Source organism: Aptenodytes patagonicus, chromosome 1 (genome assembly GCF_965638725.1).
Source record: "Aptenodytes patagonicus chromosome 1, bAptPat1.pri.cur, whole genome shotgun sequence".
In the NCBI taxonomy this organism is placed as follows: Eukaryota; Metazoa; Chordata; class Aves; order Sphenisciformes; family Spheniscidae; genus Aptenodytes; species Aptenodytes patagonicus.
The window spans coordinates 16,839,291-17,091,943 of NC_134949.1; the positions used below are offsets into that span (position 1 = coordinate 16,839,291).

Genomic DNA, 252,653 nt, shown 5'->3' on the forward strand with positions numbered 1-252,653 from the left:
AGCCATCCAGCCACCCCACAGGCACCTGCAGCAGCCCGCCGGCCCTGGGTGCCATGATGCTCCAGAGGCCCATCTCTAGTTCTGCCGGCCCATGAGTAATTTCATACGTTTAACCCATTAAAAATTGGCCACGGTAAGCGGGTGATGCCCAGCAGCGGGGCACGGGCCCCGCGGCGGCCGTTGGGGAGCCCCAGCCAACTACAAGACCCAGAATGCCCCGGGGGCGGGAGGGTCGTTATCGTTCGAACCTGCCAATGAGGGTGCGCGGGGCGAGTCACGTGGTCGGGGCGCGATTTGAAACGTCCAGGCGGCAGCACCGGGCTGTTCCGTGCTCGGCGGCCCCGCGGAGGTGAGCGGAGCGGAGCGGTAGGGCCGGCAGCGGCCACTGGCTTCGGCCCTCGGCTTCGGCCCTCGGCGCGCCCAGCCGCTTCCCCGGCGTCGCGGTGTGGCGTCCGGAGGCCTTCCCTCGAGGCCCGGCTATAGAGGGGCCGTTGCGGTCGGGGGGGGGCTATGCGAGCTCGCCTGAGGTGGGGCTGTGGGAGGTCGGCGGGTGGCCCGGGCGGCTCCTCGCCCCTCACGGGGCTCCGTGTGGCTTGTGGGCGGCTCTACGCACGCCGGGCAGCTTCTCCTCCCCCGGGTGCGTGTGCGGGGTCCCCTCGGCTCCGGTGGGCTCTGCTGAGCTGCCCCGTGAGGGGCCGGTCCCGGTAGGTCCACGCTCGGCGTTAATCCCTTCGGTCTGGCCGCACCGCACGGGGTGCTCTTCCTGAGGGTCTCCTGGCTAACCTCTCGGCAAAGCCTGAGCGGGTTGTGTTGAGGTAGGGACGAGTCTACCTTTGCTCACAGGAAGATCGTATTTGATGGGTTTCTGTCCACGAGTGAAAGGCGCTGTCTTAAGCACTGCACGCGTTTCCTTTGCGGAGCAGAGATGTGCTGAGTCTCGGTTATGCCAGTCTCGAATTAGTGCTGTAAAATTTTTTTTTAGCCTGTGGGGTGGCAGTGTTCTGCTGCAGCTGTCTAGCTGTGCTGCCCATTGCAGCCATATTCATATAAGGTATTTAGTTGCTGAACACAGAGTTTGCGTTTAGGAATTTCAGAAATCCTAGGCATCGCTGCTGTATGTGAAGGCTTTTTACAGAGGTTGCAACACTTTACATATACGTAGTCTCAGATAATTTGATAGCACGTTTCAAGAAAGGATGGCGAGATGTGTGACATCCCATAAACCACATTTGTGTGGCTGTCCCTAAACATAAGATATAAGAGTCTTCAAAGGGAATGTTTACCTCCTTGCTAATTTGGCAGTATCATAAAATTCTGTGACCTTGTCATTTTTTTAAACCCACTGTATAGCTAATTCTGTATTTTCCAGACACTATGGAGGAAGGAAAAGAAATGGCAGCATATTGCTCAAGTCATGTGATTGAAGAAAAACTGGCTATTTGCATGAGCAATGGTAGGTGGAGAACACGTTGGGATATTTTCTACCTGGTGCATCCCTTACTAAAAGTTAAGACAGTTCAGATCAGTAGACCTCCTGTATCTGCTTTATATCTTGTTCTGTGTACTTGTTTCCTTGCGTGGGCTGCTGTTGCCAGTCTCAGACTTACAAGCCTCCTCAAGAGCTTGTGGAGCACTGGTGCTAGAGCATGTATAGTAGTGACATGATGTCATCAAGCTCTCTTCTATATAACTAATCTAAGCTCTTCCCTTCTCCTTGTTTGTCTGCTGCGGATTCAATTAATATTTTGTGTATATATTAGCTAATAGGGAAAACTAATCTTTCTCACTGGCTCCTGTTACTGTCCTGTGGTGGTCTCTACCAGAAAAGAACTGACTGATAGGACAACTGCATTGTCTTATAGCTCTAGTTTATATATTCTCACTTTTCTTGATCGGAGGCTACTGATGCCCTTTCCCACAGCCAGATGCCATGTTCCTATTATGGGTGCTTAGAAATTAGCATTGAGATCTTTCATGATATTTGGGCATCTATCACAATTATGATCATATTCACAGCTGTACCTTCAATTTCTTTGACCTAAAACATGTTTTTATTATTTTAATAATTTAAATTTGGTAGCTAAAACTTTCTTTGCTATCTGACATCAGCTTCATCAAATTATCAAAGCATAATGCAATCATTTTTATTGCGAATCCCCACTGTGACAAAATTCATGTTGTTATAGTTTCAGACTTTCCTCTTCTGACTGATGAAAAGTTTGATTTTGACCTTTCGCTCTCTCCAGCAAGGTAAGTGAAGGGTCTATAGGTAAATATACCCTTAAAATGGACACATGTAAGGTGCTGGGCTGACTTACTTTTCTTTGTAGTGGAAATGAAGATGAAGTTTTTGTTGGACCTTTGGGACACAAAGAAAAATGTATTACTGTCAATATTGAAGCAAAAAAAAGTGCTGAAAAAAAGAGTGTGCCTGCTTCTGATGATAAACTCACGTGGAGCCCACTTACAGGAGAGAAATTTGTGGAAATTTTCAAAGAAGCTCATTTGCTAGCACTGCAAATAGAGACTCGAAGCAAGAATGAACAGACTAAAATAAGCCAATCAGAAGAACGGGAAAACAAGATTATAGAAAAATTTGTGGAGGACTCAAAGTCAAAATTGAAAATATTGAGAAACCAAAACATAGAGAAAAGTCCCAGGGCTGTTAAAAGGGAGACGTACTGTGTGTGGGATAGCCCGGCATGTCAGCTGCCACCTTGTTTTCAGAAGGATTTGGATAAACTTTTGTCAGATGACAAAACACATGCTCTTCATATTCCTCCAAACAGAAGCCCTGTTAAAAGTTGTGTATCGCCTACAAAAATTGCCAGTTCATCTCTGGCACAAGAACAGAAAACTAAGGAAAGAAATACGAAGGCAACTGGCAAACTGCCAATGGCAAAACCTTCATCTACTCTTGCAAAAAGCAATTTGACTATTGAAAAGGTAAAGACAGCTTCTGGACAACAATGTTTTCTTTAAACGCGGCCTTTGTGTGTTTTAGAAATGTTTAAGCTGTCTACAAGCTATTTTTAAAAGTGAACTTTAATCTTCTGATGTCTCTCTACCTCATAAGATCCTTAGGCAGGAAACGTTATTATATATAAAAAAGAAAATTCAGGGCATATACTATGGTATAATAGCCAACTAGTTTTTCTATTATGACAATGTAGAGCATCTGCAGGCAAATTTCTTTTCCATTGTATTCTGGTTTTGTGAATACCATCATTCCTGGCTTTTGTTTAAATGCTGTTTTGTTGCTGGTAAAATTACTGCACTGTTCTTAGTGACTTAATGTGCAACAGTGGCTTTGTTTACTGTTAACCCTTGTCAATGGAGGTGGGGGGGAAGCCACAATTATTTTGATAGGACAGGAAAATCTTTTAGCTCTAGTCTGTCCACAACTTGTCTCAATCATGAAAAGCACGGATTAATGGTATTACACCTAGGATGTGGCTATGTGACCAAATAAACACATTTTCCAGTTCGTCACTATTCTAGGATAGCAAGGAAACAGTTGTGTTAGTGACCTTGTGTGCACAAATCCCAGTCTGTAGATAGAATGTCTTCTGGATTTTATTGCTCTACACCTTATGGCTTGGGCTCCAGTACGTACTGCAGATTTTACTGAAAATGTGATATTGGCTCCTTGGGAACCATCACCTATAGAAAATAGGGGCCCCTTTGATTCCTTTGTGGTATAAGTTTCTTCTTGATTTTGGGTGCTATAAGAAAAGGCACAGTCTTAATGCTTTAACTAGCCAAACTGTACCCCACTGTCTAAATAGACAGTTTGGATGATGCAGTCTACTATTGTAATGTCTCATCTTTTGGAAAGCTAGAGTAAAGCAGAAGAATATGAATTAAATGGAGATCTCATAGTTGTAAGGAACAGCTGTTACAGTATGTAGGTGAACATGATTATATGAAATTTGTGCTGATGAATTGTTGCAGAACTGTCCTTAGGTTGATGTCCAATATCTGGCTTCAGGCGTGTTCTAGTACTTAGCAAATACACTCACTAGACTAACTTTATATTAGTCTAAAGACTAAGGACTTGACTGGGTTCAAAGGCTTCTTCATTGACTGTTGTCTTGGTTTTTTAAAAAAATCAATTTGTGTAAAAAGCTTTACAGTGGTTTCTAGAAACACTAGTAGCTTTTACAATGTTGCATTGAAATTTGCAGCCCAAACCAGGAAAATGTACTAGTATTTCTACAAAAAGAGACTTGAACAGCATGGGATCATCTGAAGATCTAATTTCTGATAAATCTAGTGCTGCTTCAGATGTCTTTGAGTCTTCGTTCAGTGGCATTTCCTCAGTGCAAGACAAAAAAGCCCTTCCTGCACCAAGTAAGGTAATGGCAAGCATTCTTAATATGAAAATAATCTTTGTGATGTTCTGATGAAAAGAAAAAACTGAATATAGTTTACTTTCTAATTTAAAGCTATATTGTTGCGTATGATGGTTTTAAGGAAAGGTAATCTCTGTTCTGTAATTGCCATTCTTGAATGTGTGTTGTAAGTCTGTAACACAATGAACATACTTAAGAGCAACTATAAATGTGTTGGATTAACAAGCATTACCTTTGTTTTTAAAGCACTAGCTGCAGGTAAGTGATCAGCAATTTTCTGTAAGAAACAAAGTTTTTGATGTGTGTAGTTAAATACACCATATGAAAAGGTTGCCATAACTTCTATGAAGGTAGAATACCTATAGCTGTCAGGAGTTTTCTGAAGCTTTAGACACCTACTTCCATGCTGCATGCCACCTCCCTGAATCACAGAATGGTTGATGTTGGAAGGGACCTCTTGAGGTCATGTGGTTCAACCCCCTGCTCAAGCAGGGCCACCTAGAGTCGGTTGCCCAGGACCATGGCCAGAAGGCTTTTGAGTATCTCCACGGATGGAGAATCAACAACGTCTCTGGGCAACCTGTGCCAGTGCTCGGTGACCCTTGCAGTAAAAAAGCGTTTTCTGATGTTCAGAGGTAGAACCTCCTGTGTTTCAGTCTGTGCCCATTGCCTCTGGTCCCGTCACTGGGCACCACTGGACACTGTCCTTTCAGATATTTGTATATATTGATGAGATCCACCTTGAACCTCCTCTTCTCTAGGCTGAACAGTCCCAGCTCTCTAAACTTTTCCTCAGATGGGAGACGCTCCAGTCCCTTAATCATCTCAGCGGCCCTTTACTGGACTCTTTCCAGTAGCTCCAAATTGCTCTCACACTGGGGAGCCTGGAACTGGACACAGATCTTCAGGTGTGGCCTCCCCAGTGGTGAGCAGACGGGTAGGATCACCTCCCTCGACCTGCTGGCAACACTCCTAATGCAGCCCAGGATACCGTTAGCATTCTTTGCTGCAAGGGCACATTGCCAGCTCATGTTCAACTTGTCTACCAGCGCTCCTAAGGGCCTTTTCTGCAAAGCTGCTTTCCAGCTGGTTGGTGCCCAGCATATACTGGTGCCTGGGGTTACTCCTTTTACTCTTTAATCCCTTTAAGTCCGTACTCAAGTTTGTGGCAGGAATAAAAAGAAGTCCACCTCCTAGATCTGATGTTCCTGTTCTGTATAATAACCCAGATATAATGAACTGTTTCTAAGAAAATTCACTTTTTAAACTGTAATCTGAGGAAGGAGCTTCTCTAAAATTCACAAATAAAAAGCTATAATACCAAGAAAAAGCATGGCAAATTAATGTGTTAAATATTTTTTTTTGCTTTTGAATAAACTATATTTCCTGATTCAGCCTGGCTTAAAGAAGGTAACACATCTGAAACTTCCTGGTGTTGCCAGTGGTATCACAAGAAAGACTACTTCATCATCATCTTCGTCATCAGTTTCCAGCATGAACTCAAGTCTGAATTCAAGTTTACCCATTTCTCCCATAGGAAAAAATGGTAATCACTCTTACTACAGATTTGTGCCACAAATAAATTTTGAAGTAGCTAAACATGCCTTGGACTGTGGGTTTGGATGTGTTTTAATGGTGTGCAGTACATACAAGCAGTAAGAAATGTTTCAAATGGAGAATAAAATTTTGTAGGCTAGCCTAATAAATCCCTGTGGACTAAAGATAAATCTTAGTTTTCTATTATTTGTAAAAACTAGATTCATGTACACCTGATGTCTACATGCGAGGGTCTGACACAGCTAGAAAGTAAACAATGCCTCAGGAAACCTGTGTTTTTTGTACATGATCTTCTCTATAATAGTCAAGTACATGAACTTCTGAATGCTGTAAGCTTGTCTAACTTGAATTAAAAAACCCAACACCAAAACAACTGAAATATGGAAGGAAGGTGGAAGGCCTAGTTCCAAACTCTGAGTTTCTGTAAACCTAATAAAAGGATGAGCTTTACTCAAGCAGACTGGGAAAAAAAACTGAGGCGATAACTGAATACAACCAAGAGGCTTATACTATAATGAAGACATGACTTTGACCTTTCAATAAGCCTGAAAGGATCAGGAAAATAGTCTCCTGAAAATACTGACAGATGTAAGCACCACAGTTCTTGTAGATCTATCAAGATACGAAGTTACTGCAAATTTTTACTTTGTACTTTTTCTGAATGGATAATAACATATCGGTAAAAGTTAAAGCTTAAGAATTATTTTATATGACAGAAGTGTCTAGTCAAGATTCATCCTATTAATGAAAGTAACCTACAGACTAACAGTAAGAACCATACAGAAAACTGAGAAAAGCACTTGTGGGGTAGTTCAGCCCGTGGTGTTAATCAGTGTAACTTGAACTATTACCTTCTTGAATGCCTGCTTAAGGGAACAGAGCCAGCTATGCTGGGAGAAAATGTTGAAAATATAACTTGAATCTGCAAGCTGTTTTGGCATTCCTTGAAGAATATTCTTGGACTTGATTGCAGTAATTCAGGAATTTGGTGAGGAGGCTTCCTAAAACAGACAAAATTGCTGGAGAATTCAGAGAGTGAGTTTTCAGTAGTTGTATGTGTTCTCCTTAAACTTGAGTTGTTTGAACATAAATTTAAATGCTGTAAATTGCTGTTTTTCTTTCCTGTGAGTGTAATTATTCTGCTTAGTCAAAAACTTAGCAATAAGCAATGATTCAGAAGTATAACTTTCTATTTCAGGAAAATCAAGCATGTCTTCAAAAGCTAATGTGAGCGGCTCTAAGCTTTCATCTAGTACAAACAGGCTGGCCCTTGTCAGACCTACCAGAGTGTCATCTCTGCAGGCTGCCAATACTGAGAAATCCAGGAAGCAAGCAAGATCAGCTAGTACTCCCAAAATATCTAGTGCTGTAAGCTTGGTTAAATCTTCAGCTTCTGCAACATCATCTGAGGCTGTAGGCAGTGGAATTCAGAGGCTGAGCTCTGTTCCCAGTCTGCAGAAGCTATGTCAGCAGAATAAAGATGGAAGTGCGACAAAAGGAAGCTTGTGTCCAAAGCCCAAGGCTGGAGTTTTGTCCATTCCTACAAGTCAAACTAAGGTTCCAGTGAAGACTGGAGGTAAGCACATACTTTGCATGACCTGTCTTCTAGCTTGGCTATTAAAAGCAAATGTTACCTTGAATGCTTATTTGTTTCATTACACTTCTGTCCGCCTCTTGGAAGGGATTAGTATTTTAACCGAAAGGTATCTGTTAAAAAAAAATAAACATGAATGTGGATAGCAATTAACAAAACTTTTCTCTTTAGATACATCACCAAACAAATTGCTAAAAGCAACACCATCTCTTGGATTAACATTTTGTGGCACACTTGGAAGGTAGGACTTCACTAAAAATTGAATGTACTGAGGCATACTTCTTAGAATGCAACATGGTTGGGTGTTGCAACAATCTTTAAAAGTTCTAATTTTGTTGTCTAGTCCCTTGAGACCCTCGAGGTTAGCTGTGTTAATGACTATTGGAACCGATTTAAAAAAAAAAAACAAACCAAAACTAAACCAAACAACCCTCCCCACTCTCTTCAGAAGAGGAAGATTTTCTTTGCAGTGCTAAATAGACTAGAGTCATTCATAAAAGAATTCTTAAGAAGTAAAGCCCTTACTATGCTGTGATTATCAACTTTATGATTACCGTTCCCTTACTGACCGAAGGGAAACTGATTTCTGCTGTATGGTAGAATAGTTTGAATAAAACTGTTTCTAGAAGCTTTTGGCTAATGCATGTTCCCTTTTTAGCACCATGGCAGTCAGCACTCCTGTGAAAGCCTCAGAAGATGGGATCTCTCAGAATTCTTGTTTTCCTGAGAGGTCCGTCCCCATGACTCCTGCCAGTCTGAAACGGTCTGGCTTGCCTACACCTCTTCGTCGTATCTCAGGATTTCCAGCAGTGACTCCTAAAACTGCACCAAGAATGGCATTTCCTCCACATGCTGCATCTATTTGCCAAAGTTCCAGCTTTTCTACCAAAAAGACACTTACAGCTGGGTAAGACAGAAACCTCCATATATGAAACGAGTATTGCAGGCAAACTGCCTCTAAATGAATTTTAATGATGACTTTCAGGTTTCGAGGACCTCTGCTAAATGTTAGAATAAAGCATTTGAGCATAGATAACTGTATCGGCCTAATAAAGACTTGCATCTTATGACTAGTAAAATACTATAAGCCTTACTGAGATGAGTCAATATCTAACAAAGAATTATAACCTCTAACAGGAAGTTATTTGTATTTCTTGAGCTAGCGGACAACTTAAGACTTGTATCTGATGCTCTGACTGAAAACAGATTTGGCATTGGTGTTATTTTGCTATTGCCTTCTGATGAAAGGAAGTAGCTGGTTAAAATAAATACTACTCAACTTTTTTTTTTATACTGTTGCCAATGCTTCTGTAAAATTACACTTTGTTAAAGCATCAGTCAAAAAGCCAAGGATTTAGTTGACTAAACTTTAGTTTCTGAGCAGGTTTACCTACATTTCATTTGAAATAATTGCTTGCAGAATGGGTGAATCCTAATGTGTGGTTAATTATGTTTGTTTTGTGTGAAAATAACGTTGCCTTCTTCATATTATCAGCCCAACATCTTCTCACAAGTGCCATATATATGTATGCAGGCTTGCTTCATGATTGGTGGAGATGAACAGTATTAAAGCAGGAATGATTCATGGCTAGAAAACTCTTCCTATATGTCATGTAACTTAAGCTAAATGTCCAAAATAGTCTTTTCTCTCAAGGAAACAATTACTCTCTCTACAATGACTTTATCATACTAATCAGATTACAACCCCTGGTCCTCCAGCTGTTGTTGGTACTTCCTCTCAGCAGGGACTGAAGTGGGTTACTCAGTGATATGCAATATTGTACTTGCTTGCTAGTTGTTTCTTCAAAGTCTAAAAAAAAAAAAAAAAATCCCATGTGTGAAGTTTAGGCTGCGTGTATAGGTCAATTTAAGATTAAATTCTTCATTCTGAAGTCAGCTCATTTTTTCAATGGGTAGGCTATAAATTTATTGCAGCATGAAGGATCTTGTATTTTGCAGGTAACTAGCATACTTTTGGATGAAAATATGGGAAGCCTTTTGGTCATTAAAACTTGGGGTAAAAAAGGAGAAAATGAGGTTAGGGCATTGGCTTGTCTGTCTTTAGTAGTTCATGCTGATTAAAGAACTCAATTATTGCCAATGCTCTTTTCCCTAGTTCTAAACAGACAAAAGAGAGTAAGACACAGATATCTTCTTCAGAAGATGATATATCTCCTCCACTTGTGCTACCTCTTGCACTTAACTTCTCACCAGAAAAAACTGCTACAGAAGTAGTAGAAAACAAATTAAAAGAGCCTGAAGTACAAAATCAGCTGGCTGAAGAGAAACAAACTGAGGTAAGAAATGACAATACATTTTTCTACAGAACTACTAAGTAAACGGCTTGAAAATAAATTATTTCAAGATGAGGGACAAGTAGGAAAACTACTTCAGTACACACAAAGTTAAAATGGATTAACTCTATGCATGTGCACCCTCTAGTGCCTATTTTTAGCACCAAACATCTGTTCAGTGTTTCCACTAAGTTTGTTCCCATCTCAAAGCTGAACGGTCAAATATTTGCAGATTTCATATTAAATTTCCACTTCTGGATAAGTGCTGTGAAATCCTTGTGGATTTGATTAGAAAAGCAGTGTCACAGGGCAGTTCCTATTGCAACCATAAAGCCCTTTTGGAAAAAAAAAAAAAAGAAAAAATAAAAAAATGCACTGCTGTAGCTAAACTCAGTCACCTAACAGCAATGCAAATCTGCATACAGTGAGTGAGGATTAAATCCTAAAGCGCATGTAGCAGTAAACTTAGTTAAGTGTCATGTACTTAGTCCAGTGAACGCTTTTCCCCTCTTCCAAGAATCTACTGGCTTCATGTTGAAAGCTGGCACTCCATAGGCATTAAGGAGAAAGAACTGAACTGGTAGTTCTGCAATATTAACCTGTCAAAGTGGCTATTGATTTACAAATATTCAGGTGTAGAATAATCTGTCGATTAATTACTAGATGTTATCACATCAGTATTTTCCTTGTTAGCTTACTTGACATGAAGTATCTGTTATAGAATTGCTTAGCACATGTACAGAGTAGTTAAACTGGACAAAAACATAACTAAAGTTTGGAGCTCTACAGGACAGTTTATATGGCTAAATAACATTGCACAGTAATTGTAGTCAAGTCATTTAAGAGAGTTATTACTCTTCTGTTTTAAATTCGACTTAACATTGCTTTTAAGTGAAAAATTTTTATGCCCCAAGAAGCTCTTTTGCTTTGTCTCACTGCAGTTTCCCTATTTGTGATGTTAGCCATTGGCAGAGCAAGAGCTGAGGCTTTTACACTATGTGCAAACAATCCTGCATGAAAAATACCCAACCTGTAAATTAAGCCTGTCCTGTGATAATTACAGCTGTATAAGCTAAATTGACTGCCTAAATGTTTGAAGGAAGCATGGAGAACAGAGGGAAAAACCTGAATCATCTCTTTTTTTTTTAAGGCCTTACTGGTAGATATTGGAGTAGACAAATCTCTCCCGCACACCTTGGAATACGAAAGTAGACCTCTAATTGACCTTTCCAATACTCCTGAAGTGAATAACATTACTCCTCTAAAGCCTACATTCCCAGGGCAGGTAAAGGTAAGTTATATTCATAGAATCATAGAATGGTTTGGGTTGGAAGGGGCCTTAAAGATCATCTAGTCCAACCCCCCTGCCGTGGGCAGGGGCACCTTCCACTAGATCAGGTTGCTCAAAGCCCTGTCCAGCCTGGCCTTGAAGACTTCCAGGGATGGGACATCCACAGTTTCTCCGGGCAGCCTATTCCAGTGTCTCACCACCCTCATAGTGAAGAATTTCTTCCTTATATCTTATCTAAATCTACCCCGTTTCAGTTTAAACCCATTGCCCCTTGTCCTATCACTACACGCCCTTGTAAAGAGTCCCTCTCCAGCTTTCTTGAAGGCCCCCTTCAGGTACTGGAAGGCTGCTATAAGGTCTCCCTGGAGCCTTCTCTTCTCCAGGCTGAACAACCCCAACTCTCTCAGCCTGTCTTCGTAGTCTTCTGGTGCAAATATGCTAGCAGAAAAATGTCAACTGGCTGCATATACTTGTCTGCAGAGCAGCTCCACAACACTGTAAGAATTATTTAATATTACTCAATATGTTCAATATGATACTACATACTAAGGTGCTCTTAAGTAAAGAGAACATAATGTTTAAAATCAAATGATGTGCTCTCAACTAGAGCTCAGTGAGCAAACTGTAAATAGGAAAAGGAGGAGGATGGAGAAAGAACTTAATGCTTAAAGCAGTTGAAGAATGAAACTGTTCTGAAGCAGGAGGTGAATGCTGTCTTCAGTATAGTAGGCATGCTGACTCTTGTTTTTCCTTTTCTTGCAAACTTTCAGTTCTTGGCAGCAGCAGCTCATTTTCAGCAAAAAAGCAAGGCTGTCTCTCCTGTTTACCTCCTCTCCCAATCCCCTCCTTAGTTGAAAGATGTCTGTTGGAATCTACTCTAAACTTGACAAGTGTTTCTGGGCAAGTGCTTTTTGTACACTGGTGGCTTGAAGGTAGATGCCTTTTAGATATTGTCAGATGAATTGTGGTAACTATGAGGATGTAGCCTTTGACAACATTAGGTGTAGTTGGGATCAATTTAATATCAGGTCCTTCAAAGTATCTCAAAAGAGGATCACAGAAGTCTGACTATGGGGGCATGTTCAGAGGAGTTCAGAAGTGCTCTGCCCTGCCTGGATGACAGTGTCACTTGAATATGCATAGCAGTGAAACTTAGAAAAAAGCCTTTTAGGCTTTTAAGGTGAGTATGGGCAATAACCACCTTATGAGAAGCTTGTGCTTGTTTAAGAATGAGCTAGATGTTTACAAAACCTGAACCTAGAAGCTTGAGTGTGGTGCTTGTATCTGTCTTCTGGATACTAATAGGAATCCTAAAAAAAAAAAAAAAGTACTTGAGAAGACTATGTTAATAGAGATTATCGCTGCTAGTAATTATGTAACAACAGCTGACTACAACAGCTAAATTTTATTGTTTTTCTTTCAGCTAATTGATTTGAGTTCGCCTCTTATCACTCTGAGTCCCGATGTAAACAAAGAAAATCTGGATTCCCCTCTACTCAAGTTCTGAACTTGAGTTGAAATGAAGAATTCTTGGCATCTGTGATCTTTAAAGTGTTTAGGGGTTACTCTTCACTCGTACAGGTTTTTTTTTTGAAGATGGCTATAGATTATCTGATGAACTGCATTAACACAATAGAATTCTAACAGTCTTGATATAGTCAAACCAAGTCTGATCAATGGTTCTGTTCATGGATGTGCTGCAATGGATGTATTTAAACTGTGTTGCTCTAAGGCAAAAAGGATTATTCTCGGTATTGGAAGCCTGTCTCTTTTATTTCCTACCAATTGTCCTTTGATTCTTTGTGCCCTATGTGCAAATGAAGATTTAATTTAAAATAAATGAGTTGTTGTTTACCAAACTGTTGTACAAAATAGCAACCTCTTATTACAGGCTTTGGTTAGACTATTCTAGTGTTTCACTAACAAATGTTAAGATGTAGGTAAAGTTAGTGGACTTAAGGGTGGTTTTTCATACAAAAGTGTAGCAAGTTTGGAAATAAACATTTTACTGTTTAATGCTAGTGGAATACACTAACAGCAACAGCTGAATTTGTGTGATTCAAAGGAGAAAGCAACAGCCTGTTACTGCCAGATGGTTTAGTCTTGACATTTGAAGGTTAGACTTGAACTTTCTCACTCTCAAAGAACAGAAGAATGCTTTCTTACCTGAATTTGCCACACTTGGATAATGCATGGAGATTTTAAATACAGGTAGGTGAATGGAAATGAAAATGCACACAGTAGTAGCCCATAAACGTTGAAGGAACAAGCCTGTCTTGGAGACTAGAGACTTCTGCCATGCATGTACTAGCTTAATATATTTATGAAAGTTTACTGAGAGATAGAAATAGATTTTTCCGCTGTTTGTATTAATTCAAAAAGTAGTGGAAGTTGGAGGCTTTTAAGTGTTTAAGTAGGAAGATGTGTTCAGGTGAGTTTGTCAAACATTTTGATGCCGAACAAGGCTGCTGCCTTGGCTTTAGCTGAAGGCACCTGCCTACTTCTCAGCACAGCTGCCTTTCTCTGTGGTTACTGCAGTGTCAGACCGTTCTGAATGAAGGCCTTTGGCCAGACTGTGAAGACTCGTCTGAGTCAGAGGAAACAACCATGCTACCTGCTCCTGCCAAATATGAACCGTAAAAATGTGGAATTTGTATACTTTCTTTGCTTGTCCCTGCTTTCCTTCTGTGAAAAGCAAGAGGGCTTCTTTAACCGAAGCATTTACTAAAACTTCCTCTGAGCCAGTGCTGTGCAGTTAAAAGCAATACTCAAACCAGGTCCTCACTAGTTAAACGAGGGGAGAATTATTTCTAAATTGAAACAGAAGATGTTAAAAAAAAATTCATGAACTTTTTTCTTATGAGTGTATTTGTGATTTCTTTTAACGAGGTATAGGGCATAAACCCATTTACTTCAAGGACTTGCAGGAGAGCCAAGCATTCTGTGCCCCTTGAGAACTACATTTTGTGAATGTATGCTTTTGCAGGCAGCAGACCTAAATCCTGGTTTTGAGCATGGCCATGACAACTATGAGCAAGTGGGAGTTATCTGCCTGTCGAAACACCCAAATCTGTGCTCCTAAAGCAGGCACCTGGCCAGCTGAATATTTCTGGGATTCACCGCCTGTATTGACTAGCCTAACTATTGGAGTTCAGACACTGAGTTGGCAGCTTGATGTGTCTTCAACTAAGAGCCAAATTCCAACCTTCAAGGTACAAGTCAGTTGCTCAAACATCCAGAGATGCTTGAAGCCTGGTCAGTGCAGGAGGTCTGCCTGGGCCGCAGAGCTAGGGGAGACTGCACTGCTCTGTGGAAGCGGCTGGAGCCTGGTGGAATAACCTTTGGCTTTTGAAGTGATAATGAACATGAAGCAATCAAATGGAGACACTAATGTTTTCTTCTGGGTCTTCCTTTGTCCAGTTCAATTTGCTGAGTCCTGTTGCTCATGGACAGCTGGAGGGCTCTTGCTTGGAGTGTGTTTGAGGGTTCTGGTTGGCCTGAAGCGGGGAGGGTTGTGGGCCAGAAAGCTTCTCTGATTTTTCCACCTTTCTGGTCGGTTTAACGATGTATGGTCACCCCTGCACAGCCCCTGCCCTACCCCTCCTGCAGCCGTCGGCCTGAACGCCGCTTCCCCGCTGGGAGAGGTGCAGGCCGGCTGCACGGCAGTGAAGGGGGGAAAACCACCGAGAGTGCTCCCCTTTATAAGCGGGGAGGCGGTAAACGCAAGCGCTCACGGTGCTTGTGGCGCTGCACTGAGAAAAAGGGTGTCCCTGCCCGAGCTCCTGCGCGGCGCCGGAACCCCCGAGCGCCGTTGGGCGCCGGAAGTGGGGGGCGGCCGGCCGGAAGCGGCGGCGGGGCGGGGGCCATGCTGGCGGCGGCGGGGCGCCGCGTGGCCTGCGCCGTCTCCGGCGGGGTGGACAGCGCCGTGGCCGCCCTGCTGCTGCGCCGCCGAGGTGGGTGAGGGCGGCGGGGCCGGGCACTGCCCTCCGCCGGCGCTGCGGGGGCCGCCCGTCGCCTCTCGGCCTTCCTGCCCGGCCGCTCCCCGCGCGGCCGAGTCCGGCCGGCGCCTCCCCGCGCTCGCCCGCCTCCTCCGGCGGGTGGAACGGCCCCGCCTCGGGCTGGGCGCCTCGGAGGGCCGGGCGCCTCGGGGGGCGGCAGAAGTGAGCAGTGAAGGAGGGGATGGGAGAAGCTCGGAGTGATGAGATACCGCCGCGTTGGGTTGCCGGGAGAGCTTGTCTTTGTGTTGGCTACTAACGGTAGATAAAAAAAATAGCCATACAGTAACTGTACTGTAAAGCTTAGCGGGATGTTTGCTTGGTACGGGACTGCACACATCTTCTGAAGGAAGCAGTCACTCAAGCAAGTCTTGAAAAACACAGGTTTTGGGTCCAGGCTGTAAGAATTTAACTTTGTAAGTCGTTCTTACCTTCATTTCATAGGCTACCAGGTGACAGGCGTCTTTATGAAGAACTGGGACCCTCTGGATGAGCAAGGAGCTTGCTCCATTGACAGAGATTGCGAAGATGCTTACCGGGTTTGTCAGAAGCTCGATCTTCCTTTTCACCAGGTTTCCTACGTGAAAGAATACTGGAATGAAGTATTCAGGTAGAAACACGTTTCAAATAGATGGTCTTTCAGCGTATTAGCATAGTGCCGTGTTATGCGAAAAGTAAGGATGGACAGATAATGGGCAACAGCAATTTATTGCGGTATTGTCGGTGCTAAGAGAAAGTACTGGAGCCTGTTAAATATCGGAGAATTATTTTTTCTCTCTTTCATATTTAAGATCAGAATTTATATGTTGGTTGTAACATGTTTGTTATTTTTGAATAGGAGATTTCTCCCTAGTTATGACGACTGTGTAGCAGTTGCTTTGGTGCGGCTCATTTCTTCTGCTTCCCACATGCTGGCCCAACCGTATTGCAACTTCAGAAAAAAGTATTTAATGGGGTGCTGTTATTATCTGTGTGTGTAACTTACGCAGTGTGTTTTACATTGACATATACTGAACCCATTTTATCACAAAGTGATCATGAACTAGCCTTGCTTCTTTAAACTTGTAACAAATTTGAAACTGTTCTCTAAAGAGGGTGTTCAGATTTTCTGTGAATTTGTTCCACTTTAAGGGAAGAAAGGTCTACATAGGAAAAGCTTAAGAGTTTTTCTTGGGAGGCAGAAGAAGGAGGGAAATATTGGTATAACAACAGAATTTATCTTTTATGCACTCAACATAAGTACAAAAAAGATGTTCCCTGATCTTCATCATCCCCCTTTAAGTAGTGCTGTTGTTACCTCATCTTAGAAGAAACTGAGGAATAGCGTAGTCACGCTACTTCTACTTCATGTGGAAATGACGTCGAGTTGAGCACTAAACTTTTGTACAGTCAGTGAAGAAAACAGCCCTGTTCTGGGAAAGTTCGCTCCATTTTTTCCCTCCTGGTGTGAGAGAATGAATAAATGTTATCAGAACTCTTGAGGGGAGCGGGGTGTCTGTAAATGACAGTGAATCAAAGATCATAGAAGATCAGCTTTTCTTTTGCTTCTCATCATTTATTAGTACAGTGTTCTCAAACAATCTGTTGCAAGTGTTTTGGTTTGTTTCAAAATCCTTTTTTCTTTACTGCCATCACTGACCTTGAATTTACTCCTCCTCTGGATCTCTTTTTAAAGGGTTATTAACCAAAAAACACCTTTTATCAAGAGAACTATTCCAGGTCTTGTCTTTCCCATGGTTTGTGCAAAGTCTGTTTCAGATCTTTGTGTCAGAGAGATTCAGTAGGCATCCTTCATTGCCTTTTCTCCGGTTCTGTACTTTACTTGAAGTTCTGAACTGATGTGAGCCTGGCTTTATGCCGAGTCTTTTATAAAGCTTGCAGTGTGCTCTTGCAGTATTTCCAAAGGAGTATTGTGTTATTGTAAGAGTACAGCGCTGAGCCAGCAAGAGGGAGGCAGCTCTGGCTAGACCCAGGTGATTTAATTATTAGTGTGAATTATTGAATTCAGAGCTGTTAAAAAGGAGTTAGACAAAAGATATGTTGCTTTATTTTCTATTTATGAGTGTAATGTATAACACGGTAAGGAAAAAGCAATTGATTCAGATGGTGAAAAGTAAAACCAAATACGAGGGTTGCTGGTGTTCTTTTAAATCCAGTCTATGCCCTCACTTCCTCTTGATTTCAGTGACTGCTGAGGACAAGCAAAATAATGCAGTGAGCAGGCCTTTTGATATCTCAGTGCATCACTGTATGCTGGTTTAATTTCATTAGTTATTATTTCGATGTTTTCAAGCAAATAATGCTAAGCACTTTAATTACGTGACAGTGTAAAATTACAACATGACATGAAGAGTCCATAAAATTAAGCCCCATGACTGCTTATGGTGGCACTACTGCAGATTAAGTTATTGTCCATTCAGCTGAGACACAGTAGCTCCTGGTGTGTACTCCACTGCACTGTCACTTTGAAAAATTACACGGGGTTGTTTAATTCTGAAAGAAAGTATTTTGTAAGAGATGAGTAGGTTGTGCACAGTGGGCAGCCATGTCTCCCCTGAGGGAGTATTAATCTAATAAAACACGGTTACAAGATTGTGAGTGATCATTTGACCATGTTCTCAGTGCGCTTTGGAGAAAATCTTCCAAGCATTGTTTTTTACTGGTTAAAATCTAATGGGTATTTTATTCCTTACATAAAATGCTTAGTATGACTGGGTCTCAAGTTCTCATGTTTAAACAGATCGTTCAGTCTCGGATAGTATTATGCAGTGTTAATAATGTTGATATACATTTGAATCTTTATTTTACAGTGACCTCTTAAAAGAGTATGAATTGGGAAGGACTCCTAATCCTGATATTGTGTGTAACAAGCACATCAAATTCAACTACTTTCTTCATTATGCTATGGATAACCTTGGTAAGGCATTTTCAAGTGTGTCAGTACAGTGTGTGTGCTGTGGAAATGCGTAAAGGGTACAAACTCTTGAAAAGGTGGGGAAAAACAAGTACATATGCATGCCTAATCCACATATATCTGTGGCAGTATTTCAATATTTGCAAAGTATTTGGTTTTAAGTTTGCTTTTACATATAGAATCATAGAATGGTTCAGGTTGGAAAGGACCTCTGAAGGTCATCTAGTCTAACCCCCCTGCTGTGGGCAGGGACATCTTCAACTAGATCAGGTTGCTCACGTGTAGGAACAGATTTAATTCAGGGACATGCATTGACCTGAGCATTAAGTTTTACGTTCTTAGGTGGTCCTTAAAGTACAAAAGCACAAGTGCTGGCATGCTGATGAATAGTTTACATTATTTAATTAGCAGGAGTATGATTATTGTCTGTATAAGACTTCTCTATAGGTTTTCTTCCTTCATTGCTTTCTGCTTTTCTTACTGGATGTTTATAATCCTGTTTTAAACTGTGAATTTCAAGTATGTGCCTTTGTGTTTTGTTTTTTTTTTTTTTCTTGATAGGAGCAGATGCAATTGCTACTGGGCATTATGCTAGGACCTCCCTAGAGGATGAGGAGGTGTTTCAACAGAAACATATTAAAAGACCACAAAGGCTTTTCAGAAACCGTTTTGAAGTTAGAAATAGTAAGTGGTTTTTTCATTTCATATTTCATCCTAGATATGAAAGAGAAATTTAAACTATATTTGCTGTCACAGAATCAGGGAAATTTGTTGCCTTACACACAAGGATTACCATTTAAACCCCAGCCTTTGTAGAAGGTTTATTGTGCAAAACAGGGGATTTACATTACTGAAAATTACCCTGACTAGTCAAATATTACATTTTCTATTTTAAGTGTTCTAATCCAGGTGCAGAGGTAAGAATAAACATTTCAGTAGTAATCAACATTCTGGAGGAACTGTAATGTGGATTAAGGAGACAGGGCTATCTTCTGTACCTTGGAGAGGTATTTCAAGAAATCTTTATCAAGTATTTCCATGACTTACATAAAATTTTCTTTTTTAATATTTCTTCTATTTTAGGGAATGTATTCTTTGGCTATGCGATATATAGTATAGGTAGAACTCATCATGGGGATATGCTTAAGTGGAATTTTAGAATTAAGGCTTTGAAACATTAAACTTAATAACTTACTTTTATACAGTAATTGGACTGTATATTATTTTACTGGAAAGAATCAGGTTCTCATTCAGTAATTCAACTATGAGAACAAATAAATAAGGCAGAATATAGAAGCCTGGTTTTCCCAGGTAGGTCAAGGTTCTGCCTACACTGCAGTTGAAAAGTACAAGTGCAACATGTGCAGACATTTTTAAGGCTACGATTCTCAGGTCAACAAAGGTACTAGTAGCAGCAGTGCAGGTCTTGCTTTTCACTTTAATAGTCTGCCTGCAGCTGGACATAATCAGAGGTTGATCTCAGCACCACAGTGGTTCTCTTCTTACCAGTACCAAAGCCAGCTTCATGAATGCTGTTTTGGGTATGTCTCTGCATGGTGCTATCGCAGCTTGGATGGCGATGTAGAGAATTTCCCAAATAGCTCTGCAGTGAGCCATAATGTGGTAAAGTAACTCAGAGAAGCTCTGATGTATAATGAGAAGCATGCTATACCCAAAGGGAAAGAAACTTGCCAACTACCACTATGCAAAGCTGACACGGTGATGGTTTTGTGTTACAGCTTCCCCGCTTTCATTTGTTTGTTCTGGACTTAAAGGAGTTTATTTGTTTCTTTGTTTTAATTTTATTTCTGGAAAATTGAAATGGCCCCAGCGGGACCAACGGTCTATACTTGTGACAGACTGTGATTCACAGTTGTAGTGTTTTGTGATGTTCTAAACAGGCTTCCTGCCCTGTTACTGAGATTTTGTATTATTAGTTGTGACTGAACTATTGGCCTGTAGTTAGTGTTCGTCTGAGTCAAGAAACATGAGTAGAGTTTCTACAACGGAAGAGCTATTAGCTCTTCAAGAGAGTGGACAGAACATGACTGAAAAATTATACCAATTTTATTTCATCTGGGCAATCAGGAGACTTCATCTATTTTAAAGAAAAAAGACAAACTGTCCTCTCTGAGCATTGGGAATAACTCTGCTGATCGTTCAAATCATTGATTTACAGCAGTGTGATTTCAGGGCAAAACTGAGTGTCTTTTTGAAGAACAGTATACTCTAAGACATTTGAATCTTCATTCTCTCTTTCACATGAATTCAATACAATTTCACATGAAATGTGAAAGTTGTTTCCGTTTTTCATGTTGTAGATGTTCTTGCCAATGACACATGCAGTATTGTAATAGATGAGGCAATGTAAGACTTTGTAAGATTCTGTGTTGTACAAAATCAGAATCTTTCTGGATCTTTTTAGTGGTGAGAAAATACCCAAACATTTTCAATTAGATTTTGAAAAACCTGAAAAATACTGTCTTTAACATGTGTTTGGAAATAATAAGACTAAAATGTTGATTGTCAAAACAAAATACTAAAGGAAGTTGAACTATTAAAGGGGGTTGTGTTGAGATGCTTTATGTGTTCTACACTTTGCAGCTGTGAAACTCCTTCAAGGGGCTGACCTCTCTAAGGACCAGACCTTCTTTCTAAGTCAGATCTCGCAGGATGCTTTGAGGAAAACCATTTTCCCTTTAGGGGATTTAACAAAAAGTTTTGTAAAGAAGATAGCAGCGGAACACGGCCTTCATCATGTGCTAAAGAAAAAAGAGGCATGGTAACACTTAAACTCTTTTGATTTGTATTTCTCTCTAAAATTGACTTTCGTGAACTTCTTGAACTTTAATCTGTGACAACTCGTGTGTTTCTGAGCACCATAATAGAATAGGTTGGGAAGCAGTTTTATAGCTGTCTACTTGCTTAAAAGTACTGTTATGAGCTTGTGGTTAGCTTGTGTGTTTTAGCTTGCAGATAATTTGTCTACCTTTGTATCTCAGAAGAGCTAAAGTGAATGTGTTAGGATGCTGTGAGCCTTAAGGAAAGCATTCTCTGTCGCAGCAGGTGAGAAGCCTTTGGTCTTTATTTTCCTTAGTTTTTAAAGGCTTCCTCACTATAATTGTTTTTCAGTATCTCTTTATAGAAATTGGATCATAGTAGTTTTCCACAGTTACTCTTTAAAAAAAAAAGTTCTGTTTCTCTGAGAACTAACACTTCGTGAGTTGATACTAAAAAAATGTAATGCAGGACTGTCATGGTTTAACCCCAGTAGGCAACCAAGCACCACACAGCCGCTCGCTCACTCCCCCCCGCAGTGGGGTGGGGGAGAGAATCAGAAGAGCAAAAGAGAGAAAACTTGCGGGTTGAGATAAGAACAGTTTAATACTTGAAATGTAATAGTAATTGTAATGGAAAGTAAAACAATGAGAGAGAGAGAAACAAAACCGGGGGGGGGGACAGACACAAGTGATCTAACTACTGACCACCCACTGACTGACACCCAGCCCGTCCCCGAGCAGTGATCACTGCCCCCCGGCCAACTCCCCCCAGTTTACGTACTGAGCATGACGTCACATGGTATGGAATATCCCTTTGGCCAGTTTGGGTCAGCTGTCCTGGCTGTGCCCCCTCCCAGCTTCTTGTGCACCTCCAGCCTTCTCAGTCGGTAGAGCATGGGAAGCTGAAAAGTCCTTGACTAGTGTAAGCACTACCTAGCAACAACTAAAACATCAGTGAGTTATCACATTATTCTCACCCTAAATCCAAAACACAGCACTGTACCAGCTACTAGGAAGGAAATTAACTCTATCCCAGCTGAAACCAGGACAGGGCAGCAATCATATTGCTGGTGCCGTCTTGGTTGCTTTTAATGTTTATGTTCGTCCACTGTAAATGGGTGTTTGAAGAACGTAGACAGTAACTGAAAGGAAAAGGAAAGCCTATTTGTTTTTGAAAGTTTTTTTCAAGAGATATACCACTACTGTATAATTTGTATTACTTTCGTACTTTAATCTGAAAGAGACTTCTGTTTTTAATATACATACCATATAGTCACAAAGGTTAATGTATTTATTTATTGAACGTGTTCTATTTCGTATTATTTCTCTTCTGTGCTTATGGCTCTCACTGATACTGTATAGAATTAGTTTACCTATGTTGGTGCAGCTGTTGTGGTTTTGTTTATTTTATGAGATGCCTAGCATAGTTTAGGATACATATTGGGGGGGGGAATCCATCTTGGACAGATTATTAGTAGACATTATTTCAAATGTTTTTCTCTGCTTTTATGGATTCAATACCATGTTTCCTTTTCAGAGTATGGGAGTCTGTTTCATTGGTGAAAGAAACTTTGAAAATTTCCTTCTTGAGGTGAGCAACGTTAAGTCTATGACAATCTTTATGTTCTGTTCTGGTTTTTGGTAGTAATTTATAACACTGTCTACAGAAAAATCTCCAACAGCTTGTGGCTCACACTAAGTAGCAATGTCCCATCTCTTTTTGCAGTCCCAAGCCTACCTAGAAGCTAACGCCAACAGCCTGTAGGAAGTATCTTGCCCCTCCACCAGCGAACAGTCAGTCACTTTCTGTAGCAAAAGGAGTGCATGAACTTGCACTCCTGTGCCTGCCAGGCTCTGACAAGTACCTGTTGGGTTGTGATGTGAGAGGGGCAAATGGCTGAATCCCGCTGTCCCCTGGCATAAGTGAGGATGGGGGGAGTGAAGCCCAGAATTACTGCTGATAGGGACTGCCCTTCCTACTTTTCTCTCTAAAGCAGCATCAGGGAAGAGGCAGTAAGCTGCTTGGACAGAGTTTGCTTCTTGAAAAGTTATTTTCCAACTTCAAGAGAATGTAGTGACAGAACCTGAAATATACCGTGAGGTTTTTTTGGGCCATCTTCTGACTTAAACAATCTCTTCCTATTTGGTAGTATTTAGAACCTCAACCAGGTAACTTTGTTTCCATTGAAGATAAGAAGGTGATGGGAACACACAAAGGTAATTGGCTAACCCACCTTAATAACTGCTTTTAGATAAATGGAACAATACTGCTTATATTTGGAGGGACAAATTTTGTGAAATTCCAAACGAGCCTACAGGTTTTTCCCAGTTTGATGGAAAACTTGCTTTATATGATAGTAGAGCCTTGAACTACAACTGATTCTTGACTATTTGTTCCATGTTGCAAGAAAGTAAATGATAATTATTAGGGTTACTCTCTTGATACTAAGTGGTTGTTAATTTAATACTGAGAGGCCATTGTTCATTTAATTCTTTCAGAATAACTGTGCTTCAGTTCCAGATTCTTTAGTACCTAAACTTTGCAGGAAAAATACACCATGCACCTCAGTGATGCACAGCAGGACATCACCAAACATGGGCAGCTTACCTTGTCCTTTCCTTCTGTGTGTCCTTCCTTTGCTTTCCTCAGTTCTAGCTGCCAGAACTGAGTTCCTCTCCCAAGTAATTTATGGAAGTAAGGGAAGCTGGTAAGACTGAGTGCTAGCAAAACCACAAATTGAAGCTGAAATAAAGAAATGTTTGTCTTTTATAAACCCTAAAGATACCACAGTTGAAATGGATTAGTTTGAAATCACGTGCTTCAAGTACAGATGAAAACTTTTGAGTAGAGTTTAGTTTAGTTTGTAATTGGCACACTTCTCTAAGACAATTTGGTTCGTTATTGTTTGTTTAGTGGTAAAGTTTTGGGGAAATGATTTTAAGATACTTTTCTGAAAGTAAAAGATTAAAAGTTGCTAGCACCATTACATATTTGTATTTCTTTAGGTTGGTTCCTCTACACAATAGGCCAGAGGGCTAGACTAGCAGGCCTGAAGGATGCTTGGTTCGTTGTAGACAAAGATGTCAGCACTGGAGATGTCTTTGTGGTGAGTTAATTAAGACTGGTACTGCAAATGACTGATGCAAGCATTTTGTGACTCCTGCTGTATGGAATGTGATTCTAACCTGGGCAGAATTCTTGGCTTTCCTCTTGGGGGAAACAAGAACCAACTAGTGCAGCATCAGCAGGTTTGAAACATCTTGTCCAAACTGGCTTTTCTTGAGTAGAAAATTGTTTTAGGTTTTGGCATAGAACTTTTCCAAACAAAGGGCAAATACTGAAAAGAATCAGCCAATCTACTGAGCTCTCATTTTCTACTCTAAAACATGAGTTTTTTATTGTAGTTATTATGAAACAGTATATAAAATGTGTATTATCTTGGTTTACTATGTATTGCTACTTTCTTTTTCTAGTAAAAGAAGTAGTAGACAGTAATAAGTTTTATCATTTTAAAAACTGAGGCAGAATATATATAATACTGCAAATAATTGGTGTGTTAATGACTAATCATATGAGATGACTGGGAGTTCTGCAGCTTGCTAGCATTGTTAATGTTTCTTGCTGTTCATGCAGTTGTTATTCTTGTTATTACTGATGTGATTCTAATGAGGTGTACTGCTACATCTTCATGTGCCTGGGGGGGAATCATAATCAAGTGAGAGTTGAGAAGAAACAGGCAGGACCACTAAGAAGTTTTTTTTATGCCCTACAGCAAGGTTGTGTGTGTGCAACACCTTTGTTGGGGAGGTGTTGAGTTGGGAAATTGGAGAAGAGGGAGGTAGCATATTGTTGAGGTAGGATAAGGAGGACAGCAGATATCTGACTCAGCCTGAAGAAGGCAGAAATATAATGGGAGGAAAAAGAATACAAGAAGTGACGTGACTCTGAGATTTAGAAGACTGACAAATAATTCAGGCTTGCTTTAGCCTATTTTTTTCATTAAAGGCTTCCGCCTGGAAGCTGATTAAGTGCTAATAAATGCTTGCTTTCTTACTCATTTTGCCTTCATTTTGATATGGCTTGATGCTTCTTCTGTATTTCATGCTTTACTTTACAAGTTATACACTCTCTGGCAAAAACAACAGCATTAAATAAACGTCGTATTTTAAGGCACCATCAACAGATCACCCTGCTCTGTACAGAGACCTATTGCGGACAAACCGAGTGCACTGGATAGCAGAGGAACCTCCTGCAGAGCTTGTTAGAGATAAAATGATGGAATGTCATTTCAGGTTTCGGCACCAGATGGCACTGGGTAATCAAACCTTGTTTTGTTTTTTGTTTTACTCGGTTTGTGAAACTGTGGTAGTGTGTTCAGTGTAGTTTTGCAGAAATAGTTGAAAAGTGTTGGCTTGCCTTTCTGTTTCTGCAGTGTCTTTATAAAACAATCCTTGACTTACATCTGTTTAACCTAGTGATGAAGGTTTTTCTTTTTTAATGTGAACATAAGGATTAACTGGCAGGTGTTTGGCCATTTTCTGCTCTAGTGCCTTGTGTGCTGACTCTAAACCAAGATGGGAGTGTGTGGGTGACGCTAGTGAAGCCAGCAAGAGCTATCACACCTGGGCAGGTAAGTTATTAGAAGTGATTTTCTTTCATTTTTTGTGTTTTGGCTTATCTGGCTAATAAAACAGAGTAGTGTTTTTATTAGCTGGGGCAAAATAGTTAATTCATTTGCATGTGAGAGCAGTTAGCTCTATTTTTGACTATTCATCAACTACTTTGAAGGAGATTGTTTCTAGTTTTAAATGGTCTGCTGTTATCCATATAGTCTGAGAAATTTGCTTACAAGTTTTAGAAATACATGAAAACGTCTCTGGTAATCAATTGTATATGCAGAAATGGAATCTGTTGTTGTCTTCAAGAAATAGATTTAAAAAGGCGTTAGTTTGGTAACTGGCTGCTTAATATGGTTTTAGCGTTCAAATTTGTTTAGTGAGGATCTGTGTCCAGTGAATTTCCTTGTCCCGGGACAGTACTGAGAAGAGGTACTGTGTAGTGATGCCTTTTAATACTGCTAATATAAAGATACTCCATCACATCATAAACCAGTGGTTCTCAAACATTTTCTGCATGCCCTCTCCCAGCATACGTTCTACTCTCCCTCTCCAAAACTTGGGGGCCCATGGGACACATCAGGAGGGAAATTGTCTGAGAATTATTTGTAATGGAGAGAGGGATACACTTAAGAGAAGTGAGCTGAGCTGAGAAGACTCCAGCCAGAGATGATGATAGGCATGAGAAGCCCCTGACTGCCCGGAGCTGCTGAGCCTGTAACCGGGCTCTTTACTGCAAGGTAATGAGACAAGGCCAGGAGGTCTGTGCTCCTCCTCTCCTGCAAGAACCTGCTGAGCACGTTGGGGAGCTCCAGTCGCTTCCTTCCAGATGGTCTGCTCCAGTAGTCCTTGGTCCCCTTCCTATTTTGAGAAGTGCCACTATAGCCTGGACACAGTTGTCTAGGGAAAGTCCAGTGAAGATGGAGATGATGCTATGTATGTTGTCCCTTTGGGAAAGGAAACTTCCCAGCACAATCTATTCCACCTCAGCAACTGAAGAGTTTTGAAATAATCTTGTAGAAGTTCGTGATGGAATTTCCACCAACATGTTTATATTTACACTCGTGAGCCAACAAATCCTTTGTGGTTTTTTTATTCTTTTTTTTTTTTAAAGATTTGGTCAGAACAAATATAAATGAATACACTCACTGTCTAGCAGGTCTTGCACAGCCTGCAGTTGCTCACCATGCCGTTTGCAGCTGCTGAAGAGACTCTCCCTGTGTTTATGTCCTAGTTTGCCGTGTTCTACAAGGGTGACGAGTGCTTGGGCAGTGGGAAGATCCTAAGGATGGGCCCATCGGTGTATACCATGCAACAGGGCAAAAACCGAGAGGAGGGTCCAAAGAAGGAAGAGATTGACAAGATAGAACCAGCAACGTAACACGTGGGTTTGTTTATTGGAGGACTTTGGAGAATTTGCTGCCTGTGAATAATAAAAACAATAATAAACGTATTTTTTGTTGATCTGTATGTTCTAAAGGTCAGTTGACCATCGAGCCCCAGCTCTTGACTGCTAGCACTGAACAGGTTTAAAACTATAGCCAGTTTGGTACAATTTTACTGGACTGGATAGTGATATTTATGTTAATACATATTAAGGGATGTCTTAAAGTTGTTCTGTAATAGTAGTTACACATACAAGAATTTTAATATAAAAATCATGTCTGAAATCATAAATCTATCTTTTATGCGTAAGTGAAATACTTTTTTTTTTTTCTTATGTGAAGATACCTGTCCCTAGGTAAAGTACATATGTTGTTTTACAGTAAATGTATGTTTGTGCTTTGAACTCTGGAAAAGGAATGAATAATATTTAAGTTCAGCATTTTGAATGAACTCCAAGCAACAGATATTTATTTTTCATTTTATATAGTTTTATAAGAAATGCTTTGGATTCTTAAGCTGTATTAAGTAGTGGTTTCAGATATTTACGTAATTCAGAATTACAAATCTAGGGGCTTAAAAACAGTCTTGATAAATTTTTTCACACAACTGACTAATTTTTTATTAACTGCTGAGGGCAGAGGCTGTTTGGTTTCTCTCCTGGAGAAGAGAATGCAAATGCAAAAAAAAAAAGCATTTTCTTTGCTTCAGAAAAATGCAAATTCATATGCATTTCCTTATTATGTAGCTAACTTAATATAGACCCGATAATTGGATCTTGCCATGTGTCAAAATGGAGCGGTATTAGGAAGAGCTGAATAGCCCTGTCCAAATTATCTATGTTTATAAGGATTGGGTGCATATTGAGGACACCCTAAGCTTGTAATAAAACTTTATTACAGCAAGTCAACAAAAACGAATTCCTGTCTTTCAATATGGTAGAAGGTGGTAGCTGTCCCTAAAGTACAGCTGTGCAGGAGCAGGACTTTCCAGATGGGTGTCGAATTTTGAGATTTGCATCCAATTTGGGCGGTAGCAAAGCTGTACCATGAATAGATCTTTTCAGGAGATCGGAAGGCTTGGATTACGTGTACATCCTTTTCTGTTGTCTTAGTGTCTTCTAAGAATTCCTTTTATTTCTTCTGGTAAGAAAAGTAAAAGGTAGTCTCTTTTCTTCAAAGTGTGGAAGTAAAAAGGGGAGAAGACACTCTTCAGTGTCTACCTGCTAGTCTGGTAAAGTTAAACACACAGTTCAGGGAGCCCTATGGAAAAAAGCTAGACTGTTAAAATCTTACGTATTTGACATTACAGCAGATCTGCATGAGAGGGGAAAAAAGCCATCCTTTTTCACTGGTGCCAAAATCAATTCAATTTAAAAGTCTGTCTTCAGAGTGCCTATCCATGCCCAGATTAACTGTAAGGACTATTCATGCTTCACATCAACTCCTGATTTGTGTTAGGTTAGTTGTGTTATGGGTCCTGGTCATGACTTTTATGTGGTTTTCCTAATGTTTTCCTTATCTTTCCTGAAACTTTCGTCTTTGCAAAATGTGGAATTAATTACTAAGGAGTTAATGCTCCACATTGTCCTCATCTGAGTTATCCAGTAAATGTCCCAATTAAAATCTTCATAAATGTTTTGTGTTATACAAGTGTGGTTTTTATTATTACTTCATCTCACAACACTCTCAGGTATGTTTGTTGTTTGATACTGTACTGGTAGAGGTAGATTCGACTGTGAGGACATGAAAAAGGACATAGCCATTTCTGTGTTTCCAAAATTCACTTTCTTTTAAAATTCACAGAATTGCAGAGGTTGGCAAGGATCTCTGGAGATCATCTAGTCCAACTCCACTGCTCAAAGCAGGGGCAACTGGAGCAGGTTGCTCAGGGCCACGTTGTCAGGTTTTGAATATCTCCAAGGGTGGAGACTCCACAACCTGCACCAATAAGATCCCCCTGAGTCTTCTCTTCTCAAGGCTGAACAGCCCCAGCTCTCTCAGCTTCTCCTTGTATGACGGATGCTCCAATCCCCCCATATCAGCTCTTCAATGTCAGTGTCAGGAAGTTGTCAGTGCTCCAGAGACCTCGTGGACTGCTTGTGCCTTTCAGGGTTGTCCCTCCAGCAGGTATCAGAGTGGTTTAAGTCCTCCGTGAGGACCAGGGCCTGCAAACATGAGGCTTCTTCCAGTTGTCTTTCTTCCTGATCACACAGTGTAGCAGACACCTACAGCAATGTCACCCATGTAGGTCACCCCTCTGATCCTAACCCACATGCTGTCAGCTGGCTCGTTGTCCACCACCAGCCAGAGCTCTATGCTGTCCTGCTGCTCCCTCACATCCATGATGACTTCCTTGCCTCCCCTTCCCAGCCCATTCTTCTTGGAAATCCTGTACCCATCCATGGTCCCACCATGTCTTTGTGATCCCAATGTGATCGACCCATGCAACTGCACATAGATCTCTAACTCCTCTTGCGTGTTTCCCATGCTGCATGTGGAGTGTACGGACACTTCCGAGGGGCGTCTAGAGAGGCCCCTCCTGCTTGTTCTGTTGTTTTCAAGGTCTCTCCTGCCTGGATCACCCTGTTGCCTTAGCTTGCCAACCCAGTCCACCACTGGGTCTCCCCATGCCATCCTGGATCAAAGTGCCTGGTCAGCAGCAAACCTCCCTAGACACCGGGTCGGGTCAGCAGCTGGAGCTTCTGTCCCCTGTGGCAGGGAGTGTCCCGCTGCTGTCACTCTGTCCCTCCTTCGTACAGTGGTGGGCTTGGGCTCTGTACTCTGCCTCTGCAGGGTTTCAGGGAAGATCCAATTAATCTCCCTCGTCACCTCTGACGTGGCTGAGGCTGCCAGCCTCCTGCCACGGCTCCTGGTGAATCAGACCTTCCACCAGTGCCCACCTCCTGCAGGCCAGGAGCCAAGCTCTGCCAGGCCTGGGGGGCTGCACCCTCCCTCAGGAGCTTGGTCTGAGTTAAGGTCACTGTTAACATTTCCTCGTTCTTCAAAAGAATGCGAGTTACTGGTTTTTAAAGTCCTAAAGTTGCTGAGTAGATACTGTTGTGGTTGCCACCACCTGGAAATGAAAGTCAGATCTTCAGAGCTGGTAAATGACTGCAGAACCGGTGATATCCCCAGCTGGTAATTTTGTCTAGCTTAAAGCTCTGACACTAGTAGTTTCCAACCATTAACATTTCTCTTGTATAATGAGTCCTTACCTCCTTTTAACTTTCATGTTTCTACCAGGCAGTGTTTCCTTTCCTATGTGCCTCCAAGGATTTAAATGCGTACATTCTTTTGGCTCTAAAACCGCAAAATTTAGCTGTTGTATAGCCACCTGTGATCCCTGGACTTATTAAAGTGTCCACAAGGTAAGTTCTCAGAGCTGCCTAAAAATGTCTGTTTCTGGACCTGCCCAAACCCACTGAAATCACATCAGCTTGGGGACACTGAGGTACCGAACTCTGCTTGGAGCTCAGGTTGAAGGAACCAAAATCCACACAACTGGTTCCCATCATCCTGGTTTTAAACTCACTTGCTCTTAGACAGTCTTTTGAACCTGGTCCAAAAAAGTTATCTAAGCAAAAAACGGCATGATAAATTTGAATAGGCTTTGCAAATACTTTCAGAACAACAAAAAAATCCCACAATAATTTTGATAAATTTGCTATTTTTTTGCAAGAAAATGTTCATCCTGCCCTATAGGCTTAGTGGTTACTTGTGGTTTTCTGGGTGTGAGCATCGCTTCAGTGATGGGTGGAGCTGCTGGGTGGTTTGAGCTCTGCTTTACCGCCTGGGTAAAGTGTTGCTGGCTGCGAGCACAATGAGAAAGCACCTACCTCCAGGGGATGGCTCATTCAATCAGGGGGATGTGTTTCCCCCCCGCGGCCTGAATGTGTTTCCTTTGAAGAGAAAAGGACTTTTTTCACCCTTCCTCAGCTTTTTTGTTTTTTTAAATCTCTATCAGGTGAGCTCGCTTTTTATAAATCCCATTCTGAGGACAGATTCTCCTAGCGCATTATCCCTGGGAAGGCCTTGCTGCTGGATTGCTGGTATGATGCCAGGCGCGTCCTGAGCCCAGGGGACTCAGGGTGCTTGCTTGGCTAAGGCACAGGCGGTGCAGAAGTCGTAAGTGCTTTTGACAGGGTTATGGTGAATTTAGGAGTTCTGGCAACAAGATCTTGGGTTTGCTGAGAGCCACTGAGCCAGTGCCTCACAGCAGGAGAGTTTGCCAATGCTGCTTGTAGCGTAGCTGGCATGGGGTATAACGAGCATCTGCTACAGCTCCTGTAGGATGGGGGCTTTTTAACAAATGCTCTGCTTCCCTCTTTTTCTTTAAGCATCCTTAAAATTGGATACAGCAGCAATCCAGGATGGCTAACGCAGAAAATTCATAAGCTAACATGCTGCTTTTTGATGGAAACCTCTCTAGCAATGGTCTCAATTCATTTTTGAGGCTCAGGGACTTTGATTTTATCATCAGAGCTGAACCTCACGGTTCTACTGAAGAAAACTCATCTGAGGAAGAGGTGGGTACGGACGGTGTTTGGTTAGTAGAGACTCATTGTCTGAGAACGTTGGAGGCTTCTTCTCGGCTTCAGTGCAGCTCAGCCTCTTGCCGTGATGATGAGCAAAGACCTTTGACATGATAAAGCAATTGCTGCTATTGCTCACGGTGAATCTCACTGTACTGCTGAGAGCTAGGGATTAGTAGGCGTTTGTGAAATTCAAATTGCAAATAGCTTCTTGCATGGGATGTTTTACAACAGGTTGCACACGTCTAGCAACATGAAGCTTGCACGTTTAAAACAGCATTTCCAAATTGCTTGTACTGTTCAGAAGGGGTGGTACGTTTCTCTTTCCATCCCATGCGTTTCTCCTGGGTAAGGGTCTTAACTACTGACCTCCTGCGTGAGATCCTTGCTCCTCTCATATGTAGGGTCTCTGGCAAGGGGGATTTTATTCTGTCCTGCACAGAGACACAGCTGCTCAGGGGAGTCTGGCAGAGCAGCCATTTCTACTACTGGATCTGGCTGTTACATGCAAGATGAGCAGCACCATCACTGTTTCTGGCTACGTTTGTAAAGAGGACAGTGGTTTCAGTAACACCAGTCCTGCCCAGCCAGTGCGCGGTAGGGTTGAATTGCGAGCAGTGCCTGAATCCCAGGCTCCAGCCTGCCCCGAGGCTTACAGCCCAGCCCAGCCCATAGCAAAACAGCTGTGAAAATGCACAGGGGCACAGCTGTAATAGCTTGGAAACAGGGAGGTAAAAGAGCGAGGTGAGAGCAGAGGTGGGTGCCTGGGGCCAGGCAGCCATGCTCCCCGCAAGGGACCATCACTGACACCATGTCTCACACAGCCTTTGCCAAGGCTGGAATTTGGCCAAGGTTTGGCTTGAACTGGGTAAGAGCAGTTTGACTGGCAGGTGAATTTCCTTTTTTTCTCTACTGCAGAAGATTAGCATCGACATGCTTTTTGAAATTCATTGGCTTTTCACTTTTTTGTCATTTTTCTCCTGCTTTGGGCAACAAATTGCAAGCAGGTGATTTCACTTTCAAGTTGTCATTAAGCTTTTCAGGTCTTGACATACTTGATTTCAAAGGCTCAAGTGAATAACTATTTAAAAAAAGGACTTTTCTCTTCCAAAGTAGGGAACATGATAACAAGATTTGGATCATGTAAGTGAAAAACCACAAATCGTGTCAGCTAAAGGCTGGGACTGAATTGAAATCTCTGTTGTACTTTGTGAATATGTTTGAAACCTGTGCTTCTGAGCATATAATGGCTGAAAAATTGCACTCCAAGTGCAGTTTTATTCCAAAAGTGCTTGTCTTGTAAAACCTGTCTTAATTGCTTTCCTGGTTTCATTCCTTCTTGGCAGTGTTCCTGCCTCAGCTGGTCCTGCAGAGCTGGAGGACAGGGCTGTCCCCCATGCAAGGAGAGCAGGGTTGTCCTCTGATTCCGTTTTCACCTGGATAGCTTCTTTGGAGGGGTGAGACGTCACACAGGCGTTGTAAGGGCTTCATTCACACTGCGGCAGCTCAGTATTTACGGTCCAGCAGTAAAAGCATTGGCTCTTAGTGTTTGTGTTGGCTTGTAGGACTGAAAGAAGCTTTCATCTTCCCACTTCAAAATTAAGTGTTCACGTGCTTTCTCTCTTTAGCGGCAAGCCCCGGGGAACAAAGCTGACGTTGTTTTTATGAATCTTTTTTTTTTTCCTTTTTAGAATAGATCTATCTTTTCACCATACTTATAAGCAAAAAATAACAATTTTTTGGATGCAACATTTAAGTTCATACGTTGTCCTGGTTTCGGCTGGGATAGAGTTAATTTCCTTCCTAGTAGCTGGTACAGTGCTGTGTTTTGGATTTAGGAGGAGAATAATGTTGATAACACACCAATGTTTCAGTTGTTGCTAGGTAGTGCTTACACTAGTCAAGGACTTTTCAGCTTCCCATGCTCTACCGACTGAGAAGGCTGGAGGTGCACAAGAAGCTGGGAGGGGGCACAGCCAGGACAGCTGACCCAAACTGGCCAAAGGGACATTCCATACCATGTGACGTCATGCTCAGTACATAAACTAGGGAAAGCTGGCCGGGGGGGCCGCTGCTCGGGGACTGGCTGGGCATCGGTCGGTGGGTGGTGAGCAATTGCATTGTGCATCACTTGCTTTGTATAGTCTATTATTATAATTACTATTATTATTATTATATTTCAATTATTAAACTGTCTTTATCTCAACCCATGAGTTTTCTCACTTCTACTCTCCCAATTCTCTCCCCCATCCCACCAGGGGCGTGTGAGTGAGTGGCTGTGTGTGCTCAGTTGCCGACTGAAGTTAAACCATGACATACATATATATAAATATATCGCAGTTCAGCCCCTGTGGACAAGGCTGAGCCCTCCCTGGAAGCTGGGAGATGACTGTGTGCAACGACCTGTGCTGACTTGCCCCCGCAGGTAATGGGATGGGACCCTGGAGTGAAGATTCACAGCGCAGCCTCCGCTGCCTGGATTTCAGGGTCGTGCCGTTTCAGAGTTGAGGATACAACTTCCCCTCCCACCTTTATTCCCAAACCAGAACTTTCAAATCTCTTTTTGTCCAAAAAAACCCTTTCAGCTTGGAGACTTCAGCACAGGAAGGTCCGGCGAGGGTCTCTGCTGTCCCTTCTTTACATGGGAAGGTGTTGGGTTCTGCAGCCAGGGACGGCAGAATGAGCTGCAGGGGGATCTCTGTGCCACCAAACAGCCTGGGAGTCAGGCCGTGGAAGTGTGCAGCACCGTCTGCTCTGCAGAGGTGCCTTCTTCAAGCTGGATCCCCTTTAGAAGATGGAGCACATAATATGGAGGGTGCACAGCAAAGTGAGTCTCCTGGTTGCTCTCCATAAGCACGACTCCCTTGTCAGTCACATTTATGGTACTGTCCAAAAAAAAAAAAGGCCGAGGTTTCACCACAGCTGTAAGCCAGTCTGAGTGGGAACTGCCACCGGAGATGAAGCCCTTCCATCTCCTGCCCACTGGTCCTGATACTAATGAGCATTTCTTCAGCTTCTCCAGAGGGCTGGTGAGCTGGAAGCCGGGAAGAAGCTTCTGAAGGCAAGAGGCTGTTCACGGGAAGGGGGCAAATGTGAAAAGCTGATGTGCTGTGAGGCTACAGTGAAAACATTGTGTGTGGGCTGGGGAGGTTGGAGCCAAACGATCTGTCAGTAAGGATGAGCACGGATCAGCGAAAGTCAGGCTGAAACTGCAGATTTCTCTGAATGCCTTAGACGCTGGTTTCTTTAGATAAATCCAGATTCTTTAATTTCTCCAAGCAAAGAAAGACCAACAGCCCTGACTACTACCAAGGCCAAAAAAACCCCAAACCCAAACAGGTAAGCAAACGAAAAAGATTTGTTTTCCATGAAAGAAACAGGGAGAAAAATGGATGAGGGGATAGGTACTGGCCTTCTGGCCTGGAAAACGTGGGTGTTATGAGCATTGTGGTAGCACACACAGTTGGGAGATGATGGCGACTGTAGGTGAAGAGGCTGTCCCACTGATGAGGAACATACTTGCAACCATGCACAGTTTATGATTAGCATTTTCAAAATGCTTCCTCTGCATTTATATGTATTTACATGTTTTCATGAATTAAACACAATGAATTTATCCATCATAAATGTGATAATCACCCCAACGTGGCATGCTCGGATGATGCAGCGAAGCGGCATGCCGTTTCCAGCTTCAGCACCAGGAGGCACCAGGACATCACGTTCATCCCTCCCAACCGTGCACAGCTCATCGTTGGGAGGTGGTGGCTATAGGAAGAACAATTAACGCATCCATAATTGTGAAGTTTTTCCTTTTATTTTAGATTTTTGCTGAGCCAATACATTGGAAGAATTGTCACTCAGTGGATTTGCTCAAGGCAGGGATAAAGCCGCGGTGTCATTTCAGCACACCGATGAGCCAGCTGAGAAGCAGCAGCTTTTTAGAGCCTAACTTCCATTGGGGCTGGGCAGCGACCACAGTACGAGTCAGGCCAGTGACAGCCCCGGCAGCAGGGCAAACACATGCTTTTTATTTAGAGTTCAGGTTCTGCCTGTCCTCCGTCCCCTGGCCATGCTGTGCTGGTCATTCGCTTTCACGGTCACTCTTAAACTTCATCTAGCTCTTGAATGGCTGGAGGTAAAAAGGAGAATTTTTTTTTTTTTTTTTTTTTTTTTTTTGAGAACTAGCACCAGATTCTTATATTTATTTGGGTGTGTGAGGGGTCTGATAAACACTAACTTCTGGGTTTGGTTTGCTGAATCTCTAGGATTTTCTTCTTTTCTGAAATGTCTTGCATTTTACTGAATGTATAGCATCAGCTGGAGAAACTTGAGAATGGAAAAAGTTAATGGGCTCCTCATTCTATGCAATTTTACAGCATATAGAGTAATTCTTCAATACAAAAGAGCTTCAAACTCACTGAAAGTTTTAAGGTCCTAGAAACAATTAAATACATGCAGAGATTCCCCTTAATCAGACCCTGCCTGGAGAAATTATATTTTCCCAGGGGACTGCCCCACTCCGGACTTTGATAATTCAGTGGCACCATTCCCATTTAGTAGCACCATGTTTTGAGGATGCTCCCAGGAAAACACCAGCCTTGTAATTACAGCACATCAGTTCCTGTGAGGAAAAGCAACAGGAGACTTACTTCCAGCAAGAAGTTTCATCAAAAGTGACCCGACTGCTCCATCCTGGATTTCTCCAGTAGTGCTGTGGAGGCTCATGATGGAAATTCCTCTGGTGCTTTGCATTCCTGCAGGGCTCCTGGGTTTGTGTCTCTGGGGTTGCAATGAGCTGGACGTACTCTGCAAGCAGTGTCAGCGGTAGCTGTTACCTAGCAGTTCTGGCTGGCGGATGGGCCATCTGGGTTGTCCTGCCAAACTTCAAGTTGGACTCTTGGACAAATGGTGAATTCTTCTTTTTCTTCTTTTGCTCTGAGAAAGCCCCTAGGTAGGAAAGAGGAGACTCAGAGATATGTAGCATCAACTTGATGGGAGCCATCTGTTTCATCCCTTTGTGCATCCAGTTCTCTTCTGATTTTAACAACATTTGGTCAGAACAGAGACAAGAGGTTCACACAAGTCCTCTGGAGCAGGGAAGATGCCCCGTGTGCTCCTCTCCCCTGGGGCAGATGCCGTACAAATTCCCTCTCTCTGTCTCCCAGTCTGCTGCTTTCTCCAGGGCTGATGAACACCAGCACAGCAGGAAAATCCTGGGCTGTGCCCACAGCTCACTGCAACACAGGAGGAGAGACTGAGGAGTTAGAACCGGCATTGTAACATTTCTTCTCTTATTTGAAGGACTTCAGGGAAATTTGCATCCAAAAAAGGATGAGTAGTAGCACAGATCTCTTTGGCAATCTGTCCGTCTCAAAGGCCGCGTCCCCAGCCCTGCTGCAGCTCCGGCCTGATGGCAAAGCAAACTCAGCCCATCTGGTATGGCTTCGTTATGCTGGATGAGGCTTTGTATAAAATTATAAACATCAAAGAAGGATGGATTATAAACATAGAAAGGACTGATATACAAAAATGAGATAACTAGATATGAGGCATCTGGTGGTTTTAAGATGGGTGCTGGATTAAAGGTAGTTTTTATTTTAATCTCGTTACTTAAGGTGGGTTTTTCTACTATTCACACATTTTTATCTATTGCTCCTCTCTGGGAAGATGTGAAGGACTCTACAGGTTGTGTCACACCAACGAGCTCCATGGCAGAGGAACTCTGTTAGCAAATTTGCTATAGGTAGTGAAACTGTGTGATCAATTTATTACAAGTTTGAAAGGTTTCAGGCATGGTTTTTAAACCGAAGATCACTTTCGGTACTATTAGTACTTATTGCTATTGTATTAACTATAGAAATGAATCAGAATAGCCTACACTGGTTTTAAATATTGAAGAAGGTGTTTTATGGTGTAAGATTTTTACACTGAGCTAGTTTTACACCTAGCTTTTAGGGTGAAGGAGATGATAGCTAGCACAAGAAAAATCTCTGTGAACTGTTTAGCAGCCAGGTGTTGAACCTTATTTAAGCCACATGGCCATTTCAGGGAGCAGGGACTGTCCTCATCTGGTGTGTCTCCTCTGCACTGCAATACAACAGCAGTGCTTGAATTATAGAGCAAGCAGGAGAATTCGCTGCTGGGAGGAGAGGATTTGAGACGGATGACTTTTAAGGTGGCTCCCTGCAAGTTACCTCCTTTCTGAATCCAGAGGCTGAGCATCACTGATGGATCAGAAGGAACATGTAAATACTCTCTAAGCACAAAAGGTTGATCCTGGAGTCAGAGCAGGCAACTCTGCTTGTGTGCTGCTTGCCACAACTGTCTAACCCCTTAATTGCAATGGGCATCAGCCGTAACTCATCCCCATAGCTACTGCTGCTGTACTGAGCACCTACCATGAAAATCCAGCCCAGTGGAGGCAAGGCTCCTCTCCAGTTAGAGAGAGGCAGGTTTAACATGGACGGAGCTGCAGCAAATCCCAAAGGATGCATGGCATGTATCTGCGTCACACGCTAAACGCTCTGCGAGGAACAGGAGCGCTCTGCTGCAGGTCTGCTCCAGCGAGAGGAACCAGTGCTGACTGAAACCTCTTTGGGGTCACCTCGGTTGCAATGGCACTGGCTCTGCCACAGAGCGCTGCCCGCAGGGAAGCCATGCATGGGGCAGGTGGCTACTTGGGAAGCTGGCATGTCACTTGAGTGAGCGAGAAAGAAAATATACAAGCTGCTTTTGGTTTGTGCTTGGCATAACCTAGATGAGATCAGCCAGGAAACTGTTTTCCCTTGGACAACCCGGTGGAGAAGAGCCATGTGTCAGGTGTGCTTTGGTATGGCAGCTCAGTCCCTCCTGACCGCCCGCTTGCTCCCATTAGTTTGGCCATTTCGTGCCAGCGGAACAAACCCTAACCCCTAACCCCAACCCCTAACCCCAACCCTAAGCCAGCAGGGCTTTTCCCTGACCCTTTCCATCCCCGAAACCTGTTCCTTGTGCAGCTGGAAGTGAAGGAGTTAACCATTCCAGGCTTTCTCATTTGTTTTATCCAGAAAATTGAAACGTAATAAAACGTACAATTTTTCTCAAAGTCAATGCCTGATTTACTGCTTCACCTGGAAACTTGTTCACTTCGCTGGCTCCCAACCACAGCTGCTGCTGTTTTGACTGGATTCAGCGGGATGTTCCTAACCTGAAGGGACCACGTGGAATGGATCCAGGTGAAAGGGATTTTTATTTCCTCCAAAACCAAGTATTCTTTCCCCTCTCAAAACATGCTGGCTTTTTGGGATCTGCTTTTATAACTAATGAAATTACTGCTGTAGGTTCTTTTTTTTTTTTTTTTAATGTGATGAGCATGCACTAGAAATGCAGCTGTTTTGACTGAAGAGCGCTCTTATCTCTTTGTACCTTCAGGGTGCTTGCTCCAGCACAGCTATTTTATTATGGGTGGCTTGCCATGTGCCATAAACGTGGGGTTTATTTTTCTTTCTGAGTAATTGGGTCATTGCAGAACCCGCCTGTTTGCCTTTCTGCTGCAAACCCTCCAGTTGGCTTTGCTGAGTGCTTGCTAGTGCTGAGAGCTTTGCTGCTGCTGAGTGATTTTCCAGCAGTGCCCAGCAGCTCGGTGCAGGAGCCGCAGGCTGCGGAGGCTCCCTTGGGATTGCTGTCCCTGCGGGATCCCGGCTGGGACCTGCCTCCTCTCGCCCATGCTCTGCCTGGCCAAGGATGATCTGGTGCGTCACACATGGAGCTTGTCTCACCGCTGTATTTTTCTCACCCTTTTACTCCTGCCGCAGCTGTATGGTGCCGGCGGGCTCTGGGGGGGACCGTGTGGCTGCAGGGGTGAGTGCCGGCATGGGCTTTCCCCACTGATGCTTTTCTAAGGTCTTCCTGTGCCCCACCAGTCAGGTCCATCACTTGCCCAAGCAGAGGGAACAGTGGCTGGGAAGCGCTTGCTTGCAGGGGTTTGGGAAGAGACCTGTTCCTTCCTCTGCTTCTCACCCAGCAGAGCTGGTGCTGGAATCACTCGTACTTCATAAATATTTTCATTGCATTTAAAAACATCATACACAGGGACCCACTGCTTCAGTTGCCCTGTTTATACATGCACAGGACTTCACATGCTCATTATTTCCTTGAGAATATGAGTATCTAACAAAAACACAGACCCAACTCTACGTTCTTCACTTCGAAAGTGTGATAGAGGCTTAACTTGCAAACAAGATCGTTCAAGACGGACTTCCAAAGAGCTGCTGTTAAATGACCGAAAGCAAGAGGTTTTTCTACGCGTTAGCCCAAGGGTTTGGTGTTTTTGCAAGCTGTTATATTTGCAGGGGGGAAAAAAAAACAACCCATAAGAAACTAATACTGGAAACCACCCAACTGGATGCACTGCAACTATTTTAATGACAGAGAGTGGCAGCACCTGGAAAGCTGGAGCTTTGAGTTCATTTCTATTTCATGAGTGGATCTGAGGTAAAATGATGGCTTTGCAAAGGTCAGGACGGGCTCCAGAGCCTAAGGCCATGCTGGGCAGGGGGCAGTCCCATGTTTTGGCTGAGGATGGCCCTGGGACACATGGGAGCTGTCAGAGACAGGGCACCTCTCAACTTAAGCACAGTCCTCTCCGTAAGGGGCGGCTCGGCCCCGCTCCACTTCTGTGGTGTCTCCTGACTCAGCGCAGAGGCTGGGGTCTCACAGCAGCCTTGGCTGCCTTCACGAAGCACCGGTTCAGAGAGACAGTGGTCTGGGCCTCCCTTCAAATAAAGAAAATATGCTCAGGGTATGTAATATTTGAGTTTGAAGGAGTGGGTACCCTATTCACAGTGGTCTTTGAGCAGAGGGATGGCAGCAGCAGATGTCTGACCAAGACAGCAGAGGAGACACCAGCCCAGTACAGAGCTCCAGGGGGCTCCTGGGGACACTTCCAAATACTTTTAAGTATTTGGAAGACAATAATGAGTTAACACGGTCTCTTTGCAACACACAGGTCAGATTAATCTCATTTTCTTCTTTAATACAGTGCCTGGCATGGTGGATAAAGGAACAGCAGCAGATGGGACATGTCTTCAGTAAATGGTTTGATACTGTCCCACGCTGTATTCTCATACGCAAAACATATAGTCAGTGCGGGCTGATGTTAATCGATATGAGGTAGGTGCAAAACTTGCTTGGCAAGAAGGGAAGTTTTACAAGACTCCTCTTGGGCTTAGTCTTATTTGATATTTTCATTCATGCTTTGAATGATAAAATAAAAGGTAGCTTTTAAAGGCTGCAGATAACTGCCAAAGGACTCCATGCATCCTCACGGACAGGACTAAAATCCAAAATGAGTATGAGAAACTGGAGAATGGATCAAAAAATGAAGAGACTAAAATGGAAAATGAGTCCAGTACAAATTGCTACTTACAAGGGAGAGAAGTGAGCTGCGTATGTGCAAACAGGAGCATAAAGACAAGGCAGAAGCTCTGCAGAAGAGGCTGTGGGGCCCAAATGCAACCCAGACTGGCCCTGGTGCTGCAGGTGACGTTGGTGTGGACGATGGTGACATCTCACCAGGGCTGCTGGGGGATCTCCTTTCTGCAAACCCCCTAGACCTCAGCAGGAGCATCCTCTGCAGCTGAGCGAGCTGCGCGTCTAAGCATGACGTAAGGATATGGACAAACTAACTCATCATGCTAGGAAGTGCTATTACAGGCTATTTGCAGATGTACTGGAATTGTCATTTAGATTTTTAAGAACATTAGACAAATCCCCAAGTATCCTGGGTTGTTGGAGCGGCTGGGCTATGTGATCGCTTAGGTTACTGCAGCCTTATCATGCCATGATGCTGCCACTAGTCCATCTCTTCTGGAGTCTTTTGTCTTACAATTTGCTTAGGCTAAATGTCATTGTAAAGATTAGGACAGGAAAAGGGAATGAAATGGAGACTATTTTTTTTTTTATTATTTCTGTTTTTTGGTTGTTGGTAGGCCTATCGCTTGCATTTTGTGGGCTGCTCTGGTCTCTTCTCTCTCTCTCTGCCGTCTCCAGAAAGGCTACATTAGACCTGGGAAGGGGTTGAAGAAGGGCAAGAAGGAAGGCTAAAAGGTACAGCAGTGTTTCTGTGCACGGAACAATTACAGAGATCTGAGCTGTTCAGGTGGAAAGAGACAACCCAAGTGCTCTAGGATGGAGCCCGTCTTCCTCTTTGACCTGGAGAAGGTGACTGAGAAACAATTGCTCACTGCCTTTCGTGGTGCAGGCAGCAAAGGCGTCCATCGCAGGGGACAGGAATGAAGCTGAAGATGAGTAAGAACTTTTTCTTGCTGCTTGTGACCAAATCAGGCAACCCACTGTGTACCAGAAGTTTACGTGGGTCCAAAACACAACAGGACACGTTATTGGAGGAAAAAAATGGGCTGCTGGAGACACGCACAACCCCTCCTGCTGGGGACCCCTGAGCTGCAGCGTGCTGGGGGCTGTGGACCCTGCTGGGGCCACCTTGCTGTGTAATGTGTGGCTGATAATCCTCTTTTCCTAAACATCTGCTGTTGGCCATTACTGGAGACAGGATCATGGGCTGGTTTGTCCTGTAACTATCCTGCTTACATGAAAGCCTGAGGCTGACTTATGCTTTTCCACAGTAAAGTGAACTAATACTTGAGAACAAACTCAGGTATTAGCATTCCACCAAAAAATGAACTTGTACAATAAAATTTGGAACAGTTTCCCTTTGGGATAATTGCTTGGGTTTGTTTAATGGCAAGTTTTGGCAGAGCTGTTTGCAAATTGAAGATCCTGTCTTTGATTTTGCCCCTAAATCATGACAGTAACCGGGCTCTCTCCCCTTGACCTCCCACCCTCCCAATTTATTGCCTCATGTTTAGAAACATCTATGGAAAAGCTGGCCAGATGATAACTGAGAAATACTTTTATTTCCAGGAAGCTGGCAGACACGTGCAGGTTGCTGCAGTGCCTCGTGAGATGTGTGAATGAAGACTTGCACAACAGCCTGAAAAGTACAGAGTGAGCAAGACCATGGCTTGGCCTCAGTTGGCTTGAGAAAGCTGAGAACGTAGTCAAGAAAGTCCAAAAAGGTCCTTCTCATTGCAGGCTTTCATGGGCTGGGCTGGCTGCCTCACCCCCTCGAGCTCCTCTCCAAACCTTGTTTTCTGAACCCAGTGCTTTCCTGGCGGTACGCTTGGCTCTGGGTTAGCAGAGGGTGTTTTTCTTCTACGGACCATTTCCCAGGTGTGAGAAATGCTGCGGGTTTGGACCGAAACGCAATGCACACGGTGGTACCCTGTGCCAGCAAAGGGCACTGGGCTGGAAGGGGGATTGTGCGTGTTTGTGTGTCCACCCAGAGCAAAACCCCCAGGAGACACCACCCGGGGCTGCAAGTACCCGCCAGGGAGCAGCGCTGGCAGCTGATGCTTTACAGCCTCTGCTTCCTCAGCGAGAGTGATGGGTACCCGTACGTCCCCCCGTCCTGCTACTTTCTAAACCCCGGGAAATGCCAGTTGGACCCTCAGCATCTGTACTGCACTTAAAATAACCCACCAGAGGAAGAATACAAGTTCAAAAAAAATTCTTAATTTATTGTAAATTCTCCTTTCATCTGTGCTGCAATTCCAGTGTTCTGCACATTAATAAATATACATTTGTTAAAAAAAAAACCTCCAGTGTCTAATCTGCCATAAAGCTTTTAAAAAGTCATAAAAATAGGTTTTAATTTTTTTGTCATTAATACAACTGACCCTCATTTACTGCAACAATTCTGATCAAAATAAAAACTACCTACATCTCACTGGGACAAAATATACATACACAAATGTAAAAACAACTAGCATGGGTTATACACAATGCCTGAGCACACAGCCAAGTGCCAGACCCTTAAAACATTCAAAACTTTTTTCAGTCAGAAAATGTCACACAGTATGTTGCATAATTTTTAAAGGAACAGCATCCTTCCTCCCTCTCCCCTTCCAAAGGCCTCCTTGATACATTTGAAAATGCATAGCAATATAATGAAACCAAGATTACAGTATATATTATTTCATTTTTTCCTCAACTCCTGCATTTTATTTAGCCTGATTTTCTTTTCTTTTCCTTTCATACACACAGTTACACAAACAAAAGCCAATTATTTTCCCAAAAGGGCTGCTATGGCAAGCGAGGAGCTCCTGAAAGCCAGAGAAAGGCAGAGAGCAGGTCACGGCCACGCCATTGCCGCCCTTTGAGTCGCATATTCCCACCATGGGGAGCTGCCAGCAGAGCTCTGCCCCACGCTGTTGGATGCAAACTTTTTCACATCTTATTCTTCCTTTTCTTGTAAGCACTGCAGGAAGGTGAAGACGGCGGAGAGGCCATGCTTAACTTTCCTGTACTTGTGAAACCAGCATATTTTGTGGGAAACATGAAACCTTAAGCCTTCCACGTGCTTTTTGAAACACCAAGAAGGCCAGGGCTTTGTCAAAGAGCTGGGCAGTGAAACCTGGACATCCTTAAAGACTCATATTTCTGCTTTGATTAGCAACGTGCTGACTCCAGTGGGAAAGAAATTAACAGTAAAATAAAATACTGTGCCTGAGGCAGAACTTGCCCCACAGGAGGAGGGCCCTCTTCTTGGGACATGCAGAGCGCTGGTTTGTCGCAGAGCCAGACCAAAGTCAAAACCTACCATACAATGACACCACTTGTTTTCTTGTTCTTGGTAAGGGAAATACTGATTTTACTTCTTCCAGACAAGGACTGTATTGAAATCTTAGATGAAGATATGACTTATTTTTAGTCCTGAAGTTCAGTTGCTGAACATTTCAATGCACTTGAGAGAAGAAGTCAAAACACCAAGAAATGAAAAAACAAAACATTTTTTGTGGGTTTTAGAAGAGGTTACGAAAAAAACATACTGTGTCCTTGAAGCGTTCCAAAATCTGTCAACAAAACTTATAAATTATAGTCATGGATTTCGATGTAATCTTTACTGTATTACTTTGAAAACTGCATTGCATCTTAAGGTGGCTTCCATGCAAACCTCAGTTACTTTGTCAAATGCCAAATTCAAGTACAATTGTGCAATGTTCATATAAAAAATATCAAAACCTCTTTTAATTGATTTCCTATTATCAAATTAAGAAGATCAGTATAAATGTAAAATATACAAAGGAACTTTTTCTTTAGCAACACCGTACAAAATATATAAAAGTATCTACACTTTTTATATATATATAAAGGATTTTTTTTTTCTTAAGATGACGTGTCCATAGGGGGGTGGATAGAGATGCTGGCATAGAAACAAAAGGACACTTATTGGGATATTCCCCCCTAGAGCCCAGCAAGCCAAAGGGTTCACACTGGAGCTGGACAAAACTCCACAAGAGACGTCTCCTGGTGCTTGTCTTAAGGCTGATGGATTGACTTACTGTAGGTCCGCTGCGATAATAACGTGTTTTTCCTTGGTTCTCCCCAGTAATAAGCAACCCCTGCAGCACTGTCCGCACTGCGAGCAGGTGTCCGTCCCTCACAGTGCATCCCTGTGGCCATTTCCATGCGTTTTGGCATGGGTTCATGCCACGCGGAGCGTACCACACAGCTGCCTTATCGCAGGCGCATCTGGGCACTGTGTCTCCGCCACGAGCGGTCAGGAGTCTGCCATAACGTGAAACCATGCAGGAATCAATGCCCACCTCGTCCTCCTCGCTACGCGGCCACTCCGACGAAGTCTGAGGCGGGCAGGCAGCGACCCCGTGGCGAGGAGTCCAGAACCGCGCAGCAGCGATCACAGTTTCCTGATAGTTCAAATTGAAGTTTCGTTACTGCCTCTGTTAGTGAGAAGAAGTAATCATGCAGGCTTAGGGTTAAACAGGCACAGGCAAACCACTCTACCCGAAACCACCTAATCCTTTTTAGTAAGGGCTCATGCTCTGTGAAGTTACCATGCCTTGCCAATCCAGCGCTTGCAAGGGGGGGGTGCTGCCCTGGAGGGGAAGACCAGCTGGGAGAAGCAATTCCAGGCAGTACACAAGAGACGCTCTTTAGAGGAAACTCTACAGAGGGCTTGTATTTGGCTAACCCTTAGGTGAAGATGTGAGGTTCACACACAAATCTTACAAGCTGTTAGAAACCTGGTATTTCAGACAGATTCATGCATTCTGCTGTCAAACAGCAGAGCTTTACGGTACGCAAAGGGTGCGGAGATAAAACAGTTGCTTAGTACAAGTGGGCTAGTTATTCTCCAGTGATGAATGTATTACCTGGTAGCAGCAAGTAGTTATTGCTTGTTAAAGACATCTCTGTTTCCTGGCTAACCAGGATATATTTCAACAGCCAGTTCCCAGCAACCCAAAGATGTACTTTTATAGTGAGCTGGGAATGGTCTGTGCGCCCAGACAACATGGGTGTCTAAAGCATGGTGGGACAATGTCAGAGTTAAAGCTGGGTGAGAAATTTTCTCTTGGTTTGGAGAAAGAATGAGACTGTTATTTGTATTAATACAAGGAAGACTATGTGCATAAAATGTTTGCGCAGACTTTATGTATGGCTGTTGTCCTCATTTTAAATGCGAGAATTATGATGAGTAACGAGGTTTCCGAGAACACACTTTGGCTGAAAGCTTGCTCAGCCTTTTGTTAATGTTTGATTTAGCTTACAATGGCAAATACGCACACTGATCGCCATGCAGCGGGTGGGAATCGCACGCCTGGTAATTTAGGGTCACTAGCTTGACATGGCACTTTCTCTACAGCCTTTGGATCTCCTGCCCCAGCAACAGTTTCCCTCTGCCCAGCTGGACGCCCACCCCATGCTCCCCCCAGCCTAGTGCCTTTCCCCCCCAAAACACTGGGCTTCCTCAGGGGTCCTCTTCACTGGAGTCTTGCCCCCACCTGCCCTCCTCCATGGCTGCCGGACACCCACAACAGCTCTTGCTGGTCTTACTGGACATGCATCAAGAAGTGCTGCTCTATGTTTGCCCTGCACTTATCCTCTTCCTTGGGTGCCTGGTACTGGCCACATTATAATTAACTGTATCCCGTTAGTGATAGATCCCTAATGGCCCCAAACACTCTCCCTGCTGCAAAAGGGGAGGACAGGTGAAAAACACAGGAAAAAAAAACCTGTTCCCATGGTCCAAGGGGGGTGAAGGTGAGGGGTTGGGGGCAGAGAAGCAGGAGCAGGGGGTAGCCCTGAGCAGAGCACCCCTGAGGGCACGCACAGCTCCTGGAGCCATGGGTGGGCATTGCTGAGCTGTCCTGGATGCCTGGCAGTGTGAGGGAGTGGAAAAACCCCATCCTTCTCCTGGTGATGGGCTGGGGAATGCGATGACCTCGGCAGCTCACCAGGCAGGGAGTGGATAGATAATTCGTGTGGACGTGGAAGCCTGGTTCGCTGTGACCAGGGGTCACCACGCCAAGCGCAGAAAGTCCCACAGCAAGGGGACAGGGCACAGCTAGGTTGCTCTAGTCCCCAGCATGCCAGTAACACATCAGCTTGCCAATTCAGAGCACACCAGGGCGACCAGTGACAGGTGTCTGTCACGGCACCTTGCTTGTGATACCTGGTTTTGACCTTCTCACCAGTGAAACACCGTGGCTTGTGGACATGGTATGGACAAGCACTCAGGACAAGCACTGGTGAAGGACTCTGGTCCAGTCACCAAGTGAAATCCTTGCTCAGTGGGAGTTTGGGGTTGGAAAGCAGAAGGAGAGGCCAGGGCCATGGGAGGTCTGCCAGGGCAGCCCGATGTAGCACTTACTCTGAGTCTGAGGTGTCAGCATGTCCTGTTCCCACGTGGACGTTCATGGCCATGCCATTGAGCTGGTCTCGAGACTGCTCCCTCCGAGCATTTTTTACTGTCACCCCCGAGTCTGAGGGAGAGCGGACCCCATCATTTGTCCCCAGGGAAGTAGTCCTGGATGAGATCGTGGTCTGATTGTAATCCGATTGCTTTTCCCGCAGTCGATTTTTCATATTCTTATCCACCAGTGGGGGAGGGTAGGTGACTTTATTTTTTAAGATGCCTGTTACAGAAAAGAGGGAATAATGAGAACTTTCAAACGTATCAGTAATTTCATTTATCAAGCTGAACACATCCAAGAAGTGACATTTTATATTTCTTAATCAGACTTCTAGTTTGGCTCTTTATTTCAAAACCAAAATATTAGACTTCAGCAACTACCTACTAGCTTCCCATGGCGTACCTGGTTACACAGGTTGGAACCATTTGGAAAGTGCTCTTCCCTGATAGAGCTACCATATGAACTAATTAATGCCCATTAACCCCCCTGGTCTCCCAGTCCAGCTGTGAGGCTGGGTTGGCCGTGCTACCTTTCCTCTGCTCCGGCTGCTGGTTATTCTGGTGGGACAGAGGTCTGTTCTCCTTCTGCTGCCCTTCATTCTCCTTGTCCTGGGGCACTTCGTTGCTGTGGTTCACCTGGTTTTCCCTGTGAAGCTCTACATTGACCTTGGTCTCGACTTTGAGTTTCTGTTTCCCGCTGGGGTCCTCGCTGTCGCTGGCCATTACGCACTCTGTGGGCCAATAGGGTTTCACATGATTGGGAAGGGTATCAACTGCAATGCAAAAAAACACTATCTCGAAAACTACTTTTGATTGATAGGTTTTCTCAACCACTGCCCAGCCAGTCCTGATCCCTGTGGTTGGGGAGGAGTTGTGTGTCAAACCAGAACAATGCTTCAGATGATCCTTGCTGGACTGCACTGCCCTCAGGGTGCAGCAACACCCACAAAACACACCTGGTAGGATGGCAGGGTCTCCAAACCCTTCCCAGAGCAAGGTCGATGGCTCCATTACTGAGAGGTGTGAGTCAAACCTGCTCTGCTCCAGGGCCAGCGATCCCACCAGCTCCCTGGGGATTCTGGCTTCTGAGGGGTGAGGGCACCTGAGGCACCTTGTGCTGTGTCTGTCCAGAGCACCAGCACACAGCCTGGACATTTGTCACTCTAAGCTGACTTACCTTTAGGACAAGATGAACTGCACCTAGAAATGCCTGCACTCTGCCACACAGTATTGATATCAATGGCCAATGATCTCCCACTCTTTAGGTCCATGACCTCTCCAACCCCACTAAATCCATATGCCTGTATTGCATGAGGAGAGGCAGGTATTTCTTCCCCCTGCCCTCAAAATAACCAGCTCCTTCCTCCTCTTCCTCTTCCTTCATATGAGACTTTCCTGGCTGTGTAGCACCTGCCTGCAAACCCACTGACTGCTGTCTGTCTGAGCACCGTAAGTTGCAGATTTGCTCAAGTATCTTTTTACTTGCACTCAGTCACCCCTGTGAACAAGCCCTTGGGAGGAAGAAAAAGCAAGGCACAGTGGTAGGGATGCTGTCTCAATTGTATTGCTAGTCTGGCAAAATCGTGCCATCTACTCTAAAGCTATTTTAAAGAAGGGAATAAGCCCACTGCTCTCCCCTCACACCGGGAGTACCTTTGGGTGTGCTGTGGAGCGGGCCACGTTCATTACTTTTGGAAGTGGACATGTTCCACTTTTTCTCCGGCTCGAGCCCATCTTCCTCACTGTCTGATGAATGGGAGGAGGCGTAAGAACTGCTGTGTTCATCGAGGGACAGTTCGCTGTCGGAGTCTGAATCATGCTCTACAAATGCGAAAAAGGGAAACACAGGGATGAGAGTGCGGACAGGAGTTGAACAAATCTATCTGACAAATGCACAAGGAGAAAGGAAAGGCAGGCGTCTGGTTCAGGCCATGCCAGGGATGAGCTCTTACATCCATAAGTGCACACAGGATTAATTCACAAGGACGGCGGCATCCGTCTAAGTAATTACAGGAAGCACAACTGCTTGGCTCAGCTAGGGGGCAGGACCTTTTATGTGCATGGGAGGTGCAGAACAGAATGGGGACAGTTTTTACCCTATTCAATATGCAGAACAGTAACTCCACAGGATCTCAATCAATACAACACACAGGCAAACCAAGGTGCCTAGAAATATCAAGAATCTGCAAATGCACTCTTAAAAACTGCTACAAGGCAACAAAATTTAACATCAAGACCCCAAATGAAAGGAAGTCAGGCAAGAGACACTTCTCATTTTCTTGTACAAAACACGCAGCAGTAAAAGAGAATATTGCCTCAAGGTCTCAAACGTTAAAAGATCTCCAATTAAAAATCAAGAGCAATAGCACATAATTTGTGAGAAAGAAAGGGGACGCCAGAAACTGTCAACAGCTGTGACAGCTGTCAGATTAAAACTGAACCATCACAGGAAGCAGATACATGATATTTCCATTCCAGGATTCCCTAGTAAAGCAACCATTGCATAGCTCGTTATGCCAAGAGCATAACAAGAATCAGACACACCAAGTCAGACTAACTATTCTTCCTATTATAGAAGCCTTTGAAAAAAGTGCTGAGAAGGAAAAGGTGCACAACCGGGTCAAAGCATTTAGAAATAATTCTTACCATTGGATTTTGATGGATTCCTATGAAAAATGGAGGAATCTGCTTCCGTCTGACCAGCCCTTGCTTGACTTGAGGATCCACTGAGCTTATGAGCAGCCTCGTCCCTTAGAGAATAAAAACAGGGGACAACTTTCTTGGTCACTTTACTGTTCTTAACAACAAGGCAGACACGCAGATGAGATTCCTCTGGTCAAACGCAGACAGCTGCAGTGGACGCTTGCCAGCCTGTGCTTGATTGTCAGTGTGGTCACTTTTACAGCAAGACATAGGTTATCCTAATGTAGCTGTCTGCCTTTGGCCACACGAATCACACTCTGAAAAAGCCTGAAGTTAATAAGCTAAATCCCACTCATTCAGACATGACTGAATTTTAACAGGCAAGCAGCATGGCCCATATAGTTAACCTAATAGTTATGTTAACCACTGCACTGTTGGAATCCCCACCAAACATGCATGCAAAAGAAAATGCATGGAAGAAAATGACAGTCACATAAAACAGAACTGTTAAGATAGAAAACAAGTAGCATTTGAACCAAAACATTTCTGTTTTCCACAAGAGCAATGAAAAGGGAAAGGCAAGCACCTGAAAGCCATGCACCTGCCACCTGATTACCTGAGAATATAAGCAAGGTAGCTATTGTGGCTCTTGGCTGACCTGACGGTGCTTTCGAGGGAGACAGTGGATTCCCCAATAGTCGTGCGATACATATTTGGCTCTTCTATATATGTGTTGTTACAGTTCAGAGACCGCTGAAGGAAAAAAAAAGACACAAAGCAACAGTGAATGATCCTACCAAAAACACACGTTACCCACAAGTGCATTAAAGGTCTTGAAGGAACCAAGTGGTTTTTGATGCTGAGGAAAAAAAATAATTTCCTCTCAAAAGTTTTAATTAAAGCAGTAATCAAGACTTTTGAGAGATGCTATCAGTAATCTTTGTACAAGTCACTGAAATCAATCAGACAATTCACTTAACTATGGACAAGCCACCTGTAAGTGTATTTAGGTAACTTCTACCAGCAAGAGGATGTTTTTTTCCCAGTGTTTTTTCCTTACAGTTAATAATGTAGCTCTTGTTGCAGTGGAATCGTCTGGAAGAGGTTTCTTTCCAGTTAAAGTGTTCTTCAAGTGCTTCCTGACTTCTTTGTTAAATACGCAGTGGAAGAAGAAAATGAACAGCCCCTGGATCATTTTAGAGAGAGGAAGAATAAATCTAAATGGTTCATTACTACCAAACTGCAAATACAAACAAGATATTAGAGAACAGCCTTTTTGAAGTAGCCCCAGAATTCTAGTTCGTAGTCCATGATTTCAACAGCAATAACTATTTTCTGTCTTTGACTAAAATGGCATTGATTGATCTCCTAGGACTTCTTCATAGTTTGCTTCAATGTTCAAATGTGCATAAAGGGCCCAGGAAAATATACACTACGATGTGTTCCTCCAGGACTTACACAGCAGAGCTTGTGGTAGGTGTCACCCTCCCTCATTGTTTGGGAGGAAACGTTCTTCTCAAAATATCTAATGGGGACCTCAATGTCCCACTGGAAGACACTGCAGGGAGTTTCAGGGTTGTACTTGCATTAAGATTTTAGAGCTTTTATACCAATGATGAGACAAAATCAACAGCAGCACATTAAAAATGTCATAGCCTTTAGTGAAAATCTCTGGAAATGGGGAACTTCTGCGGTAGGTGTTACTGTTACTTAATAGTGTTGCTTAGAGACCTTTAGAAAGCCTTGTAAAATGTGGAGAAATACTGGGGGGGCAGAGAGTCCCAACTTTTGCCCCATATGTTCCTCGATTCAGCAATACCTCCTGGTGGGAAAATTGCTGAAATCCTCAGGGCTGGGCAGTTGTTGGCTGCCAGGAACACACATTAACAGCTTTCGCTGGGGGCAGGGGGCACACACGTGTGTGCCTTCAGATGTATTTGCTCTGAGGGAATTCATGCAGCTGCCAAATTGTTATCAATTTTGGTTGGAGATATAGTACATAGAAGCCAATCACTCATGAAGTTGCAGCTGTACCAACATCACAAGATGCCTGCATTTCATGATTTCAGCCAAAGCAATTGACTTAGAGAAACTTTAAACTTCAAGCTCACTTTCTAAACATTCAATCAAATGTGATCTTAGCTGGCATTAGCACTTTGGGATTATTCATTAATAAAATTCACATAAATGTCTCTTTAAAAATGCAACTTCAAAGAAGGCAAAGACATGAAACGCCACATACCACTGTGCCTCCCTGGGCAAGTTTGGAGAATTCCAGCTGCTGACTTTCCTCCCTCTCATCAGGTTTATCTTTAATTAAATTTTATTTTAGGCTTGTGGAAGCCTGGGTTTACAGCCCAAGTAGGTGTATTTATTTCAGAGCACACCAGTTACAGTGGCAAAATAACCTTGCTCCAGGCTGGCCTACCTGGTGTGCTTCCAGGGAACGGACAGTCAACTCCAGAGGAGACCCATCAGACTTCTTTTTCTCTTTGGTTGCAATTTGTGGCTGTTGTACTGTAGCTGACAAGAACAGCCTGCTAGCAGTAGCTGTTTTAATACTGCAGGCACTTGCCATGACAGTTACTGCTATCCTTAGTCACATTCAAATTGTGACCAACATGAAGCTTCATGACTACTTCCGTGCCAGGCCTCCTACAAATAACTATGTTCTGCATCTTTAATCAACGTGTGCACACTAGGACAGGCAACCCAGTAAACCCCTAATGCAATGAGCTGTGTTTCAAAATCATTATTTGGCTCATTTACTTAAACAGTAGCTTAATTTGTGAAAGCCTTGAACTTAGAGCCATCCACTCTGGGTGAAATAAAACAATTGTTTTATTATTTGTCATAGCAACAGAACAACTGTTAACAATGAGCAGGCAGAAGACAGTAACAAAGATTTTTGTCTCTAGAAAGACAAAGATATAATTGCCTTCTGTTATTTATCTGTCACAGGTTACAATAGTAGACCACATCTTTAGAATGACTAAAAGTGAGAGATGCAATTACGCAAAGTTATGGTTTTGGTGAAAAGAACCCTCTCTTTTCTTAAAGAGAGCAAAAATTGTACTTGACATCTCTGTCATTCTTAACTCAGCTCATGTTTAGCAGGTTTTTGGAGGTCTGGGTGCAGCAGTGTGCTCACCAAGGTCTGCCACGGACAAGATGCCATCCAACTTACCTGCAGGCAGCTGAAAATGGCAAAGAGATAGTGAAATGTCATGACGTCGCTGTTCACCGCCATCAGACCCAGCAGCCACGTGGCACTGACGAGCAGCAAGAGCAAGAACGCTGTTCGCAGCACAGAGCTGTAAAGCAAACACAGATGGGCATTTGCAGTGCGACAGGATACATGAGAATAGCCCAACTTCTCCGCATGGGCGGTGCCACGTGCCCAATGATTTGCCAACTGGAAAGGACCTTTGGGAAAATTAGGGCAGTGTTCACCAGCTCCCAGTTCCCAACTCTCTCACTGCACTACTCAGTGACTTAGCATATTCAGGTAAAAAAAAGGTGTTTTCTTTTCAAGTTAATTTCCAAGGTTTTCTTCAAACAAACCAGGCTATATGCCAAGCCCACGCTGTTCAGCCTTGTTGACTCTGAGGAAGAGATCTGGGTGGTAAATGGCCATGTCTGTCTCATTTCTGTTTGTTGAGTTCACTCTCACATTCCTTCTCAACATTACAGCCCAAGGTTTTCGATTGAGGGCACTCAGGGGAGTATTTATTTGCTTAAAAACTTTATTTCCATAGAAGCTTTCAAAAGAAGGCCACAATTCTAGGCAAAAGTTTTGTATTATGAGTAAAATAGCTGGCATTAAGTAGCAATTATACTCCATTTGTTTAGGGAGGTTTAAAAAAGAAACTTAAAAAGTTACCCAACAGCCAGGGCTGAATAAGTAGCTAGAAGAAGCCTTTTGAAATCTCATACAACTACCTATTTAAAAAAAAAAAAAAGGGGGCTGTCTTGCCACTAGCTAATCACGTTTCAGTTCACAGGTAAATTCTGAGCTTTGGGCAAAACAGACGTTAATGGGAACAGGCTGCCACAGCAGCTCGGGAAGGCAGCAGGTTGCAGCTTGTGAGGCTTTCTGCTTGTCCCACGGGGAGCAGGATGGGGGGAGGCTCGCCCTCTGCACGGGAACCTCAACGGGTCTCTGCCACGACATGGCCGGTCACCCAGGCATTTGTGAGGGGAGACCTTTCTGAGCCATGGGTGAGCACGGGGAGACCCAGAACTATGTCTACCAGGGCATGCCATGGGTGGAGGTGAAGTGACAGTGTAGTAGGGAGTATGATGAAAGATCTGGAAGGACTGTAATGATATCATCCAGAGACCAGACCTTTCCCTCTTCCCTCCCTTCCCCTGCCTACACTTGGTGGTCGTGCAGGGCACTATAGTGGAGGTTTTACAGAGCCTCCAAGGGAACCCCAGGAGTAGGTGCTGGTGAAGCAGCTCCAATTGCCTCTACCAATGCTGACTGTCTCCTCCAAATATCTTATTCATTTCCCACCCCAACACTTGTTTTTAGTAAATTCTGTCCCTTTATTATTCCTGGCCAGAACTTTTTCTACAGGTTTTTGAACCCAAACTTACACGACTCCGGTTTTTTCAAATGAACGTTGCCTTCGTCTGCACGATGCTTTCATTGCCAGTACAAAGATGACAGTGTTTATCTGAAAGAGAAATCGAAATAACAGCATGGATTCCTTCTATAAAGTTGTTAGGGCTCAGTTTTCAATGACAATGAAATTTTTATCTTAAAATGGTTTGTGGTGCCAAGAATATTTTTCCTTCAATTTACATGTCTCAAAGTTCCAAGATTCACCTCGTTTCAAGCCAACATAGCCAAGAACATCCTGGGACTTGATCTGGATAAAACCCAGTATGACGGCCCTATGCAGAGGCTTGTGTGAAACATAAAAACTCAAGAATGGCTGTCCTTGTCCAGACCAGAGTCCAGTCAGCCCAGCACCTTGTTTCAGCTGGGCCGAAGCAGAATATAGTAACGGAGCAAGCATATAGCGATAATTCCTCTGAATACTCCTCCAGCCTCCACCGATTTCCAGAGCTGGGATGTACTAGGTGGGGTGGTGCATTTGTATGTAATCATTCATTGGAAATATTGATGCTGGCAATTTGTCCAGTTACTTTCTGAAACCATGCAGAGCTTTACTACCGCCATTGTCTTGTTTCTGTGAGTTTCTAACTTAACTCCCTGTGGAGCGACGGTGTAGCTCGTCCTGTTTGTTCTGAATCTGCCACTTCCTACTACTAATTGTGTTGGAAAAGACACTGAACGGTTGGCTCCACGGTAATATTCTCTAGGCCACCATGCTATTACAAGCTCCTCCCTATCCCCTTCTCTGCAGCTTTCTCTTCTCTAGGCTGAAGGCTCCTAGTCCATTTAGTTGCTCCTCTGGCGGGGGCTGTCCCATGTCTCTGATGACTCGTGACCCCAATCTACACCACTTCCAGGTCTACTTCATACTTTTTAAGATGAGGAGACCAGACTTGGTATTCAAGATGCAGTCACACCATGGATATGTATCTTCTGGTGCTCTGTTACTGAGGGATGTTTTAAGGGAGAAGTTAAACACCAGCCAATTCTTTTAAATTCCTGAAATTGGAATTATTTAATATTCCTTTAGGACTTCTGGATGAAGGGACTTGTTACGGCTCACTTTGTTGATTTGTTTTATAAGCCCACCGACCAACCCTTCAAACATGGAACAAAGCAAACAGGAAAAAATAAATAGGTTTCTGGCCATACATTGCTCCACAAGCAATCTTTGCACTGGCAAGCAGCCCTGATTTCCAGGAGCTTAGCTCATGTCTTATCTGTTTAAGCAAAAGAAGCAAGCTTGAGAACATCAGCTTCAAATGTAAAGAATACAGTCACTTCACATTATGACTATTGGTTGACTAAACATAAAAGAAAAGGTAGCAGTAAGGAAGAGACAGCTCAGGATGCCAACTCCACCATACTTACAACTACAACAATTACGATAGGCCCAGCAAAACTCCAGATAAGGGTGTCATGAACAGACAACCAGCAGAAATCAGGGTTCCCATAGCCTTGTGGATCCAGACCAACAGCAAGCCCTGGGTCACAAAGTGGAGAGAAAGTATATCAGAAAGGTGCTGCTGAGATCTTCTATATAACCAGGAACATTTTCGAATCATTGTCTGACAAACAAAATCATAATGGCAAAATGTGTTCAATAGGACAGTCTGGGAAGTCAAAATCAAGGCAAATATTGAAATAAAACTTTTGTAAATCAAAACCTTTACGCTGGTCACTCCATATCAAATGATACTATGAGTTTTGCCTACCAGAACAAAGTTCAGCTGCATAAAAACGACAACAAATGCAAGTCCCAAATTAATTCTGTTTCAGCAGTTTTATAGTCATACTCACACAGTGTGATGAAGCCTTGAGGGTGAGTGACATGTTGAGGAATTTCAATAAGCCTATGCAGTAGAATGACATGAAGGAGGAGGAGACAACTATACTACAAAAAAAAGTGCATTCTTAACTGCCGTGAGCTTGCTGTCACTAAAATAACACCAGAGACAAAGAAACCTGGGAACTCATGGGAGTTAACCGCTTGAGCTCAGGTGGGATTCATTTTGAGCTGCCATCCCAGGAACCTCACCTTGCTTTCAGCGCTGTTTGAAATGGAGTTTGCTAATGGCCCAAGGCAACTGAGTTAAGAACACACCTTTTATTGTTTTATTTTTCAAAGCCTGGACAATTCCAAGGGAGTCTCTGAGTCCAACCTCCACCTGCTGATTTACAGTGCCGTCTGATTTGGTGACCTACACCTCGCCCATATGGCGATGGACTGGGATTGCTGCCTTTGACTTGCAAAATACTGCAGAGGTCTTCCTTATTCAAGACACAGAAATTGATCCCTACGAGGCCTATGGCCAATGACATATGGTAAATGGCTGCAGCACGTTGTCTGGGCATCGGGGGCACCTATTGTGTTGAGCGTATGTCCTGACTCAAGCAGGTGGCCAAGGTTGATGGCAGTGCCGTTCTCTGCAAGGAGAATTAATAAATGCCTTTTTTTTTAATTGAAGCCTGTGTGCTTTGATGAAAAGACACTGAAAAAGGGAGAGGTAGCTGCATTTCACTCTCAATGCTTAAAGCTGGCCCACAGCCAATATTCACATCTGGTACAAGCCTACGGTCTATGAAAATTAAACTGGCTATTTGGCAAAGCAGTGGATATTGGATCTGTTTTCTCTGAAGTATGGAATGAGATAGGACTGGTCTCCCTCCCTGCTCCCATTGGCCTTTCCACCACCCCCTTCAGCAGTTGCCATCCAGAAAGAATTAGCCATAAATGATTAAGGGATCATAAAGTATTTTATACAGATGTAATTCTATAGACACAGCCTGTTTCCCAGGACTTGATTTCCCCATTAGTGGGACTTACGTTTTGACCAGACATCTGGCTCTAAAAGTAATTGGCAGACAGCAACATTTTTTCACCCTCAAAATCCTACCCCAAAGTTCTCCATTAAACAAATGGGGTGAATTGCAGTCTTCCGGTATGCGGTTCAAATTTTACTAGAGTCAACAGTATGTGAAATAACACTACCCAAAGGCAGGATTAAGCCAATGCAATGTAATATAGAGAATCATTCTGGCACATCAATAAATGCTGCAGCCTGGTCGTCCTGAGCAGACTAAGCATGTGGGCTGCATGATAGCTCACTGACGTTGGCAGAAACTGGGGCTGGTCCTATGGCTGAGCCAAGCATCCTGTGGGGACCAGCACACATCCCGGGAGCATGTCAAGAGCATGCCATGGGGAGGTGCTGCCGGAGGGGCACGTTTTGAACCTTCTGAGCTCCTGCGGGCTCAGCAGCCGTGTGTGACTCAGGTGACTGCGGGTCAGCCTCACCTCTCTCCTGACTCATCGCCTCACTTAGTATTCACAGCAAATAGCCGATTTGGAAAGTGCCATTTTCTGGGGGATATTGGTTTTAGGGCTAGGTAAGAACCTGTTTTAACATGAGCACTGCAGTCTCCATGGCAAAGCAGTTACAGCACACATATGCCAACCGGTTAGCGTGTTGCCACGAAGACATGCAGAACTGGAGGGGTCTTGCTGGGTGCCAAATCCAGCCCTTTGCTCCTGAGGCAAGGAGGTCATAAAATCCCTCTCCTAGATGGATCAAACTACATTTTAAAATGAGCAAGCTTAAAGCAAATTTAAAATGTTCTACTGTCGCTCCCCATGGAGGAATATTCCAGATCTGCACTCTTTCGATGGCTGTAAGCCTTCTCCCAACTTCCATCCTACTTTTATTCATGGCAATTTACTTTTCTATGCTGTGATTAAATGTGGCTCTTCCCTGCTGGAGTGTTTCCTATGTAAACATTTTGCTAAGTTTTCCCCCCCCTAAAGGTCAAGGTTCCCTTCTGCAGGCAGCCTGGTCCCATCACAGATGCCTTAGGACCACTATGTCCCAGCTTGAAATGTATATCAGTCTGAGCATGGAAAATAGAAAAAATAAATAAACAAAACAGAGTAAAACCACTGCTAACTGTAGTTTGTTTGGTTTTTTTTTTTCAGGATAGCTATGATAAAGATGAAATGGGCTAGATATTTATCTTTCAAATAAAACAAAAAAGCCCTTTGGATGTCCAAGACTAAAATCCCTTCCCATACCTAGACTTTTCCACTATTAAGAAGCATATACAATCCTTCTCTCATAAAGCAATTTAAAAGAAATTGCATTTAAGATCATGTTATGAAGTTGGAACCTTTTTACTGTTTAGATATTAAAATTTAAAATTTATAAAGAAGCTTATTTAAAATATATACAGTAACAAAGTTTTCCAGGGGCAAGAAATCCCACATTGTGCTATTTATGATGAAATAACTTTCTCTTCAGATGATTTCTAAACCTGGAAGGGCAAACTAAAGGCTTAGTTTTCTTTATCCTTTGTTTCACAAAATCCTCTGACTTGCTCAGTAATAGAGATATGACTTTTCATTTAAATGAACTGCAAATTCAGTAGATTCAGAGTTTAAATTACAGGAGACAACCTGGAACCATAACTCATAGTTTTAAAAGTGCAGAATAGTTCCATATCACAGACAACAATATCTAAGTAGAAAAATGTAAAAATGGTGTACTTGTAATATTTAGATTGCATAACACTGCTGTTGAGAAGTTCTGAATTAATTTAAAATTCAGGAGAGAAACTAAACATGAAACAGCAAATCCTTCTGACAAAAATCTTCTAAAAAGCTATGTCTTCTGAAATGCAAATTGTTTACTGCTATTTAATGATAATACTTCTTTTCTACCGGAAATGATGCTGCCAATTATCTGATGGCACTTAAACATTCCTAAATATATTGCAGTAGTCCTGTATGTAGTGACAAAAGTTACACAGGTCTGAAATGTTTTAGAAGTTCAAGGACGATTTCTATTTAAAATGTCAGAGAGATGTCTAGAGTGGCAGAGCCTTCTGGGCTGCACCTTCCACTGTGTTCCGGATAAATTGATAGAAGCAGAAATTATTTATGCACAAGGTGATATGGAAAAAACTTACCAGCTCTCCAGAATGAAAGCTAACCTGTACTAACCTACGTTATGATTCTGTATTACACTTTCTTAAGTTACATAGAAAAAAACCCCATGTATTTTTAAAATTCTAACTTGTTCCACAGTATTTTTCCAAGTGTATATGAGTGATAGCTATTTGTTTGATCTGAGAGACATCTAAACCTCTGGTGTTGCTGACAGTATGTTGCTATCTGTAAAAATAAAAGTAATTGGATAAAAGTTAACTGCCTGCCTATGATCTGATTTCCCATATGCCAACAGATACATGCTGAAATAGTTGAACCAAAAAACCCCGCTCCAACTGTTCTGTGAAGCGCACTTCCTAAGGAGCTGTCTGTCTGAATTAACGCAGCACCAAGCGCTTAGGATAGCACTGGAAATGTCTGATTGCAAAAATAGGCATGGTGAGGGCGGAGATGGATGTGCTCCTGTGGATCACCCTGGAACAGTTTAAAAGATTACTGCCTCCAGCTTTTCATTACTTTTCCTCAACTGGAAGTTATTGCCTTTGTATCTGAAATGAAGTAAAAGGCTGCTTGAGTATTCCCAGCTCGTTTTTATGCCAAGTAAAACAGAACTGCTGAAATCCCTTTCAGGGAGCATTTACTGCTGGTCAAGGGTACGCAACGGTAACGTCCAGTGAAGGGCAGTAATGCCCTGCTCGGCAGCATTGCTGCTGAAGCCACTGCAGCTACCTTCCCCGAGAGACCGTGTGCCCGTATCCCGAGGTACCAGCACAGGGAAGGAAAATTTCTGAAGGCTACAGGCAAAGTTGTTAAAATACAAATACTGTCATTCCCAAGTAATGTTATCAAGTCCTGTTTTAATCTAGGTGCGATTATGTTTACATTAATGTAAAACCCCCAGTATCACTTCAACTGGGGCAACAGACATTTGGTACACAGATCTGCCAAATTCAGGCTGACTTCTGCTAGACATGATTTGGTGTTGCCCTCATTCAGGAAAACACTGAAGTGATAGCAGTGGTTGAGTGCACCCATAGCTGTCTTGGAGGGGGCAACTTTCCTGAATCTGGCCAGTGAAGATGGCAGGGAAGGGAAATGAAGCTGGTTTGGGGTGGTTGAGGGTACCTGTTATGATGGCAGGAATGCCCCAGCCAACGACGTAGTAGAACCGCATGTGCCCGAAGTTGATGTTCCTCACTTCAGTCAGCATCCGGTAGATGTGTAGCTGCTCCACAAACATCCATGCAAAGGTGCTCATGTAGAAATAATGCAGGAGGATGGCAATCACGGTACACACAAACTGCAGAAGGGAAAGGGCAGGCAAATTAGAGTTGCTCTTCTGAATCGCAACCTGGTGAGTCACCAGCTCCCCCATGCAGTTAAAGGCAAGTGTAATAAAAAGGTTTTGGCAGAACAAATATACTGCCATTAATTAAGTTTTTCAGAGTTTCAGAAAAGCTGTTCATATTGTGAAAGCTTTTTTTTTTTTTAAATTGTGGCCTGTTCTGAGTCTGGTTCAGCTTTACCCTATCAACCCAACATGCTTTTGGTCACTGCCCTTGCCCTCCACATTCTGTGGTTAATTTCTCTGTGCATATTTGCTGCACAGGTGAGGATTTTGGCTATCCTGACCAAATTCCTTCTGCTTGCAGGGGGGGCAGGGCCGGCAGAGCTCCTGACTCTTTCTCCTGGTGCAGAGCAGGAGGCGGGGATGCTCCTACAGAGGCTGCAGACCCTCTGCCCTGCCTCGTGTATGAGTCTTGCCTGCACAATGCCACTACACTCAATTCAGCGACAGCGTGTTTAACTACATCAGCTAAGCCAGCCTCACTGCAAAGCCAACAAATTGCTCCTGGGAACGGCCACCTTCAGCCCTGCACTGACTTGGTGCCTCCCATTTCCACATCAAGGGCCATCCTATGGGTTTTTCTGCTACTTCATTCTTTCCAGAGAGAGAGATCTCCCTCCAAGGAAGTGTGCTATTTTGGTACAGTTTTGTTTTGTGTTAAAGTAGACCATGTTTTGTGCCTGATATTAGTAGATAAAAAAGTACAAAGAGACTCTTCTTGTGTTTGGCAGAGATGGAGGAGAGGTGTGAGACAGATCTTGGGTCTTCAGATTAGGACCAGTCACTGAAAAAGTCCTTCTTGCTCTGAAAAAATTCACTTCTGGGGACAGAAATCCATGAAGCTTCAGCCCAGGAAAACTGAACGTGCTGAACATGAGCAATAGGTGATCTATAGACCTTAACCAAAGAAATCCAGCCTTTCTTTGAGGAATTTTCTTATCAGTTAAATGAAATGTCTGTCTCACAAATAGGCAAAATCTGACGTGATCTTATGATCTAGCATAAGCTCAGCAGACCATTTTGCCCCTGTGTGACTGTGTCATAGGTCTGAAAAGGTCTGTTCCATCTACAGTTCCTTTTCTGGGACTCTTTTTAAAAAAAAATTGAGAAGCAAAAGCATGGATGCATCCATGGGGTAAGGCAGTGGCCCTCTTTTTTATCCTTGCAGCTCTGCCCTTCACTGATGAACCCTGCAGACCTTGCACATCTATACTTCAACAAGTCATGGAGGATGCCTGGCCATTGTCACTGGACTAAAATGATGCAGCCAGAAGTAGATCACCACCTACTCCGCAGATAAATCCAAAAAGTGGAATCAAACTTGTATCTAATGTCAAAATCAGATATTAGTGGGAGAGTGGCTTCTAGGCCCTACCTGGCTTGAGCAGGGGGGTTAACCCCCTTCTCGTCCACTGCAGAAAACCGCCCTAACCACTAGGCTGTAGGATATTCCGGATTCAGAAATGCTCAGCTCTACCCTCCTCTTGAGGCTGTGCTACCTGCAGTCAGGCACAGAAGTCATGAGGACAAGCAGAAAACAGGCTAGTGCTGGCTGGGTAGTTCACGTCTTCAGCTAGGAATAAGGGGATCTGGGCTTCCAGTACCAGGTCTGGATTTGGTTTTTTCCCTATGTCAGCAGTACAAGGTGGACCACTCAGCTCTGCCAGGCTGAGAGCAGCAAAAATGAAGGACCTGCTGAAACCAAAGAGACTGAGTCCTTAGTGTGACTAGGAGAAACAGCTACAGTGGGCAAACTGGTAGCTGAAGTCATCTTTGTGACCAAATGGCCACCTTGAAACCTCTGACCTTCACAGACTTGCATTTCTCTAATACCTGCTAACCAGCTTTCCCTCCCAGCTTAATGGTTTGATGGGTGAAAACGGGAATGACCACAAGCATCCGATACCGGAACTGAAATCTCGCAATTAACCTTCTCTTTTCAGAAGCAAAGCAAAGGATTTTGCCAACAATCTGTTGATAAGCTTGAATTAAGAGCACTTTGTGTAATCATTCAATTTTCATTTCAAAATGTTTTACACTGTGTTTTGGATCCTTTTGTTCCTGTGCAGCACTGACCCTGCTTTCAGATTTTGGCATGACTTTTTAGTGTTTTTTCATGGTATAATGCTCAGAAACGTAAGTTTCCCTGTTTAACTTTGCTGAGTGAAGGAATCATACATAGACGGCCAACTTTCTGGATTCACTTACTGCATCAGCTTTATTATAACACCAAGTGTTATTGAAAATGTAGCTCACCAAATAGAAGACCTTTCTTCCCTCTATGTAAGCAGGGCTTTTTTTGTTCCTACTGGCACATGCATATGAGTAGACTGCTGCCCTGAACATTACCTTTTTCAGGTAAGAAAAAAAGAAAGAAAATAAATCACTTTCTATCAATAGTCCAGGGAAAGATTAAAACCTCGCCCAGAAATGTGACTGTTAATTTACAGAAACCCATAAAAGCCAGGCTGGGTGCCAAGCAGCGCAGCATTATTTGTGCTCCAGCATTCTTTCCCTCTTTATGTTCATCAGTGCATGACTCGTTAGACAACTCTCATTCCATACAGACAGATGAATAATTGTCTCAAGCAGACATGACTTACAGCCCTCCTAACTTCTCAGATTGACTGGGTAGGCTGTAAGGGACGGCTTTCTGCTGTATGAAATATATTCTGTAACCTAAAGATCTTTGTAAGTGGGTTAAAGGTTTGGGGTGTTTCATTGAGTAACAGTACAGGACATGATCACACCATGAGCTCCAAAGCACGAAAATGAGGAGCAGAAGAGAACAATCTCACCAAGTACGACCGTTAGTATTTGTGGTATTGCTGTAATGAACTGTTTTACTACTCTTATAAACCTTTGCTTGGTGCTTCATGATACTATGAAAGGAATCGGGAAATGAGGAGCCATCATTTACAGCATAATTTTTGGCAAGATCCTGCAGGGATGTGGGCTTGGCCCCCTGCTCCTCAGTACTCATGTCGGAGAACTGAAAGAGCATAAACTCCCCGCTAGTGAAAAGCAGTGAAAAATGAGTGGTGTGCTCAAGAAGGCATGGGAAAGGTCAAGTTACACGGAGTGCTGTGGATCGACTGGCAAGGTGAGTTTGCTTGGGCAAAGTTATTTTAATATGCAAACTCGTATACTGTGAAACAAAGGCAACATGGGTCACACATGATTTGAGACCATATCCCAGAGGGCAGGTCACTGCAGAAGACCTCACCATAGCAGCAGATAACTGGAGTTCCTGGTACAGGGGAGTATCGGAATATGGGACTGGAAGCGACACTACCAGCTGGAAAGCTTCGTCCAGTTTAGCATTCACAAATGTCCAAAAGGTAAAGTGGGAGAAGAAAGCCCAGAAAAAAGGCAACAGAATAACCTGAATCTTAGAAATTGAAGAATTTAAGCAGCTTAATTTTATTTAGTTTTCCAAAAGAAATACTATTGAACAGAGGCTTCCTGAGAAGACAATTTTTATGACAGAGGTTTCTCAAATTTACTAGGAAAAGGTCTTGACAGCACCCAGTTACTGGAAGTTGAAATTAGACAAAATCTGACAGCATGTTTAACTGGGATGAGACACTACGGCACCTTACACTAACAGAGTTAAGGGACTCTGCCATCACAAAAAGTCAAGGTCAGATACTTGCTAAAATGCATGTTATAGCTCAAATGGATATCAGAATCCAGGGTGAGACTTTAGGCTTAAGTTATATAGTAAGTGAGGCTACATGGTCAGGCACAATGGTGTCGTTACCATAATGGTGATGATACCCGTTGAATGTAGGCATTTTCTCCCATTTCTGCTGCTTGGACAATGTGGAATCAGCGTGGTTAATTTCATCTCAAGATTGTACTTCCCTCTCAAAATTTAGATTGAAACATGTACAGTAAAGGATTTCTAGAATATAAATTTTCTTCAGTGTTCAGATAATCCCTGCACTAATATTTTGAATATTCTTCATATCTGTTAAGGACATACATACATACTTTTTATTGCATGTCATTCCCCATCTGTCTACTGACTGGTAAAGGTGACTGTGAAGCTTGGCAGTGCTGGAACCCTTGCCTGCTTGTCTCCTACCTGACTGCATGGTAACCATGACTTTTGAGACGGGTGCTACTAAGAATTAGCAGCAATACTACATATAATGCTACATAGTTAAGATAGCAATGAGGTCCTAGGTACAGAACATACACACTTCATGTGTGGTGTGTATCTCATATTCAGTCCATTCATAGCTTGTGTTTCTTGACATGCGCAATGCTGGAGGTGCCTGCACTAAGCTTTGGCAACAGATATGATGGGCTGAAGCCAAGAATCACTGTGGCTGGGAGGCACAAAGCAAAGCGACAGGTTTCCTACTGATTCTTGGATGTAGCAAGCTGTCCCATGCCTGGCAAGTGGCTTCTCCAGAATGGCCATGGTGGGTGTGCAACATACATATTAGCACCTGCACAGCAACATATAGTTGACCACCTACCAGTCAACACCAGGAGTCGTTTGGGCTTGTGAGGTATCTGCTGCAGGAGAAACTGGAAAGTCTCCTACTGAACAGACAAAGCAAGACAGAAAACATACTGATGGAAAGGAAGGAAGAAATCAGTATTCAGGGTTCAGTTCCAGGGATAAGCCTTCAACAGGGCTGCTGTCATTTGTTCTCTGAAAATAAGATATAGTCCTATCTCCTTGCATTGCTATTAATCATATAAACCACACAAGAATATATTAAAAGTCTGATGTTTTTCAAATGACTGTTGAGGCCAAGCATAAGTAAAAAGGAAGAGAAAGTGAAACAGACGGGAACAGGTAAAAGTCGCAGTATAAACCCCCTGATTTAAAGCTTGACAACAACTCTAGCAATAAGCACAGAGTAACTCTTACCGGGTTTTCAGTCTGGTTGATTCCAATAAGAAAGACGAGCTCAGAGAAGAAAAGGGCAGCCACCAGGTTTTTGTGGATACTATGCAAGTTGGAACGTAGCGTGCGGATCAGGACCAGCAGTATGAAGGTGATCAGCAAAGCCACCAGCGAGATGGATACAGTTGTGTAAGTGACGATCTTCAGGGGAAGCACCTCCCCATTCTGTAGAAAGACAGATTGACAGGACCTCTGGGAGCTTTTCATTCCTTTTTCTCCAAACAAATCTACTACTCGGAAAGTCAATGTTTTCATTACTACTGAGCCAATGTACAGATTTGCTTTAGGACCAACAGGAGCGGATGATGCCACCTCTTAAAGTCACTCAACACGTTGAGTGTGTACGGGCAGTACCCAGAGGGGGCAGAGAGTTAAGCAAGAATCCTGGTGAATTTGATGCTGGACTGCCTCTTTTGAGGCTATCCCGAGATGCTGAAAAACCTATGGTGTTTATGTCATTGTCCCTGCTGTTGTAATTCTAGATGGACCTAATAGCAAGTGATGCCACAACTACCATGTGTCTGTAATCCTTGTCTCACTCCCTTCTCTGCACGGCTCTCTGCAGCACAGTCTGGCGCAGTTCTGCACTGCCGGCTATGCCGTGCACCAGCCAGGTAAGAAGCTCCTTTCAGCAGACCTAGTGGCGGGTGCTGTCAGGCATGGGGCAACGTGTTCCTGACACACTGCAACATGGGATCGATCCGCTGACGACGCTCTGAGTCACGTTCAAAGCTCAAGCTCAAGCTCTGAATCAAAGCTCTTGAAAACCAAAGCCCTCGAAAATCATGAGTCTGGCATCACCCACCTCTCGTTTCGAAATGTCCATCAGGACGGCAAAGCTGGTTATATGGTTGCACTGGCAAGCGATATGGCTATGGTTTCTGGAAAACAGCTCACATCCTCTGGGGGACCAGGCACCTGTCCCACCAATCCTGCAGGGAAAAAAAGGCATTTCTGAGAGTTGTCCTCTGATCTCCCCTCGCCTCCTGCCGCTACTGCAGCTCTTGCTCCGCAACCAAAGAGGACTGTAAGTACCAAGACAGAAATATTTATAGCCGTCACCTGCCTGAAAGAATATCATCAACTTAAAAAGCCTTCAGTTAAATTAGTTTCTTATATGACACCTGGCTTTGCCAGCCAAATTTTGTAGTTTTATAACAATCTGGTTTGAGTTTAAAAAAAAAAAAAAAATCTTTGCTTTTGGGTCAGTGACCACACAAGCAGTATGGGGAAGCGATTGCTCAAACTGGCCGTGACAAAGGTAAGAAAATACAAAAACCACAGAGATACACACGTTTTTGAATCATCTCTATTTCCCTAGATTTAGACGCTGCTTGTAAAACTCTTATGTGAAATATGTTTCAGCAGTAATATGATTTTATCATCGTGTTCCTCTAAAAAGTAGACAAGAAAAGGTTAAAAACAGTAAATAATATTTTCTATCAGGAGATCTCTTGTATCAACATTGGGGAGAAACTGCTCCCTTAAAAATTGTTCCCTGTTCAGCCTTGGTTAACTCCAGTGACTTCAGAAATTATTTTGTATCAATATTAATTATTCTATTTTGAAGTCAATGAGCAATAAAAATACTCTTGTTGCTACTGAAAGTTTTTAATTAGATATTACAGGAGATTTTTTTCATTCAGCAATAAAATATTTGTTAAACAGTTTTAATATCACTTTCTCTTGAAAAGTACTCACTTTTTAAAAACTCTTTTGTTACATGCAGTTTAAGAGCTGCTTTTTGACTGTGGCTGTAGGAGGACGTAACACAGACAACAATGCCATTGAAGTTGCCAGCAAATAGCTGATAGATGAATCACTTTAGAGCTAATGAGTTATTCAAGCCCATACGATGTTTAAAAATTTATGAAAAAGAACTTGCCATTCCCTTATAGTTGGCAGAATCATCTGTACATAGCAGCAATTACACTACTTTACATGCAGGCACATAGACTGGTTTATTATTGCTAACATAACAGATTTCTGTTGCCTCTTTGATCCTTTCAACGATATAATCTCCTGAAGCTTTTGACTAGGAGACAAACATTTCCTAGGTTAGTTTGCTCTTTTATTTCCAGCACAGGATATTGCCTTCTAATGTATTTTTCCATAGGTTTACTAGAGTTTTTGGATCATTAGGAAACGAGTAACAGCTATTCCCCTTACCCTGGGCAGACAATATCATCCTCTCACTATGTACCTGGTTTTATGGTTGAAAATTGCATTATATATGTAATAGCTACAATACTGTGAAATCATAACAAGCAGAGCGTGTAGTTACCTCTCAACACATTTTCTTTTGTTTTATCCACACTCTTGAAATATCTCCAACAGGATAGTGCTGTTTCCACAATGCCACAAACCCAGCAAAACACTCAATGAGCATAGAGTTTTCTTAACATTTTTCACATTTTCAAGAAGAATATGTCTGTATCCTTAACTTTACTGAATACAAAAGACCTAAATGAGCCATTTTCAAAATATTTCATCTTTTCCCTCGCACTTCCCTCCTAGAGAGTCAAATACTCCTTGCTTATGTTCTGCTTATGTATTAGGATTGCTTCCTAACAACTGGAAGAGGTATAAGGTCCCAAAGAAGGTATTTCCTCTCCCTCCAATTTTTCACTAAAACAAATGAAAGCAAATCCACAATAGTTGATGGAATGAAAGGTAAGTTGCTTCTTATCAGTGCAACTGTCTTTGGGTTGACTTTTGATTAAAAAAATTGAGATTTAAAAATTTATAATCTCTACTCATATAATTTTATCTGCAAAACCTCAGTCCTCCTTTTTACCAACGTGAAGACTTGGTTTTGTAATTTTTTGCACTGGCCCTGGCTGAGGCATCAAGGGTGGGTGCCCGCTTGCCATGTACTCTGTCCATAGTCACTGGAGTATAACAGGAGAAGATTCAGCCCATGTAAGAACTGAATGGGGCAATGGGACTCCTGACTTAGGGACCTCGGAGAAGCCATGAATTCAGGCACAGGAGTTGGACTATGCCTGTACAGATATACATCTGTGGGCAAAAAGCATGAGCAAATAGAAGGAAATTGTGAGATTTATTATTGCTGGGTGAAAACGAACCCTGCAGAAAGACATGATGGCACTGTGTTTGTTAGAAACCACACGGCTAGTCCTTTGTTTGAGGATATATGATGATTATTTTCATTTTTCTCAGGTTGGTGGGAAGTGATTACACGGCTCTATTCCACAGGAATCAGTTGCCAGTTGAATAAACTGAGTAAAAAGGGTTTTCCTCCAGAATTATCTTCCTGGGCGGAACTTCTCTGCTACTGAGACAGTTGCCACGCACAGCCCTAAAGCAAGCAGGATACATACGTGATGGAGTGATTCCAGAAGACACAGACAGGCTTTGTTCTCTCCTCCGTTTCCAGCATGGCGTACTCCACTATGATGGGCTTTTCCATTAGGTTGGGAGGAAGCTCCCCATCACTGTGAATGGCTGTGCTCACTACAGGTGTGTTAATAATAGGTCGATTTGGCAATCTGCAGGAGAAAAATTGCAAAATGATCTAAAAGTTAAAATGCAAAGCATTGATTTGGTAGGTTCTGCAAATAAGATTTCCAGTAGCTTCCACTCAGAAAATGAAGTAGACGCACCATCAGCCTTCCACACAGCTGTGTTCCCAAAAGCTGCTGGCACTACTGACGTGGTTACTCTCCCACAGTGTGCCAGAGGAGGACAAGAGACAGTACTGCGGTGACAACTGCAGCACAGATGACATTTGGTCAGTATAAAAGCAGCTCTGCCTTCCCCGCACACTCAGAGCAAGTGGAAGAAGGGATCTGCACAATTCACAAATAGGTTTGAAGTTTACCTCAAGCTCCTTCGGTCAGGATCATAGTTTTCAGGCAGGAGATGTCCCAGGGATCGGTATATAACGACCATGGCAACAGTATAATGTGTTGAGTCATCTGGGTGTCGCTTCTTTCTCTTTGTAAATGCACTCCCAGGGCTTAGTGCATCACTGTTCACCTTAGAGGATAATTTTTGATTTGAAGGCTTCATTGTAGGTACTGCTATGAAATTAACACAAATATTAAATTCTTGCCACACAACTTTGTAGTTATCATTTAAACTGGTGATTTTGCTTTGCAAAGATACTGAAATGTTACTGCTGTTATAACTCTAGGCTTGCAACACTAACATTATATTTGATATTTTTAATAAAATTTTTAATCAAATAACCATAGAACCATGAATAACCATTTAGTCTAGCTAGAAAATAAGCCATTTCTAAGCTAGAAGATCCAGAAGTATATAAATACTCTGTGCATGATTTAAGGAGAACATTAAAACAATATGCATGCTATTAAATTGCATGTACCTTTATATATGGCAAAGCTAGTGTTATAAATACAACAATTGGTCACACAGGATTTCTCTCTGCTAATTTTGTCATATAATGAGCTTTCAATTTTGGCAGTATGTCTTAAAATTCACATTCCCTTTTTCCTTACAGAAAAGATGTATTAGCTTATTCATTATTATGTGTTATCTTCACAAGTGTTACTGTTTCCCCATTTGGAGGATATTCAGCCACAGTACATGTATAATTATTGCACTTTGGGTTACCCTCTCTCTCTTCCCTTGCTCAAGGTAACTTGTGGTTCCTCTCAGCCGTCTCCAGGTACTTCAGAGACATTGGGAAGCAGGTACTTGCCCATGTATTCTCCCTCACCACCCATCTCCCTGTGCAGCTCAAGACTTTTTATTTGCTGTCAGGTTCTGATAACACAGCTCTGCTCCCAGATTTGGATTCTCCATCTCTCACACCGCCTCCCTCCATCCCTGCAGGGACTGGGGGAAGGTGGCTGTGGGGCTGCAGGCTCCAGGCAGCCGTCCCATCCCATCCCATCCCGGTGGGAACGGAGGCAGAGCATTTCTCCCGCATTGACAGGGCAGTTCGAGGGGCCATGAGTGAGACCTGACAGACAGGTACAGCCAGTTATGCAGCCCCCCATGCTTCCAGTCGCTGCCGGCAGGCAAAATGCCTCAGAAGTATGCACAGCTGCTCCATCCCTAAATAATGTTCGCTTGTGTAGACGGTTGCCCCGCTCTCACCCTAGTACCACTCCGCTTCGCGAGGATTAATCTCGCTCTTTGGGAGCTAGTCAAAATTGCCCTCTGAATGGCAGCAGAAGGGTTTTACCTTTCCTGTCTGAAGGTCTGAACAAAGTATCAGGGAAGACAACAGATGACTCCAGATCTTTTGGATAATCTTCTTTAATCTCATGAAATCGTGGTATTCTAGCTCCCGTGAAATTAGACTTGTCAAAGATGTCAACAGCAATAACTGGGGGGGAAAAAAAGTTTCCCATAAAATTAACTTCAATGCTTTCAAATACAATATTGCGACAAAATGAAACACGATTGAAAGGTTAAAATATCTGCACAATGCAGAGAAGAAATTTAACCCCCCAAATATAAAGTCAGTCTAATTTCTCTCAATACTTTAAGTGACAACTAAAAGCTTACGTTTCAACATTATGTTATGTTTATCAAATTACAAATTTATTTTGCATAGGCAGTGGAAAGGAATTCACAAGAATAGGAAAACACTACCACAAACACTCGATATATAGAAATGGCATGTTCCAATTTCAGACTTGCTTCTTGTAGGGAAGGCTAAATCTGCTGCTTCAGAAATATATTTCCCCTGCATCTGTTAAATTGCAAAGTCAGCTAAGTGAAGAAAATAACCTGGATTTTACCTGGGACTACTCCTTAGTCCGCCAGTTCTCCTTCCTCTACACTAGCAGTTCCTCTCTAGCTCACCTCATCAGCTCTGCCTGTTGTCTAACTGCCAAAATATTTAAAAGTAGCTGAGTTGGCTTGAACTTTCCCATTTAAGAGAAGTCATTGAGTGCCAATTTAGATGCTCTAATAAAAATGAGAAGCTGGAAGTCCCAGGGGTAACCCTACACTGAAAGCTGTGATCCACTGCAAGTTTCTATATGAAGAAATATCCAAGTTAAGATCTGCAAATTCCCATTGCTTTCCTGGTCTCTAAATAACTCCCAGATGAGCCATTAGGAAACTCCATTAACACCATGTTCACCTGGAAAAACTGTTCAAAAGAAAACAGACCCCTTTCAGGGCAGAGTTGCCTCATCCCTCCCAAGCTCATGCCTTTTTACTCAGGAAGAGCTGGTCGAAAAAAACCACGATTTACAACCTGCAAGAAATTCTGGTTTTTGTTTTCATCTCAGTTCAGTCGGGTTAAAATGCTGAGCATACTTTCTTCTGAGTGTGAAGATAAAAATATTTTGATTCTGATAGTCCTGAATCAAAAGGAAATATTTTGGTTTTGGTTTATTAAACAGAAATCAAAGTGTTTCAGTTTGGCTTAGTTCAACAATAACCCGTCCCCCCTGGAGTTGATGCAGGACTTTATAAACTTTGTAGCTTGACTGTCTCATGCCTTTGCTTTTTATGCCCCTGTGACTGTGGGCATGAAGCACTCTCAGGACAAGGTTTGTAGGCAAACGTAAATTCACTTCTTATACCAATGGGTGTAGTTGGGAAAATAAGACAAGCTTTTGGGCACATAAGCCCTTCTTCAGGTCTGACATAAAAACCAGATAGCAATGCTGCTTGGGAGGGACCTCTGAAGGTCACCCAACTCAGTCTCACCTCCTGCTCAGAGCAGGACAATCACCAACACCCGATCAGCTCAGACTGTTGGTACCTGGGGAGAAAATGAAATAGAGAGGGCAGGGGAGAAAACGGGTAAAGAGGCCGACCAGGCTGTGGTTGCTGTGCTTCACTTGCACGTGTACCGCGGGGACATCTGTGAAGTACATCCCAGTCCTGCAAGTGCAGGAACTGCTATTTGCTTGTTAGAGGAGGCATTTACTGTGGTAGGTGGGGAAAGTATCTGGGTACGTCTGATGTTTCCTTTTTTTTTTCCTTTTCCTTTTTTTTTTCCTGTTTTTTTTTTAAACTGTTTTCTCAGTTTAGACCCATTCTGGATATTTTGGACCCTGAGGATTTTTCTCTGGTGATGGGTTTTGCAAAGCTGGGAGGGTGTTTGAAGACTTGGATGGGTGATTCTGAGAAAATACCTTTCAGCATAGCAATTTCTATGGAAGATGATTTTCTGGATAGGTTCCAGGGTAGGAAAGCCTGTGAAAATCAGAGGTATACAATTGATAGTAGGGTCTTTTTCTTGTACTGCAGTAATTCTTCAGGTGGTGGTGGTGCGATTCTTTCAAAAACATGATCTACTTATGTCAGCTATACTAGGTGGTCTCAAAAGGCATTACCTTTACTTATAAACTTTGTCCATCCTATCATCTGTACACTACTGTGGCTGCAATGAAATGCCACTCGGAGCAGTGGCACGGCCCAGAAGGAAAACAGATCGGACATCTCCCAGGAGGCCCCCGTGGCAACTGAGAGATATGGATCAAGGCTCAATTGACTTGAAATGAATGCACTGATTAGGTTAGAAAATCCAAGTTTGTTGTTTCTCAGTGGATACTATCAAACAAATAGCTAGCACCTCTATCTAGCACATTTTTAAAGCTGTAATACAAAATGGCAGTTTTCAACACTGATACTCACTCATGTTAGTGGTAACAATGACAAAAGGTCTCATGTAGGTTTTCTTCATGTTCTGGGCCACATTGTTGAAATATTCCTCGTAGTGCCTGAGTAGGTGAGCGGTGCCACCCTCCGTTCGCTGAATTTGCTCCCAGTGCTCCTTGTTGCTGGGGTCCAGCAGAGCACTACCCACTTTGATAATATTCTGAGAAACAAAGTACAAGCCTAAATTACGAGGCAAACAAAGTGCTGGGTTTCAAGTGAGGAATATTGAAAATGATTGGCATTACTGCCTCAGGTGAGTGTATAATGAAATATTTTAATGCAGGCATGTTCTACAGCAGCCTTATGAAAATATGCACACCAGTAACTCACCCTGAGGTTTTTTTGTTGCATAAAGCAAATCCCTCCAAACTTTTTATGAGCAAAGTAAGCCAAAATTGGAAGCTATAAGAGAACTGCCTACTTTCTTCCCCCTTTAAGACGGGAAACCTAGCAAGAAAATGCAGAAGGAAAACCTAACCATATTTTCTTTGTCTTGGAGAGATGAGAGACAAGAAAAGCAGAGTGTTTGGTAGGTACACTGAAAAACTCCCCCAGAAAAATCAGAATAATGTGATATGTTAAAAATCAAAAGAAAGCTGTAGATAGCAATATCGCTTTCTATTTTTTTTTTTACTTTGTTGATTCCTGGATAACTAGGACAACTTACATGATGAAGAACGACAAGAGCAAATATTAGCTTGCTTATACAAACTTGAAGATACATAAGAAAACTTAAATTATGTTGTTCTCCCCCCATTTTTATGTTGCTTACAAATGGTGTTAAAACAGAAGTTCTAGCTGAGGACCTGCCCATTCTGCCCTTTCTTACAAGAATATCCAAAGGGACCCTCAGGCTGAATGGAAGAAGACCCCAAAGAGAGTGTTAAATGGCTTAAATGGGAAAGGTGCTAAGAAGTTTTTCTTGGTGTACATATGAACTACATTGTTGTGTCAAAACCTAATTCCTGACTAAGGTAAAATTTGCACAAATGATGGTAGGAATTAATCACCTCAAGCTCCAAAATAGCCAAGGCAAATATTTGGATACACGTAACACTTCATTTAGAAGCAGATGGGGAAGATGCTATATTCTCTAAGTGTTGTCTGAGGTAGCAGGTGTGTATCTGAGATAAAAGAGGCTGCCAGTATGACTACCTGTATCTAGGGTGAGCAGCACTACATGGTTCCCCAGGAACGCAGGAGACACATGCTGTACTTGGTACCAGGCCTCCTCAGAGTTTATGAATGTTATTTATGGTTTTTTATTATCTATTTTTCAGGCTTCTACCTGAGACTATTAAAAAAAAAATTCCTTCTCCCCTTGTGCTCCCTCAGTCTAGGATGTTACCTCCTTTTTCTCATGAGCTTTACTGATTAGTTTTCAAATCCCTGACCTATCCTAAAAATATTTAGGGAGTTCTTGAAAACATCATCTGTATGAGTTTCAGTGCCAAGTGCAGAGAATAATAAATAAAAGCAGAGGTTTCCAAACCACTTTTTTTGATTATTGCTCTTATTTTTACTTAACAAAACATGCTAAAAACGAAGTTCCTTCTCAAGATCTGAATGGGGGAATTCATTCACTCCACAACCTGCAAGTTTGTCAGCACAGTGTCTTCTTAGGAAAGGAAAAACTGAATCTCTTAAAAACTCATGCATCTAAAACATTCAATGTTTCAGAAGTTCTCCACTCTCTGTTGACTGTACAGCCCAAGACGCTGAGGAATTTTCTCAGTCTCATTTCCTCCAGCTCCCACCTCCCCGGGGATGTCCTCTCCTGGTGCAGCTTGGCCTTGCACAGGGTCTCCAAGTTCACCCCAAAGTCTGCCTGACCCGGCTGGTCCTCCTGGAGTGCTGTGAGCAGTGAGCTGGGTGTAGCACACCTTCAAAGGGAGCCAGACCACCTTTGGCCAGCACAGAGGCCAGTCTTGGTCCATGGAGGGTCGTTCCAGCATCCCTACGCTGGTGCCCGAGCTCTGGGCTCTGCTAGCACAGGTCCAGCAGGATGTTTTACCTTGGACTCTGTGCTGTGCCATGGTTGGGATCTTGGAAATAGTATTGGCAAGCGTGGACAGCAGTACCCCACAGCACACACGGGAACAAGGAGAGCTCTATGAGCCTGACATGGGTCATCCAACCTTCATGTTTTCAGACCACAGAAAACTCCCAACTTCCTCTACATCTCACATTCTTCCACCACAACTATGTGTCTCCCCCCGACAGGGAGTGTGCTACAGCTTGTTTTCTAGACCTGGTCAGGTCTTTGGTAATAACTGGGTCTTTCATGAATGCTCTGACTAGCAGAAACCCTCTGGCACGCATTTTTGGATGTGCCTGCATCACTTAAAGTATCAATACGGTATGGAGTGTCTTTCAATATACCAACTCTTTAATAAACATGACTCAAGTGTTTCCAAACTGAATTATAAGAAACCTTCAGAGTCAGTAACTGGCTCAGAGTTAGTTCACTACACATTTAAATGAAAATAATCACATTAGGCAGGTTTTCCAACAAAATTGAGTATGGTACACAAAGCTATTTTATCCGGGAATAACACATCAACTTGATTATTTTTTCATTTGGGGATTTTTGCTTTTGGGTTGTTACTATGATGATATTTATTATAACAGCACTTTCTACGATATTTGTATTACACACACATATGTGTGCATACACACATGCATAACCAACTTTCCATTCTAAATTGAGAAGACTGACTCATTTGTGAAACAGATTAAGCAATTACATGATATTTGCTCCACCTTGGTCAAAGACAAATTTAATTATCCATTGCCATAGAACTTTTAAGGGGAACTGTAAAGGCTCTGCACAGTATATAGTATCTCTCTTACTTCATTGAATTCTACATCCCTCGTGGCTGCCAAGTCAAACCCTTGCTGCTGGCTCTCATACTGGAGGACCCGGATCATCATCTGGTAAGCTGTCCTCACATCATTGCCATACAAGCTGCGTGTGTATTTGGTGGCATTCTGCAGCATTCTCGTGATCCGTATGGTTTTGTCTCCATCCAACTTGGTGTCATTGTGGTGTAACTTCTCGTTCTGAATCAGAGACAAGAAGGAAGAAAAAACCCAACGATGTATCTTTTTTTTTTTTTTTCATTCTAGTTAAAAAGACAATCATCATTTAGGGATTTTTGGCACAAAGGAGTTGTTTGATCAAAATGGCGTTTGTCTTGAGAAAGGGTTGACAGAACAACTCAGTGGAAAATGTAACTGAGAGAGAGAAAAGCACAAGGGTCCTGATGTGAAACGAGGGGGTTCAAGGACTCAGTCAAAAGATGGAGTGCAGGGATAACAAACTGGGGTCTGAATTGATGATCATTTACAAAATAAAGGCAAAACCGAGAAAACACAGCTTACCATGATTTTTAGATCCACAAAAGTGCTGGTGGTGCAGTTGAAAAGCTCAGGAGGCAGCCACCCCTTCTCAATGTTACAATGGCGAACCGCGTTTCCTGAAGGAAACAAAGCGTTAATGGTAAATAATGTTCTGAATTGTGCTGGGTAAATCTTCATAGATTTCAAATATCCTAGACTTTTGGATTTCCTACATTTTCAAGTTTCTTAGGGCTACACAAGTATTTCACTTTCCAAACTGGGATTCCTGTCTGAGAAAAGTTAGAGACTACTAAACTTCATGAATTGTTTTCCTCAGGCTTTAGAGAAAAGTTAGGCAAGCTTCAAGATCTGCCCAACTGCTCTCAGCCTCTCTGCCCTAACGTTCTCAAATGAATTCAGCAATTTATTTATACCAAATATGAGAAAGACTGTGCACTTCCTAAATATTTCTGAAAACATATCCCTGCTCAGATTTCTGTGCAATAGCCTATATAGAAAGACCTCCCGGATAAATGCTGTCTTCATGTCAAAACATGCTAGCACCTTCGCACGCTGCATGCGGTAAACACTTCAGCCAACACGTATAATTGCCTTTTGCCACTTGTGAATGGTCTGTGAGCAGCTTACTGTTGAATTTAGCCTATTATTTTGTACTATTTGTCAAATCATTTTAAAATGTGATTCTTGGCTGTGAATCCTTCACAGTGAATTGCAAGTTATCAAATTCAAAATTTACATTTTGCTAGTTAACTTGCACATAACATATTGCATGTGTCTAAGCTATTTAATTACTAATATCTAAATAAGAACTATAATTAATTGAACAATATCTAATTATATTATTTCTCTTCCATGATTAGGTGAATACAATTAAGCCTCAGGTTCTTAGTCTGAATATTCATTATTCTAAAGCTTACTTTTTTTGAATGTTCTGTAAAATTCACTTAAAACGTGCAATTCCTATAAGTACCCTTGCCTGTTAGCCTATTTGCTAGGGGTCAACCAGAGGAACAATGCAGAAAACTTATTTTAATTCAACTTTATACTGTTTAATAATGTAAATATTCTTCACTTAAAAATAAAAAATCAATTCTATCTCCTAAAGACCTCAGAACAGGAGCTTGGTTGACCACAAATCTTCTGCACACCTACAGGCAGTGACCTCCCCCCAGTAATATTTGGGGAAGTCACATAACCAGTTATAACTCATTGAGCCTGAGGAGTGCTCGCAGCAGAGAGTTACCAGGCCCAGAAGTGAGACAGAGGTTTCATTTCCCATGGAACAGTCTTCAGAAAAGATTGTGAACTCCATTTTCAAAAATCTGATAAAAGTTTTCAGGGACTTGTGTGAAAAAGCAGATTGTCATTTGCTTGCTGTACAAAACACCACAGCTCACGTGCTTCATAAAATGTGTTTTTCAGCTGTCTGAATTATGGGTGAGAGAAAAGATGTTGGGTGGAAAAACATGAGTTCTGTTGTAACTCTTAGCTTTATTAGCCTGCAACACTAGTAAAGCAATCATCACATAAATGATTTTCATCATTTTATCTTTGCCCAAAGGAGCTGTATCACTAGAGAACATGTACGAGCTGCTAGAAACTAAAAGTTACATGTGTAAGAATTGCTTGATAAACAGAAAACAGGAAATTGGACTGTGCTTTTTTGAAAATACAGATACAGAATTTCTGTTCTTTGTATGTGTTTATCTGCTGCACTTTTGTATTTATTTTTTGCTACTGCTCCAAATGTATGTTAACAGTTCTTGAGTTTCAGCTAGCTAAACTCTTCTGCTTGTGATATGCATGAGCTATGCTGTAATCTCTAGACCCAGTGAATTAACGCCATTCCCTGTGTTCACATTTTTTCGCTCTTTTTTCCCCCCTCAAACAGGCATGTAGATAAAATAGTTAATGTTTTACCCAGGGAACTTACCCACTGATCCCTTTGGACATGGCACAGCAGCTGGCTGGCCAAACTTGGTCTGTGGCCACCAAATACCAGCCTCGAAAGCTTTGGGACAGCCATTATAAATTACTGAAAACAGAAAAAGAAATGATGTAATTTTTCTGACAAGATAAAAATCACAACGAAGAGATATTTCAACCTGCCTAAAGGACCTTCCTATAATTCCCAAGCCCCGCCAGGATACCTGCCCTCTGCAGTGCCTTCCAAGCTGTAACCCATCAGCTGCTCCTTATCCAGCAGTGCGGGCAGACAGGTACAGGCAGAGGAGAGCTCAGGATGATTATGGGGCTCTGGATTTTGGCTCTGCCTAGCTCTGCCTGCTCCTTTATTGTGGGAAAACGTTTCCCCTTCATTTCACCCACACACTGTGGCGAGACGGCTGCTGCAGCAGCTTTGTGCTGATCACAGGAGGAGGGTGGGTGGGCGAGAGGAAAGGCAGGACGGGCAAGACAGGGAAGAAAGGCAGAGGGCACTAGGCGCGCGGCACAGCCTCTGTGGGCAGAAGGCGCGAGGGCTCTCGCCTGCCTCTTCAGCTGCAGCACAGCAATACAATGCTGCACTGGAAGATGAACTCAGGTTTCAAGTAAAATTGCCATTAGTGTTTTGCTCTCCCCCCTAAGCTTGTTATATTTCCATTTGATGAAAATTAAAGAAATATGAGCTTTTTTCTTTTCCCCCAGCCCCCATGAGTCATATTGGCGCAGACTTAGGAGGAGGGGTGCATGTTTAGGCTGCTGCAGCTCGCATTGCCCCTGCTGGAGCCACCCTTTTGGGCTCATGTGCACCCCAGGACAGAGCTGCATGCCTACTGCTGTGCACCCCCCACCTCCCCGCTGCTAGCAGCTCTGATCCTGCAACTACAGCCCAGCTGATCAGCAGCACTTGCTGGACAGGAGGTACCTTCACAGCCCTTCATGGTAACTTCAGCAAACGGGTTGTCGCAGCGGTTGCACTGCCGCCCTATGACACCAGGTTTGCAAGGACACTGTCCCGTCTCCATGTCGCAGGCACGTGTGTGGGAGCCAGACGGGAAGCAATCGCAGGGGTAGCAGGTGTCACTGCTCTGGGGCCTGTAGTAATTTGCCTACAAAAAACCAAAATGACAGACACGAGGTATTTGACTTATATTCCAAATTGCTTGTGTTTCTGAAATCCCGCTCTAACAGCATGTGCATCACAAAAGGGCTAATTTTGCAAAGCGTGGGATAATAATGACATTACTATTAACAGAAAACTTAATACCTATGGGAAGTGTGCTGTGTTAGCCCTGGCAATGTGGAGAGGTAGAGCTGAGTGCTGGGGGTATGGCTGGGCGGCTCTGTGCCGCAGAGACCTGGGGTTTGGACCACCATTTGCAGTGGGGGCGGAGGGCCCATGTTACTCCTCGTGTACTTGCTGCCAGTGCCCAGCAAATGTATTCTTGGAGGATTTGCAGTTTTCTCTGCTTTGGAATTACACTCTTGTATGGCATGATCAAGCCAGTAAGGAATCTTCTTGCACCGTCCATTTATGTTTCATGTATAGGGTGGAGAGCAACCAATGATCACGTATTCAAATCGCATCTGTAAATGCTTTTGATCTGAGGCATTACGCGATTACACAAGAGCATGGTGCTGGCACCCCACTGACTCGATTTAACGCAACAGTTGCTGTGTGTCCTGCTGGCATTTCGGAAAGGAGTACGGGGCCAGATTCGCTGCTGCCGGTCTCCACAGGCATAGCTCCTCTGAGGTCATTCAAGCCTATTGTAAAACCTATTGTGAGAAGTCCTTTGTAGGACCTTCAGGAGGGAGGTGCCTCCCCTCCCGCATCCCTGCTCTGTCCCTGCCTGTCCACAGCAAATTCCTCTTAAACTGACAGAGCCGTCACTGAGGAAAGCATTTAGCCTCTCCTATTATTCACTTCTCTCCAGCTGCTAAGCCTGTTGCTGGTCATTGAACAGGGGAGAGCTTCACCCAGCTGGCCAAAGCTGTTTCATGGCTATTACTCACTTGTGATACACAAAACACCACCGGCACTCCTCTGCGCCCAGGACTGATCTCCCCTGATAAACCAGGCTGCACTTCAGAGAGATCAGAGCCAGGCTTTCATCCTCTCAGTTTTGCTTTCCAAACGCAAATAAGGTAAGAGCTGCACAGTATGATTTTGTGAAGGGCGGTGCCAGCAAAATGTTTTAGGTAAAGATTAACTACACTGTGCACATATATATATATATGATACAAAGCACAACTGTGTGAACTGTGTCTCAGATACTCACTTGTTGTAGTTATTAGTGGTATAGTTACTTTTTAAACTAAATAAATTTTGACTTAAGACTGGTTTCTTTTGCTTACCTTGCAGTGGCATTCTCCATTGGTCTTATTGCAATCAGAGTCAAACCCTTTACTAGTCTCACAATTACATGGGCCACAGATGGGATTTCCCCACCAGCCTCTGGGACAAGGCAGGTCGATCCTACAAAAGAAAATAAAACTGAAAGAAAGTTCTCTTAAGTTTCCTCTTAAAAGGTGGGGAAAAAAGAGCTTTGGGCCAAATCTGCACTCAACTCTATCAGCTTATAGAGTGTAATGTATCTCACTGCAGCAGCCAACAATCAATACATATATAAATATATATACACTGTAATAAAAGAAAATAAAGATTATCAGTGCTACGAAACCCTAGAGGGAATGCTTCTATAAATGTTTTCAAGACCAGCTCCTCTATGTAAGGAGTATACATCTGTACAAGCAAATAAAGTGCTCTTTCCTCTGGGAGAGGGCAATGGGGTCCACGCTGCCTAGTGGAAACAGTCCCGGTCCCACCAGCCCCATCCCCATGCTGGGGAAAGCACTGGCTGGGGCAGGCTGGACAGCCTGTGTCGGGCTGTGCTAGCACTTCAACAGCTTGGGCAACTGCAGGCAGTGCTAAGCTTGTGCCCTGGTTTACCTACCACCATAAACAGCCTTGGGGTACAGCTCCCCAACACTTTATATCCCACCCCCCATCCCCACAGGTTCCTGTCCCAGCCCTGCTGCGGGCAGCAGTGCTTGTCCAACCTGCAGGGACACCAACTCAGGTGCAAAGCTGGCTGCAAGCTCACCCTATAAAGGAAAGTCACTACTTAAGGCCAACCTGGCTTTCTCAGCCAGCTCACCACAGGGTCTGAAAAGCCCTGGTCTGCCACAGGGGAGAAGGAGAACACATGTGGTTGGGGACATGGAAGAGGGAAGGGTGGCAGCTTTGACCCAGACTATGAATCAAAGACTATGATTCAGACTATGAGTGGAGTAGCACAGCTCGTCGGAGGCTGTGCAGCAAGCCAAAAGCCCCCCCTGCTGAAGGATAATCCTCGTTTTCGCTGGTTCTGCTTCTTCTGGGTGAGCTTCTGAGCAGGTTGTCCTGCAGATGCCCCAACACCAGTCCTGGCAAGCAGAGCTCTGGGAAGGGGCCGGGGCAGCGACCAGGATCTCTGCTAGCTGGAATTCTTTGTCAAGCAATAGCCTGAAGGATGACACTGCTGAGTCTGTGATCAGCATAATGCACAAGGAATCCCCTCCCTGCTGCTCATTTTAGGAAAGAAAAGCTGTTTGCCGTCTGTTTCAAAGACCACTCCGAATTTTGTTTACAGTAGTTGCCAGGTTTGTACTTCTATGCTTTATAATATGAAAACCCACAATGCTGCACTTGACATGATGTCAGCAGATAACGACAAGGGACAACGTCTCTGCGTCACTAATCCAGAGGAATGAAAGATGAATCTGGCAACAGCATGGACAACATTTGCAAGCCCACACAACAAAAGGCGGAGGAAGAAGCTTGCGGTTTTCAAAGGGAAGGAAACATCACATGAGCCTTTCCTAAATGGGCAGACAAATGCACTTCATTTGCACATCATGAATGGCCCATATTACAGTAAATCAAAGTGCCATCTCTGGGATAAGAGGAGGTCAGTTGCTGAACGCTCATCTGAGACCAGGAAGCTGGTGACAAGGGAATCAGCACGTTTCCCCTACACAGCAACAGGACATAGGCCTCCCAGACTGTCCAGAAGAGAGGGCTTTTTGCCAGCCCAGGGACTAGACCCAAACTGCAAAGCCATTTTATTTGGCCACAGGCCACCTAACTGAGTGCATCGCTCTGTGTGTGTGTGCTGGGGAAGCTAAAGCAGAGATGCAGAGCAATGTCAGGCCGAGCCCACCACAAGCTACAGGTCAGATGCAGTGCTGTGTAACACAGCACAATTGGTCTAGCCCCTGAGCTGCTGCTGAAGAAAAGTGGCCCCTGAGTAAATGGAAGTTTGCCTAGTCTCTGGGAAGAGAGCTCAGGAGTGCCAAAGGGCAGGGAGCCTGCAAATACCATTTACTATGAACACTCGAATTGTAACAGAAAAGCTAACTGAAGCAGAGAAGGAAGGGGGAGGACTGCTGCCTTAGGAGAAGAGGTACCTGGAAGGAACAAGAAACCAAGAACAAAAATCATTCTCTTACTTGCTCTCGCAGTACTGTCCATAGTAGCTTTGTCCACATTCGCAGGTGTAGCCATGGGATGAGCTAGGTTTGTGCACGCATGTGGAGACATGCTCACATGGGTTCAAGTTACATACATCAACACAGTCTCTTCCAAAGTACCCTGGGGAGACAAGGTAATAAAATTACAGCAACCATTGTAATTTATGATTTGCATGTCTCCAAAAGACCATTTTAAGCTTATACACTAATAACATATCTTCAATAATCAGTAGATTCCCCCTGAGATACTGTCAGAAAGAAGGTAGTCTTTTCCCTCTCAGCAAAAAAGATAGTGGGCTGTTCTTTTCAACAGTCTGTTAACATGCTTGAGGCACCCTTGTGCCTTTGGTTTCCAGTTTTATATTCAGGGCATGTGTTACAAATAGTTTTGTATTCTCTCCCTGCGTGTATGTGAGGTGACTGTGCTGGGTGCTGACAGCATGTGCTGGCTACATGCACCAAAACAGAGAAAACATTCAAAGTATCTCGATTAGGATGCAGGGTGTGAGACGGAAATCCAACAGCAGAAAAGGCTGGGAAAGAAAAAGAAAGAAAGAAAAAGAAAACAGACAAAAAGAAAAGGGGAGGTGCACAGAAAGAGCCCTTTGGACCAGAGACCATCTTTCTGTTTGGCTGGTACGTTGCCTAGAACAAATGATCCTTCATCCATGACTGCAGTTTCAAGGGTGCTACAGTAAGACTGAGAAAGACAATACTGACTGGAAGAGGAAGAATCAGAAGATGAGCACTTTGCAAGCATGCTCAGCACTTCGCAAGCATGCTGCTGCTGCTGCCGCCACTGCTCTTCTTCTGACGAGCGCATGAAGATGTGATCCAGCTCCTGGATGAGCACATGGGATGGTCACTGGGTTACCTGGGTCACAGATGCAGGAGTAGCTGTCCCAGTCGTCACTGCAGTAGCTGTGCTGGGGACACGGGTTGGAATCACAGGGGTTATCCACTTCGCAACCTTCCTTCACGTTGATCTTGATAGCCTGTTTCATGTTGAGTGTAGCTATATTTGTAGATGTCTCTCCCATTCTTACTCCCTGGTGACATTATTTTTAAATTAGAGTCTTCATTCAGAATACAGTGCTATGTGTTTCACTACTTCCATTAATCCATGAGGCTACATTTTAAAGAAACATCACCTGATGAACCAAACCCAGATTTTTTTTCAAATGCTATTCCCTGTGAGACCAGATTTGTTACCTGGGAAAGTGGGTGGACCTTACTATTTTGATTCTTAGACATTTTGATGGAGGAAACAGAAATGTTCAGGGATGGATGAAAAAGAAAACCCCACATTTTCACATGGCTATTTTCTTAGAAGTTCAAAGTTTGTTGCTACACTTTTTATTTCATACCTGCATACAGCCATAAAATCCCTGCTGAACAGAGACTTGGTCTCCAGAGACACCTCCCACAATGATGCTTTTCATTTTCAGTCCAGGTAGTTGATTTCCAATCTGCACAGTGCTCTGTTGAGGAAAAGGGCAGTCAATAAGAAGCACTATCATCCTCTGGGACACAGCCAGCCTACCTTCTGTAGTGATGGAGTCAAGCAGTAGCTGACAGTAGATTACAGAAAAAATATCAAAGCAGTGAGGAGCTAGACATCTGAATGTGGCTTTTTACAGACTTGTTCATAAGATATCATTAGGCTTAAATTAATATAATATTATTAGGCACAAATCACTGCAGAACATGGCTCACAGCATAAGTATTTTTCCACAATGCTTTATCCTACTTTCTCATAAAAACATTTCTGTAGTGCTTAGTGGCAAAGTTATGATGCTGCCTTACCTGGTACATCCCGTAGTCCAAGGACATGACAGCAAGGTACTTGATGTCTTTACCATCTTTAGCACTCTTCAGCTCTATTAATAAATGATGCCATTCCCCATCACTGACTCGCAACTGGCTCATCTTCAAATTAGCAACCTGGCTCAGGCCACTGTACACTTCAAACTGCACGTAGTTGTTTAGTATCTGTTGAAAAAAAAAAAATGTCTATTTTTTGCTACATATTTGTATTTGATGCAGAAGGGGGCAGAGGGCAAGATGATAACGTTTCCTAAGACAACACGAAAAGGAAAAAAGCCCAAACGGTAAAGAAGGGAACACTTGCAATAACTCCTCGTATAACTTTGGACACTCAGATTCTAACTTACCCTACTGACAAAAAAACCCCAAAACAATCAAGAGACACAATTTTTGCATCTACATTAATGCACGCTACTACCTCTGTTTCAAATTCAGCAAATCTGAATTTTACAATGAACATTTGATCATTGATCTTTTGATCTTTGTAAAAGGCTGCAGAAAACATTTGTGTTTATTGACATGCATTTAGCTGGGTGGACGAAGCTATGTAGTTCATGTGGCCATATCCACTGGTGGGGGAGAATTTCTTAATTCTTTTCTAACCAAAGGCAGCCACATTTTTACCTGAATGTTGATCTTGGATGCAGCCCCAGCATTGGCTTGCATTAACATGCCATTGACTTTCCGGGTTCTGAACATTAGCCCAATGTACCACGGCACAGAGATGGTAATGTCAAGGTCACTCCAAATGATAATGCTTTCACCACTGAAACGCTGAGGAGAAGGCATTGCTGTAAATCAAAAGACAAGAGAGAAACAGTTGGCATCCTTCAAGACAGAGGTTAAGAGGAGAAATGATGCTATGTTGCGGTGATGGCGCAAGACAGCTAGTCCCTCTTCCACTGAGCTATTTTTGATCTACTATGGAGTAAAAGCCAGTCTAGGGGAGTTACTATGAAGCAGCTGATAATACTGTAAAATCACAACGTACCCTTGTTGTGGGGTAGGCACCTTATCTCAGTGCCTGCACTCAAAGGCAGCACTTCCACACTGCTACGGCATTACACAGGTGAGAGATGTTCCTAGAAAGGTGAGCTTAGGATCTCTACTGGTACAGTTCTGCTGATGAGTGGGTGGACAGAGCAGGAAGTATGAGGGCAACACTTGCTGCAGATGTTTTCAACATATCCTTGATTACCTGCTTCTAATTAACAGATTAAACACAGAGGAAAAGGCTGGGAGGCAAGAGGAAATATTAATTAATTATAAATACTCCAGGGCCAGATTATTCAGCTGTCTCAGCTATGCAGCCTTTTCACAGGGAGAAAGCTTGTGTGGAATTGCCTAAATCATCTGCCTTAAATATCACAAGGTGACAGCTGAAGAGTTGCCCTCCTCTCTAACCTTGCACAAACACAGCTCCTATAGGGAGACACCGATGACAGCTTTCAATGGAAAGCACTTTGCTGATGGAAAATAGGGGAACAGCCACCCTTTGGGCTTTTAAAGTAGTCACCTCAGGTAACAGGAGCTACAGTACCATGGATTAGTTGATCCCACTGATTAGAAGCACAAATTAAGCCATGGAAGCTCTGTGCTATTTTCAGCACCTCATATGGCACCTCTACCATGCATAGCACCTTGTAGCAGGATCTACAGTCAGCCCCTGCCTGATGTCCTCACTGAGGGGCACACTGGTGAAGTTCATGGCAGCTTTTTGCAAGTGGAAGCAGGCCTTAGAGACTGGGTACAACCACCATAGACTGGCACCCAGCCTTGTATCTTGTCATGCACTGAGCCCATGTGGATGGTCAGTGAGATGACCGGGGTTAAGTCTCCTTCCTCTTCTGCTCCACACTACCATATCTGCTTACTCTTCTGGATTTTCTTGTAGTGAGAGAGATCATGTATATACAAATGTGTACATGTTACTTTAAAATGGCAAGTCCTTAGAAAAAGGTAGAAGGACAGCATCATTGCAGAAGATGGAGTCAAGTTGATATGAAGTTCCATTTTTTGAAGGAAAAAAACCCCAAACCCCAAATTCTGGTATCTCTGCCTTGCCGGTTTCTATAAGGGGAAAGGCTGTGTGTGGGAGAGCGCAGGGGTTGGGGGATGTATGCTGTATGCAAGCCCTTCAGCTCCCTATTTGTGAGAAACAAGATGTTAGTGACTAGTGGACTACCGCTAGCCAAGCCAGAGGTGTAACTTGACTTGCCCTTCTCTAAGGTGTGGTTACCCAACCACCCTACCCTGGGGTGAGTGCAGGCAGCCCCAAAGGGCAGTCCCTCTCCCCCCTGCTCCAGGCTGTGATCTCCCCTTTGCAGTCACACTCAGTCCTCCATGAATGCTAGTGGGAGCATATGGTGGAACAACTGCAGCTTGGCGTGCTCTTGAAACCCAGACAGCAATTTAAATCGGTTTGCCACCAGACATAGATGTCCCCAGCCTGCTTAAAACTTGAATCCGGTGCTTGAGCTCTGGCTGTCTGGGCCAGGACATGATTCATCAGCCCACACTGCACTGCACCAATGTAAAAGTAACCGGGACATCAGTGTTGAGCACGATCATTTCCTCCTTCTGCTCCATGCCTGCAAAAGTCAGCCCTCCTCTACCCTGCCAATCTTCACGACGACCTCAACTTCCAACTTCTTTGCTAGTGGTTTTCTAGACTGTTGCTGAGATTTTTAAGTCCACCTGCCTCTGGAGAGCGGAGCCAGGATGCAAACCTTGCAGGCTTCCCACCTGCTGGAGGCTGGGAATGCAGTTTGCAAGCGTTTCAGCTCGGCTCCTGGGAGAACTGGACTGGCATGGCAATTAGCCACCTTCTTCCTTTTCTCACCAGTAGTGACTTTCGGTGCTTGCAAATAGCATTCCCTTCCCACACCTCCTCCCAACTCCCCTCCCTTCCCTGGGGCCAGGGCGCACTTTCCCCTGCTAGTAAAACAGAAATCCCCATCCGTCAACACCCTCTGACCTCCCTCCTCCCCCCAGCCCTTCCCCATGCCTGGGACTGGGGGTCTCCATGGAGGGGCTGGTGGCCAGGTCCGCCAGATGGGACCTGACCACCCCTCTCACCACAGAGGTGAGCACATGTGCTTCCAAGCACAGCATCTCCCTGCCATCCGCGATGCAGTGATACAAACTAATTGTTTTCTCAGGGTTTGTCACTTTGAAGCACTGCCTGTGTATCTACATACACTTTTAAGAGGCTCCTACATTTAAAAGGCCATCAGAACGACAGGAGGGCTGTTCACTGTGGAGACAGGGCCTGGGGAAACACACTGCCAACATGGGAATGTCACCTGCAGTTTGGGTGTAGGACACATGACAGCTTATGTTTTGGTGCAAACCTGTGGTGTTCAGCCCAAGGCTAGCGCAATGACATTAGCCACCCGAGAGCAAGTCGGGCACAGCTGCTAGATCTTCACAGCATTGCAGTATCTCAATTTTTAAAAGAATTAAACTACAACAAAGGTGAAACTCATTTTTCCCTCATTTTATCTCCCTTCTATATGTCAGTAGAGGGAGATGGGAGCTGCCAGAAGGTGAGTCAGCAGGTCTGGTGGTGGTGAAGGTAAAACACCCCACCCTCACTAGTGCAGACCAGATCCCAGAGTTTCTGAAGACTGGGTCATTGAAAAAGTTGAATTCTTAATGTGCCAAAGCCATTGCTGCTGTCTGTGAACCTGAAGCAGATCCAGCACTGCCAAAGGGTTTGAAGAAATGCATCAGCCAATCACTCCTACACAAGAATGCAAATATTCTAGCTAAGACTTTTTAAAAAATAGCCGCCTAATAATAGCTAATGCTGTTGGGATCATATCTAAGCACTCAGATGAGCAACCTGAAAGCCAGGAGTATTGTTATCAGTGATTCCTCCTGACTTTAACTTCAGGCTCCTGAAATCTTTGGTCACATTTCAGAAAAATTAATTTCTTTCTTGGCTTGCAATTGTTCCTTAGGGACACTTTGCCCAACAAATATCATCAAAGAAGCAAGCAGCCTGCTGCCCTCAAACTATAAAAAACCCACACAAATTGAGGCATCAGCAAGAACACGGGCTTACAGAATGACAAAGGGGACATGCAGGAATGCACAGCACTGGAGGCAGAGGAGACCGCTGGGCGGTGGTGGGGGGACGACAGTGATGCTGTGATTGTTGTCATCTGTATTACTTGAACTTAAAATGAGTTTCCAGTGATGGCTACAGGGCAGTTCTGAGGTGATTTTCTAAATCCTAAGCTTCATGTTTTAGTCTTGAGTTTGGGATAAGAAAATGATGAATAAAACACACATGAATTAAAATTCCATTTCAAAACTAAGACCAAGACAGAGGGAAGGATAGTCTTTGCATGCAATAGCACTACTCCCCATTTACCCCAGTACAGGTCACACCAGAGCTGAGCCCTGGCACTCTCTCAGGAGACATCAGTGTGGGTTTGTACCACAGAGACCAGCCTATCATGAAGAAAATACCAGAACTTCACTGACAAAGGTACTTGACATGAGACACATCGAAAAATTAGATCTTCATACAAACCTGAAGAGCTCAAAATATTTGAGGAGCTGCTATAGAAAGCAGGTACCTTGCTAGTGGCAGTAATAGCAGCTCTGAGCTCTGCATGAGGTGGGACATAGGAAGAGGCCTCCATCATTCCTTTCCCCTGTCCCTCACCCTGCAGACCCTTATTTCCAAGCCAGAAACTTAACTATGTGTCCTTTCCTCCTAAGCTGCTGCTTCTCAGGCAAGGGGAGAGCAGTTGCCACCACCTAGACCTGGCCCAGGCTGAGGCATACTGTGCTAAAGTGATTTGCAAGTCACTGTGGTGTGTGCACCTCAGCTTGGAGATCTGCTATTCCAGGGTCCACTCCCTGCTGAGAGTAATCAAGAATGTCTGATTTGGGGTAGATACATCAAAAGAACAAAATCCTTGATCGCACTGCAAACTATTCTGGGCTAAGTGTCACGGGGGGATAACAGAAATGAAGACCTACCACATCTGCATCAGAGGCCAGAATTTGGCCTTCTGTTTCTAGGAAAGCCATGCCTAGTTTAAGCATGTTTTCCTTCCTGGAAGCCTCCAGGAAGACTCCAAATGAGCAACCCTCCACCAGACGTGGAGGTGCCATCTTACAGCGGGCAGCCCGCTGCTGCACTGACCCCACAGGACCCCTAACGCAGACGACCCCTCACTTCCTTGGGAAGAAACTAACTGCAAGTTCTTCACGCCCTATAAAACACACCTGCTGCTCCTTCCTCATCCTTTATTAATGAGGTTTTACACATATACCCACATTGTGTCCAATCAAAGAAAAACCCAATAAAACTGAAAGTGCTCCTACTCAGCAGAGACTGCCTTCTTGCCAAGAAAGTGGTGATTAAAACTGCACATTCATCCCTGGTTTGAGTCAAAGCCCAATAAAGTCAGCAGGATTCTTTCCACTGATTTAAAGGGGCTTAGGATCAGGCATTTTTACTATAAACAAATTACTAAATACTGCCAAGTTCTGTGGAACTACTTTGCTTATGTAAGTAAATCAATGAAAGCTGCTGTTATTGCTGACAGTATGTCAGCTATCATATTTATTATATAGGTGATCTCTAAAATTATTTCAAACAAATAATGGGTGATTTTTAGTCTTAACTGCAATCTTCTGTTACTGATCCCTTAAGCATCACAGTTTGACATACATGCTATGAGATGTTAATGACGGGTAATGAAACCTGCACACATGACTACGTATGAAGAGGTCTTTGCATCCTACCTTGCTCGCAGTTTTTCCCTCCGTAGCGTACAGGGCACTCGCAGATGTACGTGTTCCACTTGTTGACGCATGTGCCTCCGTTCTGGCACCAGTTGGTTTCGCAATAGTTCCGCTGTGCTGCACAGCCTGAAATTCAAGAAAAGAGTTACTTTGCATAGTTTTAACAAGAAAAAGGCTCTGAATTATTGTATCTGAGTTTTTATGTAAAAAGAAGACATGACCATTATAGGTTTGGGGTTTTCTTTTAATATCCTTGAAGTCAGTGAAGCAAAATGTGGATGGCAAAAGTTTACGTGAGCTGAGCAAGTGTCAAATTCATAAAGGCAAATCTATCAAAGGCTATTAAATACAGTCACTAAGCTGTAAATCTCTGGGGACTAAGAGAAAATTTTGGGGAAATATCACTGCACGCTTGTCCTGTTTTTATACTCTTCCCCTGGCATCCACTGCTGGAGACAGGCAGATAGACCGGTGCTGTGACTCAGCACCACTGTTTGCAACTTATGTCATCTAACTGAGACACTACCCAGGGAAAGCCAATGTGCAGTGTTGCACAGTGGAGTAACACTAATATACATCATTGTTTTAAACTATATGGAAACACGTTTCCAAATGAGGAAAAAAACCCCCATCCTAAAGAAAACACTTTATGCCCCTCCTGATGTGTATTTCCGTAAGATAAAAACTTGTGTTTAACTAATATTAGAGACATAACTATTAAAAAAGGGCTCCAAGACAAAACAGCAATTTGAAGCTTATGCTACGACTCCCTTCGTAATCCATGATCAATGCAACATACCTAAGAACTGCAATTTAGCTCTTACACAGACCTTCAGCAGGGTGCAAGGAAGGGACTCGCCACTCTTGTGTGTAAAAGCCAGTTTTATGATGATGATAACATTTTGTACACCAGAACTAACCCTGATCAGGGATCCAGAGACTGGAAACCAAATCAGAAACTCCAACAGGCTGCTTCATGAAGCCCGTTTCAGATTTGGAGGACTGCAGAATTTGATTTACAGAACAAACATAATTTATGAAAAAGTAATTAAAAACACTGCCTTCTTCATTAATCCCACCAGCTTGCAGAGCAAAGTGACATTTAAAAGGTAATTTAAAAAAAAAAAAAAAAAAAAAGAGGAAAAGTTCATTTAGGAGTAAATTCCTGGGTGAAACTCGTAGCAATGCAGAAGGTCTAAACAAGCCCGGTCCTTTTCTGCATGCCACTTAATCCTGTAAGTGTGCGCTGTGCCACGGGCTATTGCGTGCATCCCTAGCACGGGCACAGACTGTACCTTGCTCAAACAAATGAGGTGCGTCGAGCAGGTCTCGATGCAGCTGAGCCAGTGACATGGTGGCAGCACAATGCCCAGCAGCACTTCGAGCCCCTGCCATGTCGCCCGGGGCAAATGCTTTGTGCTCATCGGTACTAACAGGGGGACAGGGGCTGTTTCAGACCCCTCTGTCCCCTGCCCCTTCCTGGGGTTCCTCCTGCTGCTGGCCCCTTTGACATCCTAAGCCCTGCTACAGCTATGGCAGAGAGCTTTCTCGTGTTGACTTTTGAGGCGGTAGTCGCTCTTACCTGGCAGAGTGCCATTATTGGCGATGAAACTAGCCATGTCGATCGGCTTGCTGTCGATAGAGAGGTTCCTCATGCAGCCAATAAACTGTCTGTTGTGCACTGGGAAATCTTCAGGCAAGTTTGGGACACCGCCAAGGAGGAGAGGGCCGGTTAGGTCCAAAGATCTGAAGAAACAAAGAAATGCTCATAATTTCTTGCATATATTTTGTTTTGTTTTGTTCTTTATTTTACTGCTTCCATAAGCACATTTGAGCTGTTTAGTTTACCTGTGTTGCCATGCACTTCCCTCTGCTACATCAGCACTTCTAGAGCTTGTAATCAAAGGACCTTCCAGAAACACCATAACTTTTAACTTAGGAGCTGTCACATGCATACAGAATCCAATGACCTGTCCCTAACAGTGGCCAATATGAACAAGAAAACGAAAATAATGGGAAAATGTGCAGCTGCAGGACACTTCTTTCTGAATCCAGTCACCCAGGGGCTGGCTTATGCTCCCCAGCACAAGGGCTGAGATGCTGTAGATTTTGATATAATGACTTAATTGTTACATAGTGCCAACCTTTTTTAAATCCTCTGAAGATCTTAGTCTTAATGACATTTGGTGGAGGCAGGTTCCACTGAGTGACTCCACACTGTGTGAAAAGCGTATCATTTGGTCAGTTTGAATTAGCCCCAATTTTTATGGTCCCTCCTTCTCTTGGGATTTTAGAGCAGCATGTGCATCTCAATGGTCTTTCTGCTATGTCATTATTTTATATCCCTGCTATGTTGCTTGCTGTCCATCTCCTCTTTAAACCCAACGGTACTAATCTTTTTAGTCTTTCCTCACAGGAAAGTTTTTTTTTAATACCTAATGATTTTTCAATGGCCTTTTCTGTACCTCCTTTATTTCTATCTCCTTTTAAGACAGGACTGTTAACTTAAATGATGGAAGTAATAAGCTCTTCAGCCATCCCCTTCATTAATAAAGTCTAGCATTTTATTTGCCCTTCTCTATACATTTTCATACTGAGTAGATGCTTTTTGGGGGCCATCCACACTGACCTCCAGGTCTTCTTTTTTTGCATTTTACAAGTAATTTGGGCACATGTCTGTACCTACACAAAACTCTGTGCATTGCACCCAGTGTACTGACACTTGCAGTAGCCCCCAACAAATTCCATCTACCAAACTAAATCTTGTTACTTTTTCTTGTTAAATCATATCTGCTTGTCGTGGTTTAACCTCAGTCGGCAACTGAGCACCACACAGCCGCTCGCTCACTCCCCCCCCACCCCGGTGGGATGGGGGAGAGAATCAGAAGAGTAAAAGTGAGAAAACTCGTGGGTTGAGATAAAAAGTTTAATACTTGAAATAAAATAATAATAATAATAACAGTAAGAAGAAGAAGCAGCAGAATATACAAAGCAAGTGATGCACAATGCAATTGCTCACCACCCGCCGACCGATGCCCAGCCAGTCCCTGAGCAGCTGAGCCCGCCCCACCCCCCTGGCCAGCTTTCCCCCAGTTTATGTGCTGAGCATGACGTCACATGGTATGGAATGTCCCTTTGGTCACTTTGGGTCAGCTGTCCTGGCTGTGCCCCCTCCCAGCTTCTCGCTGGCAGGGCATGGGAAGCTGAAAAGTCCTTGACTAGTGTAAGCACTGCTCAGCAACAACTAAAACATCGGTGTGTTATCAACATTGTTCTCACCCTAAATCCAAAACACAGCACTGTATCAGCTACTGGGAAGGAAATTAACTCTATCCCTGCCGAAACCAGGACGCTGCTTTTCCAACCTAATTTGCTTAGTGGTTAATCACATACTGTTGACTCTCCCCTGGAAGAAGAGAATGAGTGGAAATCGCAAATATAGGGAATCCTTACTTCTTTGAGCCGGTCTGAGTCCCCTGGGCAGCGCAGGTGTAGTTTCCAATGAGGCTCCCAAAGCGCACAGCCACTGCTGTGTCACAGTCGTCCACGGTCACCACGGCCACCTTCTCTCCTGAAGGCCCATGAGGAATTCCTAATCGCCCAATATTGGGCTTCAAGAAATAAACGGCACACGTCTTACAGTGCTACATGCACACAGGATTTAAATGCTGGTTCAGCCAGCTCAACAACATACTTCTTGCTCCCCAAAGGGGACTAGAATAGGATGTGTAAATAAAATAGCAGAAGTTAAGTTGACCTACGACATCTAGGCAAGGAAAAAACCCAATGGATGACTTTAAAGAGGGTCCATACATGCTCAGTGTGATACACAGCATAGTCAGAAGTGGTTTTGGTCTTTTCCACTGCTGAACCACTTCGGCCCAAATCACTTCAAAGAGGCGTTTTCTTACTTCTGCACAGCAAACTCTAATAAATCCTGCTCATTTTGCAACTTTTCACCTCAAGTGAATGAAGTCACTGGAATTTTAACATTGTTTCTGCCCAAAGACAGAAAAACATAAAATGATGTAATATCACAAGTGAGACTAAAGGCTTAAATCAAATTTTCCCTGATGGGGGTACTCTGTCAGGGTCACCACAAACCGAGTGCAGGTTCCTATAAAGGCTGTAGCGAAAGGTTGTCCGATGACCAGGAGGGAGCTTAGATGAAGACTGCTTGTGCCTGCTGGGAGTGCCTCCCAGCTACAAGATGGAGGGCATGGAAACCCACTGCCTATGGCCGAGCTGGCTGAGAAGCCCCCCAGTTTCTAGTCACAGGAAAATAGAGATCATCAACACACAGAGTTGGACAATCAAAAATAAGGGATGGATCTGAGCTTGCTCACGCAGCCGCTTTGGTCCAGGCATGCAGACTGACACCATAGGTGGTGCATGGAAGATGGGAAGAATGTGTTTTAGAGTGGCAATAAATGCTCCGGCTTGTCCTGATGTCTGGCTTCACCCAGGCAGTAGGAAACTCCTGCCCACCCACCCACAAAGTGCCCTGGTGAACCCGGGCCACAAAACTAGTTATCACACTCAGCTTCACACCTCCACCATTACTGGCTCACCCTGCTAATCACCCTGCTGGCAGGTGTTTTCCCCACTTCAGCAACTACTGACAACTGGGGAAATTCAGTGATCCCAACAGGCAGGAAAGTCTACAGGACCACTGGGAATCCAACCCCAAACACCAAACTTCTGTAGCTCCACCAAAAACACATCCTTCATCTCCATTAATTTCCTAAGTGACAAGATGTACCTCAGCATGACTGACAGGAGACCATATCTGCTACACAGAAACTCAAGAGACAGATTCCTCCAGTGGAGAAGTGCATCACGACTGTTAAAAAACGGCGCATGTATAAACAGCAGCATATTAACCTCAGTGAAGAACTAGCAAATTCTGTAAGAAAACCATTTTCCATGTTTAGTGTTCGTAGGGAGCTACAGAGTCCTAATCTACCACTGGTGCAGGATCTCTGAGGACTTTATGGGTACAAGAGAAGCAATGAGCTGAACTCCCCTGGCTTTGCTGCTGTTCCTCTACGGGCAAAGGGACACCTCACAGGAGTGAAGTCACCAGGATCTGACCCAGACACGCAGCACAACTGAAAGCGAAGAGATACTTTTATGATGTGTTGATCAACAATAGTTGTAACCATATGAAAATGGAAGGCGGCTGGGCATCACACTGTAGTTTGCTGTACACTCGCTTTAAAACATACATTGCTCAACTGTGTACTGAAATCCTTTATTTGTACAGCAAACAAGGAAGCAGTAAGGGGATAAATGCCTATTCTTTCTGTTTCGCTTGTACACACATAAATTTGTTAAAATACCAAAAGTCACTTTCATCATGTGTAAAGAGATACAGATTTATTTCTAAGGGTAATTATCCCAATGTATAAAAAACATTTTAAAAAGATGTTTCCTGGTGTCAATTCCAGTTGGAAAGTATTTTCCATTTCCTCTACCAAGAACTAATGTGATCACATAGTTTGGCAGTTATACAGTATAAGGTTTTGACCTCTCTTGAGTGGTATTAAGGCAGATTTTATTTTTTCCGATACTCCCTGGACTTTGCCACTGCCTAGCTTGGAAAGGCAGGAAGCATACATATTTGCAGTGCTGAAAATGTTATTGTATGCAATGATGGCAATGTTAGTGAGCAGCTTTTCAAAGTAAATGAAAAAATACATAGAAAATTAACCAACTGACAGGCAGACCTTCCCTTCCAAAATTAAAACGTTTACATTCTGGGTGCTACTTTTATTCATTTGGAGGAATGATTCGATTAACATTTACATTCTTGTGCTTCACTGAAATAACCTATTGTTTCTTACATGGGAGCCTTGACAAAGGCAGGGTATTTATTCTCGCAGCAGGGGAGATCTGTCCAATGTTAATCAAGATTGCAACCTGATGAGACTCAGCAGTTTGCAGCTGCTCCTTCACAGTCAACTAGCTGCAGTGGCAAATTGATTTTTTCCCCTACTTTTATTTAACATAGCAATTGCATAGTGTTTCTCTAGATGTTGACTGGTCATTGCAGTGCAGACCTCTGGCACCTCTTCGGCTCTGATGACCACACAGAACCATAAGCTGATGAAGAAGAAATGGAATATTCCGGTGAATGAAAAGAGACCTACTGGCAGTTCAAACCATACTTAAGTTCAAACACAGTGATTTTCTGACCATGCTAAAAGGCCCACTTGACAGAACAGGCTTTTCTCAAAATGAAGAGTATGTTGCTGGGAAAGGAAAGAGAGATTCTCTAGTGATTTAACGTGACATGGGCTCTTTTTTCTCTTATATGTGGCAAATACTACACATCATCTCAGCACCTAGCATAGGGAATACTTTGTAACTGAAATAATGTGAAATAAATAAAAGACTGGAACAGAAGGAGCCTAAGTCAGGAGTTCCTTCAGAATTGAATCATGAAACTGATTTTATTCATTTGATATTTTGATTAATACTAGATATAGTTTGCTGGTGACACAAAGGATATTTAAAGTATCACGCATTAAAAAAAAAGAATCACTTTGACTAGCTGAGTCCTAGAAAGAGAAGTAATCACAGAACACGAAACTTGGGATCTAATGACAAGATTTTCTATTGCAGGCTCAAAGATCATCAGCTATAAATGAAGAAAAATAAGAAAAAATTAACTGTATTAATTGACTACAAAACAATTATGAACCATGGTGTGATTAAAATATAAAAAAGGCAATACAACAGTGCATTGTTGCAAAGATGGGTATGAGGGAAATTTTATGATACTGAACAGGATAGAATATTGTGGACAATTTTGATTTCATTTATTAAAAATAATTTCCAACTAGAGCAGATGCACAGAACTGCAGCCAGGGCAATGGAAAGCTTACCTTATCAAACAGACAAAAAGGGCTTGCCGTGTTTAGCCTAGCAAAGTAAAGGCTAAGGAAGAGTTTTGGAAATGAGAAGATGCTATCACTGCAACGGGCACAGTACAAGAACAAACGGGGATAAGATGCCCAGGAGTAACGTAAGCCAGAAATCAGCGGGTGATGCCCAGCCATAAGAGGGGTCATCTTTGGGAAAGTAGCAGGGGCAAAGATTATAAAAAAGAACTTAATTTGTTTGTGATTATAGAAGCTGGTGTTAGCAAGAGGACTGGCCTACATTCGAAAGAAAATAAGTAACAGTAGGTAGTACTTGGAAAATACACAGGAAAGCGAATTGTCACTATGATAGCACACACATTTACATTTCAGGCATGATCTTTGCTTCTGTGGAATCCTACTGGAGCAAGACTGATCCCTAACAGTAAGAACAGCTAACACTAACCAGCATTAATTCACACTATTATTTTCTGGAAATATGTTCAAGGAGTTAAAAGCCAGACTTTCATCTGGGTACTTAGCAGTCCTTTCTGCCTGTCAGACTCATCTCCTGAAACACCATGCTACCTGAAAGGCAAGTTTCATTAGCTGTGCCAATTCTGCACTCATGAGTAAATGTTCAATGTGGTGTACAGGAATTTACCAGCATGACCCCCATTAATGGTAATGCAAGTTGTGTAACTGAGTTCCTGCTCATGGGGCTGAAAATTTACCTTGCACTGCCTAACCCTAAAGGCTGCCTTTTTACTTAGTGCTTGTCCAGCAAGAGGCTGGAATTCAAACTTCAAAGACCACATGCTGTAAAAGTGAGTAGCAAGAAGAAGTACCAAACAGTGCCAGAGAGAGAGCTTGGTTGCCCTTAAACAAACTATGAATGGAATGGATTCATCCTGGACTCAAAAAAAAAGGAAAAAAAAGCAGCCCTGAGTGTCACAGTGTATTATCACCATCACATAGTGATTCTTCAAACATTCTGTGCACCCCATATTAATGTACCTTGTGTTCATTGTACTGACACTTATGTTTGCTGGATATAATCGCATACAGAGTCACTCGGAGGAGAGAAAGAAGCAGCCCTGACTCAGGACTCACATGTGAGAGCAGAAGCCACTTACCCTTCTCTAACTGTGAAACAAGACGAACCATATTTATGTTCCTCAAATAATGGCAATTAGTACATAAAACTGTACACAATGTCATGAAACTTAACTTTGCCTCTTTGAGCTTTCATGAAGGAGATCAATGGTTCCGATGTGTGGGTGGACAATCTCAAATCTCATGTCTAACCCATGACATTCTCCCGTGCCCAGACAGAGTCACAGGCAGACTGCACTTGCAGGAATGACAGTCTCCCAGGATGCGTTTTGAAAATTGCAGTTCCCTTTCTGACCATAGCGGAGTTAACAGTGAGACTCACCTGCTGTCCTCAGTGGTGACCTGGAGGAGTGACCTTCTCAAGCCTCAAAGGTGCAGGTAACTCCCTTTGGCCACCTGCATTGACTTTCTCGGGTTGCAGTTGACAACAGAGTGAGAGAACACCACTGCGAAGGTGTTTTACCACCGATGCCAAATCTGATTTTCGTGAAACCCAAGTACGGAGCAATGAACTGTTTGGACTTCTCCCCACAACTTCAACAGAAAGAAACACATGTAGATTCTCCCAGGTGCATGTAAAATGCTGAGAAGCTTAATCTGTGAACTTGCGTTTTATAAACGGAGACCAGATAGAGGAGAAAAGGTCATCAAAACATCTATTTATAGTTTGCAAATCTACTGCACAAATCTACTCCCATTCCACTTAAAACGTCACACACAGATATTCTCATGTATCTCGGTTTCATTTGGATCCTCTGTTACTTAAAGTAAATATTTAAACTGCGAGAGCCCACACAGTTACTTATTAAAGACACAGATGGTCTAACGATGCGCAGTGAATGGAAAAGACATACAGATTAACGGACAATGGAAGCCTTGTCTTAAATACTTAACCGTTACATTTTTACATTATAAATACTACTGTTTTCAAAAGCCACGATGGAAAATTGTTGGAGAGGTTTAAGCAAATAGTCCAATCTTTGGTAGACTTATTTTGAATTAAACCAGACTAGATACTGTACATGTAATAGTAATACTACAAAGTGCAAATGTTTGTTTAGTCAATCAGCAGCAGTGATGACACTCAGATTCCTGGATCTCACCCTTTTATTAGTTAATCCACAAGATAATAGGGCTTTTCCAAAGGTCCCACAAGCATTTCCTCCACCAGAAACACCTTTTCCCAACTTCCATTCTTAGATAAAAAATTGCCACTTGACTTTCCGCACAGATGGAAAGAGGGAGAGTGGTTTTGGTCGGCCACGGCAGTGTTCCAACTTCATGGATATTCCCTGAACTCAAACTGAAAGCTGTGCTCTCCAGCCCAAACCTTGGCCACGAGGACTTCCGCCTGCTTTAGCCACCCCATTGAGTCTTTTGAAGGAGCTGAGGAGACGATTCAGCAGCAGACTGTAAGTATGGCCAAGACTTTGAAAACACAAACTGGGAACCCTTGCAAACGAGACACAACCCATCTCTTTATGCTTGGCATGAGGAGACCTGTTTTCTTGGGGGACAGATATAATGTTGCATATCGTAAATACTGCATTTGCTCAGCTCACTGTACACATTAAAAAATACATCTAATTCAGAAAGTTGGTCTTTTAGCAAAATGCTTTGTGTGGCATGGCTTAATATGCAGAGCTTGGCTTGTTTGCCTTTTTAATAAGTGCAAATGTGTAAAAAGAAAAGCCATCCTGAAGTCAGTGCCAGCCTTTCAGTGCTTCCAAGAGTTTGCTTACTGGACAATAAGTTACCCTTCTGTTTTTGTTAATCAGTAGCTAATGATTTATTGACTGTTTGGAGTGGTTAAAGGTTAAAAGGAATCTGTTTCCTAGTTATTTTTAATACAAAAAAAAGCACTCCTCTGCATTGTTAATGTGCTGGTTCAGACCCCACCGCCCCCAAAAGTGTTGGGTGGAAAACGCCTCACGTTCATACCCTTTGGGGCTCTTTGCTTCCCAACGCTTCCAACTACAGTAATAATGGGAAAAAATGGAGCAAGCGGCATCAGGTCCTCCTGGAGGCTGTTGCTGGGGCTCCAGCTACCATCGGGGTCTCCCCTCGCCGGCTCCCTGGGGCTCATTAGGCAGCCCGCCAGCCGCCCCGGCTCCTTCGTTAACCTGCCGGCCTCTGCTCCGCTATCTAACACGGGGAAGGGAGAAACCCCCTCTAATTCCCAGGCAACGCTGTGCTGCTTCAGTGGTCAAAAAGCTCATTAAGGGCCCGCAGCAGCGGCGGTTTCCCTGGGCAAGCGGCCGGAGCCCAGCCCCCTGCGAGGAAAATAAATAAATAAACAGGAAAAAACAAACGGGGAAAGTACCGTGCTTGCAATCCCAGCGGGAGAGACTGGGAAATGCCAGAGAAGCTTAGCACCATGGCATGGACTTGCAGACCATTCTGATCAATCGGGAAACTCCAAATTAGGCCAGATTAAGAGAAACCATTAACGTTAATCTCTGCTTTTTAAAGTTTCCTCCTACAGCTTTCCAGAGTACCTTTAAAATAATGCAGTGTGAAGAACTGAGAATCTTTTACCCATCCTGATTAGTCACCAGGGAAAGGCAGGACAAATCATTTCACATAAACCCCTTACTCCTTTGATGTAAGTATCCCCTTTATTCCCTGAATATTTTAATGTCATTTCTTCATACAAACTTGGCTCGAGCCTGTAGAGAAACATGAGAGACTGCGACAGTGAAAAGGAAAACCAAAAAGCTTCCCATCGGTGAGTCAAAAATGCAAATCCTGAAAAGCCACCAGACCAGTTCCTTTTCCTAGACAAACTCCCTGCAACACTGATCTCAGGATCCAGGATGGGCCACAAAGTCAAGCGAGTTTTACTAGCCTGATTTGTTATCTCCTTCACGGCCGCATCCAGAGGCTAAACTTTGATATTCAAAGCAGGAGGCTTTCAGCACAGCTATGAGACCTGACACGCGTGAACGACGCTGCCCAAATTGCTGCTGCTCTTTCGGTGGTAGGGCAGAGACGGGGAGCAGCCCTCCTGTCCCACCATGTGGCAATGGCATGGTGAGGCTGTGAAAAGCCATGGTTACACACACATGGCATCCAGATGTGCACCTTCCCTCCACAGAGTATGACCAGTATCTTCACAAATATCATCCAGCTCCTGCAAAGGGTATGTTCTTGGATTTGACTAATTTTGGCAAAGGCTGCTGTAGTGCTGATGGGAAGAATGAGTTTTCCCTGTCTGCAAATGGAAATTTTATCCTCAAATTTGTATTCCCAGATGCTTCTCAGCTCTTTGATGCTGAATCAGTGACGCAGCAAGAAGGATCTGTTTTGGCTGCCGAGAGACCATGCCCACTCCTCAAGACAACAACCAGTTTTCCGCATGGGAGACACCACTCACCATGGTGCTTTGCTGCTGTGGGTCCCCTCGTCTGCCCTCTGCAGCCCTCTCCTCCCCTCTGATCTGCCCCTGTGGCTGGCGCACTTTCTCCCTGCCCTCTGAACCCTTTTTCTGCCTATTTTGCTGCCTCCCTCCCTTTCACCAACCCTTCCACCAACAAGGATGCTCTTCCAGCATCCTTGGAGAACTGGGAGAGGAGAGCACACAAAGGATGCTGGAAGAGCATCCTTGTTCTCCTTCACATGCTCTCCTCTCCCAGTTCAGCAAACCCTTCTCCCTTTGCTATCTGTCCCTATCTACCTGCCAAAGTACCACTCTCAAATATTTTTGGCTTTATATAAATCTTGTATGTTTTATGACTTAATTTTGCATCCAGGATGCAAATGTTATTGCTGTCAGAGTCCAAGAAATACCTAGAAATAGCACAATGTGACACTTACTCACAGCAACTAACTCCTCCTTGGACTCATCCCTGGTGACACCTTGCCAAGCAAACTGCTGCTCAGTGTGGGTGATGGGGACACAACCGAGTCTGTAAAACCCAGGAATCCCACAATGCTCTAAGGGCTACCCGCGCCATGGCTGGATCTTTGCAAGGGTCTCCTGGTACACACAGACCCCTGCGTGGCCAGGTAATTGCAAAGTGCTGCTTCCCCTCACTCCACAGACAGATGCAAAATACCTGAAAAGTTACTGCAAATCAGCGAGCTACTGTAGATTTACTGTGTGATTAAATGGAGATAACAGCGCACTTCAAAGCACTCAGCAAATTCCTGAGGTGCCATTTCAATGACTCTGCTGGCTTTGCAGAAGCCCTGCCAGGCTGTGCTGCACAGCACAGTCTTCAAGCACTGTCCTCAGGGCCTTATGGTGAGCCAACGGACATTCAGACTCTGCCAGTTCTCATGGAGGTCCCTCACATCTCCTTAGCCTTCAGGAGAAGCTGAAAATCACCGTTTTGGGAGGTGCCATTAAACCTCCAAGGAGTTTCGCGGCATGGAGGTGTTAGGTGGCTTGAGTGAACCTGGCCTCAAGGAGCACCACTGGGTGCCAGGTTCTCCAGAGTGATCTGAGAGCCCCACACCATAGGGAAAGCCACACAGCTGAGACCCAGCTCAGGTGTGGGGTGAGCGCAGACCTAGAAGTGGCAGTGCTGTAACTGGGCACGCAAGTCAAGCCTTTTAAAACCTGGGAGGAATGAGAGGAGTAAGTGCTGAGCAGCCTTGCTGAGGACGAGGCTTCCAGAAGAGCGGGAGCTCGGGTTGGTTTTGACACTACGTGGTCCCTACTATCACTCATAGAACGAAAACCCTGGGGACAGTTTCTGAAAAGTTACTGTTTGCATTTGCGTATAAAATCACTGCCCCAACAATGAGTGTTTTCAGGTGGTGTTTGCAAACTCTGCGAGAACAATGCTTCCAAAAGCAGGCAAGGGAGAGAAAGAGCTGGGTATGCACTTGCCCTCCTCTTCCCCAGCTGCCTGAGAGATTTCTCAAAGCTGCCACGGACAGCTGAGCAACTCAGGGCTGGGGAGCAGGACACACTCTGCATCTCAATGACCTCCAAATGACTTTCACCGCTTTACACTTTCATTTCCCAAGACACAGATTTAGAGGTGAGTTATTTGTTATTTCTTGTCAAGACAATGGAATGTCGCTCCGCTGCCAAATCCTGATTTCCTTTCCCAGATATCAATCACTTTGCACTTACCCTCTACCAGAAAAAAAAACCAAAAAATCAACAAAAACAATTACTACTAATTGAAATCCGCATGACTAAATATTGGTGGAATTGCAGGGAGGGGCTTTTAAAGTCCAGGCTCCTGTGTGCCTATTCTGCAAGGGAAGATCAGCTGCTGCCATTACACCCACTATCACCTGCAAGGGCTCCGCAACCTTGTCCGAACAGGGCCAGGAAAAAGTCAATATTAGCCAGGCAGCCCTTCAACGCTTTTCAGGAGATGTTAGGAATGTAAATGGTTGCCATAGGTCAGACCAAAGTCCCGCTGAGGGAGCGGTAGATGCCGTGGAGGAGTGTAAGAACAGGGCAAATGTGCAGCAACCCTTCTCCTGTCCTCCTGGCTCTCAGCTTCTCACCTGCAATACTGCAGGCTGGAGCTCGAGACGGGGTTTCACAGGATCCAGCCACATTTTATGGATGGAAGGGACTCATGTTATCATCTAATTCCTCATCGCTCTCTACAACTACCGGAAAGGAGGTTGTAGCGAGGTGGGTGTCGGTCTCTTCTCCCAAGTAACAAGCGATAGGACGAGAGGAAATGGCCTCAAGTTGCACCAGGGGAGGTTTAGATTGGATGTGAGGAAAAATTTCTTTACTGAAAGAGTGGTGAAACATTGGAACAGGCTGCCCAGGGAAGTGGTTGAGTCCCCATCCCTGGAGGTATTTAAAAGACGTGTAGATGAGGCACTTAGGGACATGGTTTAGTGGGCATGGTGGTGTTGGGTCGATGGTTGGACTCGATGATCTTAGAGGTCTTTTCCAACCTTAATGATTCTATGATTCTATGATTCTAATCAGCTTTTTGCCTTATACAACCACAGAACATCATCCAGTGAGTCCTGCCTCAATAACACGGCTTGCACCTGAGCTAAAATTTTCCTTTAGAAAGGGAAATACTAACTTGATTTAAAGATTTCAAAAGACAGCGAGACCATCAGAACTGTGGGCAGATTATCATGCAGATTATATACCTTCACTATTAACAATATTGTATATTATTTCTAATCAGAATCTGTCAAGCTTCAGTTTCTATATATCAAATCTATGGTCTTATCTAGACCAGGACTTTCATTGATGATCCTCTGGATTTGGGTGGAAGAGGATGAATTCGGCCTCAGCAAGGACGGGAGTCTCTGAATCTTCAGCCAGAATGCCAGGAAATGACTCATAAACTGAACTGTTTTTGCAGAGATTACCTTTTCTTGTGGCATTTTAAAAATTGAGTTCTGAGCATGTAGGAAATGACATGTTTTGCATCCAGACACGAGGAACAGATTTTATGTGTTTGACTAGAACAACATTTTGAACTTTAAATGTAAAGCTCTGGCATGCATTCAGCAATGGAAAATCTGATTTCTTTCCCTTCCTTTAGATGCTTGTAATTTTAATTGTTACAGTTTTTTTAAATGACCATGCCCACTAGCACCAAAATATACAGTGCAGACAAATAATACAGACGCATAGCTACAAATTCCTCATACCCTCGTGTTGTACATGTGCCACCAGCACTACCTGCCATCATGCTTCTTAAGTATACAAGCCTGCCCACCAAAAAGAACAATAATCTGCTGATACAGTAACTTTTGTTCTTGTAAGAAAATTGTGAAAAACTATCATAACCTGCATCTGGCTACCAATATTGGTAATCCAGTAAAAGCTCCTTGACCCCTTGAGTTGGAAAGTAAATTAAACATGCATGTCCCTCAGGATGCTGGTAAAAATTCTGGTCGTGACTAGCACAGAAAGTGACTTTTTCATTTGAATTGCTTTTCTTCCTTGTGTAACTGAAGAAACCTCAGCAATTTTCTCTGTGAAGAAGAGGTCTTGCACTTACGCAGGTAACCACAGATAAGTCTTTCTCAAAACTAGAGCTAAAGACTTGACTGCGGTCACGCTCACTGTGTTTTTGGTGTTCTGCAAACTTTCCCGTGCTTAAGCAGAAGTTTTGATCCCATGAAAATGCCGTAGAAGGAAAGGCATCCAGCACAAATTGATCTGGTGAAGGATACCATCAGTGCTCCGCTGGAAATTAGCACTGTCCACTGCCTCCTCCTCACAGTGCCACCACTGACCTCTACAACCCTACAGTACCTTCCGCTATTAAATATTAAATACTCACAATGAGATTGGTGATGAAATGATAAAATTAGAAATATGGCTAAATCTTAAGTAAGAATACGTGATTTAAGAGGAAGCACTAAATTTTAACACGCTTTCTGCGTTGCACACTTGAGAGAGCTTTTAAAAGCTATGTTGGCATTTCTTAGAGATATTATGAATTTAGGTTTGGAAATGCAGACCCACAAAATTGTATTTCTTCCTGGAAAAATATGCCCAGAGAAGTAGGATGTTCTTAACTGAACGACATTTTCAGTATTTACAGTACCACCCCCCAAATATTTGCTTAACATTGCAATTAATGTTCTGCATTTTTCTTTACCAGACAACGCCAAGCAATGCTAGAGTGGGCCTGTGTTGATCACAGACACTGTAAACACAGCAAGTCACTCTGAGCCAGCAAAATCCAAACTCTGGCAGGCCCACATTTGATCAACAGTGGCATTATCATAATCTTCAACAACTGCATTGTTTATTTAGAAAATCTCCCTCAATCCCTTAACAAATTAGTCTGGAAGCCACCGGGAGGATTAACTTCAGAAATTCTCCCTCAGATCACAATTACATCTGCTCAGATGTCACGAGCGATAGACATTTGCTTAAGTCATACCCAGCCTTTATTACTAATTGCATTTGCAGTGATTTGACTTCCATTGGGGTCTGTCTTTTCCAACCGAGTTACAAAACGCAGCACTCGGCAGGGACAACCATGCCCCGGTGCGAGAGGTGCTCCCCAGCACAGGGTGTAATACCTATCTGAGAATTTAATTGCCAACCACTTTTCCTGACCATTCAGATTTAAGAAGTAGATGACACTGGATGGTGTCCTGGATACTTTCAGGGCGAAGTCTTTCACCTTGGGTCCGATGACGAAAAGTTATGCCTAGCTGGTGGCAGCTATGTGGCTTTTCTCCAAGGAGCTGGCAATCCCTATTCAGCTGCAGGCATGTGCCTGCCTCATAAATCACCCGCGGCGCTGGCAGCCTCGTTGGCAGGCTCGGCAAGGAGACCGAGAGCTGAGCAAACAAGGCTTTCGTGCTGGAATGGGAGCCTCCTGCCCAAGGGACAGTGCGGCGGCGCGGTGGCATGGGGAAGCCTGTGTTGAGCAGCTGTGCGGTGTTCCTGTTTGCCTGTCAGTCCTGGAGGGACAGGGCACCGTGGACCCAGCACTTCTAATGAGAATTAGTCCCCTTTATAGGAGAGAAAGCAGTAACCAGTGTCATCAGTGTCTTTTGACACAGTTGTCACAATCTGAGTTTCACTAAAATGTTGATATCTGCCTTTTTATTTTTTCCCCAAAGGCAAAGGGGTGAGATCAATTATTGTCCCTGAATAAATGATAATTATATTTCCATAACAGGTGAATTTGCCATCATCAGAGAGGGTCTGTGTTTTCAGAAGGAAATGAGATAACCTGTCTGTCAGCTCCACAGGCCCCAGCATGGGGGCACGTGTGCCGTAGCCAGCAGGGCTTGTGCTCGTCTCTGCAGCAGACTGTCAGAGGTTGCTGTATTTCAACCCACCCTTTTCAAAACAAAGTGCTACATTAACCTCTCCAACAGAGACGAGCACCACTCCCACTGCCTGTGACTGCCTGTGCCGCTTGTGCTTATGCAAGGGATTTGAATTAAAGGGTAGGTCCTGCCTACCCACAGCAGGGGAACGCAAGTGGCCACCGAGCTTCCAGGGGCCCATGAGTGCACCAGCATGCAGCCCTGTAGGGCTTAACTTCTAGGGTACGGCTGTGTCACCCCCCGAGTGACTGGTGGTTGGATGAAGTGTGGTCCCAGCTGGCTCTTGGGTGGGAGAACAGGGGTGGACCTGAGTTTTCAAAAGGGAAGTTTTGCGTATGCATCCTTAAGTCCTTCAGAAGTGCTCTGCCTCTGGCCGCTGCTAGGCAGTTGCGTGACACAGGCTCCCAGAATCAAAACAGAGGTTCTAGCAAAACAAAGGCAGTGATGACTATTAGAGATTTGCTATGAAGAGAATCCTAAAGATAATTGTGCTAATGAGTTGCAGGCATAACGCGTGTAAGAGAATGAGAAAATGCAGGGGTTGTACAAGACTGAACCCAAGAGCTTATGTTCACCACACAGTCCAGCTGAATAAGCAGGGCACGTTCCAGCAAGACACATCACGCGTCTAAGTTACATTTGTGCCATCCTTGCTACAGTGTGCAACTGCCCCCTCCACATCTTCTGGTGGGCCCTGGTGGCCACTGGGCACTCCCCGTTCCCACCACCTCTGCAGCTGCCCCGCGAGACTGCTGCTTCCCCACTCACGTTTCCCTTGGGAGCTCAATGGGTTCATCGGGCTTTCTGTCAAGTCTGTACATTTACCCACGCTTTCCCTTTTGCTAGACCAGAAGCTGCCATTGGACTGGAGATCTGGAAGGCACCTGTGCAGAAAAGCCTTTCAAGCAAAGAAACCGGCTTGCTTTTTCTGCTTCATTTAGAAAACGGGGACTCTCCCCCCAAAAAAACCCCAGCAAACCCAAATCCCAACAACCCTCCCTTTACATTTCCAACTTTGCCAGGTAAATGTTGCAATTTTTATCTCAAGGCCTTTGCTCCATCCATTATAGAAAGTCCTTATCCTGAAGCTGCTAAACACCAGGCCTGTTGTAAAGTGCTTCTTATTTCTTGCTCAGAAATGGTGGTTTAACCTCGGTGGGCAACTAAGCCCCACACAGCTGTTTGCTCACTGCCCCACTGTGGGATGGGGAAGAGAATCAGAAGGGTAAAAGTGAGAAAACTCGTGGGTTGAGATAAAGACAGTTTAATAGGTAAAGCAAAAGCTGCACACACAAGCAAAGCGAAACAAGGAATTCATTCACTCCTTCCCATGGGCAGGCAGGTGTTCAGCCATCTCCAGGAAAGCAGGGCTCCATCACGCGTAATGGTTACTTGAGAAGACAAATGCCATCACTGCGAACATCTCCCCTTCCTCCTTCTTCCCTGCAGCTTTTATTGCCGATCATAACATCATATGGCATGGGATATCCCTTTGGTCAGCTGTCCCAGCTGCGTCCCCTCCCAACTCCTTGTGCACTCCTAGCCTACTCACTAGTGGGGCAGTCTGAGGAGCAGAAAAGGCCTTGACTCTGTGTAAGCACTGCTCAGCAACAACAGAAACATCCCTGTGTTATCAACACTATTTTCAGCACAAATCCAAAACATAGTCCCATACTAGCTACTATGAAGAAAATTAACTCTATCCCAGCCAAAACAGTACACTTGGACATGACAAAAATTGCACATGGAGATGGACAGCGTGCATGGAGTGAAGGTGGGTGGTTTGGAACAGACCTGCAGATGCTTTTCATTTTATTTTAACAGTAAGAGCATTGACAAATACTATCTTCCAATAGGTATACTCTCATTTTATGCCTCTTCAGACATCTATAATCACAGAGCTCCCATAAGACATTCCTCTTTCTGACCAACATATTGCCTGACTAACTACAGGAACAGCAGCAAATGAAGCCCTGACCTCACCTGGGGCTGCTTTTTTCTTCCTGTCTTTTCCTCCCTGACTCTGTCCCTCCTTCCACTTCATTCCCCAAATCCCAGGCAAGTACAGATGGGATCTTTTCCTCTGTTACAAGATGCTTCATCCCAAGCCTACCTGAGCGGGCAGCAGTCCCAACTCCACATTGCCCTCAAGACCCTCAGCTGCCCCCAGCTTTGTCCAGAGCCCAGCAGCCAGGGAGAGCACACAAACTCTGCACAGCAGTGCTGGAGAGCTGCCACTCAGACTGCACTGGGAGCAAACAGGGCTCACTGAGGTCTCCCCAGATAAAGAGCTGGTTGGTTTCGCCCAGAGGTACACCACTTCCCAGCATGGATGGTCAGTCTGTGATCCACGGTATGGCGGATTTGCGGATGCAGATTCAAAATGGTAAGCTCTGCTGGCACCGTAGTGCAGCTGTACAGGCATGGTTAAATAACTCTTTGGGATCAGTTTTGGCTGAGGAACCCTCAGGTGAAGGAGAAAGCCGACCTCCTGCCCACTCGCCTGCTGGCTGAGCAAGCGCAAGGGGAGAGCTGCAGCACGCACCCGAGGTACAGAAAATCAATTACAGTGCAGGTCTTGGCACTGAAACAGAGGGTGTTTTGGCACCTGGAAACAGCTTTCAGCCGGTGGGTGAGGGATAGATCCTCCTCGGGAAGGAAAGGTACTGGCAAATTCTACTGTGCAAGTGGGCTGAGAGCTAAATCTCTACAGCATTAGCTCAGACTTTGGCGATACTCAAGCTCCAGCTTGCCCCAGATGAAGGCCAGTTAACTCAAGAGAAACCATCTCTTACCACAGGCAGGAGATTTTCGAAAGCATATGTGAGTCTGATTTAGAGCAATGTACCTCCTGTTCTTTGAATTCACAACGCACTGAAGATCAGCCCTAAGCAGCCCTCATTTCTTTTAAGTTTATCTCCGACTGAAGAATTTGCCTGTTTTCTCCGGCAGCTGTCTTCAGGCTAAACGCAGGTCTGGGCTCTGCCGGGTGGGAAGCGCACAGGGATGGAAAGCAGCAGGTAACTGCTAACTGCAACCGCTGTGAAAGGATGGGCTACTCCTAAGACAGTCAAGCATCTGAAACAACCACCACGGCACTCTTCAGTCTAAAGAAACGCAAGAAAGGAGTAAAAGAACAGCAGCTTACTATCAATTATCAAATATGAGAAGAAACCTTAGCCCAGTTATAGAAAAAGGGTAATGTTTGTCCTGAATATCTTATCCTAGGAGCCCGCAGGCTGAAGTGACCAGTACAGCTGAGATACTCTCCGGGGCACCCATCATTTACACCTCCTGACCATGGAAGAGGTTCCCACGCACACGCACTGCCCGGTCTTACAGTCGTTACTTTTGTGCGTCATTCTGTGAGTCATTCAGGGATTTGTTCATCCCATCCCCCACAATTACGGTACTGCACATCAGTGATAGCAAGTTTCTCTCTGCTCTTCTCAAGTTTTCTGTCATTTAGGTAAAATTATCCTATGCTCCCTTAAACAGATGCAGAAGGAGCTTCTGCCTACAGCACAGTAACGTCCTTAAGCGACTTTGATGTCATATATGTATAAGTAACATATAAGATGCACAGTATATAAATATACATGTACATGCCCTTTATAATTAAAGGAACATGTCCATACGAAAAACATTTTTATCTTGTGCCAAATGATGAATTCTACCCTGAGGTAATGAATCAGGTAAAACATTAACATAAATTTGATGGTATATCTCAAATTCTGAACAAAATTGTGTTTCTATCAGAAGTTTGGGAGAATGGCTCGAAGTTTTCTCTTAATTAAAAACACCACCCACTACCGGGCTCATTAAAATGTCCTGTCCCAAGCACTACCTACAATCATACATCATCCTGTATGTGCAATGAATGCCAGATAGTTTATGTGATATTATTAATACTGAGCATCGTTACCATCTAACTTCCTGGTGGTTTTGCTCCTATTCCAAACAAATATCAGCATGGCTAAACCTACTGACTGTCACTCATGCCGGCAGCCTCAGTAGAGCCAAAGGATAAGGACCAAACTCCACCAGAGGCTGGCTGCACTCTCATCACGTGGAACGGAAGCACATTACCAAGGCAAAGAGGGCAGCTCATATTGCTGCTGCCCCTTACGCCAGCTATCCTGTGAACAAGCAGCAGGTTGCTTCTGCAATGTTTCATCAGTTTTATTTGCCATTTATTTGAAATCTTCCCCCTTCTCCCACCTTTCCTTCCAAAATAATAAAAAAAATCCCATTTCTTCTGAATTTCTTATCACTGTATCACAGAATCATAGAATAGTTTGAGTTGGAAGGGACCTTTAAGGGTCATCTAGTCACCCCCCCTCCCCCCGCAATGAGCAGGGACATCTTCAACTAGATCAGGTTGCTCAGAGCCTCGTCCAACCTGACCTTGAATTTTTCCAGGGATGGGGCATCTACCACCTCTCAGGGCAACCTGTGCCAGTGTTTCACCACCCTCAGCCTAAAAAATTTCTTCCTTAGATCTAGTCTAAATCTACCCCCCTTTAGTTTAAAGCCATTCCCCCTTGTCCTGTCGCAACAGGCCCTGCTAAAAAGTTTGTCCCCATCTTTTTTATAAGCCCCCTTCAGCCTACTGATAGGCTGCAATAAGGTGCCCCCAAAGCCTTCTCCTCTCCAGGCTGAATAACCCCAACTCTCTCAGCCTTCCTTCATAGGAGAGCTGTTCCATCCCCCTGATTATTTTCATGGCCCTCCTCTGGACCCGCTCCAACAGGTCCATGTCTTTCCTGTGCTGAGGGCTCCAGAGCTGGACGCAGTACTCCAGGTGGGGTCTCACCAGAGCAGAGGGGCAGAATCACCTCCCTCGCCCTGCTGGCCACGCTTCTTTTGATGCAGCCCAGGATACGGTTGGCCTTCTGGGCTGCGAGCGCACATTGCTGGCTCATGTCCAGCTTTTCATCCACCAGTCTCCCTAAGTCCTTCTCTGCAGGGCTGCTCTCAATCCCTTCATCCCCCAGCCTGTATTGATACCGGGGGTTGCCCCGACCCAGGGGCAGGACCTTGCACTTGGCCTTGTTAAACCTCACGAGGTTCACACAGGCCCACTTCTTGAGCTTGTCCAGGTCCCTCTGGATGGCATCCTGTCCCTCTGGCGTGTCAACCGCACCACTCAGCTTGGTGTCATCTGCAAACTTGCTGAGGGTGCACTCGATCCCACTATGTCATTGATGAAGATATTAAACAGTACCGGTCCCAACACAGACCCCTGCGGGACGCCACTCGTCACCAGTCTCCATCTGGACATTGAGCCATTGACCACTACCCTCCGGATGCGACCATCTAACCAATTCCTCACCCACCGGACAGTCCACCCATCAAATCCATACCTCTCCAGTTTAGAGAGAAGGATGTTGTGGGGGACCGTGTCCAAGGCCTTACAGAGGTCCAGATAGATGACATCTGTAGCCCTTCCTGTGTCTACTGATGTAGTCATTCCATCATAGAAGGCCGCTAGGTTAGTCAGGCAGGACTTGCCCTTGGTGAAGCCATGCTGGCTGTCTCCAATCACCTCCCTGTCCCCCAGGTGCCTTAGCATAGCTTCCAGGAAGATCTGTTCCATGATCTTCCCAGGCACAGAGGTGAGATTGACTGGTCTGTAGTTCCCCGGGTCTTCCTTTTTTCCCTTTTTAAAAATGGGGGTTATGTTTCCCCTTTTCCAGTCAGTGGGAACTTCACCGGACTGCCACGACTTCTCAAATACGATGGATAGTGGCTTAGCAACTTCATCCACCAGTTTCCTCAGGACCTGTGGATGGATCTCATCGGGTCCCATGGACTTGTGCACCTTCAGGTGCCTTAGATGGTCTCAAACCTGATGTTCTCCCACAGTGGGCGGCTCTTCATTCTCCCAGTCCCCGCCTTTGCCTTCTGCGGCTTGGGCGGTGAGGCTCGAGCACTTGCTGGTGAAGACTGAGGCAAAAAAGTCATTCAGTACCTCTGCCTTCTCCGTATCCCGGGCAACCAGGTCTCCCATTTCGTTCCAGAGAGGGCCCACATTTTCCCTCGTCTTCCTTTTATCACTGACGTACCTATAGCATCTTTTCTTGTTGCCCTTGACATCCCTCGCCAGATTTAATTCTATCAGGGCTTTAGCTTTCCTAACCTGATCTCTGGCTGCTCGGACAACTTCTCTGTATTCCTCCCAGGCTACCTGTCCTTGCTTCCACCCTCTGTAGGCTTCCTTTTTGTGTCTGAGTTTGTCCAGGAGCTCCTTGTTCATCCATGCAGGCCTCCTGGCGTTTTTGCCTGACTTCCTCTTTGCTGGGATGCATCGCTCCTGAGCTTGAAGGAGGTGATCCTTGACTATTACCCAGCTTTCTTGGGCCCCTCTTCCCTCCAGGGCTTTGTCCCATGGCACTCTACCAAGCAGATGCCTCAAGAGGCCAAAGTCCGCTCTCCTGAAGTCCAGGGGAGTGACCTTGCTGTGCGCCCTCCTCAGTGCCCTAAGGATCTTGAGCTCCACCATTTTGTGGTCACTGCAGCCCAGGCTGCCCTTGAGCTTCACATTCCCCACCAGACCCTCCTTGTTGGTGAGAACAAGGTCCAGCGTAGCACCTCTCCTCGTTGGCTCCCCTATCGCTTGGAGAAGGAAGTTATCATTGATGCACTCCAGGAACCTCTTGGATTGCTTATGGCCTGCTGCGTTGTCCCTCCAACAGATATTGGGGTAGTTGAAGTCCCCCATGAGGACCAGGGCTTGTGAGCGTGAGGCTGCTCCTATCTGTCTATAGAGGGCCTCATCCAATCTGTCTTCCTGGTCAGGTGGCCTGTAGCAGACCCCCACCATAATGTCACCTGTCCCCGCCCTCCCTTTAATCCTGACCCATAAGCTCTCGGTTGGCTCCTCACCCATCCCCAGGCAGAGCTCCATGCACTCCAGCTGGTCATTGGCATAGAGGGCGACACCCCCTCCTCGTCTCCCCTGCCTGTCCTTCCTAAAGAGCCTGTATCCCTCCATCCCAACACTCCAGTCATAGGAGCCATCCCACCACGTCTCCATGATGGCAATAAGATTGTAAGATATATCTCTTGAGAAAGCAGGTCACATACAGGTCACCTTTAACTTAATACCTCCCATTGATTTTAATGGCTGCGAGATCAGGATCCCAGAAGGTAATGTGTTTGAGCTAACAAAGTCAGTGAGTAGCTTTCCTCCCTGCCTTCCCCCCGCTGTCAGCAAACATCTATAATGGCAAGTAACACTGCTAACAGGTAAACTGATACCTTGCTACTGGGTAGCTGACAAGACTTTTAATATATAACTGAAATTAGAGAATGGTTATAAAACACTCCTAGTTCACTTCTGCTCTCTTATAGCTACTAATTCCTTCCCCTTGGTGTTTTCTCTTCCAGAAATTCAATACAGAGCCAACACTTCCTTAGTACAACATCCATGTGCTTCCCTTAGGCACTTTCACTGAAGCCAAGTGTGTCAACTGTTACCAGGGGAGGAAGCATCCATTTCCATCACTACACGGTAAATGAAACAACATTGCTTCCCTTCCTCCTCTGATACAATCTGTTTCATTAGTGCAGCGTTTTACAGCGCCTGTACATACCAGGATTTGTAAGAAAGCATCAAATACTTGAGGTGATAGAGAACTGGTTTGATGCTTCTCTGCAAACACGGTGGCACAAAGCCGGCTCTGGACTCACCTCTTGCCAGTGAGGCTCCAGTGTTTGTCCCTAAGTGGCAGGGGACCCTCATGATAAGGAGTTAATTATAAAACAACATTTTTCAACAACACTGAAAATAAATATTACCAAGCACATTGCTTCTGAGCTGAGTACAGAAAATAATTTACAGGAGTCACTTCTACGCTTACTTCCTATTTCATTATCGTTATTACCAAACTGCCTTTGCGCAGGGTGGCAGCATCACCAGGATGCCGCAGAGCTGCGTGCCGCGTTAAGGAAATAGCTGCTGCAGAAGTTTCTCACCAGAGTCGCCCCCAGTATCCAGGTCACCCACTCCTGGAGTCCAAATTCCAGTGATGCTCAGCCAAACATCATCCACAGAGCTGCAGGTGCCAAAAACCACTCAACCTTTGCTCGTATCCGACCACAATCAACTCAGATTGCAGGAACAGCTTTCAGAGCTGTGAAAACTCATCTATGAAAATTTGCTTTGGACTGAAGTGATTCAGATTATGTATCAAAGCCTGTTAGTCATTCTCCTCAAAAACTAAAAATGAAAAAATAACCTCAGCTGTGACGAAATCTAATACTCCTTATGTGAATTACAGCATTATCTGAAAGCTCCGAAGAAGACCAAACCCTTTTTTTTTCTTGTTAGATACTGTACAAATGCGGAAAGAGGGAAATAACCTGAACAGTTTCCAGCTTAATTTTTAAAAAGATACTCTAAAGAAGCTTAACAAAAAAAGGAACTGGGAAAGAAGGATGAAGGTAACAGAGTACCTGACCCCAAAGGCTTGCTGTAAGCACAACAGGAAATTTTTGAATCACCTTTTATTTGAACCTGCACCACAACATATCTCACATTTCCAAGACAGGAGGAAAGGGTCCAGCTCGAAGAAGCCTGTCACTGCCTGAGGACACAGTGGTGGGTAGGAAGAGGACAGGCACAGCTGTAATGACCCCAGCAGCAGGACGAGCAGCCTGGCAGCACCTAGCTGTAGGAGTGTGAACAGTAAGGCAAGTTCGGAATGTCTGTATGGGTTTTGCTGTGCAAAAAAAGCACAGAAGCAACACAGGAAGGGACTGATGAATGGATAGGCAAAAGTGATCATATCTATTAAATAAAGAAAACCTGCTGATGGAGCAGAAGGCAGATGGAGGGAGATGAAACTCAACATGAGTGAGGGATAAGAAAGAGCAGGTATAAACACCTCTTTAAGGGTTTTTTTAAGGCGGGACACAGACAAATGAATAAAATGGATCTCTACGGGTATCTGGGACGACAGGTTACTCATTTCCCGTGGACAGCATTGGGAAGAGATGTCTGAAAAGGAGCAAAGACCAGAAGCTCCCTGGGCAAGCAGCTGAACAGAAGAAGGGGCAAGGAGCCCTGTGGGGATGCTGGCGGAGGCAGCCCCTGTGGCCCCGCAGCCAGGGATGGGGTGCTGCTGCAAAACGCCAGAGTGAGCCGGAGGGCAGAGGGAGGGAGGGGAGTCCAGAAGGGGCTGGAGGTGGGGATCAAACATGAGCTGGAGGCAGGGAGGAGAGAGCCGGCTCAGGGGAGCTGTGCCTGCTTGGGGAGGCTGTGTGGTGTCTGAGCGGAGAAAAGGGGCTGAAGTAGTGACAGGACAAGGACCTGACACTGTACGGAAGGATTTCGGAAAGAGCGGAAGGATGCAATACCTGCAAAATAACATGAGTGCATAATTTAAGCAAACTCATGAGTTTTGGGTACTCTGTTATTCAAACACATCTTAGCTGAGTCAAGTTTAGACACAGCATCCCATTTACCTTGGCACAACCCAAATCCCTAAATTATCGCTGTCTTTTCAACCTCCTCACAGGAACTTTTCTTCCAGCTTTGTTAAAACATGAAGTAGCCAAGGAACTGCTTCACAAACAAATACCAGCCGAGGCGAAGGCTTAACCCTGCTGCAGGGCGTGGCGGGCAGCCCGGTGGGCAGACCTGCAGAGCTGCCTCCGGCTGCCACTGTCCCACAGCGCCTGCTCCTTCCTTCACTGCCAGAGAGCTGGTGCAACATATGCAATTCTCAGACATGCCGGAAAGTCCTAAGGGCATACTAAATACATATAGGTTACAATATCCTACTTGTGCCTTTTACTCAATATTGTGAGCTCCCCTCTGCCAGCCCAAATTTAACCATTCTGGAATAAATACTGCTAAGGGGAAGGTGATGACCTCGGTCTCTAACACGGACAGCAAAGGGCAAAGTGCTGCTCTCCACAGTGACCCTGCTTTTCATCACTTTTACGTCATGCGAGTGCAAAGGCAATGATTTCAGTGGTGTTTCCTGGCACGGCCCCTCTGCTCTCCTTCTCTCCCATGAGTTTCCTCCTGTGCAGCGGGGACTGGCTCGTTCCCCTTTGAAAAACTGGGGCAGAAGAAGAAAATGATGACAGGGCGCACGTGTTAACGACAGGAAAACACCAGCTGCTAATATGGCCCACCTACCAGTCTGCTCAAACAGCAGCAAGTCCTGAAAATGAACCTGGGGTTTATTTTTAACATCCGTGTCAGATCTCTTTGCCTTTTAAAGAGCGTCCTGGGGCTGCCCGGGCCCCTTATCTGCTCAGCAGCACTTCAGCAAGCCGCTCCAGCAGCTGTCTCCATGGCTGTGCCCTCCCCTCCTCATCCACCGAGGAGCTTGAAAGCTGGAGTGTCCCTCCGCTGCCTCAGCAAGTGCCGTTTACTCTGCTAAAGTGATACGCTAAGAAATACGCAGACTATGGAAACATGGCATGTTGCAGTTTGTAAGGAAGAGCCTCGCAGTGTCCACAGATGCATGCCTGGCGATACATCAAGTTTCACTTCTATTTATCTGTGCTCTGGATAGTAGAGAGTATGTTAAGTACAAAACTTACTTTATAAGTTTTAAATTTTTTTAAATGTAAAATAACTAATAAAAAAGGGTTTTATTTCCTCAATAAAATATCCTTAGGCTAGGAGACCCTATCTAGGAGTCCAAAGAAAATTTTAATCCTCCCATTCAAACTGCCACACAAACTGTGATGAAAGGATGCAGCGCTGGGAAATAAAGAACTTGCTGATCATATTAATCCTTCATCTTCCATTCAGCTTCCTACACCAGTATCCTGTTTCCTTTTTAACAGCCAACAATGCTCCTCTATTTCCTTACGCGATCCCCCATAATGCTATCATGTCAGACTTAAAAGGAATGCTTCTCAGTAACTAAACGAATTCTCTAATTTTTGTTATAGATTATAGAAGAGCTCCGACATGTATCTGTAAACAGTGACACCGTACACCCTAAAAGCCCGCTTTTTGGTTCATCACAAAATGGCTGGTTTGCACAAAGCCCCCCGCCTTTGGTTCAGTCAAAGTGAACCCGCTCCTGACAGCTACCAAGGGCGCAGCTGTGGGACAGGGACCCCGGAGCCCACCTCGGGGTGCCATGGACTGCGCGCAACGACGCTTTTTGCATTTCTCTTGCGTATCTTTTTATATAGCAGACAAAAAAAAATGATTTAGTAAGATAGCCCTTTATTACGGAAAAGCGTCAACCATTTAATAACCAAATTTTCCAAACCAGAGAAGCTTGCGCCAGCTAAACTGGTCATTTTACACAAGAAAAGACAGTTATAGGGAACAATTTTGCTTTGCTTCAGAAAATTCTACAGTGGTGGTTTGTAGTTACTACACTGAAGGCTCCTGCACTGCACAATTCTTTAAAAAGATCCAAATCAGTGAATCAGTTGTTTTAGATACACTGACACTTGTGAGGGTTTAAAGAACTGAAAACTAAAATAGTTCCAAGTACCTGAAAGTTTCCCTGGTAGTACTTCTGAAAAGGACATACTAGGTCTGATTTTGCCTTCCTGAGACAAAACTCAAAAGCCCTCAGAGGGAATTTTTGTCCCAGGCAAGGTGAGCAAGACCAGTATCATTTGTGCAGAGCTGTAAGCAATGTGCCTGGTTAAATAAATAAAATTCAGGTCACCCGCACGCATCAGGTCAGAGCTAGATGACCCACGCCTCTATTACTTTACAAATAACAGGCTTATCACCAACACAATTAGTCTTACCTTATTGTAGTACTGCACCTGGACCGAGTGCCACTGCCCATCACTGACCCCTCCGGGAACAAAGGGTGCCACCGTAGTGGTTGTCTCCCCTGCAACGGCAGGCAGAAGGGAAAAAAAATCAGTCAACATGACTGCAAATTCTGCTCTGCACTAAATCAAAACACAGAGAGACCCTCATCGGGCACAGGATGCAGCTGTCTTACTTCATTACGGAGGAATTTGGGTTTTTGTCCTGCGAGACAGTAAATATCCCCAGTTTCATGGAATTATTTTGGTGCACAAATACAAAAATAGCTTCTGGCATATTCAGGTGAATTATGTTATTTTTTATTATGCTTCTGCAGAGTGCGGTAGCAGATACAGCTATTGCTGAAGTGGTCAACTGAGGAAAAAATGTACATGAATTTTTCTGCGTGTCTGCCAAAAGCAGCACTTCAAGGTTTTTTTAATATGCTAAGTATCGTGCCAGGATATTTTGTCAGGGAAGAGAAGCCTACTCCTCATCAGAGCTGAGAAAGTGAAATCCAAAAGTACTCTAGTATAAAACCCATGGACGGTAACCTTGGTCCCAGCAAAATTTTACCAGTGATTAATGAAATTATTGGCGGCCTTTCAGTATTTAAATTTGAAAGCAAGTCCTTGCCATTGCAACTGGAAAGCTGAAGCTTTTTAAGTCAGGTCTGAGTCAGCAGAACCAGCTGAGTAACCAGGCATATCTGTTCTGAGGTAGCAGCAAAATAAACATTCGTGTTGAAAGTACATAAAAGGCCTGGCACGGAGGAAGGATCGCTAGGTTTCGACTTTTTTTCCCCCTCTCTGTTTTTTTTTAACAGTTGGAAAATTCTACATAATAAACCACAGGAAAAATAACTCCCTCCCGTAAGCTAACAAAGTTCACAGTATTGTTGAGCTTAAAATGTACTTTCTACTCTCTATTTGCAACAAATACTTTACCCGTGCGAAGTATTATTCCTGTGTCCCCTACTCTCCTTAACTCCCATCCTATATACTTCTGTTATTTAAACAATACAGATTTCAGCTTAGCATGTTTGACATCTTGCTGTGATGTTTTTTATCATTTAGTGATAAAAAGTCTGCGGTAAAATTTGGGCTTTTTATTCAGCTAGCAAGTTTCTGCAAAAGGAAGATCCCGGTCTCCAATCCTTTTGCTTTGCTTTCTGTGAAAAAGTTGTTGCGACAGGTAAAATAGTCAGATCAGATGTCCAAAACTTGTACTGTTCGTTAAAAGCCACTTAAAACTATAAAACATAAACCATTCTCCTTCCAAAGAAAATACCATTTGTAATATACAGGACCAGACCTGCTCTCAGGTGCAGTAGTGCAAATCTAAATTTAGTTTCATGTATTTTAAAGGAGTTCATCCACATTTAAATGCATATAAGTGCAGGCAGAATTTTTTTTTTTCTCATTCATCCTCAGGGTGCCTTCTGAGAAATTTGATTCAAGTTTAGACAGGCGGAGCAGAGCTACAGAAGAAAGCGCATCTCTCCGACTGCAGCATGTTATTTCATTACGCTAATCCATTCAAAAGCCTACCTTAAAATCTAATTTGGACAACTTCGAGGTAATAAAGGGAAAATGAAACCAGATATCTTCAACCCAAAGGGCCCAGATATGCAGTTAAGCATCGCTGGTAAATCGATGGGGTCACATAGGATTTACCATGGGGTCTGAGGGTAGCGACCATCACTGGCGATGAGTGTGCAACACCAATGTGTGTTGTGCCTCTGCTTCTACTGCTTTACTGCTTGCAATGTCTCACTCCACAAAAAATAAAATAAGAGTTGACTAGAGCCCACATGTCTATCCTGAATACGGATAACGGGAAATAACAGGATTAGTTCCCGAGTTTCGTGCCCGGTACAGAGGTACAAACATCTCACTTGACCTACATGTAACCCCACTTGACCTACACGACAACAGCCCTTCCCAGATATTTGTTTTTGTCCGGATGGAAAACATCCCCTAAACCTGTGACAACTAGAGGCTGTCTTCCCTGCTGAGATTTAGTAAAGCCACCAAAGCCTTCCCACCCAGCTCCTGCGCTGAAGCAGGAACGCAAGTGGTCCACCAAGAGGTCCACCAAGAACCTCAGCAAGCCTGCTGAAGTCCAGGGGGTGATTCCTGGTGGCTTCAACCACACTGTACAGCTGCGTGCTAACAGTTTCACCTGCTACCCCTGTCATGGAAATTAGCACAGCTGGGCATGAGTTTTTGGATGAAACTTCGGCTTTTTTAACTGGGGAAACACTCCTCTGCTGAGGCTGGAATGGTCAGGGTTTGTTCTGATCACACTTTTGTCAGGAAGAGCTTTGCCACTGCCGGGGCAGATTTTCTGGAGGAAACCTCTCCTCTGGGAGAAGGCCATGGTGGCAGGGATACGTGCCAGCCTGAGCTTCACTTGCCTTCCCCTCTCTCTGCTCCCACAAGCACCAAATGACACCGGCTTTGTCCTAGCACAGAAAGCAAGTGAACGCCAAAGCCTCCCTTTCTTGTTTCCTAGCCCACCGTAGCAATGAGCGGGCAGCTTAGTTCTAAATGCGTTGTGGGTTACAGCTTCTTCCAAGGGGACATGCTTCTACTGTGCAGCAGTGGATTCCAGGGACAGCATTGCTCCTCACCAATCTCTAATGAATGGCAGGTAGTTTTCACTTGTCTGCTAGCTTTTCCTTTGGCTTCTGTGCATTTTTTAGATAACATTTATGCACCTAGTTTCACTGATGGCGTAGTGTAAAAATGCATAAACACATGTCGTTTATCACAGCGTGATAAAATGAAGTCTCATTTAAGCAAATATTGGCTTGGAGGCCAACTTTCAGGCTAGTGCCAATCTTTTATAGTAGTCATAAACTCTGGCTTTTATAACTGATATGTTGACAAGCTCCTGCCTACGACAGCGAGCGTTACCAGCACAAACCGCTACAATCTGGAGTACTTTGCAATGCCTGGCATCAGTTGTTCACTGTACAACGTCAGCAGGTTACTCAATTAACAAGGCAGAAAATAGCTGTATAAAATCATTTAATGTGTTTCCAAATGGGTTGAGAAGATCTCCTGACTGCAAGCAGAAACGCTCGACTCGAGCGACACCTCACCTGCAGAGAACGTGAGCTGGATCTGCTCCTCGATAATCTCCAAGGCAATGAAGTCGTGCTTCTCGTTAAAACGCCCGTTGTAGAGGAGGAGAGCATTCCTCTCCCTGGTTGCAAACCTAGAATGCAGAGACGAGGGGTTAATTCATGCTTAATGGCTTATGAATTAAAGACTGATGGTCAAGTCACCCAGAAGAAAGATGGCGTTGTATTTAGCAGAAAAGCAAGCCTTTGAATCTTTCTTCAAACAGAAAATTATAAAATTGAGGAGTCAGCTGCAGGATAAATCTATTCTTTTTCAATCGACAGAGGCAAGCAAGATGGAAATTACAGAAATCTACTCTGCAGAGATCTTCTGCGGATGCTGACCCTCACAAGGGGTAAAATTAGGCAGACGCATGATGCAGCGTGAGTATCTGACACTCGCCAAACAGTAGCACTTACTACACTTTGCAAACAGTCCGAAAGCTAGAAAGCATTTTCACATCAAAGGGGGAATACTTGCTGTTTGCTTGCTGTCTAAATGCTAGAGGCTACAAGGAGAGTCATCAACTGATTAAAAAGACCTGATGGGGAGGCAAGGGGGAAAGAAAGATAAGAGTTACTTTAATAATGCCATGTAGACAATCAGGGTGCATCCATCAACAGGTCAGTCAACTGGAGGAAAGAAAATAAACACTTAAATGATTCCACTAAATCAGTGCCAATGGGTGTTTTTTGGTTTTATTTTTCTTGTGCTTCTAGTATGGGATGTATCACACCTTTCCTGCAGAAAAAGAGGCAACCCTACTTTTAAAAAAGCCTGGGTTTTTTTGTCAGCACAGAACTTTTTTTGCAAATTTCTGTGTGTTGTGTGCATTTTATAATTTTTAATTGAATCCTATTATCTTTGGGGATTTCATCTTTCACAGCTTTCATCTACTTAGAAATGAAAAAAAAAAATACATTTTACATAAACATTTTTACAAAGATTAATATTATATAAAGAGAGAAAGAGAGAAATCATGGGAATTTCTTGTGTTTCCAAATAGCAGTGTAGTTTGATTTTGTATCTTGAACTTCAGGAAATATGCCTCATTTAAATTAACCCACTTTTCCTACAAATGAATTGAATGCTGAACACAACTAATGAAAACCGCTTTCCACAGACAGAAGAAATGATTCTTGTGCCTGTCATGTCACGTCTACTAGCAAGACCCTCATGCGATGCAACAAAACCTGCATTCAGAGAACGTGAAAGAAGCAGTATTTTAGAACATCAAGGTCTGGTATTTGAAATAAAAAATTTCAAAACCAAAGAATATTTTTTAACAAAAGTTGTTTGTCAGACATATGTATGTTGTGGATCACACTGAGTAGAGACCTTTCAGAACCAGGAGCCTGAATTTGAGCTACATGGAAATGGGAATTTTTATTCCATACATTTTTTAGTATTCTTGAAGGAGAATGAATTGTTCTGGTTCAAAAAAAAGTAGTCAAAATTTTGACATTTCCAATAAAATACAAACTCCAAAGAATATCCGTTATAGTCCATTAAGATATTATACTACTGATTTGATTACTTTTAATCAGTTTTGAAATATATCTTTATTTCTAAATGTATTTAACATAATATAAAATAATATTATAGAAGTAAAAGGCAAACTAAATGAATTAAGACAATACCGTTGAAATATTTCAATATTATCAAAACACTGATCTGGTTTTCACTTTTTACCATCAAACTTTTCATCCAAAGGAGTACAGTTCCTGTAAGGCATTTCCCAAGAATGCATTTTTCAGTGGTTAACTGCTTCTTCAAAACTTTTTTGATCAGATCTATCCAGAATATATATGAGCAAAAGAAATGAGAATAATGAGTGATGCTTCTTCAGTGGGCAGAAAGACTTAGTTTGATCAGCAACAATAGGAACCTTAGTTCTGTTTCAATATATTTTTCTGATATGTTTACAATTCTCTACCATCATTTTAATTATTAAACTATTATTTATTAAACTATTAAATTATTAAGCTATTTTTTATATTTCTTTACTCCATGTGTGCTCAGTTCTATTCTTTGCCACTAGTCAAAAGCATCTTTTGTATCATACTAATAGTTAAAACACTACTGCTTTTGAACTTGCCTAGTTATCACCAGCCGGGGAAAAAAATTACTGTTTTTTAATAGACAGGGTATTTTTAATCTCAGGACATAGGAAACAAGACACTTTCTCAGAGAATTTTGAATAAATAGTGAGAAAACCTCTCCACTGACAGCGTCTCTTGGGGTGAATGAGTAGCAAGTGTTGGAAGGAAGCAAGGAAGACATATAATGTTGGGAGCAGAAAGACGTGCCTGGTCAGTACCCTAAATACTTTTTTAAGAAAATCACATTTTAGTTATGAGACCGGACAATGCAAACATCCTGCTCTTTGCCAGGAGTGGGTCATGAGTCACTGGAGGCTGAGGGAAGCTAGACACCCTGGGATTTTATGAATGCTCCCAAATCACAAAATATGTAATGGCAAATCGTTATCTAGTCAAACTGCTAATTCTTGCTTATCCTCACATAATGTTTTCCACCTGCACTGAAGGATAATAAAAGCCAAAGAAATAACAAGTGTAAATAAAAGTGAACTTCAGGTACGAAAAGCGAAATGTGTCATTATCCCAGACAGTGTGGGATGAACCCCATGATGGTCTAGACTTTTTAAGATCATACTGAGTGGACTGAATAGCGTTTAGCTCATGACTAAATATGCCATCTTTGGTTTTAAAGGCGGTGAAGAAACCCTGGTGTAAGCACTACCTTGCTACAGTAGTTTGCCATTTCTCAATAACCCCTACACAGAGCACTTGAGTCACTTTAACTTGAAACACGCTACACGTCAAAGGTCTCTTCCTGAAAGCCTGAAAAATGACACCATGTGGCTGTGGGGACAAGCCAAGGGTAGTGAAGGTAATTTATGCTGGCAGCCAGCCCAGACCACTCCTTTATACTCACTGTAGGTCCGACAAGTCCAACAGAGCCTTTTGCTCCTCAGCTTTTACGTGTACTTAGATCTGATGCTCTAAAACGATCTTCACAGACGCAACTCTTCATTGCCTTGTCTCATGTGCAAACCATGCCTGAGCTTTCTGATTTAACCAAAATGTCAAGATTCCACAAAATTTCAGACCTTAGGATTAAGGCAGATGAAGGATAAAATGGAAAGAAGCTGCCTGGCTCCTGACAGATGTAAAACACCAGGTAGCTGCTGGGTGCTGGATGGGACGTGTGCCTGGTGGTGCCCTCCCTGAGCATGTTCTCTGGACAGACGCACAAACACGTCTGTTGTTGCGGCTGTTGTTGTACCTATCAACAAATCCATGGCCTTGCCCTTGGGGGTCGGGGCTAACACATTTTGTGCTGTTTACTCCAGTCAACCGTGAGGGAGAACCAAAGGTTGATCCTGACCGGCTAAACCATGGGAAAGCGCAAACTCACACCCTCTCTGGAGAAGAGGCATGTGTGCACCTGGAGCTCTGGCTCCACGGTAGACAAGCTCTATGCCTGACCCAGGAAGCCTTCTCCAGAAGAGGGTTTCTTCCCCCGGGATGTGTGAGCTGGGGGAGGAGAGCCCTGGTCCACACAGCGCGGCTGCCATCATTGCTCCCCTCACCTCCTTGAGTGCCCCCATGGGAAAAGTGACAGCCAGCCCACGAGAAGACTGCCCAAGGTGGGGACATTGGGGCAGATGGGATGGGGATGAGGCTGGTTGTGCCTGGCAGCCAGGATGGGACCAGAAGCAGAAGCCGGGTGCAAAGGCCAAGAGGAGCGAGGCGAGGAGCTGGGACAGTTGGGGCTGTCCCAAGTCTGAGACTGGGAACCAGCAGAGAGCAAGGACCTGAGGAGGACCAGCCTGTGCTCAGCCACGGCCTGAGGAGACCAGGTCCTCTCACAGTCCGGGAAACAGGAGAGGGGAAGAGCGCTCCCAAAGAAGCAGCGTGAACTAGCAGCCTGCACCTGAAAGTCAGGAGGCCACAGGCACAACTAGAAAAACACCTGACACGCTCAAGAGGCGGCAAACCCACCACCCACCCTTGCGCCTCTCCAGCCGAGGGCTGCTGAGAGGTGGCCAGAGGCCCTGGTGTCCCCTCTCTCCATGCCATCACCCGGCGTTGCAGCAGAAGGAGGAGGTCGGGAGTTAGCACCTCAGTGGCATCTTCAGCAGGGCAGAAACCAAATGCTTTCAAACAGCACAATTGCGCCCCTCTCGCAGGAGTCACTGTCAGAAATACCCAGTGACCTCTACACACAGATAATTTAGTTGGTGACAATACTTAACAAACACCCCCTAAGTTCAAGCAGAGAAGCCACCAGCCACAGAGCCCTTCCCCCCTGGGACTTACATGAGGGAGACGGTGAAGTGGAAGCGCTGCCGCAGCCCCTTGAAGGTGATAAAAGACTGTGGTGGGAAGCTCCTGGTGGTCATCTCGCAGTATGGCCGCTCATATTCGCCTGGGGGACACTCGCACTTGAAGCCCCCGATGAGGAGGTTCACACAGGTTCCTCCGTTCTTACACACCCCTGGAGCACAGCGGCCAGAGCGAGCGTTCACCTCGCAGTACTCTCCTGCAAGGGGAGAAGCAGACGTCAGGGAAGGCAACACCTCACCGCAGCAGCAAGCTGTGACACTCAGCTACCCAAGTGTTTCTGATAAAGGCTAAGCTGCTTCCAAACTTCTGCACCTGACCCCCTCCGCAATCAAGGTATGAGCCTGTAATTGCAGGGGGGTAAGCATGCTGCATCATCTTTCAAGTCTGAATTTTCAGGGGGGTGCGGGATACGATTTGCTGAGCAATCCTCTTGCAAATATCCAAAAACGTTGGCCCCCATTTTTGGATTCCTTGGCCGCTTCCAGACCCGGTGATAAATATAAAGCTGGTGACAGATAGATCTACATGGGAGGAGGTAACACCACCAGTTAAAAACTTGCATGCTCCCTGTCAACCAAAATATGTGTAAATTGCTCCGGCATTTCACTATGGGTTGGAAATTGTGTAAACAGATAAGTGTTTGCACTTCGCCTCGAGTGGAATTTGGCTTTGCTGCCCATGGCAGCGGCAGGGCACGGCTGAGCTCGTGACAACACTCACAAAATGTTTATAGAAAGAATAAGCAGGATGTCGATGACATACGTATTGCTTCCACGTTTCCCCATGTATCCTGCAGGTGACAGCCATTTTCTGAACCTTTCAGAGATGTGTGCAGTAACTCCCTGCAGAAGTTACAGATTCTGTGTACCGCTTGCTGAAGCTGTTTTCCCCCCAAATGCTTTGACTTTATTCTATTCAAAAGTCTGTATCAAGATGTGTTAAATGCAAGTACTAAAGAATCAAGTGTCTTGCTTTGTATGTATGCCGTAATTTTTCCTGTGTTTGCCCAAAATCTGAGAGTGAATCACAGTTTAAAAAAACAATTTGTGATAATAATAATTTGTGATAGTAATAATTAGTGTTCATAATGTAGAGAGGATATCCACTTAAAAAATCTGCGGTTGGAACAAAAACAGCTGCTGAATTAATCATTGTACAGAAAGCTAAACCCTCTATGTGAGTTACTTAGTTAACATATATGCTTTGGCATGTGTCTTCCTAAGATATAAAGCGTGTTCAGATCCTGCACGTAAAATTGTTCAGAGAAATTGAAGATGACATATATAGTTGAATTTTACCCAGTAATAATGTCTGAGAAATAAATGTAGAGCAAAATGACACAACACAGGCAGCTGAAGGAATGAATACATTTGCAACAGTTCTATATTTGCATGATTACTTGCCACCAGATTATACAATTACATTAATTCAAGCACAGTTAAAACCGTGCAAATGCATTCCTGGAGGAAAGTAAAAGCAGCGGGAGCTGTGGGCAGTGACTCATAAACAAAGGCAAATTAAAAAGGAAAGTTTTGCTCCAGTTGCTGCTCCCACAGGTTCCCACACCAAAGCCGCCCGCGCCAGGCAGCAGGCTGCAGCCAGCAGTATTGCCACATCCAGACCTGGATCTGCGCCTCTTTTCTATGCCAGGCTGTAAACTGCAACGGTTTGCAGCTGGTTTAGCCACTGCCCCAGGTGTAGCGATCTCTGAGACAAAGTGAGGTGGACAGCCCAGCCATTTCGGCTCTCCAGCTTTGCTGCCTTTCTCTTCTCTCATCAACATCACGTGCCTTTCAGGCAGGTACGATGTACGCTGGCAAAACGCAGGACCAAACACAGGAGTGCCGTGATCATGCAGTCAGCCAACTGCATGCCCCATCCAGGTGGGCTCAGCTCCGGAGGACGGACCTCCGGCTCCGTGCTCCCCATGACGAGCAGAGCCATTGTACAACTGCCTCCTGACGAGCACATTTCTGGGTAACTCCTGGTGAGCAATATACTGGGGTGTTTCAGTGTATTTAAAAAGGATGTAATACAAAGCACAGGGGAGCTGAACATGTCTCTATAATAATAATTCTCACAGTTAACAAATTATGAAATAAATCCTTCCCATCATCCTACAGGGATTGCAAGCCAAAACCTCTGAAGTAATAAACCATATAGCTGAGAGTTCATCTCCGAGCTTGTGCTTAGAGCTTTTCTGATTCAGCACTGATATTCCTATATTCTCACTTCAACATATGAAGATGAAATGCTGTGAAAACCACTTGATAAATATCTTCCTGTTTCCATTTATTAACTGTGAGTACCAGGCAAGATTATGTGAATACACTCTCCTTGATACTTTAAAATGCTCTACAATGTGTTTCTTTTGGGAGAAACTGTATCTATCATCCAAGACAGAAAATTCCCTCAGTGTATTGGATATGCTGAACAAAGTGCACACACACATCAGATGCTCTAAGAGGACACTATAGAAAGCACTTCTTGATGATCCGCTGCACAAGCACAGCCAATCCCCCTTAAAACACACACATCTTGTGTACCAAAACTCTCAAAAACCTGGAAAAACACAATTCCTATAGAAAGACTAAACACAGGTTTGTTGCTTTAAAAAAAGTAGTAGGATATTTTGTGAAATAACTCTCCAACTCAGAGAGGAATGTAATCTTCCAGGCTTTCTGAAAACAGAATGATATATTTGGCAAAAGCAAATAACGCGCAGGCTTGAATACACAGGGAGAAAAAGGGAGCGAGCTGTAAGGAGAGATTCCTGGCACCTAGCACGCTGTGGAAATGCCATGGCAATACGGAGGCAAAATATAAAAGCCTAAGCTGGAAGTCATTGACGGTTCTATATTAATTCTGTGATATAACAAGAATGTATAGACCATTTGTTTAGACACCTATACAGGCACAAAACTATTTAAGAGAAAAGAACGCTTACAGAAAAGTTCTATTGAATTATGTTTATTACTCCTTTTCATTATGACGCTTAAAGAAGTAATTTAAAAGAATGTAGTTCAACTTTAAATAAGATCCTTTGTGCTATGTTCATTCAGCTGTAGCATCATTTGATGTCCCAGTTACTAAAATTATTCTGAATTCTCTTTAGTCTGTAATGTAAATGAGAACTGCATTTGATGCATATTCTTTGATGTTGAATTGTCATATTTTATGTATATTTACCAATATATTAAAATAGTGGTTTTGAAATCTCTACAGTAACTCCAAGACATCACTGTGCTTCAAGGCACAAAGGTCTACCAAGAAACTTGATAAATTCCTATTTACCCTTTTTTTCCAGAAGTAAAAAAAGTGCCTCAAATTACTTAGAAACATGGCATATTTGGCTTTATGAAGTAGCCATCTGAGCAAGTATTCGAAGCAGGGCTTTGATCAGGAGCACCTAACCCCTTTTGGCCACACAACACACCTTTGTGTGGCTCTTGGGCTTGTCACTTCCAAGGGCGGCCACCTCATCCCGGAGACATTGCTGTCCCACAGCACTGCCCTGCGGGAGCTTTGAGGCACGGCCTGAAAAGCGCCCTCAAAATTTGAACTGAAGCCTGCATGGACTTGAAGGATGGGCTGGTTGCTGGCTGGAGCCGGAGTCAGAAGGCCCTAAGGGAAGAGCTACTTGAGGAGCTGAAAAGGAAGGGATCTGCATCCGCCAGCCTTCGGGATGAAAAGCGCCTGTGTGCCTGCTCGCAGCTGAAGGTCGGAGGGCTGGGACGTGCTGTCTGAGGGGATGTCTTGCAGTCTGGTGGGAAAAAATAGTACAGAAGGAGGGAGAGCTGCTGTGCAGCGAGGGTCTGGAGGGGCTCGGGTGATAAGAGCACAGCCCAGATAGCCGCCGCACACAGCCTGGGGATGGTCTGCGACACTGGCGATGCCGGCATAGCTCACCCCCTCACCCAGCCCGTGAAACTCCCCTTTGCTCCTCACAGCATTCCCTTTGCTAATATAATTTCATTTTTCACACTGACCAGCATTTTAGGAATCACTTAAAAAAATAGTTATATACCACAGCTCTGTGGAATCCAAGCAGGAGACAGGACGCTTAGTCCCTCCAGCTGCTAAATCTAAAGCATGCACTGCCAGATAACATGGGCCATGGCTGCCTGTTATCTGCTGGGAGATTCTTGGGCTTTGAAAACATCCTGGCCCAAGCCAGCAAACAGTTTACTGTTACAGGATAGTAGCTGATCTTACTTGCTCTCAATTAATATTGATGACTCTTAAAGCAACAAGTCCTGTGGCTTTTACACAGCCCTTTAGGTAATGCTTCCTGGCTTTAAAGCCCTTGAGATCACAACGTCATAGTTGCTTTCGACACTGCTTCCTCCTCTCAACCATCATATATGTCTTCTCCAATTTTAGGACTAACTTTACAAAGACGTTAATCATAAAATTTCTCCTATTAATTTTATGTAAGTGAGGACACCACAATACCAGGTGTAACACAATTATGGTTATATTTATATATTTATTGGAATAAATACAGAATTACTCTACACTTCAGTTTACTGCAATGTGTTGCCACAATATCCCTGTTTAGGGACTAGTCCTCAAAAATTTGTACTATTCTCTGATTGTTTTCAACTGAAATACTACATTAAATATATATTTACATGAAGCAGCAGACCTGCACTGATGTTCTTGGGTTTTTTTTCCAGTTTCCCTAGACAAATGTTAATTTTTCACTCAGTATCTGTAATTGTTTGACTTGAACTGATTCTTCTCTCCTTTCCTCCATCCTGCCATTTGCTCTAGATACATATTAATCTTCTTCTCCATGTTTGTACTTGCTTCACCAGAACGGAAAACATTTTGAAAAGCTGATTTAAGCAGCCAGCCTAAAATGATGTACTTTAAAGTGGAAAGGAGAAACAACAAGAAATAGGGCAACTAAATTCTTCAAAGAATTCCCATTGACCCATTGCCCTCATAAAGAACCAACTATCATTAAAAATGTATTTGCTGTCTTGCATATTATGGGAAAATCAATCCTCCTTTTCCTCTAGTAACTAAGCCGCTACTAACCTTAAATGACAATTGGCACTAAAGCAATCAGTGCACTAAATAATAAGAAGGTTGTTAAAAACAAATTAGCTGCGGAATCAGCCTGGAAATCTCTACTGGGACAAGAGATAAAGAGGTTGGGATGCAACGCACCCACTTTAGGGGTGGTTTCACCATAGTTTAGGCTGAGTGGGAGTTACCATAGTCCCCTCCTTTCCCCAAACTCGTTGCACTTTCCTCCCCCTCCCTTGTGTTGGCATTCATGTAATCCTGCCGTTGACTGATTTGTGGAGCTAAGATGGCAAAACACCATTCATTTATTTATTGTAGGGTTAGTGATCTTCTGATTAGGTCCCTCCCAGGACTGATGGGATGAATAGCACAGCAGGCACAAGGGAAGGAGGCAGGACCATGCACCCAGGAATAAGAATGAAGGAATGGTCTTAGAAAGGTTTAACTGCTATGGAAATACAGCTGTAAGCCATTTTAGATGGCTCATGTGTGAGTGTAGTGGCTCATGCTTGACTTAAGTGAACTGAATCCACACCTTCAGTGGATACCCACCTCTCTCCACTGACTGTGCAGGGATGTACTGCAGGAAGATTTGTCTAAAACGTAGGCGCAAGTCAAACAATAAAAATGAATATTGGATTTTGCTCATAAAGGGAAATTCATTACTTCAGTGGCTCTGTGGTGCATGAGCCTACACTCAGAACCAAATGGGAGAAGTCAGCCTCACCTCCCAGCAAATGCCACTTACCAATGAAACATTATACAAACAAACAAAAAAAAATCTACTGGTTTTATGAGAGAAGTTACCCAGCAAAAGTAACCAAGTCATTCTGAATGAAGGAGAAGCTGGATCAAATAGAAATTAGAAGCCGTTGGTGTACTAGTGACTGTGGTTAATTAGGGGATGACTATATTTATGTACTATTTTATGCAGGTAACTCAGAAGTGCTATTTGAAGAGCAGAGGTAAAATCTGGGTCCCTTAGAAATCAATGGCCAAACCCCTACTGCCACTTCAGAGAGGCCGTGCAGACGCATTCGTTAGACTTAATACTGGCACTGATGGTTGTCACTTTGTGAGGTTTCCACATTACGCTGCTACTTTGGTCTTTCCTTTTACCTATTCATTTATGTTTTTAGAATTGGGACTGATCTAGGAAAATTAAAATCAGCCCCAACCCTCTTACAGTGAGAAACACCAGCTTAAGGTCCACTTTGGGGTCTCCCTCCTCCCCTTCTGCTTTCTGCTCCCTTTGCTGCTTTCTGCACTGTAAGGGCATATTACGAGAAACAGGCTAAAGCAAAATAGTACATAAATACATAAACACACGCAAGCACACACCACACATGGAGACGTACGCTTACACTGTTCAGGACTAAATCCCAGTGACTCGTAATGACAGCTGTCCTCTGTAATTTAAGTTGCTAACTGTTCCTGATTTAACAAGATGTATTTGCAAGAGAGTAACCTGAATTTAAAACACTAAGCAAAATAACAACAAAAACATTCCTTTCACACACTATATATATAGCTTGCCAAGTAGCTCTCTGAGGTGATAGATAGAAAACCATCCTGTAATAAGATACTCAGGAAATCACCGTTTTATCTCTGGATCTAGTTTAATTTTTCTGCAGACATAAGCATTAAGCTCTGAGCTGGTGGGAAGAGAGCGTGCAGAACTACCGGTGCTTTCTCAGCTATGTATCATCCCTCTCTACCATCACCCTTCTCCCTTCCATGTGCCTTCTTCCACAAAGAATGCCTTCTGGGCATCCTTGATAACTCACAAATCAGATTTCCAAAAATCATGAGACTGGGCTAAATAAAGGTCATGAGATCTTTAATCATGAGATGCTGCAAAATAATGAACATGGGAGGCTTTTAATTTTCTTTTATTTGCCTCTGAAGCTGCAGGTGACATCTGCTGGCCCCAAGGCGTGTGAGAGCTCTTGGTGCTCAAATTCCAGTCCAAAACACATGACCAAAACCAGCTGCTCTGAGGGAGCTTCCATTCCCACTCCCACCCCAACAGGAAGATGCTACTTGACCCTTCCCAGCTTTTCTTCCCACCAGGGTCCTTGGGGACAGCATCTGCACCCTGGCTGTTCCGGGGTCCTGCAAGCTCCTGGGAGGAGGACGGCCACAATGAAAAACTCCCCTGGCCAAACAGGCAAGGGACCAGGGCCAGGACCCCATCCCGCCTCCTGATCCTTCCCCACTAGCAACCAAGCTAAACTGGATTTTACAAAAGCAAAAGCAGGGAAAGCTCAGGTCTCTATCTCTCAAGCTGCTTCGGGCTGTGCCCGCATATGCACTGCACACGCAGAGCAGCCACTGAAATGGTACCTGGCCCCTCGCCAGTCCAAAATCAGGCCCAAGATCCTACGCGCAGCACCACTATGAGCAAAGATGTTCCTCTTCTCGCCTCCTCCCTTTCCTTGGTCACAAAACAAAGCAAAACAAAAAACACCCTGCAGGGATGGGTGGATGGATGATTTGGGATTTGGGTTTTTTTTGTGTTTTTGCATTTAAATGAGAAGGAATAATTGGGAAAAAAAAGAAACAATACTGAGGAGGATTAGTGATATTTGGGGCACATCTGTTGGAGAAATGAATTAGTCTGTGGATTCCAGAAATTATGAGCATGTTCTCAAGATGATATATGGTCAATTTGAATGGTCACTGGACCTTGTCCTCCCATGCAACTTCCACCAGTGCTGGCAGGAACAGAGCACAGACAAAAGTCACGACTGAGTCTTTAATACCTGTGCTCTCTTCCTCGTATATTTGTTGAGGATTAAAAATTCTCAGTCATTAAGCTTCCACTCTGTCTACACCAGATAGCTCGCCTTTCACCTTCCAGCAATGAGGCCAGGAGTGGTACGAACACCAGAAGCACTACCAACACTTACCACAAGTATTGCAATTTTTTTTCCTGTAGCGCTCTGATGAGCAAAGAGCCAGACACTACAGTAAAAAAGAGGTGCACGCAACGTGCCTGGCTTCTCCCCGCCGCCAGCTCCCATCGCACCAGATATAATCACCCCCAGGCTTCTGAGGAAATGTTGAGGAAAAGCACTTTTTTGGAATGTGTTAGATGTGGTGGAGGAGAACAAGAAATAAAACATCCATGCTTTCAGCCTGCCACAGCTACCTACCAACAATTTTTGCTCTATGGGATCCAACAGCTAATTTCTTAATGTCTTAATCTTTACTCTTGGCTGATTTTACAACTATCTCTAAGCTCTGTAAATTGTTGAACCATTTGTTGCAATGTACAGTGCCCTCACAAGGTGTCATCTCCCTCTGCATTTGACCTGTAGGTTAAAGCTTTAGACACCTTTTTAGGTTCTGTCTCTCACCCAGGACTATACACAGCACAAATCTACACAAGAGAAAAAAGAAACACACCAAAATTTCCAGTTTATGTTGAGTTCTGTGGCAGGTTTATATGTAAGACAATTTATCATAATGCAAATCGCACTTATTTGGGATAAGATATGGTGATGAAGCAGTGCCTTTCATTTTCAAAAGCCTAAGCTTTATCTCTGGATATATTTAGTAGGGGGAAAACATTACTGTAGATGTCAAAGATAAAACCCAAATTCGGTTATGCCATTGTGTCTGCAATTTGCATTATGTCTTACTTGGAATAAATCTCTTCCCTAAAATCCCACCTTAAAACCAATGAGAAACCTGGAGGTGTAAGAACAAAACGCATCTCTGCATAACGTACTTATACTCATTTACAGAGGAATATCCCTCCCTCCATTTATTTTTAAGAGAAACAATCATCCTCTACATTTACTATATATACATCTGATACTATTTTTTTTTTCTCTGCTCTCTGTGCCCCTTGATTCATCTCCAGGAGTGTTACTTGAGGAGGGGCACATGGAAGGAACTGAAGGCTGGAGCAGGCACCGCGGCTTGCAGGACATGTTCCCTTAGGGACAGCCTTTGCAGTCTGGTCCGTATTTGCATCCCTGCGCACCTGCAGGCACTTCAGCATGGGAACGAGCTGCCATGCCTAGTTCTCATCTCCTTCCACGGGCAGCAGTGAGAAGGAAAAAGGGCACTCATAGACTCAGTGTGCCTCTGCTGAGATGACAAAAAAGACTATTTCATCAGGCAAAGTTGCAATTTTTACTGGGCACTGAATGCCACCACTGGCACCGTTAATTCCCCAAGGCTGTTGTTCCACAGGCCGTTGTGGCCTCACACCAAGCTTTTCAAAAGACATTAAACTATTTACGTGGATGAGGAAAGCAAGCAAGGCGTGGTGGCTGTGCCAGGGGTGTGTGTGCAGTAATATCTTTTATCAACAGGAACTCAGGAGTTGGAAAACCAGACATGCTTTCAGGCACCGTCAGGCATCCCGCTCACTTTCAGCTTTGTTTCCCTAAGCTGCTTTCCACCGAGGAAGACACCAAAGGGCTGCAACTCCCAGTTCCCAAATTTGTAGGGAAGGGGAAAGGTCTAGCACTTATTTTTCAGCAAGTTAACATCTTGAAGCAGTTGAAAAAGGGAACATACCTGCAAATAATTGACCTCAGAAAGACAGGAAGAAAGAAAAGGGCTCGGGAATATGGGAAAAAGGAGTTCAGGGTCTCCCTTTCAATGGCAAACATCACTGTTTTCTTTAGAAGAGTCCAGCCCTTATTCCACTAAGATCCTGTTTAATTTTCTCCATGTAGCTGTTACAGACTTGATGTTTCGGCTCAGAACAAGAGACAAAGCACAGGAGAAACCATCTGCCCTGGTCCCCAGCAGCCCACTGGGATTAACTGCACAAGCAGCTAACTCTGCACACCTCCATTAAAGGAAGACTGGCGAGAGCCTGCATTTTGTGTTTTCCATAAATCAGAAGTTTTCACAGGAAAATCTCACTCTCACATCTTCTGCATAATCCAACGCTATGGTAAAAATGATGGCATTTAGAAACAGGCAGGCCTCAAACCAAATCATGCTCCTTAAGGTCCTAGGTTGTCCCAGAAACTCTGGTGGAAAGAAGCATAATGGCCAATTAGTGAGAATAATTGAAGAGAAGCCATAAAATATTAATAAAGCAACTGAAAAACATGCTTAAAGTAAATCTACTATTGTAATTACATCTTAGGAGGCTAGGATTTCAGAGCTTTATATTTTCATTTTATATGAGAATTACTAGGTTAAAAGGAAGTTATACTTAAAAGTACTGTATAACTGTATTGTAGATCGTAGGAATTCAGAGGTTTTGCTTGACAGGGTAGATAGAACTAGCAAAACCAATCTGATGCTCATCAAATTTCCGTTATTATACACTGAAGGCAAATTTTGAAAAAATCAAAAATGCCCCTTTGCTTGTCAAATTAAAAGGATTAGTGTTAAAAAGATAATCCCATAATCTTATGTTTTGGTAGTCTCAAAAATATTTCCTACATAGGTCAGTAAACATAAACTGAAAACAAAAAGCTACTTAATCAGGGAAACTGATTTTTCTTAATGACTCTTGAAAAAGTCATTGTAATGTCTCACACAACTCACAGAAAATCTCAAAATCAATGTATTTTTAAATCTACAGAATAGGTAGAATTTAAAAAGTTACTAGAAATTAAACAGACTCATCAAAAATGAATCCAGCCAGCTTCCACAACTTGTACTCAACTCTTGTTACAACAGTTTAGTAGATTAAAATTCAGCCTTTGTGTAAAATATGGTTTCATTTTAAAGTCACTTTAAATGATTACCGTCTTGTTAGAGTTAATATACTTTATTGTGTCATCTAGATTGTGTTTAATTATTAATATAAGACACTCATCTTCATAATAAAGTTTCTTAGAATATGCACATCAGTGTGATGACCCCTTGAACCTGGGTGGCCCTATCTAATTAAAATATGCTTTTAAATTATTGTATTGGAAAATGCTGTTTAATAACTCTCATATGCTTAGCTATGGAGAATTTGAGAGACAGCCTGAAGTATCTTCATCTTGATCTTTAGAAACTGAAAATTCAGGCCAATGACTGCTCGGGAAGTTGTGATTTGGGAGCACCGTACAGTGCGGGTTGCAGAACAAAACCTGCCCCAGGAGGAGCAGGGGCTGGGATGCAGGCACTGAACCATGATGCTCTAAACAAAAGAGCATTTGCAACAACAATGAAGTTGTGGTTCCCACCATGCTCGGCACAACTGTATTGCAGAACTGCAATTATCTTGATGTTCAAGGCCAAGTGCCTCAGTCTGGTGCTCATCTGTCGAAACTTTCAATCATCACAACACAAAGAACAGACACACAAGAAACTACTTTATATTTTTTCCTCCTTAACAGGACATTATCCCGATACCCTCATCTCTGCACCCAACCGTCCTTCCTGCCACCTTCCTGTTGTTTATCTACTGATGGAAAGAAAAATGTCTAACTTGGGAATTATAAATATGTACAGAAGCCCCATACGTTCTTCATAATTCAGTTTTACTGAATCGTAAGGGGGCTTCCTAGTTTTGTTTCCCAGTGTTGTAGGGGGCTTCCCTGTTTTGTTTCCCAGTTTTGTATTTATAGCCAGGAGAAAAGGAGCCCAGTTACCTTGTTCCCTGGAAGTTAACTTTCTTTTTTTGTTTTGGAAGATCTAAAATATTTAATTCCAGCCTTCCTGGAATTTCTTTTTTTAGCCTTTACCTCTGATATGCTGTGAACATTGTGAGGGGCTTTCCAGAACATGACGCACATTGAAAAAAATACTATCTCATTATGATTTTATCTTCTCCACAAATAACTTAAAGGCAAGTTGTTGGGTTTTTTTACTCCTCCTTTCTCTTCTCCTTTTTCCCGATCTGATTTGTTTTCAGTGAGGAAAAAACAACCAAGACACCTAGCCATTGGCAAAAAACCCCACTTAAAGGGTAGTCTAATATATGGGCTATTTTGACGCTTAGCAAGTGTATGTTTGGGTGTATTAGAGCGCATTTGTGTGGCTTAAAATTTTATCCAGCTAACCTTTCTGACATTAAACTATGAGAAAAACCCGCAAGTCTTACGTTACACAAGGCTTAACTTGGCTAAATTAATAAAAACACAGTTGTAAACTATGGTCACAGAGAAGTTGGCCATTGTTTAATAAACTGCTGTTTAAAATATTTTAATTAAAACAAATCTCAGTGTGTGTAGTTTCTCTTAGATCAGTGTTCTGCCATGCATATATATGTTCACAATTATGACAGTGTGTGGGAATTTAGCTATGTCAGTGAGGAGGGTTTTTTTTTTTACATGTACCTATAAAATTATAGTATCAAATAGCTCCACTTCATGTAATTATGCTCCACCTTCCACTTTTTTTTTAGTTATACCAATGAAGATAAGCAAATGCATTATAACAAAGGTTTTCAAAAAGCCTGGGAGAATTGCGACTCCCATTTAGGTGTGGTAACAGAAATCTCATCAATGTAAAACCAGGAGTACAAGTCAAGAGCTTAAAAACTGCTGAAAATTGACGGAGCAAGATCATTCAAAAAGAAATATATGTACAACAGGTTAAAGACAATAAAAGAGATTTCACATATGCTAGAGCAAAGGGAATCCTAAATTTAGACTGGTCCGTTGTTAACCAGAATGCCAATAGGAAACCCGAGGTGCTCAATACGTGTATCTCTCCCATTGAACACCACTAACCGATAAGGTCATACTCAGAGGACATTTTCTTGCCAAGAGGAAGGAAGGAGAGGTCAGGTGCCAGAGGTAGGCAGGTACCCACGCCAGGTTAGCAGTCTGCCTTGCTCATGTAAAGCCAGCTGCCTGACAGCAAACACGAGCTTAGCTTGGCACGGTTTCAGGGTCAAATGTGTTGTTTTCACATCAGGGATTTGACAAGATTTGACTTTAATGAAAGAGACTGAAGCCAATGTTAGCCATGGCAGGGGATTTGGACTAGGTGATCTTCAAAGGTCCCTTCTAACCCAAACCATCCTATGACCCTATGATTATACCTGGCCATTAGGGCTCAATAGTAAACACCTACATTGTAGAAGAGCTGGGGCAGCACTTGTTCAACAGCAGCAACGCCGTCATGCTGCAGTGTGCGCTTGCAGGCCTCTCATGTCTGCAAGCTCTTTGACTTCATACCGTACAGCCCCCAATTAAGAACCTACTTTCTCCCCATATTGTAACGTAATCTAACAGACATCAATGGCATCAATAGCAAGTAGGTGTAAAAATGTAACTGTAAGCATGGAACCATCCTCAAACAGGTTATTGCCCAAGTTCTTTGGATGCTGAATTTTAGCTAAATGCTACTTAAAATTATCAACAACGGGAGAGAAAGTGTAAAATCATCAGTAATAAACTCTGCAGGTGACAAATAAGGGGAGTGGGTAAATTAAGAGAAGAACAGGCCAGCCACACAGCCATCTCAAGGAGAAGCAAAAGATGAGCTGTAATCAGCAAGGAGGATTTCCTAGACCCTGAACTGTTTGGAAGAGCTGAACTCATAAGTATATTGGAGACGAACTTCTAAGGTAGCTTCTGAAGCCAGGGCTAAGTGACTATAATGCTGTGTGATCTGCTGCTTGCTTTTACAAAGCACGGTGGGAGCACCTGATAAGAACAGAAGTCTTGTCAAACAATTCTAAAACTGATTAAAAAGAACACACACAACATTAAGTCTGTAGCTAGGTTTCCACATGACAGCAGAGGACTTTGATCAGTGCAAGTATTTCCACGGGCAAGGAGGGTAAGACGCGAAGCTCCAGAAGAGGCATCTGAACCCCCGGCACTTACAGCAGTACAGCTGAATCAAAGATCCTACATGCAGCATCTCGGGGTGGGGGGCAAGGGAGGGCTCATACATGATTGGGAAAACTTTCAAACTTTAAACAGTAGCCAGTTTATGCACATCAGGATGAGGGTAATGCAATAAAACTCTTTGCTTGGGTTTAGGAAAAGGCATAGCAGATTGATGTGAAGGCTGCAGGCCATTTACACCGTTTGAGAATTAAACTGTCAACAAATACACCACAGTAATCCAATTAGAAAAGGCTTTTTGCATCCTGACAAGTAAGCATAGCTTGAAGATTAGCTGAAGGACATATCCTCCAGATAAAAATCCACCTATAGAAGTTAGCACACCTCTTCAGTGAGTCCTGTGAATCTGATATAAACTCCAGATTTCCAACATTCATCTCCTGTGACTTGGTGACATGGACAGAATATAATCAACAGAAACACGACAATATTTAAAAGTTTAATAGACTTCAGCTTTTGACTGTGTTATATAAAAATGTAACTTTACTCTGTTTTTATTGTTTCAGTTATCTTCTGGAGCAAGCAGTCATGCAGTTGTGCTATCTGGGCCATAGCCTCAGGTCCAACCCAGCATCACTTGGGTCCAGCCATAGGGATGTGGCATGCTGGCCCCATCCCTGCACGCATTAACAGTGAGCCTTGCCACAAAAACAAGCAAGGACCCATTTCAACATGCACAATAAATCTCTGAGTTAAACACTGCAGGTGAGTGTTTAAACACAGGCTTCTGCTGAGAGTCTGTGTCAGGAAAGAAATGTCTTTCACGGGGATCTCCCCCAGGTTTCCAGCCGTGGGCAGCCCAGGAATGGTGCAGAAGAGCTGCTTCAGCTGCTCTGGACTTGCCACTGACTGCTTTTATGTGACCTGGAAGAGGCGAAGATGCTGTGCCTCAGCTTCCCATCCCTTTGGTGAGGGGGACAACACCCTCTTGCTCAAAGGGGTGTCTCGGAGGCTTCCTTTGCTGTTAGTAACTTTTGCACAGTCCATAGCGATCCTTAGATGAAAAGTGGTTTGTACAGGTACAGCTTGTAATGATCTGAAGTCATAGCTCTCTGACAATATATATAGACCTAAAAGCAAGAATTTTGCCAGGTGATACCTCTTAATCTGAATATCCAAAACTAATACTTATTTTCAGGAATTCATGACACAGAATGGACATCATGCTAAAAGGAGAGGAAGGAAAGTAAGTATCACAAGTGACTGCTGTGCTCTTCAAATGCAGCATGCACTGCCCAAGAGCAAATGGAAGACTTATTATCCATGGCTAATTGCAAAGAATAGGTTGTATGGGTTCCTTATATGTTTAGATACCAAGTCAGCTCATGAGACGACATCTGGGGTTCATTGCTTTTTGGCATGGGTAAATGCAGTGGTCATATGTGGAAACTTCAAAGCACTGAGAGTAAGATTTATGAGACGCTATGTCTCGCAGTACATAGCTGAGTGGTGAAGATCATAAAAGGAGAAAATGATAGGCTTTTCCAGCTTTTGAACGAGTCATGCTCTGAAAAATGTTTGGAGGAGTTAGGCTCTGCTTCTGGACCATCCACTGAACTGCTTACGGGGTCCTCGCCAGCCGGCCAAGTGCTGCGGGCCCCTGGGGGCTTGGAAGGGGCCACAGGCTGGGAGGAAACAGAGGTACCCGTCTGTACGCAACCGCTGCCAACCACAGGGACACAGCTTGCCATGTCTACACCAACGGAGATGTTCGCTTATTCAATGAAGGCAGAAGAGGGCTTTCCTCACAAAAATTTCATGCTGATGAGACAGAGAAAGTTGAAGACTGATGGAAAAGACTGTACTGGGACATCTGTGCAGAGAACAAAACTAAGGAGTACTAATCATAAGGAAGGATCTTATAAGCAAACAATCATTTCTCTCTCCATCAGATGTGAAAAACTTACCTCAGCTGCAGAGAGCAACAGGTCCACAGCAATCAAAGGGAAACTGTGTTGCAGTTACAAAGACTTAGTTTCACTACAAACATCAAAACAGCATGGCATAGCACTGCTGAAAAAGAAGAAAAATTTCAAGACCTGCAACGTTATACAGACCTTCACTGGGGTGCAACCACACTACATGAGCCTTCTCACGGTATTGCCATACAGAAACTGTAAGGAAAGGGAACCAGGTATACTCCTCTGAGGCACCAAGAAACAAAGAAAGTTATTAAAAGGCTGATAGTCAGCACTCGACTTTTCCTGCATCCAGAATCAGCAGAAAAATTCCATAAAAAACTGTTAAGACTCTTGCGAATGGGGAAAGGTACAGCCTTTAAATTCTGAAAATGGTGCAAATCACCCAGCGCCCTAATAGATGTAATTAAACTCTTGAAAATGAATATACTATTTTTAACAGTATTAGACCTTGCCACTGTTTTTGTATGTTTATTATATAAATGCACCTGGAATCCAGCAGCTTAACTTTGAAGACCTGGACTAAGGGACACTGTTAAGGCAGCAATGATACAAAACATTTTAGTGCCTTCACTGCATTGCCTTAACATTTGAATGAGGTATCAGAGAAATGACCCACGAAGTTGTCCCATACTGTAGACAATATCCCTACATTTGTGGGAGTGTTTGGGAATGACAGACCTTCTTCTTTTGTGTTTTGTAGCAAAGACAAACGTGGTCATGGCTGTTTGAAAGTGCTGGCAAAGCCCCACAACCCTGTGAGGATAATATTTGTTCAGCCTTGCCGTTGCAAAACCATGGCCTTTCATAAGCTAAACAAGGAGTTAAAGATGCAGTAAGGAACATGAAGGAATCAAATGAAGGTTTGCTGCACAGGATTTTGGCTGTTACACACCTGTGATCCCACTGCTCCAGCGGAGCTGCAGAAGTGTAACCGAGAGTGGAATTTCAGACCCTCTTGCCCAAGATAAAACACTCATTACAGCTACTCTGGCTGCCAGGTTTCTCTACTTGAAAGCTGAAATTCTCCCAAATAAATCTCTCTGGCCTGAAGAATGAGAATCTGGTATCAGTCTGAGCTGGGAAATTACTGTCTGAAGAATGGATATAAGTAAAGATAACACAGAAGCAAATCTTCACATTTCCTTTTACTGCTCTATGTTTGCAAAAGCCAAATGCTGAGAACTTACTAAACAATACGAATAGGGACTTCTGGCACGATGCTGTGAAAACAGCTATAATTACCTTCTCATGACACAAAGTCAGAATTCATGGCGGCCAAGTTAGATATCGTGATTCCTCATGTCAATATGGTATCACAAAAATAAATTAGGAGGAAAAATGTGTAACACGTAAAAGATCTCTAATTGCTGTATTTGATTACTAGAAGATTTACAACCACCTAAGATTTCTCCCCTCTCTGAAGCGAAATACAAGGAGAGATGCAGAGGATATGGGAAATTCTCTGATGACCTTTTTCCCCAGAAATTGCTCCTTGCTAGGGGTTAGGTAGCAAAGGAGACAGAGAGAATGCCCTGTGCTAAGGAGAACTGTGGGAACATTAAATCTCTTCCTTATTTCAGGGGTTGGGTTTTTTTTACCCCTTGAAGTGCTTTTGTTCTATGACAATTACAGTTTACTTTTTGGGAGCACAACCACAGAGGAGAGCGGTTGCAGCAGCTGCTGAGCAGAAGGACCGCGGGCATCGAACTGCAGCGAGAGCTGCGGGATGACCCAGCGATGGCAGGAGGCACCCGCTCACAGCAGGGCAGGAATTGTGGGAATTCACACCCAAAAAGGTGGCGACTTATAGCTGCAGTGGTATATCCTATAGGAGGCATCATTCAGGAACCGCTGTGGCAACCATGCCTCCAATACCAGTGTGGATGACATGATGCATTTGTTCTTCAGGGATTTGCCCCTGGGGAGTATGGACAATTCCACCTCTGTCCAAGCCTTCACCTATAGTTCATCTCAGCTGCTTCTGCAGCGCTCAAAGATACATGAAATAAACCTGGAAAAATTACACAGGCTTTCCACAGTGTTCAAGTTCATTGAATTTGTTTACTTAACTTAAATTACATCCTTTAACCCCTTATCCATGCACATAGCTCCCTGCCATCAATGGCACGATTGTTAATGTGTACATTGTTCCCTTCTCTACACTAATTTGTATATAAAGAAAAGAAGTTAAAGGGGTCGCTATTCTGAAAAAAAAATAATGATTAAAAATATATGTCCTTCTTCACCCGTGTCCTTACACCACAGGAAGTGAAGCTAATTCCAAAACACCCCAAACTAGCCAGTGATCAGGTTTCAGAAATATCTTGTAGAAGCTCAGTTTACCTTTGTGCCCGTAACAGAAGACTCCTGAAGACAGAGAAACTTTCATCATGTATAAATGACTAACAATTACATCAAAACAAATGGAGGGCTTCAAAGCGGGGTGGAAAAATGGGGGGAAATTCCATCTGATTAAGATAGGACATAATTATCTTCTACAGGAAATAAACGCTATATTTTTAGCAGGTGACCAGTCAGATAGATTCAGTACAGGGTTGTGATTGTGTAGTGATTTCTCATCGAGTTGCAGCGTATCTCCCCAGAGAGATGACAGATCTTAGTATTTTCTTGTAATTATTTTTCTACATAGGCTCTTAATTGGGAAATTGAACCATGAGAGCTCCCAGAGCAGGCTGCATTTCATTGACTATTACCATTCATATTTCATCTTTTACAATTAATTAAAGATTCATAAGTACCTCATACTGGCATGTTACTACACTGAGTTAATACCACGGCAACATTTCGGTAATACCAGAATCCCAACTTTCAGCCTTAGCAATTCTCTGCTCATTCCGATTTACGATCACTGCGTTCTGTGAGCCAATACACACTGCTGCTATTGAAACCAACCTATGCTGTTTAAATATTAAATAGATATAAAATCAGGATCGTTGTAAACAATAAATATTTATATACAAGTGGAAAACACAGTATTATGATTAATTGCTACAAACTGAACTTGCAAATGGATATGAATGTATTTAAAGAAAGGACAAAAATCATAGGTAAAATAAAAGTTCTTAAGGGAAATGGGGACAAAATTCAATAATGCATCTTCATAAAATATTTCTGGTAATAGATTACTTGTTGACAACATTTTCCACCTCGTTATGTAAAGGGGATGAAGATCAACCGACTGATGACCACCATATGTGGGTAAGTGTGTCAGGTTTGATGGAAAAAGCATTCTCATACAACGTGGAGCCTAAAGGCACTAATGTAACATAAACCAACCACAGAGTAGATACTAAATTTCTACTGCATTCATTCAGCAATAAAACAGAAATATTCAATAACATTTGTATCAATTTACAAGGTAAGGGATTCCAGAGCCCTCTTGATCATGGTTGGGTGTGTTTTCCCCTGGCCAACCTGACTGTGATCACGACCCGAACTGTCCTTCCAAAGAATAAAGTGTTTCACTGAAGCGTAGTTAACTCTGAAACCTAAAGATCTCAAGGCCATAAGCAGCGCTCACTCCTTAACTTCTGATCACTTTAATACCCTGGCAGCAAGACAGTTAATTTTTAACTCAACAACTATGCACTGAAGATACAGTTACAGATCAAATCTTTCTTTGTGTATGAATAATATGGTGCCTCTCCTCTAAATATGTACTGTGTCTGTTCTGACTACAGCGTTAATTATTAAATACGTTCATCAATTATTAATATAAGATTATTCTCTTTCATTTTTAAAGTGTATTTAGCTTTTTTTTCTGAAGATTCCTAGCAAGGCACCCTCAAAATGTGATGTAGGAATGCATGTCATTTCAAAACCTAAGACATGGATAAATTAATTCTATTTATATGCATATCTTTGTTTAATGAAACTTGCTACTTCTAACCATTCTTTTTTACAGTATAATAGTACATAAACCTGTTAAATGAAATCAACTGGTCATAAAAACTATTTTGTGATACCTAATGCTGCACGTAATTTGCATTAGCTATATGTAATGGATAATGGACTTTATAATGTATTTCACTGTGGAAGTCATTCATGAGAAGCCTGGCAGGAAAATCACTCCTCAACAAAGACCAAATATCCCAACCACCTCACAGCTCTATTCAGGGTTTCACCGGTCAGGAAAAAAGTTTGTCTGCATCTCCTTAGGAAGGTCCTGCTGCCCTAAGCCCCGCGCTGATCTTGCGGAGCATCTTCTCTCCCCCTTGCTGGGGAAAGCCCAGCTCAATTGCTGCTGCCATGTCCCTGCTCACTGACTCCTGGCTCCTTCCACCGTCGCATTTTTAATTACAGCCCTGAGCCAAAAGCCACGGGAAGTGAAGGAAAACCCTTCCACCTAGAGGGCTGGATCCAGCCTAGTAGGCATACACATCATCTAGATATTTTTACACGGAGACTTAAATAATTTATGTTTTCAATTTTTTATAACTTCAGCAGTGAGAGGCAGTGTTGGGAACAGCCCCCTCTGCTTCACCCCTTGTTTGTGAGGGTCACAGAAGACATTGCTGAGCCATCAGCATGAATTACAGCTGGCAGCACGTCAGTGCAGAACGCTTAACTGCGTGTGCAGTTTCAAAACATAAATAATCCCACTGACTTTACTGAAGCACCAGAAAACATTCAGCTAATATTCTTCCATAACTTCTCAAGAATATTTGAGAAGCATCACTTTGATCTTTATTAGCTGTGAAGTCCATGATGAGGCAAAGTACGTTCCTCAGCAGGCTGCTGGAGACAGGCCTGGAAGCAGCTACGTCCTTCTGGAGTTTATCTGGACATATATGAGAGTTTATCTGGACATATATGATGTTTACCTGGAGTTTATCTGGACGTATATGATGATATGATACACTGATAGCTATAAACGCTTCAGAAGGGACAGGCGAGGAAGGAGAGGCGGTGGGGTGGCCCTGTATGTTAGGGAGTGTTTCGATTGTCTAGAACTCAATGATTGTGATGATGATACGGTCGAGTGTTTATGGGTAAGGATGAGGGGGAAGGCCAACGAGGCAGATATCCTGCTGGGAGTCTGTTATAGACCACCCAACCAGGATGAAGAGGCGGATGAAGCGTTCTACAAGTGGCTGGCAGAAGTCTCACAATCGTTAGCCCTTGTTCTCATGGGGGACTTCAACTTCCCGGATGTCTGCTGGAAATACAACACGGCAGAGAGGAAACAGTCTAGGAGGTTCCTGGAGTGTGTGGAAGACAACTTCCTGACCCAGCTGGTAAGGGAGCCTACCAGGGGAGGTGCCTCGCTCGACCTGCTGTTTACTAACAGAGAAGGACTGGTGGGAGATGTGGTGGTCGGAGGCCGTCTTGGGCTTAGCGACCATGAAATGGTAGAATTCTCGATTCTCGGTGAAGTGAGGAGGGGGGCCAGCAAAACCGCAACCATGGACTTCCAGAGGGCAGACTTTGGCCTGTTCAGGACGCTGGTTGAGAGAGTCCCTTGGGAGACAGTCCTGAAGGGCAAAGGGGTCCAGGAAGGCTGGACGTTCTTCAAGAAGGAAGTCTTAAAGGCGCAGGAGCAGGCTGTCCCTGTACGCCGTAAGAAGAACGGGCGGGGAAGACAAACGGCCTGGCTGAACGGGGAGCTCTTGCTGGGACTCAGGAAAAAAAGGAGAGTTTACCGCTTGTGGAAGAAGGGGCAGGCGACTCAAGAAGAGTACAGGGATCTCATTAGGTCGTGCAGAGAGGAAATGAGAAAGGCAAAAGCCCAGCTAGAACGCAATCTGGACGCTGTCATTAAAGACAACAAAAAATGTTTTTACAAATATACTAATGACAAGAAGAGAGCCAAGGAGAATCTCCATCCTTTATTGGATGCAGGGGGGAACATTGTCACCGAGGATGAGGAAAAGGCTGAGGTACTTAATGCCGCCTTTGCCTCAGTCTTTAACAGGCAGACCAGTTATCCTCAGGGTACTCGGCCCCCCGAGCTGGAAGACAGGGATGGCGAGCAGGATGAACCCCCATAATCCAAGAGGAAGCCGTCAATGACCTGCTACGCCACCTGGACGCTCACAAGTCTATGGGGCCGGATGGGATCCACCCGAGAGTGCTGAGAGAGCTGGCGGAGGAGCTCGCCAAGCCACTCTCCATCATTTATCAGCAGTCCTGGTTAACGGGGGAGGTCCCGGACGACTGGAGGCTTGCCAATGTGACGCCCATCTACAAGAAGGGCCGGAAGGAGGATCCGGGGAACTACAGGCCTGTCAGCCTGACCTCGGTGCCGGGGAAGATTCTGGAGCGGTTCATCTTGAGGGCGCTCACAAGGCATGAGCGGGACAACCAGGGGATCAGGCCCAGCCAGCACGGGTTCATGAAAGGCAGGTCCTGCTTGACCAACCTGATCTCCTTCTATGACCAGGTGACCCGCCTAGTGGATGAGGGAGAGGCTGTGGATGTGGTCTACCTGGACTTCAGTAAGGCCTTTGACACCATCTCCCACAGCATTCTCCTAAAGAAGCTGGTGGCTCATGGCTTAGACAGGTGTACTCCGCGCTGGGTAAAACCCTGGCTGGACGGCCGGGCCCAGAGAGTTGTGGTGAATGGAGTTACATCCAGTTGGTGGCCGGTCACGAGCGGTGTTCCCCAGGGCTCAGTTTTGGGGCCGGTCTTGTTTAATATCTTTATTGATGATCTGGATGAGGGGATTGAGTGCACCCTCAGTAAGTTTGCAGACGACACCAAGTTGGGCGGGAGCGTTGATCTGCTCGAGGGCAGGAAGGCTCTGCAGAGGGACCTGGACAGGCTGGATCGATGGGCCGAGGCCAACTGTATGAGGTTCAACAAGGCCAAGTGCCGGGTCCTGCACTTCGGCCACAACAACCCCATGCAACGCTACAGGCTTGGGGAAGAGTGGCTGGAAAGCTGCCGGTCGGAAAAGGACCTGGGGGTGCTGGTTGACAGCCGGCTGAACATGAGCCGGCAGTGTGCCCAGGCGGCCAAGAAGGCCAATGGCATCCTGGCCTGTATCAGAAATAGTGTGGCCAGCAGGAGTAGGGAAGTGATCGTGCCCCTGTACTCGGCACTGGTGAGGCCGCACCTCGAATCCTGTGTTCAGTTTTGGGCCCCTCACTACAAGAAGGACATTGAGGTGCTGGAGCGTGTCCAGAGAAGGGCAACGAGGCTGGTGAAGGGTCTGGAGAACAAGTCTGATGAGGAGCAGCTGAGGGAACTGGGGTTGTTTAGCCTGGAGAAAAGGAGGCTGAGGGGAGACCTCATCGCTCTCTACAACTCCCTGAAAGGAGGTTGTAGCGAGGTGGGTGTCGGTCTCTTCTCCCAAGTAACAAGCGATAGGACAGGAGGAAATGGCCTCAAGTTGCGCCAGGGGAGGTTTAGATTGGACATGAGGAAAAATTTCTTCACTGAAAGAGTGGTGAAACATTGGAACAGGCTGCCCAGGGAAGTGGTTGAGTCACCATCCCTGGAAGTATTTAAAAGATGAGTAGATGAGGCACTTAAGGACATGGTTTAGTGGGCATGGTGGTGTTGGGTCGACGGTTGGACTCGATGATCTTAGAGGTCTTTTCCAACCTTAATGATTCTATGATTCTATACAAACTGGAGCTGACTTTCAGTACTTCCCGTAAATGTGTATTATTGCAGTTTCTTGGGACCATGAACCATCCTCATGCTCTGCGCTTGTTGACAACCAAGCATTGACGACCTCCTGCCGAGGCCGCGCACCCCCACCATACCCTGGTACAAGGGGACTGCTAAGGGGCCAGGAAGGCGTTAACACGCAAAACCATGAACCAGGGGATGGTCCCACCTTTTTCCTTCCAGATAAAAGGAATATGTTTGCATAAAGCATTTTGAGAAGAAACTCACACAATGTGAGCTGCTTCAGCAGCTGTTGGCCCCCTGCATGGCCTGGAGCAATGCATGGTTCCTACCACCATGTGTGCACTAAGATACAGGACTTACCCTAAGTGACACGGGACTTACCCTACATGATGTGTAACACTCACAAGCCTTCTCCCGACCAGAAGGCAGCACCAGGAGTTTTTCTCCCTTTGACTAAGAATGTCAGCAATTTCAGCTTGACACAGAGCTGGCCTGGCTTATGGTCTAACCTATAAATCGTGGGTCAAAGATAAGATAAACACATACCAGTGTAGTCCTCATAGCATTCACAAGTGTAGCCCCCTTCTCGGCTCCGGCACAGCCCATTGCTCCCGCAGGGGTTGGAGTAGCAGAGGTCAATTTCCGTCTCACAGTAGTCGCCCGTGAAGCCTGGGGGGCATCGGCACCGCAGCCCATTGATGGGGTGGATGGGGCGGAACAGGACAGTGTTGGAGCTGATGAACGGGGCCGAGCTGTCAAACTTCAGGACAGAGACGCACTTCATGTAGTTCTCACAGGGCTCACGCAAGCAGATGTTATCATCAAAGGGCAGCACCCTCTGCGTGGAAATCATGGTCAGCAGGGTCCTGTTGAGGTAGATCTGCTCCTGCAGGTCCTCGGAGGGGAAGAACTTGTTTCGAATGCCACCGGGGAGCAAAGCCGAGAAGGTCACGTTCAGTATATTGGAGCTGACGTCTGTGTCATTTTGGATGTTGAAAACAAAGATGCCATCCTTGGCGGTAGAGAGCACTGTCGCCACCCCCTCCACGAACAGGGACAGGAGGGGAGAAAGGAACCTCTCCTGGGACATGTTCTCCAGCCGCACCGTGATACTGTTGGTGAGCATGTCGTCTGTGATGATGGTGACGCGCAGGGTGCAGACTGCCGTGACACTGTGGACACCATCTGAAGGGAAGAGAGAAAGATAACAGCGACGTCAGAGAGCAGGCTTCAACCTAAGGACAAGGAGGCTCCCACAGCCTCCTGGAAATAAAACAGACATGCGAGGCATTTCAGGGCACTGGGATGGGAGAGGGAAATGTATCAACCTTCTACAGTGATTATCAATGCCTTTACTCAGGAAAACAAAACAAAATCTCCTAAGGATTGCAACTCAAAGGACCAGAGACATCTTGAAGAGCCCAGAACACCTGGAGAACATCCCAGGCAAGCAACTGCCAGGGCCAATGAGCAAACGGACAGCCTGAGAGCCCTAGGATGGCCAAGGGGAAGGGGAAGGGGCCTCTCATGATAGCGACTGAATGGATCTTCATACACATCACTGCTAGTCTATAAGTGGTGCTGGGAAGCTGCTGCTTTTCACAGCACAACACCAAAATTATCTTCTCCAGGCGTCGTCTCAGGCTTAAGGAGCCAGAACTATGCACAGACAGAGAATTGTGACCAGAGCTTTAGATAAAAGTCATCTAAGGAAACGTCTTCACATTTGAACACCTGAACTTCTTCATTCCTCACCAGAAAAGCAGACATTTAAAAACTCTTCCATTTTACCCTTCCTTTAAAGCATTTCGGATATTGCTGTGGATGTTCTGCAACAAAACCCATAATTATATAAATATAGCACTAATACCTGACACTGGACTGAGAGATGCCACTGTAAAATCTCAGTACACCATGAAGCTTACAGTAGTACTGTGAATGGACAGAGTCTAGAGCATTCTATCATTATGAAACATAACTATGACACAGTGAGTGCTACAATTAATCCAAATTCATTGTGAGCATGGAATGGGAAGTTGCATCATCACTAAAACCAAACTACTTAGTTTAATTCTGTCTCCTTGCTAACATTAAGGACTGATTAAGAAAATACAGATTGCATTGCAGAAAATATGGTTAGTATTATAGCAGCATCTAGAAATCCCAGGAGAGATCAAGACTGGCTTCTGATAGGAAATATTCCTTCTCAAAGATCTCATAGTGTAAATAAACAACCAGAAATGGGGGTGAGTTCATCTCATGAGCGAGATGAACTGGTTAGAGTGGCCAATATCAAGCCCACAGGGGGGTTAAGAACTGAATCCAGTTCCCCTAGGTCCCAGCTCAGTGCCATAGCCTTGGCACAAAGTATCCCAGAAACAACCGTTTCACAAGTGACCTGCTATTACATTTATTTCAATTAAACCACAAGGTACGTGCGGAAATGGATTTTGAATCACATCAATGTAAAATCGCAGCAGAAACTACAATTAAATCAATCTACACCCAGTGTGAGATCAAAATTCTAATAGCATGGATTGCTAAAGGTCATTTTCCTAGGTTTACTATCTCAAAGTGAAAGTTTATGACCCATTACGGTCTCTTATAAAAGGTCTTTCAAGAACCGAAAAATCAAAATGGCTCCTTTCCTATTCACTGTCATTGCTACACCTCAAGTGCTGTTTTGTTTTAAAAAGAAATGTATTATTGGAAGATTTTTCCTCCAATGACTTAGTAGCAATACAGTAAATTACGGCAGCATAATTAACCAAGTGGCTTTTGACTCCCTCCTCCTGATCAGGTTATCTGTAAAAGCTCAGCTGTTGACTTTTTTCCACACTGAAGCAGCTTTTAGGCAAATAGAAAAATCTTTTCTCCTGTGTGCTACTTTACTACTGCCTAGCTAAAACCAAACAGTCAGAAGAGGTCATTATGCGGGGTGATCTGTTTGATGTGCCCCTCACAGAAGCTCACGCACCAGCTTTCACTTTCTCCCAAGTTTGCAGAAATCTTTATCTCCTCTTCCTCAGACTCCTTCTAGAAACGCGTAGTTTCAGCCTCCACCAAGACCCAAAGCAACCTTTTAAAACGATGGCAGGCCAAAATCCTCATTGCAACGTCCTCCTCCTCCTGCGCTGTCTGTGGATTTCTGGCCAACAGACAACACAGGATGCATCCTATTTTCATAAATGACATCCTCAGACTAGTTTACCCACTTCTGTCAACTGCACAGCTCATTCCCCTGAAAGGCCAGAAGCAGAACAAACTATTCACATTTTTTTTTTTCCTAAAGCAATTGACATTTGCCTGCCTGTCCCATAGGCTGCCTGAACTATTTTGCTATTTGTTGCACAATACGTTACAGAAGTTCTCTCATACCAGCGAGAATGCTGGACAATGGGTCCTTTTCTTAAGAAAACACTATGATCTATAGTCCATGGTATGTATAGTAAGAAGACAAAATACGATACACTGTCTGACAACGCACTAGAGTCTACAAACTGTCATAATCAATATCAACTGTCACAATATGCAAGAGCTTCCCAGCATTCACAACAGCTATTCTGACACAGTTAATAAATCACTGGAAAAAGCCCGGTGTCAGATACCGCACAGCCTCCTTGTTCTGCAGCCAGCACAAAAGAAAACCGGGCACAGACGTATAGCTGCAAAATGAAGTTGTGTTTTAAAAGCCAGTGCGGCTTTGTGCAGCCCTGTTGCAGAGCATTGAAATAAAAAAAGAGTAAAAAGGAGCTAAGCATGTGTACTATAGGCAACAAAAGAGCGGCACGGCTATACAGCCTGCTGCACAAGCGCCTCTTTCATATCACCAGTGAGTCTGAGAGCAGCATCATGGGATCCGATCATCTATTCATTCAGAAATTCATGGAAAGTTGAAACAATCTGTGGTTTTATGGGACCGAATTAGTATCTATTCTACTTTCAACAGACAGCATTCGCTTTGAGGGCTGGAACAAGTGCAATAAAGAAAGTGGAAATTTTGTCCTCATCTTTACTGGGAATTGAAATAACCCCTAAATAGATGATAATATGTGTTTTGAGATTCACAGGCGAAATACTCCATGGAAGTTTCAAATGTTTACTGCCAGAAATGTGAGAAAAATATTAGGAAGTACTATTTTATGGAGCAGTAATACTTTATGTCCTTTCACTGTCTGACATGCCCACCATATGCAGCTATCTGATATACACTCACAACCAATCTGTTATTCTGCTAAAAAGGCTCTAACAACCTGATTTTTCAAAGGTCTTATGATACAGCTATAAAAAGTCCCTATTATGTTTTGGCAGATGCAAGATGGCTTCAGTCAGGGGTGTGAAACACCCTTCAAGTGATGCTACACAGGAGGAACTCTGGCTACACTTTACTCTTTGGAGCAGACCTTCGCACAGATGAATACGTACACATATGCAAGGCTTAACTGTCACTGGTTCTCACAGCCATCATCTGCTTGGTTTCAGCAAACCGGCTGGATGCAGGAGTCTTCCTGAAGGAGCTCTAAAAACACGAGCCGTGCTGGCAGATGGGACACATAGGCATCTGGCTTGAGCAGACAGCCTGGATCTTAGCAGGCCAAGCCCCTGCCACCCAGATAGCCTGAGAAAAGGGAAATGCAGGACGGACCAAGGAGGAAGATAGGATTTCATCTGTCCTGTTGCAGGATTGGCTCCTAAAACCCTTGTACCAATGGCTTTTGCCACTCTGTCCTCAAGTTTCTCTTCCGTCGAATGGGGATAATGGCACTTACATGTACACTGTGGAGTAGTGGGTGCAGATGCTGAAATGCTGAGATACTGGAGTAATAAAGGCAACATAAATATCTTAAATCATAAAAGGTTATTTCACAAGCTGTTGCAGCCCAGTTTATCAAAAACAAGGTGGAAAGATTAAAATAAAAGACTCTTAGCATCTCACACGTCAATGTGGACAAAGAGGATTCTGGACGGCCGGGTGGCTACACAGGAGAAGAGGTGTTCATTACAAATGCAGTCCCTGCACACTGAATTTATATCCTGGCAATATTATTTTACGTATGCTTTCTACAAAAGAAATCTCCAGAAGGTGGAAATCAAAGCAGACTGTTTTGTCTTTTCTGTCATTGTCATTGCTGAATAGGCTCCTTAAAAACAGAACTACCCATCTTCATCCTCCATCAAACTAATGAAAAGATTTAATAGCAATCACATACCCTGCTGCATGACAAAGGAAAAAGAAGACAGTAAGGCTGACAAAAGCTTCAACATCTCTAAAATACAGTAATAACTAAGAATTTATTAAATAGTCATTGTTTCATGATTACCCTTACTTTACGACAAACCCAATCAAATCCGAGACTTTAATCTCAGCTTTCTATCTTCTGGCAGTCCATAAACCAAAGAATTTTATTAGCTAGAAATGTAAACACAGCAAAGTTTAACTGAAATGCACATTTGGCAATGGCAGTACCTGGCCAGAAAGGATCTTTTTGTTTGTTTTTTAAGTTGGCAGAAATAAAATAATTAACACTTTTTTGGTTTATTATATACGAAGGTCTTAGGGCTGCATATCAAAGCTGAATATTTTATATAAATACTTTAGCATCAGAGCTTTTTTTCATAGATAGCCCAACCCACATCTACTCTAATTCTGCTTTATAATGCATCTGGAAGTAACAGATGTCAGAGTTTACGACAGCCATGCAAACTCCTTGGCTAGCAAAGCGTAGAAGAAGGACGCTCCATAGGTTCAAATAACCTCTTGCTCTTTCCAGCTCGTAAGAAGCAGGCATGCCCATAGGTAGCAAACATAGCTTGGTAACGTGCCTTTGAATGATAAAACCTCCACCCCCCATTGCTTCCAGCCATGTCTTCACATATGGGAGTTAATACGCACCTAGTCCAGTACTAAGCCTTGATTTAATGATGAGGATGCCACACTTTTAGCGTCCTCTCCACCACCTGGGTGGCAGTAGCACGTAAGTAGCACCAGCTCATAGCAATGGAGACTGCAGGCAATACTTGGCTGCCTGAGCAAAGCTGGAACCCAAACTACGCTTCCTGCTGAGCAAACAGCAGTAAAAAATCAGCAGACGTCCATAAAAGTGAGATGTATAGTCCTGCGCTAAGCTTCAGTTTGCCTCAGAAAGTCTGCAAGTCTTACAGGGCCGAGTCTCTTCCTTGCATTGTGCTTCCACCACCACGGAAACAGATTTAAAATGCATAAAACATCAGTGTATTAATATCATCCCTTCCAAACCACAGCTGTAGGCACTACAAAGCTTCACTTCTATGAGTAGAAATGAGAAGTCTACAAGCATCCATAAGAAAACTCTTTAAAATATTTTTTATATTATGGAAAAGTTCAGGGGCTTATAGCACAGAGAAAATATCCTGAAAGAAAGTAAACTGCACAGAAAATGGCGGGTGCGAACCGAAGTAAGATGCTTTGCCAAAACAGCAGAAAACACTACCAGAAAGGAAAATGAAAATAGGCATAACTGTGAATTTACAGAGACCCTACCCCAGGGTCTTCCCAGTTAGCGAACAGCCTCACTGGAGAAGTGTTTCAGGACAGAAACTGTGTACGTGACCCCAGTTTGAGTGCCTTCAGGGCACCTTGGCAAAGGATGCGAGGGCTGGTGTTGGCCTTAGATCTCTGAAAGGCCAGAGCGATGGGCAGCGGCAAACGTCTGCTGTGCATCCCTAAGTAGTTCCTGTTTTCTGGTAGGAACAGATGAAAGTACAAATTTCTCTTTTGCTAGAGAAAAGTGATACTAAATGGTGCAATAACAGAAAAGTAATGTCCTTGAGATACACACCTCCTTTTGGAAAAACATAAACATATTTTGTATAATGTACTATCATTTCTTAGGCACTAATGGATTCTGTCAAAGCCTCCCTTTCGTTGGGATCGGAAAAGCTGCTGCTGAGCAATTTCTTTTTTATATCAAGTCCGATGAAATGACACGGAAATGATTCCCCTTGGCCACATGAAGCTTATGTCATTGCTTTTGTCCTTTCATTTCAGACTCCCAGTCTCAGCTTTGCGCATTTAGGAGCACTGACTGCCAAGACAAGTTGTGAGCTTTGGAAAGGATATATAAAAATAATTATCTATTATTCACACAGAACCAAAGGTTCACGTTGGAATCACTGCTCTGAAGAACGTCAAAGCCCAGGTCTGCTCCAAACCCCATTAGGTCAACAGGAAGATTCCCACTGACTTCAGCGGGCTTCGATCCTGGCCAAAATTGGGCCTAGAGCCTAATTCCTTGAGTCCTTGCCAGTGCACTTGTGCAGAACTTCATTCCCGACCCGGCAGGCCCAAACAAGAGCAACAGTCTGCCCAGAAAAAGGCTTAGGGTTGAAAATCAAGATGGCAAGAGCAGAAAGCAAAAGATGAGGGATGAGCAGGGCAAGCATGCAGACAGTAGAAGCATGCAACATGAACTGCATAGCACGAGTTGTAAAGGGTTTGCCTAAAATCAGGTATCTGAATCCGTACCTTGACATCTCTCAATTTCCAGGAAGGATGAGCAGCTGCAGCCCCCCTTCTGCAGATGCTCAGTTTTAAAAACACTGGCCAATGTTACCCGGCGTCCTTTGAAAAAAAGAGGGTTCAGAAGGGCCACAGGGAGGGGGAAGAGAAAGATGGTTTATGTTGTGTTATGGGGGGGATTTTAGACCACAAGGCAAGGTAAAACAGAAGGCAGCTGAGCCACACGGGGTATGCAAGCACACCAGCAATAGGGGCTCAGTCCTGACTGAGCTACACAGGAGGGGAGTGTCCTGGGGAAAAGGGGGGAAAAGAAGGTATCTGGGATTAACTAGTCCAAGGCTGGAAGATTGCCAGAGGACAGGCAATTGTCCACGGTGGCACAGAGTGAGTGCCTACGTATGACTGCACCAGTGACCAGCTCTCCCTAAACCAGCGTTAACCACACTGCCTCCAGCACCATCCTGCTGCCACTGCGGCAGCTCAGAGCACCTGAGGGGTCTGCCCCGGCCCACCCAGGACACGGGGTATGTACCTGGGTTGTGGCTATGCCAGCCCGTGCCCTGCCACTGCACTGCCCCATGACAGCGTTAGCCACACCCGCACCTGTGAAATGATGTCGGGGTCAGTGCAAGCAAAGGATCCCAACAAGTCTGTCCAGACACTTCCAGGCTAAGTGTCCTGGTTTCGGCAGGGATAGAGTTAATTTTCTTCATAGTAGCTGGTACAGTGCTGTGTTTTGGATTTAGGGTGGGAACAATGTTGATAACACACTGATGTTTTAGTTGTTGCTGAGCAGTGCTTACACTAGTCAAGGACTTTTCAGCTTCCCGTGCCCTGCCAGCGAGAAGCTGGGAGGGGGCACAGCCAGGACAGCTGACCCAAAGTGGCCAAAGGGATATTCCATACCATGTGACGTCATGCTCAGCATATAAAGCTGGGGGAAGAAAAAGGAAGGGGGGGATGTTTGGAGTTATGGTGTTTGTCTTCCCAAGTAACCGTTACGCGTGATGGAGCCCTGCTTTCCTGGAGATGGCTGAACACCTGCCTGCCCATGGGAAGGAGTGAATAAATTCCTTGTTTTGCTTTGCTTGCCTGCGCAGCTTTGGCTTTACCTATTAAACTGTCTTTATCTCAACCCACAAGTTTTCTCACTTTTACCCTTCCGATTCTCTCCCCCATCCCACTGGGGGGGAGTGAGCGAGCGGCTGTGTGGGGCTTAGTTGCCGGCTGAGGTTAAACCACAACACAAAGCCACCTCTAATGCTCACAGGCTGCAGACGCTCTTAAAAATACTTCAGGTCAAACTTTAATGTACTTCTTTTTGCAAGACGAGTCATCCCTTCATCCTGACCAAGATGGATATCTGGGACACCTGGGGAAGGTGGGCATGGGACTTGGGGCTTGCGACTCACGGCAGCTCTCACTCCGTGGTCCCCTTGGCAGCAGCATAGCAGTACTAGCTAAATCAGACAGCTAAAAAACCCAAGCTGGGGGAGGAGAAACTGTACATAAAGCAACTGTGAATTCCCGACACGTAAGAGAAAAAAACTGATTTTGGCATCATTATCTTTAATGTAGCCTGTGCTGTTCAGGATTATTTACTTTGTACACAATACTGAAAAGAAAAAAAACATATTTTGGTTTGCAGCTTGAACAGGGGATTAAGAACAAATTGATGCCAACTGGATTGCTCAACATTGTAGAAGATTGCTGTTAGCTTTTCTGAAACCAGCACCTGCAAGCTGAGAATTTTGAAATGCTAATTGGGTTGATAACACTAGTCTGGGGGAATATTTCTGGACGGTGGGAAGTAAGGCAAGTTGGATCTCCTGGCAGGAATAAGCACTCTTGAATTCTGACTGCAGCAAGGCTGCAAAGACACCTAACTCCCCCAACACCCTCCTGAAGCATCACCTCTTGCTCTTCAGGTACCTGGTGCACACGGGGTATAACTGCTGTGGGGGATGAGATGCAGGCAGGAGAAGCTGGCAGGGATGCAGCAGCAGCAAGGCGGGCAGGTGGAAACAAAGACCTGTCCTGAGCAGAAAGCACAGGGATGAAGGATACTTAGAGGGAAGTACGATATGTGGGAAGATAGCGTGAACACGTTAATAACCAGCTCCTTCCAGACCATTTTACTGACGAGGAGATTTCCCTGCTAGCTAAAATGCAAACTGATTTTCCTTCCTGGGCTCTGCACATCTCCGTGTACCTCAGCTGGTTTTCCTTGTTAGCAAGGACTGGCAAGACTCCTCTACCTGGCCCTGCTTGGCAGTGGGGCTGAGCCTGCCCCAGTGTCGTGGCTCGGGCCAGTTCCCTGCCTGCCATCACCAGCAGTGCTCCCCTGCCTGGCTCCTGGCCGCACAGGCCCTTGGAGGGGATGCACAGCCCAGGAGCCCACCCTGCTGCTGCTCCACAGCCAGCAAGTGAGCTGCGACACAGCTTTTAAACTCCAGCTGAAGAGGCAGGTTTCCATTTCATGCTAATGTCCAGGGAGACTGCGCGTCTTATGGCACTCATCAGACCTGTTCAGATGAAAAACTCCACTCCAGATTGCTACACCAGATAGATTCACAGACTGGCTTGCTGGAGGCTCCGTCACCTCTCATAAAGCTTGATCTTGTTTCATATATAATCAAAACTATTGCCTAATTACTGCGATAAATTTTAAGCCTCTCTGAACTTTAAAGGGAGAGGGTTTTAATATCATTTACATTTTCATTGTAATTAAATGCACAGCTAAATGTCCATAGCTAAAAGACAAGCGTTGGTTTCCCAGCAGGCTGGCATTGCCTGCAGCGACATCTCGCAGTGCACCGCAGCAGTGGCCACAGTGGCTTGGACAGAGCACTGCCAGGCAGGGGGAGATGCTGGCGAGCATCGGGGTGCACAAAGCCCAGGCACGGGGAGCCCAGTCACCCACTCACCCCACAGCCAAAGGGCTATTCCTGGGCATCTCTACCTTCCCAGCTGTAACCAGTTGTATACAGGACTCGAAACAGGCTTCTTAAAGATCCATGAAAGCACCAGACAAACTAAACTGCAGTCATGGGATGCTCCAGCGTTAATCTCCATTCAGGGCATCGTCTTCAAGTAAATGATGTTTTTAGTACAGAGTAAGAGAATAGCAGCGTGTTTACCCCGAGACACGCTTTTACGTCAGTAACCCCACTTCAAAAGAGAGAGCCCCGACTCAGCGTGCCCAGCCGTCCTGCTGGGGGAGCAACCGATGGGTCCGCACAAAAGCCCCCATTCTCCTCGTAGCTATGCATCCCCTGCAAACATTTTTACTCACTCGGTCTGATTAAAGCAAGAACTTCCCCAGGCAAGCCAAGGCTCCGCTCAAATCTCTCTCTGCGGCTTCAAAGCAGGAGTGGATGAAAACTATATTGGGGATGGCAAGGGGGGTGGGAGGAGTTCGGGTGGGGGCCTGGGAGTTTCAAAACCAGGAGCAGCGATAAGGAAATAGCTTCTCTGCCTCAGTGTTTGCACTCGTACTGTGTATTATAACCTCAAAAGGATCCTTTCAAAACAGTGTCAGCAAAATGAAATCCGTCACATTTATTTTTCTAAATGTCTCCATAGTCCCATGTTCCTTTTGCCTGGAGATACGCTCTGCTCCTTGCTGCAACCCACAGTGAAATCATGGGGACACTTCCTGCTGGATGGAGTTCAGGTTTGCTATCTTGACTGGAAAACAAAGGAGGGAACAATGAAAAAAGACGATGGTCACGTTTTTCTGATGTAATTTCTGTTTACAGCCAAGCTTTCAAAACAGCTACATATCAGCTGAAAGAGTTATTGATATACCGCAAAATGCAGAAACTTGCCCAGCTCCCTGAAACAGAAAAAACACCAGAAAAATTCAGCTGTGGTAGCTCAACAGGTTGCTGACTGTGCTTGTGCTCTGCCGAAGCACAGCTTGGGAAACTAAGAGGGTTCTTAGGCATACATGTATTTTTTTTCAGTTTTCTGTAGTTTCAGTCATCGTAAGACCATTTGCAAATTAATACAAGGAAAAAACAGAGGGCTATCCATCTGGGGAAGGACAAGCAGTAATGGCTACGTGTCAGCTTCCACATGCAGCAGGCACAGGAAAGGTCGGTTCAAGCTACTCCTTCTGCCCCAGGAGATTTGAACATGCTCGAACACAAGGGAGCCACACAAGCAGGGTAATGCTCTCGTGCTGCTTCAGTTCACATCAAATTTGTTGATGGAAGCAATGACTGGGGCACGGATGTCCCCCCTGTAACACACATGTCCTAAAGGAAAGGTTTCAGAGCCTTTATAACTCTCTCTTTTCTCTCTTTCTCTCTCAAGTTCAATTAATGTTTAAGAGTTTTTAATAAGAAGTAGATCAAAATCAAGAGAAGTGATGGGGAGCATCAAGGTCTGTCCGCTGGGATCTGACACAAAATACACCCATCTCCCACAGTCTGAAGAATTTAGACTTTCAATTAGCTTGACCTGATTAGAAATCCCCAGAATGAAAATATTTTCTTCAACAAAATATCACATTTTTCCCCATTTTTGGTTTCAAAGGGAATAGGTTTTCTTTTTTCTTACTAGATTTTCAGCTGACCAGTTTTGCTGATCTTCTCTGTTAACTGACATCTGCTGAGTTAATCAGAATAAGAAGCAAATAAGCAAATAAGAAACTGAAATAAAAAATATTTGCTTGCATTATGTGACTAAAATAAAGAAATAAGAACAGAAAGATAAAATAAACAGGCAAAACCACCCTTACCAAACTTTTGTAGTTTTGGAAAAGACTCACCGGGCACTGGCAATATTTATAGAAAAAACTCTATGTACTTTGTCCAGACTCTCTGTTGATAGGCAGCCCACACAATCTTTTGAAAATGCAATGTAAAAACAAAAAAGAACTTTGCTTAGCTAACCATCTACGTGTCACTTGCCACTGGCAATGAGATCATCATATTTTTGGCCGCACGGTCAACTGAGAAGGTTATTCTTGGATCCCTGCCGTTAAAACTAGTATGCTGGACATGAATCAAAAAGAACAAAGCACATGTTTCCTGTTTCTATAGTCCTGAACCTGCAGTGGGTATTTTTCTCTCCAAAACTTTCCCAAAGAGAAAAGCAGCCCCACAGACAAAATCGGGAGAATGCAGGAGCTTGACTCCTATCGCTATACGTCATCTTGGGAAGCTGATGCAGAGAAAGGGCAGGTCAAGTTATGACAGATTACAGTGGGTAACATCAGTGACTCGGAGCCACTGGTGAAACACAGAAACTACACTGATCTTCAGAAACGATACTGTAATCTCAGATGCCTATCTAATGATTTCTATTCAGCTGAGCTGTAGAAATGCATTCAGAACTACATGATTCACTTTAAGAATCAGATAAAATTTTCTGCCAGACACTTTGTGAGACACAGATCTTGAGCGAAACAGGTATTTTGCATTCTAGAACTAATATAAGGCTACCCAACAATTTCCATAAGCACATGATTAAAGGAATTTACTACACTGGATAACAGAGGAAAACAGTGGTGCTCTCAATACCTCCTTGATCTTACCACAGTGTTAGCAGGGCATCACCAGGAGGGTACCAGGCTAGACTCTGCCCGGCAGTCTCGTGCTTCTGGCCAAGGGCAGGGTGACTGTGTCTTTCTCTTCTGGGTGATGGTTCTTTCCTTCCTACTCTGCCAAGGCTGCGGACGATCCAGACAAGCACTCATTATGGGCGAGTGCCGACACCCAGCAGGCACATGCCCACCACCGAGCCATCGCCTTGGCAGGGCAGGATGATTCCTCATGCCACCTGCATCATGCACAGCACAAAGTTTTACCGGTGCAGTAACAATTTATCCACCATTTCCAGACATCCCATTGAAACTACTGCTCCTACCAGATCACTGGACATCCTGACATCCAGCAGCAAAGTCCTCTTTTTCAACCCAGGCAAAATTTCCAAGTGGAAAAGAGGACATATCCAGTGAAAGCTGGACATACGGTGACCTTACTGGTGCCGTGGAAGAAGCGCTTTTTGACTCCATGGAATAAACTACCCATGGAAAAAAGCTTCATTGTACACTGAGTTTTCTCAAGGCTGTTTGCGTTTTCTACAAAGTCTAATTAATATATATCTTTCCTTCATTATAGTAGCAGTAGATTGCTATTAATATCTTTAAAGGCATTATTTTTCATTGTTTCAGTTGTACTTTATGAAAAAATACAAAATACTGAGCCTGTGCAAAACATCCTCAAAATCTGTCACCGTTAATGTTGAGCCTTAAAATGTAAAACACTCAGGGAAAATATGAAAATCCTCATTCTAGGAATCCTTACCCATATAGTCCCACTGGTATCAGCAGAGCCTGAGCATTATGGGACCGTTGGACATGAAGCCTTCAGCCCCAGCTCCCAGACTGTACTTTGGTATGACTCCAAGAGAGTGCGGCTTCCCGAGAAACCACTCAGTCAGAAGGGCGAGATTTCACCAAGCGTTAGTAGAGGTCCTATCACCTTTCCATAAAACACACCAAACCCATGTCAGCCATTTGTATGTATGCAATATGGGATAATTATCCCTGAGTGAGTACAAATACTAATTTTATTTTTAAAAAATTTTGTACTACACGCTGTGAAAAGCAGCTCTCTGTAAACCAGGATTTTCTCTGCAAAGAGCTTATCTGAATTCCTGCAGGATGCTTCATACTGCGGAATCATTTCCCCAGAGCTCAGATAATTGGTGAAGTTTAATTAGTAGAAAGGATTTGCTGTTTCAGCATCCACAGCACACTTTTTCATCACCTGAGCTCCTGGGCCATCTGTACAGACAGGACATCGGCTCTGCAGTGTGCGCTCTTGAGTGCAGCCACTCTTCTCTCTCTCCACTGATAAAATTAGGCTTATGTCATGGCATCAATCCAGTCATATAGCTCTTGGAAGAAAAGTGTATTTTAGGTATCTTTCTAAAATTTCCTCAGTTTTCAGAAACTTCTTTAGATTTAGGCTGATATTACTGTACGTGGCCAGTGCTGAGCATCTTCATGAAGGAGCTTTCTAAAGGCTGACAGGGCACCCAGTTATAGCACTCACAGTCACTGCACTGGGTCAATAACCCCTGCAAATGCCCTGTGGGCCTGTGAGGAGACCCGCTCCTTCTCTCTGCAGGGCACACCAGAAACCCCCCTCTGCCTCCCAGCCTGCAAGAAACCTGCTGATGTCTGAGGTGGCCAAATCCTACCCATGGTGGTCCACAGCTGCAGGACCTCACAGCGCTGGCTGCTTGAAGCATTAATTTCCTTGAATGTCTCCCAGGTGGACTCTTGGGAAAGGGAAGCAAAGATTCAGGATTTGCATAGAAAGACGTATTTCTCTCTGGACGTGACAGCTGGTGATGGGGAGAAAGGCAAAGCAGCTGCAACCCGGATCAGGAGAGGTTTATAGGGCTGCTGGGGTGCCTGAGCAGCGCAGGCAGCAGTGGCACAGCATGGGGCAACCTTAGTGGAAAGGACAGAAAAATTCCCATAAACGTGTGCTGGAAAGGGAGAGGGCTTTGGCACGCTCCAGGTCAGAGGCAGCACAGGCAGGAGGGCTCGGGGCAGCGCGGTGGCCAGCAGTGATACCTGGCTGTCACCCAACCTGGCTCCACAATTCGTCATGCAGACATCACCCCTCATGTCAAATAAACACAGAGCAAGATGCACACAAAGGTATCACAACAGCTGGCTGCAACGTCTGCAGAAAGCGTCTAGTGGAGAACAAACATTTCTACCAGAAATCTCCCAATATTGTGTCACTGAAACCAATATAAATTAACAGAAACATATCCATTCCAGTGAGACTTTCATTGGGAATGACCTAGATAATTTCTACCAGCCCATATATTTTTTTGGTATCCGTATATAACTCAAAATCCTGTACTGGTAAGGATGACTGTGTAGAGTCCCCGCTCTTGACCTCCAGCTCAGGCTGTCCCCGTTACAGCTGACTCCCGTGACTGCTAGCGAGGGGTGGAAGCAGCTCTTCCTCCAATACCCCCACAAGATCACAGAATTACCCCAGAGAAGCTGGCTTTTACTTCTCTTTTTATTTTCTTTCTTCCTTCCAAGCCAAAACAAACTTACGCATTTGTAACTACAAGGAGGTGGAGGTGGAGCAGGACAGTTCACAAGGGTGAGCTACGCTGAGCAGCGAAGCAGAAGCAAACTTTGACACTGCATTTTGTGGGGGGGGAACTGTTCACAGGCATGAAGCCTGCGGGGTGGGGTGTGCTTAGCCAGACTTGAGCCTTGATGACCTCTAACTTACTTTAATTTCATTACAGTAAAATTGAAAAGGGCTTCCCCTGTTGCCAAATGTATCTTCTACTTCAGTTTCATTAAAAAAACCCCTTTCTAATTAAGGATGAATGTATAACTAAAAGTAAAAAAAACCCAGTAAAATTTCAAAGAACTTTCAAGCTCAAAATAAAATATTCTAGCCCCCCAAAAATTACCCATTTATCTTTGCCTCTTTTTCAGAGACCTGTTTCATAAAGACATTTCATAGTCTCCTCTCAGGGAAATCCAACTCCACGTTCTCACTCCAGGACTGCTGCTGGCTCTGTGTTTAATGGCTAAATCCTTTCGCATTTGTCTTTGAAAGAGGCTCTCGTGAACAGGAAACTGCTGTGACACCAGCCTCCTGTGCTGGCAACTTACTCTTTAAAAAAGCTCAAGCTCTGTAAAATGACCTCTCTCGACTTGCTTTCTCAGTTGGCTCAAGACATCTCCTGCACGTTGTTTCTATAACAGTAACCCGAGGCTTCAGAAAATGCTGTAACAGGTGGTTAAAGTTAAGTCACCACCCAAAAAGAGGAAACATTTTAATATTACCTACCTACTACACTTTTTTTTTCCTTACATCCACACTCATAACCAGAATTTGTTAGGGTTTTTTTTTGTACAGGTCCATGACTCATACCCAGACACTACTCAAGGCCAATAGATAGGATGTTGCAATTTATTAATAAATAGCATCATTTAACATCTGCTGCATTTTACTGACTGAGTTGTCTGGGAAGCGCTTTGGAGACCGTGGAAATACAGGGGGGCTCCTTAGGTCTCTGAGTGCATCTTGTACCTCTCTTTCACAAATGTTTTAACTTGCCAATCAAGCAATGATGTTCCTGTAATTACTTTAAACATACTGATCTCACTTGGTGCACGCTGTGCACCACTGTGCAAGTGGTGGGATTTGAATAATTATACTGTCCTAGAAAATACCAAATGAAATCCCAAGTTACCAGCAGAAGCTGAGTAGTAAGAAATAATGTGACACCAACGAGGTCATATGAGCATAAGTTCTCTATCACCACTTATCACTGTGAAATAAATATGGTGCTTCCCTCTCTCCTTTCTGAGTAGAGTAACGTGCTCAGCAGCACGGAACTCAAACAGTCTCTACTTGAAGGAGCAAGTGGTGAAGGGATAGGGATGCTGAATTGCCTCCAGCAAAGTAACTCTGCTCTGCAACATCTTTGGTGTACTGGGGTTACTCCAGATTTGCACACAGGTACCAGAAGGCAGAATCTGACCAAATCACTTTAAAAAGACTGAACTGCTTGAGATATTAAGACCTGAGAACCCACCTCTTAATACGCCATTGCTCTAATTTCTCTTCTTAAAGCATTTGCACCAGTAATCAGAGGTGATCACTGAGCTCCATCCTGCACCTTTAAGTCTGTTTCTGAAAGCCCTGTCTAGAGGCTAATCCCTCTCTACTCAGCTGCTAGATATGCAAAGCAGGGCAAGGAGGCAGATGCACATTTGGGGAGGTGAACAGGGCCCAGTTTGGCATCCCAAACTGCCACAAAACATCTACTAATACTGAAGCTAACTACTTCAAATGCAAATTGTCAACAGTCAGTAAAGAAGTGGGACAGAGAAGCACAAGCAGGGGAAAACCATGAATGCAGATATGAAAATTAATCATTCAAGGGGAATTACATATTATTTTTGTTCAGTACTACTGGTGTGGGCTCAGGTCCTGTCAGCCCTTGTCTGGAGCAGATGCTTCTGTTGGAGCAGATGCAGAAACCTGCAGAGCTTGCAAAGAAGAAAACCGGGTACTGTAGGAAGTACTCCCTACAAGAGCTCAAAGGAGGTGGGAAAGAAAGAATTGGCACACCAACAAAAGCAAATTTAGTCCTCAAAGCAGTAGTGTAGTGGCTCATAGGATCCTCATGAGCCGGGGAACTGTTTCAGAGAGCTCACATTTTGCTGTAGGCATGGCGCATTGAGATTTGCACACCATTATGGTCACTCTGCTGCCTCTATTCATGACGCATTGCCACTTACCCTCTGCTCTGCCAACGTGGTGGAGCTCCATCTCCCCATATCGGATTTCCCCTATGTTTCATCTCCTCTCAAGTGTCTGCCCCTTCCTCCACCTCCCAGAGTGGCCACAAAGTCCTCCCTCCTATTCTCACTGTAAACTCTCTCCTGAGGCACCTATGGGAAACTGCCTACCTGTGATGGCGGATGAGAGCAGGCACAAGTGGCTTCAGTCACTGATGCCTTCTTCATATGCTAATGTGGATAAAGAAGGGTCCCAACTGCAAACATAGATGTAAATGTACATGGCTGACTGTTGGCCTTGCCCTGCCACCACCCCTCACCCTGAGTGAGCCTGACAAACTTTTATCATCTCTTTTCTCAGCCTCAAGGGATGGATGTCTGTTCTGTGTTTGTACATCTTGCTCTGGCTCTCAGCAGGCTGCTAACATACAAGAAGATAACAGTAACACAGCAGAGGAGTCTGCAGAAGAGGATTTGTGGTCCCAGTGCATATGTTTGTGGAGAATTTACTGCATGGGCTTAGGGACTGCTCAGACTGACTGAGCTGCAGCTCCCACAGAGACCACTGCATGGACCAAGAGACATGTACCCAAAACTCTCCAAACAGTCAAGAAGCAAACATGAGACAGGGGAATGAAGTAAGTGACCATGACTGGTAGCTTCATGGTGAAGAGCCAGACCTGTGGTCTGTAACAAGGAGAATAGGATGCTATGTTGCCTTCTGGGAGCTAGGATGGGATTAATACAATAAATGTATGGAGGGAAAATAACCTCAGGAATACAGGGGGATATTCTGAGTCAGTATTTCCAAGTGAAAACTATAAAGCCGAGCAGCAGGCAAGTCAATGCTTAGGGTCACGCTAGAAATGTGAGACTAGAAAAGCCAAGGGGAAGCCCTCTCTGAGGTTGCTCTGGTACCCACCACAAGTCAACAGAGACACCACGCAGCAGCCAAAGTATGCAGGAGTGCTGCAGAAACGGACCTGCATTGGCAGAGCTCACGGGTGCTTTCTGTGATGAAAGGTTAGTACTAAGATTAAATGGTCTTAAGCAAAGAGGGTGCTAACCTCCCTGTGTTCACAGCTGACAATTCAGAAGAGCTTCAAGATAAGTGGAAAAAAACAGGGGAGGCACTTGACTCGGAGGTCTCATCACTGGCTCCAGCATAAAGCATAAAAGAAAAGATAAATTATTTTTCTTACTTCCTAAATATATATTCTCGCTTCTCAATTGTATGCCGCAGTACACATTACAAGAAGCTAAGACACACATTGTATGCTGATGGCTGGTGTTTGCTTCTGCTGCTCTCAGCCCCACTGTATGTAAACATCGTCCTAACACACACGTGCCTCTCAGGTCTACGTAATCTGGGTTTTCTGTGAGGCTAGGGAAATGGCTCAATACGTGACTCTGCAAATCCAACTCTCCGTTGGCACTTTTTATGGCTTAAAAAACCCTCAAAAGTCAAAATACTAATTAAAAGAGTAAAATATAAGCCCTCAGTGACAACTACATTAATGTACACACACACAATGTAGAGGGTATGGGAAACAAGCAAGCTATGGTAAAAACGTTAATAAATGATGCAATTTGTGACCTAGGCAACATCACTAAACAGAGAACAATGATTCTTGGACTTGCAATGGAGGGAGACAATAGAGACAGAGGCAGAGGGGTGGGTGATGCAATGCTAGACATTGCTAACAAAAAACCCCCAAACTGATAACGCAGAAGAATAAAGAAGTAAAATATTATGGAACTGAATAAATGGGGTGAAAACCAAAGCAACTATAAGAGGAAACTGAATTCGGACATCAGGAAGAGATCACAGTGCAATATAAACTTGCTTGGCTTTTCACACCTTGCAAAGAGGTAGGGAATTTTAACACACTGTGTTTTCACACACTGTAACAAAAAAATCTTTATTTTCTGCTAGCAGAGCTATGAAACAGTTCTGTGCTACAGAAATAGTAGAATCTAATGACAAGAGATGAGACTTGAGAGGTCTTACAAATGAAAACAAGAACTAGCTGGCGATGCAACGACATGGTAGTTTTAGTAATCACGGGTTAGTAATGAACACAGTAGCCAGCATATTTAAAAGTGATTTGCCAAATACAACAAGAAAAGCTTTAATTCTAGTGATGCCACTATCTGCAGGATTCAAACATGACACAAGCTAATTTAACCCAACACAAACTTCTCTGGTGGCACTTTCCTTACGTAGACTAGTTACTGATCTTAATGATACATGATAAAAGTTAAATATCTTTAGAGTGTTTTTATTTGAATTACAGAAGTAACTTCCAGTCCACCTGGACCCAAGAGATGGCCACAATATGTTAAGCTCGCAATGGCTGCATGTGCAAATCTAACTGGGAGCGACACATCTACTTGCTTTAACTGCCACCTCCCCTAGTTTAATTTCTCTCTCTCGCTGCCGGTTGCAGTGCAGCATGTGGGCTTGGCTCTCGGCATTTCATGAAGTCATCCGGAGAATGCACATTCAACATTTCAAGCCGGGACTCCTCGCCGAGCATGGGTTTCCCAGCCAATCCAGCCACCCCTCAGGCCACTGCTGCTCTTCCTCCAGCAGCTCCCCCTCACGCGGCGCGGCCCCCCCAAGTACCGGTTTGTTCAGCTCAATTAAACAGCCTCTTGTCAACGTGCCTTGGGAAAGGACAAGCTTTCCCTTCCAGTGAACAACGGAGATTGAAGCTCCTGTATTTATTATATTCTGGCTGGTTTCAGAAGGATATACGCCCGTGTTTAGCCTGGTGACACAGTGACAGGCACCAAACAATGTTTGGGGATTTTAGAGGTAGGAAACAGTTGGTTTCTCTTCTTGATACCTTCGTTACAAAAAGATACTAGGTGGTTCATGTAAATGAATCCAGAAACACCAGACTGCCCAGTTAATCTATTTGATATATTGATAAAAGTGAAATAATAGATGATTTTTTTTAAAGTGAATATTTACTCAATTTCTACTCTAAGGTCACCTCTCGAGCCAGCTGGTAACGCTTTCAGATTTTAAGCTGCATTTTAACAGTTCAGGGTCTTTTTAAATGATGCCAACCAAAAGCAACACAACATTTTGCTGTTTCTCGAGCAGATACACCCTGCAGTCGGCAGAGCAAAGACATGATCTTCTACCTTAAACCAAATCCCAACCACCCAAAAGGCTCCAACAGGCGCCATGTGCTCAGCAATAAGCCACACAGCAACCCTCCCGCTGCGGCGTGGCAGCTCTGTCCTCATCTATCGTCCTCAACCACAGGAAACCTTCTGCCATCCTACCTCCTACCCGACAAGCTCGGGAGCCTGTTCATCTTGACACTACTGCCCCGGAGGAAAAAAATGACAAATGTTGGCTTACTAGCTGGAAATTGTTTAAGTGTACTCCTCCTCCTCCTTGCAGAGCTGAGAGTGAGGAGCTGAAAGGTGATGTGCGTGAGAGTCCCTTTGATAAGAGGCCAAGTACTGACACCAACAAGATAATCAGGCCTTCAAACCAGGCATGCACATCTGGGACGACTATCTCCAGCTCCCATCTGACAAGAGAATAATCCTATTAATATAAGTCTTTGACATCAGGTTGAATGCCACAGCAAAAGACAAAGATTAAATGAGTTTAACTTGGCTTCTCTCTGGCTTTTATTGGTGTCCCAAACACCGATTCATGCAGCACGAGAAGGGGGGGAATTTTGCACCAAGGGGTTTTCTTGTGGATAGGTTCAATCCCAGCTCGGTCACTCTGGGACCTTTTGCACTAAAATTCCAACTATAGAAATTTTTGGGGAAAAAAGGTGGTCTCTCAGACATGACTGTGGGACTTCACATCCGAAAAGCCAAGCCCTGCACGCTGATCCCCAGCTGCCCATCGGGAGGGAGAGCAGGGCTGTCCCCATGCCACACTGGGTAGGACTGTCCTCGACACCGTGTGCAGTGCAGGGTACCGCACCCGGGTGAGGATGCCACCAAGGCCACGACACAATACCTCTTGCCCATTGTTATGTCCAGCAACAGGAGCATCCACCCGGGCCTCTCACTGGGCTCCCGCACGGTGGGCTCTGTGGGACTGGCGGGTCATCTGACACAAGGAAAGAAGTGTATGAAACATCTGTCCCCAGCTCGTATCGGCAGGGAGGGAGGGAGACAGCCTCTGGAGCGCAGACTGGGTTGGTTGGGAAATGCGCTAACTCTGAAAGAATGAGCGACTCGGCTCCTGTGGCTGATGTCAGCTGCTCCTGACTTCAGCCTCAGGTGAGTTGATTCATGCATTTTATATCCATGAAGTATGAAAGATGCTATTGTTACTCGAAGATCCCCACAGGATGCAGCTTCCACCGAAACACAACTTTGCAACCCAACACTGCCAGCTTTGGAGAAGCTCAGCTCCAGGTCATCGCTTGGCTAACTCTTATTTTCCTTCTCCTGAATCCAACTAACCATACCTCTAAGCACACAAGGTGTGTGAGAAAAACAGAACGCAGATGAGGCTTCAGCTCAGCCCCTGGTCTTTCAACTCTTTTCCTGATCTAGTTTTCGCTGCCTCCCCCGCCTTCGTTTTTTCTCACCAGTCTGGTGTGGGTAATGAAGAGAGAATATGCATTTTGCCTCAAGCAAGATTTTTTTTAGTTCAGATCAGCTGCTACTGACTGGAGTAGATGATTCTGGTACAAGAATGGGATGCAACCCACAGCAGACCAAAATAAGAAAAAGCTGATGGCTAATTTACCGGCTGCTTCAAGAACAGGCCATAGCCTGACCCTTTCTTGATGACAACAGCTATGGTGCTTCGACGTACTTCTGCTCTCCTGCAAAGAGCAAGACCGTACGTGCGCCTACAGCTGTTCCAGAGGTTAATTTGGGGCTGCGATGCACAAAGGTCTGTGCTGCTGGAGACAGCTGGAGGTCTCCACACTGACCTGGTGAAGGTGATGGTCCCGCAGGACATCTGGCAACCCGGCAGGACACTCTGCGCCTGGCCTGGCACACCCACGCTGTGCGGCTCTGCCAAGCCCCGGACAACGGCTGAAATCACAGACACGCACCGCAGCCTCCCCAGGGGAAAGCCAGCATTCGGGTGAAACCCATTAAAACCAGCCCAGCAATTAACGTCCCACAGCTCTCAGTACAAGAAAATCAACTACTGCACCACTTGAAGTGGTGCACATGTACATACATGAAAATACTAAAAGGGAGCTTCAAAAGGTACGCTGAGGAGAGAGGAGGAGCTGGGGAGGCTGAGCGCTGCCCAGAAAAGGAGCCTACAGCAGTTTTTGTCTCGCTGCCTTTGCCAGTTGCCTTTCATAAACAATGTTTGGGAGAAAAAGCCTCCATAAATGTCAACAATTGCAGTTTATTATATGATCCATGACCTATGTGTAAACTGACTCAATTTCTTAATTACATTTGCCTTTATATGGTAAGAACCATACGAAAAATTGGTATCTTTTGTGGAGCTCTAAGTGAGCAAATTACCGGCTTCTGGAGCCTTCCTAACATCTCAGCGACTTCTGGCACAAGCTCATTCGAGGAGGAGTATGGAAAAAAGAATACGTTTGTGAGAAAGAATGTGTATCATCTGTTATTCCCATATTGCTCCAAACCAGAGCAAACAACTGAGCTCAGGTAAAGCTCAGACATACACAGCATGCCTTCCTACAGCACTGAAGCGAGAGAAAATTCAGCTGGTTAACTTGTATAGACTAGCATTTGGAAGGTTTTAGCAGCATTTTAAAACGTGCTGGGAGAAGCACATCGATCTGTCTCCACTAGACTAATGCAGGTTAGCGCAGGGGTCGGCAGCCACTCAAGGCTGGAACCCAGGGGATGTTCTTCCTCCTTGCATCAGAGGCTACCCTTGCCAAGAGAAACTAAATGGGTTCTTGGACAAGCTGCTTCTGCAAGGGCTAACGTGCTGTAAACACAGTCATCACTGATCAATAGTATTTAGGTCTGGGCAAGTCAGTGGCACCCCGCTCCTGACAAATTTTATTGATCATTACCGTATGTTTCTTCTTCCTCATTTTATTCAGTGGCTTTCAAGAGTTATTTTACAGGACACAGAGAATTAGCATAGTTAAGTTGCAAATGTTGGGTCACTGAAAGACTTCTTAAAGGCAAAGTTAAATAACTAAAAATTAAAAAATATTCATGACCTGACCTTTTGGCACCAAATTAAAGTTTACGTTGCAAATTAAAGAATAATAAATTGAGTAAAATAATACCTTCATAGAACACAGCTGAATGTATTTCAACTGAAGACAGGAACACCAACGTAACATCCTTTCTTGTATAATGGTCAGTCCATTTGCCACCCCAGCTTATTTGGCTGATCTTCATAATTCTACCATTTATATCAGAACGTAAAAAGGGATTAAAAAAAGAAAATGAAACAGTTTGACAATTTTTTCGTCTAGTCCGGAGTAAGCAGTTAATTATTATTAGGAGGCGTAGTCCGTTCCTGCCCCTCACACGTTCCTGCCTCCAACGCTCCCAGCTCGGGCTGCTTAGCTCCTTTACACTCCAGCACTAAACTTGCTAAAATGTCCTACGTACAAATGTCCCTGGGCAGAGTACGGAGCCACCGCAGCAGCAACTCCCACTCTGCTCCCCATCACCTGCCCCGTGCCATGTCACTCAATGCTGCCCACGTACCGCTTCTGGCACACTGCGGGTTGCTGAGCACTGCCTCAGCTAACATCTTTTAGAGCCCCCTCTAGATAGGATTTGCAGAAGCAATATCCACGCTTTTGGGCCACCTGACTTCTCTGAGCACCAAAACGCAACCTTAGCAGCAAATGTTAAATCGAAAACACTATACAGTTTCCAAAGGGCACCAAACAGTCTCTCTGTGCTGTTTTGCAGACCGCTATTTCAGAAACAGGAGCCTAAGAGACTTCAAACAGCCTTGTGTTCTGCAAACGAAGCCTCTACTGCAGATCTTTTTCAGCACAAGGAAGGAGAAGACAATCAAGTGTTCCTCTGGTCTGCACAGACAAAGAGAGAAAACCACTCCTTTCTGGGATTTTTGTTTGACGTGGGGCAGACCCACAACTGCAGTTGGTGTAGAGCTCAGATACCCTATTTGCTAAGATCTGAGATACCTCCCAATTCATACCAAGCCTCATTTTGAAGAATAAGAGGCAGACAGAAAGCTAGCTGTATTGAAAAAAATAAAAGTAAGCAACTGGAAAAATCATTACAAGGTCTTGTATCCTACTGCACGATTTCAAAAATGCTGGAGAGGAGTCTCATCTTACGTTCCTTCCCAATTCAATTTACAGTTGAATTTATACTTCTAGATCTCCTCAAGTAAATTTTTTTCCTAGAAAGATGCACACACACTAAAAATGTCCATTAAAAATCTGGGGATGAAAGGTTTACAAGATTTTTTTTTTAATGTGCTGAAAATCCCACTTGCTGCATTCTAACCTTTCAGCATTTTAAAGGGTCATGTTGCAACCTGTTTGTGGTGCACCTCCAGTTGCTTGGGAAGCAGTAGCTAACGTGTACAAAATATAAGACTGGTGACTAACTAGCACGGGAACGGGTATCTTCAGGGCAGGAGTGAGGTATAGCTAAGCATCAACCTTCAGAAACTAAGGCCCCCATTAGCAATCTATGCCTAGGAGCTCGTAGAGGAGCCAAATGGCATTAGCCTCTTCTCAAACCTGTTTCAGAAATGCACTGGTTTGGGAGGTGGTTGATGTGCAGACTGTTCCCCCAAAGCTTTTCTCTCCCTCCTTCGTGCTCAGCTCTGCAGAGCTCATGGAGTCACCAGAGATGTGTTTGCAAACACAGAGGGAAGAATGGCCAGGATTCACATTTCCATCGTGAACAGGGTATTTTTACCCTTTTTTTTTTTCTTTTTCTCTGCTCTATACATGGCAAACGGCCTTTCCAGTAAAGCCTTTGTTTGTGAAGGGTGGAGACATTTGTTTTTACAGTCCTTACACAGACTATTTCAAAAACACAGCTTTCTTGTGTTATGTTGTGTAAATAGAGAGAAAGGGTTCGCCTATCACCACTTGACTTCAGCTGTTAACAAGTAACCCACACCTTGATGAAGCCTTTTGTGAGGAAAAGGATAAAAAAATATTACTATCCAAACAACCACCTGATTACTATTTGAGCTGTTCTGTTCTACTAAGCTTGTGTTCACCCACCTGAGAGGCCTCACAAAGAGCATATGGGACCAGGGGATTTTTTTTAGGCAGGTAACACTCCACACTGGCCATATCTGTCTCTCCTTTGACAGGAGAAAGCAGAAAGCCACCGGCAATGGCTCTGCTGAAGTCCTTGCAGCTGCACCAGCCTGGATCACACCTTCCCCCCCAACACCCCTCCTTAGTGAAATCCCTTCGCATAGCCCTTAAACCTACTGCGGTCAGAATGGACACAGATTTTTGTGTATGTGTGTGTATAATGATTAAAAAACCCCTGCAACTCTGTTAGAGAAATTCAGTAACGCTGTTTGGGGCTGGGAACACGGTACTGGGGCAGTACTATTTGCTGCCCTAAAGGGGTATCAAGCAGGAGCTGCCCCTCCAGCCACAGGTGCAGAAGTCACTCCAGTGCTGCGCAACACCTAAGATTTGTCACCACATGCCATTAAATAATGTAAATTTACTTAAAAGTGGAGCTGAGAGATCTTTCTAAATCTGCAGGGAAAAGACAATTTTATCAGCAACTTTTGGGTGGAGTGTTAGAAGACCCTTGAAGAATGAAACCCCATTGGTTTGATGCACATTTCCAGGCAAACCTGCCCACCTGTGAGCTTGCCAACAGAGCTGTTGCAAAGCAAGGGAGCACGAGAGCTCGAGCAGGGCAGCTTCGCACCGTGCTTCATGCATGATGAATGAAAGACTCGAGCCACCAAAACGCAACTCAAATCTGGTTGGAGAAGAGCTGGTTGGTTTGTAGCAAGGCAAAAGAAACCAGTTCCTTTTTATCTGTGTATTTGAAGTCTGGCGGGAAGCTAAAACATCACTGTCCTCACCCCCAAAGATGCCAACACGAAGTAACTCCATCGATTTTGATGAGGTTTACACGACTGTTACTGAAGAGAGAACTTGGCATTCCTGATTTCAACAGCAAAGCTAACTTAGCTCTGTGAGTCTCAACCAAATGCTGAAAAGGTAATACATGTGCCCTGGGAATAGGAGAATGATCTGGAACACCTGTCCCAGCACGACCCATCCCAAAAGTGCTTGTACAGTTCAAATTGGATTTGCATGTGGGCTACCCTACCCGGTCTGGAGCCCCGTGAAAGGCTGCACTCCCCAGCTCCCAGCCCTCGGCCCACTGTGTGCTGCTGGATTCAGACTTCACCATCCCCGCGCGGCGCTTGTTCCTTTTGGCAATTCTCATTCTGCTTGAAATGTATGTAGAATAAAATGTATGAAAAGAAGGGAAAACCTAGGTATAACGTGTCTTTAATATTTCCATTAACTGGGTCTATCTAAACTCTTCTTTTCCTGGTCCAACCACACAGGCAAAATGCATAAACATGCTCATGCTCCCTAATAGCCACCCCAGAGCCAGCACTGGGTGAACGTGACAGGCTCCCTAGCCTCATGTTATCCCTATTAAAAAACTGCCCTGTCATAAAGACAGCCAAAAGTTTCAGAGGCCACGCGCATCTGCTTCATTAACCAGCATATGTACTGGCCTGAACTTCACAGGGAGCAACAGGCTGCCAGGACTGACTTAAGACTCTGCACCTAATGCTTGTGTGCCCTTTATGTACTGAAGAAGGAACGATGCCTTTTACCGTACCACTGTTTACTCAGTGTCTGTATGCAGTACCTGAAGACCCTGCTAATGTAGATAAGCCGTGGAAATGTCCCAAAACAGATTCAGCTCCTGGCGGCTCCCAGGGAGTTGCCACTTGCAGAACTTCCCTTGTCTGCGTCAGGCACAATTACTTGGTGTAACAGGAAAGCTGTATTGCATATTGACGGTGGACAAGAGGCTGGTCTATTTACAAAAGCTCTTTCAAATCTGAAAAATACAGTCATTTTTCAAACTGTCTTTAATTGTCTGTAATATTTGCCAAATTAAGTGGTAAAACAGTACAGCAACGCTCCTACAGCTATCCTATGCAGAAGCTGGAGGCAAATGAACTCACATCATGGAGACCCACAACCAAAATGGAAGAAAATACTTTGGTTCTCCACCACAAACATTTTAGACACAGTATATAAATTTTTTTCAAATCATATCTTTGTATCACATCTTCAAATTCATATCAAAACCATATAAATGCAAATAAATCATGATCAGTCTGAATGACAGCAAAGTTGCACACTGAAAGTCAACAGCAGCTCCAGTTAACACCCATTTATTTCTAGAGGCAAATTCTGAGCCAATAGTCTTTAAAATCAAGTTTACGATTTTTCAGAATTATGTAAATACATAATATGGAAGATTGCCCTATTGAGGTCACCTGTGACTGAATTTACTACATTGATATAGACTGTCTAAGGACTATTTATTTATATCTACATATGGCCCCAAAATAGACATCTCTACCTCAGTTTTAGAAAAAATGCCAAAGCGAATGAAGAAGAGATGTAGCTGACCCGGCACCCTCTGACACCCTCTGTGCTGCCCCTGCTCCCAAATCTCTGCTGCAGCAACTTCTCCCTGGGAAAAAGAGGATAGTTCAGTCTTTTTATTTTTGCTTCCTTGCGGAAACTCGATAATAGCAATTTCAGTTGCTGCCAAAATACAGAGGCCAGTTCTGTGATCTGGACTGGTCTCCATTGGTTTGGGGCTGAGCGCTGCCAGGCATACTCCATAGAGGCCACTGAATAATAATTGTTTTACTAAAATACAACGTGCATAATCTGTTCATTTTTAATTGTCCAAGTACTAACTGTAAAACAACTGAAAGACCAATTATTTTCAATTATTTTGATATTCCAGAAACCCCTGAAAAAAAAAGACAGTGAACTAAAAATTGATTAGCAAGTGAAAAGAATAAAGTTTAGATTCTATTGTTCGGCATAAAGAGAGAACTACAATGATGTGAATGAGTTTAAATTTGTACCATTTGCATAATAATTTAGGTGCATGAAGTTATTTTTTCACTGAGTTTTATTATACTGTGTTTTAAATCTCTAATGGAACTGTAATGGAAAAAATGATTGTCAAGATCAAGATCAAGAGAAGGAATTCAAACTGGCATGATAGCAATAAAAGTCCTAATCCAGCTCCCAGTGAAAACAATAGGAATTTTGGCATTAGCTATAATGGAAGCAGATCTGAGCCTAAGTATCTGCGTTTTAGGACTTCGCACAATTTCTCTTTAGCTTTCAACTTTAACGATACCGTTCCATGCATTCATTTTCTTCCCTTGTGAATTCACACTTTTACAGGAAAATATCAGTGTGTTTTACCTATGGATTTGAGTTCTGGTGAGGAGCTGAAACATTAAGATCACAAACCAAATATTATTCTCACATTCACAGATGCCAACATGAAGTAAATCCAGTGGTTCTGATGAGGTTTATAGTACTGTGACTGAAAACAGACACACATGTATGTATACCGCAATAAGACAAATGCCTTCACCTTTCTTAGAATATTAAAGCTCAAATTTCTAAAATTGAATGTACATTTCTGGGTTTATGATTTTTTTCTTTTTCCCCAACTCCTTCATTTTAAGGAGTTTTCACTTTCAGGTTTGAAGGTGAATCATTTCCAGCTGCAGATGCTGAATATGATAATTTTTCATTTATAGGAATAGGGTTTTTTGTTTGGCTTTTCTGTTTCGTTTTGTTTTTTAACTCAAAGAAGTATTTTTGTGCACTATTTTCCATCTAGTCCAAATGCTACTAAGTAATTATATAACAATATAGGCAATTTCTCACTCAACACTCTCTTTACAAAACTGGAATTTGCATTGCCATATAAAATCTCAATATATGGCTATATATTACGTAGACAGACATACACACAGACAGAGATGTATATATATATGGATGGATTGAGGACAAACACATATATTGACAGTCATGTCTTCCAAGCAGTGAGTTTAACTCCCATGTCCTTCGCATGCTGGGAAACACAAGACGTTCCCCAAGACCCATCACGAATTCCTCCCCTTCCACGTATTCCCTCTCTTAATAACGCTGTAAACAGGAATCTCTACACCTTCAGAGATGGACGTTTTGCCAGGTCCAGGGTACCAGGTATTTCTCACCCAGGAGGGCTGGGAGGGAACTCTGGGGCAGTCAGGAAAGGTAAACCTTTAGGATTAAGTAAGCGTGTCCAACACCAGCAGCTTCCCACAACAGACAGCCTTTTCCTTTCCCTCCCACTTCCCTCAGTCCTCATCCTCACACCTTGGGGGGCCGCTCTGCTTCATAGCCATCTCCTGACTCTGCCCATGGTTCCCATTTGAAGGAAGTCAGAATTAGAATGACTTCTCTCTAAAAGAAAATGTACTTTATTTCTTTTGGAATATAAACCCAAAGGCCCTGGGACCTCACCTTCTTGAGGCTCTGTATATCACAACTCTCTTCCCTCCAGGGCCAGACTGCTGTTCCTCTCCTGATTCACTAAGCGGCAAAGGTTTTCACTACATTATTCCATACCACTTTTGTGAACCAGAACAAAATACACTGCTTGATTTCTTTTAAAGAGGCTTTATCATGACCCAGGGCTGGAAGCACTTCATGCATGTGTTTGTACAAAGTAGTCCATCACAAACTTCAAAAGACTATCACCCAGAAAACTGTGTACCTAAAACCAGCCAAGTCTTCACAGTAGTGTTATCTTTAAAGCCAAAGCAGCAGCCGTGCTAGTTACTGTTCTGGTTCAGGCCCGAAGGATGCAAAATAATGTTTTCACCCTTTCAAGCAGCTCTTCTTCTGATGTGACAGTCAAACAAATGTGGAAGGTGGGTCATTTTGCATCACTGTTGTATGGAAATGTTCAGTGACTGCCTAAAGCAAGAGGAAAAACCTAAGTAAATCTAAGAGCTGTACATTACAGTGAGGTTCACCCTTTATAATTACTTCTGTATTTTTTCTTGCTCCTATTTCTTTCTTTCTGTTTATACAGAGAAACAACTTCCAACAGTATCTTTAGCAAATCTGCCCTAATGCTTGCTTTTAATTAGCCTACTTACCAAATACCTCCTTAGGCAAAATTTTCACACAGTTAAAGTACATATCGAAAGGCCCGACATACGCGCTTTCATATAGGCAAAGTCCTGTTTTTCTGCCTGGACAAAATTGCTGGGAAGAGAAAGGAGACTTGTCCAAGAAAACCTAGAAGTGTGATGGCTTTGTACATAATTCTTACTGAACTCATAAGCAAATTAAAACAGTTTACTGCCTATCTGATTCGCTAGTGCTTTCTGAAAGAGTGAAGTTGAGACAGCACTTGACATACTCCTTTTACAACTCCTGTATTTAAATTAACCAATTTCTACTACACAGTATATGCAGTAGAATAAAAAAGGGGCTTAAATGCAAGGTTTCTGCTATGAATAACTCAGGAACATAAGATCAGATGTCCAGTAACTGATTTTGGATCTACTAAAAGGGGAATCTCAGTGAAGTAGGCCATTTTCTTTCTCTCAGCATCACAGAAAGGGAGTTCTTTATTCACCAAGACAGAACATCAATGAACTTAAACCCTAGGTTGGAGAAGACCATTGTTATAAACACAAAGATAAAGACCGCCTGCACTGAACAAAGTACCCAACATTTTGACATATTAAGCCTTCACAGTCTTAATATTTTTCCTGAAAGCAAATCTCTCCTTTTTACACTTTTGCCCATTATTGCGTTATCAAAATTAACATGCAAGTATGTAATGCCTGTGGTTTTAAACAAGAGTGCACCTCTCCAGTATGCAAGGCTATCAATATTCCTATTTCGGGCTTAAACAACCCTATGTAAAATAACTTTCTGGGCTTACACAGCCAGTAGTTCTTTAAGGTCTTGTGTCCCTTTTCTGGTGGAACAATGATAAATCATCTGACGTTAGCTCACGCCTTTCTGCCTGATCACTTCCCAAAGCTAAGAATGCATGGAATTGCTTTCCCCAAAAACACCCAACAATGCCAAGAATGTGCTCCTGCCCAAAGGTTTATAAAAGCAGCACAAAAAGAAAAAAAAGAGGGCTAACATTTTGAGTTGAAGACAATGAGCTGTGACCAAAGGGGACAGTTGCATCGCCCCATGCGCCATAGCTGGGAGATTGATACATGGCTCTAACTGTATAACACATGCCATTTGTGGTCACTTTAGTTCTTAAATATCTATCTCCACGTGCGATACAGGAAGTTCATAAATCTCCATATTAAACACTTTTCTGTTAATCTACTCTTTCGATCCTAGAAACCGTCACACCTCTGAGGAATCTCACTGCAAGGCCTAAACTGCAAGGAGGTACGGCCCATGCCAGAGGAGTCAACTCAGGTCCACCCTTGTAAGAGCTACTTCTCAGAGACATGCTCTGCAACGACCTCTGGTCTCGGTCTAAGAAGACAAATCTGATAAAGTAAGGCTTGTATGATCAAGCTCTTACTCAAAGCGGCATAAACCGAGCTCTTTTACTGCAGTATTCATCTAAGCAGCACGACTGCCACCAGGATGAGAAGTCAAGCAGTGTTCTCCCTCCAAGCAGCTCCCACTGACACCTCAGGAGCAACGGGCACCTACTTGACGAGCCGCCCCGAGCAGGCCCAGGGCCATCCATCCGCCAGAGCAACGCGCTCCGCCAAAACTTTCATAGTTTTCACTCATTGTCTTCAGGTGAAAACACTTACTCATCAAAACAGCAAAATACAATTAATGAAAGAGATCTCTATTAATAACTGAAAGTGGTACAAGGCACATCATTAAAATCTTTACATAACTTCCTGTATTATGTTCTTCAAATAATCCTATTTTAATAGATGGAAGTTTTAAAAGGGAATTTATAGATTAATTCTTTCTGTTTACTTTAGTAGAGAGGGATTCCTGCTGTGAAGGGGAACATTTTTTTGTCCTTCCATTATCTTCTACTTTTCAACATTTCAACACTGCCTGCCACAGAGTCCTCACTCAATACTTTGGAGAGTGCAAAAGTAATGAAATAAGAAATCTATTTCCCTTGTGTGGGAACGAGAACCACCTGAGATATTTCTGTGGCACAGGGTAGGAATCTTCTGCATGACAGTTGCACTATGCAGAAGGTATGGTAGACTTGGTGTCTGCTGTATTCCAGCAACCTTGCACACAGATTTGCTCACATATACCACAAAGCAAACACACCAACACTGCATACGAATCCAACTCCATCTGCAAGCCAGGCAGTAAGTTGTCTGAGCAAAAGTCATATGGTTAATTATGAGTCCATTTTTTCTCTGCATTTCTCTGAAGGCCAAAGTAAGACCCCGATAAAAATCCTACCCAAAAAGGCATAGCATCTATAGGCACTTATGGTCTACAGTACTGCAGTTAACTATTTGCCAAGATAAAGTCAGAGAAGTTAAACAAAGTTAATGGGCTGATATTTATGAATAAACAGACTGTAGATTATGGACTTCCCTAGTCGCACAAAATTTTCAGACAATGAACAAAACGATACACTGTGTAACCCTCAGGATGTGTGACTTGGGAAGCAAAGGTGACTGTAATGCTGGACAGCTAATGGCTGTCCCTGCTCTTCGTGGGCTCACGGTCCTGCCATAGCATTTCCAGGCACCCTTTCTTCACCATGGCACATGCTACAATGCCAGCTGCAATACAGTCAAGTGGAGAAGACAAGACAGGCAACCTGGCTTGTCTGCAAACCAGAAAGGACTCAGTGAGGAAAGGAGGCAGATCCCGATTCCTCACCCTATGAAACCAACTATTTAACTATTAGAAGATAAATTGTTAAATGCTGTTGGCTAATGCTGTTGCTCTAAATCTTTTCAGTGCACAAAATGAGTTCCATTAACAGAAGCAAACCACACGTAATTTGTTGGGTTGTTTTAAGGAGAGAGCACTCTTCCCTCCCAGGCCAAAACCTCCACCCTATAATCCCCATTCATCTCATCTCTCCCAGGTTTGCTTTCTGTGGCTCTCCTGACCTGAGGTCAATGTAACTCCCACACCACAGCTACACCCAGCGCACCCAGCAGCCGTCCTGGTCAGAGCCATTCTAGCTCTGTGCGAGCGTACACCAAGATCTTCTGCTCCCTTGGCTTCCAACTTCAAAATCATCATCTGAGAAGATGCACCTCCAGAGTCAGAAGAGACCTTAGCTGAGAATCCAGCTTGACAGCTTTATAGCGATAAACAATAGAGCAATCTGCAGGGCAGCAAAACAGTGTTTTGTTTCAGACAAAAACACTAGGACACTCAATGAAGAAAAACCAAAAAAATGAAGAAAGCCGTGTGAGCAATGAGTGGATTTTCTTTACGTCAGTCTGATGAGAATAAACTCTACGGCATGTAACTCCCTCCTTTGAACTACCTGCAAACACAACACACTAAGACGAGTTTTGTCGTCAGAGATTCTTGCCGCTCCCTCTGAAACAAAATCTGATTAAAAGTGATTAGTGTGTTGTATGTAAATAGACTTGAAAGGAGAATTTTGCTGATAAAGCATATACTGATTAATGCCCAGTTAAGATCCCTAAAAGTAAGGTATATGTAAGATGTGCTTGCAGACTGTTGCTCTCCCTCATCAGAGTGCACACTCCACTCTTCTGTTATAAATCTCTTTAGATCCCAACATGCTAAAATATGGCACACAACAGACATTATTTACAGTAAAGGATTAGGTTAGTTAATTTATCAATGTTAATTTAGAGGCATTAACTTGTTGAAGTAGTTGCACATTTAGTCCATAGGCTTACCATGAGAATGCGACCAACACCAGAGTTGTTTAACTGGTCCCTCAGAGCTCAGCAAACCGATCTTTATCTTGCTCTCCGCCAAGTCAAAGGAAAAATTCCCATCCCCGGGAATGGTGCAGGCTCCAGCCCGTACCACACTTCTTCCAGAGCTGTGGCCAACTTTTCCCATCACATTTTTACAAGGAGTTCCCGATGCTCAAGGAATACTCTTGGCTTTTAGATAGAAAAGAGCTTTATCTAGTTTTGCTAAACTTCAGGTATTAGACTTTGGAAAGGTCAATATTTCTTTTTACACTAACGAGAATCTTCCACCAGGTAATTAAATCACATGTTTACTCATGGTGTGCAGTAACATACTCCTGGTAATCGCCATATGACTGCTCCTGGAACAAAGTGTTGCTTAATGCAAACACGGCAGAATTAGGCCCTAGGACTCTATTACGCAGCACAACTGTCAGAGTATGGCTTTTTCATAATAACACGTGATTTTAAAATGAAATTGCAGCAGGCTGGGAAATCTTGTATTAAAGCTATTAAATGTTTGCTCATTAAAGTGGTTTATTTTTTTCACCCAAGCTCTCAATCTCACGCAGGTCAGAGTCTTTCTTATAAGGGATCACAACAGCAGTAATACCCAGGAACAGGCAGAGATAATGATGCCAAATCCTCTTGTTTTTTGAGAGTTTAAGTTAGACCCTTAACATTAGCTTAACATTGTTTTTTTCTCCTTTTTTTTTTAAATTTAGTCTAAGATGCTCTAAGTGATCTAAAGGCTTAGGATGTGCAAGTCCCATTAGCTGTAACAGCAGTACTTCAAATTGTCAGAGGAGCTTTATGGCCAGGGTTATCCCAACTCATGCTGTACGTGGAGAAGAGGCGCTGCAGCAAAGCACAGTAATGCTCCAATAATGATTGAAGTTGCTAGTTGCCACCCAGCCTGTCGTGCTCGAACCTGGTAAAGTCCCCTGACCTTGCTTGCTGTAAGGGGATGTACACTTGTAGTGATACCCATGTAAATCACGTAATTCTACAGATTTCCACGAAGAGAGGTGTCAGCTGGACTGGTGTAAACTCAGTGTGATGGCTAATTAGCAATGTCTCACCCATATAAATCCAGACCTAATGACTCTAGAACCTGACTCGAAAGACGCTTCAGATGGTATCAATAAAGGAGAAAGAAGAAAGGCCTAAGGCGCTTCCATGCTAATGTAAGAATTCTAGCTCTTCCTGCTTGCAGCCCGAGAGAATTCATTTATGAAAGTATTTGAATGTTTATGATTTTTTTTTTCCAATGCCATGTATTCAAAAATCAGGAGCTAAGCCTCAAAAAGAACAAGGAGGCTTATCCAAATAAAAATAAATATTGGTATCTTACTATTTGTGCTATAAAATTAAGCCATGAAATGACACTGAAGGCTCCTGAAGCTTCTCTAGAAAACCACGTTTCTTAAAATGGGAAACAGATTCCTGTGAAATAGCAGAGCTCCAGGTGTCAGGGCATTAAGAAAACCAGTAAATGTGCTTGCTTGCAAGAGTTTCACGCCAGGAAAAAAAACTGGTAATGTTGTCTCCAGTACTTTCCTCTGGCTAAGGAACCTGTGTCGACTGTGTCGTGACTGCTTGAGGAGTGAAGAGCAGCTCGGAGGGAGGAGGAGATGCACAGTCTGTGTGCAGGAGGCACCTGCAGCCCTTTGAGGCTGGACAGTGATTTGTGCCAATGCAAATCTCCTGGAAACCTGAACATCAACTTTACGAAGAAAGGACAGGAAACTGTTAACTAGGAGTCTACAGTTACCAAAATGATTTTATAATATGAAATGTCCATACTTAGAATGAAAACAACTTTTTAACTATTAGGGAAAAAGGAGTTGCTGAAAGGCCAATAATTCATATACTTCATGAATTTGCTGGCTCTGTGAAATCCAACAGACTAACTCAGCAAGTCAAAAGTTCTTGTGCATGAGTCAGGATTTGATTCACAATCTGATTTTTTAAGACTGCTAATGCACTCATTACATCCTCAAAGCCCTACTAAATCACTCTCCGCTCACTGTAATTTGGGCTAAATATAAGAATAAGGCAACATGTTTGTGTCTTTTAATAACACCATAGTTTGTGTCATTGCCTTAAAAAGCTCTATGGAGTTTTAAACTTTTTGTAAGAGAAATATATAGATATTGATACATTCATGAATATATACAGAAAAATACACAGAGGAAATGCAAGCCTGTACACTATTTAGAACTGGGCCAACTGCATGCCATGGAAAACAGACTGACCTAAAGCTACAGTGAAACAACAAAACAAACTTTCTTGTGAGCTACGGCTACAGTCCTTTGTCTTCTGTATTTGGGCACACATAAGGATCCTTCTCCCAGATCGCCATCCACATCCAATTGGAAAGAGAAAAGTCCCACGAGGGTACACCAGCAACTCAGTGAGCAAGAGCTATGTTAGCACTGGCAATATCAGCAGAAGCACAGGAAGGAAGTTTAGGAGAGTATTTGGGATCTCAATTCATGGGAGGGAGGTTTTTGTTTTATTTTAACTGCAGTTAACTAGTGCATGTCACCTACTCTGAGGGAAATATAGTCAAGATAAGGCACCCATATTTTCTGTAAGGTCAGCTCACAGGGCTCAGGTAGGAAAACTCTACTGACCTCAGCAAATTTGCAAGAGGATTACAGAAGTCCCTCATCTTCTTGATCCTGTGCCTTGCGTAACTAAAGTGAATTGTTTGAGCCAAGTCAGAAAACACGACATACTTTCCATAGTGAAAACAACCCCAAGAAGTAGGTATTTTAGGCAGCGAAACTATGCCTGACATTGCACATGATTTGGAGGAAAAAATACAGAACTCATCCACTAAAAAAGTCTTTGCATCATTTCTGAAGCACAGGTGCTACGTATAGATGGAAAAGATCCATCCCAAATGGGGCAGATCTGGCTCCTGGCTGCTCTCTCTTCACACCCTCCCTGAACTCTATCCGAGAAGAGAAGCACTAATAACAGCTATCAGTCGCAGGTTATTTCAATTATGCTCAGCCCAAGGAAGTTGCGTTCCAAAAAAAGACAAACCCCACCCCAACAGGGAAAGGAGACCTCGTATTTCAGGGCAGCTCTGCCTGATGCACAGCTCCGGGCATCTTGCTCTACATCCACTCTGCAGCCAAAGTGCCAGTGACCACCAACCCCACCCCTCTGCCTTCCTACCCGCGCAGTGAAGGCCTCATCCTCTCCTCGATGTACCTCCTGATTAGAAGGCATATTCCATTAATGCACCTTTTAAAAAGTAATTGTACCCTAAGGAAGGATTGTGTCTACTATGTTTGTTTGCTTTCTTTTTCATATGGCCGCCATGAGAAATGTCACTTGGAAGTGCAGGTACCAAGAGCAAACTGCGCCTCTGATCTGTCCAACAACCTATGATGCAGGTATAAAATAAAATTAAGAAAAACAAAAGAACTCAGCGATTCCCTCAAGCGATCACACAAAAAACCCCCACCTAAATAAACAAATAAAATTACCAGGACCTCAAATACCTTTCCACCAGTAAACCACAGTGCAGAACAGAACCTGGGAACGTCCTGCAATAACAACAGCCAGCAGGACAATTTAGCCTTTTTAAAGTAAAAAGGACATTCTGGAGAGTAAAAGCTTGACATGGAAAAGTCCGAGGTCTCCCTACCCCAACAACCTTTGTGGGAGAGGCCAGTTCCCAAACCCTTCAAAATGAGACCATGAATTTCTGCTTTTTGTGAGTATTCACATAGTATCTGTGTCATTATTACTCAGAACTGTAGCTGGTTAAGCACTGGCTAAATGCACTGCATTGGCCAAGAGAAAAGTCAGAGACAGCCCCAGCCCCAAGGTGTTTACATGCATTTCAGATCCTTAATGAAGCTGCCAGACAGCGCTGAAAAGATTGACAGATGTTCCTGGTGGCGTAGCAAGAATGGTTAATCCGACAGGGAGACAAATACGTGAGACGCGGCAACCTAATGGTATCACTGTACAAGTGACCTCAGCACTTAAGGTATGCAAATTGCTGCGAGCATACGGCTTTTACCAAAATAACGATTCTAAGAAGAGTAGACCTCAACAGAGGAAAATGTTACAAAATCCCCAGGCAGGCAAAATCCATACGAAAAGAGGACAAACAACAGTGTCTAGACTTCTCACCAAAAATAGTCTGTCCTCCTAAAAATTAATTGCAAATGGCAAAAATCAGTTTGTTATAATAAACTCTAGCACCCCGTGGGAAAGGAAGTCAAACTGTTGACCTGGTCTTGCAATCCTCTTCCTACCCAGGCAGTTAGAGTGAAGTTAATGAAATTGCCCAAGGAAGAAAGAACAGCTCACCCAGGGAAGAATTTGCAGTGCCGGTGCCTGGAGAGATGTTTATGAGGGATAGACAGAATTTTTAGATCTGAAAATTATTATAATAAGCTTCTGCATCTCCATGCTCTACAGTGAATTGACCTGTTTATACCTGAAAACTGTTTTACTGCTTGCAACCAAATTATGCATATTCTAGTATTTTAGGCAGAAACAGCAGAGGCCATCATTGCTAGCCACATTGAATCATGCCAAATATCCCTGCGAATTTATCCTCATTAGCACTGTTCTAAATTGTCTAATTGCAATAGTCCGTTTGCCGACAGTTTCTCGAAGCAATTTATTCTGAGAGTCAGCACTGGAGAGGCCACTTTCTGCAATGATGTGTGATAGTACAACTAATTATAAGCTGTTGGTATCTACATGGGAACTAAAAGAGCTCCATCAAAAAGTGAAATTAAATTAGTATTTACCTCTCACAGCAGAAGGACCACTCAAATGTAATTCAGCAAGATTATAAACAGTTTTAAGATACTTTTACACACAGATAAAAGGTTTTACATAGGACGGATTTCCTCTAATGCAGACAAAGCTACTAACATAAGAGTGGTATTGCCTAATATCTACTATTTTAATTTTGATGATACAGCATTTGGATATTTTGGGTGCTCTTTCAAGTAAACTAATGAATAATTTTTCTAACTTATCATTTCATACACAGTAGTTAACATTTGGAAGTAAATATCTTATCAAGCTCCTAGTCCAGAGCGATGTGACATTATAGGAACTAGAAGGTGCACGTAGCCAGTATTATAATGTTTATAACACAGTAGGAGAGTTGCTTTCTTGGTGTATTCAAGGGGAAGAGGTGGGGGATTTCTGTCTTGAAAATGGTATAGATGTTCAAAAATAACAGGGAAGGAGCAAAATATTTCCTGTAAGTCAAACACCTCATAAAAATTTCATCACTGAGTACTGCAATCCTGCAGGCTCTAAGGCATCACACCCCAGACCACTCGAATCAATTTGGTATGTTTAATGCCCCAAGTAACGCAGCTTGTGCTGGACAGGCTGCAGTCACACTAGCAGCCAAATCCTGCTCACCTCCTGCTGGGAACAGACCCATGGAGTCAGGCAGGACACCATGCGTGACTAAGGCTCATAGGAGCTGGTCGTAGTGAAGCGATGGACTTGACTGTAATGTGAGCAAATGTAAAGAGATGCATTTTATAGCTAAACCATGTAAGACGCACTATATGATGCTAGGTAACTAAAATGTACTGCCAATGGGTAGGAGACAGGTTGTTCAGGAAAAGAAAAGGCTAATGGGATTCTTGGCTGCACTAAAAAGAACCCTTTATGCCATGGAACAAGCCCCGATGAAACCGTATCTGGCCTATCATCTCCGTTTGGGGCTGTAATCCCGCAGCAGCACAGAGCCCCTGCCTGCTACACCACCCTGACTGCTTTTACCTGCACATTTGCCTTGGGACATCTCTCCTCACAGCACCCCTCAAGTTCTGCATCTGCAGCTCCTGACGTGGTGCAAGGAGAGCATCTTCAAAAACCCATACTGTTGGGCCCCGGTTTGGGAACTTCTCACAGAGGCAAAGAGGGAACTGAGAAAAAAATTGGATACAGGTTTAACTGCATTCACTCCCATGGTTTCGTTTCTGACACCATCCAAAATGGACCGGCTGTTCACCCCCTTCCCGGGACCAGGAGCACTCCACTGTTGCCTCTTCTCCTCCTCTGACCCAAGGGCAGGACTGTCCGACTCCACTGTCGGCAGCGAGCTGCCATCTTCCCACTGTAAGGGCTGAGGATCTGCTCAGAGCCATCACCCAGATTTTAAACTCAGGCAGGCAATAATTTCTTGGGTGTTTTCATTAACTGTGAAAGTGTTGGCATACTTTCCGTGTAAGCATTGAAAGAATAAAGGCAGTGAAGACCTGAACTCCGGGGACGTACTAGGAGTGATAAGAAGCAAGGACTGCTCCCAAAATCCTAAGCAGAGCTTGGAGTGAGTGTCTGAAGCAAGTAGGAGGGGGGCAGAGTCCTGGCAAGGGGGGGCAATCCCAGCACTTACACCCCTTGCGCTTCCCCTTCTGCCAGAGCAGCACTGGGGAACACCAGCCCCTTCTCCCGTTAAACACATGCCTGGAACTAAACGTTTTAAGTAATTCAAGTAAATAATGATGCGATGTGGAATAGATACATATGGTCTACAGATACAAAATCCTCTGAAAAATAAAGTCATTAAAGTAATGTAACAGTGAATGTAAGACAAAGTACAATGGTAAATGAAGCAGTGCTCTGGCTCTGATTTCTGTTATCCAGTGACATATCTCTTTGCAGCAGACAGGGTGAAAATAAAAAAAGTCCCAACTGAGAACACCCTCCCACAGGCAGGTGACAGCAACCTTTCAGGCTGGAGAAACTTACTAGTTCAGCCATGGTTTTGTTGCTGTGACTACGCGGACAAAGTCTTGACCTTAATTTCTGTAAGTTCAGCCCCTAGCTCAGGGCATTCAATGTGCTAACTCTACTGGGGCCAGATGAGTGAAACCCTGGAACAGATATGATCTGGCTACTACCGATGAAAGACTAATTAAAATTTTCTTGCTGCAAACACACAAGCACAAGAACAATTTTGAGTGACCTTATACCTCTGCAAACGGCCAACGATCAAACCCCTACCACCGTGCATGAGCCTTGTACCAGAGCTAGAGAAAAAAAATTTAACGAGACCATAGCTGCAAGGGAATACGCCTGAAACTTAAAAACCTTCCAACGCTTCCCTCATTGCGAGGCAGACGGATTTGCTTTCCCGCAGAACAAGCCTCCGCTTCATCCGCCTTGTATCAGATAACCTTTTACATCCCAACTCCCGGAGTTTTGTCTTCTCTGGGAGCTGTGAAAATTCCTCGGGAGTGGTGGCTACGGTCAAAGATCACATTTACAAGCAGAGCACGATGCTGCCGGTAACCACAGTAACCGGGCACCCCCCAAGCCCCGCCAGCCCCTCCGGTTGATGAGTAACTCAGGGACAAAGGCACGCACCCAGCGCTCCCGCCAGGTCCCTAACGCCGGCCGGGCCGGGAACGAGGGATGAAAGGCTGCAGCACGAAACAAACCCCAGGGAAGGCACACCAGGAAAGTCGCCAAGCTGAAACTGCAGCTGGAGAGACACCTGTAGCTGGTGGGAGTTGCCGTAAAGCAAATATTAAAGGAAATTTCTCCAAATGCCTGTATTATTCTTCCTAAAGGATTTTTGAACGAGCATTGACAGCAATTTCTCATGTGGAGAATAACATGTAAGAGGAACTTCAGCCACGAAACTCTGAATTGGATCCAGATTTTTGTCCTCCTTAACTTCGGGGCTTTCAAGAAGAAAGGGCAGACAAAAAATTGTTTGTAACATTATGTTTCAACCGCAGTTCACCTGTAGCAACTGCTTTGCCAAGTGTAACTCCAAGTCCGACCATGTTGTGCTGCTTTAAAAATCTATTACCAAATATACTGCAATTAGCCCAGGGATATTTCTTAAGTATTTAAAATCAGCTGCTTATCTGAAAGGAAAAACTTTCTATGAAAACAGTAACCCTGCTGCAGCATCCCAAGAGCAAGAGAAGGTAGATGCTGGGCGAGCACCGCTGTGTGCTGAAAGGACAAAACCTGTCTGTCACTACCTAAGGTCTTGCGAGCTCAGTAACCCTCCTGCGGACTTTCCTCACCTGATGAGACCCTGCAGACTTGCTCCAGGCTACAACCTGACACCCAGGCAAGACTGGACAACTGGGAAACGCGGGGTCGAACACATACTCCCTTCCAGGCTGCCCTGGCAGCACAGACAGACGATGTATACATGGCAGTGCAATAGGATCTGTAGGGTGAAAGAGCAGGGGCTGACAACCTCTCCGTATGCGTTTCAGGGGTTCCTGGTCCCAAGGGCTGTCTGACAGTGGTTAGAGCGCATCCTCTGGATTAGTTTCATCTGGGAGGAGCCCAGTTTGTGTGCTCCCAGGCAACTCCACAATGCACATCAAAGTGGTGTAAGTGGGAATGATCAGCAGATCTGCTTCAAAAGCATGCTTGTGATCGGAACTAAAACAGTAACGCAGATGCACCCACTGCGAGCCACGTTAAACCAAACCGCAGCTTTGCCCAGTTCCCCGGACACCCTGATGCAATTAAAAAATGAGCCCGTTTCTCGCTCAGATGGATTTTCCCATACCCACAAACCCCGAAGTCACTATTTTAGAACCGATGAACTCTCATGCAGGGGATGAAAGTAAAATAAATGGCTCCCAGGTCCTGCTCCTTTCAAGTCGATTGCAGAAGTCCCTTTGACTTCAGAGAGAACAATAAGAACAATAATAGGTTCTCATTAGGCCCCATTCCCAGCGGGGCTTTGGGTACTTCCAGAAATAACAAGATCTTCCCAAAGGTCTCTTTCTTTGTCTCTTCCTTTAATCCCAACAGGATTGGAATTCGGGGTTAATTTTGTTGCAGGAGCAGGCACTGAAATCCAGTGCAGCTCACATCAACACCTCTCATGCTGCCACCGTCTCCAAATGTCTCAGGATTAGACCTTTCTTGTTGGGCAGCCAGGTAAAAAAAGTGGGATTCCAACAGATGGCTCTGGGCTAGCCACGAGTTCAGTTTTCGTCTAATTAATATTCCTTGCGTGTGCATGTGTTATGAAAGAATTGAAAGTAAGCATATGGAATAAGGCACATCCAGAGACTCCAAGCACTGAAAGATGTAATCGCCAGGGGACTTCTACAACCTCACCCCATCCCCTGAGCATATTTCATTCCTATCTTAATTCTCTTCTGATCTTTTCCCAGATTATCCAGCATATAATTCGCTTCATTTATAGTGAAGGCCCTATCCTAGAAACATGTGCTTCCTCATTTTATTTTGGTAAACAGAAATATAACACAGATGTAACAGTGATTCAAATGAGTAATTACATCTCCATATAAAAACCATACTGATTAAATGCTGTATTTCTAGATGTAGTATAAAAATTATTTGTTTATATTCCGAATTCTCTCTTTTTTTATCCACACACAGTTCTGTCCAGACCCAAACACACTGGTCATACATGTGGATCTGCCTGCTCGGGAGATAACAGTGAAGTCCTGACCTTTTTTAGGTCTTTTCAGGCAAAAGACCAAACAACTACATGGACAGATTTCCCAGGCTGTGCTTTTCAAGCCTGCTCAGAGCCGGTCATTCAGGGCTCAGTTTGAGTGTCTTCCTCGAATCTTTTCCTATTAGTCTAGGGAACCAAGCTGTGATCCTGGTTTAGACCTAAAAAACCTGGAGCCTTGCAATAGCAAGAAATTGGAACTTAATTCCCATTGAGCCATTTCTTGTAGAAAGTAATTAAAATAAGCATTGATACACAAACAGCACTCCAGAGTCCTATTGTTTTACAAGTGACAGAAATCTGCATTTAGACAATGAAATAGGCTCTTCAATTTAAAGGGTCCCTTACTTAAAAAAGGGACTACAAAGGTGCATCTTGCAGCCTGCTTTTCCTGAGGAATGTCTATGAGGAGGTTTCAATCACTATGACAACCTCTTTTTAATGCCAATGCTTTTCTAGCCCAGACAACTCTTTCCTGAGAAAGGGCATGTTTCAAGGCTCTGCCAAAACTGTGGTTAAAAGCCTTACTAACAAGAAGATAATCTATGAGGTTACTGTTTTGGCAAACAGCAGCTTTCGAAAAGAACCAGGAATTTTGCATTATTGCTGGCCAAAAGATTGCTGCTGTAAAGGGAAAAAACAATAGAGAGAATAAGAAAAAAACCCAACAATCTGCCATAAGCATCATTTGTGTCCTGGGGTCTAACAGTTTTGGCACTTGGGGAGTTTGCAAACCTATAAAGATGCATTGTATAGGGACAGATAAGGAGAACATGAGGTACCCTCTCCAAATCTGTGTTTTATTTCAAGACACAATAAAGATTCTTCAACATCTGTCAGTCTTCATCTGCTAAGTCTCTGCTACGTCTCCATCAACAAAATCAAATGCAACCATTTCTTGCGACTCATATTTACAGAGCATTTCTTGTACTATATTGCCATCTCTCTCTAGAATAAGCAAATAAAGGGTTTCCCTTTCATCAGTGATTTGATGTTATTCTGTAAGAATTACCTCATGGGGAATACAATAAAAGAGACTCTTCAATATTCACAGCACAGTCCCAACCCGGTGTCAATTTAGAGGCACATTAGCACAGCCCTGTACAGGCTTTGCATTCCCGCAGGATGGTTTGCAGCCATGTGGCCGCCCAGCTTTCCTGTTCAGTGAGGCTTTCCACCCACCCAGGTTCCAGCAAGCTCATTTTCTACTCTGATTTCTGACCTGTTACTACTTTCACGGGGAAATAAATTAACACAGGTTACATGGCACAGCTAAAACAGCTCGCAGTAAATCAGTGGCAGATGCTGGAGTGCAAAACGAGGACTTTGGAGCCTCACCCTGTACAAACGGTCTTGCTACCCAGAGCTCACAGGCAGCCTGCTGCAGGGGTGGCGGATCGGCAGGGGAAGAAACAGGCAGAGAACAGTTTTGCAATCATAGCCGGCACAAAAGCCCTAGCAGCTGTTGCTATTGAATCTGAGGGATGGAAAGGCTATACACACATTCAAACAACCGCCTGCCTTGGCGGCCGTAACAACGTGTTGCAAGAACTGTTCGCTTCTACCGCAGTGGTGTTCTTCACATGTGTAGGTATGCACATAAAAAAGAGGGTTTCAATGTTATACAATAACAATACAGTGGTATAAAATATACAATACTTAAAAGAAAGGAGGTAATTTTATGCAAGATGTGCCTGAGTAGAACGTACTCCTGCAGGGCAGCCTTTGACTTGCTAAGAGTACAACTACTGTACTGAACCTTCTCCTCTAGAAGCAGCACCTATGTTATAAGAAAAAGAGATGTTACAATAAAAACCACAACAAATAAAGGGGCTGGGGAAACACCTTTGGTTCTGGAAGAATCCACATAAACCTGTATATCTGTGCCTCTGACTCTCACTAGGATCTGTTGCTTCAGAAAGCGACTGAAAGGGTCAAACTAATGCAAGATCTTGTCTCATGCTACTACCACTATTTATGGGTTAAAATATTGGAAGAATAGTGGATCTCAATATTTTGACCTCAGAAATAGTTGCAGTGATATACTGGAATATGGTCACATACAGACACACAGTAAACATGAAAAATGTTGCAATATAAGGATATTTATAGACCTCTCAGAGTATATAAACCACCAAGTAACTGGTCACACTTGTGTGTCTGCCATGCTATCATCAGAGACAAAGAAACTAAGCTCCAAAGTGTTCAGCCAAGGGATCTGAGGAATTTTTCTACAAAACATTTATGAATACCTGTACATTTGGCTAATGAAAATAAGCTTTGTCAGAAAAGCTACATCAGTAAAGGGACTGGCAGCCAGATCCCACTTCAAGACACGACACCCAGTTAAGGCTGTGTGTCCACAGCCCCCTAGACCAAGCAAAAAGGCCCTTTAGTGAGGACCTCTGGGAGCAGGCAGGACATGCCGACGGGGCAGGACTGGCGATGCTGCTCTGCTGAATTATGAGAGCGACAAATTCCTTTCCCAAAATGCAGCCTCTTGCTCCGAGGGCAGCAGAGCTATGCGAGCATACATTTAGCCCTGGGCTATCTATAGCTTCTGTACATAGACGACATTGTCTCTCAGCTAAGACAAAGGCTGGTCCTTGTCTAGTCCTCCAGGACAGATGCTGGCCAAGCTGGGAGTAGCTTGAACAGTGACAAACTCGTGCATCCATCAAACTCAACGGAGGCACAGGTGCAGAAAGTCAGGTACAGGCCCACCAATCTGCTGACAATGATGGAAGAAAATCAGCCCAGAAGGCAACACCTCCCAAGCTAAAGCTGAAGATGCAGGTCAATCAATCTAGAAAAGGGGTGAAAAGGCAAGAGAAGCCAAAAGTCATGAATTTTGCTGCCATAGTGCCACCAACCAGGTTATTTCAACAAAATGTGTTCATGTTTGGAGACTTGTGTCAGGATACTCTACCCACAGAGCACCAAGCTCCACTGGCAACAAGGGTGTGCAGCTCTCCAGCTGGTCCTCTCAGCATCCTCCAGGAACATGTGGGAAAACACACATGGTCACATACTCAGGGCAGCCACTGGCAATGTACAGCTTTGGTAGATGTGAGCAGTTGGGGAACTAACAGAAACCCCTCCAGTCCCCACTGCTCTGCCCTGTAACCAGCCTCTTGCAGGCACCACTTAGACGTCTCCCATCACAAGGTACAACAGTACAACAGGTTTCAACATCCTCCACTTTGGAGGGCGATCTTGACCTCTCCAGGAGCTGACAGCGAAGAACAGTTCCTGGTTCTGCTGATATCACCGCTTCCTCTGGGTTCGGCAACCTAGGCAAGTTCCTCCTGAAATGATCTAAAATCCAGATGTTGCAGATATTGGCATCAAGGACATAATTTCTACAGTGGAGGATGCTTTAAATGACAGTATGAGAAAGAGAGGTTGTCCAGCCTCCCAACTCCAGTTTGATTTGATAAGAAAGGTTTGGCCACAATGCACTAAAGACCCTGTTCCTCAGTGCAACTGATGACATTTCAGGCTCTTTTGCTCCACAAGAACTATGGTGGTGCAATGTCTGAGATCCCCCAGAGTAACGCGGGCTGTTCAGAGGAGAATGTGCAATGGAGACGGCATCTCTCAGCAACAGTGAGGAGGGAACTGGTGGCCACGGAGACCTGTTCCCCAGACCTCAACCACACAAGGGGCCTTGCAGATGTCTCCATCACAGCTTTGCATTGCTTAAGAAAAGACGCGGAGCCTCTTCTGGACTGTCCGGGGTCCAGAGTATTGCTCTATTTCAATGATATATCAACCTGGCAGTGCTCAACATCAGCAGAGATGTCCAGTTCAGCACCGATGATCCAGGTGCCAACCATATGGAGGGGTCAGCCAGCAGTATTTGGTCAAAACCAAGTTTTATGATTCAGGTAAAGATGGAGGCAGTCCAGAAGACTACAGGAGCTTTGCAGTAAGTTCCCACTAAAGCTGGGAAGACCCAAGTCACACTGCTGCCAGGTTCCCTCCTGGAGGCTTTTGGAGAGACACTGATAATTGGTTTTAATACCCAGACACTGATGTAGGGGAAGGTAGCTAGGCTGTAACTCTGGAGCACAGAGCTAGCACTGCTCAGTTTAAACAAAATAGGCTCTCTTTGTGAGCCCTGCCTGAGGTGGTCAGCGTCTAACAAAAGACCACTGACAGTCCTTTGGCACGATCTCAAGCAATTTGAACTTTCCACAGCTCTTGCAGTAACACAGTTCACTTAAAGCTGACACAGGCAGGAACTTTCCAGTAATCCTCATGTTAGCTCTTATGCTGGGTTAATAATTCCCTGCTCAATCAGCTGTGACTGAGGCACCACCAGTAAGATTCCAGTTAAGTCTCACCTACTAAAAGTGGAGTCAAAAACATATACAGAAAACTTTAAAAAATTAAATAAAGCAAATGCTCTACCATACTTGCGTGCAAGGCAAAGCAGAGTTGCTGGCTTTTTTCATTTTATTATAGTGATTTATAATCCAAAATGGGACCAAGACCAAGACCCTATGCTCTACAAACATAAACACAAGAAAAACAGCAAATACTTTCCTTTTGATGTCCTTTGAACAATGTTGCTGAAGATTGTCTGGGTTTTGGTTTTTGTCTTTTTTTAAACAAGTAAATAGAGACAAATTTAAACCTAACACCTAAAAATAATATGCATCCAACGTTGTTAGCCTCAAGGCAAGTTCTGAGCTCCCATTTTGGGTAAAGCTGTTCTCCAACAGGCTGGTGACAGGGCCCCCATGAAGAGCCTCTCCCCCAGCACCACGAGGCTCCCAAAGCCCTGAACTCCTTATGCTATCTAGGTAATATTCTCACTGCTTTGGTCTTTTTTTGAAGCCTACATAAATCTTCTTTCCTGAACTGATTTTGGCTTAGTAAAGAAATTCAGCGTGTTCTGATTTTAGTGGAAAGAGCCCTTGTAAAAAAATCTGGCCACATACACTCACCTTGGTCTTTCTATCACAAGGGGCTCAGCAAGGGGTCTAAGAAACCAGGTAGCCGTACCTGCCCCACCTCAAAGCAAAATCCTGACCAGGAAGGCAGCATTAATTGTTAAAAGAAAATACAGGGATTTTCCTTAGTGATTAAAAGACGATTCATATAGCAATTAAAGTATCAGGTTCAGATGCACTCACAATTAACGTGGTTGTAATAGCAAAAGTATCCAGACAAACAAATAAACTGGCAAATGGAGTGAAATGTTTAGCTTGATTCGAGCTCTTCCCCTAGGGATGAGAGAGCCACAATAGTCCCTGCTCCCAGTGCGGCTGCCAGAGCAGGGGTCAGCTCGGCAGGTGTGATACGCACATGCTGGCTTAAGGAGAGCAGAGACCCTGAAGTCATGGGTATCTCCCCCCCTCCCCTTCTCCTGGTTGTTTCCACAACCAGCAATTACCTGGAGACGTGCCCGAAGAATCAAAAGTCAAATGGGGACAAACATCTTAATTTTGACAAGAAACCCAGGCCAGGTCATGGCTACCCTGTATCACCTGCAGCGTGGAGAGGAGAGCAAACCCTGCTCAGCACAGCTCTCCTGCCCACGTTTGTGTTGGCAATCTGCAGGCTAAAAGGCTGCCAACAAATACAAATAAAAATGTAAAAATACATTCGCTGCACCTGGTTCTTTATTCTTCTCTGAAATATATGACTAAGTTTTGCTCTAACATGAATGGGGAGGCAATATAGCTACTACTTGTGTATTGAAATGGGTATTAGCTGTATCCAAAACACCACCATTAGAGGGATGAGCAAAGAGAGTAACAGAAAACTAGATGGGGCACCCTGCTACTTTTCAGACAGTAGCCAGCAGCCACCAGCAGCAGCCATCCAGGGATGGGTGTTTCTATGGCCAAAGCTTTGCAAGTTTTGCAAAGGAGTTTTAAAGAATGATGTAAACACAGTAAAAATTTTGCAGAAAAAAAGGAAGCTCAAAGCATCTGAGAACATTGCAGACAGTTACCACCACTGTAATGCACCCTTTTCCTGGAAATGGTTTGGGCATAAATACACCCATTTACAGTGGGATGCTTTTATTTACACCCTCCTGGGCAAGTCAGGCACATCTGGAGACATCATCTTCATACTACGTTACAAGACCAGGAGCACTCCTTGTAGGATGGAAAGACAGACAGCTAAGGGGAGGCATGACAAGGAAATATAAAATCACAACAAGAAGGGGAACAAAGAACAAATAATCTTTGTTCCTCGCAATATAAAAAATAAAGATCACTCAGTGAAATGATCAGGCAACATGTTTTAACAGAAAAGAATTTCTGCAAGTGTGCACATCTGAATGGTGGGGACTGTGATCAGGCATTGGGGAAAGCAGAAACCTCAGAGAGGGATTAAACAAATTGAGAGATGAGGAGGCCATAGATTGTGGCATTGACTCTCCCCATGGTGAGTCAACACCATGACCCAGGGGAACCCTGTAGCTCCAAAAGCCCTTAAACATCTGCCTGCTGGGAGCTGGGACAGTGCAGGAAGGGAAGGACCAGTCTGTACTTGTCCTGTTTCTCATACTCTTTCCTTAATATTTGTTACTAGGCAGAGCTAGAGTGGGGATATTAGCTTAGACATCCCTTTGGCCGCATATAATTTAGCAGGTCTGAGAGGTGATGCTTATGGTAGTAAATAAAACAAGGCACCGCATACGATCACCTGCAGCAGCGTCAGCACTGGACCTGGTGCAGTTTTTGGCCGGTGCAGTAGTGCCCGCCCTGCCAAGCTGGCTCGCTTGCAGGGACGGATCCTGGCCACGCTGGGATAGGACGGAGCAGAGGGAGCCATGCCGGCCCAGCCAGGCTCTGCCATTTAGCCTCCAAGGCAGGCAAGCATCCCTGCCTTGCTTAATGAGCTTCTGTAAACATTAGCAGGGCAGGTCTTTTCTAACTTGAAATTACTTAAACATGCAAAACAGTGGTTAAAATCATCCAGACTATTTTCTGCTATCTGTATGGCAGTTGGGCTCATTGATCTCACACATCAGTAAAAGGGCTGCTTCGGCTAATTGGAGGGTATACCTTAATTACCTACACACGGCGCTACATCAGGCAGCCCAGCTAAATCCCAGTCCCCGTGCGGCCTCCTAGCCCTAAAATGAGCCGTGCCAGGAGATCCTCTTTCACTGTTTACCTGCCTCTCCTTCAGACTCGCTTCTCCTCAAACAGAAGGAAGTCAGTGTACTTTTTGACTAACAAACACATCCAAAAAGGGTGTGTTGTACCTCACTCACAGAGTAGGATACACCCAAAAAACTTCTCCGTCGAGCACCAGCTTTTCCCAGAGGCTGGTTTTGTGCATATTATATTCAAGACAACATTTTTATGGGAGACTGTTCCTGTCTGCAGAGTGTGAGGGAGCCCTGCAGCTCCTTCCCACCGAGCGAAGCCCCGGGGCCCCTGCAGTAGCTCCCGGCTGCCACACCAGCTCTGCGTCTGCAAGAGCTCTCATCTGCAGATCAAACCAGGTTCTCCTCCCAGGGCTTCACAGCTGGGTCTACCTTCCAGTTCACCTCTTAAGGAGGGTTTCTCGTGCAGGAGGAAAGCGTCCCTGACTGGATTTCTTCTGATAAATCCCAGTGTGAGGAGCAGTGTAATCCTGGTGTCCATCTGGCCACGCTCTCTCTGCCTCCACCTGCCTCCTCCGAGTCCATTAAGATGAAGACCTGTGACTTTATGCCACAAGAGAGGTGGAGATCTCAGCGTACGGTGAATATCTTTAACACGAGGATGCCCGAGAGAAGAGTAAGAGGGAGGATGGTTTCAAATCAAAACACAGCTCAGGAGACATGAAAGCAGCTTTCCTCATCGCACTACACAAGCCTGGCTTCGGGGAAGCAATTGCCACACTTTCTAAACCAAACCGATGAATAATTACAGGCCACTTAGCCCAGTGCTACCTATTGTGCAAAGTCCTCCGTACAAGTTTCCACACAAACGAGTGGTTTGAGCTTTTTTGGTCACCTTCGATGATGGAGACAGCAAAAAGGGAACCCCAGATGCAAGGACAACAAGTTTAGTCTTGGCGGCTGCCTCACAGTAACATGAGTGTCCCTGTCCGGAGCCCCTGGGGAATTAGATAATATCCAAGCACCATCACCATTTGCTCTGACTATGGCTGACATGGACTTTACAGGTCTTCAACGGCTCTGAAGAGCGGCAAACCAAAGGGAGATAATGATTTCATGACCATGACAGCCCGTTTCCCAACTCCGAGCATTTTTATACACACAAACCATTGCATGAGCACGATTCTGATGAGTCACCCTGTTTAGTTTGACTCATCTCCTCTGCTCCTCACCAAACGCAAGCCAGTACAGGCCAAATCCTACCCAGTTGATACTGTCTCGTGAAAGCAATTACAGCAAGCAGCTTCGCAGATTGTAAGGCCTTTGGGTGCAGCTGACAAGCGCTGTGAGGGAACGCATGTGGACACATCCTGCACACATGGTTTGCCTCCATCCAGTTTTTTCCCCACCCTCTGTCTTTTCTAAAAGCGCTGATTTCCAGCCCTGTGGTTCTGAGGAGACAAAGTAGGGGGGAAGAGAAAAAGGGAGCAAGTGTGGACAAGGCTCAAAGTAGCTCTAAATAAGATGATGCCTGAAATCCCAGTAGCCTCCCTGGAGCTACCTTTCTCTTCCCTCTTCCTGCAACGTGCCTACTGGTGGGGCTGCACCCGTCCTTGCAAAGATAGAAGCTTTTTTTTTTTTTTGAAGTGTAGCCAGAGTTATGAGTACAATCCTCTGAAGCCAGCAAGGTTTCCTAAAGCGTGAGAGAGGCCAGAGACCAGCCTTTTCTATTCCTCTTTGTTCGGATCAGGAATTTGCAATCCAAATCCCAGCCACACCAGGGCAGGCAATGAGCCCAGCTGCTGTGAGTAAGAAGCATCTTAAAGAGTTCATAAGGCTGCTTTCCAAGGAGCTGCTGCGAGACAAGGTGAACAGAGCTCGAAAAAACTGTATGCATATAACACCATTAAGATAGCAAATAAAAAACCTGTCCTGCAATGCAAAGGAATGTGATAGTTACCAACTGCTCCCCTATAGTTGCAAAGAGTCCTTGAAATATTAACAGGGTTATCAGCATTCACTTATCGGTTACAGTAGTGCCTAGATAATTCAAAGGACTGAGCCAGAGCTCATAAATACATACACTTTCTCAATGCAAAATCCTTACTACCAGAGAATTTCTTACCTTTTCTAAGCAAAATTTGTTAATTTTTTTTATTAACAAACCTAGAAAGGCAGCAATCTAGAGGGAATGAAGAACTAAAATTATTCAGTTGTTTGTTTTTGCATTCATTTATTACAATATTTTCTTATGCTCTGTGTGTTTCCAAGACAGGTGTTTTTAAACATGTTTACTGAATCTCCTATGGTTTTGATGTTAGCACAATGCAGCTGCATTTTGCATCACAAAATCTGTGATAGGTTCAATCTGTAGAACTTCTAGGTGGCAGAACTTCATACAAATGAAAGCTGGGAGTTTTGTACCCACGGAAGAGAGTGGCAGGTGCTGACACACTTGCCTACGTGGGTTAGGTGCTGAGTATTGCGCACAGAGCACTGGAACAAATTCTCCCTTTAGTTTGAGTCAGTGTGGTCATGCAGGCCTAAAGGAGGGACAGTATAACCTTCTCATATGTTGAAAGGACTTTCTAGAGACTTTCTACCTTCCAGAAGGAACAAAACGCAAGCATAGGCAAACATACATAATCTCCTCCAAGAAGAAGCAGCAGAGAACCCACTGAGCCAAGGGCAGAGCCTAAACCCACCTAATTACTGCCTCCTCTTTTACACCATCCCTGGTACCTGTCCAACCATGCTGAACTGTTCCAGCGCAAGGTAATAAAAATCCTACTCAAAAAACCCCAACAAAAATGAATGTTTTTCTTTAGGCTTTGGTTACAAATGCACAGCAGACCTAAGCTAATCTAAGGGCTGGCTGCCACAGTCCCTCTCCTCCTCTGCACTGGCACTCATACTGCATTGAACTGTTTCTTTACACTAAGTCAGAACTTTTTTGTTTGTTTGTTTTTTATTGGTAGTTTGGCTTTTTATCAACTTTCATCCTCCCTTGCACTGTTTCTGATACTTGTTTGACGGACTGAGCTGTTTCTTTCTGCTAAGTCAGAAGTTTGTTTTGGGGTTTTTTTTAATAGCAGGTTGACTTTTTAGCAACTTGGTGCATGGAAACAGACCAGCACAAGGTCATACAGGTGCTGGAAGGGAAGGACTGTAACAGCCAGAAGCAAGATTGGCTCAGATTCGCTGCAACTTGCAGCCTGTGACATTTGTGAATAACTTCCAGCCCCATCCATTTATCTGCTGAACCATACTGCCTTGTGGATTCTTTATCTTCTTTTGATACCAAGTTTAGGAGAAGATAGCAATACTGTTATCCACACACAACAACTTACACAAGCTCAGGCAGTTCAAAGGGCTAATGCATTTACAATTTGTTAATATGTGTGTTTAATTTCTGCAGCAAAAAGAGAAGGGGAAATAATTTTCCCACCACCGAGTTCAATTTTCTATTCAAGGAAGATTCTCAAGGAAGTGTGTTGTATATACATAATACTACTCATAAACTATTAAGCGTTCATTAATTTATCAAGCTTCATCTTAAACCCAGCTACACTTCTTCGGATCTCTTCGCAGAGAGGTTGTTCCAGAAATTTGCTTCCCTAAAGGTTTCAAACTGCCTTCTAACATGCCACCCAAATTTACTGAGAGTCGGTTCACTTACAGATTTTTTTTTCCTTTAAACTGCCCTGCTCTTAACTTTGTTTTCCATAAGTACTTCAGAGGGTAGGTAGCAATCATAGTCCTCTTTGGTTTTCATTTTGCAATACGAAAGATGTAGTCTTCTACCATAAATGATACCTCCAGTGAAACAAATTCTCTGTTCCCCAACTTGTCCTCTTTACAATATAAATTAACTTTTCTTGACTAGGAACTTTCAGAATAGTACAGAGATGAGATATTCGCAGTGCCTTGTACAACAGCATGTAATACCTCACTTTCTTTAATAAACCCATCTGACTTAAACCCCTGCGGTGGAAGCCCCATGCTCCAACACATTTTTCAGCTGGTCTGTTGCTTCCACCTTTCTGAACCAACTCAAACACATAGATGGTGGCTGGACAAGAAAAGTCAGTCACCCAAATACCGTAATTTCAGAAAATGGAATAATTTTCCATCCCAGTATTTGATAAGCACTTTAAATACTACCTAAGCGGAGGGCGTGTCTCCAAAGAGAGGGCAGCGTGGTCCTGGCACATCACACCCAGGTAACAGTATATTGCTTTCCTCGGGGAAGCAGCAATGTTGCCTCTAAACAAGCAGCAACACACAATCCAACCGAAGGAAATGCAAGAGGTGCTGAAACGCCATCACTCGGAGGCTAACCTGTTCCAAGAGATTTCGTGACTCATAAATTATTGTTGAGAAAATTAAATGCTACAAAATGCCTAAGAACAGAAATGGAAAAAAAATTAATTAAGATGTTTAATAAGGAACAGAAGCAGTGGCGGTTTCTTAGTGTGGGATTATTAACTATTGTGCTTTCCAAAAGTGATTAAATTACCCTTTAAGCTCTAATGGATGAGCAACTCATTTGCTAGAGAACCAGCTCTCAGCTGCGAGCTCGAGCCCCTGCCCCAGGACCTGAGCATCTCTGCAAGGTGCCTACGCCCGTCGGCTTCTCCCACCGCACCACGAGGATGGAGCGGGTGTTCAGCAAAAAACCCATCCCCAGGACGGACCACCAACAAATTAGCCGCTGACTGACAGGAGTGGGAAGCAGGGAGGGATGACACTGGTCACAAAACTAGTCAGAGCCCTGCTTTTAATAATCACCGTACTGTAAAAGGGAAAACTACTGCAAAAAAGGAAAAGGCACTGGAAATGCGAACGCAGATGCGTGGCCATAAAATCATCAGGCTGAGCTCTCTGCTGAGTACACGGAGGGATTCAGTGACACTGAGGGAGCCTTACCTGCTGCATGAGCCAAGAATACGCCTTGCCGGGTATTAAGCAATGTCATGTAATATGACTACTGCAGTAAGCACAAAGGCTTTACAGTGCAAAGAACAACACTGTGAATTTCACAACTGCTGAAATCTCAGACTGATTTCTTTAAAATTCAGTTTCAGCACAGGAATAAAATTTAATTAGTCTTTTCTCATCATTAGTCATTTATATAAGTTCATTTAAATACCTGAAAATGCACAATATCCCAACTTTACACAGCACTAAGCCAGTAAAATGCCATCCTATATGATCAGTATGGGAGGTGTACAGTGGGAGTGAAGTTGTTTACCCCACAGGACACTTCCCAACCTGAGAAAGCTTTCAAATTGGCCATCAAAGTTGTCACTTTACTTTCCCTTTAGGCCTTGAAAAGAGCAACGGGATCTTTTGACACCTAAAGTCTAATCAAGGAGACGCAGAGCAAAAACCCAGGGAGTCACTGACACCACATCAGAGCAGGTGAAACGGCCTCTCCTGGAGGACTTTCCCCCAGGGAAAAAAAGGGATGGATGCTCAACTGCCACCGGTGGCATGAAGAATTCGGGTAATTTTATCTGATCATCTCAGCACCTCGGCTTCAGCGCAGCCTGATGCACACTGGCTGAGCCAAGGAGTGAATCAGTCATGTCAGCTTAAGAAATCCCCAACCATTTGGCAAGGGACATATTTTAAAAGCAGATCGTACAAAAGTTCGTAAAACTCATTCATACAAAACAAACAAGATCACTGCATACATTATAAAAAATATCCTCGTCTCTCAGTTCTCACCTGAGTTTATTGCCATTAATCGGTCATGTCCATCAATGCTGTTGGTAGTAAATAGGAATGTCTTAGTTTAAAGCCTCTTAACACTGAATAAAGTCCCAGACACTGCTATTAGCTGAGCCATAAGGGGGCCAGTGCACGAAGGAACCAGCTAGTAAAGGTGACTGCAACTTGTCACAAGGGATAGGAAAAAAACCGAAGTCACCATTTATACCCAAACTGGGCCAAATTCCCTGTTCATGGGTACAGGTGTTGCTCCCACGGACTGCAAAGATGACAAGCACCAACACTCAGGGTGCAGTGTGCCCTGTGACCTGGGGCTGGCCACAGCCGTCCTGCAACTGCCCGTGCTGGGCAGCAAAACCTCTGTGGGACCGTCACCACCTCATGCCATGGCCCCCGAGACCCTGTACAAGGACAGGGTCAAAGGATGAGGCTGCAAAACCTCTGGAAGCTGCACCCGACAGCCAGCACCACGGAGGTCCCAACCCCAAAACAGCCACTGGAAGTATGAGGGCTGCATGGGTGATGTGATGGCTGCCACCGGTTCACTGGGAGCATCTCATGGGGCATCCCTGGATGGGACGGAGCCCGCCCCTCGCCTTGGGCCAAGGCACCCACCTAATAGCAAGTAACAGCACAGCGGTCAGAAGAAGGCGAGGGGTGGATGAGAAACCTGCCCTGCCTCCCCAAAGGCAGGAGGGAAGGCAGTGAGAAAGGATGCTGCCACACCACTGGCAAGCACCGTTCCTGGTGGGCAGGTGCCAGCCAGCTCCCAGCGCCTGCTGGACACACCATCAGCCGGGCCCAGGGCGGTCTGTATCTGGCTATCTCACGGGGCTGTTGGTCAGTTGATGTCTGGTGGTTATCCTAATTATTTACAGCAGGTATTACAAGAGCATCCCCTGCGAGGTCTCTGCTGTGCATGGCCCTGTACAAACTTGCAGCAGCCAAACTCCGCAGACGCGGTACCTCGCTGCAAAACAGCACACGGCAAACAGATCCAATGAACACAAAGGGAGAGGGGAGAAGAAGATAAGCAAGAAGGGAAGAGGAACACCAGTGTGTTTTGTGTAACAAGCTTTCAATATCCACCAGGCCCTAAAATGTACCCAGGGTTCCCACTTTGCATAACCAGTGCAAACAACCAGTGCCTGCTGTCAACAGCTTGGTCAACAAACTCAAGTGTTAGATTGCCAAACTCGATGCAGAATCATGTTGGGTAGCTTAGTAAGCAGGACCTAAAAGTAAACCTGTGTTACCTAGCATTCAAAAAAACTCACAGAAATTTGCCCTAATCGCTTTAGCTCATAACAAATCCTTTTGCAAACAGCCTGCAAAACCAACCAGAAGGCACCAGCAAATTTCATGATCTCGAGAAACTGAAGTTAAGATGGGATTTAAACTAGCAGGTAATTATCTGCCAGATGGAGAGCTCATCATGCAGAGTACACATTGGTAAATTACACTGTGTCAGTAAAAGGAGGCCAACATCAGAAATACACCCCGTGAGAAGGGAAACCGAGTCAACCGATGGGATAGTTCAACCCAGTCATTGCTGCCAAGAGGCCTTTACGGTATGTGTCAGGACAATGTTGGCCAGTTGCAGCGTCAACGAGCACATTGCAGGAAAAGCCACAGGATCCAAGCGACGAGCGGCAACATGTTGATAATTACTAGCAAGTCTATCATCGCGGCAAACTGCAGTGAGAAAGAGGATTAAACAGTAGGCGAAGATGGGTTGAACTCTGGATATTTAGCAGCATAATTTAAGTCTGAGCCTGTGAATCCTTACATAACTGACCCTTTAGCCCATCTGGGGGCCGCTCCACATAAAAGCAAAATACATTTACAAGCAGTTAAAGCCAGAAGACAAACAAATCAGCTCTGATCAATAGGAAAGTACTCCCTGGAAAGCCCTGGGGTTCTTGTTTATTTTACCTTTGAGTTCCCAGGTGGGAAGAGCTGAGTCCCTGGCTACAGCCAGAACTGACCTAATCCTGACATGGCCTGAATGGTTCATGATCCAGCTTTTATTATGGCCTAAACAAAATCCAGCAGCTGAGGGTCAAAGCCAGACTGCCCACACCGCTGCTTGACTGAAGTGGAGGTGCCCATATACATGAACGTGAGCCAGAAAGCCTCCTCTCCGGCACCCTGCAAGTGTGAGCATGACCCTGTAGCTTATGGCACTTACCTAAGAGATGGGAAACGTGAGTCCCACAATGGCTTCTGTACCTTATTCGGCTCCTCTTTAATGTATAGCACAGTAAGAGCTTTGAGATCAAGGGCTGGAGCCCAGCCCATCTCGGCCCTCGTTAAGTGTCCTGATCGCTATGCTGAGTGAAGTGCCCAAGCTGTAGCAGGATGGTATTTCAAGTACTCCCACTTTATAGGACACTTAACTGCCTAAAACAGGATACCACTGCAGGGAACAGGCACCTAGAAGTGAGGTGCTGTGGCATTTGATGGTTAGATATAAGTCCTCTACTGGACCTAAGCTGTGAAAGGTGCCAAAAGCCTCTTCCTAGCCATGCTGAGCTGTGACTGCAGTGGCTGGTGGCTGGCAATCACGCACTGCCAAAACAAGTAATGCACTAGTGTGGGACAGCTTTTACATGATTTAAATTCAATTCAGACAGCTACATAAATAAATAAATAAATTTAAAAATAAAAATCACAGCTTGGATGTTAAAGGGTCTCCTTTAGAAGCAGACCCAGCATGAACACCACTGCAAGCACACAAATAAATGAGAGGCTGGGCTGGTTCCTGGAAAGTCCAAAAGTGCTATAACAGAAATTCAGTCCAATGAACTCAAAGACTTGCTAACATCAGTTTTGAATAGGGTCAAGGAGTCTGATCTGGAGCTAGTGAAAGAAAAGAGCAAACCCAACTGATCCAGCAGCTCTTTGTACCCATGATGTGTGCTCCAGTGGCATGGCAGCTACAGAGAATCACCTTGAGTACATTTGCTTCCAAACCTAACAACCCGTTGGGATTTAACAGCAAAGACAGACTGCTAGGTGCTGGCCATCATGTCTGTGAAACTCAAATCTGATAATATAGTCCCTGCTTTGCCCCTTTTGGTGGGGTCCAGATGCTTTTGCTTCTTCCTGAAACTGGATCTAGCCCGAAGACTCCACAGCAGGCAGGAGATGTTGTGTTGACAATGGTTGTTAACAATGGCTTCTCCCTCTCCCTCCTTCAAAAAGTGCTGAAATATTTTGACCAGATGTGTCATTTCCAAAAGTGCTGGAGACCTGACGGAATGTAGCATCTATCACGCGTTCGACAACGGTGTTGAAAACAGATTACTTTCCTTTGTATTTGATAAGCATAACATGTCTATGTTTATTATGTGGTCCCCTGAGGATTTATTACAGGTTTACAGTTTCATTTATTTGCTTTTTTTGTGCTTGTCAAGTGTAAATACTGGAATAAATAGGAAGGCGGTTACAACTTAGCAGCATTAACAACTTGTTGAAACAAAGTCCAAAAGTTTTCCTTTCTCTCCCTCAAATCCTACTTTTCTGTCCAATTGCTTTTTTTTTCAAGTGCAAAGATCAACTTTCTGAAGTATTTTAAAATTTTATTTCTTTGCTGAATGCCAAATCCCCATAAAAGCATACTTTCTCCCTTCATTCACTCAAACTCTTGACAATATTTAAAGTCTCTCCTAACATTATTCATGGCAAAACATTTTCCTGTTTGCAAATTATAGCCTCTCCCATCCTTTCCATCTAGTCTGCTAAGCCTGTTACTACAGGTAGTTTGCTGTAACAGAAAAAAGTACAATCATCGCTACAAAAGAAAACAAACCCTTCCGTCCTGGCACACACATTCAGGGTGGGTTCATCCCACTGAACTTTAGCCACCTAACAACAAGGCAATCAGCCCAAGTCAGTCATTTATGTTCTCTCTTTAATCAGTGGGGTGAGATGGGCACCTCCAGCCAGCAGCCCTCCTGCCTATCAATCAATCATGGCTGCAACCTACATGACCACCTTTGAAGAGATACCTGATTTCTTGGGCAGATCATGGTAGGTGATACAAATCTGACCATAAAAGCCAAACTGTACCTTTGATTACGCTGTTTCAATCCAACAAAATCAACACATTGCAATGAAATTTCAACCACAGTGTATGCACCCGGGTCTTACAAAAAAAGGTGTTAAGCAAATCCTCGCCAAGCAAACAAGAGAGATTGCTCAATGGCAGATTTAAAAAATTTCCATCCTGCCCCTTTTGAAACCTGTGTTACCATCTATAAATAGTTCAGTGTTTTTCAACACTGGAAAAAGAGCTGCACTGAGGGGAAAAATAATAAAACTGTCACTTGTCACTGAAACATAAAGTGGCAAAACTGAATTTCATCAGGTCTCAGATGTTCTTTCTTTCAAGTGGACAACCATTGTGAACAAGGCTTTGACGAACTGAGCCCCTCATCAACGTGTTCTGTACTCTGATTTATGCAATCTTTTGGCCAAATAGTCTTAAAAAAAGGAGCAGACAACAAAAAAGCCTATCATTCATAAAAGACAGCACTGCCATACTAGTTTCTTAAATGGCAAAGTTGATGTCAGAGTAGTTGGAGTACTGTTTTACCTAAAAACATCATCATTCCCATAGAAACCAGGACAGAAAGACTGTAACATGGAAGATTGCCAAAAACGGTCATTAGATCTGATCTGACTATCTTCAGCTCTTCTAACCCTCCCACATTTCCTAGAGACTCTCCATAGATATTTTTGGAAATACAAGTCAGTATGCCAAAGGAAGCCAAGAGAGACGGTTGCCCAAATCCTGTAAATTAGGCAATACTGAGGTAAGCAGTTAAGTTGTGTTGTTATCTCAAGCACTCAAACATAGCGAGTCTGTCCCCACCAACTGGCTCTCAAAATCCCGAGGGCTTATAAAAGAGAGGGAGAAGGGATAGAGAGAGCGTAGATCTTGTGTCTGACATTTGATCCTCCCCTTACTCATCTTCCATGCATGAGTGTTACAGGTAGAGCTGCCTATGCTGCTAAATATTGAAAAGGTATTTGTAGCACGTAGGTTTAGAAGAGGTTTCTGCTTCACGTTTGCTTGTTTCCTGCCCAGAAAGTAATTCTGCTCCCAACTTTTAGGGCGGTCACATTCCCACAACCTTTGTATCAGTCTCACCTAACCCACGAGGGAATCGAGGGGCCCAGTGAAATCGCAAGCTGAAGCTGTGCTATGGTGCAGTCATTGCTGTCTGTACCCAAACTAACCAGATGAAAGCGAGCTCAGCTATGCCAACATATGCAGCAGCTACACATCTGGCTGAACTGTAAACACCGTCATACGTGTTGCATGCTATCACATGCCCCTGAACCCATGAACCCAGCCAGACAACCCGTCAGCTGCAGGGGTGTCTGGCAGACCTGGAGCACACCCCAAGGAGGAGGCAGGAGACCATGGATGCTTCTCCCCAACCCTTCCTTGAAGATGCTGGGAGACACCAGGGCCACACTCTCACCAGACTGGTGGAAATGTGAGGATGCCTGGGTTTCCATCCAAGCGTCTGCTAAGGGTCCCACCAGTAAGAGCCCTACCAGAAGAGTGGTGAGCACGCTACCTACCTTCACCTAATGCCATACTTTAAAACTCAGCATTACTTTCCTCAGTCATGGGATGTCTGAGAGAATCCATTCAGCTCAAAGATGGGAGTCAACAATGGAAGGGAGTTTCAAGATATTAAGTATATATGCTGAAGGAAAACGGACCATTCAATGAGCAAATGTAAAATTATACACTTTATCAGCAGCCAGCCACTTCCTCAGGTAGTGCCTGGGATGTTGGAGATAATGAAGTATAAAATCCCACTGCTTCACATCACCTACTTTCCCCACCACTAATTCTACTGCAGGTTTACTATCATCCTAACATCCAAACATAGAAAACTCTTCTTGTATTCTAAACAAAGGGTTCTTTTGTCATTACCCTTCACAACAATTCGATGTTTATTCTGTATTTGGCAGGCTCCACAACCCCAGCCTAAACCAATTCTGAACTGCAAGGAAATGTGTGACCAGAACAACAGAACAAAAGAGGATTCTTCCCAATCCGCAAGTGCAAGTCAGAAGTAAGAGCACTTCAGTGACTTCTAAGAGGGAAGCAAATCACAACAAGGGAATACACTAATGAAACCAATTCATTAATACACCCTGAAGCTTAAAAAGTAATCAAAAAATATAAAACAATTACTAACCCAATTTAAAAATGGTTATTACAACTATCTCCCCATTTGCAAATAATTTTAAAATAGGGGAAAAAAGTTTTCCAGGCAATCCCACCATCATACTTCTCTAAATGTAATTTCCATCCCTTGGGATTTGATTACCACGTAAAACCTAGCAGACCTTTCTCCCTCTCACATCTTCAGTCTCATTCTTATACCTTCTCCTTGTTATCCTAAAGTCTCCCTCTTTCCCAGAAATCACTGAGAAAAGCATCAACATTTAGGCAATAAAAAAATAAAATAAAATTGTCGGTACACTGAGCAAAGTGTGCACAAAAGCAGCCAAAACCCCCTGCAACCTCAATAGGCCATTTCTCATACCCTCTCAATCAAAGCAACCCAATAGCTTGTACAGAAATCCTAACAAGATGATGCTGCAAATACAAACATGCCCTTGGGTTTTCAAACAGCATTGCTAAGTTTGGGTTTACGTAGGGCTTTGATATACACTATTTTTTTTTCTCCAGGAACCGATTGTGACCTCTAGTATTTGTGGTTCAAAGTTTCACTTTGTGGGGTGAGGTTAAGTGCCACCTATGTATGCTTCAACCACCATGACATACTAAGGTAGAAATATCTTGTTAAAAACTGTGTAGGAAAAAATGGGAATATACAGCCTGCACTACACACAGACAGAAACAGGAGAAACAAAACATTTTTAGTGACAGCTACGTTGCACAGTAGCATTTTCTGAAAGAAGTTGACTGACAAAATAGCTTTTATCTGAGATAAAACATCTCATTTACTTTCTAAAGTGTGCCGTGGTAAACATTTCTTTTTTTATTACTGGGGATAACCATTTTAGCAAAGAAATTGCTTATTTACAGTAGCTTGAGCTGCAGATAAGTCCCCATTTTATTTATTTCCATGCAGAAGATAGCTTTTATCTCAGTAAAAAGTTATTTTGTCAGTCAGCCTTCCACTAAATATTTTCCTCTCGTAGCCATAGACGTTTTCCTGTCTTTTGAAACAAAAATACACCACTCCTATGAAATCCAGGGATGAAGTGGAAGGAAGCACATTCAAAAGCAACAAGGCAGCCACAGCTTTTTATCGGCTGGAACAGATCATACAGCTGAAGAGGGAAAGTCAAATTCCTGCAGGCTGGAGGGTCGTACATCTAAAATGCATCTCACCTATAGAATAGAATATAGAACCTGTATGGATGCAATAAAGGATTTAGGTAGCCACAGCAGATCCAGGAGCTACCCTAACTTTAAAATAATGGGCACTACTCTTGCTTTGCTATTTTAGGAAAATAAACGTAAGTGTTCAAAACCACCGCTACTAACCATTACCGGTCATCCTCCACTTCAGCTCCACTTAATAAACCAAGTAACAACCCCGGCTGCAATCTCACAGCTCACAGTATCACACCATCTTTCTAAACGAGGTCCCTCATCGTTGCCTCCCTGGTCTTTGCAGCCTTTGAGCTGCTGCTTTCTCTCCCCTAGAGCAGGATGCACGCGCGAAGTGCAAGCGCCCAAAGTCCCTGGGAACACGAGCGTGCAAAAGCCCTGCAGCCATGCGACGCACCGACACACCTCCTCCCACCCGGAGGGAGGGAGAGAGGAGCCTCCACCCACCCATTTCCATCATCTCCTAATTGCATAACCTGCATAACCTGCAGGGACCCCACCGCAGCCGCGTGCGGGAATGTGTTTCCCTGGTGGGGGGCCACGGAGAGCAGTTTGGGTGCTAATTACCCCTCGCTGACCCTGAAAGCAAGTCCTAGCAGGCAGCCAGAAGCATCACCCCTAAAAGAACCAGTCACCTTGCACATCTGCCCCCCGAAACTCACAAGGCCGCAGCAGCCCCATCCGCCCCACTCCCCGAAGGCGGGGGCACGAGGCCAGGGCGTACCCCGATGCTGCTGAGGCGCCCGGCCTGCGTCCTGAGCAGTCGCCCCACGCTCACCCTCCGCGCCCAAAAGTGCCCCTGCGCTTACAGAGACACCTTTTCCCTTGAGTTTCTTTTTTCCCTTTAATCTCAAATCTTCACACACACAAATAACCCCCCGATGCCTTGCATCTCAGGCACAGCTGCGGCCTTACCTTTTTATCAGAAGGGCTAAACCAAAGTATTGCATCTTCTGTCCCATTTGTATGGAGAAGGCACAGAGCTGCAGATCCAGGGTCATTAGCATAATGACTTTTAAATTACAATAATAATGAAGATCCTTTAACAAGCCTTGAGTAAAAATCCCACGTTTATTGCAGCACAAACGAGCTCTATCTTAATTTGTATTTACTGATAGTCAATAACCTCACTAAATGCCACTGGAGATTAAAAGCCAAAGAAATGTAAAAGGCGATACTTGAGCTTGCCTGCCCTCAAAAACGCTTGGGTGTCTATCCTTCGCAGCAGAAACCAGCTCTCCTGAGGAGCACTACCTTCCCAAAATTGTATGTCATACCATGATATTTTACATTTATCTGGACCACTCGAAAGCTGTAGCACGCAGTCAGGTTGGGTTTTGTCTGCACTGGTGAATTAGGCTGGGTTCCCAGAGGAGTTTGCGCACACATCTATTGTATCCCAGCAAGCTGTTGTTGATCTTAAGTGGGACTACTTGTGGCAGCACAGCCAAGCAGGTGCCAGCAGCGTTTGCAATGTGATACCCAGGCAGACTTGTGCAACACTTGCGCAAAGTTGAGGCTAGCACCGGCCTTCCCCCCCAGCACCAGTGGGGACTGCGGTATAATGTTTAACATGGGCGAATGCAATGGGACTTGAGCAATGTTTAACACATTTTTTGACCAGATAAATCCCAATTTGACATTACTGTGAACATCACTGTGGACAAAAACTAACTTTTTAATGATCCTGTCAATTTAAACCATATATTTATTAATAACACTAAGAAATCACAAACTGATCGACTCTTGACCACCTGTTTCAGAAGCCCAGAGTAAAATCCTGCCCCCCTGGAAAGCAAGGGCAGGATTTCAGCAGGGTCAGGGCTTCACCCCAGTTGTTAAAACAACATAAACCTAACAACGCTATGTGCAAGCATGGGAATATAAAGCCAAGCTCTGCTTTTCTGTAGGAAAGCCTTGAAGGTACAATGGGAAAAGGAGAATGTGTCTTTTTAAGGGACCCCTTTGGGCACCCCTGGAGCACATCTGGACTAGATTCATTCAAAATGGGTCGGGTTTGTTCACTCAGACGGCTCCGTGCAACAGGCACAGGCAGAAGGGCATCCAGAGAGATTCACTTCAAAAGAGATTGACTTCAAAAGCTCCCTCCAGATCCAAAGCAAAATGCTAATATCTGCACCACCCACATTCTTCCCTCCTCGGCTTGGGTTGGTTCCTGACCGGCTGTGGGGGCACAGCCGAGCAGGTACCGCGGCACCAGGGCGAAGGCAGAGCCACGCTCGCACGGAGCCTGCCCAGGGCTGCCCGCCGTCCCACGTAACTTCTGACAATGTTGACACTATTAGGGTAAGTTTTAAACGCCGAGTGTGCTGTTCTCAGGTTTTACAAAATCTATTATCTTCGTTTGCTTAGTTTTGATGATTCTTAAGGCTTTGTTTATATGCAGAAGGCCAAAATTACCATGCTTATTTGAATAATCCCCAAATCAAATCAAAAAATGCTGGGTTTAGCCAAGTATCAAAGTCTCAAACTAATTTAATTGAGTAGCGTGGCTTCTCACTAGCATGACACACACTCACATGCCTCCACAGCACAACACATCGCCAGGTGGAAATAAGATTTTTACAGCAGCAGTGTTACCTCCGACTCGTATATAGTTCAAATTCCCCAAGTTCATCAAGAGCTCCAATCCTTCCCTGACCTGAAGAGCTGCTGCGAGCAGGGCAAGACTTCATGTTTGTCTGGGTTGAGAGGTTAATGGCTACTCCATAGACACGTTTTTCAGTTAACTGGCAGGTCATTCTAGCAGATGATTTGCAGGTATTTTGCAACACTTAAAGATAACCCTGTGGAGTACTTCTGTCTGAGCTGCTTCTCTTTTTTTTTTTTTAAAGACTCCATCAGATAAACCAGAGAAAGCAGGCAGGTGAGACTTTCCTGGACACAATCACACACTGCCAAACTCTGCCCTTTCAATTTCCAAACAGCAAACTTCTCCAAATTAACGTCAAATGGAGTTCAGTGCTTGTCAAAATTATTTTAAAATCCTACCCATAAAAAGCTTTAATCTTTCAAATATCTCAAGACATGCAGCGGACAGTCAGTTTTGATCAACATCACAGCAGAGTTTCAAAGTTCACGCCTTCACCAAACATGAAAACGATGCTGGAATGATCAAGCTCCTGTTACTTAAGAAAACAGAGGTCTTCATTCCTACCTGAGATTTCATCCACTTAAACTGCGTAAATCATTAGACTGAGAAAGGAATAGTTCATGCCATCTATTTTTCTGTTCTGAACACTGTCCTCACCTAGTCTAACAAAACGTCTTTTCCAAGCTTCTTGCCCCAAGTTGAGTTCTTATCTTCTGCTACTAGATAAAGAGCTACTGGTTCAGACAGACAATGACCACGCAATCACCTGCACCTTAATCCAAATGTTTTTCTTTAAGGTCACAAGCCAACTGTCTGTTTTTTCTGCAAGTCTTCACAGGACATGGAAACGGCATTTATGAGCTACCTTACCACATTAGCTGCCCCCCACCGCACCTTGGAAGAAACAGGAGTGGCTTGTCAGGTGATACACCGCAGTAAATTAAATCAGTTCAGTTAATATCACTTTCATTTTCCTGAAGCAAAAAGGACCTCAAGCCTGCAAACACAAGGGAGAGCACGGCTCGCTCCCCCGAGGCCCTGCTGCACGCCATGACTACTTACAGTAAAACGAGCGCTGCCAGGATTATGCCACAGTTTGATTTTTTTTTTAATACAATCATCCAAAATGAAGCATCTCCCAAAGTGTCATTTTATGTACCTAGTACTTTCAGCTTTTTTTGCAGAAAGAATACAAATATTAGCTTTAGGTTGCAGAGAGAGGCGGCGAGGAATGTATCTGGTTAAACCTCTGAAAGTCAACAGAAGTATGGGATCAGGTCCACAGTAAACTTTATAGAGTGGCACCTGTGGAGGAAATTACTCATTGCATGATTGATGCCACAATTAGAGGCATAAAAAGTAATTCCATGATAAACAAGCAACTGAGCAGAAAAAGAGTAACATCCTAAGAGCGTATATGTGCTCATATAACAGTATATACTGGACGGCATCAAACACTCTTCACACACAGAGACACAAATTCTCTGAGGAAGTTAATGGTACAGTAGCCCTCCCTCTCCCCTCCTCTCCCTTCCCCCAACAGTGCTGATTTTGGGGCTGTATTTGGCCAGTATCTGCCCCTAGCTCTGCTAAAGCAACTCCAGTGCAATTAGCAGCGTTGCACAGCTATTACACAGCCATAACTCATTGCTATCAGCGTCGCCATTTCCCACAGGAACACACGCCAGCAATGCAAACCAGTGCAGCTCCACCAGTGTCACATCCACCCAGGCCACACCAGCAGAGAACTGGTCTGAGGATCTACCAGCCAAACCTCCTGGTATGCAGAAGGAAATAAACGTGTTTTGTTGCTAAAATCTCAACTTTCCTTTTTTTTTAAAAAAGAGAGGAGATGGCATTACAGATACATGTGCATTCCCTACATCTTTGCAAGTTACATCATTTATTACCTTTATGCAACCACATCAGAAAAGCTTCAGCCAAGGTACCACCTCAACTGAGGGAGTATATACCCTTCCACGCACACTCGTATTTATTTACCCTTGTGATCCACATTTACTAAACAACTTCAACGCACCACTTCAATCCACAGCACGTGGGCTTGATACATTTTTGTGGTTCCTCTCCAAAAATTTCACAGATAAATTCCTGCCTCAGGAAACCGAAAGCTGCGCACTAAACTGCAAGTGGGTTATTTCTGCCCATGCCCCCGTACTGGTCTGACAAGCAGAATTATGTGCTTTATGAGCCTCAAATGCTTGCTTACCTGAGACCGACACTTTCATGAGGGCTTCCAGGGGTCTGTTGTTGTCCAGGTCGCGACTGAGTTTGAGTTCCCCCGTGGCAGAGTCCAAAAGGAGCAAGTTTAATTCATTGCCTTGCACAAAGGTGTAGGCCAGGCTGTCAGACACATCGGGATCATGAGCTGGGATCTTGCCAATCACGCCAGAGGGGAAGCTGTTAGACTTGTTGGTCACATAGTTGTTGAAGAGGATCTGGAAGTCCTGCAGCACGGGCGGGTTATCGTTCTGATCCAGAAGACGGATGTGCACTGTTGCCCGGCTCACAAGAGGGGCAGAAGTGGCCTGCACCACGATCACATACTCTGTCCGGCTCTCATAATCCAGGTCCATCAGGGCTGTGAGGTCTCCGTTGAGCAAGTCTAGCTGGAAGACCTCAGGGATGTTCCCCTCTACTATCTGGTACATGATCTGTGCGTTGGTCCCCTCGTCGGGGTCAGCTGCACTGATCCGTGCCACAATAGAGCCCACGGGGCTGTTCTCCTCCACAAAGATGTCAAATTCATCCTTCTCAAAGACAGGGGGGTTGTCGTTGATGTCCAGCACAGTCACTTGGATATCCACAGAGGCTTTCAGCGGTGGGCTGCCCCTGTCCACAGCAAAGGCCCGCAGACTGTAGACAGCCACGTTCTCGCGGTCCAGCTTGCGCAGTGTGCGTATCACTCCAGAAGTGGGTTCAATGTAGAAGTCTCCATCTCCATCGTCACCACCTTGGAACGTGTAGAGGAGACGGCCATTGAGGCCTGAGTCACGGTCGGTGGCAGACAGCTGCAGGACGCTGGTGGAGAGCGGCACATCCTCGAAAACCGAGCCCTGGTAGCGGTCGCGCAGGAAGCGGGGCACGTTGTCATTGGCATCCAGGATGAGGATCTCAACATAGGTGGTGTCTGATTTCTGGGGGATGCCGTTGTCGTGGGCTGTAATGGCCAATGTGTAGGAGGCCTGGTCCTCATAGTCCAGCTCCATCAGGGTGGTGATAGTGCCTGTGTCAGGGTCAATGCGGAACTGAGGAATGTTATCATCCAAAATGTAAGTGATTCTCGCATTCTCCCCTGTGTCTTCATCGGTGGCACTGATAGTGACAATAGAGGTGCCAATGGGCTTGTCCTCACTGACGCTCACTGTGTAGTGGGAGCTCTGGAATACTGGGCGGTGAGTGTTGGCATCTGTGACGTTGATGAAGACCTGGACGGTGTCAAAGCGAGTGCCGTCAGAGGCAGTGACTGTGAGCACATACTGCCTTTCCTGCTTGTAATCCAGGGGCAAGGCTAGCGTGATCAGCCCCCCTCCGCTCTGACTGGTGATGGCAAAACGGTTCCTGGTGTTGCCACTGGTGATCTGGTAAGTCACAACACTGTTAACGTCCCTGTCCACTGCTGTCAGGGTCAGGACACTGCTGCCCACAGCTGCGTCCTCGTTCAGTCTGAGGTGATACACCTTCTCTGTGAAGGTGGGGTTGTTGTCGTTCACGTCCAGGACGGTGATGGACACACTGGCTGAGGAGGTCATGACTGGCATGCCATGGTCCCTGGCTTCCACTCCAAAGTGATAGTTCTCCACAGTCTCTCGGTCCAGCTCTGCAGCCACTGTGATCCACCCCGTGCTGTTGTTGATCTGAAAAGGGAACCCAGAGTCACCTGCTACAGGGGCACCTCCAGTGGAGGGTGCCATCTCTATGAGTTTGTACTCCAGGCGGGCATTCTCCCCGGAGTCAGCATCTACGGCCTGGATGTGCAGCACCGAGTAGCCCAGAGGAACGTTCTCCAGCACTGTGGCCTGGAAGGGAGTGCTCACAAAGATGGGGGCATTGTCATTCACGTCCACGACCTGCACCGACACCATGCCACTGGAGTTGATCAAGGGAGGCCTGCCCCCATCCTGGGCTTTGATCCGGAGTGTGTACTCCCGAATAGTCTCATAATCCAGAGGGTTGATCAGGTCGATGGCACCGGAAAAAGAATGGATGTAGAACTGGCCTTTCAGGTTGCCGCTTACAATGCTGTAGTGCACTTGGGCATTGCTGCCCCGGTCCCGATCTGTGGCCTGCACCTGCAGTATCTGGCTGTTCACTGGGGCATCCTCTGGCACCTGGACCAGGTAGCGTTTCTCGCTGAACTGAGGGTAGTTGTCGTTCTCATCCTCGACAGTGATGTGCACCATAGCCGTGGCACTGCGTGGTCCTGGGTCCTTGCCCTGGTCATTGGCTTCCACCACCAGGTGGTACTCGGAGACCTCCTCGCGGTCCACTGGGGCTCGGGTCCTCACAACCCCGGAGCGCGGGTCGATCTCAAAGACCCCATCAGCAGCTCCCGGCTCCAGCAGGCGGTAAAGCATATTGGCATTGGCTGGGGCATCGCCGTCGGTGGCGCGGATGGTCAGCACCTCATAACCCACCTCCAGGTTCTCCCGGATGCTCTCTCGGTACTCAGGCTGCTCAAACACCGGCTCGTGGTCGTTGGTGTCGCTCACAGTCACGGTCAGATAGGTGGTGGCCGAGCGGCGGCGTGGGGAGCCGTGGTCGGAGGCGGTCACCTTCAGCACGTGGGTGTCCTTCGTCTCCCGGTCAAGGCTGCGGGCGGTGACCACGCTGCCCGTCTCGGCGTCGATGGAGAAGTAGTCGTTGGAGCGCTCGTCGAAGAGTGCCTCCATGGAGTACGCCAGCCGGCCGGCTTCCCCCTCGTCGGGGTCCTGGGCCCGCAGAACGATGACCGCCGTGCCGGCCGGCTCGTTCTCGGGGATGGAGACCTGGTAGCTGGGCAGCTGGAACTGCGGCGGGCTGTTGAGGCTCCGCGCCCGCCGCGCTCCTCGCCGCCCGCCGCCCTCTTCCCCCGGCGGCGGGGTGCAGCCGGCGGCGGCTCCTCCGCGGGGCTCGGCGGCCTGCCGCTGGCGGGCGCGCCGCGGGCAGGGCCCACCGCCGCCGCGGGGCCCGCGGGGCTCGGCGGGCGGACCGCGGCGCAGCGCGGCGCCCGCCGCCCTCAGGCGCCCGGCGGGCGGCAGCGCCGGCGGCTCGGCGGCGGCGCGGCGCCCCGCGGCCCCCGGGGGCAGGTGGAGGAGCGGGGCGGCGCGGGGCGGCCGCAGCTCCCCGCCGCCCGCCGGCGCCAGGGCGCAGAGCAGCGCGGCCCAGGACACGCAGGCGGCGGCGGACAGCCGCAGCATCTCCGGGGCTCAGCGGGCAGCGATGCCGGGCAGAGGGCTGCCGCACAATCCATCCACCCGCCGGGCTGCCCGCCCGCCCTCATCCATCAGCCGCCGGCTCGGCCCCCCCTGCCGCCCTCGCCGCCCGGGCTCCGCCGGCCCAGAGCCCCGCGCCCCGTCCCCGTCCCCGGGCAGCGGGCTGGAGAGCTCCAACTTTTCCACCTTAAACTTTGAAGTGAGTTCAAAATGGCTCCTCTCCTCCTCCTCCCACTGCCGCTCCCGAGAGGGTGATTAGCATAAACCTGCTGCTCGTCTCCTTCGCCAAAAAAAAAAAAAAGAAAATTAAATACCGACGTCCCCCCCCGCGGCGGGGCCGACCCACGGGCGGCGCGGTCCCGCGTGGCTGCGCGACACGGCGGAGCCGTCCCGTCCCGTCCCGTCCCGTCCCGTCCCGTTCCTGCCGCCCCGCTCCGCTCCGCTCGGTTCCGCGGCGGCGCTGAGCGGCGCAGGCTGCGCGGAGCGCGGCGGGCGCTGCCCGGGGCGGGGTTTCCTGCCGGCCCCGCCCGGCCCCTCCCGGGCGGCGGCGGCGGCGGCGGCGGGGGCCGGGCCGGGTCCGGCCCCGCGGGGCTCTCGCCTCGCCGCCCGGCGCCTCTCGGCGGCCGGCCCCGGCCCCGCGCCGCGGCAGCCGGGAGAGCTGCCCGCCCCAGCTGGGGGGCTGCGCTGGGTGGAGGCTGCGCGGGCGGCTGGCGGAACGGGTACCGCGGCTGCGGCCCCGCTGCCCCCGCCAGAAACGGCGCTCCGAGGGGCGGAGGTGCAGCGGGAAGGCGCTGCGCTGCGGCTCGCAGCCGCTTCCCCACGTAGTAGCCACCTGTCGTCTCGGATCCGTCGTCCAGAACAAAGTTAAACTGAATTTTATTTTTTTTTTTTTAATTCTCCCCATGGAGGAAAATAAAAGTAGAATTACTTTTCAGGGCAAAATCAGCATCTTCTGCCTGACTTAGGGACGGCCGCGTACCCCGGCGGTAGGTTTTGCTGACGTGCTCCCGCTTTGCTCTGAACTATGCAACACAGCAGGTGGGATCTGGAGCCTTGAACTGAAGATTTCTTCGGGGCAATCGCAAGTAATTCTATACGAGATGCAAACTTAGGTAGTGTGTGGAAAGAAGCAAAGCCAAACCCCGCATGGAAATGTTGCACTTGTGATCACAATGTCAATTCTGTGAATTTACGCTGAACACTTCACACCGTTTTACCTCTTTCTTTGTCAGGTACGCGCTGAAGTGGTGCGCCCAGGCTGAGCCCTCATCCCTGCGGCTGCAGTGTCCTCTTGCGGGTACGGCGAGAAGGACGCAGCCTGCCTGTGCGAGGGGCGCGGGAGCGGCGCGCCCGGAAAAGAAGTGGGTCACCTACCTGGGGTGCACATCATACCGTCGGTGGCAAGTACCGATGCTAATCCACAGAGACCTTGCGTACAAGAGCTTTACGTACAAAGAAGACCGGGGGGGGGGGGGGGTGGCGGAGGGGGGGCGAGCAATAAGCCGCCAAGGGTTGCCGGCTGGGATTTTGCAGAACGCTGTGCCTTGCAGGAGCTGGAAGGCAATTTTCAGAGCAATCTGTTACTGTCAGTTCAGGCTCTTCAGCACTTACAAGAAGACCGTGAAAAAACCAGATTCTTTCAACTGCTTTCATCCCCGGAACTGCATTATTGCAAGGGAAAAAAAAAAAAAAGCCCACCTGGATTATTGCCAATTGTCTGTCAGGGGGAAAAAAGTTTTATAAATTGCAGTTTTGGAAGACGTTTAGCTGATTCAGCTTTACTCAATCAGATTATTTTTTTTTTAAATGGAATTCAGAAGCTTAGTTGGCTTTTCACATCCTCCGATGAAAATGATAGTTCATGAAAAGGAAGAGGAAAGAAATAGGTTAAAAAAAAATTTAAACATAACCTCCCCTTTATCAAGTTTGAGTGGATGTGGTGACCTGTTTTATACTCCAAAAATCAAGCAACTCACCCTGTAGCTGGTTTAAATCATATCAACATTAACTTGGGATCTGCGTAAGAAAACCCTAGTTTAAGTCCATATTTTTCTCACCCCTCTCTACATATTCTTGCTGCGATGCTTAATGCCCACGTTTTGAAAAATAAGCTTTTGTTACAAAATAATCCTTCTCTATGGCTTTTTAAAAGTGAGATCCAAGTACATGTTTCCAGAGTTTTTATGAGATTAAATAGATTGCAAGAAAAGACAGTTTAAACTTTTTTTCTCTCCATTTTATTGCAACAAGAGGCAACATCCGGGAGTCTGGAAAGGGAAGATATTGTAAAGGCATCTGTATGAAACCAATTATGTGCGTGATTACACAAAATCCTCCATCCTATTCCTGTTTGTATGACTTGCCCTCTCTTTTCAGTTAGTTTTGTCTTGTTTAGCATCTGATGTGTTTCACTGTTTCCTCATTAATTGTATAATCCCTATTGTTCCTTCCATGCGTTACACCACTTGTCATACAATTTTACTATAAAAATAGATTTCAAATGCAAAATGGTGAATATAGTATTGAAGGCCGACTCGTTGCCCTAGTGAAAGGAGTGGGTTATTTAACACGTTGGCAACTCAAATCACTTGTCAGCCACAGGCAGTGGTGAGATGTCTCACGCCTGTTCCCATATCACTCTGTGCAGAAACGGGAGCCGCTGCTTGGTCAGAGGTCGGGGCTGCCGTGATCTGTTTCTGCTGCTGCTTCTGTGGGTCCAGAAGAGTCAGAGAAGGCAACGGTGAAACCGAACAGTTGGTAAAGGCAACTCAAGGTAGGGAGGAAAATCAGAATTACATCTGTCTCGTGTTTTAACTGGCAAGTTTTCAATGAAGGCCGATCCTTCTAAGAAAATCGGATACTCCCTTTGGGTCTGATTCTGCAGATTTTCTGGTATATGCTGCCCTCTTCTATGGAAGAAATCACACCGACATCACCACGATGGGCGACATCCATAAAAATATGCAAGTGGGCGAGGTTTTGCCTGACCCTTTGTTTCCTTGGTACCAATCGATGACATATTCATTTCACAGTTCAAAAAATGCTCTGTTTCGACTTGTCCGGGAGTGAAGTATTTCGAGTTTCTTTCCAAAGCGAATTTAAAACAAAACTGAGAAGCTAAAAAAAAAAAAAGATAGCATTGTTACCCAGCTCCGTTCAGTGCTCAGCTCTAAAAAAAATATAATTAAACTTCAAGGGATTTTCTTAAAACATGAAGTTTACAAGACCAGGGAAGAGACCAAGAATCATTCCTTGATTGAAACTGCTGTGAGGGCTGTAGCCCAGAGGAAGAGGAATGCGGAGCTGGGGTTGCCGGCGTCTAGATCTGGTAACATTTTTAAGGTTGGGAATGAAGTGATGCAGTGTAACATCCATCCCTGTGGAGGAGGCGGTTCTCTGGAAGGAGACGGAGCTTTTCTCATCTCGGCCCATCAGTACTTTGAGGAAAGACTTAAAAATTCACATTCAGTAATGCCGTGTTACAAATAGTTCACTTTTTCTTTAAGAATAACAGTGGTGAAAAGCTTTTTGTCATGGGATTTGAGAAGTATATTGCAAAAAGGTGATATGCAGTGTGTGTCCCCCCACAACCAGTGGTTTTACCTTCTGAACTCTTGCTTGGGGGGAGGTTATGCACGAGAAGAAAAAATATCCTCAAATTTAGGCATCCATGCAACACGAACTATATCTTGTATGGGATCTCTATATACATCGTATTAACGTAAATTGATACATGTAACACGTATTCATAACCACATTTATTTACCTCACAAATGCACCAGTGATCTATTCCTGCGAAAGTAACGATTTGAGAAAATAATCTGAGAAACCACAACAGCCAGCAATAAAGCAGCCTTTAACCACACTTTATTCTTCAACCTTACAATTTTTCAGCACCTGGAAAGAAATTAGAAGTTTTGTGCCACACATTAGTAGTGAACAAAACTAGGTTCTGCAGGGGAACGTTATTTATTATCCATGATTTCAAATAAACTGACAACATACTAGACATGAAAAAAAAAACCCAAATAACAAATAACTTGCTAGTTTTTAGGCTACCTGTGCTGGTTGCTGTTACATCCTAACCTCAAGGTTGGGTCTCTTCATTGTCTGAGACGGCACATCAGCAAACATCAGTCTTCTGTGATCCCAGACACAGTCTAATAAAAAAAGAGAGGGACAAGCTAAGAGGAATTCCTCAATTTTGAAGGTGAGCCTTGCTCTGATGTTGTTCCCCCTGCCCATGGCAGGACACAGGTGGGAGCCCTGGGCTGCCGCCGGCTGACTTGCCCCTGGTTTTCTGGGGCTGGGCACTGCAGAGGGGGACTCTGTCTGCCCAAAGCACCTGCAGGAGACCTTGTCCCAGGGCAGTGTGCAAACTGGTCCGAGGACTGGAGCTGAGTCCCAGTGTCACTCTAGTGAATTTAAATTGGATAAAACCAGGATTTTAGACAGAGATTTTCTCTGAGCACTACAGAAAGAAAGCATGATAACAAGTTGCTCTGTGAACAGGCGTTTGGACTTCCAATCCCCATACGAATCTGTTCCATGTCCAGCCCAAGAATGTGCAAATGAGCAAAAGTAATTTATTTTTTCATGTTTCATCTGAGTTTATCTTAAGAATAGAAGAATTAGTTTGAGCTCCATAGGTGAAACTTGAACCTTCACCTATCACAGCAATCACATGGGTTTGGAAACGTTTCAGAAAATACTTCTATTGCTAACATTCATTATTCTTAAAGCCAAGAACGGATTCCAAAACGCTGGGATCCTTCTTGCAGGAGTGATGTTCAAGGCTTCTTGGCTGTATGTAGCTTCTCTTTTGTAGAAAGAGAAGAAACCACTTAGAGCTCTTAGACAGCAAGTTTGTTGTAGCCAATCGTACTGTTGCTTCTTTTAAAATCCTCGGTGGAGATAGATAGCAGCGATTCGGTGTTGGAACTTGTTTATTTCCTTAGACTTAATACCATCCATTTATAATTTACCCTAAGGAGCTCAGCTCCACCCTTCTCAAACACTGCCTGTGAATTTCCTCACTCTAAATTGGTTTGGGTATTTTTTTTCCCTCCTCACTTACATTAGCTAAAGGCTCCACTAGTTACAACATGCAAATAGACAAATAAATCAATAGAAGAGCAAATTTCATGCCCAAGAATTGCATGGTGGCCAAAAGCAACTAAAAGCTGAACACAGCTCGGCTTCTATTTATGGGAAAAGTGATGCAGAGGCTAATGCATCAGAAATGTAGTTCTACAAACTAACAAGCTCTGTAACTAATTCTGTAACAAACTAGTATGTAAATCCTGAAACCAATGATCCAGTCCAAGTAAGCAGAGTAGGAAGCCCAGGTCTATAGATTCATGTGATTTTCTTTACTTTTCAGATCTCTCCTTAACAGAGGTACTGAGTGAAAAACAAACCCTTGGAAATTACCTTTTACTGTTTGTTTTGCAGGACTTGCCCTTTCTCTCTCACAGGGTCTCAACCTACGTTGAGATTAACAAGATTTAATTTAACAGATTAAAAAATCAGCCCTCGTGGCTTTGCCCAAGAGGTTCAAGTGAGTTTGTTGCAAGTTTGCTGTCAGCCCATCAAAATAAAGGTGCAGCAGGACAGGTTTCCTAGCTTTGCCAGCTTCTGTTATTTAATCAGGGGATTAGGGGACTAATTAATAAGAAAAGAGTGCAAAAGGTAGACACATCTAGCTTGGCTAAGAGGCAGGTTAGGAACTGGAGCGTGCTGGAGTCTCTGGAGTCTAACACCACATTACAAATATCCAGGTGTAGTCACCAAGGAGCAGTTACTGATGGTGGTACAAGAACATGAGGAGCAAGGAGATGACATGGAAGATGAGTGGATTGAGTAGTAGGGTTCAAGTACTGATAGAGATGTTTCTGGCTGTGGAGCAGCCTTCTGCAGGACTGCACAGCATGCTCACAGGGTAGGCATGCTCTGCATTTACATGGGAGTATGGAGATAATGTTCTTGTACCACTGTCAGCAATTGCTCCTTGGTGACTACACCTGGATGTTTGTAACATGTTGTTAGACTCCAGCCTGCTCCAGTTTCTCCCCTAGTAATTCCTTAAGCTCTTTCTACTCTTTTGACACCCATTTAGTATTGAAACATTGTTTTCCAGGGATTTTAATGCCTCCAAAATATTTTTTTCTGGAGTGAACTAATATTTTCTGAACTTTTTATGGTTTATGTAGAGACAGGATTAGTTTTTTTCCTCCAATCTCCATTACTTTGTGCTTATCGGCACCGAGCATCATCTGCCATTATATTGCCCGCTTGCTCAGCACCATGAGATTCTTCTTCACCCCTCCAGAAGCCAGTTAGATTTGATGGTGTTAGATTCAACAATCCTGACTATTTTTGTAACATCTACACACTCAGTCACCTTTCTGTTCAGCTCTTTCCCAGCAGTGGGGTTTTGTAGCCTGTTTTCCATAAGCTTGCTGTAGGCTCCTCGGACACAGCAACCTGTGCACAGGAAAACCATCGAGGGAAATTCCTTCAACTGCTTATAAAAGAGTATTCAAAGATCTTCTGGTGGTTGGGCATAAAGGCAGATTGAAAGCAAGGACACCGTGACTTTGGTCTAAACTGTTCCTTTTCCAGAAGTCAAATTACATTCAAAGGCAAGGTATTTCAGACTCTTAGGGGAGGAAGCACACAGCTGTAATGAAACACTTGCAAGCAAGGGATTAGTTGACCTGTTGGAAAAATAAAAACATCAACTGAAATGCTCAACGTGGGAATATGAAGTCAGTGTAACAGGTTGCTGGGATAACAGTGGGGTTTGAGGCTTTGTGGCTGTCTCAGCAAAGAGACCGAGAAGGTGATGTAGGTGTTCAGCATCTCTCTTAATCATTGTATTTTTTGCAGATGAGGTATTATGGCCATCGCTATTTCCTCCCCTTTCTTAGTGTTATTTCATACCTAGAGTGCAATGGGAAGATACAGTCCTGGTTTCTAGTCCTGGTTTGGAAGCACACCATGCACCACAATCACTTTTCATCTTTTCCCAAGAGGCCTAGGAATAGTAATTTTTTTTATCTTAGATGCATTTCGTAACGTATTTCTGAGCATTTGTCATCATCCCTGGGGCTTGGCACCTCTGAATGTGAAAAAATAGAAAGTGTTTTGAAAAGCCAGTATACCAAATGGCTTTAAAAAGCATGACTGAGATGGGCCCCGGTTTAGGCTCTCTCTGGCGCTGGGACGGGTATGCAGAGGCACCACGTCCTGCAGACATCCAGAGCGGTCAGGCCTAAGTGCTGGTGCAGGACCGGCGCGTTGCACCGCTGCTGTGCTCTCAGGCTGAGCTTTGCCTTGTGCCAGCTCACCCCCTTGGCCAGCCCATGCCAGGCTGGGCTTAGCACAGCCCTGAGTCCATGCCCAGTGAGAAACTTGGAAGGGGTTACCCTGTGTATGTCAGGAAAGGTAAAAGAGCTTTTCTCTGGGTGCAAGCCATGCCGTACCAGTTGGCCTCCGTGCCAAAGAACAGCCCCTGCCCTGATTTATTTCCCAGTCTAAACAAAGTGAAAAGAGAGGTTTCACTTCAAAGCCATGAAACATACTGCGTTTTCAAAATCCAGTGCTTTAACTGTCCACTTTTCTGCTCCTCTGCTAGGTATGTAGCATCGAGGCTCTTCCTGGGGGGGATCAGTTGTCCTGCCTCTCCAGCAGCCTTCATGGAGCTCACCACTTATTAGCAGATCATGTCTCTGGTTGCTGGATTCCTTCGGGGATCACTCAATATTGTTTCATAAAAGAGAGGAAGAACATTTGCACTCTTAATGAATTTAGTTGTCATCGCTTGTCAGCTTTGTGCTCTGAGGTCTTGGTTAAGTAGCGTAATTATAATTATATTTATATCTAGGTAATTATAATCTGGGAAACGGTCCAAATTCTGCTTTTTAAGTAAAATTGGTCAAGCCTATTTGCAGCGACGGGAGCCCCTCTGCACGCAGCAGTCTCACCGGCAGCACCAGAGTGGCTGTGGAAGGATGCGCTGTGTGGAAACAAGGGGACCCACTTTCTTGCTCAGGTACAGCCAGGGGTCATTTCTTATTCTGCCTAGCATTCTCCGAAACACCCTTATCTTCAGATATTCTAGCCTGGAAGCTGTAGTCAGGAAAAAGGACAAAAATAATCACTGGTTACACAGGCTGGGGAGTGGGATGGTCATTAGGCTGTCAGGCTTGTACTCCATCCCTACCGCTGCTGCCAAGCTGATTTTCCCTATACCGACAGACACGGGTCCCACAGTCCTCAAAGAAACAGGAGTCACACAAGATGATTTTTCATGGAGTGGCTTTGGTTTCAATCCCACCGTCGCTCTTGCCACAGTCATGGTTCCCGGACAAACAGGACAGGGCTCTGCAGAGCCGAAACAGCACTATAAGCACCCTACCTGCTTCTCCAGACCTGACCTACAGCTATAAATGCTGTCTTGATGATTTCTTTGTCCTCAGGGGCACAAAATACATTTTCATGTGAAAAAAATCCTCTGGGAATATCTCTAACCACTCCTACTGGAGTGTGCATTATCCCCCCTAGCTGCTGTCTCTACAATTAGTTGCACCTTCTGCCACATCACATTAGGAAAATGCAGGGTGCCCCTGGGTTTTGCAGGCCATGGGCGAAGTGTCGGGACTCCCACCATCATCTCTGCTACTCATCCAGGGAGCATCGCTGTAACATTAGAAAGCGCTAATCTCCATTTCCACCCACAGTGCAAAAAAAAGAAATATTTTCTGAACTATGAGGAGGCTGAGAGACTTGGAACTAAAAATATTCCTGCAGCTGCCACTGTCACTGATGAAAAAGGTTGTCAAAATTGGCTTATTCTGAAAATTTTAACCAGCAAACTGTGCTGTCAGCACAGGCAGGGGCAGAGAAGGGTCCTGGGTTAGTCACGGGACATAGTGCTGGGATGCTGGACTTCTCACGGGTGGATATCACTGGGCGCTAATGGGTTGCGTCTTGGGACAGGGGATGAAGGGAAGCCTTCAGTCTTTTTGTTTGGAAGAGGGAATTCTCCTATTCTCCCTTTGCTTTCTCACCCAGCTGCATGTTGCATATACCCTGCAGATGCCAGAGCATCTGGGAATAGTGGGCTGCTGAAGGCATATTGCCCTGTACCTGCATCTTATTCTAATACAACCAAGATTGCTCCCTGTCCTAATCCATGATCTCCATCCGTTGTACGGCCATATGGCTCTCTTGGAAAGGCCTTGCTTTTCTCATATACTGTAACTTTTGATCAGATGGTTTGTTCACCCCGAAGGCAGCATTTTTCTAAAATAAAGAAGGGGTCAGCCTTGCTAATCCATTAGGTAGGAACTTGGTGGCTGATAGAGTACATTCAATGAAACCTCTCCTCTCAGGTGAGCTCTGCAGCATTTTTCTCCTGGTTCTGTGCAGTGGAGGGTTGTGCTGTTTATCAGGTTTTCTGATCATTACTTTGCGGAGTGTTTCTTTGTCTCATTTTCCTTGCTACTTCTGGTGAGCGACAGTTTGGTTTTGATGAGGTTGCACGAGTCTTTTCAGCCAAACCGCAATACTGAATGTGTCTGCCATGAATGAGCTCAGAGCAAAATCTCTGCTTCTCTACCTGCCCTGTTATACTGACCTAGCTAATGGAGCCAAATTCATTCTGATCCAGAAAATCCTCTTAAATCATGGGAATAGCTGAAAGCGGAATTTGGCCTACTGTGCACAGGGCCTGGGTCAGGGCCAGGACTACTGAGCCAGTGATGTGCCCTCACCGCAAAGCAAGCTAACAGTATCCTGGGCTGCATTAGGCAAAGTATTGCCAGCAGGTGGAGGGAGGTGATCCTTCCCCTCTGCTCAGCACTGGGGAGGCCACAACTGGAGTCCTGTGTCCAGTTCTGGGCTCCCCAGTTCAAGAGAGACATGGACATACTGGAGAGAGTCCAACAAGGGCCATGAAGGGACTGGAGCATCTCTCCTGTGAGGAAAGTCTGAGAGAGCTGGGACTGTTCAGCCTGGAGAAGATCTTAATGTATATAAACACCTGAAGGGAGGGTGCAAAGAGGATGGAGCCAGGCTCTTCTCAGTAGGACCAGAGGCAACGGGCACAAACTGAAACACAGGAGGTTCCTTCTGAACATCAAGGAAACACCTTTTCACTGTGAGGGTGACTGAGCACTGGCACAGGTTGCCCAGAGAGGTTGTGGAGTCGCCATCCTTGGAGATATTCAAAAGCCGTCTGTCCCTGGGCCTGGGCAACCTGGTTTAGGTGGCCCTGCCTAAGCAGGGGATTGAACCAGATAACTTCCAGAGGTCCCTTCCAACCTCAACCATTCTGTGATACTGTGATTCAAAACAGGGCAGTGAACAGCAGAGAAGGGGCAGGATAAAACAGGGCAAGAAAGATGGAGCGAGGTGAATTACTGAGGTGGAACAGAAGAGAGGTACGAGACTGTCAGGAGGGATCACCAGTTAGCGTTCCCTCTCTTCTGGCCCCGTCTGAAACCAGTCTCTCTTAGGACTTATTGAGATATAATACTGCAGTAGAAAGTGGCTGCAAACTGGAAAATGGCAATAATCTCACAGTTTGGCAGACTTCCTACCTGATACTGAACTTCTCAGGATGGTTGTCAGCGGTTTGTAGTCAGCCTGTGCCAAGCCAGCCCATCCTCCTGCAATACCGAGCCAGTGAAACCTGGAAGTGCCAGGAGAGCTGCCCACTATCTGCCCTGTCACTGGGTTTGGACACAGAGGTTTCCTGTGGATGTGCAGAGGTGATGGTGGGGTGATCCAAGAGACGTGGGTCCTAGTCAAACATTTTTCTGTGGTTTTCCCTCTCCCATAGAGTCTGAATCCCAGCAACTGGAACTGCTTTGGGACATGAGCTTGCAGCGCTGCAGTGCTTGATCAGAAGCAGCTGGCATGTCAAACACACACAGTGCTGGGTGGACCTCCCCGGCAGGCCTCATTGTTGGTGTTCATTTAGATTGCTGAATTATCCGTTGACAGTTTTGCTAAGTGAGATACGCTGGGATGTGATAATCATAACTGACATGTTGTCTGCTGCCAGGGCTGAGCCCAGCTTCCTTGCTTGGGCTGGATTGCCACTCTATTACTGTTATTAGCACTGTCATTGCAAGAGTTTATCTGGCATCCATTGGTGTATCTGAAAGCCATACAGACCTCTCTCCTTGCTCTTGGTGCTGCCAGAGGCTGGCCATGCAGTGAGGACCATGCCTGCAGGTGGGGTGGCCATGGCAGTGGGTGCTCAGCATCTCTCAGGCTGACCCCACCAAGCACCGGTGTTCACCATGGACCATGTTCAGGGTTTCAGCACTGTGGGACCACTGACTGCCCGGAGACACAGTCTGACCAAAGGATGCAGGCAGACAGGACCTTCCAACGGGTCAGTGTCCACATCTGGCACAGGCTTTGCCTGCACTTACAGCAACAGAGCAGGCAGCCTGAGCCACACTGGGTTTGATAAAGGAAAGTCATCTCAAAATGAGTACAAATGTAGAGTGTTGCTGATTTTATAAATGATTCTTATTAATTATTCACACACAAACACACACACAGACCAAATTAAATGAACATTACTGCCTTTGCAAAGTCAAGCTCTCAAGAGTATGCCAGAATTAAGGTGACCTATGCATGCTATACAGCCTCCTCAAATAGATGTATTATGGGAATATATTGCAGTTTCTCAGTGTAGCACTTGTACACTATGGACTTAATAATGGAAAAGATTTTAGCCCTCTTTCACATTTAGTTGAGGCTTTTCTGGCTATCTTTCTCGATTCCTATCATGGACCCCGTAGATAAACAGCTCCTGCTGAGGTTTGAAGTGTAATCTAGTGGGAGATGAGATGTGCTCCAGCAAATGCTTAGTAGCCTTTGGGGTTTTTCCTCAAACGTGAAGGTACTGGATGTGAGTGATACATAAAAATCAAGAATAAACAGACCAAAGGGCTTCCTGGCCTGTTACCCTGTCTCTGGCAGTGGCCAGTAACAGGTCCTGCAGGCAGAGCGTGAGCAGAGGACAAGCGGGTACTGGTGCTTCCCAAAAGTGCTTGCAGACTGCAACCATTTGTGGTCCAAAGAATTCCTGACCAGAAATGACGCTTTCATTTTTAATAGTGCCAAACGGATTTTTCTTCCACAAATTTGGCTGATTGCTTTCTGAACCGTGTAAACTTTGGCATCCTCCCGCAAACTGTTGTGAAGCTTCAGCACACGTTGTGTGAGCAGCCCTCCCCTTCCCTCCCTGTAGCATCTGCTACCTGCTCGGGGTCTCAGACAGCCTCAGACAGTGCCCTCTGCTCCCTTTCTTCATACTGCTCAGGACTTCATGGGCAGCCATCATAGTCCCCCCTCAATTATTTATTTTCAGGGTTAATGGCTGTAATTTTTTTCTGTAACTGTTTTTTCCATCATATTTGCCTTGAGATGGGGTCCCAGAACTGCGCATCTTGTTTTGATTTGCAATAGCTGGTTCAGGTTGTATCTCTGCATATTGGAAGTTAGAATTGGGTTTGCTACTGGGTTTGACTTAAACTTATCTACCTTTTATCTGCAAATTTCACCTGCCATTTTACTGGCCAATTTTTGAGTATTCTGAAACCCTTTTGCAACTGCTGAAATAACTTTCATCCTTATTACTTTGGTCAGCTGCATACAGTCGACCGATTTTACCCATTATCCCTGAAGGTCTATCATTCATCTTCTTTTGCAGATTTTTTAGAAATTAGTAGCTCAGAGCAGCCGCAGCACATGTCAGTATAGGACTCCTGGTGGGACTCCCCTTCCCTGTGAATATTGCCGGTGTATTCCTGTTTTTTGCCAATTGCTTCCTCACATGAAGACACTCTTAATCCATGGCAGCTACTTTACGAGCTGCTGTTGAAGGATTTCCACAATGCATTTGAAAATCAAGTTGATGGTATCTGTTGGATTTTGCTTGTCTGTTGACACTTGCTTGTCGATGCTTTCAAAGAAATCTTACAGATACGAGAGTCATGACTGCTGATGATAACTGTGATGAATATATCATATTTATTCACATATCCACACCACCAATCCCTTCCAATAGTTTCGTGACCCGACTGTGGAATGGGGGGAAAAAAATGAGTCCTTAGATAGTGATAGCTTAGAGTGTTTTTCATGTTTCTATATCTATTCTTATCCAAAAAGACTGCCTGCCTGCCACCAAAAAAACCCCTGGGAATCATGCAATTCATCTTCCAGCCACCAGGTAGAGGCAAAAGCCATTGCAAAATAGCTACCCAGGCGATAATATAACAGTATTTCCAAAATACCGGTCTGATTGACATCAGATGAAAGCTTCTGACCAATTTGTCTTCATGGTTCTTAAAATAGGTCTGGCCAAATTCAAATATGAAATAAATATATAAATATTTTGAATCTTATTAGCTCTGTAGTCAATTAGTTAATTTGAAAGCAGTTGCAGACAATCGGCATGAAGCACAGTCTAATTATCCCTTCCTACCCAACGCATGAAAAATTAATCATGCTAGAGTTGCTCTGCCTTTTAAGACAATGATAAAAACAGTGGATTAAGTGTTAGCTCTCTCAAAAAGCATCCAGTGAAGCTCTTTAGAAGGAGGGTTTTTTTTCTTTTTTATAGGAAAACGTAATAATTTGTCTGTTAAGAGTTTTCTAAATCACAGACTTTTCAAGTCTGGCCTTATGAAAAGAATCATTAAAAAAAGGGCCAAATCTTAGCACCAAAACTCAAAGGCATTAAGCACTAAATATGCACAACAGTATCTATATTATATTCATGGTCCTTTCATGAGTTTTCAGGGGTTACTTACAAGGAAGAGAAACATAAACAAATGTAAGTTATTGGGCTACCGAGGACAAAATTTACATGTATTATTTATTCTGATCTGACCTTTCAAAGACATAAATCTTTTCGTGACCTCATATATCAGCTGCACCTGTTATTATTTGCATTACAGCAGCTCAATGAAGCCCCTCGTGGATCAGGACCCCATTACACCACAAACTACGCATGTATAAGCTGGGATGAGACTACTCATAATCCATGTCTGTCTTGGAGGAACAGGGTTGTAGATGTTCAGCTCTCCCTCGTAATTACAGCATACAGAACTGCTCACTCACCAGTCAAAAAACCCCAAAACAAACCACAAAAAAACCCCAAACCTTTGAACGTACTTTTGAGTGAAAGTGTTTGAAAACCTTGAAAGTCTATTAAAATTGCTGTTAAAGTATACCAATATTTCAATTTGGTGAAACTGATAGATATTTTAAGATTTTTTCAGATGTCATAGGATTTTGAGCTTAGAAGTACTGTATGAAGAAGAGTGAAGTGATACGCTTGCTGGTTTCCTAAAATCTATCAGAGGAACAGAATTTGATACCTGCAAAATAATGCCTCTGATGATTAATTTTATATGACTATAACTGAATACAAATGACTAGAATTTTATTATAAATAAATAATATAAGATTATACATTTTGGATAGTCTCAAGGGCCCTGGGCAGAGGGTGCTGGCAAGGGGGAGCAGTGGTATGCACCTCCCAGTGTCCCTTGGCACCGAGAAGGTGAATTTCCCTGCCTCCCCTTGCAGGACTGCTGGGATTCAGGAGGGGAGGACACCACTCAACCGGCTGCTGATGACGCGGGAGGTGTTGGATTTCTCCCCGCTGGCAGCGCTTTGTCGTAAAGATTTCATCTCACCTGAAGTATTTGCTGGTTTTACCATGTAAAAAACTCAAAAGACATCCAACTACATCAGGATGGGTTTTGGCTATAGGTGCTAGGAAACTTCTCTCAGCAACCCAGAATTCAAAGCCTGGACACTCTTTGGGTCACTCCTTTTCCCAGAATCAGTCCAGAAGGAAAAGTCATCAGTTGGCAAGCTTTTGCCTCAAACTGTCATCTCTCAGCCCCATAGAGCAGAGGGTGTAAATGCCAAGACCAGTCCCACATCTGGAGGGTGCTGTAGGACACCTGAGGGATGGGGACATGGGTCACGGAGATGTGGCTACACCAGCCAGGTGCTGCTGTGGGATGTCCCAGCGTGGCCACATGACAGCCCCTCTGCCATCCGAGCACAGCAGGCAGCACTGGGAGATGCATGGCTTGGCAGCACGCTGGTGGCACTCAGCAGGCTGACACTCCTGTCAAAAAGCAGCCTCTGGGTTTCTTTTCACTCCATCCTCCTGCCGCCATAGATCCCTGAAAGCCTGGGGTCTGGCACTTACTGAGGTCTGGTCACCTCTCTGCAGTGCAGTGTGGTGTTTTGGTCCGAAACCCCAGGACTGGGCCTTTAAATGCATTTTATTCCATTTGCTGGTAATCACTCTGAAACCTGACTGTGCCTTGCAGGGTAAGACCAGCCCGCCGGGTCAGCCCTTCCAGTCTCCTCACTGTGATGTGTTTACAACAGTAATTTAATGTGTTGAACCTGTTTTTTCATCATCTGAGAGCTACACAAGAGAGTGGAAACTTCTTTTTTTGATTACTTAAAAGGAATAAACCAGAGAAGGGCCCTGTGAGCCAGCAGCAAGCCAGCGATGCCAGGCAGAGCAGGAGGACCAAGGGAAGGGGTCGAGTGTCAGCCAGCGCAAGAGGTAGAGCTGGCAGCACCTTGGTCTGCCCAACCTGGCTCTGAAGAGCATGCTTCTTTAATTTTAGCTTTTGTTGAATATTTAGTAATGTAAAAATAATATCCGGCATCTAATAACATCCCCAGGATAAGGATGCTGCTTCAGATGTAGCATAGTGGTGCAGGCCAAGACTTTGGTGAAGATCAGCACCTAGGGCCCCAGGTCCTGGAGTGATGTGATTGTATCCATTTTTGAGCTATCTTCTGTACAAGTTTCATTACATTTCAGAGGAAGCCCCTTCCTTCTCAAAATGGAAGAGGGATCATCAGCGCCTGCTTCTCCTGACATGAGCGGGAAGCTCTGTTTTTCCAAGGAGATAGTTATAAGACCCTTTGGCTGATAATGTCAGAGATGAGATGATGTGATTTACCACTAACAGCTGAAATTTGATCAGTCTGAAAAGTGGATTCAGTAGCAGGATGATCCAGCACTTTTAGGCTTTGATCAAAGCAGAGAGAGGCTTAATCTGTCTTCCCAGATGAAGGAGTGGGGTGCACACATGATGATGATGATGAGGACAAGGAGGAGAAGAGCTGCTGGGGAGTAGGAGCCATTTTTGGGAGAGCCTGGGAGGCAGGAGAGAGCGCACAAGGTCCTTGACAGGTGAGGAGCAAGGTGAAGCAGTGGGAGCCTGCGAGGTTGGTCCTGGCTCCCCGGGGAATTTCAGCAATGAAGTTTGTAAGGGATGGAGGGCCTGGAGGAAGGGCGGTAGAAGAATGACAGCGATGTACAGGAAAGGCAGCCTGGAGGAAAGACCAGAAGGATTTTTTTTTCTCAGTTTTTTTGGACTGACAAGATGAACTGAGCCTCAGGAAAAGACCTGATCAGCCTGAGGACTTGCTGTCTGAAGTGGACACATCCCAAAATGGGAGCTGTGACACAAAGTGTCCATTGGTGAATGGAGTTACATCCAGTTGGCGGCCGGTCACGAGCGGTGTTCCCCAGGGCTCAGTACTGGGGCCGGTCTTGTTTAATATCTTTATTGATGATCTGGATGAGGGGATTGAGTGCACCCTCAGTAAGTTTGCAGACGACACCAAGTTGGGCGGGAGTGTTGATCTGCTCAAGGGTAGGAAGGCTCTGCAGAGGGACCTGGACAGGCTGGATGGATGGGCCCAGGCCAACTGTATGAGGTTCAACAAGGCCAAGTGCCGGGTCCTGCACTTGGGCCACAACAACCCCATGCAGTGCTACAGGCTTGGGGAAGAGTGGCTGGAAAGCTGCCCAGCAGAGAAGGACCTGGGGGTGTTGGTCGACAGCCGGCTGAACATGAGCCGGCAGTGTGCCCAGGCGGCCAAGAAGGCCAATGGCATCCTGGCCTGTATCAGAAATAGTGTGGCCAGCAGGACTAGGGAAGTGATCGTGCCCCTGTACTCGGCACTGGTGAGGCCGCACCTCGAATACTGTGTTCAGTTTTGGGCCCCTCACTACAAGAAGGACGTTGAGGTGCTGGAGCGTGTCCAGAGAAGGGCAACGAGGCTGGTGAGGGGTCTGGAGAACAAGTCTTATGAGGAGCGGCTGAGGGAACTGGGACTGTTCAGCCTGGAGAAAAGGAGGCTGAGGGGAGACCTCATCGCTCTCTACAACTCCCTGAAAGGAGGTTGTAGCGAGGTGGGTGTTGGTCTCTTCTCCCAAGTAACAAGCGATAGGACGAGAGGAAATGGCCTCAAGTTGTGCCAGGGGAGGTTTAGATTGGATGTAAGGAAAAATTTCTTTACTGAAAGAGTGGTGAAACATTGGAACAGGCTGCCCAGGGAAGTGGTTGAGTCCCCATCCCTGGAGGTATTTAAAAGACGTGTAGATGAGGCGCTTAGGGACATGGTTTAGTGGGCATGGTGGTGTTGGGTTGATGGTTGGACTCGATGATCTTAGAGGTCTTTTCCAACCTCAATGATTCTATGATTCTATGAAAGTGCCAGCTGTGGTACCCTGTGTGTGGGGAGGTCCAGCATGGGCCTGGGGCCAGGCTGGGTAAGTCCCAGCTATGCAGCTTCATGTAAAACCCCTATTTTTAAGCCCCTGATTGTAACAGCAAGGGGTGAGGGTCCTGTACTGGCAGCTGCCGGGTCAGCGGCGTGGAGATGCAGGTGACAACTGCCTTCATTCCCTTAGAATCACAGAATGGTTTAGGTTGGAAGGGACCTTCAAAGATTGTCTAGTTCAACTCCCCTGCCACAGACAGGAACATCTATCACTACATCAGGTTGCTCAAAGCACTGTCCAACCTGAACTTGAACACTTCAATGAAGTGATTGTCCCCCTGTACTTGGCACTGGTGAGGCAGCACCTCGAATACTGTGTTCAGTATTCTGAACACTCCTGACATGAGCGGGAAGCTCTGTTTTTCCAAGGAGATAGTTATAAGACCCTTTGGCTGATAGTGTCAGAGATGAGATGATGTGATTTACCACTAACAGCTGAAATTTGATCAGTCTGAAAAGTGGATTCAGTAGCAGGATGATCCAGCACTTTTAGGCTTTGATCAAAGCAGAGAGAGGCTTAATCTGTCTTCCCAGATGAAGGAGTGGGGTGAACACATGATGATGATGAGGAGGACAAGGAGGAGAAGTGCCCTTGCTCTGCACAGATGAGCTTTCTGTGCCCAGAGGGCACGTGGGTCACAACAAAGCATCCTGCTTCAAAAAAGGGGCTGACGTCCATCTGCTCACTGCTGGTAAGCTTTTTTCATGTGTAGCTACATCAGAATTCTTCCCATAGATGCCCAAATGAGCCAGATAGATGGACCAGGTAGTCATTATGCAGCAGTCAAGTATGGCTTTGCCTTCACCTTGTGGAGTGTTTCACAACTGACAGCAGCTACAGCCCACTCCCTTCCTTTCTGTCTGACTTTGGAAGAACTGCAGTGATGCCTCTGAGCTCCACAACATCTAGAAGTCCTTCAGTGACCAGAAACAACACATTACTTCCCTGCTTCACCTGAACCATTTGCTAGAGGTGGACCTTCTAAAAGGCAAGTGAAGGTAAGAAGGCAAGAAAGGTTACTTCACTGGGTAAAAAATGGGCTGGATGGCTGGGCCCAAAGAGTTGTGGTGAATGGATTTAAATCCAATTGGCGGCTGGTCACAAGTGGTGTTCCCCAGGGCTCAGTATTGGGGCCAGTTCTGTTTAATGTCTTTATCGATGATCTGGACAAGGGGATCGAGTCCACCCTCAGTAAGTTTGCAGACAACACCAAGTTGGGCGGGAGTGTTGATCTGCTCGAGGGTAGGAAGGCTCTGCAGAGGGACCTGGACAGGCTGGATCGATGGGCCGAAGCCAACTGTATGAGGTTCAACAAGGCCAAGTGCCGGGTCCTGCACTTCGGCCACAACAACCCCATGCAGCGCTACAGGCTTGGGGAAGAGTGGCTGGAAAGCTGCCTGTTGGAAAAGGACCTGGGGGTGCTGGTTGACAGCCAGCTGAACATGAGCCGGCAGTGTGCCCAGGTGGCCAAGAAGGCCAATGGCATCCTGGCCTGTATCAGAAATAGTGTGGCCAGCAGGAGTAGGGAAGTGATTGTGCCCCTGTACTCGGCCCTGGTGAGGCCGCACCTCGAATACTGTGTTCAGTTTTGGGCCCCTCACTACAAGAAGGACGTTGAGGTGCTGGAGCGTGTCCAGAGAAGGGCAACGAGGCTGGTGCAGGGTCTGGAGAACAAGTCTTATGAGGAGCGGCTGAGGGAACTGGGACTGTTCAGCCTGGAGAAAAGGAGGCTGAGGGGAGACCTCATCGCTCTCTACAACTCCCTGAAAGGAGGTTGTAGCGAGGTGGGTGTCGGTCTCTTCTCCCAAGTAACAAGCGATAGGACGAGAGGAAATGGCCTCAAGTTGCACCAGGGGAGGTTTAGATTGGACATGAGGAAACATTTCTTCACTTGAAAGGGTTGTCAAGCATTGGCACAGGCTGCCTAGGGAAGTGGTTGAATCACCATCCCTGGAGGTATTTAAAAGATGTATAGATGTGGCACTTAGGGACACGATTTAGTGGTGGACTTGGCAGTGTCAGGTTTACAGTTGAACTTGATGATCTTAAATGTCTTTTCCAATCTAGATGATTCTATGATTCTATGATCAGGAAGGTCAGTGATGTCTTAGGTGTGCCCAAGTTCCTTACTGGTACTTATAAATAAAGTGCATCCTCTCACATTACAAGCCTGCGATGCCTGGTCCAAAAATCAGTGTGGATTTTATTTCTGTGCCCGCTTTGCTCTAAGAGCAGGTGGTGTTGAAGCTGTCAGAGTGATGGAGGAGGAAAGCTGGAGGAAGCCGGGCTGTCCTCCCTTGTTACACATAATTAAAGAGAACAAATATTTGTCATTAGCTTGTGACTCTTCCAACCTGCATACAGGGAAGATTCATACTACTCAAAGAACTGTGTAATTAAGTGCTACTAATCCCCCAAACTCCCACTGTAGTAGGATCATGTTAGTTGTAGGAAGAGATGCAGTATGTCAGATTCTGTTCCCACAAGTACCTTATGAAATAAGTTGCAAAGTATGGGATACAACTTCCAAGAAGAATCAAAGGAACCCAAATCTCCAGGATCTAAACACAGAAGAAGGAACACAGCCTGCTCTGCTACCTGAGGAAAGCACCGTGCTCTCCTAGCTAAGGGAAGCCAAACTCAAATGGAGCCATCTTCTGCCCCTGCCACACTGGTGCAATTGGAATAAGCCCTTTAGCATCACGAGAAGCAATGCAGGCTTCAAATAGCTGTCCCTAATCCTCCCACTGCCTCTGTGCAAGTGTACAGGTTTGTCTGCCTCAGGGCATCTCCAAGACCGGTAGAGAAGTGAACCTGCGCTCCCACCTTCAAAATGATGACGCTGGGTGAAGCTAACACCCACCTCGCAACGGAATCAAAACTCTGCTGCAGAATATGCCCATGGGAGTACGCCCACATTAGCACCATGGGTTTGACCGGTGCTGTTCGGCAGAAGAAACACTGGGGCGGGAGCGGGGATGGCTGAATACAATGTTCGGTCAGTCTGTGATGATATTTAACCACCCTCCATAAGCTTCAGGGATCTGTGCTTTCCTTATCCCTTTTCTTATGGGAGGCAGTGTGAGAGGAACAGTAATTTTCCTGTTTTATTTCTAACCAGAAGATGAAAGGGTGTGCGTAGGCCACTCCGTGACCACTGGCACTAGGCATGAACTGAGTTCCTGAGAAGCCGTTGGCTGAACTTGCCCAGCTTCATGCCGCTCCTGCCATGGCTCAGTGCAAGAGAAGCACAGCCAAGTGGCTTAGGGGTTTCCTTTTGGTGTCAACCCTACGCCGTAAGCAGGTAAAGCTGAAGCTCCTGAAGTCCAAGGCTGTTCTCAAGCTCCTGCCGAACTCCAAACAGACAACCTCTTCCAGGACAGATTTGGGAAGGGCAGAAAACTTCTGGCAGCGGCTGCAGGCAGGACAGAGATGCATGACTGATGCCAGGTGTCTGCGAAAGCTGCCTGCAAAACTTGCACACTCTATTTCTTCTTTTTTTTCCCCACAGGTGGATTTGTCTTGCTCTCTGTGGGATTCAGAAACAAGCGCTGAGTTTTTCCTTTCAGTGGAAAGGCTTCTTGTGGGGAAGGCAAGGCAGCTCTGCCGGTTGAGTGGGTGACTAAGAGCAGAGCCATGGGCATAATCTTCTCAAGGGGGTCTCCACTGCCCAAGAGGGCATGACCTGAGGCCCTGATGTGCTGCTTTCAGATAAAGCCTGCTGGAAGGTGGCTCAGGCAGAGTTTCTGCCTTAAAATACACAAAGATGACAAAGGGAAGCCCAGAAGGGCTGCAGCTCTGGAAGGGCTTTTGGCTGAGGTATATCCCTGGTTCTGGTGAGCATCACACCTGCGGAGAAGACATGTCTGTGCCAGTGTCTAGCATGCTGAGCTGGACCAGACGTGGTTCAGCATCTCTCAGCACAGCAGCTTGCCATGGTGAACAGTTAATAGCCTACATACGACTGCTGGTGGGAGGGTCAGGGATGTGACATCCTGGGGGAGGCACAGCCACCAGGCACTGCTGGATGGGCCCTCTGTGGGTCTGTGTTCCCTCTGCCGCGACCTACCTACTACAAACTTGCCTAATTTCAGATATTGATCTTCAAGGAAGGTTTTCAGACTCCCTCCATTGTAAAATGAGAGAAATGTGCACTCCTGGGGTGTAGGTCACTTTATCCTAGCGCAGGTCAGCTGGCTCGCAGCACGGAAATTGCTCTTCGTTCCAGTGATGAGAGATACCAGCACCTACACTAGTCATCCAGGCAGAGCGGAGTAAAGCAAAGTGATGTTACTTCATCAGTGCTGGGTTTTTGCAGCTGCCAGTGTGTGGGGGGACTGCAACTCCCCTTTCAACTGCACTGTAAGTGCTCAGCCTCCTCCATTGTGGCAGCATGATGAGCAATCCTTTGAGGCCTTTTCACCTTGTCCTGGTTTCGGCTGGGATAGAGTTAATTTTCTTCCTAGTAGCTGGTACAGTGCTGTGTTTTGGATTTAGTATGAGAATAATGTTGCCAACACACTGATGTTTTAGTTGTTGCTGAGCAGTGCTTACACTAGTCAAGGACTTTTCAGCTTCCCGTGCTCTACCGACTGAGAAGGCTGGAGGGTGCACAAGAAGCTGGGAGGGGGCACAGCCAGGACAGCTGACCCAAACATGTGCCGTCATGCTCAGTACATAAACTGGGGAAAGCTGGCCGGGGGGGCTGCTGCTTGGGGACTGGCTGGGCATTGGTCGGCGGGTGGTGAGCAATTGCATCATGCATCACTTGCTTTGTATATTATTTTATTATTATTGTTATTATTATTACTATTTTATTTTATTTCAATTATTAAACTGTTCTTATCTCAACCCACGCGTTTTCTCACTTTTACTCTTCCGATTCTCTCCCCCATCCCACCAGGGTGTGGGGGGGGAGTGAGCAAGCAGCTGTGTGGTGCTCAGTTGCCGACTGAGGTTAAACCATGACACACCTGTGCTTTGTGGTGAGGGGGTTTGAGACAGATAAAAATCTCATTTCTTCAAGTTTAATCTAATTCTAGAGGCAAGGGCTCAGAGAGAAAGGGAAATGGTACCTCCTTGCCTGTTAGGGAAGAGCTGGCCAAAGCCATCTTCAGTGAGGAGCAGAAGAAAGAGGGGGAGGCTTGAGGAAACTTTGCAGAAAGGATTTTGAGCCTGATAGAGACCTGATGAAGCCAGCACTTGGCTGGAGAAGCTGCAAAGCTGTGGGAGGCAAGGTGGGGTATAAGCAGATATTGGCACTGTGATTTTATGTTGACCAGTCTGCAACAAGGGGTGCCATGCATGTGTCTGGAAACAATCAGAGACCTGCAGAAAATGAAATGGAGGCAGTTACCAGGATCTTCTCTGAAAACTTCCTCAACATGCTGGGATTGTCAGTGCTAAATCAGAGAGGAGCATCTGTAAAGTCTAAGCTAGAGGTGGCCAGGTTTAGCCCCACGCGCTCTCTGGGTTTAGTGGTGAACTGAAACAGCCACCACCCCTTGCCTGCTGGGTCCTGTCTACAGCCTGCTGCTATTGCAGATCATGAAATATGGGAGTAGAAGTCATGGACAACACCCTATAGGGCTAGTTTTGCCTAGAAAACAGCCATTTTCTATGCCACGCAGACCAAAGCATCAGGCATAAATCTCCACTATCCAAAGTCACCTACAGATGGCTGCACATGGTGGTGTCACAGCCTCTCACCACGAGCCCAGTACACGTGTAGGCTGTACCTCATCAATGGGGCACCGCTGGGACCTGCTGAAGACTGAGCAGACTGTAAAGTGTTGGTAAGGGGCAGGGCAGGTCAGCAGAGCCAGGGACAGACACTCGCCTTCTGCTCCCCTGGTGCCCGGCAGGGTCCCTCGGCGCGCTCCTCCTCGCCGTGCCCTTGGTGTCCTGCCAGCCTGTCCCTGTGCCTGTGAGCAGCCTCTCTGGCACAGATGCTGTTTTCTTTGCTGTCAAGACCTGCTCTCATTTGAATTATTTTAGCACTGCTGAAATAAAAATAAAATAATTGGGATGGGTGACTTATTCTTTTCAGTTTTATTTCAGCCCTGACACAAGTTGGCTGAGTTTCAATGAACTGATTTATACCAAATACTGCTCTGCCATATCCACAGCTTATCTTTATCTGCAAGAATGAAAATAACTGTCAGCAGCAGGTTTAAGGCAGCTCATACAGGAGCTGCTGGAAGGAGCTGTGTGTGTGTTGTCCTTCAGGGTCAGGGCTTTGGACTGGATTGCAGGTGAGTGTATTTGCTGTGCCCAAGGCCTCTCTCCCTGTGGCTGTCTCAGTGACTCAGCTTGTCAGTATGGCACGAGCACTGTTGCAGCTCAGGGTTCAAAACCCAGATGACATCACACCCATTTGTGTAAGGACAAGGTGCTACCGTCTTAGGTTGTGTGACTCAGCACCCTGGTGGAGGTGTCTTAGCTGGCTGACTCGAAGGAGACAATTGAGTCTCAGAAGATGAAAAAGGACTTTTTCCACCTTGCTGAAAATAAGTTCAATTTTCAGTGAAATCTCACTTAATTATAACCTGAGAATCTAAGCAGGACCTCATACTGGAGCTTACTGAGCACAGTGACTGGGCCTCTAGCAAGGCACACAGGATATAACGTGGTATGGTTTAGACTATGCCCATCCACATCTTAAATCTCAATTGTGAGTGCTCAGTGACAGAGCCAGGGCGATGCCAGTACAGGAGAAAAGCAACCCTGCACAACGAAACACAACCTGACGTGTGCTGTGCCATGAAATCCCACAAGTGATCAGAGATGTCAGCTCAGCCACGTCTTCTGATAAATCTTTTATAATACCCAGTCAAACCTTATACCTGGCTGATGCTAGGGGACTGAGAAAACTGTCTGATATGGCTTTTACCTCTTCTGGGTCATCATCTGACAAGTGCAGGAACCAAGATATGGAGAGGACGCTATTTTCAGTGATGAAATAATACCAAGGGTTTCACTGTTAAACTGCCTTCAGGGACAGGCAAAAGACCTTTTAAGAAGGTTGATAACAACAATAACAACAACAGATGCTACTATTACTAGTGCTCAGATCTTCAGACCCAGCTAAGAAGATGACTTCTGTTTTGAAGCTAGAATGAGTAGCAGAGGTTGGATTTCCACCCGTGTGCAGGCACTTAACTGTGTTAAAGTGATGTGTGGGAGACTTAAGTAATAATACTGTTGTGCCTAATTTTCAGGGAGTCCTCTCCCCTGGCCCCTGCCTAAAGTGACCCCTTGTCCAAAAATATTAGAAAGTGGAAGTGCACCTGATGCCAAGCCTGGAGGAGATGGCACTCGCTGGGGAATGGACTCCTGCTCCAAGTCACGTGCACTTTTCTCATTAATCATTTAAGGGACAAAACCAAACAGTTTCTAGGGTACTGATCTGTTATCCTTTACTTCAGAACACTTGCTTCTTCCTTCATGTATTTTCCCTGATTTCTTTTTTCTAAATAGCGGCCCAGCCTCGGCAGGAGGGGTAGAAAGGCATGCCCCAGGATAGGAATAGGAGCAATTGCAGGGCTAGGGGTTGTGAGCTGGGTAGCAGGTGGCTGCAGCCAGCAATTCCTGTGCTCTTCCTAACAGCTAGGGGTCTTATTTCAAGCCCCCTTTCCCACTCATCCAAACAGAGGGAGGAAAGAAATCAGGGCACTTTCTTTTTTTTCCTGAGCTATAGCATTAAGTGAGCAAGCAGTGGCTCTGTACTCTTGCTTTTCCTAAGACAGCTTGCTAGAGAGAAACTGGAAGAACATCAGGGTTAAGTATCAGTACAAAGTTGTTCAGCCTTGTATAGGCACAGATGCTTTGGCATCTTCGTGCCCAGAAGCAAAACTGCAGGTATTTAGTTTGACTTCACATTTTTTCAGGTAACTTCCAGAGCTGTTGCCCACTCAGGCCTTGGCAGGTGTGTAGCTGGGTGTTAAAGTTATCCACAGCCAGGCTAAGCCCTGAGATTCTGAAGAAAACACAAAAAATGTGATCCAAATGGTAAATTACAAACAAAAAAAAGAGGGAAAACTTCCAAAAATTGAGCATTGCTTTCTGAACAGTCTGAACTGACTATTTATTCATATAAATAGGGAAGTTACAGCATGAATTTCTGTTCTGCCTCTACCTAGTGGAGGCTCCTTGCCAGGGCTGACAGGTATGGGCTGTTTCTGCAAGCCCCACTGCAGCTGGCAGGGTGGGATAAGACTTGTTCCTGCTGCTCCTTTTTATGTAGTGTAACTTTGCAATAAAGCGGAGAGCTCCTGTTGCTTGCAAACTTGCATCTATTTAGTCTTTTGTTATTAAAATTCTTCTTGCTATCTATGCACTTCTAATCCCTTTGAAATACGGCTGAGCTCTCGGTTGCTGTGATACCCTTTGGCATGGAGGACCTCCTGTTCATTCTTCACGACGCGCAGCTGCTTGCATAGAACTTTCTTCTGCTGCTGTTCAGTGTTATTCAGTATCCTGCCCTACAAACAAAGAAAATCACAAGTGGTGATTAGCTTATGCCAGGGAAGATGCTGGCTCTGAGAGAGAGATGGTGCATGCAGTGTCCCGTGATTCCTAAGAACTCTATCTTTTCCATTTAAAGATACTTAAATGCCAGAAACAGCATTACAGGCATATGCTCAAGGAATTGACAGAATCAGGGGTTTGCAAGAACTTTTGTCCCCTTGTATTTAAAACCTGAGAAGAGGCGTGATGAGAAGAGGCGCGAGATGCCTGCTGCTGAGCTATAAAGGCTTCTTTGTGCTGAATCATCTGGGCTAAAAAGAGCTCTGGCTCTCTGCTGCTAAGTGGCCAGGGGCTGCTGGTGGACCCCGCGGAGTCAGCTTTTGTTAGCCGAGGTCAGCTGCGGCAAGAGGTGTCTAGGTCCTCTCGCCAGCTGCAAAAGGGGTGGGGGGATCAATCTGTGTTTTCTTATATTGCTCTCCCACTGAGTTTTCCACTTAAAGCTGCAGTTTGGGCCAGAGTGCAAGTCAGTATAAGAGCAGCCTGGGCTTAATCTGAGTTCACGTGGATGTGACTGTACAGACGTGGCATTGCAGGGAGTTTGTGAGAAGAGAGGGGAGGATGCTGCGTCTCCAAAGTCAGCACTCGGGTGTGACTTTTTATTACCTTGATGACAGGAGGAAGTAGCTGTGGGATAAACGCTCATCCCAACAAAGTAACCTCTTAATGAAAGCAACCGTCTACCAGCAGCCTCTGCTGTCGCAGGCCTCCCACTTTGCTAGAACTGAGCCATGCCTCAGAAAGCTTCCTGCAAGGGTAGATTTTATTGAGATGGAGCAGTTCAATATCCTGTTTCCATCAGTGCCCGCAAGCCTAGGCTTCCTGGGAACCCTTGAGTACTGCAGCACTCCAAAGAAACAGAAAGCCTACAAAATGAAGATGGTAAATGGCAATAGGAGCCTCAAACTCCCTTCATTTTAGTGAAATTGGGTGTGGTGCACTTATGTTCCCTCCTTTTGTTGGTCTTCCCAGACAGTCTCAGGTGAAGAGAGGAGACTGAGTGCTGGTATTGACAGCACTCATGGCTCTCCGGTCTGTAGCTATGTTTTTCAGAGGCAGCCTAGTATTCACCAGGACATGTCCCAGCCCGTGGGGCAGGTTAGGTCAGAAGCATTTCCTGGTTTATTTAAAAAGTTGTGCTGGACACTTTCTCTGGTGTTGGCAAATACGGATGTCCTTTGTATAAAGAAAGCTCTCCCACACCTGCACTGCAATGGGCAATAAATTGGAGAGGCGCACAGAAGCTGGATGTACATGAATAATCAATGAGCAGCCACAACATAGCAAACTCAATGCAAGTCCCTCTAGGAGGGTGACTTTATCACCTTATAGGCAGGCGAATTTATTTTAAAGCAGTACTGATCTGACTCACTCACGTTCATATTCCGGTACTCACGTCCTCACCAGATGGGTGTACCCAAGCTCTCCGACCAGCATGCAGACACCAGGATGCGTGTGTCCATCTTCATGATGACTTTGAGGATGAGGGATGGTGCCATCATGTCCTCATCAAATTTCCTGGGTTCCCCTTAGATTGGTGACCATGTGCTGTCTCTGGATGTGCCTTTTGTACCCTTCAGTTGCTGGCAGCAACTACACTGTCCATCCTGCTCCACCTCTGGGAGTTATCAGGATTTACTCCCTGCTCTTCGTTTCCTGACTGTGTCCTGAGCAGCTGCACGCAGCGTGTGCTGGCATCTTGGTGGGCTTCTCAATGAGGTCCCACCACCACCTGCCACTCTTACAGCATTCACTTATAGTGTCCTGCCTTTGGTCCCTTCTGGTGCCTCACACCCAGCCATTGCCATTCCTTCCCCATTCTTACCAATCTTCCCATTTCTATTACTATTACAATCTTCTTCTGTCTTTAGAAGACAGTTAAATCTGTAAGAAATTTTTTCTGAATGAATTCTGTAAGAAATTCTGGAAGAGATTTTTTTGTGGGGGGAATTAGCATTATGGACATTAAAAGGCAGGAAATTGTGTATTTTTTTTTTTTAAATCAGCTGCTTCAAGGAGGAAAATGAGAAATGTTTTTGAGAACAGCTTTCCTTTATATGAGAAAGCAGAAACTCCATTCCTCTCTCTTTCTCACACCATCTGTGTTTATTAACTCTAACTATTTTAGAAACAAAACATCATCTTTCATGTAAGCCAGGCTAACACAATCCACATAACCATCAAGGCAAGTGCAGGAGCCATGCAGGTGTCCTGGTTTCGGCAGGGATAGAGTTAATTTTCTTCCTAGTAGCTGGTACAGTGCTGCGTTTTGGATTTAGGATGAGAATAATGTTGATAACACACCGATGTTTTAGTTGTTGCTAAGTAGTGCTTGCACTAGTCAAGGACTTTTCAGCTTCTCATGCTCTACCAGCGAGAAGCTGGGAGGTGGCACGGCCAGGACAGCTGACCCAAACTGGCCAAAGGGACATTCCATACCATGTGCCGTCACGCTCAGTACATAAACTGGGGGGAGTTGGCCGGGGGGGCCGCTGCTTGGGGACGGGCTGGGCACCAGTCAGCGGGTGGTGAGCGATTGCATTGTGCATCACTTGCTCTGTATATTCTTTTATCATCATTATTATTTTCTTTTCGTTTGCTGTGCTAGTAAACTGTCTTTATCTCAACCCATGAATTTTACTCTTTTTTTTCCGATTCTCTCCCCCATCCCACGCGGGGGGGAGGGGAGCGAGCGAACGGCTGTGTGGTGTTAACAGCCTGCCGGGTTAAACCACAACAGCAGGAAAGGAAGATAAAAAGCTTTCATTTATGCTTTCTTCTGAGCATCAGTGGCCTAAGAAAACTGTCTGAAACCCTCCAAAGTTCATGGGTAGTACAAGGCAGACATTACATGAATTTATGCAGACAATCTGGATCAGCTCTTTGGTGCATCGAACCCAAAATCTTGTTTCCAGCAGTGGCCATGAGAGAATAGGCAAGAAAGACTGTAGGAATAGGGCAGACACATACAGTAACATTCTCCTCCTATTTTCCCAGCCTCTAATAATTTTCAACATAGTTTATATGTGTTTAGTAACTCTCAATGGATTTCTCTTCCATTAATTTGTTCTTGAACCAAACTGTAACATCTCCAACATCCGTTGGCAAAGGGCTCAATAGGTGGACTGCTTGTTGCAGGAAATGCTGCTCCTTTTTACTTATTTTAAACCTTGTTCTCTCATAGTTTCTTTTGATGCTCCTGAGTTCTTGTGTTTGGTTCCGCCAACAGCCTTAGCCATGTGGCACCTGAGTCCAGCTAATGGTCTTTGAATAACCAGTCAATAATAGCGAAGTAATAACTGAATAACTAAAAAAAAATTTGTTATCTCCCAACATCCTGAAGGAGCATGACCGTAGGTTATGCTCTACCTTTTGTAACCTGGTTTGGGTCTTCCCAAGGCCCAGGTGTCAGTTCTGTTATGAAAGTACATTTTGGGTGCTGCTCTGCAAAGGGGTGTCAAAATGGAAATCAGCATTAGAAGTAGCATAATTTATTTATTTGGAAAGAAATACTTCAGATCAGTTAATTATAAGGTTTTTTTTTTTCCAAATACTGCTTTTCCTCAATTATGTTAAGCTTATGAGTCTGTCTTTAAAGAGACTCTAAATTTTTTTAGCTCTGATTTCTGTTATATGCCCTATCTGAAGTCTTAGCCTGTTTCGTCAGCACACAGCATCTAGCACTGCACATGCATTTCCCACTCCAGTGAGTGCATTACGATGCTGATGTCCAGCAGGTATTTCACTTGAGTGTATTTACCAATCATTTTTTAAAAGGAAGATCTTTCTCTTCCTGAGGTTTTCAGATGCTACATCTTATTCCATGTTTGTTGCCTCTAAACTTCTCATAGTCCAAGGAAAGATGTTTCTAGTGGCAGCAATCGTTAATTCAGATAAACAGAAATTTTGAACGTGCATAAAGCACTTTTCCAGCCACAGAATCTCACAGTGCTTCAGTCTGTGTAAGTCAAAACTGTTGCCCTTGGAGGGGTTAAATGATGGGTGCCAGGCAGAGCGCGCAGGTTGCAGGCTCAGCTCTGCCCAGGGCAAGCTGGCTGGAAGTGCTTGAAAGCACACACATGCTCATGTTGCACCCATGTTCGGGGTGAGTGACAC

The 252,653-nt window shown here is 44.5% G+C and overlaps 3 protein-coding genes across 10 annotated transcripts; 2 read left to right on the forward strand and 1 right to left on the reverse strand.

The window, feature by feature from the left end:
* Nucleotides 1-254: 254 nt before the first annotated feature.
* Nucleotides 255-12,942, forward strand: GTSE1 (G2 and S-phase expressed 1). Its single transcript, XM_076328626.1, is given in 13 exon segments — nucleotides 255-319; nucleotides 321-349; nucleotides 1,370-1,453; nucleotides 2,187-2,250; nucleotides 2,331-2,946; nucleotides 4,188-4,358; nucleotides 5,751-5,901; nucleotides 7,111-7,488; nucleotides 7,678-7,747; nucleotides 8,165-8,413; nucleotides 9,623-9,803; nucleotides 10,951-11,091; nucleotides 12,515-12,942. Coding segments are annotated over 13 exon segments (2,283 nt in total). The 3' UTR covers nucleotides 12,599-12,942.
* A 2,014-nt stretch (nucleotides 12,943-14,956) lies between these two features.
* TRMU (tRNA mitochondrial 2-thiouridylase) lies at nucleotides 14,957-28,419 on the forward strand. 3 transcript variants are annotated; one of them, XM_076328934.1, is made up of 11 exons: nucleotides 14,957-15,044; nucleotides 15,531-15,696; nucleotides 17,897-18,003; nucleotides 18,562-18,684; nucleotides 20,605-20,777; nucleotides 22,318-22,371; nucleotides 22,931-22,997; nucleotides 23,787-23,887; nucleotides 24,952-25,096; nucleotides 25,329-25,411; nucleotides 26,632-28,419. In XM_076328934.1, the coding sequence occupies exons 1-11, from the start codon at nucleotides 14,957-14,959 to the stop codon at nucleotides 26,776-26,778; spliced, it is 1,254 nt and encodes a 417-aa protein (XP_076185049.1). In that variant the 3' UTR covers nucleotides 26,779-28,419. The 3 variants fall into 3 exon arrangements, with proteins under 3 accessions (XP_076185049.1, XP_076185051.1, XP_076185050.1); XM_076328936.1 differs by having other exon boundaries at nucleotides 14,981-15,044; nucleotides 18,565-18,684; XM_076328935.1 differs by lacking the exon at nucleotides 14,957-15,044 and adding an exon at nucleotides 15,337-15,347.
* Nucleotides 28,420-42,869: 14,450 nt separating this feature from the next.
* CELSR1 (cadherin EGF LAG seven-pass G-type receptor 1) lies at nucleotides 42,870-222,349 on the reverse strand. Of its 6 annotated transcripts, none has more exons than XM_076328940.1 (35): nucleotides 219,160-222,349; nucleotides 150,482-151,120; nucleotides 126,568-126,790; nucleotides 122,200-122,315; nucleotides 119,084-119,172; nucleotides 94,062-94,219; nucleotides 92,191-92,354; nucleotides 90,609-90,734; nucleotides 85,464-85,630; nucleotides 84,819-85,004; nucleotides 84,380-84,493; nucleotides 83,887-84,061; nucleotides 82,992-83,133; nucleotides 80,856-80,976; nucleotides 79,423-79,606; nucleotides 78,490-78,591; nucleotides 76,578-76,672; nucleotides 76,047-76,256; nucleotides 73,170-73,353; nucleotides 70,753-70,896; nucleotides 69,418-69,619; nucleotides 68,918-69,085; nucleotides 66,379-66,505; nucleotides 65,538-65,738; nucleotides 60,424-60,598; nucleotides 55,728-55,840; nucleotides 54,332-54,411; nucleotides 52,917-53,043; nucleotides 50,790-50,915; nucleotides 50,346-50,482; nucleotides 49,733-49,836; nucleotides 48,740-48,907; nucleotides 47,617-47,859; nucleotides 47,045-47,309; nucleotides 42,870-45,113 (listed from the first exon to the last, which is right to left on the reverse strand). In XM_076328940.1, the coding sequence occupies exons 1-35, from the start codon at nucleotides 222,347-222,349 to the stop codon at nucleotides 45,089-45,091; spliced, it is 8,790 nt and encodes a 2,929-aa protein (XP_076185055.1). In that variant the 3' UTR covers nucleotides 42,870-45,088. The 6 variants fall into 6 exon arrangements, with proteins under 6 accessions (XP_076185055.1, XP_076185059.1, XP_076185074.1 ...); XM_076328944.1 differs by having other exon boundaries at nucleotides 69,418-69,616; nucleotides 219,160-221,907; XM_076328959.1 differs by having other exon boundaries at nucleotides 50,388-50,482; nucleotides 219,160-221,907.
* Nucleotides 222,350-252,653: the final 30,304 nt, after the last annotated feature.

Excerpts from the sequence above, each read along its gene's own strand:
- TRMU (XM_076328934.1), top strand. The coding sequence starts at position 14,957 with ATGCTGGCGGCGGCGGGGCGCCGCGTGGCCTGCGCCGTCTCCGGCGGG. Across the intron at positions 15,045-15,530 it reads CCTGCTGCTGCGCCGCCGAG|GCTACCAGGTGACAGGCGTC; the intron begins GTGGGTGAGGGC and ends TTCATTTCATAG. Across the intron at positions 18,685-20,604 it reads CCGTTTTGAAGTTAGAAATA|CTGTGAAACTCCTTCAAGGG; the intron begins GTAAGTGGTTTT and ends TACACTTTGCAG.
- CELSR1 (XM_076328940.1), bottom strand. The coding sequence starts at position 222,349 with ATGCTGCGGCTGTCCGCCGCCGCCTGCGTGTCCTGGGCCGCGCTGCTC. Across the intron at positions 85,631-90,608 it reads AGGGAAAAACTGCGAGCAAG|CAATGCCTTCTCCTCAGCGT; the intron begins GTAGGATGCAAA and ends TTTGATTTACAG. Across the intron at positions 76,673-78,489 it reads ATGTCCAAAGGGATCAGTGG|GAAACGCGGTTCGCCATTGT; the intron begins GTAAGTTCCCTG and ends TGTTTCCTTCAG.